The 286,391-nt window shown below is 42.8% G+C and overlaps 2 protein-coding genes, 1 long non-coding RNA gene, 1 other non-coding gene and 2 pseudogenes across 6 annotated transcripts; 4 read left to right on the forward strand and 2 right to left on the reverse strand.

The window, feature by feature from the left end:
* The first annotated feature begins 232 nt into the window (after positions 1-232).
* Positions 233-125,799, forward strand: DSP (desmoplakin). Of its 3 annotated transcripts, none has more exons than XM_074398421.1 (24): positions 233-529; positions 91,646-91,748; positions 94,317-94,465; positions 95,413-95,587; positions 99,149-99,277; positions 100,223-100,273; positions 101,912-102,073; positions 102,913-103,017; positions 103,898-103,993; positions 104,319-104,444; positions 104,967-105,119; positions 107,133-107,287; positions 108,456-108,582; positions 109,360-109,561; positions 109,819-110,045; positions 112,564-112,730; positions 113,135-113,273; positions 113,781-113,974; positions 115,400-115,562; positions 116,171-116,254; positions 116,683-116,790; positions 117,437-117,535; positions 118,574-120,868; positions 121,847-125,799. In XM_074398421.1, exons 2-24 carry the CDS (start codon positions 91,659-91,661, stop codon positions 125,081-125,083), a joined length of 8,433 nt encoding a protein of 2,810 aa, XP_074254522.1. In that variant the 5' UTR covers positions 233-529; positions 91,646-91,658; the 3' UTR covers positions 125,084-125,799. The 3 variants fall into 3 exon arrangements, with proteins under 3 accessions (XP_074254522.1, XP_039318523.1, XP_039318524.1); XM_039462589.2 differs by lacking the exon at positions 233-529 and adding an exon at positions 78,133-78,625; XM_039462590.2 differs by lacking the exon at positions 233-529 and adding an exon at positions 78,134-78,625 and having other exon boundaries at positions 118,574-119,071.
* Positions 38,432-47,984, forward strand: LOC141584391 (small ribosomal subunit protein eS26 pseudogene; annotated as a pseudogene).
* LOC101037249 (isocitrate dehydrogenase [NADP] cytoplasmic-like) lies at positions 53,460-55,017 on the reverse strand (annotated as a pseudogene).
* A 3,972-nt stretch (positions 125,800-129,771) lies between the features above and the next one.
* On the forward strand, positions 129,772-150,010 carry SNRNP48 (small nuclear ribonucleoprotein U11/U12 subunit 48). The gene is made up of 9 exons (XM_003927369.3): positions 129,772-129,984; positions 133,637-133,750; positions 134,000-134,060; positions 134,923-134,997; positions 140,780-140,968; positions 142,359-142,480; positions 145,449-145,537; positions 146,067-146,231; positions 149,808-150,010. The coding sequence occupies exons 1-9, from the start codon at positions 129,829-129,831 to the stop codon at positions 149,854-149,856; spliced, it is 1,020 nt and encodes a 339-aa protein (XP_003927418.1). The 5' UTR covers positions 129,772-129,828; the 3' UTR covers positions 149,857-150,010.
* A 7,905-nt stretch (positions 150,011-157,915) lies between these two features.
* On the reverse strand, positions 157,916-158,020 carry LOC120361203 (small nucleolar RNA U13). The gene has a single exon (XR_005577545.1). It is a non-coding gene; the product is annotated as a small nucleolar RNA U13 (small nucleolar RNA).
* A 106,639-nt stretch (positions 158,021-264,659) lies between these two features.
* Positions 264,660-279,856, forward strand: LOC141584392 (uncharacterized). Its single transcript, XR_012517432.1, has 3 exons — positions 264,660-264,768; positions 270,565-270,661; positions 279,492-279,856. It is a non-coding gene; the product is annotated as an uncharacterized LOC141584392 (long non-coding RNA).
* The last annotated feature ends 6,535 nt before the right edge of the window (positions 279,857-286,391 follow it).

Consider the following 286,391-nt stretch of genomic DNA (forward strand, 5'->3'; position numbering starts at 1 on the left):
AAAATAACACGTTAAGTCCTGAGTTCTTGTAGGATCATCCCTTTACAAGATACTTTTCATGACATTGGCCCCCGATGTGCCACGGTTTTCTCGACTTTGACAAGCCGGGATCACTTCCTCGGGCACGCAGGAGGTTGCTAAATTAGTGCTTCCTAAGGGCTCCGAGCGCCTGGGATGAACGTCACGGCGCATGCGCCAAGCTTATCAGGGTCGCGCTGTGAGTTCCAAGCGAGCTCCTAATTCCGCAGCCTACCAGCGGTTGGGGAACAGTGTGCCCACTTTTATCTCAGCACCTGGCTTCTACAGAGGAAGGGATGGGGAGGGCATAGCGCGAGGGAGGAGGAGAGATAAAGCAGCTTTGTGCATGGGTGAGTCAGAGCCCGGACACTCCAACCTATGGCTGAAAAGAGCATGAATTTCCCACGCCCCTGTTCTGCTGTGAGGGGGGACCGCGTATCCAGTAATTGCAGAATGCCATTATTAAACAGAAGGTTGGCTGTCACACAAGTGTCAACACGTAGCGATGGAGGTGAGTAAATGACTATGACTCTCAAAGTAATTTTTAGATACAAGCACAAAATGAAATGTCTGTGAATGAGACTATTAGAGAATCTCCTCGAGGAAGTGGTTGCAAATGTGCAGCTCCCAGAGCAAAACCTATCACAGGTGTGCCTGGTGTAAGGCCGTCCAATGAGACACACCTGAACTTCCACACAGAATGGTTGAAGGAGGAGGTGGGATTCTTCACATTAGACAAGAGACTTTGGGCCATGCACAGTAGCTCACGCCTGTAATCCCAGCACTTTGGGAGACCGAGGCGGGTGGATCACCTGAGGTCAGGATTTCAAGACCAGCCTGGTCAACATGGTGAAACCCTGTTTCTACTAAAATTACAAAAAAATAATTAGCCGGGTGTGGTGGTGCGTGCCTATCCCAGCTACTAAGGAGGCTAAGGCAGGAGAATTGCTTGAACCTGGGAGGCAGAGGTTGCAGCGAGTGGAGATCACTCCATTGCATTCCGGCTTGGGCAACAAGAGACAAACTTCATCTCAAAAAAAAAAAAAAAGAAAGAAAGAAAGAAAGAAATTAAAAAAGAAAAGAGACTGCTTCACAATCGAGACTAGTTCTGGGTTCTTGTTTTTGTTCCTCAGGGAAATATACACATAACAAAAATTTACCATCTTAACCATTTTAAGTGTACAATTGAGTAATGTTAAGTACATGTACCTTGTTATGCAACCATCATCACCATCCATCTGCAGAAATTCATCTTCCCAAACTGAAACTGCATTCCCCTCCCCACAGCCCTTCCTAACCACCATTTTGCTTTCTGTTTCTGTGAATGTGCCTACTCTAGGCACCTCCTATAAGCAGAATGCTATTGTATTTTGCATTTGGCTTGTTTCACTCAGCATATATCTTCAAGGTTCGTACATGTGTCAGAATTACCTTCCTTTGTAAGGCCAAATGACTTTACATTCCATGATGCATATGTGCCACATTTTTTTTTTTTTTTTTTTTGGGACAGAGTTTCGCTCTTGTTACCCAGGCTGGAGTGCAATGGCACGATCTCAGCTCACCGCAACCTCCGCCTCCCGGGTTCAGGCAATTCTCCTGCCTCAGCCTCCTGAGTAGCTGGGATTACAGGCACGCGCCACCATGCCCAGCTAACTTTTTGTATTTTTAGTAGAGACGGGGTTTCACCTTGTTGACCAGGATGGTCTTGATCTCTTGACCTCGTGAGCCACCCGCCTCGGGCTCCCAAAGTGCTGGGATTACAGGTGTGAGCCACCGCGCCCGGCGAGCCACATTTTGTTTATCCGTTTATCTGTTGGTAGACATTTGGGTTGCTTCCACATTTTAGCTACCATGAATAATGCTGTGTGAATGTGGTGTATGGAAAGTGTGTGTTGCAGTTCCTGCTTTCAATTATTTGGGGTTTATACCCAGAAATGAAATTGCTAAATCAAAAGGTAAATTTATTTTTTTAAGGCAGGGTCTCACACTGTCACCCAGGCTTGAGAGTGCAATGGCTCAATCCTGGCTCCTTGCAGCCTTGACCTGTGCTCAAGTGGTCTTTCTGTCTCAGCCTCCCAAGTGTGGGACCACAGGTGCATCCCACCACACCCAGCTAATTTTTGTATTTTTGGTAGAGATAGGGTTTTGCCCTGTTGCCAAGTCTGGTCTCGAACTCCTGGCCTCAAGTGATCCATCCGCCCTAGCCTCCCAAAGTGCTGGGATTATAAACGTGAGCCACCATGCCTGGCCATGGCTGGGTTCTTTTAAATACCAATGTTTAAAAATAGAATTATTCTATGAAAAACAATGTAGTCCCAAAATTTTTCTAGAATAAACAATATGGTAAAACATGTATAATTTCCTAGTTATACTTTAAAGGTAGAATGTAGCTTAAGGGGCAGAAATGAAGTTAATTATTCTTCCTCATTCAGGTTAGGCTCATCGGGACTCTAGCAGGGCCCTGCCCCTCCTCCGTTTCCAGTGCCTGTCCTGTTCTCTCTCACCACAGACACTCAATGTAAGGTGGCTGCTGAAATATTAACACAGGATTGCCATCAGTAATCTCAATTGTCCTCAAAACCCTTGGAAAATAGCTCTTTGTTAACAATCTCACTGTTCCTCTGTTTATCTTCTCACTCAAGCCATTGTGCTAGGATTGAAAGACTTTGCACTTCATGGCTTACAGGAAAGTTAAGGGGGTATGTTTTTGCTCCAGAAGCCACATGAAAATGGGACTGCATTGGAATAAGCATCTGTAGGAGCTGATGCCTGCCCTGGCAGTATCTGTAACCGAAAATTTCCAGAATTGTAATGGGAGAGTGGGGTGTGAGGGAACAACCCCACTTCAAAAGAGGAAAAACGATCCAAAGGCTGGGTGCTGTGGCTCACCCCTGTAATCCCAGCACTTTGGGAGGCCAAGGTGGGCGGATCACCTGAGGTCAGGAGTTTGATTCCAACCTGGCCAACATGGTGAAATCCTGCCTCTACTAAAAAGACAAAAATTAGCCGAGTGTGGTGGTGTGTGCCTGTAGTCCCAGCTACGTGGGAGGCTGAGGCAGAAGAATCACTCGAACCTGGGAGGTAGAGGTTGCAGTGAGCCAAGATCGTGCCACTGCACTCCAGCCTGGGTGACAGAGGGAGACTCCATATTAAAAAAAAAAAAAAAAAAAAAAAAAAAAAAATCGAGAGGTGGGGCAAAATACCATGGTAGAAATAAATACAGATATATCAGTAAATGAACTAAATTCATCAGTAAAATAAACAAAGATTATTAGTCGGTAAAAGAGAACCAGATAAATGTTGCAGTTCCTGCCTGCCTGAAGGCCTGAGAAACTTTCCCAGTTGGGTTAGGGGAAGCAAGAGAGAGACTGAGGGTATTGTGAGGGCTACCCAGCTCTCCACTTTTTCGAATGTGGAAAGAAATAAAAAAGCAAAAGAAAAAATACATATATAAGAAAAAGAAGAATGACTTTGCTCTTGAATTCTCAAGAGCACTGGAACTGACTCTCAGGGTGGGCATCTACAGGCTGATGCGTGCTGTGACTGAAGGCCCATTGGAGGCATGTGGGGCAATAGGAGCCATAGAGAGGGACCTACTTCTGTTCACCAGGGAACTGTGAGCTCAGAGGTGGTTCCTTGGGAGAAGTGACTCCTAAGCTGAGTCCTGAAGATCAGTGTGAGCGGGCCAGGCAGAGGAGAAGGGGGGGAGGGGCATGTGAAAAGGCCCAGTGCCGAGAGCAGGCGTCCTCAAACTACGGCCCGAGGGTCGCATGCGGCCCCCTGAGACCATTTATCCCGCCCCCCGCCGCACTTCAGGAAGGGGCACCTCTTTCATTGGTGGTCAGTGAGAGGAACACAGTATGTGGTGGCCCTCCAACGGTCTGAGGGACAGTGAACTGGCCCCCTGTGTAAAAAGTTTGGGGACGCCTGGCCAAGAGAGAGCCCGATCTGTGGGAAGAACCAGGAATCGCTCAGCAGCGCTGGAGTTGAGTGTCAGTGCGGGGTGGGAGGGTGAGAGAAGAGGTGGACAGGAGATCAATCATGAAGGGCCTTGAAGCTATGCCAAGTCTGTAGTTTGTGTTGTGGGAAATGCACAGGCATTGGTTTCAAACTGGAACGTGTCATGATTACTTTTTTTTTTTTTTCAGAATGATCATTCTAACCCAAATGTGGAAAATAAATTGGACGGGGGAATGAGAGGTCTGTTAGGAATCTGTTTTATCCTGGCAAGAGACAAAAAGGGCATTGGCAAAAGAGAGAATATTTGTTTGCTCATTCCTTTATTCATTCACTTATTTGACATTTACTCTGTATTTTTTTCCTTAGCATCTACTATGTGCTCACATTGTGCTGTGCTGGGTGCTGGGAATACAAAAGTAAAAAAGAGAAACATGGTCCCTGCCTTCCCAGGGCAGACACTCACTTGGCAGTTCTGGTTTTTAGTCTGCTTTGAGCCACTATAACAGAATACTACAAACTGGGTAATTTATACGGAAGAGAAATTTATTTCCTTCAGAGTTCTGAGGCTTGAAAGTCCAAGATTGAGGGGCTGGCATCTTTCAAGGATCGTCTTCTTTTTAAAAAAAAAAAAATCTATCAGGCTGGCGCAGTGGCTTACCCCTTTAATCCCAGCACTTTAGGAGGCCAAGGTGGGCGGATCACCTGAGGTCAGGAGTTCGAGACTAGCCTGGCCAACATGGCAAAACCCCGTCTCTACTTAAAAAAAAAAAAATACAAAAATTAGCCAAGCATGGCAGCATATGCCTGTAACCCCAGCTATTTGTCTCAGCTACTTGGGAGGCTGACTCAAAAGAATCTCTTGAACCCAGGAGGCGAAGGTTGCAGTGAGCTGAGATTGCACCACTGCACTCCAGCCTGGGCAACAGAGGGAGACTCCGTCTCAAAAAGAAATCTATCTTTCTATCTATGCATCCATCTATCCATCCATCCATCCATTCACCTACCTACCTACCTAGTTATTTAGAGACTGAGTTATGAGACTGGTTAATTTTTGTATATTTTGGTAGAGGCGAAGTTTCATCATGTTTCCAAGGCTGGTCTTGAACTTCTCGGCTCAAGAGATCCACCTGCCTCCACCTCCCAAAGTGCTAAGATTACAGGCATGAACCACTGCGCCTGGCCAGGGATCTTCTTGCTGTGTCAGTGAACTGTGACAGGGCACAGAGAGAGAGAAAGAAAACAAGAATAAGTGAACCCACTCTTTCAATAATGGCATTAATCCATTCATGAGAGCAGATCCCTCCTAACATAGACAAGCTCTCACTGTGTTGTCCGGGCTGGAGTTGAGTAATCCAGATATAGCTCAGTGCAGCCTCAGCCTTCTAAGGTCAAGTGACCCTTCTCTCTCAGCTTCCTGAGTAGTAGGGATCACAGATGCCTGCCACCACACCTGGCTAATTTTTAATTTTTTGTCGAGCCAGGGTCTCTCTCTGCTCTCCAGGGTGGTCTGTAATTCTGGCTCAAGCAATCCTCCTGCTTTGGCTTCTCAAAGTGCTGGGATTAGATTACAGGCATGAGCCACCTCATCCAGCCCTAAACATCTCTTAAAAGTTTCACCTCTTAATACTGCTATAATGGCAATTAAATTTCAACGTAAGTTTTGGTGGGAACAAACATGAAAACCATAGCACCAGGCAAGTATGAGGGCAATGACGTGTATGAGCTAACACGATACAGAGTAGTTTTGGAGCATATACACTGGGAGCATATTCCAAAAGACTCGGAGCATCAGAAAGACTTTCTAAAAAAACTTCCCTAAAATGATGTCTCAGCTAAGACCTGAAGGAGGAGCAGGAGATAGGCTGGTGAAGATGAGGTAGTGGGGGTTCCAGATAGTTGGAATAGTAAAGGCAGCTCTTCAGAGATGAGAGACATCAGAGCTTCTGAATGAATGAAAAGAAGTTCCGTATGACTGGACCACAGGGACTATTAAGAAGGAAGCAGGGGCCTGATCCCAAAAGGGCCTCTAAATCACATGAAGGAGGCTGGACCTTATAAGCGGCATGGGATCATATAAGAGAGAGAAAGGATCAGATGGACATCTTGCGAAGATCACAGTCTAGATAAATAGTAACAAGACAGACTAGAAAGGACTTGGCAAAGCATTAGCTAGATCTGGGGTTACAGAAGGGCATGAAGACTCCCAGGTGTCTGACTTGGGTACCATAAAACAAGAGGAAGGGAGGTTGGGAAGGAAGATCTAAATATTATTTTGGATCTGTTGATTTTGAGGGATGGTCAGGTGGAGCTATTCAGTAGGTGGTTGCATACTGGAGATGGAACAGAGCTACTGGCATGTAGGAGCTATACAGTGCAGAAATCATGGGATTGGATGAGATCAGGGAGGCGAGTCTGCAGGTGAGAAGAGAGCTGCGGATGCTAACTCAGGGAATTCCAACATTTAAGGTTCAGGCAGAGGAAGAGGACTCTGCAAAAGAGGCTGGGAAGGGGCAGTTAGAGGGTACGAGGAAGACTCAGAGAAAGAAATCATGCATTCTAAAGATTTCCAAAGAAGAGGGCAAGGTCAAGTGTGTCAAATGCCTTGGAGAGGTTAGGTGAGATAAGGATTGAGAAGTGGCCATAGAGTTTGGCAGGAATAGTTTCAGTTGAAAGACGAGCGTGGGAGTGGGCAGGCTGCAGTAGGTGGAGCCGTGGGAGGTGGGGAAGAGACTTCAAGTCAATGCATTGGGGAGGCCAATGCCATCCTTGATGGTAGAGCAGTGTCCAAGCCAGCCAGGGGTAGGTCAATGGAAGCAGCACCGCAAAGGCAGATTTAGTCCATGGCTGCAGGAGGAGAATGCTAGTGATTAAAAAGGTGAGACCCAGCTGGGGGAACAGAAATGTTTAGGGGTTAAAGACCAGTGACTCTGGCTGCTAAAGGATTCTGAACCACCAAGCACATTCATTACCGTTGCCCTTATCAATCTTAAGCATTGATTATATTCACCCAGACAGGAAGAGTTCTGTAAGTGTTATTTAAGTGGCCAGTGAACATGACTTATTGGCACTTACAATGGGCCATGTGCTAGAGTTATGAATATAAATAGGTGCCTGCTCTTGAGTATCTCATATCCTTTGAAATACTTGCATTGAAAAAGGCAGAGTAAAACTGGGTTAATTTCCAAAGCATCAAAAACGGTAAGGAATGTAGATTATAATAAAGTCTTACTTGTTTTTTTGTTATATTGGGTTCAGAGAAAAACTAATCTCGCAAAGTTTTGCCTTTATGATTCATGGTCTGAAGGGTCAAACAGAAATGAAGGCAAACTCGAGTCTAGAGTTCTGTGTGTGTGGAATTTGGGTCGGGGGGATGGAGAAATAGACCACAAGGCAGGGATGGGAAAACTAGGGCTGGTAGGGCTGCTGGGACAAGCTAGAGACCAAGCTTGCATGGCCTTATGCCAGATGGCTATGGATTACAAATGGGAAAATTCCTTTTGGTTTGTTTGCTATTTATTTTTTTGGAGAAAAAGTGATTCTATATAAAAATACTAAAGGGAAATAAACTGTAAGTGTTAACAATGATTACCTCTTGGTGGAGGGATTAGGAATGATTTGATCTTCTTAATAATGTTGTATATTTGTGATGAATAATACTAATTTTATAATCTGAGAAAAGATACTATTTTTAGAATGCAAAAGAAAATATAAAAAAGTGGCAGGATGCTGGGAGTGGTGGCTCATGCCTGCAATCCCAGCACTTTGGGAAGCCAAGGCAGAAAGATTGCTTGAGCCTAGGAGTTACAGATCAGCCTGGGCAACATAGCAAGACTATGTCCCTACAAAATGTAAACAAATTAGCTGGGCATGGTGACATGCACCTGTGGTCCCAGCTACTTGGAAGGCTGAGGTGAGAAGATCACTTGAGCCCAGGAGTTTGAGGTTGTAGTGAGCTGTGTTTGAGCCACTGCACTCCAGCCTGGGCAACAAACAATAAAGAAAGAGAGGTGGGGGCGGGGGGAGAGCTAGAGAGAGAGAGAGAGAGAGAGAGAGAGAGAGAGATTGTGTTCCAGTGGAGTGGCCAAAATGAAAACAAACAAAGATGCTGGATTTTATTATCTACATTGCTTCATCAAAAACAAAAAATGTAGAAGATTGTATTGGTAGGAGCAATATTCAGAAATAGCACTGAAGACCTAAAAATCACATGCTATGCTTAACCTTGTCACAAACTAGAGGTGGTCCTAGGCACTTTATTTCTTTCTTGTTTTTGAGATGGACTCTCGATCTGTAGCCAGGCTGGAGAGCAATGGTGCCATCTTGGCTCACTGCAATCTCCACCTCCTGGGTTCAAGCCATTCTCCTGCCTCAGCTTCCCAAGTAGCTAGGATTACAGGTGTGTGCCACCATGACCAGCTAATTTTTATATTTGTAGTAGAGACAGGGTTTCTTCATGTTGGCCAGGATGGTCTTGGTCTCTTGACCTTGTGATCCGCCTGCCTCAGCCTCCCAAAGTGCTGGGATTTCAGGTGTGAGCCACCACACCCGACCGACATTGTCTTTGATTTATTTAATAATATATAAAATCTAGAAATAATAGATCTGAAAGAAATGGTGTTTGTGTGTCAGCCCTGCACACACTGTCTCTAGAGGAGGAAAATGACTTGCCCAGGTTTGTATAGTTATTATTTACATTTTTCTGATTATGCAATAATAATTTTGTCTTGAAAGTCTTGAAATTATCAGGTAGAAAGTGCACTATAAGAACAAATAAATATTGAGTTAATGGCTGCTGGAGCTCCAGCCATTAAAAAATTGAATTATAATTTTTTTTTTTTTTTTTTTTGAGACAGAGTTTCATTCTTGTTGCCCAGGCTGGAGTACAATGTTGCGAACTTGGCTCACCACAACCTCCGCCTCCTGGGTTCAAGTGATTCTTCTGCCTCGGCCTCTTGAGTAGCTGGGATTACAGGCACATGCCACTGTGTCCGACTAATTTTGTACTTTTAGTAGGGATGGGATTTCTCCATACTGGTCAGGCTGGTCTCCCGACCTCAGGTGATCCACCCCACCTTGGCCTCCCAAAGTGCTAGGATTATAGGCCTGAGCCACCGTGCCTGGCCAAGTTATAATTCTTAATTGTGACATTTTTATTGATGAAAAGAAAATGAGTTGATGCCTCTGATAAGAGAGTGATATATTCTAAAATAAAGGCTCAGTATTAACTGAAAGAGAGTTTTTTTTTGTTTTTTGTTTTTTGTTTTTTTTTTTTGAGACGGGAGACAGAGTTTCGCTCTTGTTACCCAGACTGGAGTGCAATGACGTGGTCTCGGCTCACTGCAACCTCCGCCTCCTAGGTTCAGGCAATTCTCCTGCCTCAGCCTCCTGACTAGCTGGGATTACAGGCACACGCCACCATGCCCAGCTAATTTTTTGTATTTTTGGTAGAGATGGGGTTTTACCATGTTGGCCAGGATGGTCTCAATCTCTTGACCTCGTGATCCACCCGCCTCGGCCTCCCAAAGTGCTGGGATTACAGGCTTGAGCCACCGCGCCCAGCCAGGAGAGTTTTTAAAGTTTAATTCGTTTGGTAGGAGGGAAGTAATCTCCTACAAAATCTGGCCGACTATCCTGAAATTCAATTTTAATGAGTATTTGTGGGTAGGGAGATAGATGGAAATGTGTTTGGGGAATGTAGTCTCGCTTTCAATACAATTCTCTTTTATTAACCTCATGGGAAGGGGGCCTGCTTTCCCTTGTATTAAATCTCTAGACAAAAGAGTGAAGTGTCAGGACTGCAAGTTGCTGCCGGCGCAGGCAGGTCAGGGAATCTGCTGCCGCTGGTGGGGAAGACACGCTTACAGCTTTCCACACCCATTCCTGAATTGTGAGAAAAGAAACCTACCCAGAAGCTGGAAGGAATCCAGAAAACATGAGCAAACCCACAGCTTCTCCCTTGATAGAAAGGTGTGTCCACTCATTTCTTAGGTCTACTGAAGCCTTGAGAAGATTAATTGAGGGTTTGCCTGCCTCGGAGGCATTTCACTTGGGCAGGCTCTGTCCTGATCAGCAATGTTCCAGGCCATCAAGACACACACTTAGGCACTCCGTGTGTGAAATCCCAAAACCGCAGCTGCTGACCTAGGATTTTGTAGACCCTCTCTGCTCTTTAGGGCCAGAGAGCCCCAGCAGTGAAAAGCCCGAGGAAGGTCTTATTTTCCTTGTCATGTCTTTCAAATAAATTAGGAAGAATACGCACAGCTAAATTTGAGAAATTATTGGCACAGCCCTCAATTAAATCCTCTGGATAGAAAACACATTCTTATTTCATAAAATAAAATCTGAATTGAGAGCCTATCCAAGATTTTTCAGTACCTTTTAGAGTCAATTAAAAAATCCCACTGCTGGCCGAGTGTGGTGGCTCATGCCTATAGTCACAGCATTTTAGGAGGCCGAGGCAGGTGGATCACCTGAGGTTAGGAGTTCAAGACCAGCCTGGTCAACATGGTGAAACCCTGTCTCTGCTAAAAATACACAAAAAAATTAGCTGGGTGCAGGAGTGTGCACCTGTAGTCCCAGTTACTAGGGAGACTGAGGCAGGAGAATTGCTTGAATCCAGGAGATGGAGGTTGCAGTGCGCCAAGATCACACTACTACACTCCAGCGTTGGGGAGAGTGAGACTTAGAAAAAAAAAAAATCCCACTGCCTTTCTTTCCAATGCAGATGTCTGTTAGAGTAATGTGGTGGCGTTTCTTCCAAGGGACCCAGAGCTTGACAAACCTGGTCATAGAGAGAAACACATTGGTAAAGTTGTCCAAAAGAGCAGACAAGGCCATTCAAGGAATTTGACCCACTTTTAGGAGTTAAAGAGCTAATTATTCAGGATTAAAAAAAAAAAAAAAACAAAAAAAAGGGTTGGGTGCCATGGCTCATGCCTGTAATCCCAGCCCTTTGGGAGGCTGAGGTGGGCGGATCACCTGAGATCAGGAGTTCGAGACCAGCCTGATCAAAATGGTCTCTACTAAAAACACAAAAAATAGCCAGGCGTGGTGGTGCATGCCTGTAATCCCAGCTACTTGGGATGCAGAGGCAGGAGAATTGCTTGAGCCTGGGAGGTGGAGGTTGCAGTGAGCCGAGATCATGCCATTGCATTACAGTCTGGCCAACAAGAATGAAACTGTCTCAAAAAAAAAAAAAAAAAAAAAGATTTTTAGCATTATCGTAGATACATTTTTCTGTAAAGTGTAAGGTTAAGAAACACGCTTTTTCCCCCCCTGGCATCTTTGTTGAATATCGATTGCTTCTCAATGGAAGGGCTTATTTCTGGATGTTCTAGTCTATTCCATTGGTCCATAAGTCTACGCTTAGGCCAATACAAAATTGTATTGATTACTGTAGTTTTCCTTATATAGTAAGTTTTGAAATCAGGTAGTTTGAGTCCGACTTTATTTTTCAAAATTGTTTGGCTCTTCTGGCCGGGTGCGGTGTCTCAAGCCTGTAATCCCAGCACTTTGGGAGGCCGAGGTGGGTGGATCACGAGGTCAAGAGATGGAGACCATCCTGGTCAACATGGTGAAACCCTGTCTCTACTAAAAATGCAAAAAATTGGCTGGGCATGGTGGCGCGTGCCTGTAATCCCAGCTACTCAGGAAGCTGAGGAAGGAGAATTGCCTGAACCCAGGAGGCGGAGGTTGTGGTGAGCCGAGATTGCGCCATTGCACTCCAGCCTGGGTAACAAGAGCTAAACTCCGTTTCAAAAAAAAAAAAAATTGTTTGGCTCTTCTAGATTTTTTGCATTTCTATATAACTTTTAGGGTCAGCTTGTCAAACTCTATTTTTTTTTTTTTTAGACGAGTTTTTTGCTCGTTACCCAGGCTGGAGTGCAATGGCACGATCTCGGCTCACTGCAACCTCCGCCTCCTGGGTTCAAACAGTCCTCCTACCTCAACCTCCTGAGTAGCTGGGATTACAGGCACACGCCACCATGCCCAGCTAATTTTTTTTTTTTTTTTTTTTTTTTGTATTTTTAGTAGAGACGGGGTTTCACCATGTTGACCATGCTCTCGATCTCTTGACCTCGTGATCCACCCTCCTCAGCCTACCAAAGTGCTGGAATTACAGGCGTGAGCCACCGTGCCCAGCGTCAAATTCTATTTTTAAAGCCTGTTGAGATTTGTTAGAGATACACAGAATCTATAGATCAGTTTAAAAAAAAAATTGCCCTCTATGATACTGAGCCTTCTGATCAATGTACACGGTGTGTCCTCCATTTACTCAGCTCTTCAGGTAAATATCTTAGCAATGTCTTGTGGGTTTTAGTGTATAGGTATTGCACTTTCTTTGTTAAATTTATTCTCAAGTATTTTATTCTTTTTGATGCTATTGTGAGTGGAATTATTTTTGAATTTCATCTTACTATATTGAAATACAATTAATTTTTGTGTATTGGGCTTGAGTTCTGTGAACTTGCTGATCCGGTTGATTCATGCCAGTAATTTTTTGTAGATTTCTTGGGATTGTCTACATACAGGATCATGTTTTCTTTGAATAAATACACAACCTTTATACCTCCTTCCCAGTCTATATATGTTTTGTTTGTTTTTCTTGCATTATTTCATTGGCAAGAGCCCCAAGTACAGTAATCCTTCCCTAAGGACATTGGTGGGTTCTTAGATACTGTGACTTTAAGTAAAAGGACATGCATCAGGTCTTTTTTTTTTTTTTTTTTTTTTTTTGTAGATAGGACTATAGGTGCATGCCACCATGCCTGGTTATTTTTATTTTTAGTAGAGATGGGGTCTCGCTATGTTGCCCAGTCTGGGCTCAAGTGATCTTCTCACCTCTACCTCTCCAAGTGATGGGGTCTCGCTATGTTGCCCAGTCTGGGCTCAAGTGATCTTCTCACCTCTACCTCTCCAAGTGATGGCATTAGAGGCATGAGCTATTGTGGTGCCTGGCCTCAATGTAATTTATTTATAACATTTATGCAAAAAAAAGTTTATGTTATGAGTCATTTTGCTTAAAGTCACAGTTTTCAAGACCCTATTGACATTACATGAGAACTTACTGAATAAAAGCTGAATAAATGCAGTGAGGGGATATTCTTGCCTTGTTTCCAATCTTAGAGGAAAACCATTTGGTCTTTCATGGTCTTATTATTTAAAAAATTGTAGTGAAAAATACATAACAAAATTTACTATTTTAACTATTTAGAAGTGTACAGTTCTCTGGCATTAAGTTCATTTACATTGTATCATCATCATCATCATCATCATCCATCTCTAGAACTTTTTCATCTTCCCAAACGGAAACTCTGTACCTATTAAACACGAACTTCCCATTCCTGCAGCCTTTGGCAAACACCATTCTACTTTCGGTCTCTATGGATTCCATTATCCTAGGTATCTCATGTTAGTGGAATGACAATATTTGTCCTTTTGTGTCTGTCTGGTTTCACTTAGCACAGTGTCCTCAAGGTTCGTTCGTGTTGTAGCATGTCTTGGAATTTTCTTTCTTTTTAAGGCTGAATAATATTTAATATTTCATTACATATTTATTCTTTTGTTTTTAAGTATGATGTCAGCTGTGGGGTTTTCAGAAATGTCCTTCATCAAATTGAGGAACTTTTCTTTTATTCCTAGTTTGAGAGATTATATCCTGAATGTAAACTGGATTTTGAGAAACGACTTTTCAGCAACTACTGAGATGACTATGAGGTTTTTGTCTTTTATTCTAATTATAGAATGTAATTACATTAATCCAATATTGACTGTTAAACCAATCTTGCATTCCTGGGGTAAGTCCCACTGTCATAGTGTATAATCCTTGCTTTTTTTCTAAGAATTATCTAGTTTTATAATAGCTCTTATATTTAGGTCTATGATTGATTTTGAGTTACTTTTTGTATATTATGTGACAACAGGGTCCAAAATCATTCCTTTGCATATGGATACCCAATTGTCCCAGCACCATTTGTTGAAAAGTCTATTTTTTCCCCACTGAATGATCTTGGCACTCTTGTTGAAAATCAGTTGACTATAGACATTAAGGCTTGTTTCTGGAACCTCAATTCAGTTTCATTGATCTTAATTTAACCTTCATTTATTTATTTATTTATTTATTTATTTTTGAGACAGAGTCTTGCACTGTAGCTTGGGGTGGAGTGCAATGGCGTGATCGTGGCTCACTGCAACCTCTGCCTCCTGGGTTCAAGTGAGCCTCCTGTCTCAGCCTTCCACATAGTTGGGATTACAGGCACGGGCCACCACGCCTGGCTCTGCTGATCTTTAGATCTTCCTTATGCTGTACTACGCTGTTTTGATTAGTGTAATAACTTTGTAGTAAATTTTGAAATCAGGCAGTATGAGCCCTTCAATTTTGTTCTTTTTTAAGATTGTTTTTGTGAATTTGGGTCTTTTTAAATTTTAATTCTTATTTATTTATTTTTTAAGACAGGGTTTCATCATGTTGGTCAGGCTGGTCTTGAACTCCCGACCTCAGGCGATCCACCCGCCTTGGCCTCCAAAGTGTTTAGATTACAGGCGTGAGCCACCATGCCCGGCCCAAATTTGGGTCTCAGATTTCTTAGAGTCCTTTTTAACTTTACCTCATCAGGGAAGAATTGCCTTCACTGAGTTGTGGCTTAAGATTATACACTACAGCAGAGCTTCTTAACTTGGCAGTACATAAGAATCACCTGGGGGGCTATTTTTTATTTTTATTTTGGAGATGGAGTCTCACTCTGTCACCCAGGTTGAAGTGCAGTGGCACAATCTCAGCTCACTGCAACCTCTGCCTCCTGGGTTCAAGTGATTCTCCTGCATCAGCCTCCTGAGTAGCTGGGACTGCAGGTGTGTGCCACCACGCCCAGCTAATTTTTGTATTTTTAGTAGAGACAGGGGTTCAGCATGTTGGCCAGGCTGGTCTTCAACTCCTGACCTCAAATGATCTTCCCCGCTCAGCCTCCCAAAGTGCTGGAATTACAGGCATAAGCCACTGTGCCTGGCCTATATAAATTCTTGTAGCCTACACATTTATCATATTTTCCCCTCTTCTATTAATAGCTTTTATTTTACTTTAACTGCTTATGTTTATGGTATCCATTGTTCTATTATTATTATTATTATTATTATTATTTTATTTATTTTTTTTTTTTTGAGGCACAGTTTCGCTCTTGTTACCCAGGCTGGAGTGCAATGGCGCGATCTCGGCTCACCGCAACCTCCGCCTCCTGGGTCCAGGCAATTCTCCTGCCTCAGCCTCCTGAGTAGCTGGGATTACAGGCACGCACCACCACGCCCAGCTAATGTTTTGTATTTTTAGTAGAGACGGGGTTTCACCATGTTGACCAGGATGGTCTCGATCTCTTGACCTCGTGATCCACCCGCCTCGGCCTCCCAATATTATTATTATTTTTGAGACAGAGTCTCACTCTGTTGCCCAGGCTAGAGTGCAGTGGTACAGTCTCGGCTCACTGCAGCCTTTGCCTGTCAGGTTCAAGCAATTCTCCTGCCTCAGCATCCTGAGTAGTTGGGATTACAGGCACATGCCACCATGCTTGACTAATTTTTGTATTTTTAATAGAGATGGGGTTTCACCATGTTGGACTAGGCTGTTCTCAAATTCCTGACCTCTGGCTATCTGCCCGCCTTGGTCTCCCAAAGAGCTACGGTAATGAGTCACCACAGAGGGGGTTGTCATGTTATTATAGGTGTTTTTGTGGTAAATCACTCCAAATTTCTTGTGGGAGAAAGTGGGATGTAAATAAAAACACTTAAGGCTTGACTTTCCTTTTCTTTCTTTTTTTTTCCCTTAAATTATTATGTATATATTATTGTACTTTAGGTTCTGGGATATATATGCAGAACTTGCAGGATTGTTGCATAGGTACACACATGGCAATGTGGTTTGCTGCCTCCATCCCCCCATCATCTATATGTGGCATTTCTCCCCGTGTTATCCCTCCCCAACCTCCCTACCCCCTGCTGTCCCTCCCCATTCCCCCCCAACAGACCCCAGTGTTTGATGCTCCCTTGCCTGTGTCCATGTGTTCTCATTGTTCAACACTTGACTATGAGTGAGAACATGCAGTGTTTGGTTTTCTGTTCTTGTGTCAGTTTGCTGAGAATGATGGGTTCCAGATTCATCCATGTCCCTGCAAAGGACACAAACTCATGGTTTCTTATGGCTGCTTAGTATTCCATGGTGTATATGTGCCACATTTTCCTTGTCCAGTCTATCATCGATGGACAGTTGGGTTGGTTCCAGGTCTTTGCTGTTGTAAACAGTGCCACAGTGAACATATGTGTGCATGTGTCTTTATAATAGAATGGTTTATAATCCTTTGGATATATACCCAGTAATGGGATTGCTGGGTCAAATGGAATTTCTATTTCAAGGTCCTTGAAGAATTGCCATATGGTCTTCCACAATGGTTGAAATAATTTACGCTCCCACCAACAGTGGAAAAATGATCCTATTTCTCCACATCCTCTCCAGCATCTGTTGTCTCCTGATTTTTTAATAATCACCATTCTGACGGGCGTGAGATGGTATCTCAGTGTGGTTTTGATTTGCATTTCTCTAATGACCAGTGATGATGAGCATTTTTGCATATGTTTGTTGGCCTCATATATGTCTTCTTTTGAAAAGTGTCTGTTCATATCCTTCACCCACTTTTGAATGGGTCTGTTTGTTTTTTTCTTGTAAATCTGTTTTAGTTCTTTATAGATTCTGGATATTAGCCCTTTGTCAGATGGGTAGATTGCAAAATTTTTTTCTCATTCTGTTGCTGGTTCACTCTAGTGATTGTTTCTTTTGCTGCACAGAGGCTGCGGAGTTTAATTAGATCCCATTTGTCTGTTTTGGCTTTTGTTGCCAATGCTTTTGGTGTTTTGGTCATGAAGTCCTTGCCTGTGCCTATGTCCTGAATGGTTTTGCCTAGGTTTTCTTCTAGGGTTTTTATGGTGTTAGGTCTTATGTTTAAGTCTTTAATCCATCTGGAGTTAATTTTAGTGTAAGGTGTCAGGAAGGGGTCCAGTTTCTGCCTCCTGCACATGGCTAGCCAGTTTTCCCAACACCATTTATTAAACAGGGAATCCTTTCCCCATTGCTAGTTTTTTAAAAAATCAATTAATTATTTATTTTTTAAAGTGATCCTTGGTGCTAACCCATTGCTTGTTTTCGTCAGGTTTGTCAAAGATCAGATGTTTGTAGATGTGTAGTGTTGTCTCTGAGGCCTCTGTTCTGTTCCATTGGTTTATATCTCTGTTTTGGTACCAGTACCATGCTGTTTTGATTACTGTAGCCTTGTAGTATAGTTTGAAATCAGGTAATGTGATGCCTCCAGCTTTGTTCTTTTTGCTTAGGATTGTCTAGGCTATATGGGCTCTCTTTTGGTTCCATATGAAGTTTAAGGTGGTTTTTTTTCCAGTTCTGTGAAGAGGATCATGGGTAGCTTGATGGTTATAGCACTGAATCTATAAATTACTTTGGACACTATGGCCATTTTCACAATATTGATTCTTCCTAACCATGAGTATGGAATGTTTCTCCATCTGTTGGTGTCCTCTCTTATTTCCTTGAGTAGTGATTTGTAGTTCTCCTTCAAGAGGTCCTTTACATCCTTTGTTAGTTGTATTCCTAAGTATTTTGTTTTCTTTGTAGCAATTGTGAATGGCAGTTTGTTCTTGATTTGGCTCCCTTTACTTATTGGTGTATAGGAATGCTTGTGATTTCTACACGTTGATTTTATATCCTGAGACTCTGCTGAAATTGCTTATCAGTTTAAGGAGATTTTGGGCGAGATGATGGGGTCTTCCAAATATACAATCATTTCACCTGCAAATAGAGGCAATTTGACTTCCTCCTTTCCTAATTGAATACCCTTTATTTCTTTTTCTTGCCTGATTGCTCTGGCTAGAACTTCCAATACTATATTGAATAGGAGTGGTGAGAGAGGGCACCCTTGTCTTGCGCCAGATTTCAAAGGGAATGCTTCGTTTTTGCCCATTCAGTATGATATTGGCTGTGGGTCTGTCATAAATAGCCTTTATTATTTTGAGATACGTTCCATCAATACCTAGCTTATTGAATGTTTTTAGCATAAAGGGCTGTTGAATTTTGTTGAAGGCCTTCTCTGCATCTATTGAGATAATCATGTGGTTTTTGTGTTTGGTTCTGTTTATGTGGTGGATTACGTTTATAGACTTCCCTATGTTGAATCAGCCTTGCATCCCTGGGATGAAGCCTACTTGATCGTGATGGATAAGCTTTATGATGTGCTGTTGCAATCGGTTTGCCAGTATTTTATTGAAGATTTTTGCATCTATGTTCATCACGGATATTGGAAGTTTTCTTTGTTTGTTGAGTCTCTGCTGGGTTTTGGTATCAGGATGATGTTGGTCTCATAAAATGATTTGGGAAGATTACCTTTTTTTTTGGATTGTTTGGAATAGTTTCAGAAGGAGTGGTACCGGCTTCTCTTTGTATGTCTGGTAGAATTCGGCTGTGAACCCATCTGGACCTGGGCTTTTTCTGGTTGGCAGGCTATTAATTGCTGCCTCAACTTCAACCCTTGTTATTGGTCTATTCAGGGTTTCAGCTTCTTCCTGGTTTATGCTTGGGAGGGTGCAAGTGTCCAGGAATTTATCCATTTCTTCCAAGTTTACTGGTTTATGTGAATAGAGTTGTTGGTAGTAATCTCTGATGGTAGTTTGTAGTTCTGTGGAATCAGTAGTGATATCCCCTTTATCGTTTTTTGTTGCATCTATTTGATTCTTCTCTTTTTCCCTTTTTATTAATGTGGCTAGTGGTCTATTTTGTTGATCTTTTCGAAAGACCAGCTTCTGGATTTATTTATTTTTTTGAAAGTTTTTTTGTATCTCTATCTCCTTCACTTCTGCTCTGATCTTAGCTATTTCTTGTCTTCTGCCAGCTTTTGAGTTTTTTTGATCTTGCTACCCTAGCGCTTTGAATTTTGATGATAAGGTGTCAATTTTAGATCTTTCTTTTCTTCTCATGTGGGCATTTATTTCTATAAATTTCCCTCTAGAGACTGCTTTAAATGTGTCCCAGAGATTCTGGTACATTGTGTCTTTGTTCTCATTGGTTTTGAAGGACATCTTTATTTCTGCCTTCATTTAATTGTTTATCCAGTCAACATTCAAGAGTCAGTTGTTCAGTTTCCATGAAGTTGTGTGGTTCTGAGTTAGTTTCTTAATCCTGAGTTCTAATTTTATTGCATTGTGGTCTGACAGACTGTTTGTTATGATTTCCATTCTTTTGCTTTTGCTGAAGATTGATTTACTTCCAAGAATGTGCTCAATTTTAGAGTAGGTGTAATGTGGTGCTGAGTAGAATGTATGTTCTGTGGATTTGGGGTGGAGAGTTCTGTAGATGTCTATTAGGTTTGCTTGGTCCAGATCTGAGTTCAAGTCCTGGATATCCTTGTTAATTTTCTGTCTCATTGATCTGTCTAATATTCACAGTGGAGTGTTAAAGCCTCTCATTATTATTGTGTGGGAGTCTAAGTCTCTTTGTAGGTCATTAAGAACTTGCTTTATGTATCTGCATGCTCCTGTATTGGGTGCATATATATTTAGGATCGTTAGCTCTTCTTGTTGCATTGATCCTTTTACCATTATGTAATGCCTTCTTTGTCTCTTTTGATCTTTGTTGGTTTAAAGTCTATTTTATCAGAGACTAGGATTGCAACTCCTGCTTTTTTTTTTTTTTTTTTTTTTTTTTTTTTTTCTCTCCATTTGCTTGGTAAATCTTCCTCCATCCCTTTATTTTGAGCCTATGCGTGTCCTTGCATGTGAGATGTGTTTCCTGGATACAGCACAGAAATGGCTTTTGACTTTTTATCCAATTTGCCTGTCTGTATCTTTTGATTGGGGCATTTAGCCCATTTACATTTAATGTTAATATTGTTATGTGTGAATGTGATCCTGCCATTTTGATGCTAGCTGGTTATTTTGCCCATTAGTTGACACAGTTTCTTCATTGTGTCAATGCTGTTTATCATTTTGTACATTTTTGAAGTGGCTGGTACTGGTTGTTCCTTTCTATGTTTAGTGCTTCTTTCAGGAGCTCTTCAGGCAGGCCTGGTGGTGATGAAATCTCTGAGCAATTGCTTGTTCATAAAGGATTTTATTTCTCCTTCGCTTATGAAGCTTAGTTTGGCTGGATATGACATTCTAGGTTGAAATTTCTTTTCTTTAACGATGTTGAATATTGGCCCCCACTCTCTTCTGGCTTGTAGGGTTTCTGTTGAGAGATCCACAGTGAGTCTTATGGGCTTCCCTTTGTGGGTAACCTGACCTTTCTTTCTGGCTGCCCTTAGCATTTTTTCCTTCATTTCAACCCTGGTGAATCTGATCATTATGTGCCTTGGGGTTGCTCTTCTTGTGGAATATCTTTGTGGTGTTCTCTGTATTTATTGGGCTTGAATGGTGGCCTGGTTTACTAGGTTGGGGAAGTTCTCCTGAATAATATCCTGAAGAGCATTTTCTAGCTTGGATTCATTTTTTTCCATGACATTCAGGTACACCTATCAAATGTAGATTAGGTTTTTTCACACAATCCCATATTTCTTGGAGGCTTTGTTCATTTCTTTTCACTCTTTTAAATCTAATCTTACCTTTTCATTTTATTTCATTGAGTTGATCTAAATCTCTGACACCCTTTCTTCTGCTTGGTTGATTTGGCTATTGAAACTTGTGTGTGCTTCATGAAGTTCTCGTGTTGTGTTTTTCAGTTCCATCAATTCATTTATATTTTTCTCTAAGCTCTTTATTCTCGTTAGCATTTCATCAAACCTTTTTTCAAGGCTCTTAGTTTCTTTGCATTGGGTTAGAACACGTTCTTTTAGCTCTGAGAACTTTGTTATTGCCCACCTTCTGGAGCCTGTTTCTGTCAATTCCTCAGACTCATTTTCCATACGTCTTTGTTCCCTTGCTGGAGAGTTGTTGTGATCCCTTGGAGGAGAGGCATTATGGTTTTTGGTGTTTTCGTCCTTTTTGCACTGACTTCTTCCCATCTTTGTGAATTTATCTACCTGTGGTCTTTGTAGTTGGTGGCTTTTGGATGGGTTCTCTGAGTGGACATCCTTTTTGTTGATGATGCAGTTATTTCTTTCTCTTTTTTGGTTTTCCTTTCAACAGTCAGGCCCCTCTGCTGTATGACTCCTGGAGGTCCACTCCAGACCCTGCTTGCCTGGGGATCACCTGTGGTGGCTGCAGAACAGTAAGGGTTGCTGCCAGTTTCTTTTTCTGTTATCTTCATCCCAGAAGGATACACGCCAGATGTCAGCCTAAGCTCTCCTTTATGAGGTGTCTCTTTGGATATACGGGGGTTGGGGAGCTGCTTGAGAAGATGGTCTGTCCCTTATAGGAGCTCAAGTGCTGAACTGTGAGCTCTGTTGTTCCGTTCAGAGCTGCTGGGCAGGTATGTTTAAGTCTGCTGCAGCAGAACTCATAACCGCCTTTTTCCCAGGTGCTCTGTCCTGGGATGGTGGGGTTTTATTTATAAGTTCCTGACGTGTTGCTGCCTTTTTTTCAGAGATGCCCTGCCCTGCAAGGAGCTTGCCTAGTCGTAGTCTACCAGCAGAGGTGTTGCTGAGCTGCTGTGGGCTCTGCCCAGCTGCTATGTGTACTTCCTTGCAGTTTTGTTTATAGGTATAGGGGAGCTGCAGTGGCTCTGGCCAGTTGTCCTGGCGCTTGAGGAGGCGAGGCTATGTGTTCAAGGCCAACCTGGGCAAAATAAGAACCTCTCATTCATTAAAAAAAAATTGTTTTTTTTTTTTTGACTGGTCCGAAGGTAGTGAGTTATCTCAATTGATTGTTCACAGTCAGTTAATAGAGGTATAGTTAGAATTGCCTTGGTAATGGCGGTCTGCCTCAATAATGACAAACTGCCTCTGTAATGGTGGATTGCCTCGGTAATAGCGGACTGCCTCAGTAATGTTGGACTGCCTCGGTAGTGGCAGACTGCCTTGGTAATGGTGGACATCCTTCCCCCCACAGAGCTGGACCATCTCGGGTCCAGCTGTGCTTGCTGTGAAACTCTCAACCCAAAGCGTTTCAGATTGCTGGTCTTTGTGGATGTGGGACCCACCGAGCCAGATCATCTGGCTCCCTGTTTCAGCCCCCTTTTTTTCAGTTGAATGAGCATCTCTGTCTCCCAGGAGTTCCAGACACCAGTTGATATGGCTGCCCAGGTTTGTGTAAGGTTTTTTTTATTTTTTTGCGGAGTCCAGCTGCGCTGGCTGAAAACACCATGCTGGAAACTCGTGGCACTTTTCAGCCTGGTAATCTCCTGGTCTGTGGGCACTAAAAACTCATTTGGAAATGTGGTGATCACTCACCCTCTGCATTGTTCTCTCTGGGAACTGCACTCCAGAGCTGTTCCTATTTGGCCATCTTGGATCTCTCTCCTTTTTTTTTTTTTTTTTTTTTGAGAGGGAGTCTCACTGTCACCAGGTTGGAGTGCAGTGGCATGATTTTGGCTCACTGCAACCTCTGCTTCCCGGATTCAAGCGACTTTCCTATCTCAGCCTCCCAAGTAGTTAGGGCCACAAGCATGTGCTGCCACACTCAGCTAATTTTTGCATTTTTAGTAGAGGTGGGGTTTCACCGTGTTGGTCAGGATGGTCTTGATCTCTTGACCTCATGATTGCCCAGCTCAGCTTCCCAAAGTGCTGGGATTACAGGTGTGATCTACTGTACCCGACTGACGTTCCTGTTCAAGAGCCTAATGTAGTGCATGGAACTTCCTGTTCTCCATAAAATATGTTTTGAGTGCTAAAAAGGAATGATAACTGGCTGAGGGTGGGAGGTCAGAAAAAACTAGGTAAATCATTATCAAATTGATTAGGACAAGGATCCAGCCAAGCCCATTTATCATTTATCAAACATCAACTGTGCTGCATGCTTGCCCAGACCATTGTCCTCAAATCGGGGCAGGGTAAGGATGTCTGCTGGAGATCTTAGTACCATGGACTTGGTGATGATATCCACATCTGTAAAACGGGTTCACAGTACCTACCTCACAGGCATGTTGAGGGAATGAAGTGAGACTGTATATTCAGAGCACCCACCCCAGAGTCTAACCCTCGGTGAGTTGGTCAATATTATCTTCCCTCCTCATCTCCTTCCTCAATAGAGGCTATGACTATGTACTAAAATTGTATTTACTTTACAAAAAGATATAATCTGTTGAATGTGCAAATGAACTTTGTCATGTTTTGATCCAAGGGGTTTCTAATCTTTTGGGGGGAAGTGGGAGAATAAGAATTCTCCCCATGTGGCCCATGATAAACACCAGAAGGCTTTGTGTGGAATCATCACAATTACATTACTGCTTGGGTAGCAGAAACATGATGATGCTGGAAGCCATTAGAAGAGAAAGAGCTCATGGGACACAGAAGGAGACAGGTATGGAATGAGAATTGCCAGCAGCTGCCATCCTTAGAGAAGCGGCAAACTCTCCCTCTGCAGGGGGCTCGACCCTAAGGCCTCAAAAACTCTGTCAGTTCTCCAGATAGCTTCTTCCTTGTACATAGCTACCTACCACTGTAGCCCTTCCTCTGCCTCCACACCTTTCAATCTGGACCCAGGACACCAACAGCAGGGCCCTGGTGCCACCCAAAGCCCATCAGGGAACTGCCCCCATAGTATCTACCTTTTTCTTTTTTTTTTTTTGAGACAGAGTCTCACTCCATCACCCAGGCTGGAGTGCAGTGGCACACTCTCAGCTCAATGCAACCTCTGCCTCTAGGTTCAAGCAATTCTCCTGCCTCAGCCTTCAGAGTAGCTGGGACTGCAGGTGTCCGCCACCATGCCCAGCTAATTTTTGTATTTTTAGTAGAGACAGGATTTCACCATGTTAGCCAGGCTGGTCTTGAACTCCTCACCTCAGATGATCTACCTACCTTGGCCTCCAATAGTGCTGGGATTACAAGCATGAGCCACCACACCCAGCCAAATGACAATTTTAAAAAATTGAGGATGGTTGGTGGCAAAAAAGGCTCTTATGCTATTGGTTTCCTGGGGTCTATCATTGAACTTTAAGAATCTTGGTTAAGGGCCGGGCATGGCAGCTCACGCCTGTAATTCTAGGACTTCGGGAGGCTGAGACGGGCAGATCACGAAGTCAGGGGTTTGAGACCAGCCTGACCAACATAGTGAAACCCTGTCTCACCTAAAAATACAAAAATTAGCCAGGCCTGGTGGTGTGCACCTGTAATCCCAGCTACTCAGGAGGCTGAGGCAGGAGAATCACTTGAATCCAGGAGGCAAAGATTGCTGTGAGCCGAGATTGTACCACTGTACTCCAGCCTGGGTGACAGAGCAAGACTCTGTCTCAAAAAAAAAAAAAAAAAAAAAAAAAAATGGGGACTGCCAGGTTGGCTCACACCTGTAATCCCAGCGCTTTGGGAGGCTGAGGTGGGTGGATCACCTAAGGTCAGGAGTTCAAGACCAGCCTGGCAGCCTGGCCAACATGGCAAAACCCAATCTCTACAAAAAATACCAAAAAATTAACTGGGTGTGGTGGTACACACCTGTAGTCCCAGCTACTTGGGAGGCAGAGGAGGGAGGATCGCTTGAGCCCATAAGGTCGAGGTTGCAGTGAGCTGAGATTGTACCACTGCACTGCAGCCTGGGTGACAGAGCAAGACTCTCAAAAAAAAAAAAAAAAAGATTCTTGGTTTAGTATTTCCTAGGACCACTCCTTCTCCTTCTATCTCAATCCTATTTTCTAATCTGATAACACAATTTAGGTTGTGCATTTTAAAATGACGATTACTGAACTGTGTGGTGGCTTTCTTTATCAACGTTAAAAAATTTATTTTTTGAGGCAGGGTCTTGCTCTGTCACCAAGGCTGGAATGCAGTGCCATGCTCATAGCTCACTGCAGCTGTGACATCTTAGGCTCCAGTAATCCTCCTGTCTCAGCTCCCTGAGTAGCTGGGACTACAGGTGTGTGCCACCACATTTGGCTAATTTTTTTTTTGTAGATATAGGGTCTGGTCTGTATACAGGGTCTGGTCTGTATGTTGTCCAGGCTGGTCTCCAACTCGTAGCCTCAAGCCATCCTCCCATCTCAGCCTCCCCAAGCACTGGGATTACAGGTGTGAACCACTGTGCCTGGCCCCTTTATTACTTATTGAGGAGGATAAATATGGAGATTTCATGCCTTACCCCATGTTCGGTTCCTGTGTTTTCAATGTCACGTCCCACTAACTTACTCTCCAGTCACGCTGATATAGATCCATAGGGAGTTGTCCCCAACCCTCCATGCTGTGCCTTTGCATGTGATGCTCACTCTTCTTCGAATGTCTTCCCAACTTCTGCATGCCTTGAAAATGTCTATTCATCCTTCCACATCTACCTAAGACTTTAGCTTCCTCCTTGAAGTCTTCTTGGGGGCGGTCTTCCACCCTCAAACCCCTACTCATTTTTTTGTGTGTGTGCCTTTTTCTGACTCTATTTTCATTCTTACATATCGGTCTCCCTTACTACACTATGAGCTCCTTCAATACAAGATCTTCATATTCTTTATATTTGTGTTTCCAATACTATGACTATCCTTTTCATGTGTGGGTTGATAAATGTTTCTGCAATTTTACATTAAAAGAAAAAAATTCATGAAGGGAATTTCGAACTTAGCGTACACCAACGGGTTGGTGATCTACTCGTAGAATTATCCCCATCTTAGTGATTGGTTAGAATGAAAATTACACCCTTATGGGGACACTCCCAGAAAAAAAGCTAGTAAATTTTCTCAAAGTCTTTGTTTATTTATAAGATGGCATAAAGCCATAAAATAAATAATTATACATGTGAAGTATATAATGTGCTGTGTAATTACAGATGTGATGCTAATTGAACCCACTTCTCTGCAAGAGCTGCCTCTTAACACTTATTATTTAGGGCCAGCTGTGTGATATATTTGATTAATACAATTTAAACAGAATAAAGCAACCAGAGTAAAACCAAGCAAACTAGGTGTTACGTCAAATCCATCCAAACACCACTTGTTCAGAAGTATGTATCTACTTTAAGATCTTCTTTTACATTTTAACCAGTATAGGTATTAGTTATACCTTTTTGTTTGTGCTTCTCAGAAGGCCTATTTCATGTGGGATGCTAAAGTATTTAAGGACACATTTGATTTGCAGGCAGCTCACCCTTCAGTTTAATAGTGGATATCCCTGAAAATCAATTCCTCATCAAACTGAAGGTTTAAAATCATCCAAATGAGGGTTGGGTGCGGTGGCTCACGCCTGTAATCCCAGCACTTTGGGAAGCCCAGGAGGGTGAATCACCCGAGATTGGGAGTTTGAGACCAGCCTGACCAATATGGAGAAACCCCGTCTCTACTAAAAATACAAAATTAGTGGGGCATGGTGGTGCATATCTGTAATTCCAGCTACTCGGGAGGCTGAGGCAGGGGCATTGCTTGAACCAAGAAGGCAGAGGTTGTGGTGAGCCGAGATTGTGCCATTGCACTCTAGCCTGGGCAACAAGAGCAAAACTCTGTAAAAAAAGAAAAAAGGTAATTCACAATGTCACAAAATAGGAAATGGACATATTTTATCCTAAAAAGTAAATTAAAAGGGCTATCTATCCAAGACATAATGTCTTCCCCCCACCCACCTTTTTTTTTCTGCAGAAGAGAGGCTGGAAAATTGACAATTTTTGAGCTAAGCAAGCTTCAAACAGTTGTCAGCTGAGATCATTCTTTATATTGCCATATTTGACGTAAGACTTCAACATGGCAAAGTAAGTAAGTGCCACCAGAATTATAAAACTTTGGTGTAGAAAGTGACATTGGAGAGCATTATCTTGGCATCTTGAGGGAGCCCAGAGAGCCTGGGGGATTTTAGCTTCCTAAATCCAAGGGTGAATATTGCAACTCCTGTATTCACTGGAGTGAATCTTTTCTACCTAGAATTTTTGTGTATTTAGATATATTTTGGTGTCTAACACAAAACATTCTCCAAATAAAAGGCTCGTCATTACCACTCACTCTCTGAATACGTATTCCATTCCAAAGAGTACCATAACCATGTCGCACCTTGCCATCATCTCTTCTTCGTATCTGCCAACTCACCTTTTATTTTTTTGGAAAATTTTTTATTGTGGTAAAATACATATATACAATAAAACCATCTTAACCAAAATGTACAACTAAGTGGTACTAAATATGTTCACAGTTTTGTGCAACTATCAACACTATCTATTTCTAAAACTTTTTCACTACCTAAAGCAGAAACTTGGTAAGCATTAAGCAATAACTCCCCATTCTCCCTTTTCCCCAGCCCCTGGTAATCTATATGATACTTTCTGTGTGTATAACTTTCCTATTATTGGCATTTTGTGTAAATAGAACCACACAATATTTGTCTTTTGTGTTGGGCTTATTTTAGTTGGTATAATGTTTTTAAGGTTCTTCCATATCATAGCATGGATCACAACTTCATTCCTTTGTATGGCTGAATAATATTCCATTGTATGTATATACCACATTTTGTTAATTCATTCATGTGCTGATAGACATGGGTTGTTTCCGGCTTTTGGCTGTTGTAATTAATGCCACAATGAACACTGACATACAAGTATCTGTTTCAGTCCCTGTTTTCAGTTCTTTAGGAGTGGAATTGCTGGGTCATATGGTAATTCTATGTTAGGTTTTTGAAAAAATGCCAAACTGTTTTCTACAGTGGCTATACCATTTTCCATTACCACTAGCAATGTACCACATTCCAATTTCTCCATATTATCACCAACACTTGTAATTTTCTGTTTTTACATGCATATATAATAACCATCCTAATGGTTGTGAAGTGGTATCTTATTGGGGTTTTGGTTTGCATTTGCTTAATGGCTAATGGTGTTGAGCATCTTTTTATATGCTTGGTGGCCATTTGTCAATCTTCTTTGGGGAAATGTCTACTCCAGTCTTTTGCCCATTTCTTAAATTGGGTTGTTTGTCTTATTGTTGTTAGGAGTTCTTCATATATTCTGGATATTAAACCTTTATCAGATATGTGGTCTGCAAATATTTTATCTTATTCCATTGGTTGTCTTTTGACTTTCTTGATAATGTCCTTTGGTGCACAAAAATTTTCAATTTTTAAATGCAGTTTATTTTTTTCTTTTGTTGCTTGTGTTTTGGTGTCATATCTAAGGATTCATTGCTAAATCCAAGGTAATGATTGCTTAGTGTTTTCTTCTAAGAGTTTAATGGATTTAGCTTTTATATTTAGGTCATTGATCCATTTGAGTTAAGTTTTGCTTATGGTGTAAGATAGGGATTCAATTTCATTATTTTGCATATGAAGGTCCAGTTTTTGCATATAAGGGTCCAGTACCATTTGTTGAAAAGACTATTCTTTCTCCCATTGAATGGACTTGGCATGCTCACTGAAAATCATTTGACCATAGACACACAGGTTTATTTCTATACTTTCAATTCTATTCCATTGGTTTATAAGTTTATCCTTAGGCCAGTGCCATACTGTTTTGATTATTATATCTTTGTAGCAAGTTTTGAAATTGGGATGTGTGAATCTGCCAACTTTGTTCTCTGTCTCAAGATTATTTTGGCCCTTTGGGTACTCTTACAATTCCATATGAATTCGAGGACTACCGTTTACATTTCTGCAAAAAATACTTCCAACCGTTCTTTGTCCTCTTCCCATAAGAGTATCCAAATAACTTCCTTCTTTCCCAAAGGCCACCCTGGTGCCAGCTCCTCTCAGGCTCTCTGTGTAATTCTTATCACTGGTGTTGGTCTCATCTGCCTCCTAGGACATGGTTAATCATCTCCTTGGGTGCAGAATTCCAAGAGCCTGGTCTGCTCAACCCCTTTATCAACAAGCTACTTTTGAAGGCCTAAGAACCCTTGCTGACATGGGGCTAATGGTTTTTTGAACTGCATTAAGAGAACAAAGGGAGAGGTAGTGGGTTGGGACTTTAGGGCTATTTCCATGGATTGAAATGAATATGATTGCAGTCTGTCTCTGACATTTTTACCAACTAACCCCATTTCCTGGGCCAAGGGAAGAATCCTACATGGACCTACAAGGTATTGTTTATTGTCTTAGCATGAATTTGTTGAGTCCCTAATAGGTATTGGACTGGGCAGTGTAACCATCAGAACATAAGAAGCCCTAAATTCATAACCTCAAGGAGTTTGCCATCTCCTGGGGGAGTTTGCATGACATATGAATGTTCTAAATAGCTAAAGCCTGTGCATGATACATTATTCAATATCATGATGCATTTTCTAGTATAGACAATATATGTGATTGGGGTTCAGCTGAGGGAGAGTGTCATGTGAGCTGCAGTCATCACAGAGGGCTGCATGGAGAAGGCACTATACAAACCGGGATGGATTTCCAGAGGTAAGGAAGAGAGAACATTCTAGCAGGTACAAGAAGTGTGATGAGCGATGAAGACATAGTGGGACTTTAATGCCTCTGTGAACCAGTAAGAATCTCAGTTTGATTGTGGGAGAAGAGAAAGGACCCACTTGCAGAGCCAGGGTGGAGCCAGATTGAGAAGGCCTTGAATCAAGAGGAGTTGTCTGGTATTGTGGGTGTTCTAGGACTTAGGAGCTCATCCTAAGCAGCTCTGGTAGCCACTGCCTTTCCAGTTTCTACAAGACTCCTTGTTCTCAAGGTGAAGCTGAAATGTGGCTCTCACTGACACATCAGCAGGTGCAGGAGTTTGTAACAACTGCCAGGCACACCGTCTGTATCCAGCTTTTATCCAGGCTACCACCCTGATCAAGGCCCTTGTCACCTCATACCTGGAATGACTGACTAGTCACTCGGGCTTAACTGTGCTCCAAACCTCAAGTCAAATGAACACCAGTTAAATGTGCCTCTAACAGTGTCAAAGTCACAAAACAACAGTTCCTTGGCTCAAGAGCATCCTGCAGCTAGGATCTGGACGTCTGTCTCTTGAGCTCAAGGCTCTCCATGATCTTGTCTGCTTTTAGTGTCCCACAAACCTTCACTGCACCTGCAAACAAAGCCATCTCATTTACTTCATTCATACAGCTTTTCAACGATTTCTGGACCATCTATTACACCTCAGGCATAGGTACTGTTGTGGGCTGAACTGTGTCTCCATTAAATTCGTATGTTGAAGTCCTAACCCCTAGTATCTCAGAATGTGACTATGTTTGCCGACAGACTCTTTAAAAAAGTTATTAAGTTAAAATGATGTCATATGGGTGGGCCCTAATCCAATATGACTGGTGTCCTTCTAAGAGGAGGAGATGAGGACACAGACACACACAGAAAGAAGACCACTTGAAGACAGAGAAAGAAAACGATGTCTATAAGCCGAGGAGAAAAGCCTCAAGAGAAACCAACCCTACTGACACCTTGATCTTTGACTTCCAGCCTCCAGAACTAGGAGGAAATAAATCTCTGTTGTTTAACTCACCCAGGCTGTCATGCTTTGTTATAGCAGCCCTGGCTGATGGAGACAGACAACGTTGCCAGGCCACCATCAATAGCAGCATTTATGTGCAGTGCACACACTATTTTCTTACCAAAAAAAATGAGATCATACTGTACATATTCTGCAACTATATTTTTTGATGTAGCAATATTCATAAGTATCTTCCATATCAGTCCTTATAAATCTGCATTCTTTTTAGTATGTGCACAGTATTCCATGTTCTTCTGTCAGTCTTTTTTTTTGTTGTTGTTGTTGAGACAAAGTCTTACTCTGTCACCCAGCCTGGAATGCAATGGCACCATCCCGGCTCACTGCAGCCTCTGCCTACTGGGTTCAAGTGACTCACCTGCCCCAGCCTCCTGGATAGCTAGGATTACAGGCACACACCAGCACGTTCAGCTAATTTTTGTATTTTTTGTAGAGACAGGGATTCACCATGTTGGTCAGGCTGGTCTCAAACTCCTGACCTCAAGTGATCCACCTGCCTCACGTTCCCAAAGTGCTGGGATTACAGGCATGAGCCACCACACCTGGGCTCCCCAGTGTTTTTAATAGCAAAATTCCCATGACATTAATTCTATTAAAACTCCTAGAACCTAGAGCAAGAGTTAATCTTTTTTACTCAAAGCTCTATGTTGTCTTCAGAATATGAAGCTGGATTAGAACACCAACTTTCTATGAAAAGTACCATAGACACCCCTTTCTAGAATGTCCGTATTTTAGAGATGCAAAGACAAAGGGCCAAAGAATTTCATTACTTTCTCAAGGTCATTTCAATGGTAAATACTCAATCCAGGGGAGGAGGCCACACCTCCAGGGTTATTCCCACTGTATCACAGTGCCACTGAGATGGACAGACCATCAGTACCGTTCCTGGAATTGCGATACCAGGTTCTATTCCTTAGCCCATTTAACCATTGCTTTCTTTTTTTTTTTTTTTCAGATGGGGTCTCACTCTATTTCCCAGGCTGGAGTGCAGTAGTACAGCAGTGCGATCTCAACTCACTGCAACCTCCACCTCCTGGGTTCGAGCAATCCTATGCCTTAGCCTAGTGAGGAGCTGGGATGACAGGCACCCACCACCACACCCTGCTAATTTTTATATTTTTAGTAGAGACAGGGTTTCACTATCTTGGCCAGACTGGTCTTGAACTCCTGACCTCATGGTCCACCAACCTCAGCCTCCCAAAGTGCTGGGGTTACAGACATGAGCCACTGTGACTGGCTGCTTTTTATTAATATGGAACACCTGAAAAACCACATAGAATTAAACGTGACCCTAGAGTCATCTGGTCTACCCTCATCTTATGAATAAGAACACTGAGGACGGGAGTTTCCTGGGGAGGGTTCTGAGGTGGATCAATATTTCCTATAACTGAAATCATGTAATACGTATCTGGCTTTTTAAAAAGCTTCAATCTGGTTTTGTTCATTTTGGACTCCCGTCTCGCCCAGAGCTTCCTATTACACTTGCAATGAAGCGCATGCTTCTCCAGGCTCCAGGCCTGATCTGGGCCCCACGGCTCAGCCCGTTGTCTCCTCTGCCCACCACACTTTTCCATACTGTCCTCCTTGCTGTTCTTTAAACTGCAAAATATTTACTGAAAAGCCATTTTATGTAAGACCCACTGGCAGATATTAGAGGAAATCAGAGTCAGATTTAACCCTGGACTTAAAAAAAAATTTTTGTTTAAAAAAATTTTTAATTTTAAAAATTACTTGTAGAGATGGGGGGGTCTCACTTTGTTGCCCAGGCTGGTCTCGAACTCCTGGGCTCAAGTGATCCTCCTGCCTTCGCCTCCCAAAATGCTGGGGTTACAGATGTGAGTCACTGTGCCTAGCCAACCCTGGTCTTAAATGAGCTTTATATGCATTTCTTAGATAGATAGATAGATAGATAGATAGATAGATAGATAGATAGATAGATAGGTAGAATGGGCTGGTGTTCATTCTTTCCTTCAGTTACTTAATACAAAATTATCTGTCTATTCATTTTAAGTCCAGAGTTAAGCACAGCAGACACAGAGCCCAGCAAGGCAAGGGCCCAGAGTCCAGCAGGGAGGACAGCCTGGCAGATCACTCTTAAGAATGGCATGAAAGGCCGGGCGCGGTGGCTCAAGCCTGTAATCCCAGCACTTTGGGAGGCCGAGGCGGGTGGATCACGAGGTCAAGAGTTCGAGACCATCCTGGTCAACATGGTGAAACCCCGTCTCTACTAAAAATACAAAAATTAGCTGGGCATGGTGGCGCGTGCCTGTAATCCCATTTACTCAGGAGGCTGAGGCAGGAGAATTGCCTGAACCCAGGAGGTGGAGGTTGCAGTGAGCCGAGATCGCGCCATTGCACTCCAGCCTGGGTAACAAGAGCGAAACTCTGTCTCAAAAAAAAAAAAAAAAGAATGGCATGCACTGAGTGCTGGGAATGATCAGAACGGTGGAGACGGCTCTCTCATCAGCCTAGGAGGGTCAAGGAGGCCTATCAGAGCAGGTGACAGTTGAGTTGTGTCTTGGAATGGCCGGGAGTTAGTAAATGTGGGAAGCAGGGAGTGAGATGGAGGTGGGCTGGGGAGGAGGGGAGGCAGTGAGAACTGCCGATGTGGGGCTCAAGTGCATGGAAGGGTGTGTGGAAGGGCATGCTGCTTGGAAAAACCATGCCCCCTTCTGTCTTGGTAAAGGGGCATGTCAGAGCAGTGGGCGGTGCAACCAGGGGCGGCTGGGCTGCTGCGTGAACAGCTTACAGGCTGAGCTAAAAAACATCCCCCACTGCAATGTTATTCTAAGGACATTCTGTTTTATTTTATTAGCATTAAATAGAAAAGTTATGTATAGAATTTTATATGTCTTTTATAGAGCTTATTGGTGGTGTAGTGGGTGCTGGATTTTATCTGTGTGTTGTGGCAGCCAGGGGCTGGTTAGGAAGTTATTTTATTAATTCAAGCAAAAAAGTCATAAATTTATAATTTTACTAGTACTTACTATGCATGGTAATTTCTCTCTCTTTCTCTCTCTGTCTCTCTCTAAAATCTCTCTCTCTCTCTACCTACCTATCTATCTATATATCTATGTAATCCCTGATCCAAAACTCTGAAACCTAAAATGCTCTAAAATTCAAAACTTTTTGAGTGCCCACAAGACATCACAAGTAGAAAATTCCACAACTAACCTTATGAGACAGGTGCCAGTCAAAACTTTGTTTCATGGACAAAATAAAAATATTGTACAGTTACCTTCAGGCTATATGTATAAGGTATATAGGAAACATAAATGAATTTCCTGTTTTGACTTGGGTCCGATTCCCGAGATATCTTGTTATAAACAGACACATACCGAAGATATTGTGGGTTTAGTTCCAGACCACCACAATTAAAGCAAATGTAGCAATTAGAGTTACAAGTGTTTCGGTTTCCCAGTGCATATAAAAGTTATGTCTATACTATATTGTCATCTATTAAGTATGCAATAGCATTATGTCTAAAAACTGTATATCCTTTAATTTTAAATGGTTTATTCCTCAAAATGCTAAAAATCACCTGAGGCTTCAGTGAGTCATAATCTTTTTGCTGGTGTAGGGTCTTTTGTCAATGCTGGCAGCTGCTGACTGATCAGGGCCATGGCTGCTAGAGGCTGGGGTAGCTGTGGCAATTTCTTAAAATGAAACAACAATGAAATTTGTCATATCAATGGACTCTTCTTTTCACAAAAAATTTCTCGGAAGCAGATGATGCTGTTTGATAGCATTTTACCCACAGTAGAACTTCTTTCAAAATTGGAGTCAAGCCTTTCAAACCCTGCCACTGCTTTATCAACTCAGTTTATGTAATGGTCTAAATCCTGTGTTCTCATCTCTACAGTGTTTACGGTATCTTTACCAGAAGCAGATTCCATCTCACGAAACCACTTTCTTTGTTCTCCATAAAAAGCAGCTCAGTCGAGGAGTGCTGCAGCTCATGCCTATAATCCCAGCACTTTGGGAGGCCGAGGCAGGCAGATCACCCGAGGCTGGGAGTTCGAGACCAGCCTGACCAACATGGAGAAACCCCATGTCTACTAAAAATACAAAATTAGCTGGGCGTGGTGGTGCATGCCTATAATCCCCGCTACTCGGGAGGCTGAGGCAGGAGAATTGCTTGAACCTGGGAGGCGGAGGTTGTGGTGAGCTGAGATTGTGCCATTGTACTCTAGCCTGGGCAACAAGAGCAAAACTCTGTCTCACACACACAAAAAGCAGCTCCTCATCTGTTCAAGTTTGATCATGAGATTGAAGCAATTCAGTCTCATCTTTAGGCTCCACTTCTAATTCTAGTTCTCTTGCTATTTCCACCACATCTGCGTGACTTCCTCCACTGAAGTCTTGTACCCTCTCCAATCATCCATGAGGGTTGGAATCAACTTCTTCCAAACTGCTGTTAATGTTATATTTGGCCTCCTCTCATGAATTACAAATGTTCTTAATGGCATCTAGAATGGTGAATCATTTCCAAAAGGTTTTCAATTTACTGTGCCCACATCTATCCAGGGAATCATATGTTTATGGGAACTATAGCTTTATGAAATGCATTTCTTTCTTTCTTTCTTTTTTTATTTTGTGACAGAGTCTCACCCTGTCACCCAGGCTGAAGTGCAATGGCGCGATCTCAGCTCACTGCAACATCTGCCTTCTGAGTTCAAGCGATTCTCCTGCCTCAGCCTCCCAAGTCGCTGAGATGACAGGTGCACACCACCAGGCTGGCTAATTTTTTGTATCTTTAGTAGAGACAGGGTTTCCCCATGTTGGGCAGGCTGGTCTTGAACTCCTGACCTCATCATCCACCCACCTCGGCCTCCCAAAGTGCTTGGATTACAGGCGGGAGCCAAGGCACTTGGCAAAATGTATTTCTTAAATGTTAAGACTTGAAAGTTGAGAAGGAACAGGGAAACATGAGGCTGTGTGTACGGAACAGCGATGATAGATTTTGGTCAAGGCACCCCATCTGTGGTCTGAAAGGTATTTCAGGTGGCAGCGCAGAAATCCTGGGCTGGGCTTGCAGATGGAAGGCTGTCAGGGCTGACCTAGGCTGATTTAGAATGGGGAGATACTGGAAGTGGGGAGACACAGTTTGCAGGGTTGTGCAATGATGAAGGGAAGAGGTAAGGCGCCCTTCGATTGGGTGGGGATGCAGGTATTGGAAAGAGGAGGGCGTAAAGGGAGCAGGGGACACAGAGTCAGCAGGCTTTGATAACTAGAGGTAAGGCTAAGAGGGTAGGGAGGTAGTCCAAGGCTGTTGGACTACCTGAAACTTTTGAGCTTAGGGTGAAAGAAATCGATTCATTTTGGGGAATACTGGGGTAAGACGACAATCGCCTGCCCAGGCGGTGCAGCCCAGAAGGCTGACAGTGTGTCTGGAGAAGGTCAGTGCTAGATTTGGGATCATCCTCCCAAGGTTACAGTTGAAGTCTTGAACAACCGATGATTCTGTGGAGGACAGAGTGAAGAGACAGGAAGGCAGAGAGGACGGAACCTCGCTAAACAGCCTGTTTCTGGGGCAGAAGAGGAAGGAGCCATCGAAGGTGACTGGGGCCACGTAGGAGGAGGATGAGGGCAGTGCCGAGGTTGAGTTTGAAGAGGGATTTCAAAGAGGAGGTGGCAGAAACAAAGTATCACTTCAAAACCGATGACCTGGCCGGGCGTGGAGGCTCATGCCGGTAATCCTAGCGCTTTAGGAGCCTGAGGTAGGGGGATTGCCTGAGGTCAGGAGTTTAAGACCAGCCCGGCCAACATGGTGAAACCCTGTCTCTATGAAAAATACAAAAATTAGCTGGGCATGGGGTGCACCTATAATCCCAGCTATTCGGGAGGCTGAGTCAGGAGAATTGTTGGAACCCAGGAGGAAGAGGTTGCAGTGAGCCGAGATCATGCCATTGCACTCCAGCCTGGGTGACAGAGTGAGACTCCAACTCAAAAAAACCCACAAAAAACAAAAACAAAAACCAAAAACAACCCCCCCCCAAAAAAAAATAAAAAAAAAATCAGGACCTTAATTATTTAGCAAGCTCCTACTGCTTTAGTATTTTCACCAAGATACAACCCTTTCTCCCTTTTTCCCTCTTACTGTTAGATGCTGGAACTTTCAAAAAAGACTTTTCTAAGTAGTGCCAACAGAGAGCAAGAGAATACGACAAACATCAGATCTGCAGGGTATACGGTTCTCATGCCAGCACAGCCACACAGTGCTCTATGGGGCTGGTGGGTTTCACTCCAAAGGGGAGCAGACTTCCTCAGACCCCAAGCCTGAAGCTGGTATGGCCCCTCGGAGCCTTTGGCTGGGCTCCCTGCTTCAGGGGGTGGCTTCCACTCGCTGGCCTCCTTCTGCTCCCCTCCTCCTGCTCTGACAACCGGCATTTGCATCTGGGCAAGATGGCAGGCTGTCCAGGCCTGGGCTTCCTGTTCTTCTGCCCAGCACGCGTGACTCCTTGTCCTGGTCAGGGACACCAGGAATCCTGCCGCTCTTTCCAGGAGACACTGGCTACAAGCAGATAGGTGGAAGCGCTGCCGGCACCGCCGTGTGTAAAGGGTGGAGTCACGTGGCGTGGAAGGGGGGCAGTGTTCTCCCTCCGAGCTAAGTGGAGCAAACCCTGCGGTAGTGGAGGAGGCCGGGACTGAGATGAGCCTCCAGGAAAGGAAGAGAAAGACGCTGGTGGCTTTTGGCAGAGCTCATTCGTCGTAGGGCAGGTTGGACCAGACCGACCAACTGCAGAGGGTTACAGCGTCAGTGTGGGGCCGAGGGGGGGACAGCCGAGCTGGAGACATCTGGTGCATTCCTCCCTTCTCCTGTAACCCATGCGACCTGGCCACTCGGTTCGTTCCTGTTCCGGTCTCACTGGTCCAGGTGATTCAACCACACAGAAGCAGAGGCCCCACTGTTCCCCGCAGGCTCACTGCCCTCCGTGGCCTGGGGGTTGTCCCTTTACCTTTCTGAGGGTCAGCTCTTGCGGCTGCACTCTCTAATTTAGGTTTGGGGTGTATCCTGGCAATTTAAAGAATCGCCCAGTGTTGCAATTATAGAATTGTGGCATTTTAGGGCTGAAGCAGATTTTACATATACAATGTTATACAACTTCAGGATTTAAATAACATGTAGTATTGATTCTGTTGTATGTTGTCCTGGAACTGGTTCATACTGGCTCCGCAGAGCCACCCTAAGAGGGTGGAAGGCTCCCTCTAACTAGAGTTTCCATCTCTTCCATCCATCCTTTCCTTGCCTGTCTTATACTTTAATTTTTTTTTTTTTTTTTTTTTTTTGGTGATAGTCTCACTCTCTTGTCCAGGCTGGAGTGCTATGGGTCAATCAGGGCTCCAGTGATCCTCCTGCCTCAGCCTCCCAAGTAGCTGGGACTACAGGCATGCGCCACCACACCTGGCTAGCTTTCAAATTTTTTGTAGCACTGGGGTCTCACTATGGTGCCCAGGCTGGCGGTCAAACTCTTGGGCTTAAGTGATTCTCCCGCCTCAGCCTCCCAAAGAGCTGGGATTCCAGGCGTGAGCCGCCATGCCTGCTGCTCTGATTTATTATAAGTGTCCATACTTTCTGGACTTTCATCCTTCTGTAAAAGTCCTAATCAGAGCTTTGAGCTCAGCTGTGCAAGTACAGAAACATCACACTGTGGGAAAAAAACTGCAAGCATCAAAGTTAATTTCCTTTTGTGTTGGATCCACATTGATCACAGAGACAACTGAGCGAATCCATAACCCGTCCTAAATGGCATATTTCTGTCTAGTTTATTTCTTCTTACTTGTGGTCACGCTGTTGACCCTGGCCTACACAGCATGCCACTTTTCTTCTCAAGGGCAACGAAGCCTCTTCTTATTGAGGATATTACAAATACACCATTGTGTCTGTGTCTCCCTGTTGCATTCCACGTAAGTATGGGAAGAACATGGCCCCGTGCTCAGCCTAAACCAGGCGTCCCCAAACTACGGCCCACGGGTCGCATGCGGCCCCCTGAGGCCATTTATCTGGCCCCCCACCGCACTTCGGGAAGGGGCACCTCTTTCATTGGTGGTCAGTGAGAGGGGCACAGTGTGTGGCGGCCCTCCAACGGTCTGAGGGATAGTGAACTGGCCCCCTGTGTAAAAAGTTTGGGGACACCTGGCCTAAACTATGAGAGGGAATTCCAGGAGAGATTTAATAGCAGTCAGTCTCTTTCCTCTAAAAACCTATTTTCAGAGGAATTCTTGTCCCTCGCTCCCTATCAATAGTGCAGTAACATCCTCCTGTTTCTATTTTTTTGACAGGATGCTAGGCTGGGGTGATAGGACTATGCTTTCAGTATCCACTCATTGAAATAGAACGCAAAAGGCCAGGCGCAGTGGCTCACACCTAGCACTTTGGGGGGCCGGGGGAAGGTGGATCACTTGAGGTCAGGAGTTCAAGACCAACCTGGCCAACATGGTAAAACTCTGTCTCTACTTAAAATACAAAAATTAGCTGGGTGTAGTGGTGGGTGCCTGTAATCCCAGCTACTTGGAAGGCTAAGGCAGGAGAATTGCCTGAACTCAGGAGGCAGAGGTTGCAAGTGAGCTGAGATGGCACCACTGCACTGCAGCCTGGGTGACAGAGTGAGACTCCATCTCAAAAAAAAAAAAAAAAAAAAAAAAAGAAAAAAAGAACACAAAAGATTTTGATTCTAAATTCTGCTGCTAACTAAGAGCATGACTCTGAGCAAGTTGTTTTCTGTCTCTAGGCCTCAGTTTTCTCAACTATAAATGAAGGATTTGGACAAGGTCAGTGATGGGCTAGTACTTTTTTTTAACAATCAGCTCTAATGAAGTGGGAGGAGAGAAGCCTGATTTGTAGTATTTGTCAATTTCTGTGGTGTAAATAATCCCATCAAAAGCCCCATTCGAACTACTAACTTGAAGTAAACTGGCTGGAAAATACCTTGAAAGTTGAGCCATTGGCTCTATGACATTGTGTATGTAAAATTCATTTCAGCCCTAAAATGCCGCAATTCTATGACTGCAACACTGGGTGATTCTTTAAATTGCCGGGATACACCCCAAACCTAATGAACAGCATTCACTTGCTGCATCAGTGCACCGGCATCCTGATGAAAGCTGGCTTTGGTCCAGATTCGGAGCAAGACGCCGTGGAAGCCCAAGCTGCCCTGACACCATCGTGACTGTGAGTTGGGGAACTCAGGCCTTGAAACTCAGTCAATCAAGAGCTGCTCCTGCCTTCCCTTCTTTTGGTCAGATAAGGATGATTCATCCCTATGTTATTTCAGCCACTGTTTCCCAGGGTGCCTGGAAGCAGGAAGGCCTGAGAGCTTGAAGCAGACAGAGGAAAAACAGGGAGGAGGAGGAGGAGAAAGGGACCCGCCTTGGGTAGGGCCCCTGCTCAGTCGTGGGCAGGTGTGAGTCATTCCTCTCTGCCTTAGCAGCCACACCTTTTGTCAAGTTGTGAATGCCAGGTGGAGAATCTGCCTAGACCCAGCGCCCTTGATCAAGTCAGAACAGGTTTCCTGAAAGATCATTCCCATTAAAATTAATGGAATCGGAATAGGCTGATCTTTTCTGTAACACGATGTGTTTCTTTTCAACATGTTTCCTAAATGCTTAGAGAGACCCCTAAAAGTATAGAAAAGGGAGAAGAGAGGGGCTTTCGCATCCCCGGGGCTCAGGACTAGAGAGAGAAGGTGGTTTTATATTATCCATTCCTGCCCTCCCAACCAACCATCTTAGCCACTTGCCAAAGAACTGACTAGCCGAGGGCAGTGGGCAATGTAATGAGCATGAATCCTCATGAGCTACCGTATTATGGTCAAGATCTTTCCATTGAGTGTGTGCGTTGCTATTGAATTAAGAAGAAAAGGTCTAGAAGGGAAAGGCTTGGCATGTAACTAATTTCAAGGTCTTAGGGACACACTTCACAACCATAACGATGCTAACTATTGAAAACAGAAACAGCTCCTCTCTCTGGCCCATGCCTTCAAGATGACAAAGAAAAGAAGGAACGATAGTCATACCAAAAAGGGTCATGGCCACGTGCAGCCTATTTGCTGTACGAACTGTGCCCGATGTGTGCCCAAGGACAAGCCCATTAGGAAATTTGTCTTTTGAAACAGAGTGGAGGCCACAGCAGTCAGGGACATTTCTGAAGTGACTGTCTTCGATGCCTGTGTGCTTCCCAAGCTGCATGTGAAGCTCCATTACTGTGTGAGTTGTGCCATTCACGGCAAAGTAGTCAGGAATGGATCTCATGAAGCCCGGGAGGACCGAACAGCTCCACCCTGATTTAGGCCTGTGGGTGCTGCCCCACAACCACCACCAAAACCCATGAAAGGAGCTGAAGACTGAAGACAGACTATTCTCTGGAAAAAAATTGAATGGAAATTGGAACCCTTGCGCATTGTTGGTGGAATGTAAAATGGTGCAGCCACTGTGGAAAACAGTATAGAAGTCCCAAAAAACTTACACAGAGAATCACCATATGATCCAGCAATCTCACCACTGGGTATACATCCAAGAGAATTGAAAACAGGGGCTTGGCCGGGCACAGTGGCTCATGCATGTAATCCCGGCACTTGGGGAGGCCGAGACGGGCAGATCACTTGAGGTCAGAAGTTTGAGATCAGCTTGGCCAACCTGACAAAACACCATCTCTACTAAAAATATAAAAATTAGCCGAGTATCCTGGCGGACACCTGTCATTCTGGCTACTAGGGAGGCTGAGGCAGGAGAATCACTTGAACCTGGGAGTGGAGGTTGTAGTGAGCAGAGATCATGCTGCCACACTCCAGCCTGGGTGACAGAGTGAGACTCTGTCTCAAAAAATGAAAACAGGGTCTTGAAGATATGTTTGTACACCAGCATTTATGGCAATATTATTCGTGATAGCCAAAAAGTGGAAGCAACTGAGTAACCATTGATGATGGATGAATGGATAAACACAATGTGGCCTATCCATACAATGGAATAGTATTCAGCCTTATATAGGAAGGGAATTCTGACACATGCGACAAGAAGAATGAACCTCGAGAACATTACTTTTAGTAAATAAGCCAGATACAGAAAAACAAAGCCTGTATTATTCCACTTATTTGAGACACCTAGAGGAGTCAGATTCATAGAGAAAGTAGCATGAGGGTTACCAAAGGCTAGAGCGAGGAGGGGATGGGAGTTATTATTTAATGGGTGAAGAGCATCAGTTTGGAAAGATGAAAATGCTCTGGGGATGTGGTGGTCATGGTTGCACAATATTGTGAATGTGCTTAATGTCAGTGGAACTGTACACTTAAAAAGGGTTAAGATTTCTGTAATGTGTATGTCACTACAATTTGGAAAAGATTCTACAAACACACATAAGAATGATAACCAAAAACAAAAACTCCCTGGGTTTGTAGCTCTCTCTTTTTTAATTTTTTAAATTTTTGACAAGGTCTCACTCTGTCGCCCAGGCTGGCATGCACTGGCATGATCATGGCTCACTGTAGCCTCAACCTCCTGGGCTCAAAGGATCCTCCCACCTCAGCCTCCCGAGTAGCTAGGAGTACAGGTGCAAGCCACCAGACCCAGCTAATTAAAAAAATTTTTTTTGTAGAGACAGTTTTATTATGTTGCCCAGGCTGGTCTCCAACTTCTGGCCTCAAGCAATTCTCCTGCCTCAGCCTCTGAAAGCACTGGAATCACAAGCATGAGCCATTGCGCTGGACCCTGAATCTCTATTTTGTGACTTTGTAAGAAATATGAATTCGGGCAGGGCGTGATGGCTAACATCTATAATCCCAGCACTTTGGGAAGCCAAGGCAGGTAGAATACTTGAGGCCAGGAGTTCAAGACCAGCCTTGCCAACATGGTGAAAGCTCCCTCTCTACTGAAAATACAAAAATTAGTTGGGCGTGGTGGTGCACGCCTGTGATCCCAGCTACTTGGGAGGCTGAGACACAAGAATCATTTGAACCCAGGAGGCAGAGTTTGCCTTGAGCTAAGATCACATTATTGCACTCTAGCCTGGGCAACAGAGCAAGATTCTGTCTAAAAAAAAAAAAAAAAAAAAAAAAGAGAGAAAAAGAAAAAAAGAAAAAAAAGAAATATAAACTTGGACAAGTAACTTGATCAATATGCATCTGTTTGGTCATCTGTAAAATGGAGATGATAATGGCATGTACGTCTTAAACCTGCTGTGAGGTTAGAGTGAGTGAGACAGTCAATAAAGCGCTTGGCACAGTTTTGGCACATGGTATGTTCTCAGTGGGTGTTAGTGGCCAGGCACAGTGGCTCACACCTATAATCCCACTACTTTGGGAGGCTGAGGAGGGAGGATTGCTTGAGCTCAAGAGTTCAAAACCAGCCTGGGCAATATAGCAAGACCTCATGTCTTAAAAAAAAAAGTGTTAGTCATTGCTATTATTGAGTCATTAGTTGAAAGTCAACTAGAAGCTGTCCATGGGCAGTCTTGTCTAATTTGTCTTTTTTAACTGGATCCAAACAATGGAAACAATTTTCTATCACATATTCACATCCATCGATACCTGCAGCACTGAGACCCACATATAAGAGGAGCAAAAACAAGCTGCTATCTCTGGCCAGCATTCTTAACCTGTCTTCTTTGCTTTTTCTGTATATTAGAGTCCTGCCTTTCCCCTTAGGTAAACTGCTCTTGGAGCACTGGTGTTATATGTTTATCAACACCATCGAAGATGAGACATTTGTTTTCTATGAGGAACTACCAGAATAATGTCTGCCGTGCTATGGTGTCCACATAAACTTCAGAGGAAGGCCCTCAGGAGCAAGCCACCTCTGCAGATAAGGCACTGGTGATGGTACAGCATCCTCCAGGGTCCCACTCTGGGACTCGTGGACCCTCCAAGGCCATCTTTGTGCTCCTGAAATATGAGCTCAGGCTGGGCATGATAGCTCACATCTATAATCCCAGCACTTTGAGAGGCCAAGGCAGTTGGATTGCTTGAGGCCAGGAGTTCAAGACCAGCCTGGCCAATATGGTGAAACCCCCTCTCTACTAAAAATACAAAAATTAGTTGGGTGTGGTGGTGCACGCCTGTGATCCCAGCTACTCGGGAGGCTGAAACACAAGAATTGTTTGAACCCAGGAGGCGGAGGTTGCAGTGAGCCAAGATCACGCCATTGCACTCCAGCCTGGGCAACATGTCAGCATGTCACCTTCAGGATATTGCCTGGGGAGTTCATCCGATGAGGGCTCAAAAGGCAAGGACAGGGAGGAAAAACAGAGAAATGATACTAGGGACACCTAACACGTGGCCTTGAAATCTTTGAGACAATAGTTAAGGATGCAATGTGGCAAAATGTGAATGTGTGGAGTTGCAATGCCAGGGAACACTCCCAGAAGAGTGGTTGTCAACCCGGGGTGATTTTGCCCCTCTCTCTCTACTCCCCAGGGGACATGAGGCAAGACATTTTTGGTCGTCACACTGAAATGAGGGGCTGCTCTGTCTACTGGGTAGAGGCCAGGGAATCTGCAGAAAATCCTACAATCCACAGGACAGCACCCATGGGCTCTCTCACGCAGGACACCAAGCAAGGCCATCCCCGGAGGGCTCCTGAGGGGCTTAGTGACATGTCTGTGTTTTCTCTTTTGATGGCTTTCTGAAAAGGAAAAAGCATTTTCATTTTGACTTTACCCTAAGATATGGCTCTCTGGGTCTGCCTCCCGCCCTGTCTGTCCCCAGGCTGGTCTTTAGGGCTTGTTTAGCAGTCACCGTCAGCATCACCCTGCCGTCTTCTGTCTGGGCTGGGAGTCAGGCCCTGAGGGTCGCCAGGTGCAGGCGGAGAGCCAGGATGGGGGAGGGGAGGTAGCCCCGTGGGAGTCACTTTGCACTGCCGTGGACCCTTTTCCTTCATAGCACCCTTTGCCCTCCATAGCAAAGAATCGTCCAGTCTATAGCGCTCAGGTAGGGAAATTCTGCTCTAGAACAACCAGAAGGGATGAAAGGAAACCATTTCCTCCTCAGTGAGGAAAGGATGAAAGAAAAGGGCTTTTAATATGGATGGTTACAGAAGAGGCCCAAAGAAAAAGAATCCAAAGAAAAGGAATGCCCTACCAGGCGTGGTGCTTCACAATAATCCCAGCACTTTGGGAGGCCGAGCTGGGTGGATCACCTGAAGTCAGGCGTTTGAGACCAGCCTGGCCAACGTGGTGAAACCTTGTCTCTACTAAAAATATAAAACTTAGCCGGCTGTGGTGGCACATGCCTGTAATCCCAGCTACTTACAGGGATGGCTGAGGCAGGAGAATAGCAGAACTCGGGAGGTGGAGGTTTCAGGGAGCCGAGATGGCATCAGTGCACTCCAGCCTGGTGACGGAGCAAGGCTCTGTCTCAAAATAGATAAATAAATAAATAAATAATAATAATGCCCTTTGCCTTTTAAATTTTCTTCCTTCCTTCCTTTTTTCCTTCGCTCCTCTTTTTTTTTGAGATACGGTTTTGCTATTTTGCCCAGGGCTGGCCTTGAACTCCTGGGCCCAAGCAGTCCTCCCTCCTCAGCCTCTCAAAGTGCTGGGATTACAGGCATGAGTCACCACGCCCAGCCCAAGAATGCCATTTGTATACTGTTGGACATTTCTTAACTTTCTTACCCTTATATTCACACATACACACCCACTACTGAGCAGAGGATACATTTCTTTATCATCTTTTTGCAACAGAGATATCAACATTGAAAACTGGATCTGGTGAGGACGGGAAAACTCCGTTATCAAAATAAGACTTCTTCATTCAGGCCTTCATCTGCATCAGTCAGAATGTGTTTCCTATCTAGCTTAACATTCAGTAGGAATTTGTCCAAACATGAAATCATTTTCAACTTCACAGTGGGTTATACCTGGGAAACAGCTTTATGAACCACAGTTTAAAGTGGGAAGAAGGTTTAGAAAAAGTGCACTCGGTGGTCTGTCAAGAACTAAGAAAGAAGCAGTCGCTCCCCCAGACTCTGGAATCCTAAACAGTATCGCTGTGTTCCTGGAGCGCCGACTCTGGAATCCTAAACAGTATCGCTGTGTTCCTGGAGCGCCGTCTGGCATAAACAGATGGCTCAATAGTGACCAGCATGCTCTGTGACTACCTGGGTTTGGAGCCGATCTTCAGGATGACAAGTTGTGTGGCCTTAGGCAAGTTACTGCACTTCTTTGTGTCACTGTTTTTTCATCCAAAAAATAGAGATAACAGTAGAATGTACTTCACAGCATTGTTGGGTAGATCAAGTGAGATAATACAGGTAAAACATTTAGCACATTAGAGGTATTGCAAACCCTCTAGAAGCCTTAGCTGTTACAGTTTGGATGAGAAAGTGAAACATAGTATATTGATTGTATTGATCAAGGTTAAAGAACTGAGTCGGCCAGGCGTGGTGGCTCATACCTGTAATCCCAGCACTTTGGGAGGCTGAGGCAAGCGGGTTACCTGAGGTCAGGAGTTCAAGACCAGCCTGGCCAATATGGCAAAACCCCATCTCTACTAAAAATACACAAGTTAGCGGGGTATGGTGGCAGGCACCTGTAATCCCAGCTACTCAGGAGGCTGAGGCAGGAGAATCTCCAGAACCCGGGAGGCAGAGGTTGCAGTGAGCTGAGATCACACCATTGCACTCCAGCCTAGGAAACAAGAGCAAAACTCCATCTCAAAAATTATTAAAATTTAAAAAAAGGGTCTATTTGCTTTTAAATATAATCAATTTTTGTATCTCTGGCTTAAAATAATGTGTAAGTTGTTTTAAAACTAGACAAAATGGAATTAATTTTCTTTTCCTCTACTCTGGAAATGACAAGTCAAAATTATACCAGTACCGAAGAATGCTTATAAAATTAGAAAATAGGGTTGATGGAGAAGTAGCCCAAGAAAGAGAATTTAGATAATTTACTGTGAAAGGAAGTTTAAGAATGGGTTGTGTGTTTGTGCAAATCCTAGGTGCTCAATAAGTGTCTAATGAGAAATAAAACTGAGTGATTTTGTTTGTTTATTTTTGTTTTTGAGACAGAGTCTCTCTCTGTTGCCAGGCTGGAGTGCAGTGGCGTGATCTCAGCTCATTGCAACCTCTGCCTCCTGAGTTCAAGCGATTCTTCTGCCTCAGCTGCCTGAGTAGCTGGGACTACAGGCACGCATCACCATGCCCAGCTAATTTTGTGTATTTTTACTAGAGACAGGGTTTCACATGTTGGCCAGGATGGTCTTGATCTCTTGACCTTGTGACCCACCCACCTTGGCTTCCCAAACTGCTGGGATTACAGGTGTGAGCCACCATGCCCAGCCTGAGTGATATTTTTATGGAAGATGAGAAGTAATACAATCTTAAGGGAAAGTTGAGACTCTGTCTCAAAAACAAAAATAAACAAACAAAATTACTCAGTTTTATTTCTCATTAGATACTTATTGAGCACCTAGGATTTGCACAAACACACAACCCATTCTTAAACTTCCTTTCACAGTAAATTATCTAAATTCTCTTTCTTGGGCTATTTCTCCATCAACCCTATTTTCTAATTTTATAAGCATTCTTTGGTACCGGTATATTTTTGACTTGTCATTTCCAGAGTAGAGGAAAAGAAAAGTAATTCCATTTTGTCTAGTTTTGTCTAGTTTATGGGGGAAAAAAGGGAAATCACTATAGAAACAACACACTGGGCTCATAAAATATTGTAGGACTTTTGGAGAGTTCCCAAGAGGACACTCACAATGGTTCTCTTCTCTGGCTGCTCACTGGGGCACATTTAAGAATCCTATTGTTGGCCAGGGTATGGTGGTTCACACCTGTAATCCCAGTACTTTGGGAGGCGAAGGTGGGCAGATTGCTTGAGCCCAGGAATTCAAGCCCAGCCTGAGCAACAAAAAATGCAAAAATTAGCTGGGTGTGGTGGTGTGCATGTGTGGTCCTAGCTACTTGGGAGGATGAGCTGGGAGATCTCCTGAGCCTGGGGAGGCTGAGGCTGCAGTGAGCTGTGATTGCAACACTTTATTCCAGCCTGGGCAACAGAGCGAGACCCTATCTCAAAAAAAAAGAAGAAGAATCCTATTGCTCAGGGGGGATTGATTAAATCAGGATGGGCAAAGAGGGCTAGAACCCAGGCGTCTGTATTTTTAGCGTTTTCTAAATGATTCCAATGTGCAGCTAAGGTTGAGAGCCAATGCTATAGTTTAGACCAATGGTCTTCAATCTCAAATGCCAAAGGAATTGCCTGGGATTTTATTAAAACTCAGATTTCAGTTCAGTCAGTGTGTATAAGGGAAGCGGGTAGCAGAAGGGAGCAGGAGGCCAAGATGCCTTTTTCCTAAGTAACTCCCAGAAGATGTCAGTTCTGTAGTTCTGCAGATCCCATTTGCAGCTGCAAAGCTCATATGCTTTGAAAATGGCTCTATATATGGAACCAAAAGAGAGCCCGCATAGCCAAGTCAATTCTAAGCAAAGAGAACAAAGCAGGAGGCATCACACTACCAGACTTAAAACAATACTACAAGGCTACAGTAATCAAAACAGCATGGTACTGGTACCAAAACAGAGATATAGACCAATGGAACAGAACAGAGGCCTCAGAGGCAACACAACACATCTACAACCATCTGATCTTTCACAAACCTGACAAAAACAAGCAATGGGGAAAGGATTCCCTGTTTAATAAATGGTGTTGGGAAAACTGGCTAGCCATGTGCAGAAAGCAGAAACTGGACCCCTTCCTTACACCTTACACTAAAATTAACTCCAGAGGGATTAAAAACTTAAACATAAGACCCAACACCATAAAAACCCTAGAAGAAAATCTAGGAATGGTTTATTCAGGACATAGGCATAGGCAAGCACTTCATGTCCAAAACGCCAAAAGCATTGGCAACAAAAGCCAAAATAGACAAATGGGACCTAATCAAACTCCACAGCTTCTGCACGGAAGAAACAGTCATTAGAGTGAATTGGTAACCAACAGAATGGGAAAAAATGTTTGCAGTTTACCCATCTGACAAAGGGCTGATATCCAGAATTTACAAAGAACTAAAACAGATTTACAAGAAAAAAACAAGCCCATTCAAAAGTGGGCAAAGGATATGAACAGACACTTTGCAAAAGAAGACATACAGGAGGCCAACAAACATATGAAAAAATGTTCATCATCACTGGTCGTCAGAGAAATGCAAATCAAAACTACATTGAGATACCATCTCACGCCAGTTAGAATGGCAATTATTAAAAAATCTGGAGACAACAGATGCTGGAGAGGATGTGGAGAAACAGGAACACTTTTACACCGTTGGTGGGAGTGTAAATTAGTTCAACCATTGTGGAAGACAGTGTGGTGATTCCTCAAAGACCTAGAAACAGAAATCCCATCTGACCCAGCAATCCCATTACTGGGTATATATCCAAAGGGTTATAAATCATTCTACTATAAGGACACATGCACATGAATGTTCATTGCAGCACTGTTTACAATAGCAGAGATCTGGAACCAACCCAAATGCCCATCGATGATAGACTGGACAAGAATAGTGTGGCACATATACACCACGGAATATTATGCAGCCATCAAAAACGATGAGTTCGTGTCCTTTGTAGGGACATGGATGAACCTGGAAACCATCATTCTCAGCAAACTGACACAGGAGCAGAAAATCAAACACCGCATGCTCTCACTCATAGGTGGGTGTTGAACAATGAGAACACATGGACACAGGGAGGGGAGCACTACACACTGGGGTCTGTTGGGGGGAAATAGGGGAGGGGCAGCGGGAGGTGGAGAGTTGGGGAGAGATAGCATGGGGAGAAAGGCAGCAAATCACACTGCCACGTGTGTACCTATGCAACAATCTTGCATGTTCTTCACATGTACCCCAAAACCTAAAATGCAATAAAAAAAGAATATTTCTGTTATCCCTATAATAAAAAAAAAAGAAAGAAAATGGCTCTATATAAACAAATGTATTATATCATTATAAAGTGCTACTGTTGTTCGTTCAGAAGAAACTCATTGTTCTACAAATGTTTAGTAGCCTACGTGCTTTTGGAGGGATATAAAGATGGATAAATAGATTGCTTCCCTCAAGTTGTTTACAAATCAATTTACAATAGATGACATGTAAGTTAATCAGAAAACAAAACTTCCTAACTGTAAGGCTTTCTGATGATAGAGAGATGGGATGGGTGTTCGAGGATACCGGAAGGGTGTTGATGGTTTTGGGGTTGAAGATATTAAGAGAAAGTTTTGCTTCAGGAAAGTAGTGAAGGAAGAATATCTGTGTTACACAACAGAGGAAAAGTGGAAAATTCAGGAAGAGGTGGAAGAAGCTCATAGCAAAAAGAGATTGAGCATCAGGGTTTGGTTTTGTTTTTTTGAGACAGGGTCTTCCTCTGTTACCCAGGCTGAGTGTAGTGGTGCAGTCGTAGCTCACTGCATCCTTGACCTCCCAGGCTCAAGCAATCCTCCCATCTCAGCCTCCTGAGTAGCTGGGCTACAGGCATTCACCACCACACCCAAATAATTTTTTAATTTTTTATGGAGACAGGGCAGCTAATGCTGCCCAGGCTGGTCTCGAACTCTTGGATGCAAGCAATCCTCCCATCTTGGCCTCCCAAAATGCCAGGATTACAGGCCTGAGCCACTGCCCCAACGATGAAAGTTTTAAAGAAGTAGTCTTATAGATGGTTATGAAGAGTTAGAAGTTTCCGGGGAAAGAGAGCCTTGCTGCTGAAGTTAAAAGGACATTGCTACTGGATTTGTGGTTTTTTTTTTTTTTTTTATCTGAGAGCGCCTACTGGTCTATGATACTCCTTGGGCTTCTCAGGTAAGCCAAGCACATAAGTTCAGCTAAATTTTCTCTAAAAGATTCATCCCTATGCCATTTGCACCTGACTTCCAAACCAAATAGATTTACAAACATTGAGAGCAGCTTTAGTTGAGTGTCGGAACCGAGGGGTTAGTACCATGCATCTTTCTGGGTAGTTTCTCCTTGTGCCTTCTCCGTGTATTTAACAGTATCACTCAATGGTAGTCTGACATCAAAAGCGTTCAAATCCATTCATATGTGTCAGGCTGGGCACCAGGTGGGCAGACAGAGGTTATTAGAACCTCATCTTTATTGGTCACCTGTCTGATACCAACTTTGCTGAAGCTGGCAAGCTCCACACCAGGCTTGCAAAATCTCCATTTGCTTATGAAAGCACTAATGGACCTGCTGAGCTTTCAAACTGTCAGACGAACCTGCTCCTCCTGGTCTGAGTGCCAGCAGATTTAGAAATGCCTCTGATAGTCATTCCCCAAGCTGGAGCACCTTAAATTTTTTTTAATCCGCCTCGTGCACACACACACACACAAATTTTAAAGGCTAATGTGGTTTTTTCTCATTAAAGGAGTATCTGCACTAGGCAGAACATTCAGGAAACAGAAAGGTATAAAGGTGAAAATAAAAATCACCATAATCTCTGTATTCAAAGATAAATATGAGCCCTATTTAAATTTTGGTAAATTTCTTCGAGGTCATGTTTATTACAAAGGTGGGATTATGCAGCAGGGACAGCTTTGCTAGTCTACGTTGTCACTTAACATTCTTGTTAAATAATGTTAAAAGGGGAAATCGTTTTTTCTTTTCCTAGTTGGCTCATATCGTGAAGGAAAATAGCTCTTCCATAGTATAAATGCCCACTGGTGGGTCATGGTCTTCATTATACACTGGAAACAGCATTTGCTAAGAGAATTATCTAGTGTTTCAGATGCCTTGTGCTGAGACTGCTGTTGGATTCAGTAGAGAATGGTTCTGTCTGAGGTGGAGATTAGTTAAGGTAGGTAGAATTTGCTGATTCTATCACAGTATTCTTGGGGATAAGGTGTTGTGCCAAACTCCTATTAATCTCAGTAGGAAAGGCACCAGGTTCAAGAGGCCAGAGAAGAGACCCAGAGCCCGCAAATGAGACACAGAGTTTTATCAGGGGGTTACATACAGCGGGGAGAGTCCAGCGGCGGCAGGCTGGAGAACATAACCACATGGCCCAGTGGCAGTGGGTTGGCCAGGAAAACTGCAACCGCCTGCAAACAGCATGAAGTGTCCATAGCATTTCCGCTTAACACCCACCCCTGACGACCTCCACCTGGCAACCCTCATCCAAAACTCAGGGCTTCCATGTACAGCCCGTGTTCCATGAAACAAACCAGGGGCTCAGATGTTTTTCAAAGATAAGGAACAAACTTCCATATTGGCTACTTGGGTTTCCCATCTTGGAACACACATTTAGATATATCTGCCATCCAGGATCATTCTCAGAGTGTGCTTAACTAATTGCTAACCAGGTGTGTTTACCCTACATAAGATGATCCCAGGTTTAGGATAGCAGCCTGTACAATTTAAGAAGGCCATCTTTGTGTTCATAAAATAATCTTCATATTGTCATAATATTTGCCTAACTAACTGCATAATCTGCCTTCAGGACATTTTCGTATTAAATGCGCATTGTTTCTTAAATGTGCCCTTTTCTTCTCACCTGCCAATAGACATTGATCCTCATGAAGCAATTCTTTCCACAAGCATTTATTGAACACTGGCAGGGCTAGAGTTTTCAGAATGCTGATAAACAGGCCTTTCCCTGAGACGTGATTTTAGACTAAGGATGCATGGTTTGGGGAGCTGATGAGCAACGGGTCTCACACCTGCTACACATTAGCATCACCTGGAAAGCTTTTGCAAGGGCCAGGGCCCAGGATACACCCAGACCAGGTGATTGCCTGTTTCTGAGGATGGGACTCAGGTATGTAGCTTTCAAAGCTCCCCAAGTGATTTTAATGTGCAGCCAGGGTTGAGAACCAGTGCCAGAAAACAATGATTCTCATCAAATTGGTTGCATATGAGAATCATCCAGGAAGATCTTTTAATAAATTAAGCTGCCTGGGCTCCACCCCAGAACAAATGAGTCAGAATCTTTGGAAGAGGGACCTGGGCAACTGTATGCTTTCCAAATCTCCTTCCTAGAGTCTGATACACAGCAAATATTGAGAATCATTTATACAGGCAATCTAGTGAATGAGAAAATCTAGAGTTGAGCCCATTTCTGGCTCTTTGGCCTTGCAAGCCACGCATAGCTGTAGGATGAAGAGTTACCTCTCAGCAGCCATGTTGGGTAATGGTAACAGCAGGGCTGAGAACCTGAAGGCATGGGTCAAGTCTTAGCTTTGCTATATAGCATTTGCTGTGCAATGTCACACAAATCACATACTTTTTCTGGGTTGGGAGTCCTGTCCACCTGCCTAAAAATCCAGCACTCTTTCTACCATACCTAGTGTTTTTAGATTTTTTTCTACCTTAATTGGTCTTTTACTATTTTTATTTTTGCTGTGTTGTTTATTGATCAGTACATTGACCTAATGATTCATTCATATATAGTTGTTTTTTTTTTTTTTTCAAACCTCCAGGTAGCATTTATCCCAGATTCCAAACTCTCCTATGGCCTAAAAAATGTTTAGTCTATTAGAAACATTCAGCAAGCTCTTTGCAAAAAAGACTGCATTATCTTCAACACATTTTAGTTGCTCTCATAGTTTGTTCCGGTCATGTGCAAGTTGAAGGTAATAGCTCTACATCATGTAATGCGACATCTGTAACACCAGAACCTCCCCATGCCCAAGGTCATGGACAGAGGGGAAGGGAGTGAATTTCTATCTAAGGCATATTTTAGGGAACAAGACTGTGGCTCTCATTTACCCTTTTGAGCACTCTTGATTTTGGTCATTTAGATTAAAACATGAGAAAAAGTGACATTGAATACAAATGAGTACTAACCGAATTCCTAGGCTGCACTAGAAAATAAAATGTTATAAAGTCCCTTGCCACATTCACAAAGGTGGCAATAACTGTATATATAAGAAAAAGGCTATAAAATTATAGAAAAGATAAACTCTGGCTTCTAAACAAATCACAAAATTGATTTTGCCTTTATCCTTGACTGTGATACGGAAAAATGTAAACCTGTAACCTAGTTACCAAAAGTCACTTATCCTCCTCAGCCCAGGTATGAACTTAAAGTTTGGCCTGAGCTAGTTTAATCTTCAAGTTTTCTCTAAGTTTGTCCATGAATTCAAACATATTCGAGTAGTCAGAACGTCGCACATGGGGTAAACCTTTAATGCAAGCAGCCAAGTCCTTGGTCATGAAGCCAGCCTCAGTTGTCTCAATACAGACTTCTTCCAAAGCATTTGCAAAGAAGGCAAGCTCTTTATCGTTATCAAGCTTTGCTCTGTGGCCTAACCCTCTGGTCCAGGCAAAAATGGAAGCAATGGGACTGGTGGGCGCCTCCTGTCCTTTCTGCTACATGTGGTGGTGATGGGTTACAGTCCCGTGGGCAGCCTCTGCTCCTACCGTCTTGCCATCTGGACACACTGGCACGCTGGTCATCGTGCCAAGGGAGCCATACCCTGGGCCATGGAGTTCGACTGCTTGTCACCATCACAGTTTTTACAGGCCCAGATGAAAACTCCCTCTGATTTCATCGCTTGGGCCACCATGTCATTGATGAACCTATGTTCATACCAGATCTTTCAGGCTTCAGAGTAGGACTTGAACTGCTTGTCACATGTCTCCTGAAAGAGGTCTTTAAAAGGTACATCTGCCGGGCGCCGTGGCTCATGCCTGTAATCCCAGCACTCTGGGAGGCCGAGACGGGTGGATCACAAGGTCAAGAGATGGAGACCATCCTGGTCAACATGGTGAAACCCCGTCTCTACTAAAATTACAAAAAATTAGCCGAGCATGCTAGCGCGTGCCTGTAATCCCAGCTACTTGGGAGGCTGAAGCAGGAGAATTGCCTGAACCCAGGAGGTGTAGGTTGCGGTGAGCCGAGATCGCGCCATTGCACTCCAGCCTGGGTAACAACAGCGAAACTCCGTCTCAAAAAAAAAAGGTACATCATATTTCTTCAGAATAGTGTTTTTGGTGCTCAGATACAAAGGCCAACCCTTAGAGCCATTTGGAAGGAACTGAGTGCAAAATCTTCAATTAACTTCTCTTGATTACACATCCCCATGGCAACAGCACCGCCCTCTTCAAAGTGATGTACCAGGTATGTCACCTTTTGAGTTCTGTCACTTGGTGTCTAGGTTATCTCTATTTTTCCGGGCCCCAGAACAGTAAAATCTGTTGCTTTGTATTGATCCCCATAAGCATGACAACCCGTGGTGATACGTTTTACCCATCTACTCACAAGCCAGGGGATATTTTTTGCAGATAATGGCTTCTCTGAAGACTGTGCCACCCAGAATATTTTGGATAGTGCCTTTTGGTGATTTCCACATTTTTTTCAACTTGAACTCCACAACCTTTTTCTCATCAAGGGTGATAGTGTCATACTTGATGCATAATACTTACACATGACAACATTATACTTTTTTATAGCTTCTGCAGTATCCTTGGTGCCTTGGTCATTGGTGGCATCACGATTCTCTGTGTCCAAATCATAGCTATGTAGATCCAATCCCACATAGGGAAAAATGAGTTTCTCTTTAATCAGTTCCCAAATGATTCATGTCATTTCATTTCCTTGCATTTCTACCATAGAACTGCCACTGATTTGTTAAGACATTTTGACTTTAATAAACGTTAAGGGTGAATCAATGTCTTATCACCCCAATTCCCCAAAGTCTTGCAGACTCAACTGAATGTAGTCTATCTCCTGCTGGGATGATATGCTGACCAGGAGCTGGGGATCTATAGCTGCTCACATGCTCAGACTCACATACACAGTCTGGCAATCCCAGAGCAAACCCCCAGCTGCCTCAGCATCTGACACAGCCTCCGCAGAAACCCTGTATGTAATTCTTTTTTTTTTTTTTTTTTTTGAGACGGAGTTTCGCCCTTGTTACCCAGGCTGGAGTGCAATGGCGCGATCTCGGCTCACCGCAACCTCCGCCTCCTGGGTTCAGGCAATTCTCCTGCCTCAGCCTCCTGAGTAGCTGGGATTACAGGCACGCGCCCCCATGCCCAGCTAATGTTTTGTATTTTTAGTAGAGACGGGGTTTCACCAGGATGTTGACCAGGATGGTCTCAATCTCTCGACCTCGTGATCCACCCGCCTCGGCCTCCCAAAGTGCTGGGATTACAGGCTTGAGCCACCGCGCCCGGCCGTGTATGTAGTTCTTAACGTGAGTACTAAAAATATTAAAAGCTATGCAACTGTAATTCTTTTTTAAACAGTTATTCTATTGACATTTTAGTTTAAACTTCGGAGACAAATTATTTTTAGAAAAAGGTTTTCAGGCTGGGCGCGGTGGCTCATGCCTGTAATCCCAGCACTTTGGGAGGCCGAGGCAGGTGGATCACGAGGTCGAGAGATCGAGACCATCCTGGTCAACATGGTGAAACCCCGTCTCTACTAAAAATGCAAAAAATTAGCTGGGCATGGTGGCGCGTGCCTGTAATCCCAGCCACTCAGGAGGCTGAGGCAGGAGAATTGTCTGAACCCAGGAGGCGAAGGTTGCAGTGAGCCGAGATCGCGCCATTGCACTCCAGCCTGGGTAACAAGAGCGAAACTCTGTCTCAAAAAAAAAAAAAAAAAAAAAAAAGAGGTTTTCAAATGCCATTATCTTAAAACATTGAAAATTTGTTAGGTCTAAAGTTTGACTAATTCATGATTTAACATAGATACTGCATGCTCAATCATGTCCAATCTTTCAAAACACATTGATAACATTATTAAGAAAAATTGGATTACCAGGAACGAAGGTGTCATGAAGGATACCCAATTCCATCGGAGAACCCAGATCAGGGAGTAGTTTTATAGACAAGGGAAGAAAGCTAAGCAATATAAAGTGTTTACAAGTTAAATGCATGATTATGACTTTAAACTGTCATATGATTGTGCTACTTTTTTTTTTTCTTTTCTTTTTTTTTGAGAGAGTCTTACTTTGTTGCCCTCTGTAGTACAGTGGTGCCATCTCGGCTCACTACAACCTCTACCTCCGAGGTTCAAGCAATTCTTCTGTCTCAGCCTCGCGAGTAGCTGGGACTACAGGTGCCCACCACCATGCCCGGCTAATTTTTGAGTTTTAGTAGAGACAGGGTTTCACCATATTCACTGCCCGCCTTGGCCTCTCAAAGTGCTGTGATTACAGGCGTGGGCCACCATCATCCCTGGTGCTACTTTTTTTTTTTTTTTTTTTAAGACAGGGTCTCCCTCTGTGGCACAGGCTGGAATGCAGTGACCTGGCACAATCTCAGCTCACTGCAACCTCTGTGTCCCGGGCTTGGGTGATTCTCTTGAGTAGCTGGGACTACAGGTATGAACCACCACGCCCCGCTAATTCTTTTCTTTTTATTAGAGACAGAGTTTCTGTATGTTGCCCAGGCTGCTCTCGAACTCCTGGGCTCAAGTGATCCACTCGCCTCACCCTCCCAAAGTGCTGGGCTTACAGACGTGCACCATTGTGCCTGGCCTGATTGGGCTTCTTGTTATGAGATGTTAGAAACTGCCAGCACAGTTTCCACCACCTTCCTTCCCTCATCCTTAGGCTATAGTTAGTGTCTCCCTTAATTTGATTTCCACTTATTCTATGAACAGCTAAATTGAAAAATGTAGGATGTATATAGACAAATATACAACCCAGGTTGGGGAGAGGCACTAAATAAAAGAAAAAGAAGTCTAACCCAGGCCATGAGCTTACTTCTTTAAAAAAGCCTTTACACTTATCAAAAACAATTTTTTTTAAAGGAATGGGGTAGATTTCCTGCTTCTTACAAGTATGTTTCTAGAACTATTAAAAGCTTGCATTCATAAAATAGCTGGTAAAACGGCTCTTCTGGCTTCTGCAAGAAGGCAATGCTGAGATTATCCAGGGGACTTGGTTAAGGAGACCCATCAGATTTGGCTGCTTTCTCTCCTGCTTCACCAGAGTCTGGCCTCTTCTGGTTTTAGCGTCTCCATTTTCCATGGGTAAGTCTGATTTGATAGTTTTGCTCCCCCTTTTCCTTGCTTTTTTTGTTTGTTTTTGTTTTTTGAGATGGAGTCTTGCTCTGTCACCTAGGCTGGAGTGCAATGGTGCGGTCTCACCTCGCTGCAACCTCCACCTCCTGAGTTCAAGTGATTCTCCTGCCTCAGCCTTCTGAGTAGCTAGGATTACAGGCGCTCACCACCACATCCAGCTAAATTTTGTATTTTTAGTAGAGACAGAATTTCACCATATTGGTCAGGCTGGTCTCGAACTCCCGACCTCAGCCTCTCAAAGAGCTGGGCTTACAAGTGTGAGCTACCACTCCTGGCCTGTTTGCATGTTTTAAAATCAGTTTCAGCATCTGCAGGAGCATTTTTAGATACCATCCACCAGTCTCTGGGACTGCCTGCCTCTTGAGCTGAACTGCTGCTTTTCCCTGGCTTCTTGCTGAGGCAGTGTTCTGGGACTGCAATGGCCTTTGCACAGCTGTGCTGGCTGCAATTCTCACCACCCCTAAGCTGCTGGGACCCTTGTTTTCAAACTTCTTAAAAGCATCAAAACTAACTTTTATTTGTGAAATCTTGCAGAGAATCCCGACATTTCGTAAGGATAGCGATGTAACTGTCGTTATTGAAGTGGGAGTACACTTTTGTGGAATGCTGATATCCTTGACCTGAAAATTCCACCAGTCCTCACGTGATGCTGACAGATTTTCACCTTTGAATAAAAAAATGATTAAAATCCTTTGGGGGATTTTTAAAGAGAAATTACCAATCTCTTCTCCCAATTCTTCTTTTATTTTTATTAATCTACTTTTATAGAGATGGAGTCTCACTATATTACCCAGGTTGGTCTCAAACTCCTGAGCTCAAGCAATCCTCCCACCTTGACCTCCCAAAGTGCTGGGGTTATAGAAGTGAGCCATCATGCCTGGGCTCCCCATTCTCTAAGTTGGAGAAAACAGGGGAAAAAGGCAATATTGATGGTGAGAATCTTGGGAACCAATAGCCATCATGGTACTATCTGCTCATGTCAATGTGGGAGGGTTTCCCTGGTGGAATACCTCCCGGGAGAGGCAGGAGTCAAAATCTGACCAGGTAACAATACAGGACCCCTGTGGCCCACCTTGTATTGGCCTCCTTTATCCATAAAGAGTGAGGGGGAAAGTGAGAGGAAGGAGCATTTCCTCCTGAGGGAACAGGGTTGTGACACAACCATATTAGACTTGGTCATCCCTGATGAGCCGTCAAATACTGCATAAGACCAACAGAAACTACTCCCTGAGCCATCCTGATTAGGTGACCCATGACCTTCATTAATGACCACTAATCTGTGTTCATTGTTTACCAGCAGGTTAATGAGGCCTTTTATTAGCAGAGAAGAAAACAATTAGGTAAGTACGGGTTGGATGACTATAAGACCTGCAGAGAGCCTAGACTTTTATCTGACCCATCAGTTTGGACTCTAGAGTAAGTGTAGCCCAATATAATTATGTAGGACTAACATCTTATCTCCCTGGGAAGCTCCAGACACTTGACTCATGAATAGGTTCTCTTTCTCTTCATTGCTGGACTTCTATCCGTCACCACCCTCCTTAAAGAAAATATATACAAGTTTTGAAATGGCTTATGTTTTTATATAGATTCACTTGCCAATGAAATAATCTTGAAATTTCTAGATAGCACTGGGCGTGCTGGCTCATGCCTGTAATCCAAGCACTTTGGAAGGCCAAGGTGGGAGGATCGCTTGAGCCCAGGAGTTCAAGGCTGGCCTGGGCAATATGACAAAGCGAGACCCTGTCTCAAACAAAACAAACAACAACAACAACAACAAAAACCCCAAAACAAAAACAAAAGAACAAAGATGAGTTACCAAAAAAGTTTTAAGAAAGGGCACAAAAACTCAAAAAAGTTTTAAGAAAGGGCTCCTTTTCTTGTGACCAGCATTCTGTTACCAGTTGACAGTTTGCATATAGCCAGCTTTGGCTGAACTCACACTTGTTCAAATTTCCCTGCGATCTGAACTGGAATGAGGTAAAAGCCATTAAAAATGAACTCTCTGAGTTGCATTTAAATTCGTCCCACTGAACTCATAACTGTTAATCCCATTCACAGCTGTAGTAATTATATTCCATAATCAGTGAGGGGAGACCCTCCCCCTTTTGTATTCTTATTGAATAGAGAAGACATAAATGTCAGAGTTCTGCCCTAAATTAAGATTCCTTCCCACAAAAGAATTCTGGACTCAGAAGGGAAGCCTGGTCCTTTACAAGGTAAGCTCATCTTGTCCTCTTTCAGCTCAGGGGCAGCAAACTTATAGATCAGTGATTCCTAGTCCACAGGACATGGATGCCTGATGAGGCATTTAAAATCGTGAGTTTGCAAGCATTGTCTATAGCCTGCGTACGTAATCTTTTACACCTACACGGACTATTCAAAAACATGGGGATGTGTCATTGCAATTAGTAAAATACAAATTTGCTCAAAGGATCACTAAATTCCTGGCAGTTTTAAAAATAATACCAGTAAATAGGATTTCCTCCATTCGTTATTGTCAGAGGTTTTCTTTGCTTAGAAGCAAATTAGCAGTTTTTCATAACAAAATGGTCCTTGTAATTTAAAAGTTTGGGGGTCACTGTTTGAGAGTGTTGGTGATCTGCGTTTAACTCAAGAATGACCTCCTCACAGCTCTGTAAACTATTGAGGTGTTGACATCCCAAGGCTGTTATAACTGGAACATATATATGAATCCTATTCTTCACAAGGCACAGTATTCTTGATTTCATCCTTCCTAAATCCCTTTGTCTCATGGCATTTACAAATCTTTTTTTTTTTTTTTGAGTCAGAGTCTTGCTCTGTCACCAGGCTGGAGTGTAGTGGTGCAATCTCAGTTCACTGCAACCCCCACCTCCTGGGTTCAAGCGATTCTCCTGCCTCAGCCTCCCAAGTAGCTGGGACTACAGGCATGCACCACCAAACTCAGCTAATTTCTGTATTTTTAGTAGAGACAAGGTTTCACCATGTTGGCCAGGATGATCTCAATCTCCTGACCTTGTGATCCACCTGCCTCGGCTTCCCAAAGTGCTGGGATTACTGGTGTGAGCCACTTCGCCTGACCCAGCATTTACAAATCTAATTGAAGAAATATGAAATAAGTGCACACAAAAGGTACATTAATGAGCTAAGAAAGTGCCAGGAGAGGCCGAGCACGGTGGCTCAAGCCTATAATCCCAGCACTTTGGGAGGCCGAGGTGGGTGGATCACGAGGTCAAGAGATCGAGACCATCCTGGTCAACATGGTGAAACCCCGTCTCTACTAAAAAAAATACAAAAAATTAGCTGGGCATGGTGGCACGTGCCTGTAATCCCAGCTACTCAGGAGGCTGAGGCAGGAGAATTGCCTGAACCCAGGAGGCGGAGGTTGCAGTGAGCCGAGATCATGCCATTGCACTCCAGCCTGGGTAACAAGAGCGAAACTCCGTCTCAAAAAAAAAAAAAAAGAAAGAAAATGCCAGGAGAAAATATATGGTACATGATCAATTGCCAAATGCTGTGAACTTATAGACAACAGGAAGAGAAAGGTAGAGAGAGAGGGAGAGGAAGGTTAGTTGTGTGGTGAGAAGAAGTATATTCCCAAGACAGACATCAGAGCAGGTTTTTATAGACTCTCATTCCTGGCTCTGCTAATTGTCACCCGAAAGACTGTGGATAGATAACCTGACCCCGCTGAGCCTCTGTTTTATCATTAATAAAATCAGGATTATAATTATAATACCTCTTATATCTTGTTGTTGCAAAGATAATTTATGGCAAAATATATTAAATACTTTTATTATAGCTAATGTATAATATGTGAAACTCAATGATAGCTAGTATTTATTCTATTAGACTGTAAATCCCTCCAGGATGGGAAGTGTGACTGACTTATTTTTGCTTCCACAGAATCTAGCACAATGCCTGACTCAAGTACTCAATAAAAGGAGAATATTTGCTGAATGACGGGAGAAATAAATGGATAGATGGTGGGATGATTTTTTTTAATGAACCATGGGCTTTGGTGACATGGAAGGGTGTCATGGAGAGCAAGAGGTGAATCTAACCATGCATGGAGAAGAGAGGTGGGCCCTGCTGTGGCAGAGAGCGGGAACCAAAGTACAGAGGCAGGTAGGCACCTGGGATTGGGTATTGGGAGTCAGCTGTGGAGGGTGTGGCCTGCCAGGCTGGGGAGTGTGTATCTTACCTGTGGACAGTGGGAGCCAATGAAGATTTGTGAGGAGGAGAATGGCATGAGGAGAGAAGTTTTCTGAGGGTAGCCTGGTGCTGGTGTGGAAAGGAAGGGGACAATCCATGCTAAGTGAGGAGTGGTCAAGTCCCTGACCAGAGTGACAACTATGGAAATAGAGACAAAGGACTGATTGAGGAGAGGGCAGAGGTCCTACATCTCAATTCTTTATGAATTGGTAAGGTGGTCACTTAAACCATCCTTCAACATGCATACTAACTATTGAAAGGCCACATTTTTGGCCAGGCATGGTGGCTCACACCTGTAATCCCAGCACTTTGGGAGGCCAAGGCAGGTGGATCACCTGAGGTTAGGAGTTTGAGACCAGCCTGATCAACATGATGAAATCCATTTCTACTAAAAATACAAAAATTAGCTGGGCATGGTGGCATGTGCCTGTTGTCCCAGGAGGATGTACTTGGGAGGCTGAGGCAGGAGAATAGCTTGAACCCAGGAGAGGGAGGTTGCAGTAAGCCAGGATCATGCCATTGCACTCCAGCCTGGGCGACAAGAGCAAAACTCTGTCTCCAAAAAAAACCTCAAAAAACCAAAAAACAAAAACCACCACATTTTGCAAATCACTGCGGGTGAGTACTGAGTTAGAGAAGAAAGAGACACAGGACCACGGATTGACCAGGAGTGTGGAGCCTGCCGCATGCACTGAGTCAGGGAAAGGTGATCGGAGGAGTAGGCTTTTTTTTTTTTTTTTTTTCTTAGTGACTTGGGAAGATCAAGAGTGGTGAATGTTAGCGTGGGCAATGGAGGTGGAATAATCCGTAAATGTGGAACTGATCTTGGGGCTAAACTGACAACGACAGAGTCTCACTTGCCTGAACAAAAGCAAACTAGAAGTCCAGCAACAGGGGTAAAGCCCGACGGTTCTACCTATGGTGAGGCTGAATTCTCCTTGGGGGGAGCTCACTCATTCATTCACCACATTTAATTGAATTGAAAAAACAGCCACTTGCTTCTTCCAATAACTGCTATTGTCAGTGACTCCTTGATATTGTCTACTGTTAACTACATGACATCTTCTGTCTGTGAGTTTGTGGAGCACCAGGGAAGAGGCCAGAACGCCCAGCTCAGTACTGCTTTTCCGTGACAGAGGAAGATGCTGTGAGGGTTAGGTTTTCTCTAGGGTTCTTAAAAACTCTTTGGAGAATTAGATCCATCCAAGAAGACAGAGAAAAATCACATGTAGTATTTACAAAGGGTAGCCCGGAACTAGAACTTGAGCATAAATCTGGTCTGAAAACTTGGTTAAAGATATAACAGATTATATTGGGGAATCTGTATGTGGATCTGAAACGCAGGCATCTTTCTAGATTTCTTATACACCACTGGTGCAGATATAAAATGGTGCCACCATCTGAGATGACACTTTGGCCTTTTTGTGTCTGAAAATTGTCATACTCTATGCGAAAATTCACACATTCTATGGTCTAACCTTCCACTCTTGGCAGTACCAACAAGAAAAACTAGGAGACGCGTCTAAATATGTTCAGAGCAGACCTTTTTGTAACAGCAAAAATGTGAAAATCAACCAACTGTCCATCAACAGCAGAAAAGATAAATCCATTGTAATATGTTCATACAATGGAAAGTTAGTAAATCGTTAAATGACAGATGATCTTACAGCAACATGCAACAAAGTGGATGAATCTGAAAATATATAATCGTGAGAAAGTTAAGACTGGAGGTGGTGGCTCATGCCTGTAATCCCACTTTAGGAGGCTGGGGCAGGCAGATCATTTGAGGTCAGGAGTTCAAGAGCAGCCTAGCCAACATAATGAAACTGTCTCTACTAAAAATACAGAAATTAGCTGGGTGTGGTGAGGGGTGCCTGAATCCCAGCTACTTGGGAGGCTGAGGCATGAGAATCACTTGAACCCAACAGATGGAGGTTGCAGTGAGCTGAGATCACACTACTCTCTAGTCTGGGTGACAGATTGAGACTCCATCTCAAAAAGAAAACAAACAGAAAAGGAAAGTTAAGCCCAAGACTTACACATGACACTAAGCTCCCTTCACAGTGTTAAAAACAACTAAAATGAAACAACAAACTTTTCCATAATATGTGTATTTACAATAAAACTATAAAACACATATATACTTAACAGGAAGTGAATAGCAAGCCAAAAACTCAACATCCAGGAGAGTTCGCTCAGGTGAGCAGATGGATGTAAATTACACTCATTCTGGTTGGTGGGTTGGTGGATGTTCTTTATCTTATTTTACAAATAGGGTGATGGGGACATTCAGGGACCGATGATGAGTGTGTCATGAGCCATGACATATGATTAATTCAGTTCTGCGCATCTGAGGAGGCTAGGGGTCATGGGAAACCTTCGCAGGTCTTACGGGATGCAGACGGACCTGATGGCTTTTCAGATAGACTTGCAGACTGAGTAGGCAGGGCAGTGGAGAAGATATATTATTAGAGTTTGTCATCCAGGGCCTGGCAGGATAATCAGTGTCATGAAGGATGGCGCCCTGCCTGGAGGAGTTTTCAGCTTATTCCAGACAAAACAACAATGGGCGACATTAAGTCTGAGTTAAACATTAGAGCCGTGGAGTCTGTTTTTATTTTTCTGATGATAAAGTTATTGTTACTCAAATGTCTTTATTTATTTTTTTTTCTGTCAAGAAACTTATTGCAGAGACAAAATTGGAAAAATGCGAAAAGGATAAAAAAGAACATCTCTATTATTCCAACACCCAGAGGTTATCACTGTTAACCTTTTGGTGTGTTTGCCTCCTGCGGACTGGGATTAGATAAGAACCACTACCTACCTACCCATTGTATATTTTCTGACCAAGGCAACCTAGCAAAACTGTTCAGAGCTTGGTTCTTTGGAGGCAGAAGAGCTGAATTTGAATTCCAGCTTTGCACTTACCAGCTCATGGCAGGTCAACAGCCTTCCCTAAACCCCAGCTGGGTCATGGCACTTCTGGGGTTTGTTCTGAGAGTTAACCAAGATGAAACATGGAACACTCAGCATGTAGTGTCTGGCTCACAGTTGCCCTTCAATGAGAGTCGTGATTTATTATTAAGATGATGTGCCTGATTTGGGGCAGTGAGGTTCATTTAGTTAAAAGATGGGGAACTCCAAAAAACACCCTAATAGCAGAAGGGATTCCAGGGTTGCGAAGGTGGAAAGGGATATGTTATATTTGATTTGAAGACAACCTGATGGGTGACTTCCAGTACGTGAAGAATGAAGGCTGTCTCAGATGATTTGAGAGCCCAGAAAATAAGCTTAATCCTGCTCTTTCAGCATACTAGAAAGTTTTATTTGTCCTTCTCCAGTGAGGAAAAAAAAAAAAATCTTCAACATGAGAAGAGGAAGGTGTAGTGGAGGAAATGACAGGGACAGGCGGTATCATCTTATGAGTCTTTGTTTTGGCCACAGCAACTCTCTGAGAATAATAATATACTCTGTTTCTCCTGCACTGGGGAATGAACAAGAGGGGCATCTAGGTTGAACGCCTCCAAATTTATGTTCTGAAAGTGATGGAAATCCTGACTACTGCAGGTTTTATAAACTGTACAAAGGCCCAGAGTAACTTTGGGCTTCTCGGCATCAACTCTGCAAACAGCAGATAATGGAGCAGTGCCTCCAATAGGCTAAAAGGCCAGTAATGCCAAACTAGAATTCGATATCTGGCCAGATGATCAATGAAATTTGTGGTGGAATAAAGACACGTTCAAACACACAGGTTCTCAAAAAATTTACCTCCCAAGTCGGTGGAAGATGTGTGCCACCATAATGAAGGAGTAAACCAAGAAAACCAAAGACACCGAACCCGGAAAAAAGAGGGTCCAACCAACACGCAGCAGGCAGAGGGATGATGGTGAAGGAGATCGCTCTTCAGCAGCTGAGAAGCAGGTCTGTAGAGCCACTGGTTCAGATTGGAGCCAGCCAGAAGATGCAAGGAAAGACTGCTTCAAGCAATGAAATTAATAGAATAACTGATACGAATGTATTGAGAAAATCTTAACTACGGGAAAGTGTGGGGATAAATTAATAATAGTAACAGACTACTAAGCAAAAGGGTAGGGGGGCGGAAAGACAGTTCTTAACACTAGGTGATAAGGAAATTGTAACAAAAGGAAAAGTTAAGGCCAGCACAGTGGCTCATGCCTGTAATCCCAGCACTTTGGGAGGCCGAGGCGGGTGGATCACCTGAGGTCGGAAGTTCGAGACCAGCTTGGCCAATATGGTGAAACCTCATCTCTACTAAAAATAACAAAAAAATTTAGCCAAGCCTGGTGGTACCTGCGTGTAATCCCAGCTACTGGGGAGGCTGAGGCAGGAGAATTGCTTGAACCCAGGAGGCAGAGGTTGCAGTGAGCCGTGATCACACCATTGCACTCCAGCCTGGGCATCAAGAGCAAGATTTTGTCTCAAAAAATTTAAAAAAAAAAAAAAAAAAAAAAAAAAGGAAAAGTTTATGGTAATTTTACTACTTAAAAACAATATAGCAGTGTTATTTACAATAGCCAAAAAGTGGAAGTAATCCAAATGTCCATCAACTGATGACTGGCAAACAAAATGTGGCATACTCATACAGTAGAATGTTATTTAGCCTTAAAAAGGAGAGAAATTCTGACACATGACACAGCAAGGATCAACCTTGAGGACGTTATGCTAAGTGAAATGAGCCAGACGCAAGAGCACAAATACTATGTGATTCCACGTTCATATGTGGTCCCCGGAGTAGCTAAATTTATAGAGACGGAAAGTAGAATGGTGGTTACCAGGGGCGGCTGAAGTTGGAGAATGAGGAGTTTGTGATCTTTGTTTTGTTTGTTGTTTTTGAGGCAGGGTCTCACTCTCTCGCCCAGGCTGGAGTGCAGTTACGGCTCACTACCACCTCCACCTCCGGGGCTTAAGCAATCCTCCCACCTCAGCCTCCCAAGTAGCTGGGACTACAGGTGCACACCTGTATTTTTGTAGAGGTGGGGTTTCGCCACGTCATCCAGGCTCGTCTTAAACTTCTGAGCTAAGGTGATCTGCCCGCCACAGCCTCCCAAAGTGCTGAGATTATAGGTGTGTGCCATCACACCTGGCTGGGAGTTAGTGTTTAATGGGGACAGTTCTATTTGAGATGATGAAAAGTTCTGGATCGTGGTGGTAATTGCACAACAATGTAAATGTACGTGAGACCACTGAACTGTACACTTAAAAATGATTAATAAGGGCCGGGTGCGGTGGCTTATGCCTGTAATCCCAGCACTTTGGGAGGCTGAGGTGGGTGGATCATGAGGTCAGGAGTTCGAGAATAGCCTGGCCAACATGGCGAAACCCTGTCTCTACTAAAAATACAAAAATTAGTCAGGCGTGGTGGCAGGTGCCTGTAATCCCAGCTACTCAGGAGGCTGAGGCAGGAGAATCCCCTGAACCTGGGAGGCTGAGGTTGCAATGAGCTGAGATCATGCAAGAGGAGAGCAAGATTCCATCTCAAAAAAAAAAAAAAAAAAAAAAAAAAAAAAAAGATAAAAAGATAAATTTTATGTCATTTTATGTTTTACTGCAATAAAATATCTGTGAAAAAAAAAACAAAAACAAAAACAAACCCAAAATGTAAGGTGCTGTGAAAATGAATTGAATTACAATTATTTTTCTCATAGTGATACCAGATTTTAAAGACTCAGATGTTAGTGAGAACCTAATACCTCACTTTGGTAAGGAAAAGGAAGGATCACATATCTTTCTTTTTTAAATCTATGATTAGAAAGGTATACCCTAACAAATAATCCTGTATATCCATCTTCCAGTGAACCTCTATGCCTCAAGATCACTTTATCTGTCTCTTCTAACATAGTAACTTTCGGTGTTAAAAAAAAGTCTGACCATGCTACATATATAATTTAAAAATTGCTTTTTAAACAAGTTTATGATAAATTTTGCCTTTTTTTTTTTTTTTTTTTTTTTTTTGCCGAGTTTCGCTCTTGTTACCCAGGCTGGAGTGCAATGGCGCGACCTCGGCTCACCTCAACCTCCGCCTCCCGGGTTCAGGCAATTCTCCTGCCTCAGCCTCCTGAGTAGCTGGGATTACAGGCACCCGCCACCATGCCCAGCTAATTTTTTGTATTTTTAGTAGAGACGGGGGTTTCACCATGTTGACCAGGATGGTCTCGATCTTTCGACCTCGTGATCCACCCGCCTCGGCCTCCCAAAGTGCTGGGATTACAGGCTTGAGCCACCGCGCCCGGCCAAATTTTGCCTTCTTTTCACATCTGTGTTTTATATAAATACACTCATTTTTTGTAACATTTATTTTTAATAATTCTGGGATCAAGATATATTTTATATTAATCTAAGTCCCTCTTCTAAAGACAAGTCCCTCTGCAGTTAGAAGTTTAAAAAAAACCTCCTTTGTGTGTTTTCTATTGTCTCAGACATTAAATAGAAATATTGATTTTTGTTTTATGAACACAGCAATTTTAATTTTAGATCATGAGAGTATTTTTTCCTTATTCAGTAAAGCAAAGTAAAAGCTTGTTTAGAGATGACGGTGACGTTTCTTCTGTGTGCCTTGGTGGGAAAGCACTCCGAGATACTTTGTTCAATTCCACCTGAAGCCAAACTGCTAAGCAGTTAAAACTCGCTGTCCGACAGGTTTAACCGGAGTGAAGAGTGCCGCTCCACACCCACCCTTGCAAGACAGAACTGCTTCACGGGTTTGTTGAAATTGCTGTGGAACTGTGTTATAACTTTTTCCTATGTTGGAAATGTTTCTGTCTCATGCCAACATCGTTTAAATGTTTTAGATCAAAATTCTGCAAATTAGTAAAAAAGACAAAAATGCACAAATTGAATCAGGTTAAATCTGCTGTTGTGTATATTAAATTCTTACTGGAGCGGAAACAATCCCTGGGCTGTTCTGATTTGCAGGACTTTTTCTTGAATCCAGCGCTTGCTGAAAGGAAGCTTTCTCATTTGGAAGTTAATTTATTAAATTGTGAGGAGCTGGTTAAAGAAAGTAGAAGTAGCTCAGTTCTCTTAGAGTTTCCTAAGTATGAACGGCTGGTGAATTTCTCAAGGTGTCAGGGGGAAACTCTCCTGTTTCTGATTTTTGCGGCATGCCCCTCCCTCATTGAGGGCGAAGGAAGGATTGCTGGGAAGGCTTTGTAAGGAAATGCCTGCATCCCTACAGGGCTGGATTGTTTTCCTAAACGCCATTTGGTGGTGATTGTAACTCCTGCCACTGATTGCCGCTGCCTCAGCCCTTCCTGTTTCCACAGCGAATGCTATTGGCCACTGATGCGAAAAGTTCTAGAATAAGGTGGGTCACTCGCATAGAAAGCTCCAGGACTGCCTGGATGTGGTTGCGCATTCCTGTAGTTCTAGCAGTTAGGTGGTATCACTTGAGCTCAGGGGTTTGAGACCAGTCTGGACAGCATGGCAGAACCCCATCCCAAAAAACAAAACAAACAAAAAACCAACAACAAAAGCCCCAGGATCTGTACCTTGTCACTTTCAGAGCCTTTTATAAAAATCAAACGCCTCCAGAAAATACTATGCCCCTTTTAAAGCAATGCTAACAAGACATTTTACATGAGGTTGGAAAATGCTCATGATATTATAATCCATTAAGAAGCCGAGGCTGGGCACGGTGGCTCACGCCTGTAATCCCAGCACTTTGGGAGGCCTAGGCCAACGGATCACGAGGTCAGGAGTTCGAGACCAGTCTGGCCAACATAGTGAAACCCTGTCTCTACTAAAAATACAAAAATTAGCCAGGTGTGGTGGCGGGAGCCTGTAGTCCGAGCTACTTGGGAGGCTGAGGCAGAAAAATAGCTTGAACCTGGGAGGCAGAGGTTGCAATGAGCTGAGATCATGCCACTGCACTCCAGCCAGGGCAACAGAGTGAGATTCCGTCTCAAGAAAAAAAAAAAAAAAGAAGCTGAATATAAACTTGTATATATAACCTGACATTAGTTGGGTAAAAAATTCATTCAGGGAAAAAACTAGAAGGAAACGTCCAAAAATGTTTAGCATGGTCGCCCTGTCCGGTTGGTATAATTATAGATGAAAATTTCCTTGCTCCTCTCCATTCCCTTCTGCCTTTTCTGAGTATTTTACAGCAAATACGTAGACTTTTATAAGCAGGAGGGAAAAAAATCCTAACTTTGGGTTTATCCTTCTAAGCAAGCCTGGTAATTGATTTGCGGAGTGAGCGCTCAGCTCCAATCTGGGTTTTGCCCTTTACAGGCTTGGGCCTTGGCAAGTAATGCAGGTTCTTTCTCATGGCCTCACTTTTCTTGGTCAGTGTAAAATATGATGAGGAGTTTGAATGGGGTTTCTTCCCTGGGATCTGTGATCTTACCAAGTTTCTGATTACACACACACACACACACACACACACACAAAAAAAAAAAACCCCAAACTTTTTGGGACCCTAGGTGAGGAGAGTCAGTTGAAACTAAAGATGATTTTGCCCCAGCTCCTGCTCTATTTAGATGCTCACTTTTTTTTTCTTTTTTCTTTTCTTTGAGACAGGGTCTTGCTCTGAAGCCCAGGCTGGAGTGCAGTGGTGATCTCAGCTCATTGCAACTGCTGCCTTCCAGGCTCTGGTGATCCTCCCGAATAGCTGGGCCCACAGGTGCATGCCACCATGCCCAGCTAATTTTTGTGTGTGTGTTTTTTTAAGAGATGAAGTCTCACTATGTTGCTAAAGCTGCTCCCAAACTCCTGGGCTCAAGTGATTTGCCCACCTCAGCCTACCAAAGTGTAGGGATTACAGGTGTGAGCCACCGCGCCTGGCCTAGATGCTCACTTTCTGCGTGTTGTTATTATGATATTATGACCAGTGGGTTGTCTGATATTTTGTCTCCTGCTTTAAATGTTAAGATCAGTGAAGATAGAAATCTGGACGTTTTCCTTATTCTCTAGTCTCCTGTATACCTACACCTCTGTCTGTAGCAGGGAAGCAATGTATGTGTGATAGCTGTTTCATGATGATAAGATGCTAATGGTTTATGAAACTTGTTATTTCTGATATCTAGGCTTTTGAAAGGTAGTTACCTCATAAACCAGGTTACATTTCATTGGTGTTTTATTCATCCAGAGTCAGATCATTTATGGCTTAGTGTCCATTCTGATTTCATGCTGTTTAGTGTATGAATCTCCAATTTTATTTTTCTAAACAATGGAAGCGACATTCAAACAAACAAACAAAAACCAAATACAAGCACTGTGATTTGAGGACACCAAAAAAATCACCACAGCTTTAGGAATACAACTAAAAAAAAATAAGAGTAGTAGCTGGATGTGGGAGGATCACTTGAGCCCAGGAGTTTGAGACCAGCCTGGGCAACATAGTGAGACCTTGTCTCTAAAAATAGATAATAAATAAATAAATTCATTAATTCGATAATAAGCATAATACATTTTGGTGTGACTTCTGCAAAGCAGGCTTATTATTCTAGTGGAGAAAATAACAATTGAGGTTGGGTGCTGTGCCTCACGCTTATAAAGGTGCTCAGCACTTTGGGAGGCCAAGACAGGAGGATCACTTGAGGCCAGGAGTTCAAGATCAGCTTGGGCAACATAGTGAGACCTCGCCTCTACCAATAATTTAAAAATGAGCCAGGTGTGGTGGCACATGTCTGTGATACCACCTACTCAGGAGGCTAGGTGGGGGAATCGCTTCAGCCTAGACAGTTAGGGTGCAGTGAATCCTACACCACTGCACTCCAGCTTGGGTAACAGCAAGACAAAAGATAAAGGAAAGAAAGGAAGGAAGGAAGGAAAGAAGGAAGGAAGGAAGAAAAGAGAAAACAATTTATGGGATAGTTTCTTAGTTTCAAGTTAATACCAAATCATTGCTCAGAAATGTGTTCTTTCATGCCTGATAGGACAGGAATTTTGACATAATGGAAAGGGCATAAGACTAGAAACAGATGGAATTCTGCTATTTTAGATACCAAGTAACTCAGGGACATTTCTTAACTTCTCTGGGAGTCACGATTTTCTGTTTATGAAAGGGTGGGTTCTGGTTTATATAGTGCTTATGTTGGGGCCGTGCTTTGCTGGCCCGAGCATGTGTGGTCCAGGTGCAGTGCATGGGAAGTGTGCTACAACCAGTCTGGCACCACCATGATCTGTTTCCAGATCGTTGGCTAGCCTTGGGGAGTTTCATTTGGAGGAAGAGTTCTGAGGCTTTACAAGTTTTTAAACAACTGGTGCAAAAATGTTTTAAGCAAGGTTTTGTTTCTGAAATTCTCTGTGGAGTACAAATGTTGAGTGCATTCAGTAAAGGATGATTAGCTAGTCAAAAGTTTTCTTCGTGTTACTTTTAGCACATTATATCTCCATGTGGTTTTGCTGTACTGGGTTTACTAGCAATAATCTGCATCCTGCCTTTATATTTATATAGTTGGAGTAAGTGTTCTAATCCTAGCATGTTCTGTAGATTGGCAGTCCCTCACAATCACGATAAGCTTAGAAAATTACTTCAAAATTACATTCAACAGGTCAACTTCTTTGGCTGTCATATTTATCGACTATGTGGCTTGCCCAATAAAGTAAGTGTGAGTTATTGTTTAGCTTAGATGTCACTTGGCCATGGGTGTGGGTGGCTCCTGCGTGGTCCGTAACTGTACTTGCCATCACTGGGAATTTTAAACTCCAGCCTCTTATCTTGCAAATCTGGGTGCTATATGAAAACAGGATCAGGTAGGAAAGTATGGATGAATCCCCAGCATCCATGCTATCCAATGAAAGGCCGTAAAAAAAATATTTTTTCTTTTTGGTGACAGGGTTTTACTCTGTCACCCAGGCTGGAGTACAATGGCTCAATCTTGGTTCATGGCAGCCTCGACCTCCTAGGCTCAAGCGATCTTCCCACCCTAGGCCTCCTGGGTAGCTGGTACTGCAGGTGTATACCACCATGCCCGGCTAAGTCTGTATTGCCCAGGTTGGTCTCAAACTTCTGGGCTCAAGTGATCTTCCTGCCTCGGCTTCCCAAAGTGCTGAGATTACAGGCATGAGCCACTGTGCCTGGCCCAAAAAATATATTCTTAAAGCCCAATGGATAGCACAGTTTATAAGACACTACCTGTGCAAAACTCAAACCAAATGGCAATGACAGCAACAATAAAAACTCGTCACCTCAGTGACAGAAAATGAGAAGTTCCTCTGAGCGATTTAATTTCCACAAAGTTAAGTACCCTCCCCCAGCAAAAAGGAAAAACCACTGCAAACAGAAAAACTCCCCAGTTCCTGAAGGACACTTAAACCCAGTAAACTACAGATAGTTTGGGGTTAACGTATATATTTTACAAACATTTTTCTATTTTTGAAATAGGCTTTGTCAAACAGCTTTCTTCAATGAAAGCTTTAAATCATTTATTTCAACAACTTTAATTAGGAGAGATCAATCTTATTTTTGTGATAATTCAGATCCTAGATTTATTATTTCTGAATGATTCTAATTTATTCAGACAAATGGAAGAGAAAAGAAACAGTAAAATATACATATGCATTTTATTGTTAAGATCTTAAATGTCTACCATTTTAATAGGCATTTTCTTTTCCTTCACATTATGGTTCCTATCCTAGATTCTGCCTGTATTTCCTTTTTCTTTTCTTTTCTTTTCTTTTCTTTTCTTTTTTTTTTTTTTGAAATGGAGTTGCTCTGTCACCCAGGTTGGAGTGCAGTGGCACAATCTTGGCTCACTGCAATCTCCACCTCCTGGGTTCAAGTGATTCTCCTGCCTCAGCTTCCTGAGTAGCTGGGATTACAGGAGCGCACCACCAGGCCCAGCTAATTTTTGTGTTTTTAGTAGAAGCAGGGTTTCACCATGATGGTCAGGCTGGTCTCGAACTCCTGACCTTGTGATCCACCTGCCTTGGCCTCCCAAAGTGCTGGGATTGCAGGTGTAAGCCACCGTACCTGGCTCTGCCTGTAATTTTGATTTATTAAAATACTACTCCTTGGCAGGACACCATGGCTCATGCCAGTAATCCCAGTACTTTGGGAGGCTAAGGTGAGTGGATTGCTTGAGCCCAGGAGTTCCAGACCAGCCTGGGCAACATAGTGAAACCCTGTCTGTACAAAAAATACAAAACTTAGTCCAGTGTGGTGGTGCGTGCCTGTAGTCTCAGTTACTGGAGAGACTGAGGCAGGAGGATCACGTGAGCCCAGAAGGCAGAGGTTACAGTGAGCCAAGATTGCGCCGCTGCACTCCAGCCTGGGTGACAGAGTGAGACTGTCTAAAAAAAAAAAAAAAAAAAAAACCACACACACACACACACACACACACAAAACCCCAAAAAACTACTCCTCTGTTAGGCAGAGCAGTTATCTTAACTGATGGGCTGTAAATCCTATGACAAAGAGATATCATTTACCAACACAAAACTATACAGAATTCCCATGGGATTTTGAGCAAGTAAATGATTTCTTCTTAATCTCACTTAAATAAAAATGTTCTGTTTTCTTTTAAAGATCTGCTCTGAATATGACTGATTTCCTTTTTACTAACTGCAAGGTCATTTCTAAGGTCAGCCAGAGAGAAAGTTGCCTGTCAATGATGTGTTTCTATCAGCACAAGGGGAGCTATCTCTGAGTGGCAGGGAAAAAATAGCTGACCTTCAGCGAGTGAAGACTCTGCCAGACTTTGGATTCTGATTTTTTAAACCAAGTTTTAAGAAAACAAGCTACTTTTAAACCCCTTTGCTGTGCTTCCAAAACTCTATAACTATACCTTTACTATAGCACACTTAATGTTGTATTGTAATTATTTGTTTTATTACTGCAGACTTTGATATCCTGCAGAAAAAAAGAGTCATGCCTTCTTTATCTTCAAGTGTCTAGCATTGAGTCTGTTGTGTAATATTGTAGATATTCAATAACTGCTTTTTATTTTTGGGGATGGAGTTTCGCTCTTGTTGCCCAGGCTGGAGTGCAATGGCATGATCTCGGCTCACTGTAACCTCCACCTCCTGGGTTCAAGCTATTCTCCTGCCTCAGCCTCTGGAGTAGCTGGGATTACAGGCATGTGCCACCATGCCTTGCTAATTTTGTATTTTTTTATAGTAGAGATGGGGGATTCTCCATGTTGGTCAGGTTGGACTCGAACTCCTAACCTCAGGTGATCCACCCACTTCAGCTTCCCAAAGTGGTGGGATTATAGGCATGAGCCACTGCACCTGGCCAATAACTGCTTTTTAAATGAATGCATGTTAAATGTCTCCAAGAGGGAGGTTTACTGATTTACTGGGATTAAGACAGAAACATTAACGGTTAAAATTTCACATCCAGCAAAGAACTTTTGGCTTAATGTGTGATACCTTAAGCTTTATATGTTTCACAGTATTCAAGAATGTTCACATATTTTATCTCATTTGACCCTCACTGTGGATTTGGAAGGCTGGCAGAGCAAGTGTTATTTCCATTATGCACATGAAGAAATCGAGCTCCTGACCAAGTAAATTGTAGCACTAAGATTATAACTATGAGCAAGTTATCCCCACTCTTCATTGTGCAATGAGCCTAGGAACCTAGACAACTGATGTTTTGTGTGTGTGTGTGTGTGTGTGTGTGTGTGTGTGTGTTGACATGGGAGGGTTCCATTTGTCCGGCAAGTCAATCTGTTTATTTTATCTTCCCTCTTCCCTTATCACCCTTAGAGAAAGATAAATGAAAGCCACTGTCTTCCTAGAGCAGGCATATTTGGTAGCTGGAAGCCATTTGTTTTCTTGGGGATGCTTGGAGAAGCCCAGGAAGCAGTAAGACAGGCAAGGAGTCCGTGCAGCCAGAGGTGTAATTGGTGGTGTGGGCTCTTTGCCTCCTCCCTGGTTTGGCTGCAGATTGAATAGTTTTGTGAGTCTGGGTGGTGTTCCGGTCTGTGTGGAGCCTGGTTCCTACGACCCAATGTGAGCTCTCAAGGGCCCCTTGGTTAAGAAGAGCTTTTGTTACCACTGTGGGGTGATTTATAGATATGCGGTTTTTTTTTTTTGTTTGTTTGTTTTTGTTTTTTTTTGTTTTTAAGGGATAATTCTACTGTGCAACTGCATGGCCTTTTAATTATTACACATTAGAGAAGAATAATCCAATCCCTATTTTTTTTTTTTTTTTTTTTTTCTTGAGATGGAGTCTTGCTCTGTCGCCTGGCCTGGAGTGCAGTGGGCCAATCTCTGCACGATCTCCACCTTCAGGATTCAAGTGATACTTGTGCCTCAGCCTCCCAAGCAGCTGGGATTACAGGCGCCTGCCACCACACCTGGCTAATTTTTTGCATTTTTAGTAGAAACAGGTTTCACCATGTTGGCCAGGCTGGTCTCGAACGCCTGACCTCAGGTGACCCGCCTGCCTCAGCCTCCCAAAGGGTTGAGATTACAGGCATGAGCCACTGCACCAGCCCCTGAATTTCCTAAATCAATATTTTACTATAGCATTTTTAAGGGCAATTACTGCACCCTGTTCATCTTTGTATGTTGCAGAGTATTTTCACATCCTAGGTTATAATTATTTGCTGAACAAATTAGATGCACAGAGGGAAAAATCCTAAATGAAATTTTGTACATTGTGCCCTGACATCTTCCCTCCATGCATGTCTTCCTGTCCTCCACCAATGGATATTATGGGCTGTTTGTGCAGAGGCTGACTTCCAGCCATTGATTCTGTTTCTGAGAAAAACAGAATCTTGTTTATACATCAAGTCTTGTTTATACATCAGTGTTTGTACGGGTTGAGCATCCCTAATCTGAAACTCCGAAATCCAAAATGCTCCCAAATTCAAACTCTAAGCACTGACATGGTGACCACAAGTTGCGAATTTCACACCTGACCTCATGTGATGTCTTGCAGTCAAAATGCAGTCAAAACTTTGTTTCATGCACAAAATTATCTAAAATATTGTATAAAATTACCTTCAGGCTGTTTGTATAAGGTATATATAAAACAAAAATAAATTTCATGTTTAGGCTTGAGTTCCATCCCCAAAGATCTCACATTGCCTCTATGCAAATATTCTAATATCCGAGAAAATCCATAATTCAAAATATTTCTGGTCCCAAGCATTTTGGATAAGGGGTACTCAATCTGTATAATCATTTAAACAATTGACCACTTTGCTTTTATTAAAGATACGAAGAAATTGAGACCATTATGCAAATTATTGGTTGTGTTAACAGTGATAAACTTTTATCTCATTACATGTTTACTCCTTGAATTTAAGATAGTCAACTGTAAAAAGAAAAAGAGCAAGACATTTTGTCCAACATTATGCCTCAAGGGTCAAGGTGTCATGAGAAGTGCGGTAACATGACAAGTTTTAGAAAGTCCCCCCCCCCCCCCGCTTTACAACATAAATATGTAGTTCGATTTTTATTTTTGTTTTCAGTTCATAAACATTTCGGAAGATAATTAGCGGCACTGTTTGGAATATGAAAAATTTATTAGAAGGATCTTTAAATGGCTTTTGCTAAAGAGTCATTTAACAGTATTCCATATTACAGAAACAGCTTTTCAGGGATGGTGTGACTGCGTCTGGATCCAAACCCAGTTCGGTTCTTGGATTCCACGGTGTAGTTAACACTCAGCCTCTTAACTGGGAGCGGCACGGGAACAAGTTGCTGGAATGCTCAAGCTCCAAGTCACTCAACGGTACCGAGCTGATGATCTCTGCCCGGGGTTCTTTGCCACCCTCAGGCTCAAGTCCCAGGAGGCCTCCGCCGCTGACTTGTGGGAACAGCTCTGAGTTCCGGAGAGGACTGGGTCTACGAAGGGCACCAGAGACCAGCATCTGCAAGGTTCTTGTACAAAATTTGGAAACTGGACCTGGCGTTGAAAGCTCCTCGTTTAAAACGACCATCAGAAGAGAAAAAAATAAAATAAATTGCAATTTATATTTTCATGTTATCTCATGAAAAAATAGAGTGTTTTCCTCCTTATGCCAAAGAGATTAATATTTACGGTGAAGACTTTACCAGGAAGTGGTGGTTTTCTATAAAAATAGGTTTTAGACATTAGAAATCAGACTTCTGAGTTCCCGGAATAAAACAAAACAAAAAAAGCCCCCAAACAAAACTCCATCTTCTAAGCGTTCCCTCCTCCACTGTGCTTCCACTCCATGAGAGGCCGTTAGCATTTCCAGGGATGAACAAAAGTCAATGTTTAACAAGTAACTCTCCAATCGAGAGGCCCTTCCATTCCAGCTATTTCCGCCCGGGGACCGAGGAAATCCTCAAAAGCCGGGCCGCGCATTCCCCGCCCGAGCCGCCCCTGCGCCGAGCGCAGCGGCCCCCGCGAGCGCAAGTTTTTCCCGCGGTGGCTGAGCCCGGGGCGCTCAGGTCGCGGGGACCCCGCCCCACCCGGCGTTACTCAGGCCTTGTTGGCGCAGGGCGGAGCCGCGGGCGGCGGGCGCAGGTGGGGAGGGGCGCCGGAGCGCGTCGGTGACACCCGCGGGGGGGCGGGGAAGGCGCGGCGGCGGCACCCCGCCCTGGGAAGAAACCCGCCAGGTGTGGCCTCGGCGCCCGGTGCCAGCTGGGAGGAGACTCGCGCTGCCGCCGACCAACACCAACACCCAGCCCCGACGCAGCTCCTCTGCGCCCTCTCCGCCCTCCAAGCCACAGCTCTTCTTCCCGCTCCTGCCTCCGGCCCGTCGCCGTCCCCGCGCTCGTAGCGGCCGGGAGGGCCCAGGTGGCGAGCAGCAACCTCGCGAGCCCCCCGCACTTCCGCCCGGTTCCCCGGCCGTCCACCTTTCCTCGGTCCCCTCGGCCTTCTCCGCGCCGGCCCGCCTCGCTTATGCCTTGGCGCTGAGCCGCTCTCCCGAGTGCCCGCCGACATGAGCTGCAACGGAGGCTCCCACCCGCGGATCAACACGCTGGGCCGCCTGACCCGCGCCGAGTCCGGCCCGGACCTGCGCTACGAGATGACCAGCGGCTGCGGGGGCGGCGGGGGCACCAGCCGGATGTACTACTCGCGGCGCGGGGTGATCACCGACCAGAACCCCGACGGCTACTGGTGGGTACCCGCCGGAGAGCGCGGGCTGCGGGCCCGCGGGACTGGGAGACTCGAGTCCAGAAGGTAGAAAAGCTTTTGCTCCAGGTCCCGAAAGCACTTCCCGGCCTCGTTGGGAGCAGGACCCAGGTGTCCTGGCGCGTGCGGGGACAGGGCGGCCCCTGCCCTGCGAGCGGGGACTCGGTCGTACCTTCCTCCCTTCCCGCGCGCCCCGGCAGGTGGTCAGAGGGGGCGTCTCGCCGCTCCCTGCCCGGGCCAGCGCTGGGCCGAGGAGTGGCGCGGTGTGCGCGCCGCCCGGGCCGTCCCCCGCCTGCCGGACTCGGCTGCTGTCGCCTTTGTCCCAGCCGCGGGATGGGAGGTCGGGAGAGGTGGGGCTGCAACCACAAAACCCAACCTCTCCACCCGTAATCAAAGTAAAAGAGTAAAGGAGCGGGGCCCCGGCCCTGTCTGGTGGCCAAGTGGTGCTCCGGGCTCCACCGTCTCTACCCGCCCACCCCTAATCCCCGGTCACCCCGAGACCACGACTGCAGCGGCGCCTGGACCACTCGGCCACCCGAGGGCGTTTGTGTGAAGGCTGCGCGTCTCAGAGGCGCGGGGTCCTGTCCCGCGGAGGCTTCCCCTGTCCCCCAAATGAAACTTCCCCGCAGGGGTGACTGCCGGCCCTGGGGCTTGAAGTTCGGCCGGGACGCGCCTGTTTCCTCTCTCGTCCGCTCCGCAGCCCCCACGGGCGAGCGCACCTGTGGCCCTGCCTCTCAGCCTTTTGTTTCCTCTTTTTTAAAAACACCAAATGAGCGACCCCAGTCTGCCTGGGGTCGTCGAGTGCCGGCAGCATGTCTGCTTTGATTCAGAATGTGTGGGCCGAGGGTCATTGCGGGAGGACGACGCGGGGTCCCGCCCTGGCCTAGGTACCCGGGGAAGACCTCCAGGTGATAGGGCTGGGTCAGCTTCTCCGGATCCTAGCGGAAACAGACCGAGGGCATCATTTGGGTGGGTGGGGAAAGATGCCGCTCCTGTTTTGAGCCTGTCTCGGGAGGTGTACTCTGGATGCCCAGTAAGCCTTGCGCATTTTGCAGCCCGCCCCATCTCCCAGCCCCCTGCTGGTTCTTCCCAAGTTGGGCTTTTGGAAAGAGGCCCTGCGCGCTGGGACGTTATTTACCAGGCGTTGTGGCCCTAGGCCTGGGAGGAGCAAACTGAATGCGCTCCAGGGGAGTTTTGTTTTGCAAGCAGTTTTGAAGGCAGGGACGATTCGAGTTGCAACCTGTTTTCTGCTTAGATTTATTTATTTATTTCTGGAGCATCTTGATAATCTATTTTCGCTTTTTTGAGTTAGCAAAGAATTGTCTCAATCTTGGAGTTCTTTCTTGAATAGAATGTGTCTGGGGGTTTCCAGGGAAACTGTGCCAAGCAATAGGAGGAGTGAAAACTTGGATTTTCATTACGTTTGTTTTAAAATTTTTCCAGCCATTGAAATCTGAAATTAAAATTTTCTGTCCCTGTCCTCCAGGATTTGAGATTCACAACCTTTAAATATGTGGGTTACACACAGTTTAAATCCAAGTCAGAATGTGTAAGGATTCTTCAGTAGCTCTTTTGGCATTTTTATGAATCAAGTATTTATTTTGATTATTATTTATTACTATGCTTTTGCTAGCCTGGATTTCTTATCTTTTAAATAGATAATAATCAGTTTTAGTAATCGAATATTTCACTCCCTTGGTTTCTTATCCCTTTTGTAGAGAAGTAAACCATTAATAAATTGGTTAATGAACAGCATCAAGATACATGTTTTATTAGGATTCCCCACTGGGACATTTAATTTTGGGCAGACTCCATGTTTTTTTCATTGTATAGTGTCATTTCTTGTGTTCTGTTTTTCCGACTTAAAGCCTATTCATAAACCTGTCAAGTCTCACAACTCTCTGGGAAGGGGAAAGAGACCCAAGTGAAAAATTACCTAACTTTGAGGAAGCATGGTTTTTTTATTCATTAATGTTGCTCTGCCTGGCAGTGGGGCATCAGACTCAGGGCCTGAGTAAGTAGGTGGTCATTCTTTCTGGGGACCCTGGCAATGGAGTTTCATCCAGAACCTGTCCCAGCCTGCAGTGGTGCTGCTGACTAACAAATAGGCCGCATATGCTGACTTCTGCATTTCAAATAATGGTGACTGACTGAAGACAGGGCATCTACCAGTTTTTCTGGTGGCATTCTGGTTTCCTGCGGAGGGATGTATTTGGCCATGGCATGTACTTTGTAGAAGCAGGGTGTGCTCTGTGCCCAAGGGAGCCACTGCCCTCTGCTAAGTGAATGATGAGTAAGAATTTCCAAAATATTTTTCTGACCCAAAGGTTTTCTAAATAAAGGTTTTTGTAGTTTTCTTTTCTTTTCTTTCTCCTTCTTCTTTTTTTTTTTAAGCACAAACACTAGTATAGAAACTATTGGTTGACTTTAAATTCATTTATTTCAAAAACTGCTACTTTATGGCTGAATTATTAATAGATTGGTGATTTCTGAGCTGAGCGTTTTGTATTTAGCGCTTCCCTAAATAAAGTAATTTGAATGTGTAGGGAGCCCAACTCTTAGTTTTCCTTTTAAAATGACTTTAACATATCTGTCTCTCTCTGTCCTTTCCACAAACAGCACTTACCCGTTTTTAGGACAGTAATTAGATCTCATTTGTATTGTAATCCCCACTTTTCCTCCACCACCGGCCTGTTCTTTGTGTGGTATCTGCAACTACTTGTTAACATTTGGTAAATGTTACAACCTTGATAATGTAATAATAGACACACATATTTTTTGAAGTGTAAATTTTGGATTTTTTTTTTGGATAGGATGTTATATTAATACTGTTTTCAATTACAGCAGAATTACTTTAGTCTTATTCCTGTTATTAAAACAAATTACAAATCTGTAGTGAAGTTTGTTACTAAGTAACAAAGTGCCACAGTTAGATCTTTCACCCATCAAAGTGTGGATTTGTAGGAGGATTAAAACCAGAAAACAGTCATTAAGCTTCAGAAATATGTGGTTATAATATTAATGCTTATTTTCCTTCAGATCTCATGATTTCAGAACTGTGATACATATGATCATTATTTCATACACATTTCAAAGTTAGTCTTAAATTAGGTTTTAAAAGAAGCTTGTTTCTTACCATGAGATAAACAGGTCCATTTGCCTGGAATTTTAGAGCGGGGGACCTCTAAGGATCACTTAGCCTAGGCAGAAACCCCACTTGCACACTTTAGAGACAGGAAGCTGAGGACGTGCCCACGATCCTGGAATCTACTTACATGGCTGGGCTGGCCTGAGGACCCAAGGCTCCTCACCTTGGTTTTCCCTGTGCCTTCGCAGCCTGACTTTTAGAATGGACAGAGCTGCAATTACACCACAAAAAGGGTATCAAATTCCATTAATTCTTTCATTCAGCGAGTGTCTGCTGCATTCTGTGTTAAGTGTCAGGGGAGATCAAGGTAGAAATCTATAGTCTTGAAAGGAGTGTAGGTCTTTCCAAGGAAGGTAAGTACACGAATACTAGCATACAAAAGGGGAAGGCACAGGAGGGGTATACAGGGTTTCAAAGACTTCACAAGGAGGTGAGAGAATATCTGTCGTAGGGGCATCGGGAAGACTTCATAAAGGAAGTGGTGTTGAACTAGACTTTGGAGTATTTCAGCTGTGTCAAGATGGCTGCGCAGAGCACCTTCCAGGGATAGAGAAAAGCCTGAGATGCCTGTGGAGTGAGATCTCCTTTTTGATCATTCCCTCTGAGCATGGAGGCAGTGAGATGAAAGGAGGAAGCATCCTTTCTCACCAAGGCATTGGAGACCTTGAATGCCCTGGAGACAGATTTGGATAGGCAGAGGGAAGCTGGTGCAGATTTTTATTGAAGCCATTGAAAGTCTCCTCCATTGAAGGAGCAGGGAAGTGAGAAGATCATAACTGAGCTTCTGGACTGTTTAGGCGTTGGCTTAAGGAAGCCATTGCGCCACTGAAGGAGGAGGGAATGAAAGTCTGAACAAGGGTGAGGGCGGTGGATGAGAAAGTAGGTATTGCCAAGGTGGAGTGATAGCTTCAGCTAAGAATTGGATTCGAGAAGCAAGGGAGAGTCTGTGAAAACAGGTCCAGAGCTTGAGTGACTCATAGCATGGACAGTCTAAATACTCTTCTGGGAAACGACTACAAAGCAAGGTCTAGTTTAGCTTAACATGTGGTAGGTAACATTGACATAGTTATTTAGTGTAAGTTGTATATTTCATAAAAATATCGGGTCTGTGCTTAATAATAGTTACCATTACCTGGTAAACACCTGTGATGTACCTGGTATTGCATGTTTGTTATCTCAAGCCTCATAAAAAACTTCCAGTTTACTACAAAGCAAGGTCTAGTTTAGCTTAACATGTGGTAGGTAACATTGACATAGTTATTTAGTGTAAGTTGTATATTTCATAAAAATATCGGGTCTGTGCTTAATAATAGTTACCATTACCTGGTAAACACCTGTGATGTACCTGGTATTGCATGTTTGTTATCTCAAGCCTCATAAAAAACTTGCAGTTTACAGATGGGAAGCTGAGGTTAAAGTGTTTAAATGGCTTGCCTAAGGTCACCCAGCTAGTAAGTGGTTGAGTTAGATTTGAATCCAGGATACCACAGTGACCCAAGAAAAGATTAAACCTGTACTGTGAGAATTCACCTTTTCTCCTTGTAAACCCTTTTCTGAGTTAATCTGTTGCATTCTTGTGAAATATTTCATAACCATTCTATTCTTAATACTCTTGCTGAGTTTCTATCTGCTTAGAAGAAAAGAAACCCAATTTAATTCTGCATTAAGCCAACTAATTGTCAGTCAGATCTATTTAATGGGACAATACGGCTTTCAGCAGTGATTTTTTTTCTCTAAATATGGGCATAATTTCATTGCTCAGGTAATGGAAATATCTTGGAAAGGAAAAAACTGCTGATGCCCCTGATGCCTCAATGCTGACTTCTTAGGGTGGAGCAAAGGAAGGCTTGGGTGTGAGACTTGGAGAGTGTGTCTAGACTCTCAGCTAACCAGTCTTTCCAGACCAGGAGGTTGTAGAAGGAGTGGTTTCAGTCTGGAGGCTCCTTGCTGCAGCTGAGAGCACTGCCCCACCCCTTGATTTTCACCATCTTTTTCCCCTGGACTGGTCCCAGTGGCCCTGCTGCTTGAAAATGGTCAGGTGTGGTTCTGATTTTGAAGCCACAGCCCCACAGATTCTGAGACCCAGACATGAGCTGCTCATTTGAGGTGGCCTCTTGTAAAATACTAGTGCAGTCCAATAATGTGTGCCTCACCACCAACACCTTGGGCTGGGAGGGCTCATAAATGTGAAATCTACATTTCGTGAAAATGAATATACTTTAGTGAGAAGCCGCAGCAAACAGATCTAAGGTTCTGCTTGGAGTTACATTTTGTTTGTTTTGAGATGGGATCTTGCTCTGTGGCTCAGGCCAGCATGCAGTGGCGTGATCATAGCTTACTGTATGTAGTCTTGACCACTTAGGCCCAGGTAACTCTCACACCTCAGCCTTTCCAGTAGCTAGGACCACAGGCATGCATCACCATATCCAACTAAGTTTAAAAAAGTTATTTGTAGAGAGAAGGTCTCGCTATCTTTCCCAGGCTGGTCTTGAACTCCTGGGCTCAAGCAATCTTCCCACCTTGGCCTCTAAAAGTGCTGGAATTATAGGAAAGAACCAGTGAACCTGGCCTTTGAATTATCTTACCTTTAATGAGTTTCTTTCATGCTGTTAAAATGTATCACTCTCTATGAGTTATCTCAGTTACTTTTGAGTCTTTTTTTTTTTTTTCCTTCCGAGATAGAGTCTTGTTCTGTTGCCCAGGCTGGAGTGCAGTGACACAATCTTGGCTCACTACAACCTCTGCCTCCCAGATTCATGTGGTTCTCCCATCTCAGCCTCCTGAGTCACTGGGATTACAGGCACGAACTACCATGCCTGGCTAATTTTTTTGTATTTTTAGTAGAAACGGGTTTCATCATGTTGGCCAGGCTGGTCTCAAACTCCTGACCTTGTGATCCACCCACCTTGACCTCCCAAAGTGCTGGGATTACAGGCGTGAGCCATCGAGCTGTCTATTTTTGAGTCTCGTAGGGAACCTTAAGAACTCCTGGAAATGCCTCATACTTAATACCCAATCCATTTCTTCCTTCTCCTCTTTCTCTTTTTTTTTTTTCACTCCACCCCCGTTTTGCTGCAGGATATCCTTAAAGTCATGGACTGCGGCAAAGACAAAAACACAAAAATGAAATTTCAGCGGGTGCCACCAGTGGCTCACTCCTGTAATCCCAGCACTGCGGGACACCAAGGCAGGCAGATCATGAGGTCAGGAGTTTTGAGACCAGCTTGGCCAATATGGTGAAAACTGTCTCTACTAAAAACACAAAAGTTAGCCAGGCGTGGTGGTGTGCACCTGTAGACCCAGCGCTCGGGAGGCCGAGGCAGAAGAACAGCTTGAACCCAGGAGGGGGAGGTTGCAGTGAGCCGAGATCATTGCCACTGCACTCCAGCCTGGGTGACAGAGTGAGACTCTGTCTCAAAAAAAAAAAAAAAAAAAAAATTTCAGAACCATAACAACAGCAGCAGCCTCTGCAAGTAAGAGCTATCCCTAAGTGAGATCTCAGCCTCTGCACTGCCCCTCTGAGCCTCACCTCAGCCCTAGGAGGGGGTGTTCTACCTGTCACAGAGGCAGAAGCTCCAGGCACTGCCCGTGGATGTCACTTTAAGTTGCTCAAGGTCACAGGCTGTAAAACTGGAAGTGGCTGAGCTGGGCGTGAACTCCAACTGTGCCCTACTTCAAAGTCCTTCTGAAGTTAATGACATGTGATCAGTTTTCCACTACCCCCCAAACACAATCTGCCAAACACACAGTGTGAAAATCGAGAAAACCTCCTGGAAAAGCAGCAGAACTTTTATTAGAGTCCTGTTTGCCTAGCTTCTGGGAGAGGACAAAATGCAGGATCAAAGGAGGCTCTTTTTCTAAAATCTGTAGAGAAAAAAAATCCACCACGTTCTCTCACTGCTGGAGTGGGAATGGGAGGGGATATCTGTGCTTTCTGGTTGAGATTTTGAAATCAGGGAAATGAGATGAGCCATAATATCCTCAGATCAGACTTTCATTTGGCCTTTTTCTTCCACTTTACTAAGCCAAACAAACATGCATTAAGTACCTTCTGTGTGGTGTTTGTAGGAGTGGAAGATGGCTAAGATATGGGACTTTGGACAGATAGCCAGGTGTGTACAAACTAGTGCAAGAGAGGAGAGGAGGCAGAGTTGAGATCTGGAAAGCTCCTTGCAGAAGGCTGTACATTTTGAGCTTTCGAAGGATGGCTAACATCGCTTTTCAGGGTTTAAATATGTATTCATAGGGTGTTTAGTGATGACTCTTAGAGGTATCATTCTTAAATGAAGTATTAAATATATACTATTTATGCAAGATTCAAGAAACTCAAACAAAATAGTATATATGAAAAATACTTTGAAAATTATAAAGCAAATAGGCCCTACAGTCAATATTAATGTATTACATGCCTATCATAATTCCTATTACACATTTCCTGAGTTTTTTCTAAGCAATTATTCTATGAACCTGAAAACAGACAGTTGAATCTTTCTGGCATACTTACAAGAGCCTGTGTTGATTGAATGAACAAAAGAAAGAAGAGAGAGGGCAGGAGAGATGGAAAGAGGAAAGAAGGAAAGAAGGAATCCAGTGGGAGAGAAAATATACAAACAGAAAGAAATGCAAAGTTAGGGGGCATGGTCCAGGTGTCTAATGAATAGCATAGGTTATTATAAAAGTATTTTTATAAAACAAAGAGAGCAATTCTTCATTTAAACACCTTTTTTTTTTTTTTTTGCCTGTAACGTCCCTCTTTAAAATATTTGTTGTGTGTTTTTCTGTTATTTTTTTCTTTATCTTTCTGAAAGTGTGAACTAGTTTTCCTTTATCTTTCTGAATATTTTTATTTTTTTTAAGACAAGGTCTTGCTGTGTGCCCAGGCTGGAGTGCAGTGGTGCAATCCTGGCTCACTGCAACCTCTGCCCTCCGGGCTCAAGCATCTCATCTCAACCTCCCATCTCAACCTCCTGAGTAGCTGGGACTTACAGGCGTGTGCCATCATGCCTAGCTAAGTTTTGTACTTTTTTCTGTAGAGATGGGATTTCGCCATGTTGCCCAGGCTGCTCTCAAACTCCTGGGTTCAAGCAATCTGCTGGCCTCTGCCTCCCAAAGTGCTGGGATTACAGGCATGAGCCACGGCACCTGACCTTGTCTTGTGTTTTTTAAAATAATACCCTGGGCAACATATGTGAACCTAATGCCTCAGGACAGCTAGTTTTGGAATCCTATTTTTAAAGAAAAGTGTTTTTTTTTTTTTTTGAAGGTAGTAAAATAAAACCTTGAAAACTTGTTCAAGGTTTCACACATTCATGTGTCCATTTTTGAGTTAGAATCCAGAACTTGTTTTCTGTTTAACAGCTGATGAAGCGCTCTCTGTGCAAACATTTGGAACCCTTACTTGTTGAAACAAGTTTTAGGATGAACTTAAAAGAAAAATATGTGCAGGTAAGTTCTTTACAGTATGACTCATCTGTCTCTCAGAAGAGTTAAAACTTTTAAGGATGAGTTATTTTTTTCAAAGACAACTATTAATTTTAATTTAGAAGTCAATATTCTTTGATAAATTTGACCCAAATGAGTTTTTGTTTTTTAAAGCACATGACATCTGCCATCTTCTGTGCCAAGAAAATGAGATTTAAAAATTGAACTTTATGGCTTGTTAGTTCAATTCCTAACATGATTTGAAAATCTCTCAACCCCTAACACCTGTATGTAGCAGTATTAAAAATTTCTTCGAGGCTAGGGATTTAAAAAATCTTTATACACTTGTTAGTACGTCATTTAAAAATTATTTATTTGTACATAATAGAATTTTGCATTTTTCCAAACTGCACTATGTGAATTGAATATAATTCAGTTACCATGAACAAATTTATTTACCATGAACAAAACATAGACATTTGTATTATTTTCAGTAAGGAAGAATCAGTTTGGTGGGTTCCTAAAATTGAGTTACAGAATGAATGAGGTGAAGAAATCTTATATACCATTTAGCCCAACAGATGGAGATTTAGAAATTTCTGAGGTTAAAAAAAAAAGAACTAAAATTATGTGGTCAATTAAAAAAAAATATATATATATATATAAAATTTGACTTAGAAAGTTTTGAATTACAGCTTTTAAAAAATGCATGTTTCCTGGATGGGCGTGGTGGCTCACATCTGTAATCCCAGCATTTTGGGAAGGTGAGGTGGGTGGATCACTTAAGGTCAGGAGTTTGAGACCAGGCTGATCAACATGGTGAAACCCTGTCTTTACTAAAAATACAAAAAAAAATAGCTGGGTGTAGTGGTACATGCCTGTATTCCCAGCTACTCGGGAGGCTGAGGCAGGAGAATTGCTTGAACACAGGAAGTGGAGGTTGCAGTAAGCCGATATTGCACCCCTGCACTCCAGCATGAGCGACAGAGCAAGACTCCATCTCAGAAAAAAAAAAAAAAAAGAACATATGGAAGTCCTTTAGAAAAGCAAGCACGAAGAATTTATTTGGTATTATTAGCAGCATATGAAGTTACTGGTTTTTTTTAATAAGTTCAAATATGGGTAGGCAAGGGGAAGCAGATAAGGTGTTGTCTCTTTATAGGATGCCAACTGATCTCGAGAGAAATAGGAATGTCTTCTAAAACTAGAGGAAAGGAATTTAAAAAACAGAGAAAACCCACCAACATTTTAAGTCAATGTTTGATTGCCTTGCTTCCTTTAACCATTTTTAACTATTGTATAACTAGTCTAGTTCTCGGGTAAAAAGAAGTCGGTGAGTTTTATATTTTGTGGTCAAATGAATTTGGTCTCATAAATTCACTTTTAAAAACGTGCATGTACACTTTGGTGCATTCATTCACAATTGTGTTGTCCTCCTGGTCTCTGTTTTTTTTAAATACCTTTTAATTCTAGAATAGTTTTAGCGTTGCACAAAAGTTACAAAATAGTACAAAGTTTGTGTATACCCTCACTCAGTTTCCCCTGCCTCCATCCTTTTTTTTTTTCTTAACAAATGGGGTTTATGCTGTGTTGCCCAGGCTAGCCTTGAACTCCTGAGCTCAAGCGATCCTTGTGCCTTGGCCTCCCAAATTTCTGGGACTACAGGTGTGCCCTACCCTCATCGTATAGCTCAGTTGTGATCATTTTTACAGTGGCACACTTTATTAAATTGTTTAAGAAACTGACTTTCTGCTATGCTAAGAGACAAGTCTTTCATTTATCTGCTTGGGACTGGCATTTGTGGAAATCACCCTTGGAACCAAATTGCTGAACAGAATTTCTTAATGTTTCAGAAGAAAGGTATTCCTATGTCTCTTCAATAAAGAAAACAAATATAATTACACAGAACCTTTCTAAATATTTTATTCATCCTAGGGTTCTAAGTGAGGCTGCTGGGTTTCTTAATGTTTTCCTTTGTCTCTTGAATATCTTTCCTCTATTTTATAACAGGTACGTTTTGGAAAGTGTTCTAAATCAGTTGGAATTCTGCACAGGTTAGGACAATAAATAGTCTTACTTATATCTCAGCAGTATGAGAAACGGGCCTCATTTCCTGTGTAATTTGGAGTGTTGCATTCGTGGTGGGCGGGGGCGGTCCTGGTTTTGAGAGGTGGATAGCTCTGGCACCACCTCACCCGGGGCCTGCCTGGAGAAGCCTGTGTCTTCTTCTGGGAGTAGTTCCCAGGGAGGTCTGGGCTTCTCACCCACATGCAGCTAGTACTGGCTTGTTGGGGAGCCTTGCTTGCAGGGAGGAACCCCAAATGGATGGCTGAAAAAGGAAGTGCTTTCCATATGGTGAGATGGTGCAGCCAGGCGCTGCAGAAGAATTCCTACATTCCTGTGATCCTGTCCCATCTATGCATAATGCAGCCATTGTTTGTCAAAAAAAAATTTTTTAAACAGTGAAATTAAGAACATACACAGACACACATACGCATGCATGCACACACGAAGAAAATCCAGTTAGTTAGACAGGCATCAAACAGATAAAAGCAGGTTCAGGCTGGCCCTGGCTGAAGTGCTGGGTAGGAAGCTCCAACTTCTTGTAGCATGTCCATGTGGACTTTTCACAGACGTTAAACAATCACTTGATCTGCTTTAAATCTCTCTGAAACCAAACTACAGTAGTCAGGGCTGTGGCATGATATATCTTGGTAAATTTAAAAGCCAGACTTTGGTTATGCCTTGCTTGAGGAGCAAATGAAACTCTGTCATCTCTTTCTTTAAGATACAAACCATCTGCAACATTTTTCTTCAACACCACTGTTGTTTTAGGTTTCTGCCAGGTGTCTTCCAGAAAAGTGCCTCCTTTGAAATGTACATGGAATGAGCTTCATTGTAGAGAAAAGTATGTATTCTAGGAACATCTTAAAAGGAGAATGGGTTTGTTTTGAATAAAGATACTGTACTTAAATTTTCCTTCACTTTCTTCACACCATGATTTTTTTTAAAAAAAAACATTATTGTCTTTTACAAGGATTACAGAAAATATATTTTTTTACAGATGGGTCTCTCTGTGTCACCCAGGCAAGAGTGCAGTGGTGCGATCATAGCTCATTGCAGCCTCCAACTTATGGGCTCAAGTGATCCCCCCTCAGCTTCCGGAGTAGCTAGAGCTACAGGCACACATCACTGTGTTTGGCTAATCTAAAAACTTCTTTTTTTTTTTTTTTTTTGTAAGATAGGGTGTTGCTATGTTGCTCAGGCTGGTCTCAAACTCCTGGACTTAATCAATCCTCCTGCCTTGGCTTCCCAAAGCACTGGGATTATGGGTGTGAACCACTGTATCCAGCCAATACTTTTGTAGAGTAAGCTTTTTTTCTCCTGTCCTATCTTTTCCTTCATCTAGACTTGCAAGTGAAATCTTCACACTCTGTGTCTTGTCTGACACCGTGAGGTCTTCCTGCAGAAGGAGTTGTGGTGTTGGGGGTTGTCATTAGGGACTGGGACCACTGTGGGATAAAGCAGGAATGATGATACATAAGCTGACATAGCTCTGTGTCGTTGTCATTGCCAGATGTATGTTTTTATAATTCAAAGAGATTTATTTCTGGATTGGAACCTGGACCCGGGAGGGGAAAATTTGCTGTGAAGGACATTATTGGGCTAATTCGTGAAATCTGAACAAGCTTTATAAGTTAGAAAATTGCGTGATTTGCCGGGCGCAGTGGCTCATACCTGTAATCCCAGCACTTTGGGAGGCTGAGGCGGGCAGATCACGAGGCCAAGAGATCCAGACCATCCTGGCCAACATGGTGAAACCCTGACTCTACTAAAACTTAGCTGGGTGTAGTGGCGGGCGCCTGTAGTCCCAGCTGCTTAGGAGGCTGAGGCAGAATAGCTTGAACTCGGGAGACAGAGTTGCGGTGAGCTGAGATCGTGCCACTGCACTCCGGCCTGGAGACAAAGTGAGACTCCATCTCAAAAATAAAAAAGAAAGAAAATTGTGTCAATTTAAAATTTTCTGATTTTGATCACTGTATCATGGTTATATATAAGTGAATCTTTTTATTCTTAGGAGTGCTCTGTTGAGATATTTGGCTGTAAAAAGGCATGTTTATTTTCAAATGATTCAGAAAAAATAATATGTATAAATAGATAAATACATGCTGAAATATTTAGGGGTAAAGGGGCATGGTTATTCTCAAATGGTTCAGAAAAAAGTAATATATACACATAGATAAATATACACACATCTATGGAGAGGGAAGAAGGAGGATAAAGGAAACAGGAAAATGTTAACAAGTGAGGTTCCGGGTAAAGGGTGGCACAGGAGTGTTTTTGTCCTGTTTTTGCAAGTTTTCTGAAAGTTTGAAGTTATTTCAGAATTGAAAGAAGTTATTTTATGTCTGGTTTCTTTGCTTTTGCCTCCTTAGTCAAACCGGCACGATGTCCAGGCACCAGAACCAGAACACCATCCAGGAGCTCCTGCAGAACTGCTCTGACTGCCTGATGCGAGCCGAGCTCATCGTGCAGCCTGTAAGCTTTCTCTGTTCCCATCACCTCTCCCAATGCCTTGGCCACTCCCGACTGTGCTCTGGTTCGCTTCGGCTGGCCGGGGCCTACCCTATTCACTGACCTCTTTCATGTAGTGTTTAGAGATGTTCTTTTTCAGAACAGACCACGGAGAGAGGTGTGTCTTCTTAACCTATTTGTAGGTTGAACAATGGGAACCAGTTTTCGAACAGATCCCCATCCCCCCCAACAAATATTTACATATACTACAGATTGCTACTTTTTTGGTAACAAGGCAATTTATGATTTATGTGACTTTTTGATACTTCCCCTTCTGAGGAATGCAACCTGGCATGTTTCTGTTCTTAGATTGCAATGGATCTTCATGTGCACCATCAGTTTAGTATGATTTTCTTTTCCCCTGGGAAAATGACCATATTGGGATAATAGTTCTATCTGAGAAACATAAAAATGTGGAAAAATGGGCAATGGAAAATTGAGGAGAAATGGTAACATTTGTGAGAACCTTGTGATGTTTCTTAAGATAACAGAGACATCCTAGGATCATCTCATCAAATCAGGATTAGAAATCATGGAGTTCGTGATATTTGCTATATAAAATCTTCATTTTAAAACACGAGCATTCACCTTTGCTCTGAGTTTCTAAAAACAGAATAGAGAATGGTGGGGCTGTAGCCATCTTTTCTACCCGTTTCCTGAGTTACTGAATCTTTTTAGTGAAGTCTCCCTAATGCTGACATTGATAACAAGGTTACACCTGGAATCTGTCTCATCACAAAGAATTCATTTTAAATAGCCTATATGAAGTTATGGGTTCTGTTTAGAGAATATTTTAATGTTCTAAATGTCTTAATTTAGATATTGTATGGGTTCCAGTTCTGAGTTTCTTCATCCAATTAAAAAAATAATGTCTTTCAGTGAACCGTTCAAAGAGAAAAGAAAAGAATGTCACTTTAGCCCATGTTTAGAGATATTTGGGGCTTAGCAAACCAGCTGGGCTCCAGTTCTAGTTGTTTTGAGTGTGATTTGAAGGATGCTCCTCAAAATGTTCCTCACAGTACCTCGATTCCTTTATACAAAAGAAAATAGCAGACACCAGTGACTTAATAGTGAATACACATACACCAGGCCTGGATGTCATTTGTAGTAACTATGGATAAGTTTTATAAGTAGCTCTGAAAATTTGCAGGACCTCAAGTTCTCAGTTTATTTTTACTTATATGCATCAAAGTGTAATAAAACAGGTTAGGGAGGCTGGGTATGGTGGCTCATGCCTATAAGGCCAGCACTTTGGGTGGTTGAGGTGGGCAGATCCTGAGGTCAGGAATTGGAGACAAGCCTGGCCAACATGGTGAAACCCTGCCTTTACTAAAAATACAAAAATTAGTAATCCCAGCTACTTGGGAGGCTGAGACAGGAAAATCACTTGAGCCTGGGAGGCAGAGGTTGCAGTGAGCCAAGATCACGCCATTGGACTCCAGCCTGAGCATCAAGAGCAAGACTCCGTCTCAAAAAAACAAAACAAAACAAAAAACTAGTTAGGGAAATAGTGTCGTATTTGCTAACATTTCTGTTTAGAGAAATGAGGTTCATTTAGCTAATGCCAAATAAAAGCAGCAAATGTAAAATTCCAGAGAAAGCTCATTAGGTGGCCCTGAAGCAGCAGAGGAAGCTTTCTGTTTTTGTTTTTGTTTTTTAAATGCAAAATACTTTTTAAATTTTGAGTTATAGACTCACAGAGGCACCTCTACCCAGCACCCAGCTTGTCCCAGTAGTGACATCTTATATGACTGTAGTGCATCATCAAAACCAGGACGTTGATTGGACTGATACAATTAACCAGGCAGAAGCTTTTTAAAAAAGAATTAAAACGTTGGCCAGTCATGGTGGCTCATGCTCGTAATCCCAGCACTTCGGCAGGCTGAGGTGGGTGAATCACTTGCGGTCAGGAGTTCAAGACCAGCTTGACCAATATGGTGAAACCCCGTCTCGACTAAAAATACAAAAATTAGCCCAGCATGGTGGCAAACATCTGTAGTTCCAGCTACTCAGGAGCCTGAGGCAGGAGAACCATTTGAACCCCGGAGGCAGAGGTTGCAGTGAGCCGAGATTGTGCCACTGAACTCCAGCTTGAGTGACATAGCGAGACTCTGTCTCAAAAAAAAAAAAAAAAAAAAAAAAAAAGAACTACAACATTTTGTTCCCATAAGGTACAGAAAAAGCTCAGTTTGTGTGTAAAAAGCCCCATCTGGCATAACAGTACTGTCCTTATCACAGTGAAATTCCCGTTAGATGAGAGTTTGTGTAAATATGAAAGATCAGCATTTAACATATTGAAGCCAGGGAAAAGTTAGCATTCTGTAAATGTGCCTTTAAAAGCCAAGTGCAAATTTTAAAGTCCACAAACTTTGATTCATGAATCTCCCTCTGTGTACCTTCTTATCAAATTAGTAAGATCATGTTCAGTGGGGAAACTTATGTTAACAGTAGAAGCTCTTGCTTCCATTAATGCACATGAAGCTTTTCTTCCCTGTAGTATGCGTTTTCCTTCATGCAAATGCTTCCTTTTAGGAACTGAAGTATGGAGATGGAATACAGCTGACTCGGAGTCGAGAATTGGATGAGTATTTTACCCAGGCCAATGACCAGATGGAAATCATAGACAGCTTGATCAGAGAGATGCGGCAGATGGGCCAGCCCTGTGACGCTTACCAGAAAAGGTATTGTCCACAAAAGCACGGATCGGGCAGTCCCTGTGAAAAAGAACACCGCATACCCAGTTACACTCAATTCCGTGACCCAGGTCTTCCTGTGAAGGCAGCACCAGTGTTCACAAGGAAAGGCTTGCTTACTTGGTATTCTGCAACTTTATTGTATATCTCTAATACAAAGTGGCCAGTTCATTATAGATTTTAACTGTACCTCCCTTTAGAGGACAGAAAGGCCTTTGGCATGGCGTTTGACTTTTTTTTTTTTTGAGACAGGGTCTCTGTCACCCAGGCTGGAGTGCAGTGGCACAAACGTGGCTTACCACAGCCTCGACCTCCTGGGTTCAAGCAATCTTCCCACCTCAGCCTGTCAAGTAGCTGGGCTACAGGCATGTGCCACACTTGACAAATTAAAAAAAAAATTTGTGGAGACAGGGTTTCACCGTGTTGCTCAGGCTGATCTTGAACTCCTAGGCTCAAGCAATCCTCTGTCTTGGGCTTCCCAGAGTGTGGGGATTACAGGTGTGAGTCACTTGAGAGTCTAATATCAAGTCAAGCTTAGTTTAATAAATACAAAAATGAGACCCTTAGAGCTGGAAATAAAGACTGTGAAGCAGAAATATGTAGTCTGAATTTGTTTTACTACAACCTGGGGCCCAGGGTACTAGGAGAACTCCCAGGACAAAACTCATAAGAAAATGAAAGGTGCTACGAGATTAGGCAAAGGCAGTTACGCTTTCTACACTGTTTTGTGCTTTGAACCTCTTCCTAAGATTTAATTTGTTGTACGTGATCAAGACTTAAGTTGTGGGGTAAAGAAAAAAAAAACCTTCAAATATTATAAAACATTTGTAGCCTATTGACACAAAAGACTCAGACAAGGGGAAATTTGCCCAGAATGAGTTTTCATAGGCTGTTTTCCTGCAGTGGTTTAAAGATTTTTTTTTTTTTCTTTTCAGACTTCTTCAACTCCAAGAGCAAATGCGAGCCCTTTATAAAGCCATCAGCGTCCCTCGCGTCCGCAGGGCCAGCTCCAAGGGTGGCGGAGGCTACACATGTCAGAGCGGCTCTGGCTGGGATGAGTTCACCAAGCACGTCACCAGTGAATGTTTGGGATGGATGAGGCAGCAAAGGGTAGGCAGCTTCCTGAACACCCCAAACCTGTGCAGGCCGGGCGTTCCAGCACGATGGCGTCAGCCCGTGTGTTCGTGTGACCAGGGTGTTCTAGACCTGTTTGCAGGATTTTTCTCCTGTACAATTTGAAAAGTGGTCTTCTATTTTGGAATGAATGAGATTTCAGTGTGGCTCGGGGAATCAGCTTCATTGCTTTAGAGTCATCCTTTGTCACGCAAGTAATATTTAACATGTGTAATTTTGTTAGTAGACTTTGAATATCCAGTTCTTAGGTGGACCACCGGAAAAATCTGTTGTGGGTGTTTATGTGCTAAATAACTGCATTGTCCTGTGTGAGTGGCAACTGGCCTCATCTGTTTGACTCGTAGGTACTTCAAAAGAAAAAAGGCCCATTGTGGCAGTTCATTTTAAATGTTCACAGATTGGAGGAGCTGGAAACAGTCAAACTAGCCATTCTGGTTTGGGCTCATTGGTTGCTTACCTTATACTTTTGAAGTCTCCATTGCCTTATTGTGCAATATTCACTTCACCGGTGTGGGAGTGAACTAAAATAATGTTGGAAGGATATGCTGATCCTTTCCCTAGAACTGGAGTTTCTGCAAAGTATTTTTCAAAACTAATGGCTGTTTTGTTCTTTCATGTAGTCATTATGTCCTATAATGAACAGGTGGTGGTAGAAATATGCCACAATCATGTAGATGGGAATTTTATAATGAAAACCTACTCCTAACCCTTCCCTTGCAAATGTGGGTGTGTTAGAATGATAAGTTGTGGGGAGATTGTTAGGCAGCTTAGTAGTGGTTGTAAGAAAGCTTGGTTTGATTAGTTGTTAGACCAATTCAGCAATGGTTCTAAAATTTCTAAGCTACTTTAGTATTTTTGTGTATTCTTTCCTAAGTAGTGAGGACTGCTATGACTAAACATTCATTCACTCAGTTAACTTTTCCTCCCATTTATTATAAGGAATGTAAGCTATTACAGAAGGTAGGGCTTAGAGAGGAGAAAAGTCAGTTAAAATATCAGAAACCTAAATACAAACCTATATGTATGTTTTCCAAATTCTCATCTTCGAGCACATTTCTTGAGGATTTTATATGTATTGGCACCCAAGGGTTCAAAGATTATGGTCCCTAGTCCTGAAAATGAATATTATTGAAGAAAACAAGATGCATATACTCACATGCCAGCTTTCGGTCTAGATCAGTGTGTGATCAACTGCCATGCAAGAGCTATAATAAATTCTTGCGTAGTTGGGAGTAGAGGAGAGGGTGGTGGTCCAGCTCCTGTGGAGTGGAGCAGTCAAAGGAAAACGTGGCCGAGCTGATGGGGCTGAGTTACATCTTAAGGATCCACAGTGATGGGTGAAACAGCCTTCCAATCAAATTAGTTATGAAACGTCATATCCCCTAAAGTTTTCTTAGTATGACAGTTATAAAAAAATGACAATCTGTAATCTTTTTTTTTGTATTGATATTGGGTGTAGCTTTTTAAGAATACTTTATAGTAAATGCTCAATGTTTTTAAATTTTGAAAAAGTATTAATACATGAATTCAGTCTTATGTCTTTTTCTTTTTTTTTTGAGATGGAATCTTGCCCTGTCACCCAAACTAGAGTGCAGTGGCGAGATCTTGGCTCACTGCAACCTCCACCTCCCAGGTTCAAGTGATTCTCCTGCCTCAGACTCCCGTGTAGCTGGGATTACAGGCGCCTGCCAACACACCTGGCTAATTTTTGTATTTTTAGTAGAGATGCTGTTTTACCATGTTGACCAGGGTGGTCTGGAACTCCTGACCTCAGGTGATCCTGCCGCCTTGGCCTTCCAAAGTGCTGGGATCACAGGCGTGAGCCACCGTGCCTGGCCAGTTTTATGTCATTTTCTAACAGAAGCAATTGACAAGAGATGCTTACCAGATTAGGCAGGCAGCCCTCATGGTTGCAAACAAACTAAAGGCTGTTTGATTGCTTACTGCAGGTTTGCTCTGAGATTTGCTCTGGCTCCTTTTCTCTTATCCCTTGCTCCCCTGCATTCTTTACCTCATTCCCCAGAGACTGAGCTGCAGGGCCCAGCTGATAAGTTAAGCAGCCAATCAGGAGGCAGGCACATGTCCCCGAGCCATTTCTGTTTTGTTTCCCTGATTCGTGTTTGCTGATGGACAGGTCAGATACTATACACCTGGCTGGTAATGAGAGGCGTGAGCTGGAGCCTAGTCACGTTGGTAATGTCCCGATGCGTGCACCTGGCTGTCTCTGGTTTAAAGCAGAGACAGCTGTGGGAGAGAAGGGTCAAAGTCCCAGGTAACCTTCTGTTGTCTGACTCTGAAATGGCTCCCCTTTCTGAAGCCTTGCCAACTGTATTAGAACATGGATGTGGCTTAGAACAATGTGCATTATGTTCTTGCTGCAATCCCAGATTGGAATGTTTGCCCTTGGCATATCCAAGAGATGACAGGTGATTTGGAAATTTAGATGTACTCATGCAAAAGAAGGGTGAGATAATGGACTTGCCCCAGTGTGAAACTGCTGGAACGATGTGTGTGATTCTGCTTGTGAAACATCCTTAAATTTGAGGCTTAAATAATAAATTTGGTCACATTAAATTTTTTTAAAAGCTAACTTAAGCCAGGCACAGTGACTCACACCTGTCATCTCAGCACTTTGGGAGGCCGAGGTGGGTGGATCGCGAGGTCAGGAGTTCAAGACCAGCCTGACCAACATGGTGAAAACCTGTCTCTACTAAAAATACAGAAATTAGGTGGGTGTGGTGGCACATGCCTGTAATCCCAGCTACTCAGGAGGCTGAGGCAGGAGAATTGCTTGAACCCGAGAGGCAGAGGTTTCAGTGAGCCGAGGTTGTGCCACTGCACTCCAGCCTTGGGGACAGAGCAGGACTCTGTCTCAAAAAAAAAAAGCTAACTAAAGTCCGTAATCCTAATATTGCCAACACTTAAGGAAACTGACCCCTTGAGTAGGTATAGTAACTTCCCTTTGAAATGGGCCATAGGGAGTTTTGCATCCTGAAAGGGAATAGTATGTGCTGCATTTTAAAAAGCCAACAATTGCATTCATTGAGACAATATAAAGAAATAAACAATGAAAAATACTTTTAGGTTGACTAGTTTGGGGAACAGTATATGATTGCATTTAATCAATGATTTTTGATGCACATTTAGTAATGATTAAATAAATGAGTATTTTGTAACATGTACATATATATGCAAAAATGTTCTGTGCACATGCTCACTTGCCTCTGCACAGGTAGATTTTTCTTCAGAAGACATATCAGTTTTAAGGTTCCCATTTCCAAATTTCCTCCTCTGCCCATCTTGAGCTGGGGTCAAACAAGTTGAGGGAAGTATTTGGCAACCCTGCATTAGCCATTTGGGAACCTTGAACCTTTAAAAAACATTCTGGCTTCAAAAATACTCCCTATTTATGTCTTTGGTTCTATCTGAAGAAAAACCATAAGTCTCTTGGTACTTTGACCCCTGATGCTGTACATAAGTGAGTCAGGTGCAAAGGTTCGAAAACAAAGCATGCCTCTCTTTGTCTTTCCCTTGCAGGCGGAGATGGACATGATGGCCTGGGGCGTGGACCTGGCCTCGGTGGAGCAGCACATCAACAGCCACCGGAGCATCCACAATGCCATCGGCGACTATCGCTGGCAGCTGGACAAAATTAAAGCCGACCTGGTACTTTTCAATGTTTTATTTTAGAGTCTTGAACATATGTACTGAAGGATTGTGTAATTACTTGATCCTGGGCAGTTGCTGCTGAAATATTGCTATTATTTCTTTCCCAAAAGACTGGAAATTTTTAGAAATCCCATTTCTTAAATGGGGAAGTGGAATCAGTAGCCCTATTAGAGATTATGTTAACGCTTTTTGAAGAGGAGTTAAACAGGAGGCTGACGGTGTGCAAACACTCATTTGTTTGCAGTTTGTAAGTATCTTTGGAGGTGGTAGTTTGTTTCTGCAGTAAGCAGAATCTTTTTCAATAGGGGAAATGCAACAATCATATACTGTAGTTTGTGTCATTGATGAATCCTTTCCTAGGTGGTAATTAAAACATTATTTCTACTGAGCAAAGCCATGTCTCATCCTGACACCTGCTCTGGTGCTGAAAAAAATCAGACTTGAAACTGGGTTGATAATTATAGCATTAAATAGTAACTGATCTTAAGTGTGTAGTTTCCCCCAGGTCTCTACACTTATAAATCACTAAACTTTTTTTTTTTTTCTTAGACCAAAGCTGCTCATCCTCACTTCTTCTGGCTTTTTGGGGGCTTACTTTTGTCCACCTGAGCACCTGACCAACTTTCCCCTTCATTTCTCTAAGATCTAGGGAATTCTAAATCATGTCTTTAAACTTTAAGACAATTTTGTAACAAGTGAGTCTTTTAAGTGGCAGTGATCTGGGCTTTCCTCTGTGGGAATGGTGCTGTCAGGCCAGCGAGGATTTGCCTTCCAACCACCTAGGAAAATGTCCTCATGGGTCAAATATTTCACAGAGCAAGTACTTCTTTCTATGGAGGGATCTGAGGCCAGTATCTGATGAAAAGGAGGCTTGCAAGGGCTACTCTTTTCTATACAATCCCCAGGGGGATTTATATCTACCTGCTTTTTGTTGTCTTCTAGCGTGAGAAGTCTGCGATCTACCAGTTGGAGGAGGAGTATGAAAACCTGCTGGTAAGCTGATTTATTTCTCAAATGCATGGAGTTTCTGTTGTTTCCAGTTCAATTCAGTTCGAGAAATACCACACACATCCTGATGGGGAGGCATCTGTTCATCGATGCTAATGTTGTTGCTGCTGCTGAGTTTCCTTTAGAAGTGAATTTTAACAGTTGTTTTTTTTTTTTTTTTTTTTTAAGTAGAGACAGGGTTTCACCATGTTCACCATGTTGGCCAGGGTGGTCTCAAACTCCTCATCTGAAGTGATCCACCCACCTTGGCCTCCCAAAGTGCTGGGATTACAGGCATGAGCCACTGTGCCCAGCCTAAAAGTTGTTTTCAGAAGACAGTACCTAGTGCTGTTCTGTTTTCAAGTTGTGCCACATAAATGGCACTTGTTAAATACTTGTAGTTGAAGCAAGAAAATGTTGCCGCTTGTGAATTGTGGTCTTTTTTTTATGAAATGTAAGCAAAAATAAAAGTTATTTTTCTCAAGATAGAGGTCTACCAGATTATCATCACAATTTTATGACAGACTCTGTCATATCAGTTACTTGATTCATAAGAGGAGAGATTTCTATTCTTCTGCCTATTTTTGTCACCGTTTCTTTACTTTTTAATGTTTCCTTCTTGGCATTGATACTTTTTAAATAATGTCACTCATGGTGACACAGTGATTTTCCTATTGGGCTGGGGTGTGACTGATGGCACTTTTAATTTTGGAGGAGAAGATAGGAAAAGCTTCATTTCTCTGAGTCCATTTTCCCCCTCATAGTTCAAAATTATATTTGATGGGCATAAAAATAGAGTTAGATAGAAAGAATAAGTTCTAATGTTTGATAGTACCATAGGGATATTATTAAAGTTAATTATTGTATATTTCAAAATAGCTGGAAGAAAATATTTGTAATGTTCCCAATACATAGAGAAGATAAATGTCCCAGGTGATGGATATCCCAGTTATCCTGATTTGATCATTATACATTGTATACATGTGCCCAGGTATCATGTGTACCTGCAAATATGTGCAACTATGGTATATCAGTAAAAAAAATACCAAAAAAGAGCTTATTTAGAAAAAAAAAAAATTAAGGCCAGATGCAATAGCTCATGCCTGTAATTCCAGCACTTTGAGAGTCCAAGGCGGGCAGATCATCTGAGATCGGGAGTTCGAGACCAGCCTGGCCAACATGGTGAAACCCTGTCTCTACCAAAAATACAAAAATTAGCTGGGTGTGTTGGTGGAAGTCTGTAATCCCAACTACTTGGGAAGCTGAGGCAGGAGAATCGCTTGAACCCGGGAGGTGGAGGTTGTAGTGAGCCAAGAACATATCACTGCACTCCAGCCTAGTTCTTTAAAAAGAACCTAATTACCGAGCCCAAAAATTAGTCAATGAATCAGGTTCCTTTGGGACTAGGCTGCTTCCTTGAATTAAAAATTGCTGCCTTTTTGTTCGTTGTAGATTTGAATGAGTCTTTTTCCCAAACCAGGTGGTCAGTGAATGCACAAGGTTAACATTTTTCATATCCTTGTGATTTTTTTGGTTTTTTTTTTTTTTTTGTAAAAGGGACCACATGGTTAATCTGTAAACCTGCAGAGAATACCAGTCATCTGCATATTGTTGTTTTAAGCTGCCTTTGAACTTCTCATGCAGAAAGCGTCCTTTGAGAGGATGGATCACCTGCGACAGCTGCAGAACATCATCCAGGCCACATCCCGGGAGATCATGTGGATCAATGACTGCGAGGAGGAGGAGCTGCTGTACGACTGGAGCGACAGGAACACCAACATCGCTCAGAAACAGGAGGCCTTCTCCGTGAGTTTGCCCCACGCGGCTGTAGACGCTTGCCTTGACCCTGTTGCCTTGAAGAGCCTGGGGTTTGGGGAATGAATGGTCTTTTAATAATTTGATCAGCCACTTGCAATTCAGCCTCCTTTGAAATAGTCATGAAAAACCCTTCCTTCCTGAAAACTTCTACCGTCTGGAGGCCATTATCCTTTGCAAACTAATGCAGGGGCAGAAAACCAAATGCCACATGTTCTCATTTAAGAGTGGGAACTAAATGATGAGATTACAGGGACACATTGAGGGCCGTAACACACACTGGGGCCTTTCCGAGGGTGGAGGGTGGAGGTGAGAGGAGGGAGAAGATCAGTAAAGATAACTAGTGGGTACTAAGCTTAATCCCTGGGTGATGAACTAACCTGTACAACAAATCCCTGCAATACAAGATTATCTATGTAACAAACCTGCACATGTACCCCGAACTTAAAAAGAAAAAGCGGGGCAATCCATTGTTTAATATCCCAGAAGACCATAGTTTCTTTAGATGGGGTAGGAACTGGTACATTCAGATAACCCAGAATTGTGTGTAGCTCTGCAGGAGGGTGGGTGGAAGCCTGGGATTAGAAAACCTCAGGACTTCTTTCTTCCTGTGTCATCTTGAGTAAGCCTCAGCTGCATCCTCTCCTGTAGCAAATATCCTTTGCAGCCTTAAATTTTAATGCTGTGATTCTTGAGAAAAACAGCATGATTCTTTGGCATTGTTCATTTCCCAAATGCAGTTTTGTATTTAACTTTTGAAAAGTACTGTGAGAGTGATGGAAGTTTAATGGTGACTTGCTCCAAAGGATTTCTTCTTTCTTCATTCACAGATACGCATGAGTCAACTGGAAGTTAAAGAAAAAGAGCTCAATAAGCTGAAACAAGAAAGTGACCAGCTTGTTCTCAATCAGCATCCGGCTTCGGACAAAATTGAGGTAGGTTTCATGAGGTTTATATTTTTGTTAGGAAAAAAAAAAAGGAAACTTTTCATAAAGTAAGACCATCGAAATGAATAATTCTTATATGACTTAAAGCCATGACAACTGTATTTTCTAGTTTGGGATCAATACCCTATGCCAGGGGTTGGTAAACTCTTTCAAGAAAGGACCAGACAGTCAGTATTTTAGACTTTCAGGCCATTTGATTTCTGTCGAAATTACTTAACTCTGCTATTATAGTGCAGAAGGAGTCATAGACACTGTGTAAATGAATGAGTGTGGCTGTATTCCAATAAAACTTTATTTACAAATACAGGAAGTGGGCCAGATGTGGCCCTTGAGCTATAGTTTGCTGACCGCTGCCCTAGACTGCCATCTATGGGCCATGCTCAAGGCTGACATTAACTGGTAGCACTGGTGTGGCCATACTGCTTGTTAAAAAAACAGAAACTTCCATATCGGTTGGTAAGAATCACTGTCTTGAGCCCCCTAAGCCCTTTGCTTGGATGCCTCAAAACCTCACCAGGATTCAGTAATCCTCCAGGAACAGGGCTTGGTGTGGCAGAGGGACGTCACACCAGTGCTAGCCCCAGTGACTCTTCTGATTGGTCAGTAGCTTTATTATTTGGGTGATACATATTTTGACTAAGATTCCTCATGGTGTCTGTTTGTGAAAATTGATTTTAAAATTTAGTTTTGACCATACCAAGAGTTATATGGTGAGAAATTCTCTTTTCAACTTTTAGAAAAATATCTGCTTGACTTAGAATTAGATAAAAACTGCTTACTGGCTTCATGCAGGCTCACATATCTCTTGGTGCATATTGCATCTCTATAACTGAGCTAGGCTAAGACAACTGACATTTTCTTGTTTCAGGCCTATATGGACACTCTGCAGACACAGTGGAGTTGGATTCTTCAGATCACCAAGTGCATTGATGTTCATCTGAAAGAAAATGCTGCCTACTTTCAGGTTTTTATATTTAGTAATAATTTCATTGTTATTTAGGTCTTAATACCTAATCTTTTGAGTGTGTTTTATAAAGCACTGAAAATACTCTTCAAAATGTTGCATAAACCCTCTTCATTGGTTTTGAGTGGAGAGGAGCGAGCATAGATTTGTAACCTTGCCATCAGTCCCACAAAATTTCCTGCTGTCACATGCGTAAATACTTTCTGCACGAATTTTTTCCTTTAGCCACCTGTGAAAGAGAAGCTTAGGGATGATAGCCCTTGAAACAGAACATGAAACTGCTTATTGAGTTGCTTTTCATTCACGGATCACTCTCATCCTTCAGTTTTTTGAAGAGGCCCAGTCGACTGAAGCGTACCTGAAGGGGCTTCAAGACTCCATCAGGAAAAAGTATCCCTGCGACAAGAACATGCCCCTGCAGCACCTGCTGGAACAGATCAAGGAGCTGGAGGTATTGTCTCAGACCCAGAACCTCAGCAGCTGTGCCTGGTTCGGGAGATAAAACACACCCCTTGGATGCAGCTGGCACTGATTAGTATTATTGTACAACACACGCCCAGAGCCGAGCAAGTGCTTTCTTCAGCTTCAGTGGCTTTTCTCAGAATGAACTTCATTACACGCCCAGCTACTCTCGACATTTACTTTTGTTTCAGTCTAGGCAATTAAAGATAAAAACAGAGACAACATTACATCACATGATAATTCCTTTGGGAAAGCATACTTCAAATTTTATCAACGTAGCCGTTTCACACAAGGATGTTCTTCCCTGCCCACTTAATTCCTGTCTGTGTAGCTTCTGGAGAGTGTTATCACAAAAGGTTCTCAGGTCTCTGCTGATGAATTTTTAATTTTTTGCAGTTAATACAACTGTAGTGATACTCTGTGTCATGTAGCTACATTAGTGCAGTTTGAAGATCTCCTATAAAATTCGCAGGGTGTCTATGCTAAAGTATGATTTTATTCACAATTGCAGAGAGAACGAGAGAAAATCCTTGAATACAAGCGTCAGGTGCAGAACTTGGTGAACAAGTCTAAGAAGATTGTACAGCTGAAGCCTCGTAACCCAGACTACAGAAGCAACAAACCCATTATTCTCAGGGCTCTCTGTGACTACAAACAAGACCAGGTGGGTACTCATTTAGAACGATACAAAAGTTTTCCCTGTCCTTACACACAAAGGTTTGCCCACCAAGAAAGCAGCATTTCATCTAGAGTTCAGTGATCACTAGAGTCAATGTCTTTGATCTATGAAAGCAGCAAGCTATGGAGCAAATGCAGCAGCTCTGTTCTGAATCACATGATAGCTGTCACGAATAAGGACAATGTTATTTTTAGACCTTTTGAAATTTCTTAAGGCTTAGTACTTCTAGTATGTAAAACTTGTCTCTAATCACTCTCATCTTTAAATTTCTGATAAAAGATTTGAGAAACGATGCCGTTATGTTGCATATAAAGTGAATGTTTTTGCAGATTTTATGCAGTACTAGAGCATATCAATTCTGCAGGCTCTGTGGTAAATATAAGCATTGATGTGGAAAGATTACTTGTTTTTAGCAATTATATGATTCCCACATCTCTCTTTTTCCATTTTCTTGTTATAAAATTATGGATGATACAAATGCAAAATATAAAGTGTGATGATGAGTTGGTTAGATATACTACTATAAAACAGTGGACTTTATTCTACCACGTGGAAGTGGTTTTGTTTTTGTTTTTCCGAGACAGGGTCTCACGCTGTTGCATAGAGTGCAGTGGTGCAGTCATAGCTCACTGCAGCCTTGAACTCCTGGGCTCAAGTGATCCTCCTGCCTCAGCCTTCCAAGTAGCTAACTGCAGGCAGGCATCACCATGCCTGGCTAATGTTTTATTTTTGGTAGAAATGGAATCTTGCTGTGTTGCCAGGCTGGTCTTGAACTCCTGGCCCAAAAAATCCTCCTTCCTTTGCCTGCCAGAGTGCTGGGATTACAGGCATGAGCCACTGTACCCGGCCTGGAAATGTTTTGAGAGCTTGTGTGGTGAGAAGAAAGGAAGTCAAAATGGAGATAGAAGGCTGGGTGTAGTGTCACATGCCTGTAGTCCCAGCTACTCCGGAGGCTGAGGTGAAAGGATTGTCTGAGTCCAGGAGGTCGAGGCTGCAGTGAGCTATGATTGTGCCACTGCACTCCAACCTCCAGACAGAACGAGACCGTATCTCTTTAAAACAAAAATGGAGGTTGAATGTGTAAAAAAAATCAAGCTGCTTATGTTTACTAGCTAAGATAGTTGTCATACAGATAGTTGTCATACTTTAAGTAAACATTTTAAGAAGCTGTATAGATGCTAGGGTTAATTTAGTAGAGAAGCTTTTTAGATGCTGGAGTTAATTTAGAAGCTTATTTTTCTGGAGAGCCATCCCAGAATTATTTCTGTTTTTAAATTTTAAGAGCAAATAAATGAGACAGGTGAGCCCTTATGCTAAAGTATAATACACAAAACATGAACTCACAAAAATAGAAAAATGATGGAGGGAGCTTTTAACTTTGCAAAAGGATTTTTTACTTTATTGGTGGACCCCCAAGTCTGTCTTTGAAAAATCACTTCCCTAATTCACATAAAATGTAACCACGCTGGGTGTGAGGGCTCATCCCTGTAAACCCAGCACTTGGGGAGGCTGAGGTGGGTGAATCGCTTGAGCTCAGGACTTTGAGACCAGTCTAGGCAACATAGCAAAATCCTGACTCTACTAAAACATACAGAAATTAGCCGGGGGTGGGGGGTGGTGGGGGGTGGTGGTGGTGCATGCCTGTAGTCCCAGCTACTTGGGAGACTGAGGTGGGAGGATCACCTGACCCCAGGAGGTCGAAGCTGCAGTGAGCCGTAATCTCAGCACTGCCCTCTAGCCTGGGTGACATAGTGAGACCAAATGAATAAATAAATAAAATAAAATGTAGCTCACTTCATGTATACCTTTTGGGCTCATGTGTATTATTTAAAGCATCAGTATTGTTGAGTTGTATGATGATCAGCTTCATTTGAGGGGAATAAAGTAAGGTCAGAGCTTTAATAATTTGCATGTGTTCATCTCTGTTTCTTTGAGAAAAAAAAAATAAAAACGTGTACTTATGAATAAAGCCAAACCCCGGGGCTGCTTGCCTTACAGAAAATCGTGCATAAGGGGGATGAGTGCATCCTGAAGGACAACAATGAGCGCAGCAAGTGGTACGTGACGGGCCCGGGAGGTGTTGACATGCTCGTTCCCTCCGTGGGGCTGATCATCCCCCCTCCGAACCCACTGGCCGTGGACCTCTCTTGCAAGTAAGTCATCAAGTTCCCAAAGCCACACGTGAATGCGAGGGTGGAGGAAGAGGGCATGTGCTTATGCTAGAAGCTCAGACACATGGTGCCTTGCCGTAATAATCACCACCTAAAAAAGGAACCTTGTGAAGGTCACCTTCACTTTTTTTTGCAATTTTATGTTGAAGAGACACTTATTTTTGAAGGATAAAAAGGAATGTCTGACTGTAAGGGGGCCAGAGAGAATAATGCTTGTCATGTACTTCACAGGCATCATTGTAAGGTTCTTCTTTTCTTCTTAGAAAATCAATCATTTTGGCCGGGCGCGGTGGCTCAAGCCTGTAATCCCAGCACTTTGGGAGGCCAAGGCGGGTGGATCACGAGGTCGAGAGATGGAGACCATCCCGGTCAACATGGTGAAACCCCGTCTCTACTAAAAACACAAAAGTTAGCTGGGCATGGTGGCACGTGCCTGTAATCACAGCTACTCAGGAGGCTGAGGCAGGAGAATTGCCTGAACCCAGGAGGCGGAGGTTGCGGTGAGCCGAGATCACGCCATTGCACTCCAGCCTGGGTAACAAGAGCGAAACTCCGTCTCAAAAAAAAGAAAAAAAAAAAAGAAAATCAATCATTTTACATGTAGCCACAAATATAAAATACCTTTAATATCAGTGTTCACTCATTATAGGAAGAACATTCCTATATATAAAGAACACAAATATAAAATACCTTTAATATCAATATTCACTCATTATAGGAAGAACATTCATTTTACAGATTGTCCATGGCAGATTCTTTTAAACCATTTAGTATGGAAATCTTCAACCCACACAGAATAGGGAGAGTAGTGTAATAAGTTGCTGTGTGCTCATGACCGAGCTTTGGGTCATTGGCATCTAATGCACCTGCCAACCTGCCTTAGACCTCTGTCAATTACAAAGTCGCTGACAAACAAGACAGCAACAAAACGTTGGAGTGTATATATCAGCCAATAATGTAGATAATTCAGAATGTACTTCCGGGGAGTAAATGAATCCAAATCCATGGACTTTTGAAAGTGTCACCTTTACCTGTTACTTTATCAGTGACTGTTGTAGGTTTTTGTGCTGTGGTGTGAGCACGTTCAGGTTTCCCGTTTGGGATGGTGTGGAAGTCTGGCTCTAGCGTGTGTTCCCTTTGTGCCTCTTAGGATTGAGCAGTACTACGAAGCCATCTTGGCTCTGTGGAACCAGCTCTACATCAACATGAAGAGCCTGGTGTCCTGGCACTACTGCATGATCGACATTGAGAAGATCAGGGCCATGACGATCGCCAAGGTACATCCTCAGGGCCACTCAGGCGCCCCGCGGTGCCCGTGTCCAACAGTTGGACACGCTTTTGTGTCTCATCAAGCAAGTCAGCTCGGCCCTCCTTAGAGGTTCTGGTCTGTTCAACAGAGAACGGGAGGGATCAGCACATAGCTGATTATGAGAGAGAGAGGTAATACTAATTCAAGTGGCCGGACAAGCCAGCCGGCAGTGCCTGTGGAAAAGCCAGGGGCTCCTGTAAGATTCTGGACTCTATGCTCCTTCGATGTAATGGAAAGTTAGGTCATAAAAGATTAAGTGGGTATCACAGAAGTAAAAGATGGGATGGAATTCTTGGAGGAGCACCCAAAGCATTAGTTACTCTGAATCAGTCATTTTCAAATTGTGGTCTGAAGAATCCTAGCAGGGGCGGGGAGATCCTTTAGGAGGGACAGGGATGGAAGTGAGGAGAGGGGCACAAAAGTACCTTTTGGGGTCCCCCAAGCCCTTTTTCTCTTTTTAGTTGGAAGAGTTTTGCTGGACTCTGCTTTACATTTAGGGCTTCGGAATAATATTTCATTTGAAGAAAAAAAATTCTCTAGGCAAAAAAAAAAAAAAATTGGCAACTCATTGCTGTGGTTCTTGGGAGCAATGTCTAAACCCTAAAAGACCTTTTATATCTTAATGGGCCTATGATGAATGTTGCTTTGAGTCCCATCTAGTGGGTGACACTTTTTGGCCAACTCTTCCCAATTGCATTGTGGGGCAGTCGTAAATCCCAGATCACTGCTCCCTGTTTCCTTTCAGCTGAAAACGATGCGGCAGGAAGACTACATGAAGACAATAGCTGACCTTGAGTTACATTACCAAGAGTTCATCAGAAATAGCCAAGGCTCAGAGATGTTCGGGGATGATGACAAGCGGAAAATGCAGTCTCAGTTCACTGATGCCCAGAAGCACTACCAGACCCTGGTCATTCAGCTCCCTGGCCACCCCCACCACCAGACAGGTCAGTGGGGCACATCTTTCTCTTTGTATCAGCCATCCGTACCATTTTAAAAAGAAAGGAGTTTGCATAAAACCAGTTTCAGCACCATTTCTCTGAATGCTACGTAGCCAGAGTTCTTCATGCCCGAAATTTTCAGAATCAATTCTGAAATTCAAAGGAAGAAGGTCGACTTTTATGTAGTATGGATGTTGTGTGAGGCCTAGCACCCTGAGAGCTGGGTATTCTCTGATTCTTATAGCCCTAACTTCTTTTTGCAGTGACCACAACGGAAATCACTCATCTTGGAACCTGCCAAGATGTCAACCATAATAAAGTAATTGAAACCAACAGAGAAAATGACAAGCAAGAAACGTGGATGCTGATGGAGCTGCAGAAGATTCGCAGGCAGATAGAGCACTGTGAGGGGAGGATGTCTCTCAAAAACCTCCCTCTAGCAGACCAGGGGTCTTCACACCACATCACAGTGAAAATTAATGAGCTTAAGGTAGGTGTCTGCTAGCGTTTTGCCTGATTTCCTTGTATATTTTTATTTGCCTTCAAATGAATTTTAAAATCCTGGTTTCAGTGTTTGTAGGCAAAAATATTAATTTTCGGGAAAACAGGCTTCTAGCAGGATTTCCTTATGTCTAATGTTTCCAAATTTGTAGAAGGTTTTCAGGCTGGGGATTAAACTGTTAGTTCGTACATTGTTGACTCAGGCTGCGGTTCATCTGAAAACTTTTCAAGTTTGTACGTTGTTGAATCAGGCGACGGTTCGTCTCAAAAGTTTTCACAAGCATTTCACAGCCCATCTCAAAAGTTTTCGCAGTTTGTGGGTTGTTGAATCAGGCTATGGCCCGTCTCAGAAGTTTTCACAAGCATTAATTTGGCTTCTTGCAGAGAACAACCTATGATATGGGTTAGACAGGGGGAATTATCTTTATTTATAGACATGACACTGATATGAAGAGATTTGGTTGTTGAGATAAGATCTCAAAGCTGTAGACAGAGTTGTGACTACCGCCCAGGTGTGTCAGCTCCTAACTCAGTGATGTTTTCTGCTCTACTAAGCCTAGGCACACTGCATTGGAAAGCCAAGATACAGATATTCTAAGTAAGAGGACCACATTTATAGTACTAATGAGGCCATACTGAAGAAAGAAGTAGAAAGTCAACTCCTGTCTCTTTCTTGAATCCTTTGCTTTTAGTGTTTTTTTTTTTTGTTTTTTTTTGTTTTTTTTTTTTTTTTGAGACAGAGTGTTGCTCTGTAGCCCAGGCTGGAATGCAGTGGCACAATGTTGGCTCACTGCAACCAGCTGGGATTACAGGCACGTGCCACCATGCCCAGCTAATCTTTGTATTTTTAGTAGAGACGAGGTTTCACCGTGTTGATCAGGCTGGTCTTGGACTCCTGATCTTGTGATATGCCCACCTCAGCCTCCCAGTGCTGGGATTATAGGTGTGAGCCACTGCACCCAGCTTAGTGAAATTTCTAAGGGCGAAAATGATCATGAGAATGACAGAGCTACAATGCAGAGTACTAATCTCTACGTGATCAGTATGCCAAAACTGTGATATGTAGCTGTGTTTCTTAATGACTGGGATGCATTCTGAGAAATGTGTTGTTAGGCGATTTTGTCATGCAGGCATCATAGAGCATACTTACACAAACCTAGACAGTATAGCCTACTATACACACAGGCTATAAACCTGTGGGGCATGTTACTGTACTGAATACTGTGGGCAATTGTGACATAGTGGTAAGTATTTGTACATCTCAATATATCTAAACATCAAAAAGATACAATAAAAATACAGTATTATAATCTTATAGGGCTGGATGCAGTGGCACATGCCTGTAATCCCAGCTGCCTGGGAGCCTGAGGAGGGAGAATTACTTGAGCTCAGGAGTTGGAGGCTGCTGATATGCCACTGTACTCCAGCCTAGCCAACAGAGCAAGTCCCCATCTCTTTAAAAATAAAATGTGTTTATATGCATGTGTGAATGTATATATGTATATGTATGTGTTTGTGTGTGTGTGTGTGTGTGTGTGTGTGTGTGTGTGTGTGGTTTATCTTATGGAACCACCATTATGTATGCAGTTCATTGACCAAAACATCATTATTGGACACTTGAGTGTACACACACACACACACACACACACACACACAATGGAGTACTATTTAGCTTTAAAAAAGAAAGATACTACCATTTGCAAAAGCATGGATGAACACAGAGGACAGTATGCTAACTGAAGTTCACCAGACACAAATACTGTATGAGTTTACTTATGTGTAAATTCTAAGAAAAACGTTGAATAGGGCGGGGAGTGGTGGCTCACGCCTGTAATCCCAACACTTTGGGAGGCTGAGGTGGATGGATCACGGAGGTCAAGTGATCAAGACTATCCAGGTCAATATGGTGAAACCCCATCTCTACTAAAAATACAAAAAATTAGCTGGGCATGGTGGTGCGTGGCTGTAGTCCCAGCTACTTGGGAGGCTGAGGCAGGAGAATTGCTTGAACCCAGGAGGCGGAGGTTGTGGTGAGCCGAGATCGCGTCATTGCACTCCAGCCTGGGTAACAAGAGCGAAACTCCATCTCAAAACAAACAAACAAACAAAAAAAACAAAAAAAGTTGAACATATAGAAACAGAGAGTAGGATGGTGGTTACCAGGGGTGGGAAGGGGGAGGAAATGGGAAGATGTAGGTTAAATAATACACACTTGCATTTGTGTAGGGTGAATAAGTCTAGAGATCTAAATTCAGCAGGCAGACTACAGGTAGTAACCTTGTCGTGTATATTGAAATTTTGCTAAGAGAGTAGATTTTAGGTGCTCTTACCATACATATTAAAAAAGATAACTATGGAAGGTGACTGATGTGTTAATTTACTTATCTGATATAATTATTTCACTGTTTCTATGTGTATTAAAACAGCATATTGTACACCTTAAATATGTACAGTAATAAAAAGAATCACACAGCTAAATCAAAAGAGCTTTCCTTCGTTTTTGACAGAGTGTGCAGAATGATTCACAAGCAATTGCTGAGGTTCTCAACCAGCTTAAAGATATGCTTGCTAACTTCAGAGGTTCTGAAAAGTACTGCTATTTACAGAATGAAGTATTTGGACTATTTCAGAAACTGGAAAATATCAATGGTGTTACAGATGGCTACTTAAATAGGTAAACTCAGCTAACACTAATCTCATAATTTCCTTTTCTCAAGCTTCATTTTGTCAGACTTCATTTGCTTTAGATGCTTGCCTTACAGTTTCTCTGTTTACTAGAGATTTACTTACGTCCTTCTGTGGTTTGGAGAGCATGTTAATTCCACTAGCCTCGCATGTTAATTCCACTGTTCTGAACTGTAATGTTATCTTAGAACTAAGCTATGCTCTGAGGGCCAGAACTTGAGAATTCTTCAGTGAATACAAAATGCTGGTCTGACTCACAATAGATTAAAAAAAAAATAGACAAATTTTTATCTGCTTTGATACTGTTCTCTTTTATTACTAGCTATGAGAGCCAAATCTTCACAGACGAATTATATCACTGGCAATTTTATCTGCTTCTTTGGCTCTTTCCAGCTTATGCACAGTAAGGGCACTGCTCCAAGCTATTCTTCAAACAGAAGACATGTTAAAGGTTTATGAAGCAAGGCTCACTGAAGAGGAAACTGTCTGCCTGGACCTGGATAAGGTGGAGGCTTACCGCTGTGGATTGAAGGTAACTTGAAAGGTTTTTAACAGTGGCCCAATTTACAGGAAATAATTCAGGACTGAGCTCCCCAATTATAAAGCCTCGCTCAGTTTTCATGAGTTTTTAGGATTACTGGGTTGCAAAAGCCACACAGGTCGACATCATTTGTCATCTCTAGAGCTCTGTTTTTCATAGTGTCTTAGCAGGAACTGTATGAGAAAGTAATTTGTGATGGGATTAGTTTGGGGAATGCTGAGTTAAACTGCTTTCTTTACTGTGGGACTTCTTAAAACCTTTAATATGTTCATATACATTATAATTATAACAGGATAGCACAAGGAACTAGATTATTGGAACAAATACTAGGAAATGCAATTCAGTAAATATATTTTCCTGGGTTGACTGTTAGCACTTTAAATTGTGAATACTCTAAAGTGTTTTATAAACTCCCCCCACTGCCCATTTGGTGACTTGTAGTGTAGCATCCAGTGAGAGAAGGGATTAATTTGCCATCATTTTTTTTTCATCTTGCAGAAAATAAAAAATGACTTGAACTTGAAGAAGTCGTTGTTGGCCACCATGAAGACAGAACTGCAGAAAGCCCAGCAGATCCACTCTCAGACTTCACAGCAGTATCCGCTTTATGACCTGGATCTGGGCAAGTTCAGTGAAAAAGTCACACAGCTGACAGACCGATGGCAAAGGATAGATAAACAGATAGACTTCAGGTGTGTGAGCCTCCTCCCCTCCTTCCCCAGCTTCTCCCCTTTTGGTTTTTCAGAAGATGATGTCACTTGAAGGGAGCACTGTAGAAAGCAGGGGGCTTTGCTTTTGTTTTCGTTTTTTTTTGAGATGGAGTCTTGCTCTGTCACCCAGGCTGGAGTGCAGTGGCACGATCTCAGCTCACTGCAACCTCTGCCTCCTGGGTTCAAGCGATTCTTCTGCCTCAGCCTCCTGAGTACCTAGGATTACAGGCGTGTGCCACCCTGCCTAGCTAATTTTTGTATTTTTAGTAGAGACGGGGTTTCACCATGTTGGTCAGGCTGGTCTCGGACTCCTTACCTTGTGATCCACCTGCCTCAGCCTACCAAAATGCTGAGATTACAGGAGTGAGCCACCCTGCCTGGCCTGCAAAAACAGAGGTTTTATTTTTTGTGTAACTTAGGCATAACGGATGCTCTTTTATTGGACTGCTAGTATGCAGCTTTGTTAGAAACTGAAGGAGAGTGCATCACAATAGCCAGCCCTGTGCAGGCCAGGTGCCATCCAGGGTCTTAGAGAAACAGCAGAAACCCTTTAACCAGCTCTTTTGTACCCTATAAAGTGTTACCACTATTGGAATGAGTAGCTGCTTTGAGTTAGTATTCGCCAAAAATTTATGAAAATGAAATTTTTTTTTTTTTGAGATGGAGTTTCACTCTTGTTGCCCAGGCTGGAGTGCAATGGCAGGATCTCAGTTCACCGCAACCTCCGCCTCCCAGGTTCAAGCAATTCTTCTGCCTCAGCCTCCCGAGTAGCTGGGATTACAGGCATGTGCCACCATGCCCAGCTAATTTTGTGTTTTTCATAGGGATTGGGTTTCTCCATGTTGGTCAGGCTGGTCTCTAACTCCTGACCTCAGGTGATCCACCTGCCTCGGCCTCCCAAAGTGCTGGGATTACAGGCATGAGCCACTGTGCCCGGCTGAAAATTAAATCTCATACAGAAGAAATGCCTTTCTGCAAATAAGCGTTTAAAACATCTCTAATACGAATTTGCATGTTCTAGAAATTTTGTATAACTGGAATCATAAAATATGTGGTCTATTGTGACTGGCTTCTTTCACTTAGTGTCGTGCTTTCAAAGTTCATCTGTGTCGTAGCATGTTTCAGTGCTTCATTTTATTTTCTACTTTCATGTGTTTTTATGGTTGAGTAATATTCCATTGTTCGGCAGTACCGCATTTTGTTAATCCTTTCATCAGTTGATACTTGAGTTATTTCCAATTTTTGGTTATGATAAAAAGTGCTGCTGTGAACGTTCATGTATAAATTTTTGTGTGGGCATATGATCGGTTTTCTTGAGTATACAGCAAGTGAATATCTGGGTGACTCTACCTTACGTATTCTGGGAACCAATAAGATAATGATTTTATTGTATCTATTTCTCCCCAGATTATGGGACCTGGAGAAACAAATCAAGCAACTGAGGAACTATCGTGATAACTATCAGGCTTTCTGCAAGTGGCTCTATGATGCTAAACGCCGCCAGGATTCCTTAGAATCCATGAAATTTGGAGATTCCAACACAGTCATGCGGTTTCTGAATGAGCAGAAGGTATAAGCCAATTCTTGTTCCATAGCTGTTCAGAGATTAATTGGGTGTAATTCATGTTTTCCTCTGGCTTTTGCATCAGTGCCTAGGTTTGAAATGATGAATATTTAATATTATTAATCCATTTTGTGAAGGCTTAAAGAATGCCCAGAGGAAAAGCAACTGAGATGTTTATAAGGAGATGCAATCATGAACATAGAAATAATGTAATATTGTTCTTCTCTTCACATTATCATAAATTATCTTTATAAATTGATGAGATAGGCCCAGACAATAGGCTGATTAGCGTGGTTTTTTTTTGTTTGTTTTTTTGAGATGGAGTCTCACTCTGTCACCAAGGCTGAAGAGTTTCAGATCTTCCAAACTCTTCAGCATCTCACTTAAGAAACTATAATAGTCTCCAGATAGTAGGTTACAAAGAGCTTGCTTCTCTTTTCTGAATGGAAAAAATGCTCCTCTCCTAAGCATAACTATAAGAATATGAGACTAGTACATGTAGTAATAAACTGAAAAAAAGAAGGTACAAATAACAGTGGTAAAAGAGTGAAATCACATTTATGTAAAAATATTTATATGCATTAACATTGGTAAATATTTTACATTTTGTATAGAACTTGCACAGTGAAATATCTGGCAAACGAGACAAATCAGAGGAAGTACAAAAAATTGCTGAACTTTGTGCAAATTCAATTAAGGTATGTTGGCTTCATAAAGAATGTTGGTGTTTCACCAAGATTATTATTAACTGCATGACTTGATTTGTTGTAAAGATTACACACTTCTTGAGGATAGTAATTATGGCCTTTGCATATTTTCTTCTAAACAAACCATAAAAATTTAAAATCTGTTAGCTCGAATTCATTCCACATTGGCAATATCCATTTGAATGGGCTGGTTTCTAGTCTTTGACTGGTGCTAGGTGCTACATTCTCCGTTTAGCATACAAAGGTGTACCGCTTGGTTTAGTAATGTAATATTAGCTGCTTGGACACTAGTGGCACGTTATCTTTGGGGTTGGCAATTAGACATCCAGCCTGATGATTTAAAACTGTGGAACTGTAGCTGTTAGTGATGCTTTTTAAGTCCATGAAGACTGCTTTTCTTAAACTTCATTATGCTGCAGGATTATGAGCTCCAGCTGGCCTCATACACCTCAGGACTGGAAACTCTGCTGAACATACCTATCAAGAGGACCATGGTTCAGTCCCCTTCTGGGGTGATTCTGCAAGAGGTATATATGCTGTTGTGTATCTCTTAAAACTTGCCCCTCCTTCTGCCTCGTCCCTTTTCCCTGTCTCCTGCCTGTCTTCCTTACCACCATCGCAGATTTCATCCCGTTTAAGGATATCCATTTTAAAAGGTTTAATAGCAGGTTATGCGTCCTCCAGTATGAGTCATTTATGTATGATACATTTTCAGAAACGATCAGGACTCTGTTAGAGTCTTTGTAGAAATTGGGCTTAAATTTCTGGGTTTGATTAAAGAGACTTCTAAAAAGTAGAAACTATAAACAATACTGAATGTTCTGCACATGCACCCCAGAACCTAAAGTGCAATAAAATTATATATATATATATATATATATAAGTAGAAACTATAGAAATTTCTAAAAGACAGCCTCTTCTCAAAGATGTCAGAGACTATCACCTGTCAGATGGTTTAGGGGAAACAGCCTGGAGTGATGAGAATGGGATACATTTTTGGCCCTTTGTTTTGCTGTACTTTGTTTTGCTGACTTTGGAATGAGCACACACTACAGAAGAGAATTCACTCTTTATAATTTCACTATTTTATTATTTTAGAAAACAAAATTGGTCAAATTGCATAGAACTTTTTTTTTTTTGATGCAATATGTGTTTCTTTTTCTTTTCTTCAAGGCTGCAGATGTTCATGCTCGGTATATTGAACTACTTACAAGATCTGGAGACTATTACAGGTTCTTAAGTGAGATGCTAAAGAGTTTGGAAGATCTGAAGGTAATTTACCACTGTCTTTCCTTGGAGTGTCAAAAAAGAACAGAATAGATCCTTATTATTACTTCCACATTATAATGTGGATTTGGACACACTCCTGGTAAAACCGTTTCCTCTATGCTGGGCACAGTGGCTCATGCCTGTAATCTCAGCACTTTGGGAGACTGAGGCAGTTGGATCATGAGGTTAGGAGATCGAGACTATCCTAGACAACATGGTGAAACCCGGTCTCTACTAAAAATATAAAAATAAGCTGGGTGTGGTGGTGCGTGCCTGTAGTCCCAGCTACTTAGGAGGCTGAGGCAGGAAAATCACTTGAATCCAGGAGGCGGAGGTTGCAGTGAGCTGAGATCATGCCATTGCACTCCAGCCTGGCAACAGAGTGAGACTCCATCTCAAAATAAAATAAAAAACTATTTCCTCTAAAGGTTTAGTATAGTACTGCTTGTTTGTAAGTCTGGGGTTAGTTTCATCCTCAAATACATTGCTTTAAATGAATTTAAGTGATATTTGCAATATTGCAACAACTTTGCCAAACAAAAGTCATTTTATTTAATGTTTGGTCAAGGAATTTGCTTTATTTCTTTGTGTTAAATTAAGGATAAGAACATCTTGGACTAGATATATTTGAATTTTTTATGTTGAGTGAGTGATCCCTTTTTTATGATACTTAAATTGAGTGTATATGTAAACTTAATGTAAACTGGAAATAAAGGGAACATAATTGATGAAATCGCAAGCTTTTGATCTTGAAAGAAATTACCTCACTTTACAGATAAGGAAGCTCAGAGTCAAAGATAATATATCATTTGTTAAGATCATATGAGCAGCTGGTAGAAGAATAATGATGAGAATCATGAGAATCCAGATTTCTTGAATTTTTGCTTAGTAGTTCTTGCCTTGGATCACTCTTTACATGTGTGTCCGTGTGTGTAAAGAGAAATGAGAATGCACATTGGTCTGGGAGGTGAAAAGTACTGCTTCTTTCTTGAAATATGAGGTGTTTTTCTTTAGTCATAATTTCTGATTTCACTTCCACAGCTGAAAAATACCAAGATTGAAGTTTTAGAAGAGGAACTCAGACTGGCCCGAGATGCCAACTCGGAAAACTGTAATAAGAACAAATTCCTGGATCAGAACCTGCAGAAATACCAGGCAGAGTGTTCCCAGTTCAAAGCCAAGCTTGCAAGCCTGGAGGAACTGAAGAGACAGGCTGAGCTGGATGGGAAGTCGGCTAAGCAAAATCTAGACAAGTGCTATGGCCAAATAAAAGAACTCAATGAGAAGATCACCCGACTGACTTACGAGATTGAAGATGAAAAGAGAAGAAGAAAATCTGTGGAAGACAGATTTGACCAGCAGAAGAATGACTATGACCAACTGCAGAAAGCAAGGCAATGTGAAAAGGAGAGCCTCGGTTGGCAGAAATTAGAGTCTGAGAAAGCCATCAAGGAGAAGGAGTACGAGATTGAAAGGCTGAGGGTTCTTCTGCAGGAGGAAGGCGCTCGGAAGAGAGAATATGAAAATGAGCTGGCAAAGGTAAGAAATCACTATAATGAGGAGATGAGTAATTTAAGGAACAAGTATGAAACAGAGATTAACATTACGAAGACCACCATCAAGGAGATATCCATGCAAAAAGAGGATGATTCCAAAAGTCTTAGAAATCAGCTTGATAGACTCTCAAGGGAAAATCGCGATCTGAAGGATGAAATTGTCAGGCTCAATGACAGCATCTTGCAGGCCACTGAGCAGCGAAGGCGAGCTGAAGAAAATGCCCTTCAGCAGAAAGCCTGTGGCTCTGAGATAATGCAGAAGAAGCAGCACCTGGAGATAGAGCTGAAGCAGGTCATGCAGCAGCGCTCTGAGGACAATGCACGCCACAAGCAGTCCCTGGAGGAGGCTGCCAAGACCATTCAGGACAAAAATAAGGAGATCGAGAGACTCAAAGCTGAGTTTCAGGAGGAGGCCAAGCGCCGCTGGGAATACGAAAATGAACTGAGTAAGGTAAGAAACAATTACGATGAGGAGATCATTAGCTTAAAAAATCAGTTCGAGACCGAGATCAACATCACTAAGACCACCATCCACCAGCTCACCATGCAGAAGGAAGAGGATACCAGTGGCTACCGGGCTCAGATAGACAGTCTCACCCGAGAAAACAGGAGCTTATCTGAAGAAGTAAAGAGGCTGAAGAACACTCTAGCCCAGACCACGGAGAATCTCAGGAGGGTGGAAGAAGACGTCCAGCAGCATAAGGCCACTGGCTCTGAGGCGTCTCAGAGGAAACAGCAGCTGGAGGTTGAGCTGAGACAAGTCACTCAGATGCGAACAGAGGAGAGCGTAAGATATAAGCAGTCTCTTGACGATGCTGCCAAAACCATCCAGGATAAAAACAAGGAGATAGAAAGGTTAAAACAACTGATCGACAAAGAAACGAACGAGCGGAAATGCCTGGAAGATGAAAATGCGAGATTACAAAGAGTCCAGTATGATCTGCAGAAAGCAAACAGTAGTGTGATGGAGACAACAAACAAACTGAAGGTTCAGGAACAAGAACTGACACGCCTGAGAATCGACTATGAAAGGGTTTCCCAGGAGAGGACTGTGAAGGACCAGGATATCACACGGTTCCAGAGCTCTCTCAAAGAGCTGCAGCTGCAGAAGCAGAAGGTGGAAGAGGAGCTGACTCGGCTGAAGAGGACAGCGTCAGAAGACTCCTGCAAGAGGAAGAAGCTGGAGGAAGAGCTGGAAGGCATGAGGAGGTCGCTGAAGGAACAAGCCATCAAAATCACCAACCTGACCCAACAGGTGGAGCAGGCGTCCATTGTGAAGAAGAGGAGCGAGGATGACCTCCGACAGCAGAGGGACGTGCTGGATGGCCACCTGAGGGAGAAGCAGAGGACCCAGGAAGAGCTGAGGAGGCTCTCCTCTGAGGTCGAGGCCCTGAGGCGGCAGTTACTCCAGGAACAGGAAAGTGTCAAACAGGCCCACTTGAGGAACGAGCATTTCCAGAAGGCGATAGAAGAGAAAAGCAGAAGCTTAAATGAAAGCAAAATAGAAATTGAGAGGCTGCAGTCTCTCACAGAGAACCTGACCAAGGAGCACTTGATGTTGGAAGAAGAACTGCGGAACCTGAGGCTGGAGTACGATGACCTGAGGAGGGGACGAAGCGAAGCGGACAGTGATAAAAATGCAACCATCGCCGAACTGAGGAGCCAGCTGCAGATCAGCAACAACCGAACCCTGGAACTGCAGGGGCTGATTAATGATTTACAGAGAGAGAGGGAAAATTTGAGACAGGAAATTGAGAAATTCCAAAAGCAGGCTTTAGAGGTATTCACAAATATTTGATCACAGCTTCACTGTTTCTCAAATTATTCATTCCATTTTCATCTAATCTGAACTGTGCTCTTGCTGCTTAGATAGATGCTTATAGAAAGACTTTTTATTGCTCTGCTTCTTCCTGTCATAATCCAGATAACTGCTTTAAAACAATGTCATTGCATCAAATGCTGATCACTGGGTAGCCTGTGTTTGGCCCTGCTTTTAAGAACTCTAATACATGTATAACATCGAAGAGCACTTCCTCTGAATGTGACATCCTGCTTCTTAGAAGATAGCTCTTAGTGAGCTGTGGCATACATTTGTAGTGAAAATTTTCTCAAATAGAAGCCATACTAAAGTGCTTCTCTATGCAATTTTTAAATCACTTTTTCTTTTGCTGGCATAGCTGAGTTTTCTGCATGCAATATTCTGTGTTCGCTTTTGATCATGGCCCTAGTGCGTTTCTTTTTGTTTGCCTTTTCTTCTTCTAACTTCTAACACATTTAACTTCTACAGACAGTATTTGTATGTGGCTGGGTTGGGGTGTGTGTGTGGTGTGTGTGTATGTATATATATATATATATATATATATATATATTTTGTATATATAGCTTCATATATTTGTATTGCTTCATTAAGTATCTTCATCTAATTGTAACAGGTGAGATGTAGTTGTAGCAGGTATGATAACCTGGAACAAAACTCCCCACATTTTTTCAAAGCATAATTATTGTTAGGAGTAAGACAGGTCTACAACTTATAGTTCCTTCTTTAGAAAAAAAATTGTAAGTATGAAGCCATTTATCAAAGTGGCAACATATATCTACAGAACTTTTCCCACAAATGTGTAAAATAACAAGCTCATAGTGTATCCAGGGAAAACATAGAAATAAAAAATAGGTAAGGCTTCTTTTAAAAGATAGATACAAGAAAAGAATTTGTGATGATTCAAAAAATTATTTTTTCCCATTTCTTTTTCAATTCTAGGCATCTAATAGGATTCAGGAATCGAAGAATCAGTGCACTCAGGTGGTGCAGGAAAGAGAGAGCCTTCTGGTGAAAATCAAAGTCCTGGAGCAAGACAAGGCAAGGCTGCAGAGGCTGGAGGATGAGCTGAATCGTGCAAAAGCAACTCTAGAGGCAGAAACCAGGGTGAAACAGCGCCTGGAGTGTGAGAAACAGCAGATTCAGAATGACCTGAATCAGTGGAAGACTCAGTATTCCCGCAAGGAGGAGGCTATTAGGAAGATAGAATCAGAGAGAGAAAAGAGTGAGAGAGAGAAGAACAGTCTTCGGAGTGAGATTGAAAGACTCCAAGCAGAGATCAAGAGGATTGAAGAGAGGTGCAGGCGTAAGCTGGAGGATTCTACCCGAGAGACACAGTCACAGTTGGAAACAGAACGTTCCCGGTATCAGAGGGAGATTGATAAACTCAGACAGCGTCCATATGGGTCCCATCGGGAGACCCAGACTGAATGTGAGTGGACTGTTGACACCTCCAAGCTGGTGTTTGATGGGCTGAGGAAGAAGGTGACGGCGATGCAGCTCTATGAGTGTCAGCTGATTGACAAAACAACCTTGGATAAACTATTGAAGGGGAAGAAGTCAGTGGAAGAAGTTGCTTCTGAAATACAGCCTTTCCTTCGGGGTGCAGGAGCTATTGCTGGAGCATCTGCTTCTCCTAAGGAAAAATACTCCTTGGTAGAGGCTAAGAGAAAGAAATTAATCAGTGCAGAATCCACAGTCATGCTTCTGGAGGCCCAGGCAGCTACAGGTGGTATAATTGATCCCCATCGGAATGAGAAGCTGACTGTCGACAGTGCCATAGCTCGGGACCTCATTGACTTCGATGACCGCCAGCAGATATATACAGCAGAAAAAGCTATCACTGGTTTTGATGATCCATTTTCAGGCAAGACAGTATCTGTTTCAGAAGCCGTCAAGAAAAATTTGATTGATAGAGAAACTGGAATGCGCCTGCTGGAAGCCCAGATTGCTTCAGGGGGTGTAGTAGACCCTGTGAACAGTGTCTTTTTGCCAAAAGACGTTGCTTTGGCCCGGGGGCTGATTGATAGAGATTTGTATCGATCCCTGAATGATCCCCGAGACAGTCAGAAAAATTTTGTGGATCCAGTCACCAAAAAGAAGGTCAGTTACGTGCAGCTGAAGGAACGGTGCAGAATCGAATCACATACTGGTCTGCTCTTGCTCTCAGTACAGAAGAGAAGCATGTCCTTCCAAGGAATCAGACAACCTGTGACCGTCACCGAGCTAGTAGATTCTGGTATATTGAGACCGTCCACTGTCAATGAACTGGAATCTGGTCAGATTTCTTATGATGAGGTTGGTGAGAGAATTAAGGACTTCCTCCAGGGTTCAAGCTGCATAGCAGGCATATACAATGAGACCACAAAACAGAAGCTCGGCATTTATGAGGCAATGAAAATTGGCTTAGTCCGACCTGGTACTGCTCTAGAGTTGCTGGAAGCCCAAGCAGCTACCGGCTTTATAGTGGATCCTGTTAGCAACTTGAGGTTACCGGTGGAGGAAGCCTACAAAAGAGGTCTGGTGGGCATTGAGTTCAAAGAGAAGCTCCTGTCTGCAGAACGAGCCGTCACTGGGTATAACGATCCTGAAACAGGAAACATCATCTCTTTGTTCCAAGCCATGAATAAGGAACTCATTGAAAAGGGCCATGGTATTCGCTTATTAGAAGCACAGATCGCAACCGGGGGGATCATTGACCCGAAGGAGAGCCATCGTTTACCAGTTGACATAGCGTATAAGAGGGGCTATTTCAATGAGGAACTCAGTGAGATTCTCTCAGATCCAAGTGATGATACCAAAGGATTTTTTGACCCCAACACTGAAGAAAATCTTACCTATCTGCAACTAAAAGAAAGATGCATTAAGGATGAAGAAACAGGGCTCTGCCTTCTGCCTCTGAAAGAAAAGAAGAAACAGGTGCAGACATCACAAAAGAATACCCTCAGAAAGCGTAGAGTGGTCATAGTTGACCCAGAAACCAATAAAGAAATGTCTGTTCAAGAGGCCTACAAGAAGGGCCTAATTGATTATGAAACCTTCAAAGAACTGTGTGAGCAGGAATGTGAGTGGGAAGAAATAACCATCACAGGATCAGATGGCTCCACCAGGGTGGTCCTGGTAGACAGAAAGACAGGCAGTCAGTATGATATTCAAGACGCTATTGACAAGGGCCTTGTTGACAGGAAGTTCTTTGATCAGTACAGATCGGGCAGCCTCAGCCTCACTCAGTTTGCTGACATGATCTCCTTGAAAAATGGTGTTGGCACCAGCAGCAGCCTGGGCAGTGGTGTCAGCGATGATGTTTTTAGCAGCTCCCGGCATGAATCAGTAAGTAAGCTTTCCACCATATCCAATGTCAGGAATTTAACCATAAGGAGCAGTTCTTTTTCAGACTCCCTGGAAGAATCAAGCCCCATTGCAGCCATCTTTGACACAGAAAACCTGGAGAAAATCTCCATTACGGAAGGTATAGAGCGGGGCATCGTCGACAGCATCACCGGTCAGAGGCTTCTGGAGGCTCAGGCCTGCACAGGTGGCATCATCCACCCAACCACAGGCCAGAAGCTGTCACTTCAGGACGCAGTCTCCCAGGGTGTGATTGACCAAGACATGGCCACCAGGCTGAAGCCTGCTCAGAAAGCCTTCATAGGCTTCGAGGGTGTGAAGGGAAAGAAGAAGATGTCGGCGGCAGAGGCAGTGAAAGAAAAATGGCTCCCGTACGAGGCTGGCCAGCGCTTCCTGGAGTTCCAGTACCTCACGGGAGGCCTTGTTGACCCGGAAGTGCATGGGAGGATAAGCACGGAAGAAGCCATCCGGAAGGGGTTCATCGACGGCCGCGCCGCCCAGAGGCTGCAAGACATCAACAGCTATGCCAAAATCCTGACCTGCCCCAAAACCAAATTAAAAATATCTTACAAGGATGCCATAAATCGCTCCATGGTAGAAGACATCACTGGGCTGCGCCTTCTGGAAGCCGCCTCCGTGTCGTCCAAGGGCTTACCCAGCCCTTACAACATGTCTTCGGCTCCGGGCTCCCGCTCCGGCTCCCGCTCGGGATCTCGCTCCGGATCTCGCTCCGGGTCCCGCAGTGGGTCCCGGAGAGGAAGCTTTGACGCCACAGGGAATTCTTCCTACTCTTACTCCTACTCATTTAGCAGTAGCTCTATTGGGCACTAGTGGTCAGTTGGGAGTGGTTGCTATACCTTGGTTTCATTTATATTAATTTCCACTTTATTAAATAATAAAAAAGAAAATCCCGGTGCTTGCAGTAGAGTGATAGGATGTTCTATGCTTACAGAAAACATAGCCATTGTTGAAATCAAACAGTAAAGGCTCTTCTGGCTTTTTATCTTCTTAGCTCATCTTAAATAAGTAGTACATTTGGATGCAGGGCGTCTGAAATGCTAATCAGTTGTAACAGCAGCACAAATTGAACTTAGAATTTGTTTCTTCTCCTGTGTGCCTTTTTTTTTTTTTTTTTTTTTTTTAAATCAGCTCTTTAACTTTGGAAGCCTTTAATACAGTTTTCTATTCTTGGAGATAAAAATTAAATGGATCACTCATATTTTAGTCATTCTGCTTCTCATCTAAATATTTCCATTTGCTGTATTAGTAGATAATTACCCTCCCAGCACCAGCCCCTCTCTCAAACACGCAACCCAAACCCAAGCATTTTGGAATGAGCCTCCTTTAGTTTTAGAGTGGATTGTGTAACCCATATGCTCTTTCATGTACTTGTTTGCTTTGATATTAATTTGACTGTGCATGACAGCAACAATCTTTGCTTTTCTTTGGTCAAAGTTTTCCGTTTATTTTGCTTGTCATTTTCGATGTACTTTAAAAAGGTGTCTATGAAGTTTGCTATTCTGGCAATAAACTTTTAGACTTTTGAAGTTTTTGAAGTTTTTGTGTTTTAATTTAATGATGTTTTTAAACATGTATAAATATTCAGCAGCAGCTTTTTATCATAACATAGGTTTAAAAACATTTGTTTACTAAATACCTATGAAGAAATACCATTAAAAAAACTATTTGGTTCTGGCCGGGTGCAGTGGCTCACACCTGTAATCCCAACACTTTGGGAGGCCGAGGCGAGTGGATCACAAGATCAGGAGATCAAGACCATCCTGGCCAACATGGTAAAACCCCGTCTCTATTAAAAATACAAAATTAGCTGGGTGTGGTGGTATGTGCCTGTAATCCCAGCTACTCTGGAGGCTGAGGCAGGAGAATTGCTTGAACCCAGGAGGCAGAGGTTGTAGTGAGCTGTGATCGCGCCATTGCTCTCCAGCCTGCCAACAGAGTGAGACTCCGTTTCAAAAAAAACAAAAAAACAAAAACAAAAACAAAAAATAATTTGGTTCTACATTCGTATTAGAAGGTGATCTTTTGAAGGTAGTTCTTTAGCACTTCTCAGATGCCTGTCATGCACCAGTGGAGTCCTTGGAAAGAAGTACTGTGTAAAGAAGCCAGCCTAGAGGTCAATACCGTGTTCTAGTTTATTCTGGACACTGAGTACCAAGTAGCGTTGGCAAAAGTCACCATCATAGCATTGAAAAAATATGAAGTTGCTAAGGTGCCTTTTTGGATATCCTCAAAGTAGATAGTGTTTCATTTTGTCCTTTAAGAGGAAAAAATTGTCCTGGAACCCATGAAAAGGATTTCTGAAGAGTTCTTGGCTCTTCCTTTGATCCAAAGGAAATATAAGCCTATTCCTTTGGATCAAAGAGAAACTACTAAAATTCACACATTTGTCGTTAGATTAACATGACTTCACTGAATACCTACCATCTCTAGTATTGGAGTAGGTATGAAGGAGTATGACTTACAAGCCCCCTGACGACAAAGCAGTTGCAATCTGGGTGGGGACAGAAACAGATAAAGCAATCAGTGGGACAGCTTTCAAATGCCAGCAGTTATAATGCAATCAAATTTTGTAGTACAGGTAGAAAATAGGAAAACAATGCTAATTGTATAGAACAAAAAAGATCATTAAGATTAGATAAATCATTTGGGCTTTTGGTACTTAGGGTGAAAATCACCTCCATTGTTTTTGCACAGGCCACTTTTCTTCCACGGCACTCTCTCCTTCCTTATCTCACCTCTTCCTCTTACTCCCTCTCCCAATTTGGAGGAGTTGAAATTAGTTTTATACATCAAATACTGAGTTCATGTGCCATGCATTGTGCCAGAAGCCATGGAGTCTATGCTAGAAATACATGGTGCAAAAATGGCCTTCATAATCCAAAAGGAGGAAGAAAAACGTAAATGCTGTGTTGGGAAAAATGAAGGAAATCCCTTATACTAGAGCTGAGAGACCGTATTAGTCACTTCACTCTACCATAACAAGATGCCACAGACAGTGGTTTCAACAGAAGTGGATTTTCCCACAGTTCTGGAGCCAAAAGGACAAGATCAAGGTGCAGCCAGGTTGGTTTCTAGTGAGACCCGGCTCATGGGTGGCTGCCAGTCTTACCTGAGTAGAGTACCTCTCCCTTCTTTATGACCTCATGTAACCTTAATTACCTCTTAGGGCTCTATCTCTTTATACAATCACATTGTGGATTAGTACTTAAAACATGAATTTTTTAGGGACCCAATCCAATCCATAACAGAGGCCTAGCCTAGGACAGGAGTCTGGAGACCACTCCAGGAGAGTGATAGCAAAACAGTTCAGCATCAGTGTAGAGCAGTTCCTCGGGCTGAAACAGTAACTGCAGAGTACAGTCAATTGATAATTCTTTCCTACTTCCTCTGCCAAAGTTGTCATGAAGCTCTGAGATGACGTGGGCTGCATCCTGAAGAGAGGATAGGTTTGACCTGGCCTAAGGTTTAATTTGGTTCACATACACAAACAGGGAAACAGACACTAGAACTTTTTATCAGGAGTCATGTCACATCAGAAATAGTCTCACATTTTCCAGACCAACCGGCTAATTATGGAAATGCAAATAAAAAGTAAGGATACCATGGGAAGAGTATGAATACATTAATTTCATACTCTTCTCTTACCAGCTTCTAGCCCACTTCTGTATTTTATGGTGCTGCCTATTCATAGTCTTACGACTTTTTTTTTTTTTTTTTTTTTTTTTTTTTTTTTTTTTTTTTTTTTTAGGTGAGGACTGTGCTATTTGCCTTTAGAAATAATTGTTCACCAAAAAATTCCCCCACAGTTCTTTCACCCGGGTAAACAAAGTGCAAAAGGAAACCAAGGTTTGACACGTGGGCTTGAAAACGTTTTAAAAAGTAATATAAAATGGGTTGGATTCTGAGAGTTAAAACCATTTGGGGAAACTACAAAGGCTAATTCCAGGTCGTGGGTAGGAAATGTACAAAGTTAAGCTTGTGTTATCAAAGCCTAATAGGGATACGTCAAAGACACATATGGCTTAATGTGTCTTCCACTGGCCATATTTGTGACAATTTGACCATCAACAAGAATTATGATGTTAAACAAGTATATTATATTGAATTTAAAAAACCTTAAGTCAATAACTTTAAAGGCATCTTGATTCCATAGCAAAGAAAACACTAAAATGGAGGTGTGGAAAGAATGTCAGTTAATAAACATAGAAGGCATGATACTATTACAGAATCATTTATAACTCCTTATGTAACAGCAGATTCAGTGAAGGACTGTATAAAGTAGTTGGGGAACACGGTATTCTTAGCGTCTCAAGGAATAATCCACAGATTGCTTACCAATTCCTAAGGGGAAAAGGTACTATTAGAATGAAGAGATGTAACCCCCACTTTTACCAAGCGAAAAAATTTAGCATTACAGTACTAATGTAATTTACATATGTGTCCCCCTGGGTTGTAATAAGAGGTACACAACATTTCTTATGTAGTATTCTTGCAAAAGTGCTCAAACTGAGTCTAATTATGATGGAAACAAAATCTGACAAATCCAGAATGAGGGACATTCTACAAGACAACTGCCTAGGCTCATCACATTTAGTGATTTAATTTAAAAATGAGGGTGGGCCGGGCACGGTGGCTCATGCCTTTAATCCCAGCACTTTGGAAGAGTGTGCGGATCACAAGGTCAAGGGATCAAGACCATCCCGGCCAGCATGCAGAAACCCCGTCTCTACTAAAAATACAAAAATTAGCTAGGCATGGTGGTGCGTGCCTGTAGTCCCAGCTACTTGGGAGGCTGAGGCAGGAGAATGGCTTGAACCCGGGAGGCAAAGGTTGCAGTGAGCTGAGATTGTGCCACTGCACTCCATCCTGGGCAACACTGCAAGACTCCATCTCAAAAAAAAAAAAAAAAAAAAAAAAAAAAAAAAAAAAGGGTGAAGGAGGCTGATCTGGATTAAAAGAGACAATAATTAATTATAGCTCATGGGTTGAAAAACGAAACTGCTATAGAAATAATTTTGGGGACAGTGGGGATATTGGAATATGAACTGCATAATAAATGATTTTACAAAATTACTAATTTTCTTAGGTTTGATCATGTATTGCGTTACGCAGGAAAATGTTCTTAGAACATGTATGCTAACATATTTGGGGGGTGAAGAATCTGCAACTTTGAAAGAATTCATCAAAAATAAATGGGCGAGGCTTTGAATGTGGAGAGACGAGACGGAAAGGTGGCAAAACGTCCACAATGAGCTGAAGCATGGATAAGCGAAAGCTCATTGCACTATTTAAAACACTTTTCTGTAATTATAAACTATTTTTTCTGAAAAAGTCCGGGAGGGCGAAGGTCTTTCAGGAAAGGACAGCGCAAACGCAGCCGCCAGCTGAGAAGACATTGGAAAACGCCTTTCAAAATAACAATCCCGCCCTTCTCGGGGCTCTTCCCTATAGGCTGTTCCAGTCACGTGGCGGCTGTGGCCCCGCCCACAGCCCCCAGAAGCCCGCGCGCGACGTCTGCGGTTCTGTCGCTTCCTCCTGGAGGGTGGGCTGCAGCTATGGAGGGGGAGCCTCCACCTGTGGAGGAGCGGCGGCGGCTGCAGGAGGAGCTGAGCGAGTTCGTGGAGAGCTGCTGCCGGACGCTGGAGGAGGTGACGGCGTCCCTGGGCTGGGACCTGGATAGTCTGGACCCCGGGGAAGAGGAGGCGGCAGAGGTGAGGGGCGCGGCCGCGGGGCTGTTTCGGGGACTGTCGGCCCGCGGTCTTCTGTGGCACAAGGGAGATCCGCACTGGCAGCCGCGGAGGGAAGGGCGAGGAGTCCCGGTTCGTGTGCAGCGCTGCGGTGGGTGCCCGGGACCGGAGAGGGGTGCCGCGGGCGCTGGAGCAACCCTGACGTCTCTGGGTCCCGGGCTGCGGCGCGCGAGGGCCTCCCGAAGGCTCCACGCTGACCTCCCGTGCGGCGCTCCCGCCGAACTTCGAGTTTAAAGAAAAAGAGGGGCCGGGCTCGGTGGCTCACGCCTGTAATCCCAGCACTTGGTGAGGCCGAGGCGGGAGGATCGCTTGAGCCCAGAAGTTCGAGACTAGCCTGGGCAACATGGTGAAACCTCTTGCCTACCAAAAGTACAAAAATTAGCCGGGTGTGGTGGTGTGAGCCTGTGGCTCCAGCTATTCGGGAGACTGGCGTGGGAGGATCGCTTGAGGCCAGGAGCTCTAGGCTGCAGGGAACCGAGATGGCTCCACTGCACTCCATCCTGGGCGACAGAGCAAGACCCTGCCTCAAAACACAAACAATTAAAACCCAGGAAAATGCGACGAGTGAGGAGGGAATGGCAGATCTGGTATTTATTTAGAAAGTAAGTGAATGGGTCTCAGAGCGCTGCAGCAGGATTGGCGGTTTGCATTGTCATCTGTCATATAGATTCCGCAGTTGCACCAGATTCCTGTCAGGAGAGCTGGGAGTTTGCCAGTTCGCCTTTCATGCCTTAAAATTGGACGCTTCTGACTGGGACAGCAACGATTCTAGAATTATTAAAGGATATTACCAAGAGATGGTAACTGGCAACTCTCGTGGACATTAGAATTGCTTTTTTAAAAATGTAAGCAAGTGTATTTAGAGTGAACAATCATGATTTTTGTTTGTGGGGTGTTTTTTGGTGGTCTTGAGAGGAAGGGAAGTGCTCCAATGGGGGTAATTCATTATCTTTAATATTATTTCTGGGTTTATCAGGCTGTAATAATTTCTCCTGGGTTTAAGTTACATCACTGATTCCCCAGAGACATTTAAAATATATTTGATTTCTGTATATACCATTCATTATTTATTGTATTAAAAGCATAGAGGAAATTTAAAAAATCTTTATCGTTCATTTAGAGGAGTATTTGAAGCTGGAAATTCCATTTGAGTGGGGCTTACCAGACCTTTTTATACATTGTTTACTCAGCATTGCAGTAACATTGGATTCCTTGTATTAACATTTAAATAACACTTTGTTTGTGCCATTTACAATACATTACTTCATTTAATACTCATAATAACCCTATGAAGTAGGTATTGTTGGCCACATAAGGAAAGGGACATAGAGGTGATAATTTGTCCAAGAATACACTGCTAGTAAATGGCAGCTAGGATTTGAACTCAGGTCGTTGTGGCTCCTGTGAGTCTGTGCTTGATCGCTATGCTGCCTCTTTAAAACTCTTGTAAAATTCCAAAATTCTGACCATCCGCTGTGGGTTTACATCTAATTTTTGCAAAACCAATATTGGATAGTCAGGAGAATGACTTGGTTTGAAAATACTGCTTAGTGACATTCATAGTTCTTAGAATGAGTGCAATCCAATAGTGAATCTTCACATTTCCACCAGTGTTTTGGTACTGAATTTAGTGAAAAACAGTTACAGTTCCTGGTCCTGACTGAGCTTATTGTCTGATGGTGGTGAGGGAGAATACAGAGAATTCAGCCATTGTTATCATGGGTCTATGATGGGTGGAGTTAGAATTGCCTTGGTACACTTTATTGTAGGCTGTGGTGGACAAAGTTGTGGTCAGTAAAGGCTCCCTGGACAAAGTGAATTCTAAGCTGATAAATAAAAGTGAACTGAATTAGCTAGGTGAAACAGGAGGGTGAGGGGTGAGGGGAAGCATCAACAGCATGTGTAGAAGTTCAGGAGGAGGGAGTGACCAGATGAGGAAGTTTCAAGTAGTTAAGGATAGTTAGAGCATAGATTGTGGAGTTAGAGCAGAATGATAATGGTGGGTAGAGGCCAGATCTCAAAGGTCCTTGTCAGCCATATTAGAAAATCTAGGTGTGTTTTTTTTTTTTTTTTTTAATGAAGGCAGTGGGGAAGTATGGAAGCATTTTAAGCCAGGCGTATCATAATCATATTTACCTTTTAATAAAATAATAATTGCTTACATTTATTGTATGCTTGCTATGAACCAGGTCCTATTTGAATTCCTTTATGTGTATAAACTTAAGTATAGTTTTTAAAATCTTCATAATCACTTTGTAAGAGAGGTCCTGCTATTATTTTCATTTTATATAATAGATGAGGAAAATAAGGCAAAGAGAGATTAAGTGCCTTACCCAGTTTCATGCAGACAGTAAGTGGCAGAGCTGGAATTCAAACCAGCTACAGGATGGAGAATGAAGGGGAGGGCAGCAAGACTGGATGGGGTGGGGGAGAGCGTGAGAGAGATTGAGCAAGTGCAGTCAGGAGAATGCTGTTGCATTTCAGGAGACAGATGTTGGTACCCTGAACTGGGGAAGTGGCAGTGGAAATGGAAGATGTTGGGGGATTTTCAGAGATATTTAGGAGTTAAATTGGCAGTACTAGGTGATTGACTGGATGTGGGTGATGAGGGAAAAGAGGTGGTTTCTTGCTTGAGCAAGTGGGACCTTTCACTGAAATAGAAAAGTACAAGAGGAATAGGTTTGAGGGATAAGAGATGATAAATATAATATTTATTTTTGTTCATGTTAAACTTTTAGTGTCTTTAGTATATGGTACTGGAGAGAAACAAGGTATAAAGACCTAAATTTTGGGAGTCCTCACTTTAAAGTGAGAGTTGTAGCCTTGAGATCTTTCAGTAAGCATACATTAAATAGTAAAGTCAGTGGTTATATTAATACTTACATGAAAATGAACATCTAAAGGGGGACAAATAGAGCAAGGAAGACACATATTTAGAGGAGATCAAGTAGAAGGAGCTAGAGAAGTAGAAAGAACGTGAGGGATGTGTCGGGATGACAAATGGACAGTTGGAGTGTGACCTTCTAAGACAGGCGTCCCCAAACTTTTTACCCATGTAATGGGCCAGTTCACTGTCCCTCAGACCGTTGGAGGGCTGCCACATACTGTGCTTCTCTCACTGACCACCAATCAAAGAGGTGCCCCTTCCTGAAGTGCGGAGGGGGAGCCGGATAAATGGCCTCAGGGGGCCGCATGCGGCCCGCGGGCTGTAGTTTGGGGAGGCCTGTTCTAAGAGTTCAGATATGACAAGACAGTGACATGTTCTTTGGCTTTAGTGGCAAGGTTGTTAGTGACCTATTGACTGGTTTCAGTGGGGCAGTGAGTGAGGAATGGTTGTAGGTGAGGTTGTTTAGACAGTGAATGTAAACACATCTTTCAGAGAGTTAGGCTTTGAAGGAGTAGAGAGAAGACCAGGGCATTTAGGGGGTTAGGGGTTGAAGGAGTGTTTTTTTTTTTTTTTTTCTTTAATACATACCCACATGGGGGTTGACAGAGGCCTGTAGAAGATGATGCACTAGACAGTACTGTTAAATAATTAAATAATAAACATTTAATGGGAATAATTATTTAAATATTACGTACCTATTTTCTTTGTTTCTGTTTTATTTTTTTATAGGATGAAGTTGTGATATGTCCTTATGATTCCAATCATCACATGCCTAAATCATCTTTAGCAAAGCACGTGGCATCTTGTAGATTGAGGAAAATGGGCTATACCAAAGAAGAAGAGGTACCATATATTTACTGTATTATATACATTTCATGGGTTTCACACATTAATTCACAATTTTTGGAAGTTATATTGTGAGGCTCTCTGACATAAAATAATAGCCTTTATTTGAAGGGTAGGATGGTACTTTCCTAATTTCACAAATTGTGAGAAATAAGTAATACTAATCTGTTGTTTCTGTCAAATCTTAAAATAGTCAATTATCTCATACTTAAGAACACTAAGATTTTTTTTTTTTTTACTGTTCAGGGTGAAATGTATAATCCTGAGTTTTTCTATGAGAATGTGAAGATACCTTCAATTACTTTGAGTAAGTATTAAGTAATTATAATTTAAAAATATCTTAGTGTAGTTATTGATTTTCCATTTTTACATTATCAAAAGAATGGATTTTTAAAGTATGCTTATGATTAGGAAGGACATTACCTTAAGAGAATGTAGATGTACAAGGAAACTAATTCACAAAATCTGAAGTTTAGAGACCAGGCCTGTGTTAATAGGCAGTGAAAACCTTACGAAGCTTTGTACAGTAGAGCAGACACCTTCCTTCTCAGTTAAAACAAAAATTTGAGCTTGTGACACAAATTGAAGGATAAGGCTGAAGATGGACATTTGTTCCAGGGATTCACAGCGTATATAGAGGTTAAAGTCTTGGGCTCTGGAAAAAAAATGTCCTGATTCATCTCCTGTTTTTATTATGAACAGATGTGACCTTCAGCAAGGTAATTAACTTGTTTATTGCCTAAATTTCTTTAAAATGGAGGTGGTTATAGTAGCGCTTTGTGAGAATTAAGCGATATGTGTAATATTTTTAGAATAGCGTCAGGCACTTATCTGGAGGCAGCTAGAGGGTCACAGAGCTGTGACCATTACAACACAGGCTTTAAGAATGTTAGCTGTTATTAATCACGAAAATTTGTTGCTGCTACTGCTCTGTGCCTAATTATAGGCATGAACTGCTTGAAGTCTGATTACTTACTTGGCTGTAGATAAATCTGAAAGGATTCTGTGTTCAGATACTGTAGACAGGGATGTGGATTTTTCTTAAGATTTTGGAAGGTCTGTCCACGTGTCCAGAGAGCTTGGATCAGAAACCAGTTCATCATTTAATTGTGGTCACTGATGATTCATATTGTATTTATGGTTTTTTTGGTTTTTGTTTTTTTTGGCAGATAAGGACTCACAATTCCAGATAATTAAACAAGCTAGAACTGCAGCTGGGAAAGACAGTGATTGTTATAATCAAAGTAAGTGGCATTACAGTTTAAGTGAATTAATGAATCAAATTATTTTTTTCTCATAAGCATGTTACTAATTTTCTTCGAGAAAAACCTGTGAAAACAGTTACATGGGAAAGGTTAGGTTTTACATTTAACATTAGGCTAATTTGCTTCGTTTCAACTTCATTTGTTAGATATTTCCTGTTAAGATACACCAGAGTCTTACTAGGTCACTATCTTAGCTAGGGGTTTATCCTTTGAATTACCTGGTGATTTATAGGTGAGGTTGCCTATGGCTAATTTTAAAAATTATTATTTAGTAAATATAGGTAGTCTCAATTTAATGATGGTTTAATTTAGGATTTTTCAACTTTATGGTGGTGTGAAAACAATACATAACCACAAGGTATTAGACTTTAAGCCGTAGGGATTCTTTTATCAGACGCTGGGCTGCATTTTCATCTTAAGGGTATTTTCAGTTTATGATGGGTTTATCAGGATATAACCCCTTGTAAGTCAATAAATGCTATTGAGTGAGGCTCTTTTACCCTGAGATTTCCTCTCTTGAGAGTGTTGAAATGCAATGTAAAGAAAAGGCTTAGGCTAAAAGAGGTTAGTCTCCACAACTACCCTCAGATTATTACCCAGTAAGTGAGTTGGTTTGAGGTAATGAATCCTTGGGATCCCCTTCTCAGAAAAAAAGTATAAACACAAACGTTTTACATATAATTTCAGAGGATTCATATTAACAGATCCTTTCATGTCCAGCTTTGGAGCTGGGTTAAAGAGTTTCTGCTTGGGAACCTCAGCAGGACTAAGTTTTAAGCATAAGCTTCTAGGAAGTAGAAAGAAAACTTAATCTGTCAAAAACGTAGACCTAGGCCAGGCGCAGTGGCTCATGCCTGTAATCCCAGCGCTTTGGGAGGCCGAGGCGGGCAGATCACCTGAGGTCAGGAGTTCAAGACCAGCCTGGTCAACATGGCAAAACCCCCTCATCTTTACTAAAAAGTACAAAAATTAGCTGTGCATGGTGGCGGGTGCCTGTAATCCCAGCTACTCTGGAGACCGATGCAGGGAGAATTGCTTGAACCCAGGAGGTGGTGGTTGTAGTGAGCCCAGATGGCGCCATTGCACTCCAGCCTGGACAATAGAGCAAAATCTTCTGTCTCAAAAAAAAAAAAAAAAAAAAAAAAACACCATAAATGAGTTAATAAAAGTTTAAATTTCTAATGAACCTAGATATGACATCTATCCAAAACCTGAACAACTTAGAAGGGTTTCTGCATTGCATTGTCTTCTTTAAACTTTCTGCAGGTAGCTTTCTCTGGACATCTTACCTTTTTTTCCTCATTGTTTTTTCTAGCTGAATTATATTTACCAGGCTGTAGTCATGGCTGGTTTTCTCCCTTGTTGAAGTTGAGGATCTTTACCAAATATGTTCTAAGCCAGTATCTGGATTTGGTGTCTTAGAGTTGTACTGTGGCTTCAGAAGGAAGACCATCTTATCCTTAGCTGTCTATATTACATGGGTAATCTACAACAGCCAAAAGCACATTTCTTTTGGCTGTTCCCACTTTTGTCAGTTTTCACTTTTGTCCCTGTCAGCAGAACTCCAGGTTTTTTTCTTTGAGGGAGACAGTTGACTCTCATTTTATTTGGAGAGATTACTGAGCTGTGACTAGTCAAGTCTTTTTTGGCCTCTGCTATTTATTGGTTCTACTCATATCCCTGGTAATGTACCCATAAAAAAGTAGAGGTTTTTGGTTTTTGAAGGGGTTAATATAAGAAAACAAATTGTCTGATAGAGACATAAAGTTCTAGTGTGTTCTATTTTTATTTTTTAAAAGCTTCTTTTTTTTTCTAAAGCTCTATTATGAATTACATTTCTCTTTCACAACAAACTCGTGATAAGTCAAATGGATACTTTCCTCTGCATAATAGGTGAAGAAACAGGCACACAAAAGTGAAATAACTTGCCTTTGCTAAATAATAGCAAAGTGGATTCACAACTAAGTTCTGAATTTTGACACAAACTCTGAACTCAGTTGTTTGATTTTCTGTTAGAAACCCTACATTTAGTAAAATTTGTGGACTAGGATTCTAGATATTGCTTACATTTATTATATCTTTCATGATGAAGTGGAAGCATATCACCAACTTCATATCTCTACATAGTAATTGTGACTATCAGTGCTGTTCATTGTTTATTCTACTTGGTGTAAACCTGTTTGAAAGAAATAAAAGTAGCTGCTTGGCCATGTATTAATGACAACGACTCTTAGCTTTTGTCTCCTTATCTGTAATGTAAAACTCTCCTAGAGTTGTTGAGAGGAACAGCAATAATGGATGCTAAAGAAGCCCTAGCTCCAATAATTGGTAGCTACAGTGCTCTAAGTGAAAATTAATGTACATAAAGTAATATTAAGATAATGAAATGGATGAGTTTTTTTATATGTGAGTAGTTTAGAAAATGTTCTGCTTTTTAATTTATAGAACAGTAATAAGGTAGATTTGGACAGTGAACTTAGTTCTTTTTAAAAGCAAAGAATTGCTTTGAATAGTTCTCTCAATAGGTAAGAGGAACTTTGATTTTGAATTTTTACACTATTTTAAAATTGTTAACAGTAACTTTTTATGTGATCTGTAAGCCTATTAAAAAATTTTTTGGCCGGGTGCTGTGGCTCATGTGTGTAATCCCAGCACTTTGGGAAGCTGAGGTAGGTGAATCACCTGAGGTCAGGAGTTCAAGACCATCTTGGCCAACATGGTGAAACCCTGTCTCAACTAAAAATACAAAAATTAGCTAGGCACAATGGCACAAGCCTGTAATCCCAGCTACTCGGGAGGCTGAGGCATGAGAATCGCTTGAACCTGGGAGACAGAGGTTGCAGTGAGCCGAGATGGTGCCACTGCACTCAAGATGGCGCCACTGCACTCCAGTCTGGGTGACAGAGTGAGACTCTGTCTCAAAAAAAAAAAAAAAAAAAAAAATCCTCTGTAGAGTTAAGCAGTTTTTAAACAAATTATTTTTCTGGCTCACTTATGTCTTAGACATTTTAAGATCTTTTCCCTCAAGACAAGAATTTCTTTAAATGTCTTGTTGATATATTTACTTTGAAGGGAGAATGACTAATGAGAAATTTTACATTTCTCCATCTAATTCATATTTTGTTATAACTAAAATGTAAGTTTTTGACAAGGTTTTAGGTGTGTTTTCATTTCCTCTGTCATGTCAGGCCTAAACTCATTGTACAGAATTCTCAATCTGTTAAACTTCATGAAAACTCGAGCAACCATTAGATCTGCATACTTATTTTCAGATTTAGTTACTTTGGTTAGTTTTTTAAGCAAGCTATTTCAATCATAAACAATCATTTTATATTTAGTGGTTTATCTTTTTCCTTCAATATTAAATATTCAAGTGATATACTTCAGTATCATGAAGTGTGTTTGAGTCATGGCTGTGATGTGAAGATCAGTGTACTATGAAAGAAACTTAAAAAGACAGGATAAAATGGCTTTAGAGCCAATCTGTTCCTATCACTTGTGAGACTTTGGGCAAGTCATGTATGTTACTTCTATGACCCTTAATTTCTGTATCTGTAATCTTAGGGAATTGACTCTGAATGAATTCTCCCTAAAATTCTGAATTTGTATCTTTGTGACAACACCTTCTACTACTATTTAATGTTGCATGTTACATGTTTAAGATCCCCTTTGATGACAAAAGTGACTAACATGAATGAGAATTGGCATTATTAAAGCAATAGATTAGAGTTTCAATTTGAGGTGATGCAAAGTTCAGAGATGGATAGAGGTTGCACAACAATGTGAATGCACTTCATGTCTCTGAACAGTACACTGAAAACAATGGCTAGAATGTTAAATTTTATGTATACTTTGCCACAAAAAACCTACAAAAACAAAGGGTCATAGAATTATTATAATTACAGAACATTCATATGTACCTTTAAATCACTTAGAAATGTGCATTCTGAAAATTTACATCTTCCGTAATGTAAGTTTATTTAAGTATGTTTATCCTTTTCGTTGTCAGAAATATCTATGTTCCGAATGAACTGAATGCAGTTTGTTGCTTAACCTTTCCTGTACTTTTTCTTTTTCAGTAATTGGGGTGAGTATAAAGAGGAATTAGGAACCTGAATGTACTCCTTATTTAAAGATATGCAGTATCCTTTTTGCAAATGATATCCTTTTAAAAGTATCACTCAAATTTCTAAACTTTATCTTAATACCTCTCACATATTATAGTCTTGATTTGGAATATTGGTTGAATTTCAAGGAATTTAATTATCAGTCTTCATCATAAAGAAATTTAAGATGAATAAATTGAAGAAAGTGCTAAAATAATTTAAGAAGGAAATTATGTTTCTTTGTTTAAAAATAACAGGCAAAGGTTTATGTGGAGCTTGTTTGTAATACATCATTGTTTTCCAATCTTTATGTTTTTCTCCCAAATTTTTATAGCCTATTTTCAAAGGAATTAGGCTTAACAAAGTTGTTTTTATAATTTTATATTATAAAATGCCTACTATAATTAGAATAAAATTGATTGACTTGAAAGGGAACCCTTTTTTCCCACTAATTCAAAACTTTCACTAGTAAACATGGCCATATATTGTTATTAATAGCCCTGTTAAACCATGGCCTCAGATTCATTGCAGCTCTACTCTTAATATGCAGACAAATAGTATCTCTTTTTTGTTGTAATGCTTAGTTCATAGTATGGTCTTATTTGAATTCTTTTGCCTCTACCTAGTAACTTAATGAGGTTAGACTTTATGAAATATAAGTATCTGGAAAGAGCTACTGATTTTATTTGTTCTATGAACCAATTACTACTTTAGAATAAGTTAGCAAACAATGAAAGGATTCCTTTAGTAGCTCATGTTCTTTGTTTGCATTAGTGAATAATGAGTCTAGAAAGAATTGTTTTAAATTGCTTTTTTTACAGTTCCAATCATTTTTTTATTTGAGAAAATTTGAATCTCAAAACAAAAATTTTCTTCAATGTTTAATACATCATATCAAGGTATTGTATTTCCTTTTTTTTTCACTAATGAGCAGATTTGAGAAAATTCTGTAACTACTGGGGGGCACTGCTATTAACTTTTTTCAGTTAATTTGGTTAAGCCACTATGCTTCCTCCTCAGGAAATTAAAATGAGTTTAGTTTCAGTTTAATGTGTCTTTTTCTGGCCTGAGGAGATGGTGGACTTCTGCTATTTAATTAAGTATTTTTTGGCCCCTAGCTCTAAGTCCTTGCACAAGTGCAATATATTTTGAATATTGACCATCTAACTTGATGTCTCATACAAAAAGATATTTTTTACACAGTTTTTAATATTTCCATAGTTTATTTTCAAAGAAACTATAATGCATATTACTTATTAAAAGCATTTTCTCCCAACTTTGATGGCGAAAAGCGTATCAACAAATAACTACTTTTGTAGATGGATAGCCTTTTAAAAATTGTTACCCAAAAGGTTTTCATAGAGCAAATTGTCTCTTATGTTTATTCCTGCCTGCCTTCCTGGGATCTGTCTTTATTGTTGTTGGAGAGAATAGCAAACATCCATAATTCTTTTTTTTTTTCATGGATATTACATTCAGGATAGAATTGTTGTTTGTCATTTATTGCATAGATTGATATTTTGTATAGTTAGGGATTCTTATGAAAAAATTTTTTTTAAAGTTGCATTATGAAAGCACATGTTTAAAGATAACTAGATTTTAAGTTCACAATGCTTCATGTATTGTTTATCCTTCTGGTTTTGTTTTTACTTTAGGAATTTATTCTTCATTGCCTGTTGAAGTTCCTCTGAATCACAAACGGTTTGTTTGTGATCTAACTCAAGCTGATCGTCTTGCCCTATATGATTTCGTAGTTGAGGAGACAAAGAAAAAGCGCTCTGATTCTCAGATCATTGAAAATGACAGTGATCTCTTTGTGGACTTGGCTGCCAAAATCAATCAAGGTTTGAGATGCACATCATAGCTTTACATTCCTTCATTATCATTTTATTGAGTATTATTAAGGTGATTTAATTGTCAGGCCACTTGGCGTTAGAATAAAATGGTTTTGTAATATTTAATATTGACATGCAGTTGGCCCTCTGTATCTGTGGGTTCCACATCCATCAATTTGACCAACTATGAATTGAAAATATTTGGAAAAAGTAAAAATGGGTGGTTGCCTCTGTACCATACATGTAGAGACTTCGTATTCTTGTCAAAATTCCCTAAACAACTATTCATACAGCATTTACATCATATTAAGTTTTTGTTTTGTTTTAAAAAAGACGGAGTCTCCCTCTGTTGCCTAGGCTGGAGTGCAGAAGTACGATCTCAGTGCACTGCAATCTCTGCCTCCCAAGCTCAAGCAATTCTTGTGCCTTAGCCTCCCGAGTAACTGGGATTACAGACATACGCTACTATGCCTGGCTAATTTTTGTATTTTCAGTAGAGATGGGGTTTCCCCACGTTGGCCAGGCTGGTTTCAAACTCCTGGCCTCAAGTGGTCCTTACACCTTGGCATCCCAAAGTGCTGGGATTACAGGCATGAGCCACTGTGCCTGGCTTCTATCAGGTATTGAAAGTAATTTATCCTTTGATTTGGGGAGGAGATAAAAAGAAAGAAAAAAAAACGAAAGTAATTTAGAAATAAAGTGTATGGGAGGGTGTGTGTAGGTTATATGTAAATACTACACCATTTTATATCAGAGACTTGAGCATCCATGGATCTTGGTATCCTTGGGGGTTCCTGAACAATCCTCCTTGGATACTGAGGGATATTTACTCAGTACCTGAGGTTTTGCTCTGATTTTTACATTAAATGTATCTTCTTTCTGTAAGAATATTAAAACTGCGGGAGGCTGAGGTGGGCAGATCACAAGATCAAGAGTTCAAGACCAGCCTGACTTACATGGTTAAACCCCATCTCTACTAAAAATACAAAAATTAGCCAGGCGTGGTGGTGTGCACCTATAGTCCCAGCTACTTGGGAGGCTGAGACAGGAGAATCGCTTGAACCTAGGAGGCAGAGGTTGTAGTGAGCCAAGAGCACTCCATTGCTCTCTAGCCTGGGTGACAGAGTGAGACTCTGTCTCAAAGAAAAAAACAAAAAAGAATATTACAACTCTGTTGTTACTTTAAGCTATGTGCCTAAGCACTCTTATGTTCAGCTAATGGCTGGAGAAAAGGAATTATATAAAACTTGGCCCGTGTATAGAGAATACCCAGTGTTTAGAATGTTTTGTGTGCTACTTTAAACAAGTTAAAATACAGGATTGTGATGTGTTTATTTGATAATTCATAGAATTTAAAAGCTTTGGAGGGTATGATAATTTTATTTTATTCTTTCATTAGATAATAGTCGAAAAAGTCCAAAATCCTATCTTGAAATTCTGGCAGAAGTAAGAGATTATAAAAGAAGACGCCAGTCCTATAGAGCTAAGAATGTTCACATAACCAAGAAATCATATACTGAGGTAAGTTTTACATAATCTTTGTTGATTATAAAAAATTTCCCTTAGATAATTTTCTAAATCTGTTCTATGAATTTCCACAATTCTTTGGAAATTTTCTGAAAGTGTCTTCAGTGTGGCCACACCTGATTTGTATCTGTTCCATCACTTGTAGATCCACCCTTCAGCAGGCAAAGGTTTTCATAGTACAGAAACCTTATACCTTATATAAAGCACTTACACATTCTTTTTTTTTTTTTTTTTTTGAGACGGAGTTTCACTCTTGTTACCCAGGCTGGAGTGCAATGGCGCGATCTCAGCTCACCGCAACCTCTGCCTCCTGGGTTCAGGCAATTCTCCTGCCTCAGCCTCCTGAGTAGCTGGGATTACAGGCACGCACCACCATGCCCAGCTAATTTTTTGTATTTTTAGTAGAGACGGGGTTTCACCATGTTGACCAGGATGGTCTCGATCTCTTGACCTCATGATCCACCCGCCTCGGCCTCCCAAAGTGCTGGGATTACAGGCTTGAGCCACCACGCCCGGCCCACTTATACAATCTTAAAAGATAGTTCCTTGTGAGAAAGTAGTAGCATATCAGGGTAAAAGCATGAGTTTGGGCTTTAGGTAGACCTCACCTTGAGTTTTGATTCTGCTCTTTCTCATTGGCTCTTTGACTTCAGCAAGTTATTTGAGCTTTTTAGATCGAATGTTTTCTTTGCATAATAATTATATAATCTCTGCAGGGTTGTTACAAGAATTGACTGACAGAATGCATGCAAAACAAAGAATATTAGCTATTACCTTTTTTGTAGAAATCTTAGCATATTTTTATGTACTCTAGTAATATTTGGGCTTAAGAAATGTGTTGATATACATTATACATTAGTCTCTTGGTATATATCTAGACTTATTTTCAGATGCCATTTAATGGCTCATTAGAGTTGATGAATTTTTTTGGTACCTTGCCCAGACTCTTCAAATAATTTCCTCATCGATTCCCTAATTGTTCCTATATTATTTCTTACTTCTCTCTGATTTAAAAGACCTTCCATAATCTGGCCTCCTTTTCTCAAGCATTTTCTTTTGCTTTAATCAAGCATGTCTCTTAAACTGTATCTAATTGCATATAATTCTTACCTGCATGACCTAATACCTGTTATTTTCTTACCTGAAATGTTGTTTTTGCCATTTTAAATCTTGTTGAGTTTAAGGGCCAACATTTCCATGAGGTGCTAGTTGACTATCACTAGTTTATTGTACTAATATTCTGTACCACACAGCTTAGCTCTAAATTTTATGCTGTTCTTTTTACAATTAAAGTCTGATTTTAGACTTACCTTTGTAAAATTAGACTTACCTTTGCAAGTAGAGATCTGGGTCCCTGTCATACTGCCTTGGTGATTCTTAGAGTCCCTAAGATACTTGGCTCATCAGTTGTTTTTAGTCTGGTCTCTTGATAACCTTTGTAATCAAGCTTAAATGTTGCTGCTAGCATTTTTTATGATTTTATAGTTTATGTTTTATTGTGGAAATATTCAAACGTATACTAAAGTGGATAGCATAGTCTAAGGAACTCTTATGTATCCATCACCCAGCTTCAAAAATTGAAATATAAAATTGGTAAGGACTTCATAGAGAAGGTAGCCTTTGAGGGAAAGGGAGAAGCCAGGAGGAGTAAAGGAATGTCTGCTTATTGACTCTTTCCTATGTGGTAGACCTGAGCTAGGTGGGTTCTGTGCAGACATCAGGCTTCAAGGAGCTTATGTAGAGCTGTTTACAAGGAGGGGGCTTGTAGGCCTGCTGGGAAGTGTGAGAGCTGGAACTTGAGATATGTGTGTGTGACTAATGTTACTCCACTAGGTTGGACCTTGGCATATCTTAGGTTTTCCATGGGATAATATAATGGAGGAGGGGAGGTGGAAGATAAGGATTTTCTGGGTAGAAGAACTAGCATTCTGAAAAGCAGATAAAAGTACAGGAGTTTTTCAGAGACTCATTTGTAATCCAGGGTGGCTAGAGCTTAGGACTTCTCCACTGAGAGATGAGGCTGATTTCTATCTGATGTAGTAAAATCCTGGAGGGCTTTGAAGGCTTCATTAAGGAGTTTGGATATTGTTCCACTTTACTTTGGGAGCCATTGAAAGTTTCTTTAAGGTGGGGAGAAACACAGTTAGGCCTGAATGACAGTGTTTTTGAGATTGCCCCTTGCCCCCTATACCTTTTTTCTGAAAACATTTTCTATTTAATCATGAGGAAAGTGTAAGCTGTTTTAGTTTTGTCTTTGCCTCTGCAGTGACTAATCCTGTGCTTGGTGGCATGAGTAAATAGGAAAGGAAAAACTTTCCAGTGGTTCTTATGGGTAAGGGATTTATAGTGTTATTCGGAAAGTATCTGTGAAGTGACTGTATGTTTCATATTTTGTCTTATTAAATCGTATGATTGGGTCAAGATGACTTAATTATAAGGTTTAAAAAAATTGTAAATAATCTCTAACAGAGATATAAATTGCAAAACTGAAAATAGTACCAAGAACTCCCATTATTGCCTTTACTCCGATCACTCATTGTGATCTGTTATTTTGCCACATAGCTTATCATTGGCACTCTCTTTCTCTGTCTGCACATTTTTCACTCTCTCGATCTCTATGTATACATATTTTTTCCCCTGAATTCAGGGAAATTCTTTAAGAGTTAAATTACATACATCATGACCCCTTTATCCCTAGTATGTATTTCCTGAGATATTTTATTACATAAAGTTAGTACAGTTAGCAACTTCAAATTTAATATTACTATAAAACTTTTATCTACTATTCATATTCCAGTTTGACCATTGCCTTTTCTCTGTTCTCTGAACTGCACGTGTCCCACAGTCTTTTATGTCATAGTGCTTAGTAAAAATTTGATTATTAGCACTAGTTTTTCTAGCATTATAGTCTTAATTTTTTGAGCAGTTTGTTACCTGAAATTCGGTGCTTACCTCTCCCAAGGTGATTCGAGATGTGATAAATGTGCACATGGAAGAACTCAGCAATCATTGGCAAGAAGAGCAAGAGAAAACAGAGGATGATGCTGAAAAGTATGTCATTATCTTTATTGGTGGAAATACTCTCTCTTCAATCTGTTAGTTATAATTGTTAAATTTTAGCATTTCTAAAACCCTTGATAGCACACCGTATACTCATCAAAATGCTTTTTGATGTCAGTGTTCTCAGGTTTATTATACCAGAGTTGTTCTGACATTACCCTTTGACAGTTTTCAGGGGACAAGCATATTAGTGAAATATTTAAATAGCAAAACATATTAACATTTATGCCTAGTATTCCATTATTGGAACACCAGGTATGTGGGCATTATTTATATCCTACTGCTCAAGGTCATCACCAAGGTCTTATTGCAAAAATTCAAAAACTTGCAACCTCAGGCATAAATGGGTTAAGAGCTGTGTTTCTTTGTCCTCTGATATGGGTTATAAGATTGTGCATATTTAGACCATATCTACCATTAGTTTGATAAAGAATATTGTACTTTAGGCTGGTGTGTCTGTGTGTGTATACTGGAGACAAGTGGCAAAACAAACAGATTAACTTTCTTTTCTATGTTTTAGGAATGAAGAAAGGAGATCAGCTTCAGTAGATTCACGACAGTCTGGTGGAAGCTATTTGGATGCTGAGTGTTCACGACATAGAAGGGATCGGAGTAGAAGCCCACATAAACGAAAAAGAAATAAAGATAAGGATAAAAACTGTGAGTCGAGAAGAAGGAAAGAGAGGTGGGTCTAACCCTGTATCATCCAACATTGAATTCTCTACTTTTTAAAAGTAGAACAGGTTCTTCTGTTGTAGACCATGCTGAGAAAATAGCTTTTAAGAATAAATTAGAGGCTGGGCGAGGTGGCTCACGCCTGAAATCCCAGCACTTTGGGAGGCCAAGGTGGGCAGATCACAAGGTCAGGAGCTCGAGACCATCCTGGCTAACACGATGAAACTCTGTCTCTACTAAAAATACAAAAAAATTAGCCGGGTGTGGTGGTGCGTGCTTGTAGTCCCAGCTCAGGTGGCTGAGGCAGAAGAAGTGCTTGAACCTGGGAGGTGGAGGTTGCAGTGAGCCAAGATTGTGCCACTGCACTCCAGCCTTGGCGATGGAGTCAGACTCCATCTCAAAAAAGAAAAAAGAATAAGTTAAAGTAAGGAGAGTAAACAACTGATGATTCCTAACATTCATTATAGTTCAGTTCAAATAACCATCACTCTAGTGACATAGTTCTCTACATGTGTGATGGGATATTGGTTTCTCTTTTTTTATCTCTTACTTGCTTGCTTCCTAAACAGGACATTTGAAAGTAATGTCTAAATAGGATGTAACTGTGTTAAACAGGTGTTTTCCTAGATCTCTTTTTTCTGCTTATTCCTTCCTTCCTCTTTCTCTTATTCTTTCTCTTTTTTTTTCTTCTAATTCCTCAATTAAGGGTATATGAGGTCAGACAGAAGATCTAAATTTTGTCAGTCAATTTGGTCCTTGTTGGTAAAATTTTGAAAGCTCGAGAGATATGAATTAATACTGAAAAGTAAATGTAAATCATTTGAAGCATATTTCTGTATTCCAGCTGCTTATGAGGCATGTACCTAGATCTCAAGTTCATCGAGTCTATAACTAAACTTAGCTTTTTCTCAGTCTGCTCCTTTTCCCCCAGCATTCCTATCCTGGTTAAAGAGATGACTCTCATCTATTACCTAAGCCAGAAATCAAGGAGTCATTTTAGATACTTACCATCTGGTCAGTTCCTAGTGAAATGATGGTCATTTTCCTAATTGTTCTACTTGTCTCTAAATTTACTGCATGTGATTCTATCCCTTATATACTGCTAGAATGAATAGTCACGTCATAGAACTCTACTGGCAATCTGGTTTGGTGGCTCACACCAGTAATCCCTACACTTTGGGAGGCCGAGCTAGGTGGATCACTTGAGCTCAGGAGTTCAAGGCCAGCCCTGGAAAGTTGGCCAAACCTCATCTCTACAAAAAATAAAAACATTAACCATGCATGGTGGCGCACATCTGTGTTCCCAGCCACTTGGGGGGCTGAGGCAGGAAGATTGCTTGAGCCTGAGAGGTTAAGGCTGCAGTGAGCCATGTTCATGCCCCTGCATGCCAGCCTGGGCAACAAAGTGAGACCCTGTCTCAAAAAAAGTGAGAACTCGCTGGGCTTGGTGGCTCACGCCTATAATCCCAGCACTTTAGGAGGCCGAGGCAGTGGATCATGAGGTCAAGAGATCGAGACCATCCTGGTCAACATGGTGAAACCTTGTCTCTACTAAAAAGTCCAAAAATTAGCTGGGCATGGTGGCACGCACCAGTAGTCTCAGCTACTCGGGAGGCTGAGGCAGGAGAATTGCTTGAACCCAGGAGGTGGAGGTTGCAGTGAGCCGAGATTGCACCATTGCACTCCAGCCTGGGTAACGAGTGAAACTGTCTCAAAAAAAAAAAAAAAAAAAAAAGTGGGAACTCCTAAGTGGCAAATTCACATTCTTTTGAATGGCTCTCAAGACCTCTGAGTTCCTGGCTCCTACCTACTTGTATTTTGCTACTACCCCATGAAATGTATAACTTGTGCTCTAGCCAGCCTGAGTTACTTAGAGTTCCTCATCCACACTGTGCCACATCTATGCCTTTCCACTTTGTGTTCTGCTGCCTACCTCTTTTTAAAAGCCTGCTTAATAAACTCCTCATCTTTTAACACCCGTCTCAGCCATTTCCTGAAGCATTTTTCTCACTCATTCAAGCAAAGCTGATCATCTTTTCCATTTTGTCACCACCTTACCTAGCTCATATTTATTCTTGAGTTTAATGGTTATTATCACTACTAGACTGTGAGCCCCATGAAGGCAAGGTCTGTATCTTACCTTATTTCATTTTATATACACAGTGCTGTCAAATATTAGGCTATCAAATAATATCCTGTCTCTCTAGGGCTACTGGTAATCAGGAATTAAAACTTATTGTATTGGTTTGATGATTTTGTTCATTTTACTGTCATTCAGTTAATTAGGTGTAAAGCCAGCTATGACTTAGTCTTTTTCTTATACAAATGAAATATTTGCTTAGTAGTCCTTTTGGATTCATATGCTATTTTATAATAATTATACATACACAAACTAATTCTTGATTATTAAAATTGTGCTCTTTCACTTCTTTCAGGTTTGGTAGTGCTTCTTCTACTTAAGTAATTTTTGACATTTCTAATCAATCCCTATTGACTCAAATACATTAGAAGTCCTCAAAAATCCAAACATTAAATAATTTTTATTTGGCCGGGCGCGGTGGCTCAAGCCTGTAATCCCAGCACTTTGGGAGGCCGAGGCGGGTGGATCACGAGGTCAAGAGATCGAGACCATCCTGGTCAACATGGCGAAACCCCGTCTCTACTAAAAATACAAAAAACTAGCTGGGCGTGGTGGCGCGTGCCTGTAATCCCAGCTACTCAGGAGGCTGAGGCAGGAGAATTGCCTGAACCCAGGAGGCGGAGGTTGCGGTGAGCCGAGATCGCGCCATTGCACTCCAGCCTGGGTAACAAGAGCGAAACTCCGTCTCAAAAAATAAAAATAAAAAAAAATAATTTTTATTTAAAGAAGATAAACTGGATATAAACAAGAAATACTTTTGAACAGGCTAATCTTTGATATCCACACCTGGGGTGGACTGAATTATAGGTACTTGGTTTATCTCACATAAACTGGAACAAGTAAAACATTCATTTAGAATTAAACAGTGATTTTTTTTTTTAAAGAGTATATATGAAAAATGCATTATGAAAACTAAGAGACAGGCTGGGTGTGGTGGCTCACGCCTGTAATCCCAGCACTTCGGGAGGCTGAGGCAGGCAGATCACCTGAGGTCAAGAGTTCAGGACCAGCCTGATCAACATGGTGAAACCCCGTCTCTACTAAAAATACAAAAAATAGCCAGGCAAGGTGGTGCACATCTGTAATCTCAGCTACTCAGGAGGCTGAGGCAGGAGAATCGCTTGAAGCTGGGAGGCAGAGGTTGCAGTGAGCTGAGGTCGTGCCACTGTACTCTAGCCTGGGCAATAAGTACAAAACTCCATCTCAGAAAGAAACAAAACACTAACAGACAAAACTGAAATAGGAATAATAAAAATGATTTTTTAAAAATTATGCTTTGAAATTCTGCTTTAAAATTAATTGTAATATATATGTAAATGATAACTAGAAAATTCATTTCAAATAGGATATTAAAGTGGTATATATTACTGTTAAATTATTTTAAAGCTCTGATATTATAATGTCCATCATTTATAACCATTTTTTTTGGTACCTCTTTTGTTTCAGGGATGGGGAAAGACATCATAGTCATAAAAGAAGAAAGCAAAAAATATAAATGAAGTACTTGTACATGTATTAATTATGATTATGCCATGATAACCAGTATGCTGATATATTAATTGGAATTGCTTTGCATAGGAGAATGTTTTTATGATCTGTTTAGTGCTTATTATTTTCCAATAAATATACTTCAAACCGTTAGTACACTATTATGCCCTACAACTTTGTTTTCCTTATATTTTAATAGATGGTTTGCTTCCTATTACTGATCTTGTTTTGTTCTTTTTTGCTAATATATGTATCTCAAAATGCTTTAAAAAGTCAATATTTATCATATGTAAATAAAACATGAATACATTCTCATTGCAAAAGCTACATCTTATAAATAAGGTTAACCCTTTGAACACCGTCTGCAGTTCCTGTCGTCACGCCAGTGGTGACTACATTTCACTACACTGGTGAATTGTAATAGGGAAAAACAATCTGAATATTGAAGAGAAATGGCCTGACAAATAAAATATGATGTAGTCATAGGATAGATTACTGTATTAGAGTTAAAAGAAGTAATCTAGATCCATATTAACCTGGATTGGTCTCAGAATCATAGTGCTCAGTGAAAATAGCAAGTTGTAGAAAGTTATATACAAATTATATATACATACAAAGCAATACTATGCATTTTCTCTGGCTATATAATGTATGTAAATATATTTTTAAAGGTTCAGAATAATCCATACCAAAGTTTTAACAGTGAGTAGGGGGTACAGATGAGAGACTAGGGGTGCAAATCAGGATTGGGAGAGTGGTCAAAGGGAACTTTAGCTTTATCTATAACATATTAATTTAAAAAAAAAGTTATTCATGTTTCAGTTAATTTAAAATAGACTCATGTTGTGTTTTATAAATCAACAGAATTGAGATACTATTTACATATATTTAATTGCACCCTTTTTAAGTGTATATTTTATTGGGTTTTGACAGATTCATACCTCTGTGCAACCACCATCACAAGATACAAATATTTTCATTGCCCCCAAAATTCCCATGCCCACTTTCCCAATCAGTTCCTCTACCCTTAGCCTAGGTAGCCACAGATCTGCTTTTGGTTACTATTGATTAGATCCATCCTTTCTAGAATTCATGTAAATGGAATACTGCAGTATGTACTCTGCCTTCTTCCACTCTGCAGATTTTTGAGACTGATCCCTGTGTGTCAGTTGACCGTTTTTTTCTGTTGCTGAGTAGTATGTTCTATTGTATGTCGGGTCATTCAGGTGAAACTTCGGCATGAAATGTTAAGCATCTGACATCTAAATAGCAATATCTTGAATATTGGAAACTCAGGTTAAATATTTTGTTTCCAAGTAGAAATGAAATCTTACTATTTCAGTAAGTAGCTGACAATGACAGAAAGATTGATAGGATTTGGTTCAGATTGGCTGTTAGGCTTCAAGTATGGGAAACAGCTCTCAGACTTATAAATTAGAAATCAACAAGTTACTTGCCAATATCTAGTCATATTGCTGTCATTGTACTTAATTTCTAAATATATAAAATCCCCATTTAAAAATGTAAAAGCAAGGACTTCGGAGTGACTGATGAATCATCAAATTGCTGCTTTAATAGATCAAAACCACTGGAATCATCAGGAATTTCATATTGCTTCACATTGTGTGACAATTTGTAATTTTGTTTTAAATTATGATTTCACTGATTTTACTAACTGGAAGAAACAGTAAAATTGGCATATTTAGGTTATTTGTAGAAGAAAGAAAAGTGAAAATTAGGAGTGGATTGGAGAAATTGGGGGGAAATAGAACAATATGGAGAAAGGAAAAGATTGAAAATGTAACCAGAGTTCTTTAAAGCTCACATTTTATAGTATCACTGCTGCAAACTAATAAAATGTGGAATTGGATGCAAAAAGGCATTTGTTTCATCCTTGAATGAATTAATCTTACGTACTTACCTGTTTGTGTTTTGGACCTTTCACTAGATTTGAGCTACTTGAGAGCAGGGTTTATACCTTCATCAGTGTGACCGCTGTGCTTGCAACCTAATAGTTGTTAACTTGTAATTTTAAATTTTGATAAAAGCATTTTCATAGCCCTGTCATATAAGATCTAGTTTTTATATCTAGAGTGATGCTATGAATAATTACTATAGCTGCTGTCCATCTTGCCCATCCATTAAGATACCTTCTCACCAACATTTCTAATCTACTGGCTGGGGTGCAGTGCGGCAGTCCATAGCTCACTGCAGCCTCAAACTCCTAGGCTCAGGTGATCCTCTTGCTCTGGCCTCCCATGTAGCTGGAACTATAGGCGTGGACCACTATACCCTGGCTAATTTTTTTAATTTTTTTAGAGACGGAGTCTTGCTGTGTTGCCTAGGCTGGTCTTGAACTCCTGGGCTCAGATGAGCCTCCTGTCCTCAGCCTCCCAAAATGCTGAGAGCCAGGAGGCACCAAGCGTGAGCGACCACACCTATCTAAAAAGTATATATTTAAAATTTTTTTTTGTAGAGACAGGATCTCACTATGTTCCCCAGCTGGTCTCATGCTCCTGGCCTCAGCCTCCTAAAGTGCTGGGATTACAAGTGAGAGCCACTGTTCTGGTCACTTTGAGATACTGACAAGTAAACCACTGTACAAAGCCCAGGGTACTGGTTATATTCAGTAAGAAACAACTCAGCACTCAGAATTTTAAATTATATTAATGATCTTCAAGTATTTGCCACTTTTGAGTACAGCTGATTGGATAATCTCAAACCCTTTAGTGAAAAGTCATTGTCAAATGGTAAATTTGAGATAAAATATTTTAAACACATTGAAAAATATTTTCTAATTACCTATGTACACTATAGTACAGACATATTAATTCTCTAAACATGTTCATAGGTCTTCCCCCTGTCGTCTGAGGAGATTTTCTGTTTCTTTTTAGTGAGTTCATGAATGTCTAAGGGTTCTGGTGTAAAGCATTGTTGCATTCTGAGTATATAAAAAAAAACCACTTATATTTGCTTGGGTGTGTTTACAAGTCAGTTTCCCTTTATGTAGCTTGCTTTTTCATTTGCTGTAATTGATTCTGCAGGTGTGTTGTTTATTAAACTAATGCTCTTTTAAACCACACTTATTACATTAGTGATTGTGCTTCCTGCTGTGGTCACAGATTTGGGAGTTTTTGGTGTTATAGGAAGTGTTCATAGTTTTTGGATATTTGGACTGGGACCGGTAATTTCTAGAGCTCCTTTTCAGGAAAGTAAAAATAAGATTTATCAGATGTAAGGGACTCTGAGCTGGATTCACAATAAGCCAAGTCACTTTCCCATTCTAAAAACAGGTAAGTCCACCTAAGAAAAAAGAGGCTGCCTTAAAATAGAATATAAATTTCTAAACTTGTTTGTAATTCTTTGTTTTAGTATTATAAAGCAGGAGGCACTTCCAGTTTACAATGTTGCTGCATACACCATTGGGAGACTGGTAAATGAAGAAAGGCTGCAGGCTCCAGGGAGTCCTGCCTTAGGAGTTTCACATCTTGTGGCACCAATTAAGGGATCTGAGTTTAAGTTGCTGGTGTACTCTTTATAAGGCTAATTTCCCATACATTCCTTTCTATCAATAACTCTTTCAACCAACTGCCAATCAGAAAATCTTTACGTCTGCCTATGACCCAGAAGCCCCTGCTTTGAGTTGTCCCGCCTTTCTGGACAAAACCAATGTACATCTTAAGGTTTGTTGATTGATGTCTCGTGTCTCCCTAAGATGTTCAAAACGAAGCTGTGCCACAACCACCTTGAGCACATGTTGTCAGGCCCTCTTGAGGTTGTGTGACTGGTAGGTACATCCTTAATCCCAACAGGATAAGCTCAATTGGTTGAGACTTGTCTCAGATATTTTTTTGTTCACAGTTGCTTGCTTAATGATTTTATTGTTGAATTTGTGTCTCGTATCTGAAGCCCAATGGGACAAAGAAGGCTTGGCTCCCATGTGGTGCTGCTTCCCTTCTCCTTCCACCACCTGCCTCCCTGGAAGGGGTTCTTAGCCCCAGCCTGGTGGGAGCTTGGAAGGGGATGAAGGAAGTTGGGGGCATTCACAGCTGCGACTCCTGTGAGGCTCAACACTTCCCTGATTGGTATTCTGGTACATTAGATAGAAGTATAGCGTTAGGTAGAAATAAAAACCACCATGGCACGTCAAGAGAGAATCATGGAAGAAACGAATAACCTTTTTTACTCTGTGTCTTGGACAAGGGGCCTGGATTTTCATTTTGTGCAGAGCCCTGCCAATTATGTAGCTTAGCTGTCTCTTCCCATGCCTGTGGTTTTACTGAAGAACTGTACAGAGCTGTTTGCCCTCATTAGGGGATGTCAGCATATAAAAAGAAAGATTAATTGCACTTGTCTTTGCTTTTTTGTTTTCACTCCCAGTATCAGCATTTTAAAATAATCATTCTTTTGATATACTAACATTCTTCAATGTTTATTTGGCAATGAAACAAGCCGTTAGTTTTGGAATTAAAGGCTAACATGTCAAAAGTCACAAATTTCCCTTTTGGTGCAGAGTTTGGCCATAATACATATACTCACTAAGTGCTTTTTTAAATGGTCTTTCTATTAAGGAGGGTCAAATATACAAGTTCACTATTTTTAGGAAAAAACAAATGGAAATAAAGGTAAGTCAGTTTTGATTAAAAGAATAATGTATGAACTTGAGGCTGGGCGCAGTGGCTCACACCTGTAATCCCAGCACTTTGAGAGGCCAAGGTGGGTGGATTACCTGAGGTCAGGAGTTTGAGACCAGCCTGGCCAACACCGTGAAGCCCTGTCTGTACTTAAAAAAATATAAAAATCAGCTGGGGGTGGTGGCGCACGCCTATAATCCCAGCTACTCGGAAGGCTGAGGCAGGAGAACTGCTTGAACCTGGGAGGCAGAGAATACAGTGAGCTGAGATTGCACCACTGCACTCCAGCCTGGGCGACAGAGCGAGACTCCAGCTCAAAAAAAAAAAAAAAAAAAAGAAAAAAATTATTCATTCCTTAAGATATCAAGTAGTACATAATGAGTAGAGGGGATTTCTACTGGTGAAAGACCTGGATAAATAAACATAGTATGACTGCTTTTCAAAAGCATATCAGGTTTACATGAGTTAATTTTAAAAATTACTTTTATATTGGGTTTTACTTTCAGACTTTTTCTTTTTCATTGGCTTTCCAGGGAAGAAGGCAATGATTCATGGGAATTTTTGGTTATTCCTGATTATTAGGTAATTGGGCAGTATTTTTTCTTTTTCTTTTTTTGATGTATATATTTTAATTTATTCAATCAACTAAGCAATGCCCCGTTTTACAGATGAGGAAGAGAAAGCTTAGAGAAGGCAAGTGCCCTGCCCAGGGTCCCAGGTAGCAAGGCGGGTAGAAAGATGTGGAGGCAGGTAGTCAAGGCCATCACTCGGCCTGTACAGGACTGATTTGAGGGCTGCCAGGATGGCTTCCGTAAATGCCCAAGGTGTGTAGAATTGACTTTCTATTTCCCAAAGTTTCAGTCGTAAGATGAATACATTCTGGTGATTTAAAGTATAGCATGGTGACTGTAGTTAATAATAATGTATTATAGACACTTGAAATTTGCTGAGAGAGTAGGTCTTAAGTATTACCAACACACACACGAACCAAGTGAGTTGATGGATGCATTAATTAGCTTGATTGTAGCACTCATTTCACAATGTATCTGTGTACAAAAACATCAAGTTATACACCTTAAATACATACAGCTTTTGTTGATCATACCTCAATAAGCTTGGAAAAATAACAAGTCTGTGTATGAATGGTTGACTGTCAAAGCATGCAGTGTCCCTGGTGATGTTCCAAACCCTGGAATGATACAAAAGAGCCAGAAAACCTTGTATGTGCCCTAAGGAGGCTGAGACTGTTGACAGGTTACACAGATACCAGGCCAGGGAACTTAGAACGTGGCTGAGCCCTGTCTGTATGATTCCTCAAGATGCCATTCTTGCACAGGTTGTATTATGCCACATGAGTAATTATTTGTGCAAACGACCTCCTTTGCAGTGAGCTGAGACCACACCATTGCACTCCAGTGTGGGTGACAGAGCAAGACTCTGTCTCAAAAAAAAGAAAAGAAAAAGAAAAAAAGGAAGTTTTTACAATGTTATGTACATATACAGATTTAATACAGTTTTGAATGGGGTTATGGTCTACATATCATTTTTAGTCCACTATTAAACTTACTATTGTACTAGGTACACGATTCTATGTCATTAGGTAATCTTCAATGGCATCATTAAAAATGGTGAGTCACTGTATCAATATTTAACCGTGAAACACGCTAGTCTTGTACACTGATTTGTGAATCTCTCAGGCTGTTTACAAAAACACATCCAAGGGATGCCAGAGAGAAGGTGCTGGGCTCTCATGGCCCCACGAGACTCGTAGACCAAGGAATGAATGAGTGGATTTAAAGTAGATTCTCGATGACGATGTCCATCATAATGTGCTCACAGTAAGAGTCAATGCTGATTGAGTGATGACCATGTCAGGCTCTGTTCTGAGTGCTTTGCACATGTTGACTTGTGAGGAAGATGCTATTATTCTCATCTTTATTTTACAGACGAGGAAGCTTGGGCACCAGGCATTTAGTAATTCTGTTTGAGGCACTTTTCTAATCAGTCCCTCTATTGATCTAAAATGAAGTTACTGGGTTATAAGGACCATGGGATTCCCATATGTACTGATAGAAGCATTTCTTAGAGACAATGGGCTTTAGCCCGTCGAATTTAGCCAAGTGAATTACAATCACTTCCTCCAATCTCCAGACGTCCTGGAGTTGTGACAGGTGGGCCGACAAAGCACAGCCAATCTCTGGATGAATCTTACAAGGAGAGAGCAAAAAGCCTTGTACCTCTAATTAGAGGGAACCACAGAACAAAACAAGCACCAGGGAATACTGGATCATGGGGGCTCCTGGGGAACCCATTGGCTGTGAGATGACTGAAGGTGGTACCTCAATTCCTCATCTGCCAGTCAAGCATCCTTTGAAGCAGGATCACCTACTTTAAAAACACGTTTTCAAGAAATCTCCTAAGACTCTGCTGTCCCACCTAAAGAGGTGTACCAAATGTGGCTGATAAAGCAGTCATTAAATCAACCATGAATGTGATCCAGCCATGATGGCTTGTACCTGTAATCCCAGCTACTCAGGAGGCTGAGGCAGTAGGATGGCTTGAGGCTAGGAATTTGAGACCAGCTTAGGGCAACAAGGCAGACATCATCTCTTCAAAAAAAAAAAAAAAAAAAAAAAAAGTGATCATTGGTGATTTTTGCAATACTGGGAGGTTGGTCAGTCTTTGGCATCATTTAAGAGCAGGCAAGTGAGTGCAAAGCTTCAGAAACTTGAGCCCTTCAGAGCCTGCTCTCTTCTCATCTCCCTTAGCTCAGCACTTCCATCGTTGCTACCCCACAAATGTGCATGCGACAAAGGCAACAGAAAGGCAGCTGAGTTTCACCTGTGGGGAGACAAACCTTCAAACATTTTTAGTTTGATAGAAGATTTTTCCAATGTGAAAGGTGGTCTTGGAGACACAGTACATGCTCGGATTTCATCCTAGAGACATTAAAATCAAGATAGAAAAATCAATGAGCCTTCCAGTTCAGCAAAGATGATAACATTGATTTCATGCCTAGAGAAACTGAATGATCAGGTTGTAAATGCATGGTTTCTTTTGTGTTTCTCAAAAAGACCAAGTGTCTCAGAAGAGAACTTTTTATTGCATTTTACGAGCCTTTAACACTAAAAGGAGCTAAAATGGAACTCCATCATTAGAACACTGTGTAACCAGATGGAACAAGTCAGCTCTCACAGTGTTTTGCACTCTCATTGCGAGACTCATCCTAGGATGGGCTGTGCTATGCTGGCTGCAGATACTGTTCAGGGAGCTCCTTTACTAGGGTTTGACTCCCGTGGCCCATTGTATTGCACTCGTATGGGAGAAATAACCAGTTCATATGTCAGGGTGAAAGAGTAGACCAGAAAGTGGCAGGCAAAAAGAGGCGATGGGTAAGAGCGGCATTTGTAATAATAATGTGTCTATTTTTCACATCAGATGGGTAATTTGCAGATGCGGTAACAAGATTGGAGGGAGGCACATCTCACAAATGCATGCTGAGAACCCAATCATCTTGTGTATGAACTACAAAAGGATCATTTATTATTTATCAAGCTCCGAGGACATCATTTTAAATAACAACCCCTCCCCCCAACAAAGCATGGTTTTCCTGAATGGGATCTACAAGGCCAGGCGTGGTGGCTCATGCCTGTAATCCCAGCACTTTGGGAGGCCAAGGCAGAAGGATCACGAGGTCAGGAGTTCAAGATCAGCCTGGCCAACATGGTGAAACCCTGTCTCTACTAAAAATACAGAAGTTAGCTGGGCATGGTGGTGTGTGTCCGTAATCCCAGCTACTCAGAAGGCTGAGGCAGGAGAATTGCTTGAATGGGGACCCGGGAGGTTGAGGTTGCAGTGAGCTGAGATCACGCCATTATACTCCAGCCTGGGCTACAGAGTGAGACTCGCCTCAAAAAAAAAAAAAAAAAAAAAAAGGAAGGGATCTATAGGCCTGCCTCCACCTCCCCTTGAGCACTCCTGACTTAGCATTTTCTTTTGGCTCAGGGCCACATTCATATGTGCAGGTGAATGTTCTCCGTTCTCCTGGAACACATGGTTAAGCACATATTGGAATTGACAATATAACGTGAAATTGGCTTTTTTTAAAGGAAAAATACTGTGATTCGGAAGCAGCAAATGTAGTTGAGCAGCTCTACTCTACCTGGCAAATCACTCTATAAGTGAACAGTCAGAGGATGTGTGGTAGGTATTGTGTTCAGGTTGACATGGAAACAGTGGTCTATGCAGTCAGGGTAATTTAAAATCAAGGTCAGAATTTGAGACTGCTATTCAGCGACAATGCCTGTATTAGTCTGTTTTCATGTTGCTGATAAAGACATACCCAAGACTGGGGAATCTACAAAAGAAAAAGGTTTAATGAACTTACAAGTCCACATGACTGAGGAGTTCTCACAATCATGGCGGAAGGCAAGGAGGAGCAGGTCACGTCTTACATGCATGGCAGCAGGCAAAGAGAGCTTGTGCAGGGAAAGTCCTCTGTATAAAACTGTCAGGTCTTATAAGACTTATTCACTATCCTGAGAATAGCACAGGAAAGACTTGCCTCTGTAATTCAGTTACCTCCTACTGGGTCCCTTCCACAACAAGTGGGAATTCAAGATGAGATTTGGGTGGGGACATAGCCAGATCATATTAGTGCCCAAGCCTACTTAAGAAGAGATTCCAAACATCTTTACACAGGAGAAACACTTCGAGAAATGCATTTCTCTTCTCTTATTAGTTTTACCAATTTTGTCATTAAATTCATGAAAACTACCCCTCCTTCCCATACGATCTTAGTTAATACACTATACTAGAGATGAAAAAAAAAATACATTATCTTAGTAGCTGGCATCAGAATTCTCTCAGAAGTTTCCTCTGAGCTCCCATAGCCCTTGGCTTAAACTTTTTTTTTTTAAATTTAAAAAATTTGATAAAATACACACAACAGAAACCAGTTTTAGGTGTACAGTTCAGTGGCATTAAATACATCATACTCCAGTGCAATCATCACAACTATCCATCCACTGGGAATTTTTTATCTTCCCAAACTGAGACCCAATACCCATTCAACACTAACTCCCTGCTCACTCCTCCTGCTGGCTCCCCCACCCCTGGCAACCTGCAATCTACTTCCTTTTCTCTGAATCTGACTACTCTGGGTACCTCCTATAAATGGAATAATATAATATTTGTCCTTTCAGGCCTGGCTTATTTGACTGGGCATAATGTTCTTAAGGTTAATCCATGTTGTAGTGTGGGTCAGAATTGCTTTCCTTTGTAAGGCTTGAATCATCTTCCATTGTATGGACGGACCACATTTTGGCCTATACTTTTGACCTGGCACTCACCAGCTACTGTCGCTTCAGGCCTCAAGCTGGCTGGGATCAAAGGCATATAAAGGTTTCACACTTTGAATCCAATCACCTTGATTTGTAGCAGAGTATCAGGCATATCACAAATACATTTTACTCAAATAGTATTGGCTGTTAATGCCAACTACACACACACACACACACACACACACACACACACACACCCATCCACCCAAAGTGGGGAGGGTGGGCATAACTGACTATGATACTATGAATGAGAAGGAATAACCTGGTCCTAGAAGTAGATTAACTACTTGATTGACTGACTGACTGACAAACTCATTCATTCACCCCAAGAAATACTTTATATACATACATCTATCAAGTGTCAGGCATTTTGCTAGTGACTGAGGCCACAATGCAGATACAGTCTTTGCCTTCATCGAGTTTTCAACGAATGGGGGGAAATTTTAAAATATTATTCCCCAAATAAATATATAATCACAAGAGATGGTAAGATCCAGGAAGGAAATTTATAGATAAGACTGTTTTTTTTTTTTTTTTTTTTTTTTGAGACGGAGTTTCGCTCTTGTTACCCAGGCTGGAGTGCAATGGCGCGATCTCGGCTCACTGCAACCTCCGCCTCCTGGGTTCAGGCAATTCTCCTGCCTCAGCCTCCTGAGTAGCTGGGATTACAGGCACGCACCACCATGCCCAGCTATTTTTTTTGTATTTTTAGTAGAGACGGGGTTTCACCATGTTGACCAAGATGGTCTCGATCTCTTGACCTTGTGATCCACCCGCCTCGGCCTCCCAAAGTGCTGGGATTACAGGCTTGAGCCACCGGATAAGACTGTTTTATGTGTTACTGTAGAAATCCTTTTTAAGCTTTATTATTTTTTTCTTCCTTTCTTTTTCTCTCTTTCTTTGGCTATTTCTTTCTCTCCTTCCTTCCTTCACTCCCTCCCTCCTTCCTTCCTTCCTTCCCTCTTTCCCTCTTTCCTTCCTCCCTTCCCTTCCTTTCTCTTCCCCTCCCTTCCCTCCTTCCCTCCCTCCGTCCCTTCCTTTCTTCCTTCCATGACACAGGGTGTTACTCTGTCACCCAGGCTAAAGTGCACTGGAGCAATCATGGCTCACTGCAGCCTCGAGCTTTCAGGCTCAAGTGATCCTCCCATGTCAGCGTCCTGAGTAGATAGGACCACAGGCATACCCCGCTATGCCAGACTAAGTTTTTAATTTTTTGTAGAGATGAGGGTCTTATAGTATTGCTTAGTCTGGTCTGGAATTCCTGCCCTTAAGCCATCCTCCCACCTCGGCCTCCTGAAGTGTTGCGATTACAGGGGTAGTGAGTCAACTTGTCTGGCCATATACTTCTTTTAATAAAAATTTTTAATATAAAGAAAACATATTCATTGGGTCCCTGACTTCTGATTAAAATCAACAAAGGGAAGTCCAATCTCAAAACCTTCCTCTCCCCAAAACCTAACAGTGTGAACAACCAAAGAAGAGTCAGCAAATACCCATCAGCAGCAATAAGGCGAAGCAAAGGGCTGGTTTACAATTACAGGCAAGAAAGGAAAATCCAGACAGCTGAGCAGCATCTAGTTTCCAGCAGCTCCTAACTCCACCCTCCACAGAAACACCACCTGGGAGAAATGAGTCAATGAAATCCCAGCAAATTGCACAAATGACTTCCAAACTGCAGAGAGGCAGAAGAGAGAGGGGCTGCTGAGGAAGGAGGTGTACCTAAAACGGGCGCCCCAGGAGGCTGCGACGCACGACCGACCGCGGAGGAGAGGGCTGAGCTGCGCGGGATGCTGCCATTTAAAGATCAAGTGTGGAATTAGGGCTAGCAACGAGGAGGGACCAGAGACAAACGAGAAAAGCCAGGTGATGTCTCAGAGCCAAGAGAAGAGGGTGCATCGCGAAGAAGAATCCATCTGCTGTGACTAGAACTGCCGACTGATTCCACGCTATGAGGATCTAATACTGTCACTGGATCTGGCATATGGAAGGTGAGGAGTCCCAGGCCATGAGAATTTGAATGGAGTCAGATAGGCCAGCTCGTGGCATGCAGGCCCCTTGAAAGCCACTTTGACCAGTGGGGTTTCATTGCCATCAATCCACAAATGCTTGGTGGAGGTATCTCGTGACTGCCCACTGAGGCGTTATGGCAAGCACAGGTGATAGTCATTGCCCTGAACGTGCGGATGACTGGCCACCTGCAATACACTAGCACCTGCATCATATATACCCTTGCAGTTTCTTCTCGAAACGCTTTCTCAGCGTCTCCACCCAAGTCTACCTTCTAGTCTCTCTGTTGCATGAGAAGTCTGACGATCTAAGATCAAAAGGACGTGTCTACAGAGGGGAAGAGCCGGAAGCCCACCCCAGGTCGCTGTTTCTGCCAGAGATGACTCTTCTCTCTAGGAGTGGCTTCATTTGGTCTTCACATTCTCCTCTCAGCTTCAACCAGCCCGAGCCTGTGAACTCTGTTACTCTGGGTGAGTAATTTGAAGGGCACTCAGGGAACTAAAGGGTCTTCCGAAAGGTATGGTCATCGCTGGCAGGTAGAATAAGAGTTCACAGTTAATCCTGTTCCATTTGGTATCAATATTTCTAGTAGTTGTATGTGTTCATTTTGTCAGCTTTCAAAAACATTACATTAATATTTTTAGCCATGTTACAAACATATTGGTAGGATACTTTGTGTAGTGTTCATTTATGTTTCCAGGTTACTTGGCTGGAAAAGGGAGTCATCTCCAAGGCCGCCTTTTCCCTGTTTTTTTTTTTTTTTTTTTTTTTTTTTTTTTTTGAGGCAGAGTCTTGCTCTGTCGCCCAGGCTGGCGTGCAGTGGTGTGATTTTGGCTCACTGCAGCCTCTGTCTTCCAGGTTCAAGCGATTCTTGGGCCTCAGTCTCCGAAGCAGCTGGGATTACAGGCATGAGCCACCATGCCAAGCTGATTTTTGTAATTTTAGTAGAGATTGGGGGTCTCACCATGTTGGCCAGGTTGGTCTCAAACTCCTGACCTCAGGTGATCCACCCACCTCTGCCTCCCAAAGTGCTGGGATTACCGGCATGAGCCACCTCGCCCCGCCTCCCTGGTTTTTATTTACACACGCTTTGGGAACTGTATCCTGCACTCAGGGTGGCAAACAAAGCCTCAGAAGGGATCAGGTTGCAGGTCCCCAGCCTTACCTAGCATTCCTGTGCCCCAGGAATCTCACTGGAGTGTCAGGGATGCTGGATATTTGGAACTACAGAGACCAACAGGAGCCTGTTGTAATCAGTCCCTTAAGATGGGCAGAAACACCTTAGCGACTCTAGCACAGATGAGTGACCTAAGCACTGGATGACTGAGAGCCCAGATGGGCCAGTGACCGTCCACTGCAGGACCCGTTTCTTTGTTTTGGCCCCTGGCACCATCCCACTTCTCTGGAGATAAGAAGAGAACTAAAAATGGCTGAGATGGTTTCTCTCCAGCCCGGGGAAGGTGGGCACCTAGCCAAAATTACTTTGATTTAAATAATGTTTTTAAAATGCATTTTTTTCTGGTGCACTTGAGTATGAGGTCAGAGAATAGTCATATTTGTCCCACATTATGTTAATTTGAAGAAGCTAAAGTGTGATCAACTCCTAAGTTAAAGTCAAAATGATTTATCTTTAATATTTTTGATTTGTGTTCATGGAAAAGAACAACACATAGATGTGGAAGCCGCATCGAATCCCTAGCTGCTTTTCCTCCTTTACGCCCTTTTCCTGTAGATTTTAAACAACTGCAAAACATGTTTTGGCTTCTTTCCCTACTTTCTCCTGTTGTAAGTTAAAAATCATACATAGCCGCTTTGGAAAACAGTTTGGCAGGTTCTTATAACGTTAAAAACACAATTACCATGTGATCCAGCATTCTCATTCCTGGCTATTTACCCAAAAGAAATGAAAACATATGTCCACACAGAGGCCATTACTTGGATATTCACAGCGACTTTATTCATAATAGACAGAAACTGGAAAAAAATCCAAAAGTCCAATTGGTAAATGGAACCCAAATTTGATTTATCCATACAAAGGAACAGGACGCAGCAAACTGAAGGAAGGAATTGTTGATACACGTAACCATATGGATCACTCTCCAAAATGCAATGCTAAGTGAAAGAAGCTAGATGTGAAAGACGGCCGACTGTATGATTCCACTTATATGAAATTCTTTAAAAAGCAAAACGACAGTGATAGAAAGCAGAGTGGTTGCCAGGGCCTTGGGGGAGGGGATTGGCGGCAGAGGGGTCCAAGGGAACTTTTTTGGCTGCTGGAATATTCCATATTATGATGATAGTAGTGATGGCAGCAGGACTGCATGCATTTGACAGAACTCATCAAATTGTTTGCTTAAGATGGGTGAATGTTATTGTCCATAAGTTATACCTCAAAAGAGCTGACAAAAATCATTAAGGGAAGAATAAAGACGATGGTCATAAAGGAATTAACTGACTAGTGCCTGAAGGTTTGATAGACCTGTGGGACTCCCTAGATTGTGAATGTTAATGTTTCTTTAAATTTTTTTTTTTTTTTTTTTTTTGAGATGGAGTGTCGCTCTGTTGCCATGTTGGAGTGCAGTGGCGCGATCTCGGCTCACTGCAACCTCTGACTACCTGGTTCAAGCAATTCTCCTGCCTCAGCCTCCTGGGTAGCTGGGAATACAGGCATGTGCTACCATGTCCAGCTAATTTTTGTATTTTAGTAGAGACGGGGTTTCACCATGTTGGCCAGGATGGTCTTGATCTCCTGACCTCATGATTCACCTGCCTCAGCCTCCCAAAGTGCTGTGATTACAGGCGTGAGCCACCGTGCCCAGCCTCTTTAATATTTTTGACTTGTGTATTGCATATTCCCACCCTCCACCCACCCAAACCCCAGTGCTCCAGTCTGAAGGGACCCTCTTCATCTTCTCCAGCACCCCTAGGTTTAGCATTTATAACTGGTTACTGGCCCCAAGTGCAGCATGAGCTGACATTGACCCTGCCCCCCTGCCCTCACCTCATCCTCTGTGGTAGGCAAGCTTTCCTTTCACCTCTTTCCTTCACTCTCACAGCTTTACTGCTGATCATGGGCAATCTTTGTCACTCTGTATTAGGCAGGGTTCTCCAGAGAAACAGGCCAAATGATCTATCCATTTACCTACCTAGCTTTTCCCATATATATATATATATATATATATATATATATATATATATATATATTCTTATCTATCTATCCATCCATCCATCCATCTTTGGAAAAAGAAGACAGAAAGAGATTTTAAGGAATTGGCTGCCATGCTTGTTGGGGCTGGCAAATTTGAAATCTACCATGCAGGTTGGCACGTTGAAAATTCCGATATTGTAGCTTTGAGTACAAAGGCTGGAAACCCAGGCAGAATTTCTGTGCTCCAGTCTAAAGGCAGAATTCCTTCGTGGGGGAACCCCAGTTTTTGCTCTTGAGGCCTTCAACTAATTGGAGGAGGCCCACCCTCATCGTTACCGGCTTTACTCAAAGTCTGCCAATTTACATGCTAATTACATCTAAAACCTACCTACAGGGCAACTCCTAGACTTGTGTTTGACTAAACAACTGAGCACCAAGGCTAAGCCAAGATGGCATTGCAATATGGATATACACACATTCATTAGCTCCTCTATTCCCATTTAAAGGAACTAAAAGTGTAGGTTTGGACACTGGCTCTGCCATCAATTTGAGACAGTTACTGTGTCTCTGGTCCCCTATTCCCCAATATAAGCCAGAAGCAGCAATAGGATTGTTATAGAGATTAAAAGAGTTAATATGGGGCCAGGTGAGGTGGCTCATGCCTGTAAACCCCAGCACTTTGGGAGGCTGAGGTGGATGGATCACTTGAGCTCAGGAGTTCAAGACCAGCCTGGGCAACATAGCGAGACACCATCTCTAGAAAAAGTACAAAAAAATTAGCCTTATTTGGTGGTGCGCATCTGTAATCCCAGCTATTCAGGAGGCTGAGGTGGGAGGATCGCTTCAGTCCCAAGGGTGAGGCTGCAGTGAACCAAGATGGCGCCGCTGCACTCCAGCCTGGGTGACAGAGTAAGACCATATCTCAAAAACAACACCCCAAGCCAAACCAGCCCAAACAAAAACAGCAAAGCAAGAATATTCTTAAGCAAAAGGCTTTAAAACATTTTCTCGAATGCTAGAACTTGATTAAATGTTGATAAGAAAGGAAGTAGAAGAAGCCTTGGGGCATTTGTGTAAATATTTGGGTCTGAAACTCCTGTTTCCTTATCCCATCTAATTTACTTCAAATGTTGGATCCCCATTCCTTTCCTCTGACATCCTGCTTGAATCAAGTCATTCACTGGCCATGACTGGGGAATTTTTTTGACTCATAAATGCAATTTTGAGATAAACAGAACATTTTCCTGAAAATTAGTTAATAAATGTAAAATACTTAAACTAGTGCCTGGCATATTGTAATCAGCTTATATGTGCTGGGTGCTCTTCTAGGCTCTTTGAATGTAACACTATTTTATTTTTATTTTTATTGAGGTGGTGCTTCACTCTGTTACCCTGGCTGGAATACAGTGCCATGATCATAGCTCACAGCAGCCACAAACTCCTAAGCTCAAGCAATCTGCCCATCTCAGCCTCCCAAGTAGCTGGGACTACAGGTGTGCACTACTACACAGTGCTAATTTTTGTATTTTTTGCAGAGATAGGGTTTCACTATGTTGCCCAGGCTGGTCTCAAACTCCTCGGCTCAGGTGATCCGACTGCCTTGGCCTCTCAAAGTGCTGGGATGACAAGCATGTGCCAACCGCACCTGGCTGGCTGTTTTTTTAAATCACTAGTTCGGCAGAAGCCTTAGATTTTTGTCTTTTTGGTAGTATATAAATGGCATTTCTTGTACATTTTGCTTTAAACTTGTGTCTGTGGGCTGGTGGAGACCCAGTTACCATGGATCAAATTTGTATGGGAAAAAGCATTCCAAGATCCAAGCAAATTACTTACAAACAAACTTTGTGCAAATAATCTGACTCTAATTTGATGACTGTCTAAATGCAGAAAATATAGTGGTGGTTCAGGGTGGAGGCTTAGGAGCTTTCCAACAGTTGCGAGTGTGACTCCCAGCCCGGCCAGTGGCACCAATGTCACCGTGGGAAATTCCTTACTTCCCCAAAGCCTCAGTTCCTCAATTGAGTAATAAAAATAATAAAGAATACATCACAGATTTGTTGTGAGGATCCAACAAATTAAATGGCACATAAAAAGTGCTCAATACTAGGCTTAGTACCTGGGTGATGAAATAATTTTTATAACAACTCCCATAATACAAGAATACCTATATAACAAGCCCGCACATGTACCCCTGGACGTAAAATAAAAGTTTTAAAAAAAGTGATCAAAAAAATGAAAGTATTCTGTACTAGAGATCATCTCATGATATTCATAACACTTCAACTTTTGGTAACAAATATCCTCATATATTGCTTTACAAGCAAGAAAACTCATCAGTGATATTAACAATTACACTTCTAAACTCCCTATGCAAATGGATTTATTTACATTTCTCCAAAGAGTATTCTTTTCCATTCAAGGACTTCCTGTATAATCGTCTACTCTCTGGCTTCAGGAAGCACTTCTGAGATCACCAATAGTTTCTGCACTGCCAAATTCAAAGGATCCTTTTCTCCTTTAACTTACTGAGCCTCCTGTACTGTTGGTCTCCAGGTACCTTCTGTCTACCCTCTCTTATGTGCTGAGTTTTGTACTGCCCCCCTTAAATTTATGTGTTGGAATCTTAGCCCCCAGTACCTCAGGTTGTGACTATATTTGAAGACATGGTCTTTAAGGAAGTAACTGTTGGCTGGTGCGATGACTCATGCCTGTAATCCCAGCACTTTGGGAGGCTGAGGCGGGCAGATCACGTGAGGTCAGGAGTTCAAGACCAGCTTGGCCAATATGGCGAAACCCCATCTCAACTAAAAATGCAAAAATTAGTTGGGTATGGTGGTACGTGCCTGTAATCCCAGCTACTTGGGAGGCTGAAGCATGAGGATCGCTTGAACCCAGGAAGAGAGGTTGCAGTGAGCCAAGATTGTGACACCACACTCCAGCCTGGGCGAGAGAGCAAAACTTTGTCTTAAAAAAAAATTAAAGAGGGAATTGCGTTAAAATGGGTCATGGGGGTAAGCCCTAATCCTATCTGACTGATGTCCTTATAAGAAGAGGAGGACACATACATGCAAAGAGGGATGACTGTGTGAGGACAGAGGGAGAAGATGCCATCTAAAAGCCAAGAAGAGGGACCATGGAGGGGGCCAACCCTGCCCACACCTGGGTCTCAGACTTCCAGCCTCCAGCACTGTGAGAAGATAGATTTCCATCTGTTTTCTCTACAGAGGGCACCAAGTCTGTGCTGTTTCCCATGGCAGCCCCAGAAAGCTAATCTGGCCTCCTTTTTGAAAGCCAGTATGGCCTGGGTTCCCACAGCTCCGCATGCTCTCGGTTCCCTTCACACTTTTCCAGCTGTTCTTTCTGGATGGACTTCCTGTCCTTTGCTCATTCTTAAATATCGGGGATTCTCAAACTGGTGTTCTCTCTCATTCTGCGTGCTCTGCCTAGCAGCTGTCACCCACTCTGATGTTTTAACTATGCGGACAACCAATTCCACGACCTCAGCCCAGCCGTCTCCTCCAAGCGCCATGTCTATGTGTACAATTGCACAGCTCCCCCTAGTGCTCTCCGCCTACTTCTGACTCCATACTGCACAACTGCAGTTCTCACCTTCCATCAAGCCTCTGCCTCCTCATTCTTCTTCCTGCATTAGTTCACGTCACCATCTTCCTTTTCAATCATGCTAAAGACCTGAGAGCTGGTCAGGTGCAGTGGCTCATGCCTGTAATCCCAGCATTTTCAGAAGCCAAGGTTGGAGGATCACTTGAGCCCAGGAGTTCAAGACCAACCTGGGCAACATAGCAAGACATCATCTCTGTGAAAAATTAGCCAGGTGTGGTGGTACATGCCTGTAGTCCCAGCTACTGGGGAGGCTGAGGCAGGAGGATCACTTGAGCACAGGAGGTTGAGGCTGCAGTGACCTGAGATTGCACCACTGCACTCCAGCCTGGGCGACAGAGTGAGACTCTGTCTCAAAAAAAAAAAAAAAAAAAAAAAAAAAAAAAAAAAAAAAAAAAAACGGATCTGAGAACAATTCTCGATTCCCCGCTTTCCATTACCATCATAGATTACCTCCTAAGTATTTTGTACAGGTTGAGCATCCTTAATTTGAAAATCTGAAATCTGAAATACTCCAAATTCCAAAACTTTTTGAGCACTGACATGCTCTTGAGCTTCAAGAGGAAAATTCCACACCTGACCTCATGTGATAGGTCTCAGTCAAAACTTTGTTTTGTATTTAAATAATATTGTATGAAATTGCCTTCAGGCTATGCATATAAGGTATATATGAAACATAAATGAATTTCATGTTGGATTTGGGTCTCGTTCCCAAGATCACTCATTCTGCATATGCAAATATTTACTCAAATTTGAAAACAATCTAAAATCTGAAAGGCTTCTGGTCTCAAGCATTTCAGATACCAGAAATTCAACGTGTACTGAGCCCACCCCATTCCTTCCATACTTCCTACTGTTTTGGTAAGAAAAACCCAGTGGACTGTTTTCTCCTACCATACTCTCAACACAGGACACTTTTGTGACCAGATGTGTGTGAATTTTCCGCACACATCACTTCTCTGGGGGACACAATGTGGGCATCAACAATTTAACTCATTTCTGACATTGTCTACCTGGAGTTATCATCAGATACCACAAATGAAGGGCCCAGTTCCACAAGACTAACCCCCCACTTCAGATATGGTCAGATGCAAATCTGGGCCCCTCGTCCTTCTGATGGACTGGCTATAAACCGGGGGTTCCCACAATCCCTTTCTCCGTTTGATCATTTGCTAGTGCAGCTCATAGAACTTGGGAGAACAAACACGTTACTTGATATTGCTGATTTATTACAAAGCATATCTTAAAGGCGACAAATGAACAGCCAGATGAAAAAATACACAAGGCAAGGTTCAGAAGGGTCCCGCACACAGGACCCTCTGTCCCCAGGGAGTTGGAGTGCACACCCCTTCTGAATTTAGATGTGTTCCGCAACCCGAAAGGAAACTCTGAATCCAGACTTTTAAAGTTTTTATGGAGGCTTCCATAAGCAAGCATGGCCGGGCATGGTGGCTGATGCCTGTAATCCCAGCATTTTGGGAGGCTGAGGTGGGTGGATCACCTGAGGTCAGGAGTTCGAGACTAGCCTGGCCAACATGGTGAAACACCATCTTTACTAAAAATGCAAAAATTAGCTGCGTGTGGTGGCAGGCACCTGTATTCCCAGCTACTTGGGATGTTGTGGCATGAGAATTGCTTGAATCCGGGAGGTGGAGGTTGCAGTGAACTGAGATCATGCCGCTGCCCTCCAGCCTTGGCAACAGAGTGAGACTCTGTCTCAAAATAAAAGAAAGCATGATTGATGATATCATTGGCCCTTGGCGATGAACTCAACTTTCAACCCCCCTCCCTTCCTCAGAGATGGGGCACTGGTAGTGCGGAAGGTACCAACCCTATCATCACACTGCCAGTTCCCCTGGTACCTAGCCCCCATCCTGAGGCCATCCAGGAGCCCCCAGCCACCCATCAGCTCATTAGATACAAAAAGACACCCATCACTGGAGATTCCAAAGAGTTTTGGGAGCTATGGCTCAGAAAATGAGTTGAAGAGTAAATAGATGTTTCTTATTATAAATCACAGTATCTTACTGCCCTGCCTAGTTTGAGCGGCAGACACTTCTTGCCTACACTACTGCAACTGTCTCCTTATTGCTCTTTCTGCCTCTTTTTGCCCTCAGACCAGCCCTACTTATAGCTGTCTAAGTAATTGCCTGAATTCCTCCCCCGAGCTCTTCCCTCTGCCTCATTATGGTCATGTATACTTTCAGGGTCTAAACAGAGATCACCCCCTCCAGAAAGCCTTATGGACCTTCCCGGAGAGGCTGGACAGGGAAGGACTGACTGGGAAGATATGAGGCCTGGCCTGTAATCCCAGCTACCCAGGAGGCTGAGGCAGGAGAATTGCTTGAACTCAGAAGGTGGAGGCCGCAGGAGCCGAGATTGCGCCACTGCCCTCCAGGCTGGGGGAGGGAGTGAGACTCCATCTCAAAAAAAAAAAAAAACAAACAAAAACAAACAAAAACTAAAAAGCCAGAAGGCTAAGGAGCACATTCTTCAGAATACCTGATATGTCTTTAAAAGAATATACTCAAAATAGACTTCAGCTTTTGCCATTTTCCCAAAGGTTCTGGCTAAGGGTGGTTTCGTTGGTACACAGCTGCCTACCGCCACCTTATGGCAAAAGGTTGAAAAGAAACTTCCGTGCATAAAATTCTGCAAATTTATAAAAGCCTGACAGTTTTCCAGTTTATTCCTAGTGCAATGGATGAATTATTCTGCATTTCATCAAAGAATATCACCTCTTCTCGAGTGCTGCAGACTGTCCTCTCTCACCTGCTCAAAGATGCTCTTCATAATTATTTCCCTCTATCTTGCGTCATTGACCGTCATCTCTCAATTGACTCATTCTCACCAGCACTGAAACCTGCTTATAGAACATCTATCTTAAAACAAAGCAACAATGAAGACCTTCCCTCAACCCTGCCTTTCTCTGCCCACCGCACTTCTCTGCTCTCCTCGATGGCAAGCCTCTTCAAAAGAGTTTCTCTACTTGCCGTCTTCACGTTCTGTTTTCTTATCATCTCTTGCGTCTATTCTCAATCAGATTTCCCCCAACGCTCCACTCAAACTCTCGGCCAAGGCCAGAAATGGTTTCCGCATGGTCAAATCCAATGATTGCATCTCAGTCTTTGTCTTGGCCCAACTATATGTGGCCGTTGCTCTCTTCTGGTTCTCCCTCCACTTCCCAGGCTGTTCCTTCTCAGCATCTGTGGCTCATTTCTGCTCATATTTCTAATCTAAGCGTTAAGCATTGTAAGGCTCATGGCTCACTCTTCCCACCTATTCTCTGTCTGCATTATCTCCCTAGGTTCCCCACTCCCGCTGTTTTTTTTTTTTTTTTTTTTTTTTTTTTTTTTTTTAGATAGCATTACTCTGTTGCCCAGGCTGCAGTGTAATGGCATGATCTCAGCTCACAGCAGCCTCTGCCTCCTGGGTTCAAGCGATTCTCCTGCCTCAGCCTCCCAAGTAGCTAGGACTAAAGACGCACGCCACCACACCCAGCAAATGTTTGTATTTTCAGTAGAGACGGGTTTCACCATGTTGACCAGGCTGGTCTTGAACTCTTGACATCAGGTGATCTGCCCGCCTCGACCTTCCAAAGTTCAGGAATTGCAGGCGTGAGCCACCATGCCCCACTTACGCCCTCTTTATGCTGACGATGCCAAATACCACCAGCTTTGCCTCCTGAATTCCAGACTGGACACCCCCACTTGGATACCCAAGTGGCATCTCAAAGCAAATACATTTAATAGCAGTCTTTTGATTTCTTCTCCATTTCCCATCCTAACCAGCCTTTCTCTGGATTTCCTCATATCGATAAATTGCAATTTCATTCTTCCAGTGGCTCATCTTTCACTCTTTTTCCCATATCCACATCTAATCCATTGGCAACTTCTACTGATTTCAGTGTTTGCTCATTTCTTACCACCACGATTACCATCAGCCTAATCAAAGCCGTATTACCCCGGACAATTGGACAACTTTGTTCTGTGTCTCTGTGCTGCCCGCTTGTCTCCCTTCCTGTCCATTTCTCTGTGTAGGAGCCAGGAGCCTGCCTGCTCCTATCATAATGAAGGTAAGACCATGTCACTTCTCTGCTCAGAACTCCCCAGCGGCTGCCCATCTCTCACAGAGGAAAGTCCAGATTTCTCACCAAGACCTCAAAGGTCCGCGTGGTCTGTGCCCGCCCCTCGCTCTGGTCTCACCCTGTGCCGTGGCCTCCCTCACCCATCCTGCGTCCACTCCTTCTCCTCAGGTGCATGAGGCTCAGCCCATCTCATGTTCTGCCTAGTTCTCCGGTTGAAAATCTTGTTCTTCATGTCCTCTGGTTCTCTATTCCAGAGTCATCTTTTCAGAGCAGCCTTTTCAGACCCTCCTATTTAAAACTGTACTTTTCCCTCCCTCTCCCTTTCCATTGTTTTTCCTTGTAGCACTCTGTAACCTAAAGTAACTTACGGGATTATAAGTTTCACAGGCACAGGGACTTGGCTTTTCTGCTCCCTGCTGCATCCACAGTGCCTGGCACATGGTGGACGTGCCACAGATTATCTGTCAGATGAATGAATGAGGACCAGTGTCCAAGGCTATCCAGTTTCAGAAAAAGAGGAACATATTCCCTCTAACCTGTATACTTCTGGTTGACTAAAGCAACACTATCTTACGAATTTTTAACTAATTGATTACGTGTTTCTGTGGAGAGAAGGTCATTGTTTCTCTGTCTGGACGGAGACAGCAAGGAGGATTTTCTCTGTCCTGGGAAGAATCGAGTGAATACATTTGTTTCTGTGGACTTGCAGCAAGCTTTGTGCTCGAGGGGTGGGCCAGGGCCTTTTTTTTTGCGACTTCAGGAGGCTGTCCCTCACTTTGATCCCTCCCTTAAGTGTAGGGAGATAAGGCACTTCCTTTGAGGAAAGAAATGAAAACCTCGATCTTTTCCTTTCTGAGGTTGAGCATTATCTAGACCTTCACATCTGGAGATCGCGCCTGCTAGGCGGGTCTACTGATGGAAGGCTCCGAAGTCTCCCCCAGGCGGCTAGCCTGGTGACCTGGGCTCCAGGTTGTCATGGGCACGAAAAAGGTTCTGGGTAGTGCTGGGTGGGGCACCTCTCTGCCTGGGGTGCATGCTTGTGAGTAGGATCTGGGGGATCCAGTGTGGGACTTCCTGGGTGGAAAGATTCTGGGAAAAGTGGAATTTTGCTTCCTTGAAGAATCGCTCAGTGTGGAAACCCTCAGTAGTGCCAATGATCTCTTTGAGTTAGACAAGAAGACGACTTGATTGTAGTTCTTGCAATCCTCACTGCCTGGCTGGGCAGCTCATTCCGGAGCAGCCTCGTTCTGGGGTAGCTGTGGTTTTCTTCAGCCCCGAGGGCATTGGCTGAGTTTTGCTTCATGTGACTGGATGGGACTGGCCTTGGAGACACTAATAAGCACATAGGGGTTTTTGGACAATGCGAAGAGGTTGGTGCCAAGCCACAAATGGGGGATGTTGAACTTCCTGCGAATCCGGTGTGTCGTAGCCTGAGCTGGTTTCAGTATGAAAAATAAAAGTGACGCTGCCTTCCTTGTATGCTAATCTGGTGAAGTGGCTCATGGTGGCCGTGTAACAACCTGGTAGCCTCCTACAGAAGCAAGTGGGGTGTGGCTTCCCTGCTGCCTGCATCTTCTGTTTGTCACCTCGCCCACTCTGAGGCCATATCCCTTGTCCTGATGGCTTCCATCACAGCAGCAGGGAGCAACTCAGCCTAGGCTCATCCAAGCCTTTCTCTCCATTCCTACCACTGTGCTGCTGGAGAGCATCACGAGACCCCAGCCTGGTGCCATGAAGGGGTAAGGACCCCAGACGCTACCCTCCACGCCTTTAACTCCCCTCTTCCTGTCTTCTTTGCTTTCCTCAAACTGACATCCTGGCCACTTCTACTTTCACTTCGAAAATAGAAACCAGAAGACACAAACTTCCTTCATGTCTTGTCACCAAGGCTCTTCCCTTCTGGGCATCTGGGAGGATGAGAGCTGATTGGTACTGAGTGCCTCCAAAGAGCCAGGGCTGCCCTCCAGGCCTCACACACTAACCCATTTAATTGATGGTTTGATCTCTCCTACATAAACACCTCCAATCCCAAGGCAACCAACAAAACCCAAGGCACAGAGAGGTTAAGCAACTTGACTGAGCTCACACAGCACTGGGATGGGACCTCAGGCAGCCTGACTCCAGGGCACTCAGCACATGCTACGGAGCCTGGAACAAAGAAGGCACCCAGGAACAACGGGTTGAAGGATTCCATGCAGGAATCTGGGAATATGTAGAAACAAGGAGGCTGAACTGCAGCTCTTTAGAGTAGAATGCCCGTCAGCTCAATATCAAACACAACTGGCAAATAATGATGATTTTGGGGAAGGAGGAAGTGGTGAGACAGTAAATTTATATTTGAATTTTATTTTTCCAATGTAAAAAAATCTTCTGCCGGGCGCGGTGGCTCAAGCCTGTAATCCCAGCACTTTGGGAGGCCGAGGCGGGTGGATCACGAGGTCAAGAGATCGAGACCATCCTGGTCAACATGGTGAAACCCCGTCTCTACTAAAAATACAAAAAATTAGCTGGGCATGGTGGCGCGTGCCTGTAATCCCAGCTACTCAGGAGGCTGAGGCAGGAGAATTGCCTGAACCCAGGAGGCGGAGGTTGCGGTGAGCCGAGATAGCGCCATTGTACTCCAGCCTGGATATAACAAGAGTGAAATTCTGTCTCCAAAAAAAAAAAAAATATATATCTTCTAAGTGAAGAATATATGACAAATTCACGCAAGTATAAAGAAGAAAAAGAAAACCACTAGGAAACCCAGTATGCTTTGTTCCCTTTTGAAATCCAAATATCTCTGGGAAAAATACTAATAAAGGCTACTCTCTTTTACATCTTTGTCACAATGAATTTCAGATCCCCACTGACATAACTGTGTAAGTGTTTAAGGTTCAGAGGTGCCAAAATGGAGATCAGAGTCTTAATTGTTGCAGGGTGCGTGGTGGCTCACACCTGTAATCCCAGCACTTTGGAAGGCTGAGGTGAGTGGATCACTTGAGCCCAGGAGTTCGAGATCAGCCTGGGAAACATGGCAAAACCCCTCTCTACAAAAAACCAAACAAACAAGCAAAACAAAAAAAACAAAAAAAAAAAACACAAAGTCTTGATTGCATCAGTGACATGAAGGCAGGTGCTCACTCACTCTCAGGTGTTTGTGGGACCAGCTTGGAAACTGAACGTGGACTTCTCATGTCCTCTCCCAGTGTGAACCTGTGTGGATCTGCCCTGGGTTCACTTATTGTGTTTGTCAGGGTTTTTCCAGAGAAATAGAGTCAATAGGATGTGTGGAGAGAGAAAGAGAGAGAGAGAGATTTTTTTTTTTTTTTGAGATGATAGCTCACTCTGTCACCTAGGCTGGAGTGCAGTGACATGATCTCTGCTCCCTGCAACCTCCACGTCCTAGTTTCAAGCATTTCTCCTGCCTCAGCTTCCCGAGTAACTGGGGTTACAGGCATGTGCCACCACACCCGGCTAATGTTTTTGTATTTTTAGTAGAGACAGGGTTTCACTATATTGGCCAGGCTGGTTTTGAACTCCTGACCTTGTGATCTGCCTACCTTGGCCTCCCAAAGTGCTGGGATTACAGGTGTGAGCCACTGCGCCTGGCCAAGAGAGATTTATTTAAAGGGATCCACTTCTGCAATTGTGGAGGCTGACAATTTCCCAGTCTGCAGGGTGGACCAGCAGGCTGGAGACTCGGGAAGAGTTGATGTTACAGATAAAGTCCGAAGGCCGTCTTCTGGCAGAATTCCTTCTTGCTCAGGGAATTCTGCCCAGGTCTCCCACTGATTGGGTGTGGCCCACTGACATCCAGGAGGGAGATATGCTTTACCCAAAGTCTGCTGATTTTAATGTTAATCTTGGCTTCAAGAACTGTGGATTATGGTGCAGACAAAAATTCAAGAACCACACTACACACAACCAGTCCTGAAAATAGCATAGAAATGCATCAAGAAATCCTAATCATGAAGATTGGTCTCAAAGGAATGGACCCCAAGCTCCTGAGAAGCATGCGCTTCACCTAGAAGCACCACAAGAAGGGCCTGAAGAAGAGGCAGGCTAATGACATGGGAGCTGAGGCTATCAAGGCCCCCCTGAAGCCCAAGGAAGTCAAGCCCAAGACTTGGGCATCAGCTGCAAGCTCAGCCGATTCGCCTACATTGCCCACCCCAAGCTTGGGAAGCATGCTCCGGCCCACATTGCCACGGGTCTCAGGCTCTGCTGGCCAAAGGCCAAGGCCAATAATCAAAGCAAGTCCCGGACCTCGTCTTCAGCTGCAGCTTCGGCTTCAGTTCCAGCTGCTGCTCAGGCTTCCAGAGGTGCCCAGGCATCCATGAAGGCTCTGGAGCAGAACGCTCCATCTGCCAGTGTGAGGACAGAAGGACTGGGGTGACCCCTTCCTGGGCTGCTGTCTGCACGGGGCTGGTATCCTCCTGTGCCGTTCATATGGATAAACCTGGGGCAGGAAAAGAATGTTAATCTCATCCCAATACATCCTCATAGAAATATCTAGAGTAAGTTTTGACTACACATCTGGATACTATGGCCTAGCCAAATTGGCACATACAGTTAGCTGTCATACTTAGCTAGCCGTAGTCGTCAGAGCTGGGAAAAGATCCCCTTCCATGATAAGAGCCCTGGCTGGCAGGGAGGGCAACACCACATGGAGGCTAGGGATCGGGAGCTCAGTGTCCTCCAACTCAGGAGGTCTAAAGGCAATAAGCTATGCCGCCAGGCGAGAGCAGATCCTGCTTGGACATGTTAAATAGAATTGGGGGCAGATTCCATTTTTTGAAGCCATCTTTTTAAGAAAAGAACACAAAATTAGGGGCTGGGTGCAATGGCTCACACCTGTAATCCCAGCATTTTGGGAGACTAGGGTGGAAGGATTGCTTGAGGCCCGGAGTTCAAGACCAGCCGGGCAACCCTGTCTCTACAAAAAACATTTTTTTTTAAATTGGCTAGGTGTGGTGGTGTGTGCCTGTAGTCTCAACTCCTTAGGAGGCTGAAGTGGGAGGATGGCTTGAGTCTGGGAGGTGGAAGCTGAAGTGAGCCATTATGGTGCCACCGTACTCCAGCCTGGGTAACAGAAGCTGGAGTGACAGAAACTAGGTGACAGAGGGTAAGAAAAAAATTAGGTATCAGGCCTTGGAAGGAGATCCAAGCATAAATTTTGTTACCTCATAGTAAATCATCTATGAGAAAGAATGCAGGTGGAAAAGAAAGACGGGAGAGGCCCACGTCGCCAGCATTCCTGGAGCTGGTAGAGAATAGATTCTCAGCATTTGCATTTGAATAGGTGACCGAGGGATGAAACTTTAAGGGTGAAAGTTGGGTGATGGTTGGTAGTTTTTGGTCATTGGCCTTGCTGTGTTTCTGAACCACGACTCACCACCTCCATAAATGAACCAGTGTCTGAGCTCGTCCAAGTTCATGTGCCTTTCCTCTGAATCAAGGGTTGGCAAGCTTTTTCTGTGAAAAATCAGGGGCAAATATCTTAGACTTTGTGGGCCATACAGTTTCTGTGGCAATGACTTGACTCCGCTATTGTAGCACAAAGCAACCAGAGACGTTGGTAAATGAAGGCGTGTCTGGGCACCAGTGGGATTTCATTTACCAGAACAGGCAATGAGCAAGATTTGGCCCCCAGGCTGCCTTTTGATGACCTCCACTCTAGGTCACTGGTTTTCAATATTTAAAAACAGGATATTTTCTTCAAATCATCTTTAATAGCCTCTAACACATAAGCCAGATGAAAACAGTTGCTGCCGTTTATGTTTGAGGCGGGTGGGGGCCAGCCTAGAGCCTGGCCCTTCTCATGGTGACACCACAGGAAGCTCCCTCCATAAAGCTCCCTGGGTTCTGGGGAACCCTCAGTGAAGTTCACTGCCCACCCCGCATGGCCTGGCCCCGACATGCTTCTGAATGACCCTTCCTACATTTGCTGTGATGTTACTTAGTATCTATTATACCCACAACTAGAGTGTAAGATCCTCGAGAGCTTGGGCCAAGGCCTTGCCAGCTTTTTCCCTTTACTATGGTGCCAAGCATGAGCTGAGACTCAGGCACAGCTGTTGAACGTGGACTAACCTGGGAGCTTTGTCTAACCTGAGTCAGTTCCTGGCGCAAGGTAACCAGTCGCTGAAGTACAGATGCTGGATCTGGAAGAAGGCAGGCTTCCACTTTCTTCTCCGTGTGGGCCCCATCCCCCAATTTGTCAAGTGAGAGAATGAGGCCCATTCATTCATAATGTCATTCACATCTGAATTTGTGCTCTGACCAAGATTTTACTTTCTCACGGGTATTAAGTTTGGGTTTATCCCCAGTGTTTTTGGAAATGAGCTTTCAAGGTTGTTATGGAATTATTAGAAGAAAAAAGGTGTGTGGCAGTGGTGGTATATGTGTGTGAGTGGGTTAGCGTGGGGTGGTAAAGTCGTCAATGTGGACAGTTCTTGAAATAGAAAAGGAAGCATGTGTTTCAGGTAAGGGGAATGCTGCTGTCAAGGGTCTTTACTTATGCCTAGAATGGTGCTGGCAGACATCTTCAATGTTGGGTAAATTAAATGGAACGGTAGCTTCAAGGAGCCCTCACTATTCTAGTACTCATTATCTGAGCTCCTGAAGTTATAAAGTTAGTTACACCAAAAAGCAAAAATAGACACATCATGAAAATATTTAATGGCCACGTATAAAATCTTCCCCTGCTTGGCCAGGTGTGGTGGCTCACACTTGTAATCCCAGCACTTTGGGAGGCCGAGGTGGGCGGATCACTTGAGGCCAGGAGTTCGATACCAGCATGGCCAACATGAAGAAACCCTGTCTCTACTAAAAATATAAAAATTAGCCAGGTATCATGGTGCATGCCCCAGCTACACAGGAGGCTGAGGCAGAGAATCACTTGGACCTGGGAGGCAGAGGCTGCAGTGGGCTGTGATCATGCCACTGTACTCCAGCCTGGGAGACAGAGCGAGACTTGATCTCAAAAAAGAAACAACAACCCTGCTCAAACATATGTCCCAGATACCAAAAATCTCTGATGATGGTCTGGTGTTGTAAACACTCAATGCCATAATGCTAGAACACAGGGGCGGCATAGTAACAAGGCCAATCTGGCAAAGCGGGCAGGGTTTTTGACGAAGTTTATGAAAATGATAGGGATTGCTGCTAAACTCTCCTGTGAAGCCATCAGCAAATGAGGCTCCAGAAACAGGAAACCAGTTGAGAAATGAAGAAGAGAAAGCTGACCAAAGAGTCAGGATAGATTCTTGAAAATGGAATGATTTAAACATGAAAGGATTCAGAATTGAACCCTGGAAGAATTGATGAAGCAATTTTTTTTTAATAAAAAATGAAGGCAATGATCTTACACAATCATAAATTTTATCAGAAATATTACCTTCTTTTGAAAAATTCAGATTTACTTCTTGTTCATTTTGAAAATGAGTATATGTTTGAAATTATAACAAAAATTTTGTTAGATATAAGATTAAAATACATTTAATTTCACGTCCCCTATAAAATTTCAACCAAAAACCCCATTTTCATTATTTCAATCCAAAACTGTTTTTTCATTATTTGTTATGAAAACATTTTACCTCTTTTAATGGAGTTCACTCTAAGCCATCTTTCCTTGGTTAATGGCTTAGCCATCTCATCCTTGGATGATGAGGACTGTTTTCCATAATGTTGGTGTAGGAAAAAACCTTCTTGCAAGCAAGTCACAAAATGCCAGAGGAAACGACTGTCAGAATTGACCAGGAACATTTTGATACCGTGGCATGATAAACTAATAGACTACAACACCCCAGGTGAAAATACGCATAACAGTTATAATCACAAAATGGTGAATAGCTGTGATATAGAGAAGGCAATACAAATCAAGAAAAAGAAAATAACCTGGAGGCCAAATGGGCCAAAGGCATGGTTGTGGATTCACAGAAGAGGAAAGGAGGGGAGAGAGTGGGGCGTGGTTAACAAACATGTGCAAAGAGCCCCACTCTTACTGAGAATCAGGTAAGGGCAAAATAAAGCATTCTTTTTTTTTTTTTTTTTTTTTGAGACGGAGTTTCGCTCTTGTTACCCAGGCTGGAGTGCAATGGCGCGATCTCGGCTCACCGCAACCTCCGCCTCCTGGGCTCAGGCAATTCTCCTGCCTCAGCCTCCTGAGTAGCTGGGATTACAGGCACGTGCCACCATGCCCAGCTAATTTTTTGTATTTTTAGTAGAGACGGGGTTTCACCATGTTGACCAGGATGGTCTCGATCTCTCGACCTTGTGATCCACCCACCTCGGCCTCCCAAAGTGCTGGGATTACAGGCTTGAGCCACCGCGCCCGGCCCAAAATAAAGTATTAAACACCACTCCACCCATACGCTGGGAAAGATTTGGGGATAATAGCCAGTATTCGTGGAGGTGCAAATACATACACACTCTCATACCCATTTTTGCCCTACTGGATACACAGTTGAGCAGCGTCTAACAAAATGAAAATGTGTGTGTCCTTTGATTTCATGACTAGGAGTCGGAATGTATCCCTTAGAAATATTCACACATGCTCACAGAACTATTTACAAGTTGTTAGACTATTGTAATCGCAAAAATAGGAAATACTGCTATTACTACTGTGAAAGTTATCATCATCAAAATGAAGTCACTAATGTTAAGAAAACTCCAAACAGAGCTGGGGAAGGCCATAAAGAGGGGGCTCTCCTGCTTGTATACCTGACAACAATAAAGACTAAAAAAAAAACCCACAAAGCTTGGACAAAGTTTTCTTGCACAAAAGCCATCACAACGCTATACAAAGAAATACTTCCTCAGGGACATCTGCCCGGCACTCCCCGTCCAACCTCAGACCGGTATCAGCCTTGTTATTGATCTTTGCAGCCAAGGATAATTATTTCAAAACAATTAGGTAATATTCCTCATTTTTCCCCTTTAAAAATCTTTGTCTTCCTTTACCTCTCTGAATACACACATGCTTTACTATGGCACACATATTCCCATTGCAGCGCTCCACTCTCAAATAACCATCTTTTCAGGAGCGGCTGTTTGTTATTTTGGTTGACACTATTCATAGCTGATACTTACAGAAGCCCTTCTCTGGGTGGGCACTTTTCTAAGCACTTTACATAAATGAGCTCAATCCTCCATGACAACCCTGTAAGAAAGTATTTTTATTACCCTTAGCGTGCAGACAAAGGACCCGAAGCACACAACAGAGTGGTTTACTCAGGGTCACTCGAACAGCAGGAGGCAGAATTGTGTGTGCCCCAGACAGTCTGGTCTGTGCTCCATACCTCTTACTACACATCTTACACCCAGGATAGGATTGGTTAAATTACCCATAGAAAATCCTTACAAGGAATAACGATGCATATTGTAAAAGGAAACAAATGGGTGGCAGTGTAATCCTTTTTTTTGAAATATGCAAACTGTGTATGTGCGGTTTATGGGGTGTGTATGTGGTTGTGTGTGTGTGTGTGTGTGTGTGTAAATGCACTATGGTAAATGAAATAAAGACACAAACTCAATAGTGGTTGCCTCTGCTAAAAAGCATGGGATGGGGGCAGATGACAGGGAAGAAGTGCTGGTACAGAAAGACTTCTAATGTCTGCTGCATACATTTTTGGATTGTTGAATTTATAGGAGAATGTGTTTTACTAGATCTGTATTTTTATTTATTTTATGTTATTTTGAGATGTTCTCATTCTGCCTCCCAGGCTCAAGTGATTCTCCCACCTCAGCCTCCTGAGTAGCTGGGGCATGTGTCACCACACCTGGCTGATTTTTTTGTATTTTTAGTAGAAACGGAGTTTCACCATATTGCCCAGGTGGGTCTCGAACCTGAGCTCAGATGATCCACCCACCTCGGCATTCCAAAGTGTTGGGATTACAGGTGTGAACTGCTGTGCTTGGCCTGTGTCACTGTATCACAGGGCCATGCGATAATTTTTAAGATGCACAAATGCAACACAAAGGGGTTGCAGGCATGCCTCACCTGGTCTATGAATGGTGTCATTTGAGGCTCAATGATTGTGTATGTTTTACCCAGGGTGGAGAGCAGAGTGCAGACAAGAAAACCTGTGTGGCTGGGGACGTGGCCCAGCTGGGTGAGCAGTGGGCTGGCAGCCCTCTTCCTCCGTCAGTACTCCTTGACTGGATTAAGCCTCAGTCATAGGGGTGAGAGAGGAAATAGGGATGTTTCTGATCTGGGAGGTGTATTAATACTAGTACCCAAGCAGGCAATGACATGCTTAGTATAGCTACGTCCTTGTGGATGGCAAATCCAAGGTCATTTACAATCCCCCTTGCCTTCCTCAACTACTCAACAATAGAGGGGTTTTGTTTTGTTTTGTTTTGTTTTGAGATGGAGTTTTGCTCTTCGTTGCTGAGGCCGTAGTACAATGGTACAATCTCAACTCATTGCAACCTCCACCTCCTGGGTTCAAGTGATTCTCCTGCCTCGGTCTCCCAAGTAGCTGGGACTACAGGCATATGCCACTATTCCCGGCTGGCTAATTTCTGTATTTTTAGTAGAGACTAAAAATATAAAATTTCACCAGAGTGGCTAGGCTGGTCTTGAACTCCTGATCTCAGATAATCCTCAGCCTCCTAAAATACTGGGATTACAGGCAAGAGCCACTGTGCCTGGCCTAGAGATTTGAAAACTAAAATACCCATGTTCTCAGACTCCCTTGCAGCTAAGTTGTGGCTGTATGACCCAGCCCTGGTCCATGAGATGTACATTGATGTTACTGCTTGGACTTCCAAGAATGCTTCTTCCAGTGCAGACTAGACTGAAATGGCTCATCAGATGTTTGCTCTTTCCCCCTTCTTCCCGACCAGACCACAGATATGATGCCTAGAAATGTAGTTACCATCCTGTGGCCATAAGGATGAAAGCCACACACTCTTTTGGTGTCCTAGGGCTGCCGTAACAAATTGTCACAACCTGGTGGCCTAAAACAGTGGAAGTTTATTCTTTCACAGTCATGGAGGCTGTAAGTCTGAAATCAAGGCATCGCAGTGCCATGCTGTCTTTGAAGACTCTAGGAGAGGATGCTTTCTTGCAGCTTCCTCCCCAGCTCCTGATGCTGCCAGTGATTCTTGGCTTGGACATGCATCGCTCATCACTCCAGTCTCTGCCTCCTTTGTCACATGGTTTCTCACTGTATCTCTCTCCTCTTATAAAAGGCATCAGTCATATAGATTTAGAATCTACTCGACTCTAGTATGACCTCATCTTAATTATATCTTCAAAGACCCTATTTTCAAATAAGATCACATTTACAGGTACTAGGGGTTAACATCCAAACATATCTTTTTGAAGGACATGATTTAACTCACAAAACACTGAGGATGGATAACAGGAAGATAGAAACTCCTGATAGCCTCGTGCAGCCACTCCCAATCTTGGGCAGCCTACTTGTGACTTCTTGTTGTGTGATTCTAATAAGTTCCTTATTTATTGAAGCCACAGTTTAGGTTTGCTTTTGCTTGAAGTTGGACACGTTTCTAACTGCCACACTTATCCATCCATCCATCCATCCATCCATCCATCCATCCTGTCAATCAGTTTTGGGAGGTGCTTATGTTGTGCCAGACAGGAAGCTAGGTGATGTCTTACTCAGAGTTGAGGCTGGCACAGAGAAAGTACTCAATATTTATTAAACACATGAATGGAAGACAAATTCCTTTCATGGAACTGAAGAGTTTAGACACACACACACAAAATAGACAATTAAAATGTGTGCACAGCCTTTTATAATACCTAAATCTGTCTTGGGGCTTAAAGAGTTTTCCTGGTGACTAAGAATGGTGGTAGGAGAATGTACAGAAGCCAAAGAGAGATTGAGAAACAGAAAAACTGACTACGGCTGACTCATGGAAGTCAGGGAAGTGGGGAGTGAAGAGAGGGAAACGGGAGGTAGGGGAAGAGAGGGAAAGAGAGAGATTGTGTGGGTGTGTGCATATTAAAAGGTCAGTCTGGAAAGATGAGGCTAGAGACAGAAGTATGAACACTTGGGATCATTCTTTAATCTCTAAACCCTGAATGCAGGACTACTATATGTATTTTGAGGGCAGGGGGATCTGTGGAATGGAGTGTCTTTTAATCTGTAAATTTCTGGCTGATATGACAATATGTACAATGTGTAGCAGAGAAGAAAGAACCTTACTGTGTGAACATCTCTCCTTTGTATGCTTGGATGCTGCCCTGGTAAATACATGATTCTTGGGTCAATAGAGTCTGCAGAGCTCAAGTTGTGTATTTTATGTAGCATGTGTTAACACTTAAGGGATGTTTCCAGTGGGTCTTGCTTTAGCACATCATCCTTATGCAGCTGTGTTTTTTGGATGAGGCCATGGAGAGCTGGCTGATGCCAAACGCTCACTCTGGATACTCGGATTCTCGCCTTGCTTCTTGCTTGACAAGGGGACAGGCATAGACAGCTTTCCTTCCATGGGCTTCGTTTTCTTCATCTCTAAAATTAACCTAAAATTTTCAGAGAAAAAAGACACAAAATAAACAGTGCCTTGTGCATAGTAAATGCTAATAATCGATAAAAAATGTACACATATTAAATGTAACATCATCTATAATCCCATACAATCCCTTAACATTGTGAGAGGGTAATCAGAAAGCAGGTTGCTTTTGTGTCCCATGGCTCTTTGTGGTGAGCTGGTACCTGTCCCGCCCCTGGATTAATACTCAGGCAGGATTGTGGCTTTTCTGGTCATCTTAACTGGTAGTGACTCAAGGATGTAGCATTGGTGTGCTCCAGACGTGGCAGATGTTTAAAGCTGAGTATTTCTCTTGAGGATTCTTTTGTGGGTTCTTGGGAGAACCCCATTAATGTGGATCTCTCACCTTCATTCTCTTGACAAAGGTGAATACATCTCTATACCAGTTGGTCCCCTGTACCCCTTTGACAGCTTCTGGGCATCTGCTGTACCCCCTCTAGTCTCTTGTCTTGGGGTCTTCTTGCCCCTGTAGTGTAGCCTTGTTGGGGCAGAATCTAAGAGAGCCCCTCCCAGCCTTATCTCACTTATGGCCCTTCCTTTGCCCATCACACATCCTTTGCCAAGTTCAGGGCTCTCAGAACAAGCCCAGTGCAGCAACCTCTCCTTCCCTCTGCCCACAGCTCAGGAACCTGCTCCGTTTAGAGAATGCAAGTCAGACACCAGTCCTTTGCATCCCCTTAACTATAAGAGACACACTAAACGTTTTCTAAGTGGTCTCACTACACCGTTTTCCCTAGGCTTGAGGCAAGAGGTAAGCATCCCCATCCTACCCCAGTGAGGGAGGGGGGTAGACAGACAGCACATCAAGAACTCTCTATACATTCCCCTTTGCCAATGCCCTTCACCCTTCCATTCTCCATGTGATTGAGGAACCCAAGAGTCATGAACTAGTTTTGAGAAATTTGTAATGTATAGTAGTGTCCTTCCAAAATTCCTATGTTGAAATTCTAATTTCCAAGGTGATGGCATGAGGAGGAGGTGGGGACTTTGGAAGGTGATTAGGTCATGAGGGTGGAGCCCCCATGAATGGGATTAGTGCCCTTATAAAAGAGGCCCCAGGGAGCGCTCTTGATCTTTCCACTGTTGTGAAGATAAGAGGAGAAAATGGCCATCTGCAACTGGAAGTGGTCTTGGGGCCATCTGGGCAGCGATCCCAGGGTCCTGGGTATGCAGAGCATAGAAGACCATGGCCTCTGAGGAGGCATGTTTCCTCAGTCCTATGGACTCCTCACCCTGTGAGATGGAGCATGTCTAGAAAGCCAGAGAAGGACCCTTAAAACATGTGGCTCAGGGTAGTTGATCCTCTTACCTGAGTCTAATGGCTATTCTTGACTGTCAAGTTGGTTTCCAAAATGAAGCTATATTTCAAGAGAGGACATGTTGGCTGCTGAGAACAAAAACAAAAGAAAAGAAAACAATAGACAAGAAAGAAGGCTGGAAGAATTGGCAGGATGGAGAGCTCATTTCAGTGGAGCCAGGTGCAATTGTTTAAGTATGGGGTGAGGCTGTGCTGGACCAGCCAGAGTCTGGCTCCTCTCTAGCAGCACCCGCCCGCCCCGCCTCCGGGACCTGCGAGTGCTGGGAAATAGAGCATTTTCATGGAGAGAAAGCAATCATATCTAACCTAAGAGCTCAACAGCTCTGGTGTGGGGAACCCCTCTGAAAGAGCTGACCATGTGGATCAGGAAGCACCTCCATAAGTCCAAGGAGGACCACCCTGGGGGTTGGAGGTATAGCAGGCTGGTGGGTATGAGGACGGGAGGGGCCTAAGGTTAGCTGGGCTGGGGGAGGCAACAATGAGAGAGCAGAGAAATAACCGTCAGTGGGGCAGAAGATCAGAGAGGGCGGTGGACCCCAAAACAGGGCCTGGAGAGCAGTTGGCAGCAACCCTCACTGTGGGTGAACTTCTTGTGACACTAGAAAGAAAGGCTAAGGAACAACCTGGTTATATGGAGAACCCCTGTGGGGAGTTTGGGGGGCACTCAAGAGGAGGATTCTGGAGAAAGACAGGCTTGCTTGTAAATCAAGGTGATTATTCAAGTGCAGACTCCGAGCTTCTAGATGCAGAGCCAGTTGAAGCTGATTAACATGAGGAGCTAGGCCAGTGAAGCCTGGGGTTTTCTAGCTCCCTGTGCTTTTTTTTTTTTTGGGTGAGAGAGGAAGGTAACCTAAAGAACAAACTTACGTTTTATAAAGAGGAGTCTGGGTGCCTCATATACTCATAATATATTCTCATCGATGGTTTGTGGATCAATGGGGCAGGTACACAGCAGAAAATGCTTACTACATACAGGAAGCCCTTGAAATGGACGTTCCATCTCATCCTCAGTTGTAATCTTTCTCCAGTTCATTCTCAGGGAGACAGATGTTTCCAATTTAGCCTTGAAAAGTACATAGTAATAAAATAATCTTCAAATTAGCATGACGGCAGGGCCTAGTGTTTACAATCCGTTTTGAAAACAAGTCCCTGCCTTTGCCTGTTTGCATTTCCTTCAGGAAGATGGGATTGCCAAGCAAGCATTATCGTGCTATCTTTTCAGCTTTTATGTTCACATTCTGGTTCAGACATAACATTCTTCCTTTGAAGCTCTCTGCAGAAGCTGACCAAGTATTTATACTTTTTAAAACATAAAGTTCCTTCTTCTTTTTTGGTGATCAAAAAATCTGCCTTTCTGCTGTGACCTCATTACCTTTTATTTGAATACTTTTGAAATGCTTTAGAAGATGGTAGAGACCTGTTTGACTGGTTAAGCCTTTAAAGGAGTGAGAGATTCTCAGGTTCTTGATCTGTTTAACTTGAAGGAGGTTTGGGTGAGTGGTGGTGAATGACAGAAACTGCGTGAGGAGGATAGGAACCTGGTCGTCATTAAAGGTGCCCCGCAGAGGTACATAAAAGAAGAATGTGACTTCTAACACATGGCCTCTGCTTCAGATGTTTGGTGGAAAATCCTTTCTAGGCTGAGGCCAACCACCTCAGGCTTCCCCGGAGCAGGATCTGAGTGCAACTTGCAGTCCATTCATGAGAAGTTTGAATTCTTGTTCTCTTGCGCCTCCATCTTCATCCGGGCTCTAGGTCTGTGCTCCTCCCCAGTGGGAGGGCCTTGTGATGGATGTCATTTCTTTGGCAGTTCTCCTATGAAGAGGTGGTGTCAACATTCCCCTCCTTGAATCTGGGCTGCTCCATGACCCCTCTGGAACAGAGTGTGGTGGATGTGGTGCTATGGCAGGTCCAGGTCTTGGCTTTGAGAAGATGACAACTTCCACCCTGGTCTCCTGGAGTCCTGAGCTGCCATGAATCCAAGAAGTCCACCTACTGTTTTAAAAAGACCACATGGCAAGGCTCTGAGACCACACAGAGAGAAAGGGGGTTCCAGCTCAGTTCAGTCTTGCAAACATTTCCATCGAAGCACGTGGCCTGTTAGTGAAACATTCTTAGGCTCTCCAGACCCAGACCAGCCTCTAGCTGAATACCATTTAGTGACCCCAGTCAATATAGCATGGAGAGCAGAAGAATTCCCCCAACTCAGTCTTGCCCAAGTTCCTGACCCACACAATTGTGAGCAATAATTGTGGTTTCAAGCCATTGCATTTTGGATCATTTATTTATGCAGCAACAAATAGCTGGAACAGTCATGGAAGCCACCCAGGAAGTATGTAGATAATTGAGATATCATCATAGTGCATGTTGATGGAGTCCATTCGTGGGGATTCCAACATAGGAAAAAAAATCTAGGAAGAGGGATTCCTCTAAACATTTCCCCTCTCTCCAGGGAAGAGTCACAGACACCAAAATTGGAGGAGACTAGCATCCAGGTTACATGCATCTGCCTAAGTCTGTGCTTTTTGCTAAGTTTTAGCCTCTCTACAACTAGACTTCAAGTGGATAGACTCTGGCAGTCCATCATACTGTGCAGGTCTGAATCTTGCTGGTACATACAGCCTGTGCTTAAGCCAAGATCTGCTGTCGAAACAGTATCTCTTCCAAGAACAAAGGTCTATTAAAAAAATAAAAGAAAAAGAAAAGAGTATCTTACTTGTACCCAAGTCAGCATCTCTGATCTGTCAAATGCTCCTTCTCCATTATGATGAATCAAACGACTCCACCATTACCATGGTGACAAAGGAGCGTGGGTGACATTGGTCTCCCATCAAATGTAAACCTGATCTATATCAAAATTGTCTTTGGCTGGGAATATTCACCATAATAATTCTCATAACAAGTACAGCTATAGTTTGGGGGAAAGAAAAGAACAGTGGAATGCAGCTTTGTAGATAAGAATACAAAACATTTTAACAAAAATTTACCAGCTGTTCAAGCCTCAGTATATCTCACACAGACAATAAAATAAACACAATCAGCCTTATTTACTCAGCATGAATGACTCCTGGCTCTGGCACCATGGCTATTTAGTTGAGTTAAGCTGGCGTTAGCTGGTCATGTCTGCCAGGTTGTCTTCTGAAGGTAATGGCTTATAAAACTGCATGGAAAAATCTTAAGGAGTAACCTTATTTTTAAGGTAATAATTTTCACCAAGAAATACTGTGTTAAATTGACTAATGTAATGAACTCAACTTAAGGATTTTATCATTTCTTTTTTTATTGTTAGGAAATGTAGCATGAAACGGAATTTTCTCTCCATTATTATTATTATTGTTTTTTTTTTTTTTTTTTTTTTTGACAGAGTCTTGCTCTGTTGCCAAGGCTGGAGTCCAGCAGCATAATCTAGTCTCACTGAAACCTCTGCCCTCTGGGTTCAAGGGATTCTTGTGCCTCAGCCTCCCGAGTAGCTGGGACTACAGGTGCGCACCACCACACCTGGCTAAGTTTTTATATTTTTAGTAGAGACAGTGTTTCTCCATGTTGGCCAGGCTGGTCTCAAACTCCTGACCTGAAGTCATCTGTCTGCTTCAGCCTCCCAAAGTGCTGGGATTACAGGTATGAGCCGTCCTGCCAGGCTTCCAGTAATTGTTTGAAGTTTATTTTTGGCGACTTTTTCTGTACCGAATGGTAACATTTTGACATGAAGGATTTCTGGATAGAAAGCAAAACAAACAAACAGAAACTCAACTTGTTTAATTTCCCCAGAAATGGTCTCAAATCACCTTTGCTATGCTTTTCTGTGCAGTAGGAATGTTCTGGGTGTGTGTTGAATTTTCATATTTGGCTTCTGTTATGGTGTGTATATTCTAGGAGACTCATGAGTTCTCTATGAGAATTTTATATTTTCTGTTTTAATTTATATCACATAAGAAAATTAATATTAGCATATCTGAATTGTCTGACTACATTATCACCAAATACTACCCCATAGTTTCAGTACCAGTACTTTTTGAATTTAATATATTAATTTGTTTTAATTTTATAGTTGTATAAAACAATAGTTATGCTTTAGTCCTATCTATATGTTTGTGTATTTGTTATTTTATTAAGCTCTTTTCTTTGTGCCAGGTGCGGATCTGAAAACTGCTTATATCATTGTCTTGCTACTATTATTTCTATACTGTATATGAGAAAATGGTGACACAGAGTGGTAAAGTTTAAGTAATGGAAAACCCAACTCAAAATTTCTTAAATGACAATAGAGGTTTGTCTACTCACATCATTGAATAGTCCAGAGGTAGAGAGGTAGAGTGAGTTTCTGGTGTGGTTTGGCTGGGGATCTGCCTTAGCAATGACTCTGGCCTGACCTCTTCGATGGGTGGACTTTATTTTCTGGTTGGTGTTTCCTGGTTGGGTCACAAAATGGCTGCCTTTGTCTGTCAGGACTATATATTTCCTTGCCTACATCTAGAAAGAAAGTGCCACTTCTACAACTACTATTGGCTTACTGTGATTTGCAGTCACATGATCTGGGATGCCCTGCACTGATTAGTTTAGGCTAGACATCATCACTGTGCCCATGATACTAGGGATTATCAGGATTGGCACTGTAAACCCATGGAGCTAGAGTCCACCCATGGAGTTTGAGGGAAATTTATTCCCACACAAACTACCCAGCTGCTACACAAGGGTGGTCTGCTGAAATGGAGGTGAGGGTGGATGCAATCACAATCTCACCCTACTTAGGAAGTTGCCCCAGGAGATGTGGTTAATAAGAGGTAGCTGGAATTCCCATCTAGCAGAATGACTCCAAGTCAACAATCTTACCCACTATCCTACAGATCTAAATAACTTCACATTGAAAATTATTTGAGGGACCATCAAGTCCATTCAATACTCAATTTTAAAAAAGACTAAGGGAGAGGATAGTTTATAAGATGGTTGATACTGTGACTCAAACCTCCAAAGGCAGGAAGCCCAAGAAAACCAGAGGAAGCCATAACATCGTTTGCAAACTAGTCTCAAAAGTCATACAGTATCCCTTTCATCACTTACAAGCCTACTCGGACTCAAGGATTGGAAATGTAGATGCCACCTCTCTGTGGGAGGACTGTCAAAGTCACATTGCAAGAAGATCATGTGGGATGTGAGATCTTTGTGGTCATATTTGGAAAATACGATCTGCCACAGTTTCTGTACTTCTGTTATGAACAGGTTCTCACAATCTTTAAAACAGAATTAACACTTAATGAGTAGCCTATATAGTTGCTTATGGACACCCACAGCTATTGCTTGCTTTCAAATTTCAAGTGAAAACTTTGAAATGTGGTTTCAAAGGAGAGTAGTAATTTCTTCCCCAGCAGAGTCATGTCATGGCAAAATGTACTCTGATGTACCATTTTCAACTGCAAAAGCTTTGTTTCTTATGTTTGCAATTTAGAAAAGAATAACATTGGGAAGTTGGTGTCTTAGCTCATTTTTTGTTTTTTTCTAACAGCATACCTAAAACTGGGTAATTTATAAAGAAAAGGAATTTATTTCTCACAGTTCTGGAGGCTGAGGAGTCTAAGGGTGAGGGGCTGTGTCTGGTGAGGAACTTCCTGCTGGAGGGGACTCTGCAGAGTCCTGAAGTGGTACAGGTCACCACGTGGTGCGGGGGCTGAGCGTGATGGCTCAGGTCTCTCTTCCCTTCCTTATAAAACCACCAGTCCCAATACCATGATAACACATTAATCTACTAGCCCATTAATCTATTAACACATTAATCCATTTACGCATCAATCCATTAATGGATTAATTCATTCATGAGGTCAGGGAACCCATGATCCAACGATCTCCTAAAGGCCCCACCTTTCAAAACTGCCACATTAGGGTGACTCAACATGAGTTTTAGAGGGGACAAGTTCAAACCATAGCAGTTGGAAATAGAAAAAGAAGATAAAATGAATGGCAGACCAGGAAGAGAGGTTTTTTCAGTAAAATTTGGGAGAAAAAAAAAAGGAAGGGAAAGAAAATTTAATCTGGGATTTAAAATATATTTTCCTGTCCATGGGATAAAAGGAGCTGAGACATTAATCAGAAGAGCTGACAGCTCCAAATTAGTCTTGAATTGATGCTGGGAAGTCAAGGCTTAATAACTCTGAGTATTGGGAAAGGACGTTAAGAATGTCTACTCATTCCTACTGAAGAATAATAAGAAATGCCTACTCACCCATGCTGCAGGAGAATAGTAAGAAATACCTGCTCGACCATGCTGCTCTTGTGCTCTGGGGCCAGCATAAAGTACAACAAGGCGTGACTTGGACACAAGCACTGCAATGTTAACACAGTCTATCTGAGAACCCAGTAGGCTGATAAGCGATTAATAGGTGGGTACTGAGGATAGCATGGATCTGCTTAACAAAGGATGATTCATGGCCTGGGCAGGATGGCTAAGTTTTATCATGCTACTTAGAAGGTGTGCAATTTAAAACTTGTAAACTGTTGGCCAGGCGTGGTGGCTCACGCCTGTAATCCCAGCACTTTGGGAGGCTGAGGTGGGTGGATTACCTGAGGTCAGGAGTTTGAGACTAGCCTGACCAATATGGTGAAACCCATCTCTATTAAAATTACAAAAATTAGCTGGGCATGGTGGCACATGCCTGTAGTCCCACCTACTCAGGAGGCTGAGGGAGGGGGATCGCTTGAACTTGGGAGGCGGAGGTTGCAGTGAGCCGAGATCACGGCACTGCACTCCAGCCTGGACAACAGAGTGAGCCTCTGTCTCAAACAAAACAAAGCAAAAATACCCAAACTTATAAACTTTATTTCTGGAATTTTCCGCTTAATATTTTTAAACTGTGGTGGAGTCTGGGTAACTGAAACCAAAGAAAGCATAACCCCGCAGATAAGAGAGGACTACTGTATTTGCATATAGTGGAATATGATTCAGCTATAAAAACAGAAGAGAATCCTGTCCTAATCTATAGCATGGATGAACCTGGAGGACATTATACAAACTGAGACGAACCACTAACAACAATGACCGCAGGATTCCACATACATAGGGTGTCTAAAGGAGTCAGTCTCATAGAAACAAGAGGAGGTTACCAGAGGCTGGAGAGAGGTAGAAATTGGAGCTGTTATTCAGTGTGAGTATAGCGTTTTAGTCATCCAAGATGAAAACACTCTAGAGATCTGCTGGACAATATTGTATCTACAGTTAGCAATATGTAGAAATTTACCAAGAGGGCAGACTTTGTGATATGTGTGTTTCACCACAGTAAAAACATCATTGGTAATTCATTTACTCCGTATGTTTCCTTTCTGCTGATTTTTTGTAAATACAAAATGTTATAATGATATTCATATGTTCCCTTGTAATTTCTCCCTTCCCACCTTATTTTTGCCTTTGCATTTCTCAAAACCAAGCCATACCCTGAGGCTCTTAGAAAACTAGCTCTCTGTGACAAGTAAACACAAAAGGAAAAAAGATAAAGAAAAGTAGCTCTCACCCCATCTCACAGGGATGGAGTGACACTAACGCAAGCTTCTTGAGGGTAACTATATGTGGTTGTCATTTTTTAAGATTCAATGAATGGTGCGTCTGAGTCTATACTGTGAGCAATTTTCTAAAAGAGTTGCTTGTAGAAAACATGAAATTAAGTGGGAGCTCTTTTAATTAATTGTTTCATGGTTGGTTACTCCTTCATTGCTTGTGTTTATAACCAATTTTCAGAGATAATTTTTGCACTTCAGTGTGAGCACACAAGGTCAGGAGAGTGACTCAAAAATAGAAGCTTGCAAGAGCAGAATATCAATACCATTTAAGAGATTTCATGTCTTAGAAAAAGACTTTTGATTCAATTGATTTATTCATTTTTTTTAGTACCTAATGGTTTAAAAAATCTACCTTTCACTTCTCCACAATAGGATAAAAAATACAATTTTAGAACATAAGGAACTTTTTGACATTTTCAGAATAGACCAGTGACCAGGAACTTTCTGAATCGCGAGGTTGTGGCTCCAATTTTACAGATTTTCCCTTCCTTTGAAGATGGATCTTAACATCTATAGCAGCGCTTTGTAGTTTTGAAAAAAATCTAATTATCCAATCTACTTTCTGGATGAAGACTTATTAACAAGAAACCACTGAGGTTGCCTAGAATGAACTTCAGGGTTCTATGAAGATTTTTAGTTTACCACATCTAGACCCTCAAGGATAATCCATTCCTATCTCTTTTCTTTTTCAAGCAAAGAAAAGTGGGCACTTAGTCTGGGGCCGTATCTGACAATGCAGTGGGGTACTGGACATTCAGACTGGAAACCAGGAAACCTAGCATACTTGGTTGCAGTAACTGTAATCTTGGCCTCTGTATGAGTCAACATACTGCTATAACAAAGTGCAGAATGGGTGGCAGATGAGACAACAGAAGTTTGTTTCTCACAGTTCTGGAGGCTTGAAGGCTGATCTCTGTAAGGTTTATTCTTTGTAAGGTTTATTACCAAGTTTAAAATGAGGAAACTGAGGCCTGCATGAGAACAATTAGAAGCCAATGTATTGGGCTCCCTGGGTGAGGTTCTGTGGTCCAGGGAAAGGTGGCCAGAGAAGTTGTGCCTGACTCCTCTCAGGCGTGGGGGTTACATAGGGAGGGAAGGCACTCTGATTGGCTGTGGAGAAACAGGACGTGAACGTGGCAAGCTGCTATAGGTAGGTAGGTGGGATTTCCGGTGAGCGGGCTGGACAGGGCAATGCGCTATTGGGCAGGTTTTGGCGGGGCTTCTTTTAAATTTTGGCGGGGGTTTTCCAAAGGCTGGCTAGGTGCTGGGTGCAGAGTTTAGTGTTCAGTGCAGAGGTGGGCTTGCGAAGCTAGATGCTGAGTGGTGACGTAATTTTCAGGCATGGAGAGAGATAGGCATGTCCGAGCTCCAGGCGAGGCAACTGGCCTTACAATCTCAAGAAGTGCTGTCTCACTTTGGAGGCTGAGGCAGGTGGATCACAAGATCAGGAAATAGAGAACATCCTGGCCAAGATGGTGAAACCCCATCTCTATGAAAAGTACAAAAATTAGCTGGGCGTGGTGGTGGACACCTGTAATCCCAGCTACTTGGGAGGCCAAGGCAGGAAAATCGCTCAGATCCAGGAGGCTGAGGTTGCAGTGAGCCGAGATGGCACCACTGCACTTGAGCCGGGTGATGGAGCTAGACTACGCCTCAAAAAAAAAAAAAAAAAAAAAAGAAAGAAAGAAAAAAAAGTGCTGTCTATCTGGTTTCTGTGAGGGCTCCCTCCCTGGCCTGCAGACAGCCGTCTTCTCACTCTGTCCTCACAGGGCCTTTCCTCCCGGCATGCACGAAGAGAGAGGACTATTGCTTTTTTTTCCTCTTCTTATAAGAGAACTATTCAGTCTTAGGGTCGTGCTCTTATGGCCTCATATAACCCTAATCCTCGTCTAAAGGCTCCATCTCCAGATTCCATCACATTGGTGGCTAAGGCTTCAACATATGAATTTTGGGAGACACCATTCAATTCATAGCAGCCTCCTTTATTACCTTTTTATTCTGGAATACAAGCTCTAATTTTCTGAGATACTTTTGGAAAGAGTATCTTCTCAGTATTTTGATTTCAATAGCTGAAAAAATGATTCAATATCTGAAAAATGATTTCAATATCTGAAAAAAGTAAGCAACTTCTCAGGAATGTCAAAGTTTATTTAGAAAATAATTGCATGTTATAAAAGACCAAATCTATTCTGATACCTTCAATGTAAAAGTTAAACTGAAGTATATTTTAATGATTGTTATCACTTATATTGGGAAATTGTTGCTACAAACACACCTTCTTATCATTCCCTTTAACTCATGGGTCTAGTAGATAGAATGAACTCTAGTCTACGTCTCGAAGCTCAGGTTCTAGCTCTACTCTGGAACTTGCAAATCTAAACTGTCAGTCTTTTCACCTTTAAGAAGTCCCTTCCCTCCATAATCTTGGGAAAGAGGGGTAGATGTCTCCCATCTGCTCTCATTTGACTTCTCAGACTGATATTCTGACCTTTTCAACTTTGGGCTTCACTTCCTTCACAGCTGGTCTCAGTCTGGAACCCACTGACCACAGCACCCTTGCTCTTTGCATATGCATGTGTGTGTGCATGTGGGTATACATGTAGATGTGTGTGCACATATGCAAAACAATGCTGATTAAACAGGATGATTATCCAGCACCAATCAGCTTGGATAATCTGATTGTCCAAGGAAACTCAGAGAAATGCATTGACTCACATGAAATGTAGTACAAAGGTTCTTTACCACTGGAGTCTAGAGAGAGAGAGAGAACAGTCACATGAGTCAGGCAAAGCAATTGTATTACTCCCAGATAGGTAGTGAGGATAAACAGAAGCCTAGGATCCATGGTAAGCCAGTTCCCCCAGGCTCAGGAGGGCTACCCTGGGTGGCTGGAGTCTTGTCTACACATGCCCCATGTGGCACTGCAGCTAAGGGACCTCAAGAGCACTCCACCCTGAGTTTTATGCCCTTGATGGAATTTGGATCACTGAGTTCAAGTATTATTGCAGGAAATCCTGTTCTAGGAGGGACGAGGACATAGCCCAGGCAGTTCCAGACAATTGTCCCTTATCTCAGGATGCTGCGTTCTCTGTACATTCTACAGTTATTCCAAGAACTACCAGCAGGAGTTGGGAGGGCAAAGCCATCTGGGGACCTGTTCTCCTGTAGGCAGAAAACACAGGGTTACCCAAAACTCAGGCTCTTTTACCTCTTTCTTTCTACATGCCATCATTCTCCTAAATTGTTTCACTCCATAGGATTAAAATTACAGCTGCTGGCAGCACTGGGCACAATCTTCCCAACTTTTCCACCTGATAGGAAAGAGCTTCTTCCAGCTTTAGCTGAGAAAACCTGGGCAAGGATTCTGACTGGCCTACCTTGCCTCCTGGGTGAGCCTGATGAGCCTAGCTAGGGCCAAAAGCCTCCTTTGGACACACGTGGTCATGAGGGTGGTGCCCTACAGTGCACATGTGGATCACCTGCCATAGTGAGGCCATTTCCCCAAAGAAAGGAAGGTAAAGATACAACCACCATGTGGATGTGAGCTGGGCAGCCACCCTCCCTTCTCAGCTTCTGCTCTAGTGGGATAGGTTTTGCAGCCCTCTTTTGGTCTGTAGAAGTCCTCTGTAAAGCCCGCCACACACAGCTATATGGGTAGATCAGATTTAAGGCAATGAAAATACATAGTGGGCAAAACTGCAAACCATAAGCTGGCACTGCCCATGGTCTAAGGGCAAGCATGCAAGGCCGTCAACCTTCCATGGGGGACCCTGTTCTGAAGTACCTGTTTCTTTTCTTTTTTTGTTTGTCTTTTTGAGACAGAGTTTCACTCTTGTTGCCCAGGCTGGAGTGCGATGGCGCAATCTTGGCTCACTGCAGCCTCCACCTCCCAGTTTCAAGTGATTCTCCTGTCTCAGTCTCCCGAGTAGCTGGGATTACAGATGTGGGCCCCCATGCCCGGCTACTTTTTGTATTTTTAGTAGAGATGAGAATTCACCATGTCGGCCAGGCTGGTCCCGAATGCCTGACCTCAGGTGATCCACCTGCCTTGGCCTCCCAATGTGCTGGGATTACAGACGTGAGTCACCATGCTCTATCTGATGTACCCAGTTTCTGCCCTCAGGTCCCCAAGTCTCTGTGCCATGCACCTGCTACCTCTAAGCTCCAACTTGACTCTCCTGCCATTTGGTAAACCCTGTCACACACACTGTTATGCCCGACATACACCCTTCTCTTCCCAGCAGAACTTTTGCAAAGTCTCAGCAAGTCAGTCTGGAAATAGCATCCCAGTAGCTCAGGGAGGGACAGCCTGTAGTGGCCTTTGCCATCCAAGTTCTGCAGAATTGTGCAGGCAATGGACTTTGATACTACTGCTTCTGAATATGCTGTGTCAGACTCTACTATGTTTATGCCCTGGCTAACAGTGTGAGTTGCAGATGTGGATACAGTCAGCTCGTCATATCTGTGGGTTTCACATTCATTGATTCAACCAACGGCAGACTGAAAATATTGTCAAGAACTGGTCTGTATGGAACATGTACATTTTTTCCTTGTCGTTATTCCATAAACAATATAGTATGACAAGGCTGGGTGCAGTGGCTGACGCCTGTAATCCCAGCACTTTGGGAAGCCGAGGGGGGAGGATCACCTGAGGTCAGGGGTTTGAGACCAGCCTGACCAACATGGAGAAACCCTGTCTCTACTAAAAATACAAAATTAACCAGGCGTGGTGGTGCATGTCTGTAATCCCAGCTACTCGGGAGGCTGAGGCAGGAGAATCACTTGAACCCAGGAGGTGGAGGTTGCAGTGAACCGAGATTGTGCCATTGCACTCCAGCCTGGGCAACAGGAGTAAAACACTGTCTCAAAATAAACAAAACGAAATAAAAACACTATAGTATGACAACTATTTTCATAGCATTTACACAGCTTTAGGTATAAGTAAGCTAGAGATGATTTAAAGTATGTGAGAAAATGTGCATAGGTTATATGCAAATATGATGCCATTTTATATCAGGGACTTGAGGTCCAAATCCATCTGTAAACTTTGGCATCCTTGCGGGGCTGTGAACCAATCTTCAGTGCGTCCTGGAGACACTGTACTTATTTTTCTGACTGTCTAGTAGAGAGAGAGATCAATACTTTCCTTACAGTTCTATCACTGCAAGTCCTACTTACTCACAATAGGATTCTGTTTACTTTGCATGTTATTTTATTTTATTTTATTTTATTTATTTTTTGAGATGGAGTCTTGTCCTGTCACCCAGGCTGGAGTGCAATGGCACAATCTCAGCTGACTGCAATCTCCGCCTCCCAGATTCAAGCGATTCTCCTGCCTCAGCCTCCCGGAGTAGCTGGGACTACAGGTGTGTGCCACCATGCCCAGCTAATTTTTTTGTATCTTTAGTAGAGACTGGATTTCACCATGTTGGCCAGGCTGGTCTCGAATCCCTGACCTTGTGATCCACCCGCCTCGGCCTCTCAAAGTGCTGGGATTACAGGTGTGAGCCACCGCTCCCGGCCTCACCCTGCATTTTAAATGGTCTCCTTGTGGGTCTGTTGGGGATAATAAATAGGCTCATTAATCAGCCATGCTCAGTGGCTGCCCCCTTGGCTATTAAAAAGACCTTACCAACACACCGAATTTTCTGCTGAGAGGATTAACTTCTTAGATGAGGATCATGCTTCCTCATCTCTGTCTGGAAGAAAAAGGTTGTTGTTGGTTTGTTGGTTTGTTTGCTTGTTTTTGAGACAGTTTTGCTCTTGTTGACCAGGCTGGAGTGCAGTGGCATGATCTTGGCTCACCGCAACCTCCACCTCCTGGGTTCAAGCAATTCTCCTGCCTCAGCCTCCTGAGTAGCTGGGATTACAGGCATGCGCCACCACGCCAGGCTAATTTTGTATTTTTAGTAGAGACAGGGTTTCTCCATGTTGGTTAGGCTGATCTCAAACTCGCCACTTTAGGTGATCCGCCCGCCTTGGCTTCCCCAAATGCTGGGATTACAGGCGTGAGCCATCATGCCTGGCAAAAAAAGGTGTTTTTTTTTTTTTGTTTTTGTTTTTCTTCCCCTCTTCGTTATGCAAGTTATTTTACTTTGAGTATCCAGAGCAAGCCTGAATAATTCTTTGAAATGTATGGCTTATCTTAAAATTATTGTAAACTTTTCATTCTACTTCATTATGTGTCTGTTTGTTATATAAGTAATGTTTTAAATTACTTTTTACTTAACCAAAATAGATTTTCCAAAAAGATATATCAGATGTATCTTTTGATTCTATTATTCTGTAGCTGTGAGTTCTTCTCGGCATTGAGCCTGAGCATAGACATATGAAATTACAGCCTGACTACCCACCATCCGCAATCCCAATCCTCTGGAGCAACTTTGTGAGCTCGAGCCTTGGTAAAATGACATCTTCGGAACACACAACCGTATCCAGCTCTTATAGGGTGACAAATGGAAAAGAACTTTCGAGACAAGCTCAGGACAGTCAGAGTTCACTGCAATGCCCTGTGGCATGTGCAACACCCACACCTTCTTTCAACAACTTCCTTCCTGATTGGGACTTCGGCATCATGTACTCACTGGCCTCAGGTGAATCATTGATTTCTTGAGTTCTCAGCTGAGTGCAGCAGCACCAGCTACTGGTCAAACTGAATGTTATTTAGAAAGCCAAGGGTAGAGATCCTGGACTGGGTGTGCGTATGAGTCAGGACATCCCGATGCCTCTGGATCTGGTGGCTATGCCTTGCTGCCCAGTATCCATTCATTCTTCTCTGATAACCACACCCCAATATCCTTCTGGGGAACCACCCCTAATGCACTTCTATTCTATCTCCTTCAGGCGGCCTTGACTTCTTTGAGGGGTAGAACATATTACTCAGGTCTGAACAATCAGGGTATTTCAGTTCCCGACCAGGGGCTGAATATGACAAAAACAGGGCAAATAAAGTAAAATCCTATTGTCCTTAAAGCCTAGAAGACACACAATCTAGATCTTCTGTAGAAATCTCGGGATCAGGAAGACCGACTCTCTGAAAATAAGCCCAAAACCCAGAATAGGTCATGGCTAATTGACCATGTGATGAGGAGAAGCTGGGTCCTGGTAACACTGGTTGGCATTTGCAGCAAACTACACTAGAAGCCAATGCTACCTCTGAACTTTTTTGTTATCTTAGCTAGTAAATTTCACTTTTTTCCATAGGTCTACTTGGGTTGGATTTTTGTTCTTTTGGAACCAAATGAATTCTAACTATATGTTCCATAGAAGCATGGACCTTGCTTCCATGGGCTATGGAAGAAAATGGGGAGGGGGCACCTCCCAGGGCATCCAGGCTGGCTAACCAAGGATGAAAGTCCAATGCTAGTAACTCAATGTTGTCATTCTTGTTGAGCAGGACATGACATGTGCTCTAGATTGGTGAACACTGTAAATTATTCTCATTCTTACCTTTCCTAAATGGTGGCTTTTTGGCCATTCTCTTATTCTCTCTCCACCATGGTACATTGAGTGTATGAGACGTTGTCAAAATTATTAATGAGGCATGACATTTTGCCTTGACTGACAAAATTCCATCTCATCCAGAGATCTTAGGCTTGGCTTGGTGCTGGATTAGATTTGAATGATTTTTTTTTTTTTTTGACCAGCTAAAACAGGGGACGTAATGATTTCAGTTGTATTTTGCCACCCAGTCAATATTTACTCTTATTCTGACAACTCCATGTGATTTCCCCTGGGGAGATCACTTCATCCTGACTCCCTCAATGATGCATTCATATCTAGATGTGGAGCATCCAATTCAGTATCTACACATGACCCAAACAAAGCCGAAGATACACCATGGGGCTTTTTAAAAACTCTCTGGGAAAGATTCTTGCTCTTTCTAGCTGGAATCAAAGCTTAAAGAAGAGAAGATCTGGAATGACTATAGCCATCTTGTGACCACAGAGCGAGGACTTACTTGAGTATAAAGCTGACCATATGAAGGACAGCAGATCTATCTGAGCCAAAAGACGGTGATATGATATTTTAAATCCACACATTGTAGTACCTGAAGTCAATTCTGTCCTTAGACTTTTCAGGTGAATGAGCCCACACTTTCCAATTAATGAAAATATATTTTCTGCCATTTTTGACTGGAAGAGTCCCAACTGATATCCTGGACAAGTATCCAGGTTGGAATTTTGGTCTTTTGGAACCAAATGAATTCTAACTATATGTTCCATGTAAGCATGGACCTAGCTATATGGGCTATGGAAGAAAATGGGGAGTGGGGAGCCTTCCAGGGTACCCAGGCTGGCTAACCAAGGATGAAAGTTCAATGCCAGGCGGTAACTCAGTAGGGGATTGTTTGGCCAAATAATCAGTTCATATAACCAGGGAAAGAAAAGCCTAAGCGTCAGAGTTGCAGTTCTGCTGTGATATGATACTACTCAGCAAAGTATTGATGTGGCTTGCAGAGCTTTCTGGAAGCTCCACATCTGGGATGATGCCCTGTGTTACAGTAACTGTGACATTTTCACCTAGGACTCCTGGAGATGATGTCCTGAAAGGAGAGCTTGCTCACTTGAGTGTAGGTAATTTATTTGGGAGGTAAAAATAAGGGAGTAGGGAAAGTGAAACAGGAAAGATCAACTCTTCTGGGGATGCTCTATGTCGAATGCAACTCAAAATTGTCCCACCAGGAGAGAGGGAGCCTCTGACATTTATACACTGGCACCTGTCCCTGTTATTTCAGGGCTGCTTTTAAAGGTCTTGACTCCAGTGTATATATGGATTGCAAATAACTGAAGCAGAGCTGATTGCCATAGTTTTGGGGAAAGCTCTGAGCCAGCAAAGCAGAGGGACCCTGAGAAATTGAGAAATGCACTTGATGTGAGTCACCGGCAGCATGCACACATCACAGTTGCACTGAAGCTAGACAAACCGAAGGGAAGGGACATGGTGTACCACAGGCATCAGCTATAGAATCCATTTCCGATTTGTCCCTTGCAAATTTCTCCAATAATAGACTTAAAAATTGTTTTCTATAAGAATTGAAAGACCTGCTTGCCCCGATCTTGGGTTGACTGTTCCAGTGGAACACTTCCAAATCTTCAAACTGGTATCTCCAATACCATGGTGGTCGAGCAGGCCTTCATAAGTGGACTCCTGAAAATTTACTACTCCCAGGCCTTCTTCTCAAAGATGCTGGTTTGATTAAGGTAAATTTATCAATGGGATATAAGACATTTATAAAAATCAAAAATCTTCCAGCAGTGACGACCCAAATTTGGATGAGTGCAGAGCTCAATGACCATGGACTCTAACTATCTATACCTGAAGAAGCTTAGACAAGCCAAGATAGCCAAAGCTCCCGTGAGACGTGGTGAGTTCTGTTCTTGAAAGACTTGCCTTCCAAGTCTAATCTGTGCCACTGGAAGCCGAAAACCAGGTCAAGAGTTGTCACAACAGAATGTGGGGAGGTAACTATAGGCTTTTGCCTTAGGCTTTGTCCTCCTGAGAAAATATCATGTAATGAATGTCTGTTCCCCATGGTCTGAAAATAATTGTGTGTGCCTATGCATCAAATAATTAATAAGTCAAAAAATATTTTTTGCGGCTGACTTGACTGACAGCTGGCTTACCAGTCAGATAGATTTGTTTCTGTCTTGTCCTTGAGATAAGTCTGAGAGAAGAGTGGGATGAAATCTGTGCATGAAATGATGAGATCATGACTTCAAGTGTATGAGCCTTGAGGCCTCTAAACTGCCAGGCTGTAATTTACCTAACTCTGGGGTGTGAAATTCACATGTACCCGGTCTACTCCCTGTCTGCTATCCGACTGGCCATTTACCCAATGGCCAGTGGGATAGCCGGGGAAGTAGACCGGGTACATGCGTGCATGTGTGCGTGTGTTATCAAGGCTGGATGTTCCTTTGTGCAGACGTATCAGGCCACCTTCTACCCAGCTGATGGTGAAGACAGTGTCTCATTGGCAGCCAACCCTTCACAGATGTTACTGTTAAAGTAGTAGATGCAGCCTCTTTCTTTCTTTCTTCTTTCTGTTACCTTCTTTCTTCCTTGTTCTTTGCTTAATTGTTTCAATGCTTTTGCTTTTAAATGGCCTCAGTAAAAGTAAAAGCAACCGCACCCTACCATGGGAGTGGTTTTGTCGTTGGTCAAAAATACCTTATGGTGAAGTCGAAGCATATGGCATTTCTTGCAGGATTAAGCTACTCCTTTTCTCTCTCCCTTCTGCACAGGGAGTAAGAGAGGGGTCCTATGTCAGTCTAAAAGATCTCTAAACTCCCTGTCCCCAAATTTTAGACAATCACCTCACCATTTCAAGTCCTGAGAATAATTTTCTTTTTTTTTTTTTTTTTTTTTTTTGAGATGAAGTTTCGCTCTTGTTGCCCAAGCTCCAGCCATTCTCTTGTGGCCTGTGGTTTATATTCTAGCTGTGGAAAGTTTTATCCAAGTTCTACCATGTCTTCAGATTTATTCTGGAAGAGCATTTCAATAGCTAGATTAACAATAGACACAAATTGGACAGAATCTCTGTAACAGAAAATCTTGTGGGCCAACCAAGAATAGCCGCAGCACATCCTTCAGGGTACCAAAAATCTGTTCAGGGCATGAGGCTCCAGAAAACATGAGAGATTATTTAGACAGGAGAAGTTGCTGGCTTTCTTACACCTGTCAGGGACATATACCACCCGATTACACCAGCCTTTGCTGGAAACTGTTTTCAAGGATGATTTGATGTACAAAGGCAAAATCCACCCCACTGCATTCTGCTTGACCCATTTTCTCCTGTTTCCTGCTGGTTTCCTCTATCACTACCCTCCACTCATCCTTTCGTTCAGCTCTGTGGAACCAGAATATATATTGGAAAAATGCTGTAGCTCTATCAGCACCGTGGTGTAGTGATGCAACAAATATTTGACTAATAAATGAAGACATGTTTATTTACATATTCTGGTAGACATTTATAACATGCCTGGACAGCTAGTGCATGAAGCAAAATGCACTTCACCTCTTGAATTTGGGGTACTGACCTAACACACAGGATTGATCTGGGATGCTGAATGATTTTTCCTGCTGAAAGGCTACTCAGGGTACATTTCTCATTGCTCATGCCTGATCCTCCTGGAAGCCATGTTTCGCAAAAGCACTGAGTCTCAGCACTTCAGTTGGGTTGTATTTTCTTGAAAGCAATTGCATTCAATTTTATAGGTGTTCATTTTTAATTTTAGGTACAAGAAAAACAAACTAAAAATACAAAAGGGAACCAAGCACTTTCAGCGGTATAATTTAGTAACTTTCCTCTTCTTTTTTTCTTTTTCTTTCTTTCTTTCTTTCTTTTTTTTTTTTTTTTTTTTTTTTTTTTTTTTTTTTTTTCCTGAGATGGAGTCTTGCTCTGTCACCCAGGCTGGAATGTAGTGGCTCGATCCCGGCTCACTGCAACCTCTGCCTCCCGGGTTCAAGCGATTCTTCTGCCTCAGCCTCCTAAGTAGCTGGGATTACAGGTGCCTGCCACCATGCCAGGCTAATTTTTGTACTTTTAGTAGAGATGGGGTTTCACCATGTTGGTCAGGCTGGTCTTGAACTCCTGACCTCATGATCCACCCACCTCAGCCTCCCAACGTCCTAGCATTACAGGTATGAGCCACCACACTCTGCCCAATTTAGTAACTTTCTATGTATAAGAGAATCTAGAGGCCGGGCGCGGTGGCTCACGCCTGTAATCCTAGCACTTTGGGAGGTCGAGGTGGGTGGATCACAAGGTCAAGAGATCGAGACCATCCTGGTCAACATGGTGAAACCCCGTCTCTACTAAAAATACAAAAAATTAGCTAGGCATGGGGGTGCATGCCTGTAATCCCAGCTACTCAGGAGGCTGAGGCAGGAGAACTGCCTGAACCCAGGAGGTGGAGGTTGCGGTGAGCCGAGATCGCGCCATTGCACTCCAGCCTGGGTAACAAGAGCGAAACTCCGTCTCAAAAAAAAAAAAAAAAAGAGAGAGAGAGAGAGAATCTAGACCAGGCTCCTTCATTACAGAAAATCTCTTTCATGTAAATAGTAGTAATTTTTTTCAGTCTTTAAATTTACCTGATAATTTCCCAAGCTGTCTTTATATCACCTGCCTAGGGTTGGATTTGCTTTTGATTTTAAATTTCTTTTTGTTGGAATTGTGCGGCAGGCAATTTCCAGATTTTCCTGTTACTGTTCCAAAATTGAGACGAATTAATTATTAGGCTCAGAAGAGGTGTTACCAGTGTTTAGGCAAGACGGTTCTCCGATGAGACTATCTTATGCATCACAGGATATATGGCATCCTTGGGTCTGATTTAGGTGCCTGTAAAACACCCCGCCGGCCCCCCGTTATTGTTACCACCAAAACTGCTCCCACTCTCTCAAACACTTCACCTGGCTGAGGAGCGCTAAAGGACAAAGGGCTTACTTTCAGGAACCTGCCTGGGAATTACATGGCAAATCTATACTGACCTTCGGGAAGAATCCTGATAGACAGCAGATAAATAATGCCTTCATTGACCACCGGAAGTAGCTTATTCTATGTAATGTAATTTGGGCTCTAGATCAGTCAGGTTTCTGATTCAATCCTAGAATGGCTCTAAGAAATTTTTCTGATTTCATTAGAGATGCCGAATTTCATTTCCAGGTTTGACTTTGACTTTCGAGTTTATTCTAAGCTAGTCTCCTTGCAGGTATTGGAAATAGATACATAGGTTGAAAATGAGGCTTTCCCCCAAAGTCTCATCTATAGGGAGCTCGTGCTAGAGTCTCTGGACTCTCCTGGCCTGCCCCGGTTTCCTGGAGTGGGGCACTAATATCCCTAGTTTACTTTTTGTTCCTCTGTAGGCATCTTAGTATAGGGCTGCTATATTATATGAGGGGAAGAAAGATCCTGGCTTTGTTAGGATAAAAAATTTCCAAAACTAATGAAAACGTAATGCTTATTACGTGTGATTATTAAAGTGAAGCATTGTTTTAGAATGTTGTTGACACAGGTCTTGGAACTGCCTGTACATAAACATAGTGCTCTGGTGGGTGGAAGAAAATTCCAATCTGGGTTATTTTTAGAGAAAATTGTAGTTCTTTGTCTCTCCTAAAATAGAAAGGATCCCATTTCCCATGTCTTTGTGGCTGTATCATGTTAATGAGGAGAGTGAAATATGCGGCCCTGGTTGTGGTTAGATACAGTCTTCATCTCAGAGGGCTGGTGTTAAGCACACACAGAGCCCCTTTTGAAAGGCTCGACACTCACGTATTGAGTATGTATTATGGCTAACACACCACCAAGTGCTCATGGAATACAGAAAGGCAGGCTACGTAAGGGATATTTGTTCCTTTCCCATCAAAAGTTTCAATGAGCCACATGCACACAAGGGATGTCAGGAAGCAAAGTCAGGCAGTGTAGAATCACATGCCACCATGAAGGTCAATGACAGTGTTTGAAAATTCCTCTGTTGGCCTTGGCCGTACCACAGTCGCTTTATCTCCAGGTCACATCACCATAACTCCCACGTTATTGTCTACATGCAGATTCAAGCTACTGCCTCTATGGGGGTCATTTCAACATATGCTTCGAACAGCAGATTCAACGTTTTAGGATAAAAGCTCCTACAATACAGTAAAAAAGAGAAATCCAAATAAACTGAGAACCTGAGCTATCCAATGCCCTTAATGAATACATTGTTCTGGACAGTCAGTTTCCCAGATAGCTATGGGTCTAGTTCAGGTGTCCCCAAACTACGGCCTGCGGGCCACATGCGGCCTCCTGAGGCCATTTATCCGCCCCCCACTGCACTTCAGGAAGGGGCACCTCTTTCATTGGTGGTCAGTGAGAGGAGCACAGTATGTGGCGGCCCTCCAATGGTCTGAGGGACAGTGAACTGGCCCCCTGTGTAAAAAGTTTGGGGACGCCTGGTCTAGTCCTTTGAGGGGTTGAGGTGAAACACTTTCTACAATTTGTCATCCTGGGAGTGATGAACCGTTTCTGATTCAGGGTTTCTGGTCACTTCAATCTCAATTCAATTCAGCAAACACTTAATGAATGGCAGTTCTAGGAACGCTGCTATGGGAGGTACAAGGATTACTTAGTGAGCCTCAACCTCTCCAGGATCACAGGCTACACCAGTGATTCTCGACCCTGGCTATCTAGCAGAATCATCTGACAAGCTCAAAAAATATAGAGAAGCCTGGGTTCCATTCCAGATGAGTTGAATATGAATCTCTGAGACTGGGAGCTAGACATCACCTTTTATTTTTCTTTTCAAATAAACAGCTCCTTAGATGATTCCAGTAGGTGCTTCCAGGGGTACTGATCCAGGCAAACACAGATCAAAACAGCAACAACCTGATAAACGGTATAATGTAAATATAAATAAAATGTAAGATTAATTTCAATTGGCGACATTGAAGAACTCTTTTTGGAGAATGCAAGTTTGGAGCTGAGCTGGATTGCTGACATTCCTTATGTCTGCCTTTCATATTTTTTTTTTTCCAGTTTATTTCCTATCAGTAGGCTCTTAACTGTCCTTCTCATAGTGATGAGTGTATGTCTATGGCAGCCCATTTCTAATGTAATATTTCTAGGCATCTGGGGCTAGGAAATTTAATCTCTAACTTTGTTGGAATTGAATGTAAATTAAGAATAAATAGGTTCTGTTTCCCACCAAAGGAACTAAGACTCCTTGGAGAAATGGCTGATTCCAGGTCTGGGGAAGGGAATGTATTTGGTAAACCTAGGGAAACTTGTTATGCCAGAGAGCAAGGAATTTATTAAGACTAATGGGGTCATGCCACAAGGACACAGTGCCAACCTGAGTTGGCATCTCCCCCAGGCCAAAGAAGGGACAACTGGAGTATCGATAAGGATAATAACAGCAGTGGGTCAAAATACATGAAATATATAAATGCCCAATGGTTCATAATGATACTAAAATAAACAATAAAAGCAAAACCACCCAAATCACAGTGTTAAATTGGAATTACTAGGGTACCGATTCATTATTTTGAAAATTCATAAGGAAAGGAGACCATTAAGTGTTTGTCCTTTCTTCTGTTGACTCTTTCAGGGTGAACAAATAGCTACTGGGGGAAGACAGCTGTGTTTGCCTAGATCAGTAACCCTGGAAGCCTATTAGAATCATCTAAGGAGCCACTATTTTTTTTTTAAAGTGGCAGGTTTCTAGTTAATTACATGAAGAAGAAATAAGAAAATCACATTTTAAAATCCTAATGAGTGTAGGCACAGTCATCAGTAGGTGCTACCTCAGCCATCTATGGCTACATCACAAACCACCATCATGCGGTGGCAGTTGGGGTCACACATGCAACCACATTCTTCTGGGAGCCCAGCCAGGGCTGGAATGTCCACAGTGGCCCCGCTCTTAATCCGGGGCCTTGGTGCTTGTGGTTGCCGCAGAGCCTCTGTCTTCCTTCAGGTGGCCTCTTATCATTCAACAGCCTGTCCTGTGCCTGGTTTCCACGAGAGCAGAGACAGGAGCCATCAAAGCTATCAGGTCTCTTAAGGACTAAAGCTACAGGTGACACATTATCACCTCCGTCACCATCTATTGGTTGAAGCAAGTCACAAAATCAGCCTAGATTCACAGGGGTGGGGAGAATAGACTCCCACTCTTGATGGAAAATGGCTCTCCCTGGGGACAAACTACTGCTCTCTATCCTCTGGCCACAATGATCCGTGTCCATTCTGCATGCAAAATACAACCACCCCCTTTTACAACTGTCTCCATTTTGGCATCTTCTCAAAGTCCGGGATCTTTTCATGTAAATCAGGTCCTCAGGTGCTGCTCCTGTTGCTCTCAGGCCTATGAGGTTAGAGGACAAGTTATTTCCCCAACCACACACCCAACGCGCAATGCTAAGACTGCGGTAGGCGCTCCTGCTCCGCAGAGGAAAGAAAGGGATGCACCTAGCCATCAGTTCTGAATCCAGGTGGATGTGTGTCACCAGTTCCCATGATTCTGGGGCCTGAGGTGGGAGCAGTTGCTGGTGGTCATTTTTGGAAACAATGCTCACAGATACGAAAGTCTTTGGGGGAATGTGGGCAGAGAACTGTATGCTGGAGAGATGAGGCTGACACCATGAGAGTCTAATGACCAGCCTTGGCAATAATCACAGTGGAGCCACCAGAACTATGAGTGTTATGAGGTGGTGTAAAAGGAAATATGTATATAGCATCATCTGCCAGTATTCTTGTCTTAAAATTGATCCTGAATCTTCTCAGACATCTAGACTCTGTGATTAATAAGCGGGACACACAGGAGCTAGAGGAATGGGTTAAATGGCACAATAATAGCTAGACCCTGAATGTAGCGTATCCTACAGGATGAAGGACCTACGTTCTTCAACAAATCAATACATGGAAAGCACGCAGAAAGGAGCTGGTAGAGAACGAAAGAGAATGAAGAGGCGTAACCATCAATGCGACGTGTGAACCTTATTTGAATCCTGATTCAGACCAAACAACTGCAAAATCTCCCCTTCGAGGCAATTAGCAAAATGTAATTGCAGTCAGGTATCAGGTGATATTAGGGAATTATTGCTAATTTTATTAAGTATGATATCAGCATGGTGATTATAAGAAAAAAAAGGACTTTATCAGTTGGAGATGCATACTAAACTATTTGTGGGTAAGAAACCATAATGCTTGGGATTGGCTTTAAAATGTTCCAGTCAGGCTGGGCATGGTACCTCACACCTTTAATCTCAGTACTTTGGGAGGTTGAGGCAAGGAGGATCACTTGAGTCCAGGAGTTCAAGACCAGCCTGGGCAACACAGAGAGATTCTAGATCTACAAAAAAAAAATTTTTTTTTTTTAAATTAGCCAGGCATTGTGGTACATGACTATAGTCCCATCTATTCTGGAGGCTGAGGCAGAAGAGCCGTCTGAGCCTGGGAGTCAAGGCTGCAGTGAGCCATGGTGGTGCCACTGTACTCCAGTGTGGGCGGGGTGACACAGTAAGACTATGTCTTGAGGAAAAAAAAAATCCAGGTAAAATAAATGGGGCAGGGTGAGGGTAGGAAGGCAAATAAATTAGGAAAATGTTGGTAATTGTTTAAGGTGGGAAATAGGTAAATGGGGTTTTTTCCCAGAGTGTGTGTGTGTGTGTGTGTGTGTGTGTGTGTGTGTGTGTAAGAGATGAGGTCTTGCTCTGTCACCCAGGCTGGAGTACAGTGGCACGATCATGGCTCACTGCAGCTTCCAGCTCCTGGCCTTAATCAATTCTCTTGCCTTAGCCTCTGGAGTAGATGGGACTACAGGTGGGTATCCCCATGCCCAGCTTCTGTGAATGTTTGAACATTTCCATGATAAATGTTAAAAAAAAAAAAAAAAAAAAGAATAGCTTCTGAATGAAAGAACTGGCTTTGAAGGTCTCTTAAATAAATCAGTGAAGCACCAGCACTCTGGGGCAGCATCTTTGGTAGTCGGGAGTCCCAGCAGGGACTCCGGGCCCTGGCTTTGGCTTGCTTCTAATGCTCAGCTGGTCATGGGAGGTGGGGGCTATGATGAAAGTAGGACGGGAAAAGCTGTGAGTTATTTGGTGGTGACAATTTACTCCTTCTTCCTGGCATTTTTTATTGAAAATAAAATAATCCATTAGTCTATATTAAACAAGTCAGTCAATTAATTATGGAGCTCTTGTACTTTTAAGACATTCGTATTTATTATCTTAAAGTAATGCATGTACATAGTTCTGAAAAGTCAAATAGGTCTACCAGACAATCTACAACAAAAAGAACTGCTCCTGTTCCCCCTTCCTTCCCTGAATTTCTTCTCACCAGAGCTGCCACTTCCAATCTTTTTAGTTCTTTCTTACGGCATTTCTTTTTTTCTGTCAAAATGACTGGCTTGGCCAAGTGTCATGGCTCACACCTGTAATCCCAGCACTTTGGGAGGCCAAAGTGGGTGGATCACAAGAGGCCAGGAGTTCGAGACCAGCTTGGCCAACATGGTGAAACCCTGTCTCTACTATACTAAAAAATACAAAAAATTAGCTGGGTGTGGTGGTGCATACCTGTTGTCCCAGCTACTCAGGAGGCTGAGTGAGGCAGGACAATTGTTTGAACCCGGGAGGTTGAGATGACAGTGAACCGAGATGGCGCCACTGCACTCCAGCCTGGGCCACAGAGTGATACTCTGTCACAAAACGAATAAAAACAACAACAAAAAGAGCTTATTGTATTTTTCTCTTTTGTTTTCCAACTTTAGACATAATCTATTGGCTTCTGAGTGAAGAAAGCAGGAGTGAGCCCTGTCACGTCACCCTCCGCACATATAAACTAGCTTCTCTTTCTATTTTCCTAATAGCGTCATTTTTTTGTTAAATCAATATTTAGTGTTTGCTCTATGAGAACCAAGCAAATATACGTATTCTGAGTTCATACCCAGCCAAGTGGTGAACTCAGATTCTATTTTGTTTCTTGTGTAATTTTTGGCTTCTCAGATGCTAATAATTGTTTTATTTCTTATTCTATTCATTTGCTTCGTTTCCTAGGTTCTTCTGGCTTCGACTTCCCTGCTGGAGCTGTGCAAGCCTCGTGTGTTCTCAACGTGCTTAAACACACCAGGTAATTATGGGCTGCATCTTCTTCTCCTCGGAGACATCCCTCTTTATCCCCAGGCCCTCTCCCAGATGCCCACTTGAGCTCCCTTTCACCTCTTTCCTTTGCTGAATTCTTGCTTTCTGGATCCCAGGCTGTTTCCCGGTTTTGGTGGAGCACACATTCTCGCTATTTCTTGTAAGAGCACGGAGAGGGGACTGATGAATATTATATCTGTGGTACATGTCAGAGAAGATGAAGACTCCATTGTCCCAAGGTAGGTTCCTTGATGGAGATGGATGCGTGGGGGCTTTACTAGGGATGCTCTTGGGATCACCACTGTGGAAGGGAAGGAGTCAGGATTGAGTGGAGGCAGAAGCTGAGCTGAGCTGTGGTCTCGATGGTCTTCTAGGTTGTTCTGGAGCTGGGACGAGCCTTCAGAGTTGTCCCTAGTTGGGATGAGGGACCTTTATATAATATAAGAATTAATCATTGGATTTGGGGCACTCTGGGAAGTGGTGTGACCTCATACAAAGCACCTCTCTTCAGCAGAGGGAATCGCTGTGTGGGCTGGAGGGGTCTGAGCAGGGCGCCTCAGCATCCACCACAGCCCGCTTGCAGGCTGCTTCTTGTATAAGGACTGGGTGCACTTCCTCCAGGATTCCAAACGGCATCTTACTTTGGGAAATTTGGAAGCTGGAAGTCAGTGGAAGACATTGCAGCTCTTACCTTTGACGCCGCTCTAATGTTTGTTGACATCTTCCTCTACTTCCCTCTTGAGATTCCTTCTTTAAGTTGGCACCTTTGCTGGTCTCTGTGGCTTGGGGCCATGACCCAGCCTTTTATCCCTGAGGATATGAGCTTCTGGTCACCATGCCTTTCTTAGGCTGTGGCTGCCGCGTTTGCCCATGTAAGTCAAAAAAAAAAAAAAAAAAAAAAAAAAGAAAAGAAAGGAAAATCAAGGGCAGACCAAGATGTCCAAGCAGATAGATTTATTTATTCCTGATCCTATTGTATAATGATGGCCAAACCTCCTGGCAATCAAGATTAATTTCCCCTGCCAGGATGGTCACCCCTCTTCATACCTGCCGATCTTTTGGCAGGAGGGGTCTAACATGCCCAGTTTTGAGTCATACCTTGGAGTTTAATGGGACTTGTGTCCACTGGGAGAACATTTATCCCTTTGGAGTCCTCCAAAGTTGCAGAGCCCAGAGGTGCAGGGATAGGAGGAGCAAATTCCCCAGGTGGGAGTGACGGTAAGTAGGGTACCTCCGCTTCCACCCTTTGGTCCCTGGATCTATGTATTCTTCCAGTTGGAAATACAGTGTCATATAAAGGTCACTTGTTTAAAGTGTACACTGCAGCTGAGAGGATGCCACTCAACCTCACGTGATATTATGTCCAACCTGGCACGTCAGTTTTGTCTTCCACATGCCATAGCATTCCTCTCTCAGGTCAGCACCTTCTCAGTGGGGCCGTTCAAATATGGCCAGTGGATTCCAAAGCCGTATGCTCACTCCACACACCTCCTTTGCTATGAAGCAGATCCCTTTTTCTTATAAGATGCTATGTAGACTCCTGTGTTGATGGATGCAACCATCTGTTAGCTCTTTGACCATGGTGTTGGCTGAGTGCCTAAGAGCAGAAAAGACTGTCCCATGTCCATGATATGTGTCTGTTCCTGCTGAAATGAATCATTGTCCCTTCTTGAGATGGATCGGTCACTTTGAGGGATAGCACCACATCAGGGGCTCAGCATTGGTCTCTGCTGCTGGCAGGTCTGCCATTCAGAATGGCAAAAGCTAGATCTCCTTGGTACGTGGAAGCCTGTCATTGGCCATGTGCTTAGCCTCCATCCCTGCCACCCTATTCATGTACCCATTTTGCTTATCCAATTCATTTAGCCTGATGTCATCGATATGGTGGGCCAGGGTGCTGTTCTGCAGGGTACCTAGCTGGTCCTGGATTCGTCAGACTTTATTGTGACAGGATGGGAGCATTAACACAGCCTTGTACGAAGGCTATAAATGTAACATGGTTCACTCTTCCAAGCAAATGTGTTTGAGTCCATTTTCTGTTGCTTATAAAAGAATACCTGAAACTGAGTACTTTATAAAGAAAAGAAGTTTATTTCTTACAGTTCCAGGGGCTGAGAAGACCAGAGTTGTAGGGCGGTATCTGTGAGGGCCTTCTTGCTGGTGGGGATTCTCTGCAGTGTCCTGAGGTGGTGCAGGGTATCACATGGTGAGCGGGCTGGACATGCTGGCCCGGGTCTCTCTTCCTCTTCTGATAAAGCCACCAGTTCATCCCCATGAAAACTCAGTAATCCATCAGCCCATCAGTCCATTAATTTATGAATGGATTAATCCACTTAAATGAGGCAGAGCCCTCATAACCCAATCACTTCTTAAAGGCCCCACCTCAATACTGCCCCATTGGGGATTAAATTTCAACATATTTTGGAGGGGACAAATAGTCAAATCATAGCTGTCTGTTTCTAAGCGTTTTTTTTTTTTTTTAATGGAGTCCTGCTTTGTCTCCCAGGCTGGAATGCAGTGTCATTGGGCATGTGCTTAGCCTCCATCCCTGTCACCCTATTCACGTGCCCATTTTGCTTATCCAGTTCATTTAGCCTGATGTCATTGATATGGTGGGCCTGGGTTCACTGCAACCTCCACATCCTGTGTTCAATTGGTTCTCCTGCCTCAGCCTCTTGAGTAGCTGAGATTACAGGTGTGCACCACCTCGCCCGACTAACTTTTGTATTTTTAAGGAGAGACAGGGTTTCATCGTGCTGGCCAGCATGGTCTCGAACTCCTGGCCTCAAGTGATCTGCCTACCTCGGCTTCCCAGAGTGCTGTGATTACAGGCATGAGCCACCACACCTGGGCCTAAGCCTACTTCTTTTGATGAGGATAGAGGAGAATGCATCTGCCAGATGAATGGCCACATGTCATGACCTAAGGCCACATTAAATCTGCTTAAAGACCCTTTGGGTCTTTTAAGACTGGCTGTAATCTCAGTCATTCTCTCTGGGGTACATTATTGTTGTCTGGGGTTGGGGGCAGTTTCTATAGCTTCTACTTTGCCTTCCCTACTAGGAGAGCTCATAGTAGGCCAAGGAACGGCTGGAAGAGTCTACTAGGTAAGCCTATTGCAATCCAACCCTCAGATATTGGGGAAATGACCCATGGTTGGGTCCCAGAAACCGGTGCACTACTGCGTGTCAGGCCAAGGCCAGGATTCCTGGTCTCACATGTATCCCTCTCTAACAGTGAGTGGGCATGATGCCACCTTGGGTTACTGGGTATCAACATCAACTTGGACCCTGAAACAAAAAGTCTTGGGATGTTTGACCCTTCCCCTTTCTCTAGTGTCCTCTTACCTGAGTAAATGACTGCATGTCCCTCTGGAAGAACTGGGAGACTCATTGCCAAGTACATTTCCTGTGATTGTTTAGCGTTCTTTTCCCTGGGGACTCAGGCTTTCTATTCATCAATGGGTTCTGGGCCTAAAAATGGTCTTGGGTCTAGAAACAGAAAAATTGATGATGATTGTTTCAGAGGCAACTGTCCCCAGCCTCCAGCTCATCTATCCTTGATTTCTTTTGTTTGTGCGGATTGATTTGTGTCCCATGGCTGCCCATCTACTTGGCTTCTAGGGACACTGTGTTCTATTAATCCTTTCTCTAACTGTGGGTCAGCGTCCCTGGCTGCCCTCTGACCTGCCACTCACTGTAATCATTGCATCCACCTGGCTTTTGACAGTGACATGCTACCACCTGGCCTCTGTTTGTGGAGGCGGGGGACGGGGGCGGGGGGGGCAGCTAACTCACCATCCCTTTCCTACCAGTGACTCAGTTCTGTGCCAGTATGTACTGCAGAGCCATCATTGATCTCCTGAGTGTCATGGAGCATCTTGCCCCAGCAAGACTCTTAGTGCTTGGGAGAATGGTGCATCCTCTGGGATTCTCCCATAACAGAGATCACCCCAGCATGCTCATTTCTCTAAGCTTTTCATTCCCCCTGGTCACCATCTGGCATGGTGTGGCTCTGGCACTGTTACCTCTCTTACTGTGGACCGCTGCTTTTTCCATGCATCCAGGGCACATGTGCCCCATCTCCCAGATCCTTGCCAGTGCATTAAATCCTGTATCCCAGAAGAGGGCTCCCAAATCAATAAACCCTCATCCAACCTTGAGTTCTGACTTCCTGGATAATGCACCCTCAGAATCCAGCCTTAGTGGTTCTCCCAGATTCTGATACTACATGAAGGTGAGGTGCTGCTTCTCCTCGGGGTACATTTCTTTCCCTTTTTAGCAGACCTAGCACATCCCCAGCCCTGTGAGATTGAGACTTAACCCTGCTTCTTGGTTCAGTGGCAAGAAGGGGAAAAGGGACAGATTCTGAGTAGAAAAGTGGAGGCATGTTATCTTGTGGAAAGAAGCCCTTGTGTAGTTTCCAAGCAAGTGGGGAGTGCTAGCCCTTAGCAGAGAGAGGTGAGCCACGTGGAGGGCTCAGAAGCTTTAGGGAAATCTGGAGATTCGAGAGTTTGGGGTGCATCAACCCAGATGTCCTCATCCCATGTATCAGGGTCCTGTTGTTTCTTAGGCACCTCCCCAACCTTGATGGAGGTGACCTGCCTTGGTGCTCAACCTTCTGTTGAACTCAGTTGCTATTAGAATGTGAATCCCGAGTCTAGGTTAGCCTTCTCTGCCCCTCCACTAAAGGAGAGGAGAATCTCTATATGCTACCAAGGAGGATCTCCAGCTTTCACACTTGGCCTTGTTTTTCTTTTAACACGTTTATTGTGATATAATTCACAAACCACACATTCACTTATTTAAAGTGTAAAATTTAATTTTTTTTAGTATATTCACATGATTATGCAATCATCACTACTATTTAATTTAAAAACATTTTCATTCCCACTAAAAGAAATCCCATACCCATTAACAGTTACTCCCCGTTCACTCCTTCCCCTACCCTCTGGCAACCACTGATCACTTCCTACCATGTGGATTTGCCTATTCTGGACATTTTATGCAAATAGAATCATATAATATTTGGTTCTTGTGACTCACTGCTTTAACTGAACATAGTATTTTCAAGTTTCATCCATGTTGTAGCATGTATCAACACTTCATTTCTTTTTATTGTCAAATAACATTCCATTGTATAAATATGCTACAGTTTGCTCATTCATTCATCAGTTGATGGACATTTGATTTCACTTTTTGGCTATTAGTGAATGACATTACCATGAACATTCATGTACAAGTTTTTGTGTGGATGTTGTTTTTCATTTCTCTTGAGTATATACCGAGAATTGGAATTGCTGGATCATATGATAACTGTTTAGCATTTTAAAGAACTGCCAAACTGTTTTTCAAAATAGCAACTCACAGGCAAAAGTGGGAAGCATTCCCCTTGAGGACTGAAACAAGACAAGGATGCTCACTTTCACCTCTCCTATTCAACATAGTACTTGAAGTCTTAGCCAGAGCAATCAGGCAAGAGAAAGAAAGAAAATGCATCCAAATAGAAAGAGGAGAAGTCAAGCTATTTCTCCTCATTAATGATACGATTCTATACATAGAAAACCTTAGAGACTCTGCCAACAGGCTCTTGGAACTGATAAACAACTTCAGTAAAGTTTCAGGATACAAAATCATTGTACAAAAATCAGTTGCATTTCTATACCAGTAACATTGAAGCGGAAAGCCAAATCGAGACTGCAATCCGATTTACAGTAGCTGCAGAAAAATAATAAAATACCTAGGAATACATCTAACCAGGGAGGTTAAAGATCTCTACAACGAGAAATACAAAACAGTGCTGAAAAAAATTATAGATGACACAAATGGAAAATATTTCACACTCATGGACTGGAAGAACTGATATAAAAATGGCCCTAGTACTCAAAGCAATTTACAGATTCAATGCTATTCCTATCAAACTACAAGTGTCATTTTTCACAAAACTAGAAAAAACTATTCTAAAATTCACATGGAACAACAACAACAACAAAAAGAGCCTGAATAGCCAAAGCAATTTTAAGCAAAAAGAACAAAGCCAGAGGCATCACACTACCTGACTTCAAATTATATTATGAGGCTACAGTAATCAAAACAGTATAGTATAGTATTGTACAAAAACAGACATGTAGATCAATGGAACAGAATACGGAACTCAGGAATAAACCCACATATCCATAGCCATCAGATCTTTGACAAAGTCAACAAAAAGAAGCAATGAGGAAAGGAATTCCTATTCAATAAATGATACTGGGATAGCTGGCTAGCCATATGCAGAAGAATGAAACTGGACTCCTACCTTTCACTGTATTAAAAAATTAACGCAAGATGGATGAACTAGTTACATGTAAGACCTCAAACTCTAAGAATCCTAGAAGAAAACCTAGGAAACATCATTTGGGACATCAGCCTTAAGTCCTCAAAAGCAAGTGAAACAAAACCAAAACTTGACAAGTAGGATCTAATTAAACTAAAGAGCTTCTGCACAGCAAAAGAAATTATCAAATAGTAAACCGGCTGGGCACAGTGGCTCATATCTGTAACCCCAGCATTTTGGGAGGCCGAAATGAGTGGATCACTTGAGGTCAGGAGTTCAAGACCAGCGTGGTCAACATGGTGAAACCCTGTCTGTACGAAAAATACAAAAATCAGCTGGGCATGGTTACAGGTGGCTGTAGTCCCAGCTACTTGGGAGACTGAGGCAGAAGAATTGCTTGAACCGGCAGGCAGAGGTCGCAGTAAGCTGAGATTGTGGCACTGCCCTCCAGCCTGGACCACAGTGAGACTCTGTTTAAAAAAAAAAAAAAAAAAAAAAACACAGCAGTAAACAGACAACCTACAGAATGGGAGAAAATATTTGCAAACTATGCATCTGACAAAGGTCTTACATCCAGAATCTGTAAGGAACTTAAACAATTGATCAAGCAAAACCCAAAATAACCCCATTTAAAAATGGGCAAAAGACATGAAAAGACACTTCTCAAAAGAAGACATACAAGCAGCCGACAAACACATGAAAAAATGCTCATCACTAATCATCAGAGAAATGCAAATCAAAACCACAGTGAGATACCATCCCATACCAGTCAGAGTGGCTATTACTAAGAAGTAAAAAGATAACAGATGCTGGTGAGGCTGCAGAGAAACAGGAACGCTTAATACGCTCACTCTTGGTGGGAATGCACATTAGTTCAGCCACTGTGGAAAGCAGTTTGGAGATTTCTCAAAGAACTTAAAATATAAACCAGTTAAAACTTAAATATAAACCATTTAACCATTTAAAACTTAAACTATTTGGTGCAGCAATCTCGTTACTGGGCATACCCAAAGGGAAAGAAATCATTCTACCAAAAAGACACATACACTCACATGTTCATTGCAGGACTATTCACAATAGCAAAGATGGAATCAACTGAGGAATCCATCACTGGATCATTGAGGGACTGGATAAAGAACATGTGGTACATATACACCATGGAATACTATGTAGCCATAAAAAAATAATGAAATTCATTAAAAAGAATGAAATCATGTCCTGTGCAGCAACATGGATGCTGTTAAAGGCCATTATCCTAGAGGAGTTAATGTGGGCGCAGAAAACCAAATACTGCCTATTCTCACTTACAAGTTGGAGCTAAACGTTGAGTATACATGGACATAAAGATAGCAACAGGTCGGGTGAGGTGGCTCATGCCTGCAGTCCCAGAGCTTTGGAAGGCCAAGGTGAAAGGATTGCTTGAACCCAGGAGTTCAAGATCAGCCTGGACAAGATAGCAAGACCCTATCTCTACAAACAATAAAAACTTAGCTAGGCATGGTAGTGTACACCTGTGGTCCCAGCTACTAAGGAGGCCGAGGTGGGGAGATTGCTTGAGCCCAAGAGGTCGAGGCTGCAGTGAGCTGTGATCCTACTACTGTATTTTAGCCCCGGTGAGAAAGTGAGATTCTGTCTTTAAAAAAAAAAAAAAAAAAAAGATGGAAAGAAATAGATGCTAGAGACTACTAGAGAGGGAAGGGAGAGAGGAGGCCAAGGGTTGAAAAACTGTTGGGTACTATGCTCTGTACCTGCGTCTTGGGATCAGTTGTACCCCAAACCTCAGCATCATGCAATATATCCAGGTAGCAATAAACCTGTACATGTACCCTCTGAATCTAAAACAGAATTTGGAAGAAAAAAAGCTTCAAAGCAGCAGGCCCTATAACAGTCCCCCCGGCATGGATGAGGGTTCCAATCTCCCCACATCCTCATCAGTGCTTGTCATTGTTTGTCTTTTTGAGTACAGTCTCATAGCAAGTGTGATGTGAACCCTCATTGTGGTTTTGATTTGCATCTCCCTAATAACTAATAATATTGAGCATCTTTTCATGTGTACATCGACCAGGCCATTTGAACATCTTTTTTATTTTTGGCGAAACATCTGTTTTAATCCTTTGCTCCTTTCAAATTTGGGCTGTTTTCTATTACCGAGTTGTAAGAGTTTTTACGTATACACAGAGCTTTTTAGATAGAGGTCCCTTATCAGATATACGACTTGCAATTTTTCTTCTCATCCTATGAGTTGCTTTGTCACTTTCTCAATGGAGTCATTTGGTGTGCAGAAGTTTTTAACTTTGATGAAGTCGTTTATCTATTTTTTTATTTTGTCATTTGTGCTTTTGATGTCATATCTAAGAAGCCATTGCCTACCCAACTTATGTTTTCTCTGAAAGTTTTGTAGTTTTTAGATCTTGCGTTTGGGTCTATGTTGCATTTTGAGTTAATTTTTGTACACAGTATGGGGCAAGAGTCCCATTCGATTCATTTGAATGTGGATTTCCAGTTGCCCGGCACCATTTTTTGAAAAGACTATTGTTTCACCATGTAACTGTCTTGGTCACACTCAGCTTTTATTGGTCAGTTTTAATCATTTTCAGCTTTTCACTATCTTTTTTCCAGAACTGAACCAACCTTGGGAATAACCATCCGATTCCACTGTCCTTATAGTTATGATTCATCCAAATTTCTTAAACAATATCAATGCAAAACTTCTAAAATATGAGCAAAGGGTATTTAGCAGCATGTTAAAGAGAATACAACCAATTCAAGATCACAGGAATGCAATTTATCTTGTACTTAAAAAATTCTGATTAGTATTTTTGTTGAAATTGTAGCAAACTTTTTTTTTTTTTTTTTTTTTTTTTTTTGAGATGAAGTCTAGCTCTGTTGCCCAGGCTGGAGTTCAGGGGTGCAATCTTGTCTCATTACAACCTCTGCCACCCAGGTTCAAGCAATTCTCTCTGCCTCAGCCTCGCGAGTAGCTGGGATTATAGGTGCCCACCGCCATGCCCAGCTAATTTTTTGTATTTTAAGTAGAGATGGGGTTTTTGCCATGTTTGCCAGGCTGGTCTCAAACTCCTGACCTCAGGTGATCCCCCCACACTGGCCTCCCAAAGTACTGGGATTACAGGCATGAGCTACCTCACCCAGCCAAAATTACGGTAACTTTATAGACTAATTTGGGAATAATTGCTAGTCAATAAAATTAGGGCTTCTTCTACTCAGGAGGCTGAGGCAGGAGAATCACTTCAACCCAGGAGGTGGAGGTTGCAGTGAGCCAAGATTGTGCCATTGCACTCCAGTCTGGTCAACAAGAGTGGAACTCCGTCTAAACAACAACAACAACAACAACAACAACAACAAAAACTCGGGCTTCTTGTTCCAAAACAGTGTATCTTTTCTCATCTGTTCAAATCTTACTTGACAAGTTTTGTTTATATATTTCTAATATCTTTGACTAATTCGTAGAGTGTACTTACACAAACCTAGATGGTACAGCCTACTACACACCTAGGCTGGATGGTACAGCCGATTGCTCCTAGGCTGCAAACCTGTACAGCACGTGACTATACGGAAGAGTGTAACATTGTGGGAGCCTTAGAAAATGTAAGGTGGGACCGGGCATGGTGGCTCACGCCTGTAATCCCAGCACTTTGGGAGACTGGGTAGATTACCTGAGGTCGAGAGTTCAAGATCAGCCTGACCAACGTAGAGAAACCGTATCTCTACGAAAAATACAAAGTTAGCCGGTTGTGGTGGCGCATGCCTATAATCCCAGCTGCTTGGGAGGCTGAGGCAGAAGAATGGCTTGTGAAGCCATTCTTGAGGCAGAAGAATGGGAGGCAGAGTTTGCGGTGAGCCAAGATGGCGCCATTGCACTCCAGCCTGGGCAACAAGAGTGAAACTCCATCTCAAAAAAAAAAAAAAAAAAAAAGTAAGGTGGCTCTTGTTTACCTGATTAGTCCTGTGTGAGCTGGCACAGACTCTCCCGGGTCTGTATTCAGAGATGGTGGGGGCAGTAGAGCTGATCATCTCATCTCATTCTGGACATGCTCAGGAAGTATGCAGGAGGTAGAAATCCTAAGACCGAGCTCATCATGGCAATCCTTCTCCTCATAGGTGACTGGTTCAAGGGGGGCACGTGTATCCCTATTCTGGCCCATGGGACTTGAGAAGATGTCTCTGGGGCGACTTCTGTACAATGATCAGCAGCCCGTGTCCTGTCAACACATTATGTCTGTGCTTGCTACAGTCATCTCACTGCCAGTCTCGGTATGAAACCAACACATGAAGCCATGAAAATCACAGAAATGAGCTGATGCCCTGATGGGCCTAGAGCTTCCCTCCTTGGGTCCTTATGTGAAATATTAAGCCCCTTATTATTTGTATCAATGCCAATTAGGATTTTCTACCACTTGCAGCTGATGACATACTAAAGACTATTCTTATAATGGATGTTAAGTGCAGCTATTTCTGTTTCAGATTCAGCTAGGTCATCACTATTCCAGATGCCCACTTCTCTGACTTGCTGAAGGAGGATCACTATGGGGACTTGTAAAAGAGATTTGGGATCACTTGAGGTCAGGAGTTCATAACCAGCCTGGCCAACATGGTGAAACCCCGTCTCTGCTAAATATACAAAACTCAGCCAGGCGTGGTGGTGGGTGCCTGTAATCTCAGCTACTTGGGAGGCTGAGGAAGGAGAATTGCTGGAACCCGGGAGGTGGAGGTTGCAGAGAGCTGAGATTGCACCATTGCACTCCAGCCTGGGCGACAACAGCAAGACTCTGTCTCAAAAAAAAAAACAGAGAGAGAGAGATTTCCAAAAATCACTTTTGTAACCTTAGGCCACGTGTCTGTGCAAGAGTATCAAAGAGTTGAGGCAGTTATTCAAGAGGTCTGAAATCACAGAAGGTGTTTGGAGAGAGTGATTTGCAAACTGTGACTTCTACCCATGCTTTGTGGGGAAGGGATGGAGATGCCTCCTCCCTTTTCCTCACTTCCAACCCAGGGAGGGGGCTTTAATAGGATCCCTTAAGGAGCTGGACATTTAATTCACAGAGCATAAGGGCCATGGTGGACTGATACGTGCCTAAAAATTCTAAAGGGAATGAGAACATGGTTGTGGATGGCCTGGACTCACGGACAGAGTTCCAACAGAGCAGGTGTATACCTGGCCTTCTGACAGTTCCTGTAGGGTTATTTTAGATGCTGCCTCGTATGGGCTAAATTATGTCTCCTCCCCCACTAAATTCATGTGTCAAAGCCCAAACCCTGTGACGTGTCTCTTCCTGGCCTGCAGATGACCACTTTCTCACTGTGTCCTCATTTGGCCTTTCCTCTATGCTGTGTGGAGATAGGGCCCTGATGTCTCTTCCTTCTCTTAATAAGGACACCAGTCTTACTGGATTAGGGCCCCCTGAGTATAACTCATTTAGCCTTAATTACCTCTGAAAAGGCCCTATCTCCAAACACCATCACATTGGGGGTTAGAGCTGCAACCTGTGAGTTCTGAAGGGGTAAAATGCAGTCCAGGGCTGAGCCTGGTGGCGTACATTTGTAATCCCAGCACTTTGGGAGGACTAGGCAGGAGGATCACTTGAGACCAGGAATTCTAGACCAGCCTTGACAACAGAGCAAGACCCTATCTCTACAAAAAATTTAAAAAAGTTTCTAGTCTGTGTGTCTGGTTAATGAATTTAAAAATAAAATTTAAAAATGTAGCTGGGCGTGGTGGCACACCTGTAGTCCCAGCTGCTTGGGAAGCAGAGGCGGGAGGATCGCTTGAGCTCAGAAACTGGAGACTACAGTAAGCTATGATTGCACCACTGCACTTCAGCCTAGGCGACAGAGCAAGACTTTGTCTCTAAAAAAACAAAAACAAAAACAAATCATAGAAGAAAACATCAATGTAGTGTCACAAAAGGTAAGAGAAGGCACCCCCCCCTTTTTTTTTTTTTTGAGATGGAGTCTTGCTCTGTCGCCCAGGCTGGAGTGCAGTGGCAAGATCTCGGCTCACTGCAACCTCCGCCTCCTGAGTTCAAGCCTCAGCCTCCCAAGTAACTGGAACTACAAGCTTGTGCTGCCACACCCAGCTAATTTTTTGTATTTTTAGTAGAGGCGGGGTTTTACGGTGTTAGCCAGCATGATCTTGATCTCCTGACCTTGTCATCCACCCACCTTGGCCTCCCAAAGTGCTGGTATTACGGGCGTGAGCAACCAGGGAGTGGGCACATTTTTATGCTACCCCCGAGGCAGGGATTCTCACATGTGGATGTGATTTACATTTGGGGCAGATCATTCTTTGTGCTGGGGGCAGCTCTGTGCATTGTGGGATGTCTAGCAGCTTCCCTGGCCTCTTCCCACTAGATGCTGTAATACACCCCACACCACCCAGTCGTAACAACAGCCATGTCTCTGGACATTACCAAATGTCCTCCTGGGGGCAGAATTGCCCCTGCTTGACAGCCACTGTCTTACGGAGGTGGAGGTTAAGAAATAGAGGGAGGTTGGGGAGGGATAACATGGGGAGAAATGCCAGATCTAGGTGACGGGGGGATGGAGGCAGCAAACTGCCTTGCCATGTGTGTACCTATGCAACAGTCCTGCATGATCTGCACGTGTGCCCCAGAACCTAAAGTATAATTAAAAAAAAAAAAAAAAGGAAATAGAGGTTTGGGCTTTACTTTTAACTCCATGTTTTTGCAGTGTGTAAATTTTTTGCAGAATACAAGTATTTCTTCTGTTAAAAAAATTAGGAAAAAAAGTCAGGGGTAACGAATTGGTCAAATGCGGTAAGCATTTGCAGGTGACCCAGAGGTGCTGTTGGTGACCTGTGGCATGTTCAGGGGTATGGTGGGAAGATGACACCCGGTGATCAGGATTCAAAAGCGCCCAGGGGAGAGGAAGCCGAGTGGTGGAGGTCCAGCATTCGACAAGGAGAGAAGTGAGGAAAAAGCAGAAATAAATTCATGGTCATAAAACTTCTCAAATATTACCATTTTCCGATTTTAAAATCTCAAAGAAAGGCTTTTCTCCATTTGCTTTATGTAAGACAATTCTGGAAACATCTGAAGTTTGGCAGCAATTCCAGGAGAATTTGGCTCTGCAAATCCCAGTAGCTAGTTGTACTAGTTTGCCAGAGCCACAGATTGGGGGCGTTAAACCGAACTCTTCCTTCACAGTTCTGGGGGCTGGAATTCCGAGATCCCGGTGCGGGCAGCGTCAGTTCCTCCCGGGGCCCCTCTCCTCAGCGTGTAGATGTCGTCTTCTCCCTGTGTTTCCACCTGGTCCTCCATCTGTGCGTCTCTGTGTCCTGATTTCCTTTTCTTATAAGGACACCAGTCAGATTAGATTAAGTCTCACCCTAATGGCCTCATTTTAACTTAATTACCTCTTTTTTATTTGGAGACGGAGTCTCGCTTTTTCACCCAGGCTGGAGTGCAGTGGCACCATCTCACTGCGACCTCTGCCTCGAGGGTTCCAGCCATTCTCCTGTCTTAGCCTCCTGAGTAGCTGGGATTACAGGCACACCATCACATCCAGCTAATTTTTGTGGGTTTTTTTTGGTAGAGACTGGGTTCCACCATATTGGCCAGGTTGGTCTCAAACTCCTGACCTCGTGATCTGCCCGCCTTGGCCTCCTAAAGTGCTAGGATTACAGTCATGAGCCATCACATCTGGTCCTTAATTACCTCTTTTAAGGCTCCATCTTCAAATAGAGTCAAATTCTGAGGTACTGAGGGTTAGGATTTCAGCATAGGAATTTTGGGGGAGCATAACTCAGCTAATTGCACTAGTGACCATCTGGGGGGTCTGTAGAGCCAGATGATTCCCTGCAACCAGTGTTCCCCATTTCCATGACAGGAGCCACTGCAGATAGCCCCAGGTCGCAGTGGTTGCCACAGACCACTGCCTTCAGCACCCTCCCTCCCTCTCTCCTCTGTCCCTTCTGTCATCCCCCACAGTGACACACACACATTACTCTCGTGAATCCTAAATGTGAATCGACTGCTCCTCATTCATCCTGGGTGTAGCCAACATCTTTGAATCATCTTAGGGCCACTCCTGTTTGTTGCCTCGATTACTGGTTACTTGGACTTCAAGAGGTCAAATAAACAGAGTTCAAAGTCATGGTGCGTATAATACAGTTTGGAATTCAGGATGTAGACAGGGAACCTCCCTAAATGTTGTCGAAATTCTCTTGGTCCTATACTAAGGCATGTCCCAGGTTAGAAAACACAGCTCAGAGGAGGTTTTTCCCTGGGGACAGCTATGCCCCTAGAGAAATATCCCATTCACAATAAATCACCACTGAGAGAGAGTCAGCTCATGTTTTTGGTAATTTGCTAATAAAATGGTATCTCTATTAAACACATATATAGAAACGTAAAAATAGATTATTTTCTAAATAGCTCTGGCTCAAGGTAAAGTGGTGAAGGAGTTGTTAGTTCTTTTGGAGGCAAAATAAAGCTGCTTTTCCTTCATCCCCGACCACACTTACACTTCATCCTAGGACAAACAAGAAATCCCCCAGTGAAAGAAAATGAAAATGCTGTTCTTGACTGGATTGCTTCAGAAATATGCTTGGACTTGAGAGTTCCAGCTTTTCTGGGATTCATTCTTACAGAGTCTAACCCTTGTGGTTTTTTGGTAGGAGGCAATTTCTATGCTGGTTATGATTTGAAGGAGCTGGCCCACGGCTCAACCTTGCTTAAATTGGAACAAGATGTCACCAGTGGTCTTGCTCCCATAGGAGGTACTAGGAAACAGATTCCTGTCAGATGAATTTTAGGCCATTCCGGGGACTCCTGTTAGTTTCTATGACTAGAAATGACACCACCATTCTGTCACTGCGTTTCAAGTGCCTCGTACCACGCAGGGAGTGTGAATTGCAGTGGGTGGTTAATTTTTTTCTTTTCAATTTTTTTTTTTTTTATTTCAAGCAATGAAAGTAACGGCAAAGAATTTTTCATAAAAACAAGTGACAAATTTCACTCGAGTTACTGACACATAGAAGGAAAAAATTAGTTTTTGCTTTGAAGCTAACCAGAAACAAATGGAACTGTTTCTCCAAAGGAAAAGTTGGAGTTTAGTTATGATACATCCCCTCCCAGAAATCTAGGAAATTATACATACTGTACCCTCTGTTTATAAGAATATGAATAACATGATTGTGTGCACAGGGTCAATGGCAGTTCAGATGAGAATTTACTGCTGCTGAGCTGCAACTGTATAAAGGCAGGGAAAGCTGCTGTTAACCCCTTATTGACACGGCCCAAATGCCTTTGTGGAAAGGAAAACTTAGATCGAAAGCTCCTTGAGGCCAGGAAAGATGTCTTAAATATCTTTAGCTATTTCCCCACCTCCAGTGCAGGTCCTGGTGGTTGGCACACAGTAGGTGTTCAAGTGAATGAATAAATCACTTTTGATCAAAAGAATAAGCAGCGTTTGTTTTTCACATTGAGAAACGGGAGGGGTTGTATTGCAGCGGCCTTGTTGAGTCCCCAGTCTGTGCCACATGACTGAGCAGAAGAATCTGAACCGAGCCCACTGGCTCCCAGGCTGACAGTGCTCTTAGCCGCGGCCACAACATGATCTCAGTGACAGCAGCCATGGCCGGCCATGCTCTGTGGCTAAGGGTTTTCCATGCCTCCAATGCATGTACCCTACCAATCACCCAAGGAGCGGGTGTTGTCTCTGTTTTGGGGATGTTTTGGGATGAGGCCCAGAAAGGTTAAGCCTCTTGCTTGGGATCACACAGTAAGTAGCAGGACAAGAGCTTGCACTTAAGCTTGCCTAATTCCAAGAACCATTCCAGCACACTACCCTCCGGGGTCTTCCCAAAGGAATCATGCTCGTTCAGAAAGCCAATCTATTGGAAGGACTGTGTAATCACAGTAGAAGAGCTTGGGAAGAGCGTCAGGCAGTCTCCAGGGTGTTTGGGGTCTCGTGCGTCCATTCCCTGGCATTCCTGGAGGGCTCTAGTGAAAGCGTGATTATCCCAGGCAGCCTTCAGCAGTGGAACTACAGGGAACGCCAGGGTTAGGAAAAGCCGTGGGAGGGAGGAAGAAACTAGAGGGGAGGGCATGCCCGCCTGGGGCCTGAGTAGCCTCGGGGTGTGCAGGGTGGGGAGTGGTGTTTTGGACACCGGCCTGGCCCCACCCTGCTGGCTGCCTCTGTGGGAGGAGGGTGGGGCCGTGAAGGGAGGGTTGTTTATAAGCACCTCTGGCCTTTTTAAAGCACCAGCTGATGGCGCCACCTCCTTCGCTTCTAGTGTAAGGCCCCTCTGAGTCACTGTCCATGCAGCCACCTGCAGTCCCCAGGCCGGGCTGGGGCAGAAACGTAGGGCAGCAGAATGAGCGTAGGTTTTGAAGTCCAGCTGTGATTTGGACCAGCTATGGGCAGATTACTTAAGAGCTCTGTATCCTTTTTGAGGGTAACAATACCCACCTTATGCAATTCTTGTGAGATCAAAATGAGTCCAAGCATGTGAAATATTTAATGCCTGGCACTTAAGAAATGTTCAACAACAGTTATTGAAACAGTCTATTCCAAATTGGCCCATCCTCAGCCCGCAGTCAGGGTGGTTCTTCAGTGTACTGCAGATATGCTCTAGGGCAGCTTGAGAGAGGATATGGGAATTTCCTGCCTCTTTTCACTTAGGTCTTTACACATGATCCTCGTCTGTGGAGTGGTAGCAGTAAATCCTTGAGGGAAATGCATGCCCACAGTTCTGCTCCATGTTTGCTAAAGACCTTCTATGTGCAGACACTGCCGGGGACAGAAAAATGAATATGACATAGCCCTGCCCTCAGGGACCTTATGGTTCAGCTGAAAACAGACACACAAATAAGCAACTTAAATATTATGCGTTAAATGCTGTGATGATGGTGTGCACAGAACGCTAAGACAGCACAGAGGAAGGACAATGAGAATAATCTTGGAGCTGAAGATAATGTCCCCAGAAGGGTGTGGTCTGTGTTGAGTCTTAATGGACCAGGAGAAGTTAGCCAGGCTGATGACCTTGGACTTATTCAATGAACTAAGCTGGAACTACAATTCCCAGAATTCCCTTCCCTGTATGACTCTGGGCTGGGACTGACCCTGTGAGAAATATGCATGAAGTCTAGAGGGTAGAAGGGAGGCAGACAGCAGCTGTGTGGATGCTCCTTGTGTCAACATGGGGCCGGGTAGCTCACACTTGTTGCAGATCCACAGGCTTCTCTTGTTGAGGTGAGGCAGTGCCTTCAACATCTCTGACTCCTAGGCCAAGTGTGTGTCTAGCTCAATAATTGAAGGTGCCAGCTTCCCTTGTAAGTGACCAGCACTGGCTCTGCTTCACCCTTCCGGGCTCCCAGGTGAGTTCTGGTTTGCCCTGGCTCTCCCTACTTCAAGCCTCTTTCCTTCCCAACTGCCTGCCCTGCTGACTTCAGGCACAGAGCCAGATACCGAAAGAATAGGTGTGTGTAAACTGTTGAACCAGCTCCTACAATTGCATGGGTGGGGGTGGGGAGTCAAATCCTGTAATAAATTCCTTGTTTGAGATCACGTTGAATGATTCTACTTCTCTGGTTGAATTTACTTTTTTTTGGAGACAGAGTCTCGCTGTTGTCACCCAGGCTGGAGTGCAATGGTGCAGTTTCTGCTCACTGCAAACTCTGCCTCCCAGGTTCAAACGGTTCTCCTGCCTCAGCCCTTCAAGTAGCTGGGATTACAGGCATCTGCCACGATGCCTGGCTGCTTTTTGTATTTGTAGTAGAGATGGGATTTCACTTTGTTGGGGGCCAGGCTGGTCTTGAACTCCTCACTGTGGGTCATCCACCTGTTTCAGCCTCCCAAAGTGCTGGGATTGCAGGTGTGAGCCACTGTGCCCAGCCCTCTGGTTGAATCTTGATGGATGGACCAATTAAGGATGGCTGGGGAAAAAGGTCCAGGCAGGAGGAGTAGAATGAGCAGAGTTATGAAAGGTGGGGCTCATGCAGGGAACCACAGGTAGCTTGGCATTTCTAGAAATAGGATGAGAAGCTAGGAGAGCAAGATGAGGCTTGAGAGGGAGGCAATGGCTGTGCTGTGGAGGAGTTGAATGCCATACTGAACGTTTGGAGAATGCAAGACACAGCTGAATGAAGGAGGCTTCTGTATGTGTGGCGATGCTGCCGTGAGCAGTTTATGTGATCTGTTACGGTATTTGCTGTCCTCTGAATAATGTTCCACATGACAAAAATGTTGTACTTTTTTTTTTTTTTTTTTTTTTTTGAGACGGAGTTTCGCTCTTGTTACCCAGGCTGGAGTGCAATGGCACGATCTCGGCTCACCGCAACCTCCGCCTCCTGGGCTCAGGCAATTCTCCTGCCTCAGCTTCCTAAGTAGCTGGGATTACAGGCACGCGCCACCACGCCCAGCTAATTTTTGTATTTTTAGTAGAGACGGGGTTTCACCATGTTGACCAGGATGGTCTCGATCTCTTGACCTCGTGATCCACCCGCCTCGGCCTCCCAAAGTGCTGGGATTACAGGCTTGAGCCACCGCGCCCGGCAAATGTTGTACTTTTTAAAATGTTGTTTTTAAAAATGTACTTTTTAAAATGTTGTTTCCTTCCTACAGTCATATAACAAGAATTAGGTGATACATTCTATTGTGATAGGATAGGTTATACTGTCTAATAAATAAACCACATATTTCAGTGGCTTTTTGATAAAGGGTTTGCCTTCCTCATGTCATGCTGGGCAGTTATTTTTCTTTGGTGACTCTTTATCAATCAGTGTCTCAGGGCTTCAGGGTCCCTTTATTTCGTGACATTGCAATCTTAAATGTGTGGTATTTGAGGCTGCCAAGAAAATGAGATTGCAGATTGTGGACAATCTTGCCGGTCGGGGTGGGGTGGGTCCCTGCTGGGCCTGAGCGTGGCTTCTGTGACTTCCAATAAGTCCTCACTAGTAGCACCTATTCGCCCATTCCTAAATGCTAGCAGGCTGGGGAATGTGGGCTGGGAAAAGGAACATAAAATGGGATTTGGTAAATACAACACATTGTAAATGCCACTATTATCAGTTTGGAAGCTTTTCTTTATGGCTCAATCCCAGTAAAAGAGTAACTGCCGGCGCAGGGTTGAAATGTGTAGGTTTCCTTTCCATTACACCATTTGGATCTTCTGTCCTTATTTCCATGCTTTCAGGTATTCAAAGACAAAAAACAACTTTAATTTTTCACGTCACAACTGAACGCTCCTATTCTACCATTTTAAACCACTCCTCTGCTTCTATCTAGTGGCCCTAACTTAACCGAGAACCTCTATATGAAAACACATAGGGATCAGGGTTCTTCCTTCTTTTTCCTTTTCCTTTTCCTTTGCTTTTGCTTTTTCTTTTAAATTGAGACAGAGTCTCACTCTGTCACCCAGGCTGGAGTGCAGTGGTGTGATCTCGGCTCACTGCAACCTCTACCTCCTTTTGCCTCAGCCTCCCAAGTAGCTGGGATTACAGGTGCATGCCACCATGCCTGGCTAATTTTTGTATTTTTAGTAGAGATGGGGTTTCAGCGGGCTGCTCTCAAACTTCTGCTCTCAGGTGATGTGCCCATCTCGGCCTCCCAAAGTGCTGGGATTACATGCGTAGGCCACCGTGCCTGCCCCGAAGGTTCTCGTTCTAGAACACTTTCCTTTGTGCCCTGGGATGAATGCCTGGGTACCAGGATTGTTTGGGTTAGAGAATATTAGCTAATGAAAATGTAGAATGGTTGCTTTTTATGATTATGCAAATATAGAGAGCAAACAAGTGACAGGGTGGCCAAGAGCATCATCACCCTTCCCATGTCTGTCTCAAGTCTCCCCAGTCACAACTCATTGATGGGGAGGCCAGCACAGGCAGGATATTACTGGTGTTTTGATTGATGGTTTAGAATGTGTTTCCCCTTAGACATAGTGTTACAGACAAAGATTAGGTGTACCTGAAAGAGAACCATAAGGTCATATCGTTTTTCAGGCGCATGATGGATTAAGCAGGCGAAATTTAACCATTTGTTACATTAACTGTGGCAATTGTATTACAAGTTCCAGGCAAAGAACTTAAACCAGGCGTCCCCAAACTACGGCCTGCGGGCCGCATGCGGCCCCCTGAGGCCATTTATCTGCGCGCCCCCCCCCCGCCCCCGCACTTCAGGAAGGGGCACCTCTTTCACTGGTGATCAGTGAGAGGAGCACAGTATGTGGCGGCCCTCCAACGGTCTAAGGGACAGTGAACTGGCCCCCTGTGTAAAATGTTTGGGGACGCCTGAGAAACTTTTGGAAACGGTTCTTTCTTTTCTTTCCTTTTTCAATTTCCAAGAGGCTCTAATTGTAATTTTCATGCCATACTGTTTCAAAGATCAAAACGATCATGTAAAATACTTTGAATGATAAGATATTACACAAAAGATAATTCTGTTCTCATTTTTTGTAGAGAACCTCAGATTGAGCATTGTGATATTGTGTTGGTTAATTTTATGTGTCAACTTCACTGGGCCGTGGTACCCAGATAGTTGGTCAAACAGCAGTCTAGATGTTGTTGTGAAGGTATCTCATAGGTAGATAAATATTTTAATCAGTAGAGTTTGAGTAAAGCAGATGACCATCCATAACATAGATGGGCTTCATCCTATCAGTTGAAGTCCTTAAGAGAAAAGACTGAGGTTTCTGGAGGAAGAAGGATTTCTGTCTCCAGGCTGTCTTCAGACTCAAGCCACACTGTTATTTTCTTTCTGGGTTTCCAGCTTGCTGGCTTTCCCTGCAGGCTTCAGACTTACTAGCCCCTACAACAGCATGAGCCAATTCCTTAAAGTTATCCATCCATTCTCTCTCTCTCTCTCTCTCTCTCTATCTATCTGTCATCTATCTATTAACCTACCTATCTACCTATCATTTTCCTACATTCTATTGGTTCTGTTTCTCTGAGGAATCCTGACTAACAGAGACATATTTTCAGAGAAAAGGAAAACAGGCAATATTTACTAATTTGCATCTAAAAATATTAAAACTGTACATCTACATACAAAATGTTCTTTGAGAAACACAAATCCAATTGATGAAGGAATCTGTTTGTCTTCAGCCATCTTCCACCTTCTCCTATTTTCTGTAAGTCCTTTCTGAGGTCTCCCCACTTCTGCGTTCCCTGCTTGAGGGCACAGCAGGCAAACACTTGTAGATAGGAGAACCCATAATCCAGTAATGAGTTTAGGACTATTCGCTTTCAAATCTATGGAGAGGGTTAGTCTCACTTTCTCCTAACTCTTATTTCACCTCTTATAAGGAATTTAATTCATGGTTAGGTACACATTCGATACCTTTCCAGAGACAAAGGAAATTGGCGCTAACAGATATTAAATAGCCAATAGAAGAAATGAACATTTAAAATATGACTGACATGGTCTCTGACCAGTCCAGGTTTGGCTGGACTCCTGATGCTCTGTGTGATGTTCCATGCTCGGAATAGGGTTGGATATTTGAACAAGTAGGGTTGCACATAGAATAAAATGTCAGCTTTATGAAGGTGATTCGTATTGCTTGAGGTCTCACCTCCTAATAAGGTACATAGGAGAAGTTACGCTGCTTATGCAGCTGTCCTCGTGGTATGTCAATAACCATTCATGTCTGTTGAAAAAGCCCAAATGAAACCAAAGTAAGAAACACTGAAGAATTAAATGTAATAAAAGTAAACTTACAGATGTCCAGTCTAGGATACATTTTAGGAAGTGTTCCAGTCTTTTCCTTATTATGTTGGAACACAATAAATCTGAAAAGATTAAAAATGAGCAGTTTGGGGGAGGGCCGGATTAGAAGTTAAAATTATTCATGCTACTCCTTTTTCTTTCCTTGTTTTAGAAAGTGGGAAGATAGTGTATATCTTCTAAATTGAAATGACCAATCATAAACCTCATTATGTTAGTAATTCAAGTCCTATTTATCATCCTCATTAAAGACAAAAGCTCTCCAGGATGCAGCTGTCACTAACTCTATCCAGGACTAGTGTTACGAGAAGTTCCAAGTGAAAGCAGACAGCAACGTAGGCATTGACCTGTATTTCAGAAGGCACAGAAAAGAACAACTGGGGGAATAAAAATGAAAGTTTCCTGTACAGAGGAAATATGATTAGTTAAACCATAAACACGGAGTAACACTGAATTCAGGAATGAGGATCTCTGAGGTCCCATGCAGCTTTGCAGTGTGAGATTTTGGGGGAATGACAGTCTACTTTCTGCATCACTAGAGATAACTGTTTCCTTTTTTTTTTTTTTTTTTTCGAGACAGAGTCTTGCCCTGTTGCTCAGGCTAGAGTGCAGTGGTACCATCTTGGCTCACTGTAGTCTCCGCCCCTGCAAGTTCAAGCGATTCTCCTGTCTCAGCCTCCTGAGTAGCTGGGATTACAGGCGCACACCAACACGCCTGGCTAATTTTTATATTTTTAGTAGAGATGGGGTTTCACCATGTTGGTCAGGCTGGCCTCGAACTCCTGACCTCGGGTGATCCACCTGCCTCAGCCTCCCAAAGTGTTGGGATTATAGGCATGAGCCACCACGCCCGGCCAACGGTTTCAACTTACATGTTAGTAAGGCAGCAGATATCCAGGGGTTCTTGCAGGTTCCCACCCCTGGAGCATTGAGCACAGTGCCTGGGACCCAGGAGGCTCTCCATATATTGCTGAGAAATTGATTCCTCGATAAATATTCTAAAATTAACATGTCAAGGTTGTGACTTAATATGTAATAGGATTGTCAGAATTAAGTTGTAGGGAACTTGTTCTCAGTCTCAGGTTTTTGTCTCTAATTGTGCTTCCTTGGGCAAGTCAGTAATCTTCCCAGGCCTCAGTTTCCTCATCTGCATAATGAGGAGGGTCAATTAGATGGCCTTTATGTTCTCTCTGGCACAAGCATTCTATGAATCTGCGAAACTAGCTTCAGGGTACCCCAGGCTTAAACCACATAAATCCTACTTTACAATTCAATCCAGTTCAACCATATACATTTAAACAAATATTTATTAATTTTTTATTTATCATCCACATTAAAGACACGTGCAGGACACTCCGTTATCTGCCTGAGGTAGGTGAGGATGAAGGCTGCCATCTACTCTTGTGCTCAAGGAGCCTACCCTCAGCAAGGGTGGAAGACAGGACGCGAAGTGAGTACCAGAAGGTTCTAGAACTCCTCCAGGGCAACACTGTGTCCTTCATATTGAGACGGTCATGTTCTTAGAACTGGGGGAGGGGCTGTGAGCTAAAAAAAGGAAAGTCGAATGATATTCAAAGGGTAGTGAATTCACCTATCCTCTGAGCAGGAGCAGAGTTTCACCATGGAGGAAGCTCAGCTTGTGTTTGGGAAAGAGCAAGTGTTACCCTTGAGCAGAATCACAGGGCAGGTGTGGAGAAACAGGGAAGGGAAGATAGAAATGGTAAGTGTTGGCAGCTGGCAGAGGGTCTTGAACAAACGCAGAACACAGAGACTGTGCTAAATACCTGTAAACATTTCCTAGGAAGGGCACGAGAGGATGCTACGTGACAGAGCAATCAGAAAACAAATGGAGGGGATGGGGGGGACACATCCATTCAGTTAGACAGAACTTGGGGGTGCCTGGGGATAGGACAGCTTCCTTACCCTTGACCTGTTCGGCCACAGGGTCCTGCTGTAAAAATAGCAAATGGTGATGAATGTGTTACTGGAAAGGAGTCCGGACCCAGACCGGAAGAAAGGGTTCTTGAATGCCACGCTAGAAAGAATTTGGGGCCAGTCTATAGAATAAAGCAAAAACAAGTTTATTAGAGAAGTAAAGAGACAAAAGAATGGCTACGTCATATCCAGAACAGCACTAAGGGCTGCTTGATTGAGTGTGTTTATGGTTAATTCTTGATTATGTTAAATCTATGAGTTTTCTGGGAAAGGGGCAGGCAAGTCTCAGGACTGAGGGTTCTTCCCCTTTGTAGACCATATAGGCTAACTTCTGGATGTTGCCATGGCATTTGTAAACTGTCTTGGTGCTGGTGCCAGAGTGTCTTTTAGCATGCTGATGCATTATAATTAGCATATAAGGAGCAGTGAGGATGACCAGAGGTCACTTTTATCGCCATCTTGGTTTTAGTGGGTTTTGATCTGCTTCTTTACTGCTGTTTTATCAGCAGGGTTTTTATGATCTGTATCTTGTGTGATAACAGTTCTGCTGACCTCCTGTCTCATCCTGTGACTTAGTGTGGGAATGCTGGGAATGTGGTCCAGCAGGTCTCAATCTTATTCTATCCAGCCCCCATTCAAGATGGAGTCACTCTGTTTCCGAAGTCTCTGACAAAGGTGAATGTGGGACATCGTTGCTACTCAAACTCCTTACTTCTAAAGATATTTCCTCATTTTGCTATGGTCTCCCCTGGAAGTAGTTTTCCAAGACTGTTATTGACACAGCCTATGGTGGGAAATTCAGCCCTCCTCCTGGCTGATTGCCCATTGCTGGGGTTTTGGCCATCTAACAGTGGTTTGGGATATGTCTGGGTGAAATGACTCTAACGGGAGTGGCCGTTGGTGATCCTTTTTAAAATTTTGGGTTTTTTTGGTCTTCTTGCCCCACCAGGACATATCACATCATAAGGCAGCGGTTGAAAATGGGAGAGTCAGGATTATCTCTGGCTTTAATTGTCGACTTAATTGCTTTTCCATTTTTTGGCTAGCCTAGATGGAGTCGAAACATATGTTCTTCACAGTTTATTATAATGGCGATAATGAAATGTTCATTACCGCTAGACCAGAAAGATAATACTACAAGGAATTTCATCTCCTGGTTTCTTTATTTCTTTTTAACCTGCCTCCTGCCTGTGTTGTTGTTTGTTTGTTTTAAGCAACTCCTGGCATCTTGTATGCCTTTTTGACATGACAGCCCCAGAAATTTCTTGCAGCAGACTTCACGCAGGGCAACAGTCCTGGATAAAGAGATTTGGGCTGCAGCCCGCTGAGTATTACTGGGCAGCGGCTCTGGTGGGGAGATTACGGAAGGTTACCATCCTCCTGTTCGCTCCTGGGTGCAGAACTTCCTCCCAACTCCATGTGTTTCACCGATCACTCTTTCTTTTCTATTTTTGCTTTTGGGCAATGGACCCACTGAATGGCCTTTCCTCATCTTGCCACTTTCTTCCTCAGGACTTTTGTGATCTTGTCGATCTTTGGCAAAGTCTCTGCATATGTGTTTGAGTTTTTATCCAAAGATGTCTTTTTTCTTGCCTTTTTTTCCAAACTGTATTTTCATTTACATTACAAAAGAGCTTGCCCTTTTGCCGATTAAACAATGGATCATTCATACTTAAGTTTTAGATATTTGGGTATCTTGACACACATGTAAGAGCAGATGTTTTCATGCAAGCATGACTGTCAAAGTTAATTCAGCTTTGTTTGCAACTGCTATTTTAATGAAATTTTGGCTTTTTTTTTTTGACTCTCCTTCCCACTTGTGGCATTTTACTTATTTGGAAATACAATATTCAATACATAGTAGAATTATATGTTATTCCCTTGTGGTTGATATCTTTGCCTCTAAAGCTGACTTTCTAAGTTTTCAACATTCTTGAATGTAATGCTTCTGCAGTAGGCAGAAAAGCCCAGTGTATGGTAGTTATATTCTTCTAAACAGTTGCCCTAGGAATGACATACCCATGGTTTTCAGAAGGTTAACATAGTGTTTTATCCGGTGTGTCTCATGCACAGACACACACTACAATGCAAACGTTATGCTCAATAGAGAAAAAGTTATGGTGCACAAGAAAACAAAACCCCAAAGATAAAAGGCAGAGCAAAAACCTCTTCAAAGTAGAATATTTGTTTAAAGTCACTAAATTACACATTTTGGACCCTCAAAGTGTTTGTGAAAAGTGCTCTGAAATTATCAGACCACAATAGTCCTTTTGAGTCTGAGAAACATCTTGAGGTTGGGTGACATGGCGCATGGTGTCTGGGCTGGCCAAGGAAGGATGTGTAGTCAAGAGTGTCGATGGGAGAGAAGAGAGTGATGGAGAACTGAGGGCCTGTCCCTCCGGGTTTACAGACTAGGCGACTGGGCACGAGGGAAGCAAGGGGGTGATAGGGCTCACAAGACGGGCACTTTGGTCAGAGAGAGCAGATGTTGGCTATTTAATGCTTCAAAGGAATCTCAAAGTGCTGCATGTGACATCGGACCTTGAGAGCTTGTTTGGAGGCTCTAGCAGGGGACTGCAGCTACTCGTGTACCCTTGACCGAAGAGCGGTCCTCCTCTATCGGGGATGGTTGTCCTCTTCGACCCCCGCAGCTTCGGTAGGAATGCACATGGAGCGGCGAGGAAGGAAGGGGACACCCGCCTAGCCAGCCAGGTCAGCCGAATCAACGCTGGTGATCAATGGGGTGATGGATGTTGAAGCCAGATCGCCCTCACATCCCTGCATATGACATTGGGTGTGGGTAGAGTCTTCAGGGAATGAAGTGGAGGTGGTGGGTGGAGCTGAGATGCTCAGAAACCAATGAGGTGGGCAGGCTTCTAGGTGGTCTACGTAGATGCTGCTGTCACCCAGCATGTTAGCAGCTCAGGAGAGAGGACAGAACTGTGAGCCGAGCACTGTGCCTCTTCCCATGACCCTCCTTAACTAATTGTTAATCCATCATTCATTCAAGATTCATTCACAAATGAATGTGCATTAAGTGAGGATCCCGTGGCATTGTTAATTGCTGAAATTACAAAAATAAATCCGGCCAGGCATGGTGGCTCATGTCTGTAATCCCAGCACTTTGGGAGGCCAAAGCGGGCAGCTCACCTGAGGTCAGGAGTTCAAGACCAGCCTGGCCAACAGGTGAAACCCTGTCTCTGTTAAAAATACAAAAGTTAGCTGGGTGCGATAGCGCATACCTGTAATTCCAGCTACAGGCTGGAGGCAGGAGAGTGGCTTGAACCTCTGTGATTGGGCATGTGATTTCCCCTGAATCTTAGATATCACTGGCTGAAGAGCTAGAATAGAGAATGTCCTCCCGTAAACACACCAATGCTGCCCTCTGCCAGAGGAGAAACATTATCACCATATGTCTATTCGTATTTTTGTTTTGCCTCGACTACTAGTAAGTTGACCAGAAAGCGAAATATCTGGATCAAGTTAGTTTAATTCTCTGAAGAATTGCTTTGACTAATTATAATTGAATGTCATCATCTTAGCGTGTTTTTTTTTCCCCTCCATATTGTCTTCAAAATCGCAGTCAGTGGTATTTTTCAAAATGGTTCAACCTGGGCAACATGACAAGACTCCATACAAAAAATACAAAAATTAGTTGTGTGTGCTGGCATGTGTCTGTAGTTCCAGCTACCTAGGAGGCTGATGTGGGAGGATCACCTGAGCCTGGGGAGGTGGAGGCTGCAGTGAGCCGTGATGTTACCACTGCAAGACCCTGTCTCAAAAAACAAACAGCAAACAAATAAAATGTTTACTCAGTGTTTCTTACATGGCAAGATAAACAGAAAGCTTCTGTGAAGGAGGCTGGTAGAGTTCTTTGCTGGCCATCTGGCTTCCTGCTGAGCTTTTGTTTTGCTGACGAAGGTCTGGAGGGGAAGGCACTGAGTGGAATTGCTTGGATCAATAAAGAACTTCTGGAAGCTGCGTGACGAGTGGAGAAACAGGAGGAACAGAAACCTAGTTAAGGGCCACTGGAAAAAAGCCTTGGGTTGGATGAAGACAGAGATACCTATTGTGTACTTGGTTGAGGTTTTGCTATGTACTATGTGATGTTGTCTCTCTCTTCATCTCCTCACAAAAAGATAGCACTTACCAGTGACTTGCTGTTTGTTGGTTTTTTTTTTTTTTTTGATGAGCCAACTTTAAGGCATGTTCAAGTTAAACAGAGACTACCTAAATGGTCCAGCCACCCTCGGGTTACAGTGATAGAGGGCTACCATAATATCTTCTTGCCAAATAGTATTGCCAGAAAACAGTATGTCTTACCAAATGAAAGTGTATGCTTCCTTCTCCCTAAAGAGAACTATGTGATTCATTGAATATTATGTTTGTTTAGCATTGGCTAAACAAGGTTAGAACAAGATGTAGTGCTCAATGGTATATCACATTTCTTTGTTCTCTCTCATATAATTTCAGATCTCTCTTTGCTATGCTTTTTTTAAACTGCATGTTTTGTATGTTTTCAAGACATCTCATATTTGTGTGTTTTAAGACACCCCAAATGGTTTGTGGAAGCCAAGAAAGGGCTAAGCCGGCGCTATCCAATGGAATTTTCTGCGTGATGGAAATGTTCTGTATCTGTGCCATCCAATATGGTAGCCACCACCACGTGTAGGTCTTGAGTACTTGAAATGTGGCTAGTATGACTGAGAAACTAAATGTTGAACTTTGTTTAATTTTAATTAACTTAAATTTAAGTTTAAGTAGCCACCTTTGGCTGCCCTATTGGACAGCACAGGCCTATACCATTTATAAATAAACAAATGCTTCTAAACACCTGGAAAGGGTTTCTTCTCAAGTTCAAATGTTCTTTACATGATGAATTTATTTAGAAAAATCTTTTCGTGTAATAAAAAATAATTATTTGTGTTTGTATAATAAGGAATGATAAGGAAGTTTAAACTCCATTTACTTCTAAAAATAACAAAATTAACCAAGTACTTTATATTCACTGGAGCTTTGGTAGTTTCATTATCAATTTACATCCAAACTTTTACTAAATAACTGAAAATAGGGTTGCCTAACCATCAGACCTAGATGATAGCTTTTATTTTAAGTAGGAAGTCTGTGAGAGACAACTTTAAAAAAATAAATTTTAGTTCTATTTCTTGACCTGGATGGTATTTACACAGGTGTTTGACTTTATAACTGTTTAAATGTTCTTGTATATCATATGCACTTTTTCAGTATCTGTTAATTTTCACAATAAAATATAAAAATGATAGTCTTTTTCAATTTTAAAAGTATAATGTGATGAAATTGTAAAAGTATTCACATCATAGCCTGATTAAGGAAACTTCATAGAAAATCTAGAAATAAATCAAGAACAAATGGAAACTTAGTATATAATATATGTGGCATTTCACGTTAGTGGAGAGAAATATGAATTACTTAACAATTGGTGATGGGAACATTTTTATCTATTTTATAGAGTAACACTATGCATTGAAATTTATATTTACTGAGATTAGGTTGTTGCCATTTGAATTTACTGTTTTTCTCAATTAAAAAAAAAAGGTGTTAGGATACTGTTTAGCTATTCAGGGTCAAACTATGGCCACTTACATTTACGTTTAAGGCCAGGAGCAGTGGCTCACACCTGTAATCCATGCACTTTGGGAAGCCAGGCCTTGAGGATCCCTTAAGGTCAGGAGTTTGAGACCAGCCAACATATGAGATCCTGTCTCTAAAATTAAAAAAAAAAAAAATTATATTTACATTCAAATATGTAAGTTAAGAGCAGGCATTGGTATCACATTTCCCCAGGAAGTCTCTATTACGTTCAGTTTTAATTAAAACTGAAAAAAGTAAAAGATCTTAAAGATTATAAAGTTGGAATGTGACATCCGATGTAAGTGACTGTAAAAATCTAAATCTAAAATATCCCTTTTGGAAAGATGTTTATCATTCTTAAAAAATGTTTTTCAGCTGTTACCTGCAATTTTTTTTTTCTTACTTAGTTTGAATCTCGGTAGGTTGAGATTCTTACTTTAAATAATTATGAACCCCAAATTAATTCTAGATAGATCAGTGTTTACACAGAAGAAAGTGAAGTCATAAGAAAAAAGAAAGGAAATACCGGTGAGAACGTTTTAAATAATCTTTGAGTGGAAAAGGGCTTTCTACCATACTACCAAATTCAGGAACCACAGTGGAAAATAATCATAAATTTGACTATAGACTTAAGAGAAATCTCACTGTAACAGGAATCTTCGTAAAGTAAAACACAAACAAATGTATTTACAACATAATGGCAATAAACAGTCTGATTTCCATAAACCATGCAAAAAGTTCTTTTAAATTTGTTTTTAAAATAATAGAAAAATGGGAAAGATAATTCACACCGAAATATAAATGGCCAATGAATATAAGATACTCAGTTTCAGTTATTAAAGGAATTCAGATTAAAGCTTTACTTTCGAAAATAAGTTAATTATTTACAAGGAAGTGTAATAGTGTCAATCAACTGGCAGGTTATTTTATCTCTTCCTGAATTTTAAACTTGCCATGCATACCTTTAGCAGAATCTTCAGAAGCAGTTTCTGTGAAAACGACCCCTTCGACAATTAGAATGACTAAAAAAGAGAAAAGGTGATCTTAGAGGTTCAGAAGGTTGCAGAGTAATTGGAATTCTCATTCATTGCTGGTGGGAAGGCAAACGGCTCAACCACTTTGGAAAACACTCTGGCAGTTTCTTACGAAGTTAAACACACATTTACCACACAATACAGCAATCTCACTCCTAGTTATTTACTCAAGAGAACTGGAAACTTTCTCTCGTACGAAAATTGTGCACGAATGTTTCTAGCACATTTATTCATAATCACCAAAAACTGGGAACAACCCAAACATCTTCAACTGGTGAGTGGGTAAACAAACCGTGGCATGTCCAAATAATGGAATACTACTCAGGAATAAAAGGGAACAAATTACTGATTAATGTAACAACATAGATGAATTTCATACTAAGTGACAGAAGCCAAACTCAAAAGACACATTTTGTACAATTCCGTTTACATGACATCCTAGAACACACAAAATTATAGGAACAGATCAGTGGTTTCCAGGAGTTCAACATGGGGGCTGGGGTTGATTACAAAACGGCAAGGAAATTTTGGAGGTGATGGAACTGTTCTGTCTTGATTATGGTGGTCGAACTGCGTGCACTCATCAGATTCATAGAAATACACACCAAAGAAGTTAATTGCATTGTACATAAATTAAGTGAATAAAAGGCTGATTTTTCTAAATTATTAGACTGAAGGCAAAACAGGTTCTTATTTCTCCATTTCCTGACTTAGATTTGATCACTGATGTTCCTTTATTTCTGAAGTAGACTTCTACATTGATGTATAACATACATATAAACGTGCACAGATCATACCTGTAAAGCTTGATGAACTGTTACAGCTGATATGTTTAACCAACTACCACCCAGATCACGAGACAGGCTGGGCACAGTGGCTCACTCCTGGAACCCCAGCACTTTGGGAGGTGCTGGTGGGAGGATTACCTGAGGCCAGGCATTTGAGACTAGCCTGGGCAACATAGAGAGACTTTGTCTCTACAAAATATGAAAATTAGCTGGGCATGTTGGCACATGTGTGTGGTCCCAGCTACTCAGGAGGCTGAGATGGGAGGATCACTTGAGCCCAGGGAAGTCGAGGCTACTCCAGCCTGAGTGACAGAATAAGACCAAACCAAAAAAGACAGAAAGACATAGGACATTATTAGAAACCCCTCCCCTACCACCTTAATCTTTCAGAACCAGTATTCTGACTTTCAACACTAGAGATTATGTCTGTTTTTGAACGTTGTGCAGATAAAATCATACCCTATTGAATACTACGCTCTTGATAGGTTCACTTATAATTTCAAATCAGTTTTCTGTGTAAACAGCATAGATATGCCAAATAGGAATGAGGAGGCTAGCCTGGTCAAGCACTATGATCACTTCTAGGTCTCAAATGAAGGCTGAGAGTTGAGAGAAGTCTGACATACTTTTTGTTTGAAATACATTTTTGGCCAGCCAAATCAGGATTTTTTTTTTTTTTAAAGCTAATCTAAAGGCATTTGGGAAATGCACACCATACTGTTTCTTTACGATCTCCAGAATTGTATTTTTCTCCAGTATTATTTTCCATAGTATGGGTAGACATCAGTCTTAAAATTAGCCTGACACCCTGATCGTGTCATATGATACAACCTTGGTACTTCATCCAGTGAGGATCTATGAACTTTTCCTGCTTTGTTCTTTGGAGATCAGGCTTGACTTTTGCTCGGTTATATTTAAAGCTGTGGGGAGAGAGAGACTTCTTGAAAAATAGGATACTGAAGCCTGCTGTAAACTTGAATATTTGAAAACCTCCAGTAAAAAGTAAATCCATATGGCAGGTCTGGTCCCAGCTTGATTCCTGCATAATTGGGTCCAAGATCCTTTATGAACTTGTGTGAGTGTGTGCATGTGTGTGCGTACAATCTTGTATATGCTCTTTGCGGTGGAAGTCAGTTATGCTGGTTTTTGTTTTTGTTATTCTTTCCAGTGAGAGAACCTGGAGTATCAGTTCTCAGTTTCAGGGTTGGGGCAGGTTTTATTTTCTTAACAGTTACCAAGCCACAAAAGAGAAAAACAAAACAATCTCTGACAATTAAAAAATGTCCAGAAGAATAATGTCAATAACAAACACAACTTTTAAAAGTTCAGTGTGCTCTCCAACAAACTCAAAGCCTAAATTAAATATTGCACTCTTGGATCCTTTTTACCGAGCCTGATGGACCAGCCTCAGGCCCAACCACACAGCTCAAGTGAAGGGTGTCCCCAAGCTGGGTGTGACCAGTGGGGCCACCAAACCATGGATTCCTTGGTTATTATAACTCAAAAATACTCAAAAGACTGGCCTTTGTGAATAGGGCTCAGCCAGAAGATTCTTCATTGTATTCACTCATTTCCTCTCTCCACCTTTTATTGTTAGAATTCCAAGTCTAGGCTGGGTGCAGTGGCTCAAGCCTGTAATTCCAGCACTTTGGGAGGCAGAGGTGGGTGGATCACTTGAGGTCAGGAGTTCGAGATCAGCCTGGCCAACATGGTGAAACCTCGTTTCTAGTAAAAATACAAAAAATAGCCGAGCGTGATGGCTTGTGCCTAAAGTCTCGGCTACTCGAGAGGCTGAGGCAGGAAGAATTGCTTGAACCCGGGAGGCAGAGGTTGCAGTGAGCTGAGATGGCACCTCTCTACTCAAGCTGGGTGACAGGGTGAGACTCTCTCTCAAAAAAAAAAAAAAAAAAAAAAATTTCAACTCGAACACTTTTAACTCTTCACCGTGAGAGTTTTAATGCAAATAAATTTGTTTTTTTTTTTTTGTTTTTTTTTTTTTTCATTTTTGCTGTTGTTTATTGTTGTTCGTTTCCAAGTTGAGATCTTGGCAAGATTCACAGATTAAATTATAAACTACCCCTATGGGACTCAATACAAGTTGGCACTAAGGGTCTACAAATAAAATCAGAATGTTAGTGTTGGAAGTCTAATCGGTTTCATTCTGCAAAGGAGTGACTGGGCTCAAAGAAGGTACACGGCTCGCCTAAGGTTCCATAGGTAATTAGTGGTGGAGGAGGACCAGTATCTTGGAAGCCTCCAGTTTTCCAGTCAAGCATTCTTTTCCTGTTTTATTTTTCGTTCTCCCAGAATATACTTAGGTGGGTTGGATTGTTGCAGTTGGAAGCGTGTGCTTTGGAGTTGTGTCTCAGGGATTTTAGTTAAGATGTTTAGTTAAAGGGATTTATTGGATCCTGTAACTGAATAGTCTGAGGGAGGCTGAACTTTGGGAATGGTTTGATTTGGCAGCCTCATGACATCTTCCAAGACAAGGCTTCTCTTTCTCCTTCCCATTTTAGCCTTCCATGGTGTCATCTCTTTGTGGTTAATATATGGCTGTCAGTAACTCTCTGGTCTGCACGCTTCTTCATCAGGACCCAGGAAGTGAGTGAAGGGGTCATTCTGGAAGCTTCCAGAAGACCACATCAGACCTTTCTCCACATTTCACTAGCTTTCGTGGCAGATGGGCCCATTTCTGAACCTTCAGCTGCAGTCGGGGGATCAGGATATACCGATTCACTTAAGCCTAAGCAAATGTATTGCTCTGAAATCAGTCTCATTCCCCTGAAGCGTGTGAATGTCACTAAAAATTTGGGTAACCAAGAAATCGAGGTAGTTGCCAAGAAAGGGAAAATACATGTCAGGAGGCGACTCAATGTCTACTATAGTTGTAAGTATCAGAAATCAACCAGAACTAGCTTAAACAAGAGTGGGAATTTATTACACAGATACAGGAGTGTCTCATGGACCCGAGGCCAGGGATGCCGCAGGGCATGAGCAGAGGGGTGGGAGTCAAGAACCAGAGAGCCATCAGGAACCCATGTCACCACCTGCCCTGCCCTCCCTGCCCTCGCTGCCCTCCCTGCTCCTCTTTTCCCTTCCTTCCCTTCCCTTCCCCTCCTTCTTCTCTCCACTGACTAGCTCTCTGATTTCTTTTTTGTTTTGTTTTGTTTTTTGTGTGTTTGACATGGAGTTTTGCCCCTTTTGCCCAGGATGGAGTGAGTGGCATGATCTCGGCTCACTGCAACCTCTGCCTCCGGGTTCAAGTGATTCACCTTCCTCAGCCTCCGGAGTAGCTGGGACTACAGGCACATGTCACCATGCCCAGCTAATTTTTGTATTTTTAATGGAGATGGGGTTTTACCATGTTAGTCAGGCTGATCTCGAACTCCAGAGCTCAAGTGACCTGCCTGCCTCAGCCTCCCAAAGTGCTGGGATTACAGGCGTGAACCGACACACCCCGCCCCTGTCTCAGATTTCTGATTCCTCATTCCTATTTGGCCAGCCTGGATCAGGTGTCCACCTTGGGATAAGCAGGATGCACTAACACAGATAAGGCTTCCCGGCCCCTCCGTGTGGTGATGTGGGGTGAGATGGGGGTCCTGGTGGGCCCGTAGTTCTTAGATCACTGAGGCTAAGATGGCTCCCTCTGAAGGCACTGCGAAAAGGAGATTTTTCAGCCCCGGGTCATGATCGTGCTGCAAGGTGTTAACGTGGTTCTTACGTGGTTCTGAGGTGCAGCCGATTGGGGAAATTCCTCCGTGGGCGAGACATCTGTTGCCAGTGCCACCCCCCACCCCCACCATCCTCAGGACAGGGAGAAGCAGATGACATGGGTAAGAAGAGACTTTTTACTTTTTTTTTTTTTTTTTTGAGATGGAGTTTCGCTCTTGTTACCCAGGCTGGAGTGCAATGGCGCAATCTCGGCTCACCACAACCTCCGTCTCCTGGGTTCAGGCAATTCTGCCTCAGCCTCCTGAGTAGCTGGGATTACAGGCACGCACCACCACGCCCAGCTAATTTTTTTGTATTTTTAGTAGAGACGGGGTTTCACCATGTTGACCAGGATGGTCTCGATCTCTTGACCTCGTGATCCACCCGCCTCGGCCTCCCAAAGTGCTGGGATTACAGGCTTGAGCCACCGCGCCCGGCGAGAGAATTTTTACTTCTAAATGGCTTCAATGGAAATTTGCAGCCATGAAACCGAAGGGAGGTATTTGCTGAATCACAGGCACATTTTTCTGGTGTTTGAAGCTAAACGTGGGCAAGGACGTTAATGAGAGCTGGTCCACAACGATCTCTTTCAAACCGGAATGGCTCGGTGCTGATGAGCTCCACCTGCGCTAGGGAGCCCCCTCCCGAGACGAGATAGCACATTCCCAAGCTTCTCAGACTCAGGTGCCGGCTCTCTGTTGATTCTGCAGCTCCACCCTTTCCTCCAGTAGGTGAGTCACCGCGCTGGGCGGCAGTGTCTGAGGTCTGAGAGCAAAGTCAGAGACCTCTTTTGGGGGCTTGAAACTGTCCATTGCAGCGAGGAGTCCTTTCAGTCTCACCCTTGAGGGTACATCTATCAGAGCTTTTGTCGGTTTTACAACTTCCTCCTAAACCTAGAACAATGGACTTAGAAAAGGGCCGGCAATCTGTGAGTGTCTACCCCAGGGAAGGGGGCGTGAGTAGCGTGGTTGCCTGGTGCCTGTTAGGTTATGTCATTTAATACGGGCTGGGGGTCGTGGGTTTGAAAACTGAGAGATTTCAAGAGGATCTCACCCCAAGTGCCTTCAAACTTCCCACAGGAGCAGGGTCATTTTGAGAGGCCAGCAAAAAATACATAGGAGAGAAAAAAGAAGTAAAAAAAGAGAAAGAAAGGAAATAACAATGAAGTATATCACAGAAGTGGCTCAGGTTAGCCCAAAGTTAAGGGTTTAAGAACATGAAACAACCCCAAGGTAGACCTCATTAAAGAGTGAGGTTTTATTAAGGAATTTGGTTTTAGTGCTAAAACCCGAAGGGGTTTGACAGAAGAGGAGAAAAAAGATGGGATGGATCAATGCCGGCATGATTAAGCATAAATTACGGATTTACGGGTTGGATACTAAGGGCAGCAGCTACGCAGTAACCTTTCATAGTACTTTGGACTTCACAACATTCTCTCTTCACATTCACAGTATTTCATCCTCAAAGCCACATTCTGAGGTAGGCATTATTCCCATTTTGTGGACGAATAAAATGAAGCTCAATAAGGGAAGTACTTTGTTTCAAGTCTCCTACCTGGTCCGCTTTGGAGCTGGGCTATGGATTCAGTTCTTCTAATGCATTATGCATCCTAATAGTCTCTCACCCATCACAGTTACGAAAGACCGTCAGCCTTTATTATCCCGCTCTGTTTTCACAACGACACAGTAGCACAGATATGTTCGTATCTATTCTGGCTAAACGGCAGTGATATTTACTAGTACTGACTCTTTATTCCTTATGATTTGCCAGGAATAAAGAGCGCACGGAGTTCTCCATAGATAGGATCTCTTTTGACTCCTTCCACAATCGCATGATCCTCCATTTTAAAGGTGGGGAAACCGAGGGCTGGAGAGGCTGGAATATTTGCCCAAAGCTCTCCAGCTGTGGAGCGTTATAGCCTGAGTTCTCACTCCAGAGCCATTTGTCATTAGTCTGCCGAGTAAGACTACACAGGATGGTGCTGAACCTTGAGTCCAGGCTTCCCAGGCTTCCTACATCCAGCTCACTGGATTACACTTTTTTAAAAAATTTATTATTATTATTTTTAAGATAGAGGGTCTTGCTTGTTTGCCTAGGCTAGAGTGCAGTGGTGCCGTCATAGTTCACTGCAGCCTCCAACTCCTGGGCTCAAGCCATCCTCCCTCCTCAGCCTCCAGAGTAGCTGAGACTACAGGTGCACAGCACCATGCCCATTTAATTTTTTAACTTTTTTTTTTTTTGTAGAAACAGGGGTCTTGGTTTGCTGCCCAGACTGGTCTTGAACTCTTGACCTCAAGTAATCCTCCCACTGCACCCATCAGAATTATACTCATTTAATGAACACTAAGGGAGCTCCTCTTTAGTGCTAGGCATGTTACTAAGTGATAAGGAGGAAAATTTGCACAGAAGATGTTTCTGTGCTCCGACAGCTCTTAGAATAATAGGAAAGTGCCATGGCACCCTTCACACTGTATGACATCACGCTAAGTGTGACCGTGGTGTGTGTGGCGTCCTGGGTGCCCGGGGTCACTGGCACACTGCTGCATGGGCACATGTTTCTGAGAGGCAAAGGCGTTGTCATAGTCAGGCCTGCTTGCCCACTGGGTGCAGGAGGCACAGTGCTGAGAGGCCACGGTACTTGGAGGAGTCTACAAAAGTGTTTTTATTTCTTTTAAAATCAGAAGAAAAAAAGTTTTAGGCTGAAGGCTTTGTGTTTTCACATGTCAGATTCATGTATTTGTCCTTATGCCAATGTGACTGCAAATTATAATTTATACATGGACATCACTTTCTTTTTTGGTGGAGGAAAAGTCCAGGAAGACAGAAATGCCCAAGGGCCCACTAGAGTCCTAACATGCCCTGAATTTAGGCCTTTACTCGGGGGCAAAGCTTCTTCCTGGATCCTGAACCTGGTTTCATTCTGTGCTGTGGGACCGGTGGCATGGGCTGCATGCTCCTTCAGTCTGACTTCTGGGTTCATCAGGAGCTCTAACTTCAGGCAGCGCAAAGGCAGCGCTCAGAGAGAGCAATTTTTTTTGTTGTTGTTGTTTTGAGACAGGGTCTCACTCCATCACCCAGGCTGGAGTACAGTGGTTTTATCTTGGCTCGCTTCAGCGTCAACCTCCTGGTCTCAAGGAATCTTCCCACCTCAGCCTCCCTGAAGCAGGAGGGCCACAGACAAACCTCTCGAACACTGAACAGGGAAGGAAGTGGTAATTTTATGCTTTTGGGAGCTGCAGTGGCATAGATGCCTCAACAACCGAGCTCCCTGACAAAGAAAACCCTGGCCTTTTAAAAGCTCACAGTCTAAGAGGTGCATATGTGAGAGGGTCAAAAGCATGGGGGATGTGACTTAGGTGGGGGGTCTAATTGTGATTAAGCAAGAACAGTACCTTCCAGGGAAAATCCTCCATATCGTATCTGTGATCTATATAGATGGGATTGTGGTTAGCAGTAGGAGTTTAATCTTTTGGACCTGGCCAGCGGCGCCAACCGGTCTCTCATCTGGATGACTTTTAATTTCTCCTTTTGAGTTGCAATGATGAAGGCTAAAAGGGACATGGCCTTAGAAACTCAAAAGGAGGGGGTCTCCTTCCTCATCCCCCACTTTGAGAACTTCACCTGTAACATTAGTGAGAGTTCTCACTCTCATTCTCATTTTCTCGATCCTCTAAAGAAGCTGATTGATAATGATTCATATAATACACTTGTGATGTCATTTTCTGGTTAACTACAGCAGTGATGAATCCTCTGATCATCTGAAGGAACAGGGGGAGCAAACCACACCTATTATTATTACAGCACTTATGATGAAAGTCTTGAATCCTTCCAAGGATGAGAACCAACCTCCAAACAAGGACTCAGTGCCTGGCCATCTATGTGTAGGCAGCAGTTGGTTAGATTGAATTTTCCGCAGACTCCTCCTTCAGCTGCCAGCAAATAATCTAAGGCCAACCAGTTCTGATAAATCACATTTCTCATTTGAGTTTCTTGTCAGGCCAAAAGGGACAAAGCTTTGCCCGTTTCATGAGTGAGTATTTCCAAGACAGCCTGCAACCAGATGATCCAGTTGAGCATGTAAATAGAAGTCTGGTATCCCCATGAGCCATCCTTAGCCCATGTGGCCAGCCCATAGTATTCAATAATTCTCTCTGGTGGCCCCTCATCATCTTTCATTCACTTATCTTTAGACTTCTTTTCTCCTGGGCAGAGTAGATCGGATATCTTAACAGCTCATCTGTCTTAGCAGGTAATAGGAAAAAAGAAGTCTTAACAATGCCTATGATAAAGCTACCTTTCAGGCAGTTGTACATATGTTCTATGTCCACATATCCAGTACAACCCAGCTGGGGCCATCCAGTCTCTCGGATACCCAGGATGGTTCCAAGCATCCTGTAGTTTTGGGAATTTTAGGAGGGTTTTTTTTCTGTGTAATTTGAACTCCACCAGGTTACAGTGTCCACTGTTCCACTATACAGTTGTTGCCCTAAGCAGCAATCTCTCCTACTGGAATAGCGAAGTCTTTTACTTCTCTGGTCAAACAGTATTGTCCAATAATTGAAACCTTTAAAATCCAAAAATTGTTGGTTTGAATTCTTTGAACTGAGGTTAGGTCAGGGACAGGGTCAGAGGGTACTAACTCAGGAGCTTCCCGTGGCCACCGATCACCCATGGTGGTTCCTCCACAAACATAGCAAGAAGTGACATTAAAGGAATGGGCTACATTTTCAGATAGTTGGAGGCACAAGTTCTTTGACTTTTTCGGAAGCTGCGGCACTGGCTCATTTAATATATTGTAGAAAGTCTGGTACACTGGCTGGGAGGAGCGTTTTTGGATTTTTCCCTGAATCTGGATACTGACTCCAGGATCAAGTCCTTTTCCATCAATTCCTAACTTTACACTCACCCCTTTTTCCCTTTTGGGTTCTTGGGGTTTGTGATGATTAATTCTACTGGGTTACAATGTCCGGAGACTCAGGGGACATTACCCCATGGAATGGTGTCCCTCCCTTTTACAAGGCGAATGGGATCATTTTTATCACCTTTCCAAGTGGCCCAGATGATGCATGACTAATACATACATTCACTACACCAGGAGGTTTTCCGGCACATGTACTTATGCTCATTTGCATAACTTTGTACCCATCCGAGGGAACCACAGCACCCCATCTGGAATGATAGGCATTGATGGCTGTACAGGCATCAAACCTTAGGGTGACCTGCTTTGGGTTTCTCTTTCCCTCTGTTTTAGCTATTAACTTAGTAGGGTTGTTCCATTGCCCTGTTATGAGTTTAATTTCAAAAGTTGTATGCATAGGAGGTTCTGATAGATTACAGCAGACATTGGGTTGTCCATCCCCTGGGCTACACACCTTATACTGAGTACCGTTACAGCCAGTGCTTGACTTACGACCATGATTGGTTCTGACAGCCTGGTCGTAACACAATTTGGTTGTAAGTTGAGTAGGCTATATGTACAGTACTGTGAAATGATGTTATAAAAATCTTTAAGTCATATTTTATCATAATTTTCTTTCATTATTGTTATATATCATAATTTTCTTTGTTCATTTTATGCCATTTGTATCATCTCTACACCATTTTGTTTCTTATTTTTACATTTGTCAGGTTTAAGTAAAACACTGCATTACCAGTACAACTGGTTTAATACAGTATTTGAAAAACATACAAAATTACAAAATACAGGTGCATACAAAAATACAAAATACAGGTGTAAAAAATACCATAGGAAACATTTTCCCAATTGCAAAACATATCAAAATATAAACATGTATGAAACATTTTATTGGCCGCTGGTGCTTGGCTGTGGATCGTTGATGTCGTCATCTGAGGCAGCAGTTGGGGTTACCGGAGTTGGTTTTTTCATAAACATGGTGAGCTTTGTCTGAATTGTATGTTTCTTTTTTTCTTCATAAATTTCATGATACGGACGAAACACATCGTGCGCCATCTGTTCAATCCTTGCAAATCGTTCGATGTTTGGGTCCATTGCTTCGAAATGTATAAGAAGTTTATTCAGTAAAGATGAACCATCTGATAATCCCTTAGTGGTGAACTTTCTTTCTGACTCCTCCTCTTCTTTCTCTGCTTCTCTTCTTTCTTCTTCCACCACTCTTTCTTCTTCCAGTTTGATTAGCTCTTCATTTGTAAGTTCATCAACATTGAAAATCTGTTCTGCTAGATATCTCTCATCTGTAATTAATTCATACAGACTATCAACAGACTTACATGCTCCTTCCTCATCCACACTCGCTGCTTCTCCAGTCACTCGAACACTATGCATTTGGAATCTTTTCTTGAATCTCTGGAACTGGCCAGTGCTTGCTACAAATGCTTGACTGTAATCTTCTCCAGCACGCTCCTTCAGAGTCTGAAATAGACTTCTTGCCTTCATCTGCACGGTAAAAAGACTTAATGGTGTCTGTTTTTGAATTTGATCTTCTATCCAAATTATATAGCAATTTCTTCATTTCGTGGATGGGCCCGCTTGGTTGCTTTGTTATAACTGTTGATCGCATGGGTGTAGAACCTTTCACAGCTTCACGAATTCTTTCTTTATCTTTCAAAATCGTTGACACAGTCGTGTGATAACTTTGTATCATGTGCAGTCACATTCACTTTTTCCTCCTTCGCACTGCTTAATTACCTTCATTTTCGTGTCGAGATCGATGGCCTTTCTTTCCTTCTTGGCAGGCTGAGGCGTAGACAAAGACAATTTCCTCTTGGTAGACATCTTGGGAGGGGTTTGATGAAAAATATTCAAGGCATAAAACACAAATTGCTGTACCGAGTCTGGGATAACAGTTGAAATGGTGCACGTGGAGATGGTAGTGCTGCCGGAAGCTGGTCCACACTGTCGTCTGCCCAGCTGGGCAACATTTGCGCTGCCAGACGCGGCGCAGTTGTGGCTAGCGATTGCAGTCATAAAGTCAAATGGTCGTAAGTTGCATAGGTCGTAAGTCGATCGATACCTGTATATAAACAAGTTCCCTTCTGTGTCCCTGAACATTCATAACTGTAGAACGAAAGAATGGCAGTAACTTTCTGTCCTACCTCAGTAACCAGGTGCACACACTGAGAGCATTCTCCAAAATCAGTTAATGTTCCTACTGTATAAGTCCAGATTTTAGGAAGAATAAGTCCCATGATGAATTTCCCCATGCTTCGGCCATGTGTGGGCCAGCCAGCTTCTGGGATGTGGCTGGAGCATGGCTCATTGTCCTTCTTAAGGTGATTCTGCAGTCATTGTCTGGGTCTGGTCTAGCTTCCCAAGTTTCAGCTGCTGCAGGCTTTACGAGGCTGTGGTGGACCCAGGCTGGGACTCCCTCTACCTTTATGGCTGTGGGAGTGGTCAGGATCACAGACCAGGGTCCTTTCCATCGTGGCTTCAGAGGGATGACATTCCAGTCCTTTATCCACACTTGATCACCTGGTGAGGAACGGTGAGCTGGGGAGAATAAGCTTACAGGGCATCTTTCATTTACCCAGGTTGAAATATCCTGAGTGATTTTTCCTAGAGCTTGTAACTGTCGTCCTTACTCAATCTCTCCCCACTCCTGAGGAATTCTTGGGAGTGCCTGCAGTATGGGAGGGGGCCTATGATATAAGACTTCATAGGGGGAATATCCTGTTTTCTTAGAGGGAGTACATCTAATTTTGAATGCACCAAGGGAAGTGCCTGCACCCACTTTAATCCTGTTTCCTGACACATTTTCCCTAAGCTATTCTTAATGATCCGGTTCATCCGCTCCACTTTTCCGGAACTCTCTGGTCGGTAGGCGGTGTGCAGCTTCCAAGTGATACCCAATGCCATTGCCGTTTTCCAGACCAAATCGGCCACAAATGCTTGTCCATTGTCTGAGCTGATGTGCAATGGCAGTCTAAAGCTGAGGATGAGATCTCAAAGAAGCGCACGGGTTACTTCATGGGCCTTTTCAGTCCTAGTCAGGAAGGCCTCTACCCACCCAGAATATGTGCACACCAGGACCAACAAATACTTCTGCCCTCCACACCTGGGCATTTCAGTGAAATCTACCTGGAGATCTTCAAATGGAGCTGCTCCATAAGCTTGCGTGCCAGGGGGAATAGTTGGAACTTTCCTTGTGTTGGGCTGCCGATAGGTAATGCATCGTTGTGCCACAATTTTGGTCAGGGCCGATAAATGTGAAACATAAAAATACCAGCCTAACAACTTCTCAAGTGACTCTTGGCCTAAATGAGTGGTTTCATGTACGGTCTGTACAACCACGGCCCCTAATAGCTGCAGCACCGCTACTCTTCCATCTGGGAGCCAGATCCATCCCTCCTTGTTTGCCCTTCCTCTGCTTGGAGAAAGTCCTTTTCCTCTTAGAATAAGTGGCCACCAAGTCAGGTATCTGGGCAATTAGAGGGGCTGTAACTGCTGCTTGGTAGGGAGCAGATGCTGCCTTATGAGCTGCTGAGTCAGCTAGGGCACTTCCCAGGGCCATGGACGTGTGGGCTCACTGATGTCCTCGGCAGCGCACAACTGCCACCCTTCTGGGCTTCCAGACTGCTTCTAATGACTGCAGGATTTCATGTCGGTACTTTATTACTTTCCACCTGAATTTAACAGTCTTTTTTCTTTGTACAGTGCCCCATGGACTTGAAGAGTTAGAAAGCCATACCAGGAACCAGTATAAATGTTCACAGCCTTACCTTCAGTCAGTTCTGGGGCTCAGGTCAGAGCAGTAAGTTCAGCCTTCTGAGCCGAAGTACCCTGAGGCAGGGCACAGCCTTGATTACAGTGTCCAGAGTTACTACTGCATAGCCTGCACACCTTTCTCCTTGCAGATTAACAAGACTGCTTCCATCCACATAAAACTCCCAGTCTACTACCATCCATGGTTGATTCCAAAGATTGGGCCTACTGGAATAAACTGAGTCCAATACTTCAACACGGTCGTGTTCAACCGGGCCCTCTGACACCAGGAGCAAAGTGACGGGGTTTAAGGTGCTGCAAACCTCAATGGTGATGTGGGGATTCTCACATAGCAGGCTCTGGTATTTGGTTAACCTAGCATTTGTCAACCAATGATGTCCTTTGGTATTCATTAGAGTCACTACTGCGTGGAGTGCTTTGATATTTAAGTTTTGCCCCAGAGTGAGCTTATCGGCCTCTTGTGCTAGCAGAGCAGTTGCTGCCAGGGCCCTTCAACATGGGGTATCCCTTGGAGACTCTGTCCAGCTGCTTGGAGAGATAGGCTACAGGCCTGGGCCAAGGTCCCATTGTTTGTGTTAGAACTCCAGCTGCCATTTTTTTCTCTTTCTGACACATACAATGTGAAGGGCTTTGTTAAATCAGGTAACCCCAAAGCCAGGGCTGACAAAAGTTTCGCTTTCAGTTCCTGAAAGGCCTGCCACTGCTGAGATTCCCATTCAAAGGGTTCCTTGTCTCCTCACTTTGTAACTTCTTATAGGGGTTTGGCCAGTACTATGAAGTTTGGAATCTACAACCTACAGAAACTCACGGCTCCCAGGAACTCCCTCACCTGCCTTCTAGTCTCAGGTTCTGGCAGGTTGCAAATGACTTGTTTCCTCTCTGCTCCTAGTTTGCGCTCTCCCTGCCACATGGTGAACCCCAGCTATTGCACTTACTGTCGGCAAATCTGGGCTTTTCTTTTAGATATGTTATACCCACAGTCCTCCAGGTGCCAAAGTAAGGCATCTGTTCCTTTTGCACACCCCACTGCAGTAGGGTGTCCCAGTAAAAGGTCATCAGCATATTGGAGCAACACACAGCCTAAGTCCTTAGCAGGAAACTTTTGGAGGTCATGGGCTAGTGCCTCCCCAAGATGGTGGGAGAGTTCTTGAACCCCTGGGGTAGCCAGGTCCAGGTGTACTGGGTGGTTACACCTGTTTATGGATTTTTCCACTGAAAAGCAAATAGTTTCTGACTCCCTGAGGCCAGTCTAATGCTAAAGAAAGTATCCTTTAAGTCCAAGCAGGTGAACCAACTATCCTCTGCTGGCAATAATCCCAACAGCATGTATGGGTTGGGTACAGTTGGGTGCAAAGTCACTGTAGCCTGATTAACCAAACACAAGTCCTGCACTGGCCTGTAGTCTTCGGTCCCTGGTTTAGGAACAGGCAAAAGGGGTTGTTCCATGGAGACTGGGAAGGAACTATAATTCCATAAGCCTTCAGGCATCTGAGATGGACTAGGATGCCTTGAAGAACTTCCCTTGGGACCGGATACTGTCTCTGACAGCTAATGCCCCTGGCTTTACTTCCATAGTCACTGGGGCTTGGTTTACTGCCTGTCCTGGGGGGTCATCCTCTGCCCAGACCTGTGGCCGTCACCTGGATAGAGCAGGGGTTAATTCTCGTCCTGGTTCAGTCCCTTGGTAGGGACTGTGAGAGCCATGATAATCCCTGCCTGAGGCAGTTTTAGCTGCAGGGAGCCCTTATCAGTGAAGGCGGTAGTAGCACTTAGTTTGCTTAGCAAGTCTCTCCCTACGAGGGGTAGGGGCAGTCCAGCATGTACAAGAACTGATATATAATCTCATGGCCTCCTACCAAACATTTCTGTGGTAGGCAAAAGGCCTGCTTTTCCAAAATTCCAGCTGCCCCAATTATGTCTATTGTCTTGCCGGACAGAGGGGCCGTGGGTTGCATCACCACCGAGCGTTCCGCCCCAGTGTCGAACAAGAAATCAGTGATTTCTTGACCATGGGCTCTTTGGGGGCAATTGAGCCCGGTCCCCTTCAGTCCAGTGGCACTTGCATTAGATTGAACAGAGCTCCTTCACTTTCATCTGAAGCCTCGGACTTGAGATCTCCCTGTTTTCCTGCCAACTGGGGGCACTTGTCCTTCCAGTGTCGCACTTCCTTACAGTAAGCACACTGGTTATGCTGCAGTCACCCCCCTCTTGCCTGTTCCCAAACCGGGGACCAAAGACTATAGGCCAGTGCAGAACTTGTGCAGCAGAGAATAGACTGGGTAGCTTTCCAGGAGCCCCCTTTCCCTGCCCTTTTGGGGGTTCTCCTCTAATAGTGGCAGCTATCAAGTCGGTGCTCCTTTGAGCTTGATGCTGGTTTTCTCTACGACTTTCTCTACAGCTTGCCACATCTCTGTTCACAAATACCTGGTTAGCTATGTCTAATAACTGTGAAGTATTCATGCCTGCAAATCCTGCCTGCTTCTGTGGCTTTCTCTTAATGTCTTCTGCACACTGACTGACTAATGCCATATTTACCACGTGCTGGTTGTCGGGGCTCTCAGGATCAAAAGAAGTAAACATGTGATAGGTTTCACACAGCCTCTCATAGAACTGTGCCTGGCTTTCCTCTTTCCCTTGAATAACTTCAGACTTTATTGATGTTTGTAGGTTTCTGGGCTCCCTTTTTCAATCCTTCCAGTAAGGCCTCTTTGTACCGGATTAGCCTTTGCATGCCCTCTGGGGTGTTTGGATCCCACCGGGGGTCAGTCCCCAGTATCTAGGCCCTGACATACCCTTGGGGTTCTGGTAATCTACTGGAACATGCTCCTTTATTTTATTTTATTTATTTATTTATTTTTTTTTTTGAGACGGAGTTTCGCTCTTGTTACCCAGGCTGGAGTGCAATGGCGTGATCTCGGCTCACCGCAACCTCCGCCTCCTGGGTTCAGGCAATTCTCCTGCCTCAGCCTCCTGAGTAGCTGGGATTACAGGCACGCGCCACCACGCCCAGCTAATTTTTTGTATTTTTAGTAGAGACGGGGTTTCACTATGTTGACCAGGATGGTCTCGATCTCTCGACCTCGTGATCCACCCGCCTCAGCCTCCCAAAGTGCTGGGATTACAGGCTTGAGCCACCGCGCCCGGCCGGAACATGCTCCTTTAACCATTTGGAAACGCCTTGGAGTACTCTCCATCTTTCATCAGTGTTAAAAAGATGCATAAGCAGCTGGTGGCAGTCAGCCCACGTGGGGTTAGGAGTCTGGGCAATAGTTTGCAGTAGGTCATTGAGAGCTTCAGGCTTCTCAGTGTAAGATGGGCTGTTATTTTTCCGGTTGATAAGATCAGCTAACGTGAATGGCAGGTACGTGAAAACACATCTTTCCACCACGTGGCCATCCTCATCCACTCCCATATACCTCTGCTCTCTTAAAGGCCTCTGCACCCTCCTTGGGTGGCAGACGGGCTGCTAGAGGGGTAGTTCCTCCCAGGAGGCAGGCGGCTATGGGAAGAGTCTCTCCATATTCTGTCTTGTCTACCCTGGGTGGTTTAGGGGCGTGCAATTCTATCAGGGGCGCTAAGGTTTCAGGCCCAGGGGCAAGGACTCCTTCCTCCTGATAAGGGGGAGGTATCATCGGCAAAGGCTCTTCTGCTGATGGATCTGTCAGGACCTTAGGAGTCTGTGTCCCTCGGCAGGTGGAGCGGGGTTTCTCCCTTGCTGCCTGCCCCTTTGCCATCAGTAGGGTTGCTGCCTGTCCTCTTAGCCACTGTGGGAGGTTTAGAATGAGCTGCAGCCACGAGTCTATATACAGAAATTGATCAGAATGTCCTGCTTGCATGTAACCTTATGTCATACTTCGGTGACAAGAGACCTGTCGAAGCTTCCCTCTGAGAGACAATCCATCCCAAAGGCTGAGCAGTCTACCTCACACAAGGCCCTCAGCTCTCCTGGTATCATAGCAATGCCATAATCTCCACCAAATCCCTTCTTGAAATTTTTCAGCATGGTTCCCGGAGGAGTAGGCTTGCTATGAATGTGACCCATGTTTCTTTGCACAGAAACAGCACTCACAGGCAGTAAAGAGAGTCGCACTCCACCCTCAGTTTCTCTCACCCTGCACAGCGCGACACACTCTCTTTCATCTTCACTTCAGGCCAGTAGGTGAGTCTCCCTCTTGGGAGTGTTTCAGATGCCACCTGGCATTGGAGAGTTCGTTACTTTCCCCACAATATCTAGATCGGGAGGGCACCTTTTTCTAGCTGTATGTGGATTGCCCCTAATCCCAACTGGCCTCACAGTGCGCCCGGAGCTTACGGTCCCCTCTAATGGACTTGCCGCTTCCACATTTCATGGCTGATGAGTCCAGTTGGACCCCTCCAATCAGTCACACAATCATACACTGCCCACCACCCAAACTGGAACCAAAAACATGACTTCCAAGGTTAGTTACAGAGAGAGAGAACTGAGTTCAAGAGTGCCAATTTTGGCGCATGTGGGTGATCAGGCCACGCTTCCACCTAAAGGAGGTGGGCAAGTTTCCCAGGACCAGTCCTACCGTGTTTCTGTCGTCAGACACTTCAGGCACCTATTCTTTCTCAGTGTTTAGCCACTGGGTGAATCCACTGCGGGGGCCTACCCTGCGTTGCTCTGGCGAGGCATTGCACCGGGACCAATGCCTACCCGGGAGCACCCTCAGGACTTGTGTCGCCCAAGTGGGTTGGAGTCCCCTGAGGGGATGCCCTGCAGGGCAAGGCAAAACTGCCTGGGAGGCTGTCCCTTCTGTCTGCCAACCAAAACTTGCTTCCCGAGTAGCTGTGACCACAGGTACGTGCCACCATGCCTGGCTAATTTTTTGTATTTTTAGTAGAGACGGGGTTTTGCTATGTTGCCAAGACTGGTCTTGAACTCCTGGGCTCAAGCGATACTCCTGCCTCAGCATTCCAAAGTGTCAGAATTGTGGGCATGAACCACTGCATCTAGCCGAGAGCAATTTTTAATAGCAACAATGACGGTAATGATGGTAGCTCCATACCAAGTGCTAGGCACTGTGCTGACGGCATTCCAGTCATTGTCTGTTCACAACTTGCTAGGTTTCGGGTGTTTTCATAATATTTCACAGCTGCAATGGGCTCTACTGCAGGGCCTGGCTTTGTGCATGGGGGTTGAGAAGGAGAGCCTTGCATACCTATTGTCATCTGATGATAATGTAGAGTATATATAGAGAGATATATAGTATATATACTCTTCATAGAGAGGATATATATATAGTACATATAATATATAATCACATGACTATATATTTGTTTATATAATAAATATAAATATATATCTGTTTATAATCAGATGACAATACATACAAATATATATTTGTTTATATATGTTTATATATAATCAGATGACAATATATATGTGTGTGTGTGTGTGTGTGTGTGTGTGTGTGTGTGTGTGTGTGTGTGTTTAATTAGAGATAGGGTTTTGTCATGTTGCACAGGCTGGTCTTGAATACTTGGGTTCAAGCAATTCTCCTACCCAAGACTTCCAAAGTGCTGGGATTATAGGCATGAGCAACCATGCCTGGCCCACTTCTCATTCTTGAAAATATTTTTTAAAATCTTAAAAAGCATTTTTTCCTTGTAGGAACTCTACTCACAGTTTGTTTTTTTCCCCCTCAATGGCAGGACGTCTTATGGGCATGTCCTGGAGGCTTTAGCTGGTAGAGTTGGGCTAGGAAGGGAGAGAAAGGCACGCAAAGCAAAGACTTCCCAGGTGCAGATAATAATCCAGATGACGGGACCTGCACAGGTTGATTCTGGAGGTTCCTGAGGAAGAACATTTGTGAAGGGTGTAACTTAGAGATCCAGCGTAGCGAGCCTACTCTCTCACTTTGGAACCTCTAGAGGCTCTTTCACACAAGACAAAGTGAAGCACCCGAATGCCTTCGTCCTGATGAGCACCCACCAGCCTGGGCTCTGGGGACTTGCTCTCAGGCTTGCGTTTCCCTGCAGATGTTCCATTTAGAGATGCTGAAGACCGTAGGCCACTTGAGTTCATTGGCCTATTGGGAGCCTTGGGCCTGTCTTGCCAGAGCACCTCCACAGTGTTTTGGAAACAGGTGGGTTGGATTGACCAAAACCGACATGACTAATGGCAAATGTTACCAGGGTTTGGGTCAACTTTCTCTGACCATGGAAAGAAGAATCGTTGTCTGTCCTTGCTAGGAACCTCACATGTGCCAAGTTTATTTTGAATGTGTAGCTAGGAATATTCCTACCAATAATTAATAATTAAGCCCAGGATTCATTTTTGGGTCTTTGTTGGGTTTTTCTTTTCTTTTTTCTTTCTTTTTATGACTCAACCATTAGCTTGTGTGATAAATATAAAACTGAAATCTGGTAGTCACCCGCTACTTAAAACACCTTTGATGGCTTCCTGCTTTTCTTAAGAGAAAGACTTAAAATATTGATGAGTGAGGCCTAGTCCCTAGGTAGTCTCAGTCCTACCCAGCACTCCAGCCTCATTCCTGGCCCTCTACCTGCTCTGGCCTCTGCTTTGCCCCTTGGACTACCCAGATCTCCTAGTTCCACAAATGCGCCCACGCTCTCCTGTGCAGGGTCTTCCCATTAAAAAGGAGCAGTCCTCCACTGAGATGGTTCTCTCTCCCTCTTCACTCTCAGTTAACTCTGTCTCACCCTTTAAATCTCTGCTCAGATATTCCTTGTTTGGAGATGCCTTTCTTAACCTTCTTGGTTAGGTGGTTAAGTTCGACCCTTCTAACCTTATGTTCTTTTTTTTTTTTTTTTTTTTGGCATCGGAGTCTTACTCTGTCACCTAGGCTGGAGTGCAGTCGTGTAATCTCGGCTCACTGAAACCTCCACCTCACAGGTTCAAGCGATTCTCCTGCCTCAGCCTCCCAAGTAGCTGGGACTACCGATGCCTGCCACCATGCCTGGCTAGTTTTTGTGTTTTTAGTAGAGACAGGGTTTCACCATGTTGGCCGGGCTAGTCTTGAACTCCTGACCTCAGGTGATTCACCCACCTCGGCTTCCCAAAGTGCTGGGACTACAGGCGTGAACCACTGTGCCTGGGCCCTTATGTCCTATTGAAGTGTGATGTTCTCCTTTATTGGAGCCCTTATCCCAACTGTTTTGTCAAACTCATTTTTTGATTCTTTGATTCACGTCCGTCTTGCCTACTAAATCTCCTGCCACAACGGCAAAGACTATGTCTGGTGCCACTGACTACTGTCTCTTGAGTGCCTATAGGATGACAGGCATTTAATCAGTATTTGTCCAACAAGTGACAAAATGAACAAATAACAAAAAATGAATGAAAGATCAAACAAGCCCTCAGTGAGAGATTACAAAACAAAAAATTACTGGAATATACGAGTTATTTATTTAGAGCAAAATGGAGTTATCACTATGATACCTAAATTATTCATAGAACACAGAGTTTTCTGGGGGGAGGGAAGAATCCCATAACTAAGCAAGCCTCACATACAAGATGATAGATGGCTATTATGTATTTTTTCCTTCTCTGTATTTTTCTTAACGGAAGCAAATGGAACTTTCCAAATATCACTGTATGATTGGAAAAAGTGAAGCAGTCTGTAGTGCCATTTTGGGGGAAGGAGGGGGAAGAAGGGGAGAAGAGACTGAAAAGGGTTTATGTTTGCTAATAGAAGTCAGATGTAGTACTCATTTTATGTTACTTAAGTCATGTGCTTCATTTTCTCCATTAGTGGTCTTGTCCAGCATAGGATGTTTAGAGGAAGTTGCACTAAGATAAGTGTGCCCTTTAAATTCTGTACCTTTCAGACCTTAGCAGTCTGCTGACTCCAGCTTTCAGCAGAGCAGAAACAACGCTTAGGGAAAGCTTAAAACAACTTTGAATAAGAACCTGCTTGAGAAAGATTTCCCTTACAAGCTAAATGTTACATTTCCACTCAACAGAAAGGTACTGCTGTGTGGCCATAAAAAGCCGGCCAAAACTCTGTAACCTTTGCAGTTAGTCATGTTATTTTTGGTTCATGCCAACATGGATCACAGCTGTGACTCAACAGAGCCACTGAAGCAAGAATTCAAAGAGTTTAAAGAACAGCAAACTCAGAAATGACTTTTTTTTCTCTTATGGTGTCATTACGCAACATTTCTTGTAGTTTACCTTTTCAAATTTACCAACTCCATACAGATGAGCTCAGTCGTTGTTTGGCAAATGAAAATCTGAGTTGCGTCAGCACACTTCCCCAAATCCCACTGCAGGCGGAGGATGATGGAGCTTTCCTTTCTGGGGTGTTTGTTTTACGTAAGTAGTGACTTACTTTTCAGAGGTTAAAAAAAAAAATCTATGTTGATATATGTCTCCCTCAAATAAACCAAAAATAGGATTGGGGGTTGATTTAAATGTTTGCAGTTTACCATTTGAAGATGACAGAAAGCCCGTATTGACTGGTTCTGCTTTTGTTTTTGTCTTTCACCGATTTGTATTCACAAAATGAAGCCATAAGCTTAGTCCTCACCAAATGGAAAACAAGTATGGACTTCAGCATATTTATCAACATCCTTTAGATTTTTGCTTTCATTTTTTAAATTACCATGTAAACTTGAAGACAACCCCAGTTTTCCCATTTGTGGGAACATAAGGAAGGGAGATGAAAAAAATCCTATTTGTCTCTTATCTATGAAGAACTTTTGTTAAATTTTTTTTTTAACCTAAAGAACTACATTATCATCAATATGAAGTACTGTTTTTTTTTTAAGCATTATGGTTAGACTTAAGAATTCTAAGGACTAAAGTATTAAGGTGTTTTTGTTGTTATTGGCTAATCATTAATCAAATGTTTTACCTGATTAGTTTTCACTTTGGGAAAACAGATCCAGATCGTGATCTGGAAGACCAAAGTAGACATTCCTTTATCAACTAAGAAGGACTTTAAGGTTAAAGAAACAAAAAGTTGGCCAGGTGTGGTGGCTCATACCTGTAATCCCAGCACTTCGGGAGGCTGAGGCAGGTGGATCATGAGGTCAGGAGTTCAAGACCAGCCTGGCCAAGATAGTGAAACCCCATCTGGGTGATACAGCAAGACTCTGTCTCAAAAAACAAAACAAAAAAGAAACAAAAAGTTACCTATAGATTAAGAGCTCAGGGTCTAGCTGGCACTGCAAATTTCCAAATTCCTGTAAGAAAGTCCATACTCTCATTAAACTCCCTAACAATAGGAGCTATTGAGCAAATTATCCTAACTTCAATTTGCAACCCAGACCACTACTATTCTGAATGGACCGAGGATGAGCCTTACAAACGTTCGTTTCTAATGAACAATTGCAGACCTTAAGCCAGTTTCAGCCAGCTTACAGAGGCTGCACACCTATAGTTCACCTTTTGCCCCAAAGTGAATATGGGATGTATATTAAATGTTTGTTTACTCATCTTGCCTGTGCTCAGCTCTCCTCATCAATATGTATAGCTTCTCCCCAAACCTGCTGAATATGTGTGATTCTGTTGCATAAAACAGACTCTGAAAGGCATGAAATCCAACCTTTCCCTGTTTGAAGAGAGAACGTCTTTGGTCCACTCTAGAGATGTTCCCTTCCAGCTTGCAGTTGATATCACCAATAAAGCTCTTCTTTCTACTATTTAGCCATCCTGGTGGTCTTTTGGATGACAGGTTTTTATGTCCCATAGTTATACCCATTGCTTAGGGCGGCTTACCATATAGAAAATGCCATCTATGGATACAGCTCTTCATTTAAGTACCTAAAAATAAGTTAAAAATGTGCAAACAGGCTGGGCGCAGTGGCTCATGTCTGTAATCCCAGAACTTTGGGAGGCTGAGGCGGGTGGATCACCTGAGGTCAGGAGTTCAAGACCAGCCTGGCCAACATGGTGAAAACACATCTCTACTAAAAATACAAAAGTTAGCTGGGTATGGTGGCATGCACCTGTAATCCCAGCTACTTGGGAGGCTGAGGCAGGAGAATCACTTGAACCTAGGAGGTGGAGGTTGCAGTGAGCCGAGATCACGCCATTCCACTCCAGCCTGGGTGACAGAGCGAGAATCCATCTCAAAAAAATAAAAAAATTGTGGAAACCCCATTCTGGAGATTTTCTTTCAATAGCAAAGATGTCGCCCTAAAAGAAAATACATTTCTATGATACCCTTTGGGTGTGGTAGGGAATTTTATACACCTCTATAAGGCAAGTATATAAAATTCTTGGGAGCTATCTTCAAGTATTTACTGTACAGGGGAAATGGGAGCTGCTCTACTGAATGAGTGTCTCCCTGTGGATTGATCCAGGAACCAGTTCAGCACATGGTAGCAGCTATTCCTTTTTAATGTGAACTGATGGAACTTCTGTTTTCTTTTGCCTGGTTATTTTGCTTTTGGCAAGTTCTTACTTGAAAATATTGAACTGGAATGTTTTGAGATAGGAGAACATACAGAAACCATCTTATTTATGGATGCAGAAGGCAGCACCGAGAGGTTAAGAAACTTGCCTGTAGTTACACAGCTAATTTGTGGCAAAAGTAGATTCACATCCAGGCTCAGTATGCCCTTTGAATCACACCATAACCTGCTTTGCAGAACAAATTGATCTAAAGAATTGACTGTTCCAAATAATTCAGGTTTATAAATCTTAAAATCATTTAGATCACAAAATGTCATGAGAGAAAACACTGAGAATATTGAGAAATGTTGAGAATATTGGAACAAATTGAAGTTGTACCTATTTCAAGAAAAATAAAATCTTACCTATATTTTTATGCGTATAATGATTTTTAGATTAGTTTTTAAATTGCCAAAATTCAATTTGGCAAAGCAATGAACTTTGAAACACATGTTAATAAACTGAAGCTTTATTTACTGATTTTCTGTAAACAAATTAACACTGAAATGTTATCTGTAATAATGAATATTCCTTTGTTCCTGGCACATATTGAAATATTGTTCAACAAATATTCGTTGAACAATTGAATAAAAATTACAGTGCTGTAGAGGTTAGCATTGGAGGTTAACATATTAGTATAACGTATAAAATATATTATTGAACAAAGCAGACACCAATCAGCATACTGTGTGACTCCATTCATATGAAATGTAAAAATGGGTATATTAGTCTGTTCTCACATGGCTATAGATACCTGAACCTGGATCATTTATAAACAGAAAAGCCTTAATTGGCTCACAGTTCTGTGGGCTGTACAGGAAGCATGGCTGTGGAGGCCTCAGAAAACTTACAATCGTGGTAGAAGGCGAAGGGGAAGCAGTTGTATCTTACATAGACAGAGAAGGAAGAACAGAGTGAAGTGGTAGGTGCTACCCACTTTTAAACAACCAGATCTCCTGAGAACTCACTGTCACGAGAAGAGCAAGAGGAGAAATCTGCCCCTTTGACCCAATCACCTCCCACGAGGCCCCTCCTCCAACACTGGGGATTACAATTCAACATGAGATTTGGGCAGGGACACAAATCCAAACTATATCAATGGGCAAAACTGATTTAGACTCTTAGAAGTCAGGATGGTGGTGGTTCTTGGGATGGGTTCCTGGAAGTTGCTGGAATTGGGTGTGAGGAGCTGGTCATGTTTCTTGATCTAGGTTCTGGTTATATATGTGTGTTCAGTTTGTGAAAGTTTATTAAAAAATACCTCTGTATTTTTCTGAATGTATATTATACTTCAATAAAATGCTTAAAAAATATGTATATCATTTCATCTTAGAAACAGAACCCGTTATTAAGTGACTAGGTTTTGGAAGAAATTAATATAGCATAAGTTTAAAAAAAAGATGTTGGGGTGGGGTTTTTACTTTCAGCAAAAATAAGCCATTATGCCAGTCTTTTGAATGACTTTGTCAGCTTTATAAAGGAATGAATATATAGCGTTGAAGGATAATCTTTCTGAATTAGTAAGTTATTTTTTTAAAAGCACATCTAAATAAATACCCTTTTCTTAGAAGAAATATAATGTTAGGCATGCTAACATTGTATAAAACATAGTTTTTGAAAGAAATAGCCGATACCTTTTAAAGCTTATGTAAGATTAGAAATAATCTGACTTCCAAATGCTCCCTGCTTTGGTTGAAGCAGAAATATTCTATGAGGCATTTAAGGGAAGAGAAGCAGGAATTGTGAGTAAAAAGGGTGTGGATGAGTGAGACTTGGGGGGAATAATCAGTGGCGGAACTGAAAAATTCACTTATTTAGACTTTTTATGAGTTTCATAACTAAGTTCTTCTCCAAGAGAGGCTGATGTATATTTATGTAACCATCTTTTAGGGTTTAACAAGTTTACAAGTTTTTAAGACTCCTATAAGGAAACAGACCCTATTTTTTCTCCCCAATACCCTGAACTTTGGGGTTAGATATCTTAGTCTAACCATAACACAGGAATCTTTTTAAGATCTTTGTTCATTTGACTTTTGATATTTCTTGCTTTTGTCAACAAGAGTTAAATTCTATGTGAATTCATATGCCAGAATGATGTTCTCAATAAGCTGAACCAATTATTGCATCAAAAATGTTCCTTTTTAAAAATAGAGACCTGCCTCAGTTTCTCCTCAATGGAATGTGCAGTGTGTATTTCTCAATGAGTTGAAAAAATAGATATCAACTAGAAGCAGGTGGCTGCTACATATTTTTGAGGTACTTTAAGCAATTAATTGGCTTATTTCTCTTTAAGAAAAACAGGCTTCTTTAAAGAATTAAACGTAGCATCATCATCATATTATGTTTATTTAGCACTTTCCAGTTTACAAAGCATGTTTTCTATTTGTTTCCATATTCAATTCTCACAATAATTCCATTAGAACTGGTTAGGTATGATTGTTATTACTCCTGTTTTACAAATGAGAAAACTCTGAGTCAGAGGGCAGAGCCAGGGCTGTCTGCTTGTATGTTTAGCTGAGTTACGTCTTTTCCATGACATCATATGGGCTTGTGACCAGAAAGGGGCAGAATTTTTTTCTGAAGAAAACGTTTTTGCAAATGATATGGTAGAATATAATTGATATACTGAGAATATTATTTTCAAATTAGACAAAGTCTTTTGAAATAATTATTTTATTCAGCAAATTAATTTTATTTCAGAATAGTAATTTCTTTTATTTGACAGATATTTGTTCAGTAACTCTTGGGAGCCACAAATAATTCTGGGTTCTGGGGTGAAAATGTATGTGGTGTAAATTGTATCAAAGGTATCATCTACCCTCTCGAAGGTTATGGAGTTCTCCGCAAGACTCCGATGAAACAATCATGCACAAATGGATAAATGTTTCAATGGCTGGTACATACTAAAACAAACGTTAGAGGGCGCTAGGAGAGATGATTACCTGGGAACTCATAGACCAGGAAGGCCTCTTGAAGGCGGTGGCATCTAAGCCTTGAAGTAGGACATAGCTGGGTGAAGGGTGGGGGAGGTGAGGGAAGAGTATTCCAGATGGAGTGAACGAAGTGTACCAAGTGCCTGAGGCAGACAGTGTGACCGCTAGGAGATGGAAGCAGCCCAGATGTGAAAAGAGACAGCAGATGATGAAGGAAATGGCATGATTTTGAGGCTGTGGGATGTGGGGAGGCCATTCATGTCTTTCGAGGAGGAGTACAGTTTACATTTTAAGACCATCATACCTGCTGCTGGAAAAAGGAGGGGCAAGGGGTTGGAGGAAGGGATGGGATAGGTCTGGAAGAGGGGACTTCCTCAAAACCGTGGCATGAGGATATTGTAAGAATGAGCGAGAGGTTGAGTGTGTTCGTTGCCGCGAGAAACTTCCAAAGCACCTCTTGGACCTGACAGCGTGGGGGCCGGTGGTGACCCCGTGTAGTGTGGGGTGGAAGCTAGCTGGGGGGAGCTGACACCACTTGCTTAATAGGAATTTAGTTGTCAAGGGAATGGGAAAGATGGGGAGGGTGCTGCAGGGTCTGAATGTTTGTGTTCCTTCCGAATTCGTATGTTGAAATCCTAACCTCCAAGGTGGTAATATTAAAAGGTGGGGTCTTTGGGAGTTGCTTAGGTGGCAAGGGGGAATCCCTGAGTGGGACTAATAACCTTATAAAACAGGCCCAAGACAACTTGCTTGTTCCTTCCACCGTGTGTGTTGGCAGTGAGAAGATGGCAGTCTATGAACCAGGAAGGAGGTCTGCGCCAGACACCAAGATGTCCGCTGGTGCCCTGATCTTTGACCTCCCACCCTCCAGAACTGTGAGTTTCTGTTGTTTATAAACCACCCAAGTCTAGGATATTTTGTTATAGCAGCCTGGACAGATTCAGACAGGATATACATTGGGCAGGGAATTGAAGGGAAGTTTTTTTGTCTGTTTGTTTGTTTGAGATGGGGTCTTGCTGTGTTGCCCATGCTGGAGTGTAGTGGTATGATCACGGCTCACTGCAGCCTCAACCTCCCGGACTCAAGTGATCCTCCCCCATCAGCCTCCCAAGTAGCTGAGACCACAGGTATGTGCCACCACACCTGGCTAAGTTTTTGGTTGTATTTATTTTTTGTAGAGATGGGGTCTCCCTGTTTTACCCAGTCTGACTTTGAACTCCTGGGCTTAACCCATCCTCCCACCTGAGCCTCCTAAAGTGTTGGAATTACAGGACTGAGCCACCATGCCTGGCCTGAAGGGACGATCTTGAAAGTGGAACATACTAAAGTATCTGGGCAAAATAATGAGAGTCATTCATCAGTGAAGGAGGGATGGATGATGGTGGCGGTGGTGGTGTGTAAGAGAGAGAATCTCAGACAGACAGTGTCAGCTAATCAAGGAAGGAAAGCCCCTGGGAATTCACAAGAAGATGTGCAGATGGCCAGAATGCACGTGGAACATTTTACACTGTTTTACGCTGCTCCTGGAATAGGAGAGACACTTCCATTATGGTAACAAGAAGGAAAAGAGGAGAAGATGGTTTACAGATTTGGTGAGGGAGAATGAAGACCTTTTATTCCAATGGTTGGTCTTTTTTCCCCCTCCCTTTGTAAAACATGGAGTGGGGTCAGACGAGGGGCAAGAGGAGAGTTGGGGTTGGGCAGACCGAGGCTGCCTGGATGGATGCTGTGGCCTTAGCGTGGCGATGAAGAGAAAGCTTGCTGGGCAGCGTCCTTGGAAATGGGTGAGAATGACCTTGATACCAGTCCCTGTACTGAGTATTTTTCCTTAGCAGCATTTAGCTGTGCAGTGTATGGGGTTCATCTAGTTTTGGGAGACTATTGGAAGAGTTGTTGGTTGATTCAGATGATTAATAATTGAGTTAGGGCCGGGGGCAGTGGCTCACGAGCGCAATCGCAGCACTTGGGGAGGACAAGGCAGGTGGATCACTTGAGGTCAGGAGTTCAAGACCAGTCTGGCCAAGATAGTGGAACCCCGTCTCTACTAAAAACACAAAAAATTAGGCGGGTATGATGGTGGGTGCCTGTAATCCTAGCTACTTGGGAGGTTGAGGCAGAGAATTGCTTGAACCAGGAAGGCCGAGGTTGCAGTGAGCTGAGATCACTCCACTGTACTCCAGCCTGGGCCACAGAGCAAGACTCCATCTCAAAAAAAAAAAAAAAAAAAAAAAAAAAAAAAATTGGGTTGAGCATGCTTTCCGAAATGCTTACAGTTCCTATCAAAATATTCAATGTGAATATGATGGCGCAAGGGGAAGCCCTGGAATCCAGGGCACTTCCACAGCGCTAACTTGGCTTTCCTGGCTTCTGTATTTCTTTTGTTGGGAGCAAAGGCAGAGATGGAGACAAAGAATTGGAATTTAGACACTGGAGATTTAGTTTCTGGCTGCTAAATTCCAATTCAGAAGGCTGGTAAGTAAGGTACAGTGAGTCCCATGACCAGGTTAGCAGTGTGCCTCTCTGGGACTCACCGTCATCTCAGAGCGCAGAGCTGCAGGAAGCTCACGGAGTCCCTCTCGGATCACTTCCGAGTTAAAGTGGAACCCCCTGCCCACCCCTTGCACACACACCTTCCTTGGCCCTGGCCCCTCTGGTTTTCTTATCTTTTTCTTTCCTTCACATCAGGCTTTCTATTTCTACTTCTTCTGCTCTCTCTTTTTTTTTGAGATGGAGTCTCGCTCTGTTGCCTAGGCTGGAGTGCAGTGGCACGATCTCGGCTCACGGCAACGTCTGCCTCCCGGGTTCCAGCAATTCTCCTGCCTCAGCCTCCTAAGTAACTGGGACTACAGGCATGCACCACATCACCACCCCTGGCTATTTTTTTAAAAAATATTTTTAGTAGAGATGGGGTTTCACCATGTTAGCCAGGATGGTCTCTGTCTCTTGACCTCGTGATCCGCCCACCTTGGCTTCCCAAAGTGCTGGGATTAGGTGTGAGCCACTGTGCCCAGCCCTACCTCTCTCTTTCTTCCCTTTTCATGAACTCTTCAGCACCTTAAATGCCAGCTTCCATCTCTCTGCAGTTGCACTCCCCAGGCTCTCAGATGACCTTCTGGTAGCTATGGCTGGTGGAAACTCTCCAACTGCTGTCTTACTTGATTTGTCCTGTATTATTTCCACTGTGCTGTCTCCTGCTTAGTGAATTCCATGGTCCTGTTCTTTCCTTAGTTTCTCACCTATCTCAATGGCAAATTCTTCTTAGTCTCTTTTGTGAGGTCTTCTTCCTCCCCCCACTCCTAAAACATCATAGATCCCTCAAAACTCTGTCCTGAGTCAAATTGATGTCTCCAGCCAGCCTGACACTGAGGGCTATTCCTGTTTAACTAGGCAGCTCGGTGTGTGTGTTCAAGGCCTTCAATTTCATATGTTCAAAGTCGATCTCATCATCTTCTGCTGAACTCCGTGTTTGCAAATGTCACTGCTGTTCACCAGGTTCCTCAAGTCAGAAACAAGTGGATCATTGTCAATTTCTCCTCTGTTTTCCTGTGCATACAAAGCCTCATCCAGTGTATATCTTAAACACCCCTCACCTCTTTGCTTCCCACAACACAACTGCCGTCACTCGAGTACAGGGGCTTCTCCCCTCTCACCTGAAACATTAGTTTCCTTCCCTCCTGTTTCTAAAAACACAGTTTAATATGTTTTATCAAGCTTGTCCAACCCGTGGGTCACAGGTGGCCCAGGACACGTTGGCATGTAGGCCAACACAAATTTGTAAACTCTCTTAAAAACATTATGAGATTTGTTTGTGATTTTTTTTTTTAAAGCTCACCACCTATCTTTAGTGTTAATATATCCTATGTGTGGCCCAAGACAATTTCTTCTAAGGCGGCCCAGGGAAGCCAAACACTCCTGCTTTAAATGCAGAGGAGCTCATTTCAGTTCTCTTTGGCCTTCGGGGCCTGTGGAAACGGACTTCAGGGACGTCTGTGGCTGTGGAGGAGCACAGAAGTCAGGTGAGAAACAGAAAGGAGAGTAACTAGGAGGCGTCTGAGGCAAGAGTAGGCCCAACTTCAAGAGGAGATTGAGAGCCTGGGCCACTCTCAGAACCAGACACATGGCTGCCTCTTTTGGAAGGGGTCATCCAAGATGAAGAAGGCAGAGGTGAGCCCAAAGTCACCCCCCAAAACCACACATGCTGCTTTTGTAGAGACTACCATATCAGTGGAGGGTACCAGCATCAGATTGAACCGGAGTGGACCAAAGATGCATCCTGTCACCACCGCTAGTGGGGTAGCAGATGCTCAATATAGCCTCAGCTTTCCTGTATGTTTTCCCCGGTCTTCATTCCTGCCAGAGGCAGACCCAGGAGAGGGAGGAGAAACAGGTGTTCTAGAACTAGATTACACTCTTCTGTCCAGTTTAAGCTGCTGGCATGGGAGGGTACAGGACAGAAGAAGAGCTTTAAATTGCACGTGTGTGTGTGTGTCTACACCCATACAAACACACACACACACACACACACACAGTTTTACGGGTCAAGAAAGGGCTTGGAAGAATAAAATAAAATAATTCTGGTGCTTGAGAGTCTCTACAGGCCAGCCTATCCTAGGCTTTCTTAAATCAGAACATGCTGATGTGATAAAATGATATAACACTAGCAAGGACACACAGTATATTTTGCAAACTTGGATGAATGTAGTGAAATATTGGCTCACTGATTAGTTAATTTCTCTAAGAAATCATTCCAAATGTATTCGTATCTGTCTTTGTTCTTTCAGGTCGCTGTGGCAGAATATCATAAACTGGGTAGCTTATAAACAATAGAAATTTATTTTCAGAGTTCTTGGGGCTGGGAATTCCAAGATCAAGGTGCCAGCAGTTTCTTGTCTAGTGAAGGCTTGTTTTCATCTGATGAGGATCATAGATGGCACTTTCTACCTGTGCCCCAAAGCAGTGCAAGGAGTGAACGAGCTCTCTCAAGCCTATCCTACGAGGGCACCGATCCCATTCATGAGGACTCTTCCCTCATGCCTGATCACCTCCCAAAAGGCTTTGGAGCTTAGGATTTTAACATAAAAATTTTGGGGGAACATGAACATTCAGACCATAGCAATATTTTAATATAAGAGATATTAAAGGAAAAATAACATATCAAAAGGGTTGAAATTTTGAACAAGATATCTAATATAAATCAATAATCATCAAATCAAGATGTACATCAAGGCAACAGTAAATTAAGAAACATTCATATTCATCAGTAAGCAGATGGAAAGCCATGCATTCATGCACAAGCCAATCATACTCAGTGATTCCCAGCATTTTCTGATCAATCACAGGATTTTGTAAAGGCAGAAATCAGAAACAAAGAAATCAGAAGGTTAAACTGAAAGTGAATGGCAACTTATTAAGTCTTTCCCAATGTGTTAAGACATGGGAAATAGGGATTTGAGAGAGAGTACAGTTGAATGCATAGATTGGAGAAAAATATAAAATGATTTATATTTTGACACCCCCCAAGTTGATACTTCTAAATAAACTGGTTATTTAATACCGTTTGTCAATAGTTCTTTAGTTAACTGAATTTCTTGTTGTTCAAGATTTCTGTTCTTTGCTTTTTCTTCTACATTAGTTTTCTATTGCTGCATAATCAATCACTCCAAAATTTGGCAGCTTAAAACAACAAAAGTTTACTATCTTATGGTTTCTGAGAGTCAGGAATTTGGATGCAGCTCAGCTGAGATTCTAGTCTTGCATGAGTTTGTGGTCAAAGTGCCAGCTTGGGCAGCAGTCTTACTTGAAGGCTCAAGTGAAGTGGGATCTCTTCCAAGCTCCCTCATGTGGTTGTTGGCAGGATTCAGTTCCTTGTCGGTTGTTGGGCTGAGGGCCTCAGTTCCATGCTGACTGTTGACCAAAGGTCTCCCTCTGTAATAGGTGGGCCTCTCTACAGGGCAGCTCACAACATTGTGGCTGACTTCCTTCAGAATAAGTGAGTGAGAAAGTGCCCAAGAGAGAAGTCACATTTTTTTCATAATCTAATTTCAAAAAGGACATCCCATCTCTCCTACCATATTCTGTTCATTAGAAGTGAGTTGGTACATCCAGCCCACACTCAAGGGGAGGAGATTGCACAAATTCATGAATAGCAGGAGGTGGGGATCACTGCAGGCCATCCTAGTGGCTATCAAATCCTCTCTCCCATGTCACACCCTTCCCTCTACTCTTTTCTCCATAACTCCCAGTCTCACCCAGTGACCTGGCCTCCTATTCTTTAAGAAAATAGATGGGAAGCTTTTCTTTTACATTTTTCCAACTAAGTCTCAAATCTTCTTCATCTTCAGCCATTATATTCTTTCCTGTTGTTATCACTGACAAGTTACCCTTCTTTCTGCCTCTCCTCTGTCACAAATAAAAATGTCCCTGGGACTCCTTGTTCTCCTAAAGCTATCATCTCATTATTCTGCTTCCTTGTATATAAACCCCTTTGAACAAGTTGCCTTTACATGTTCTCTTAACACCTCAATTTCCATTCACTCATTGACCTTAATCATGCTTTTGTCTCATTACTTCATTGAAATTAGTTTCATCAAGATCACCGATGATTTCTATGTTGCTATATTCAAAGAGCATTCCTTTGTCCTTGACAACATTCAACATGGTTGGCCATTTATTTCACTCTCTTGGTTTCCATGACACCACCCAACATGGCTACATATTTTTTTCTAACCACTCTGGTCACTCCCTTCTGGACTCTTTTGTTCGCTTCCCTTCTGTCCAGGTTCTAAATGTTGGTATTTTCCAGGGTTCAGCCTATGTCTTCCCTCTTTCTGTAAGTGACCTCATTCATTTCTGGGGTTTTAAGAACCACTTAGATGTGGAGGAACCTGAAGTTAGCTTATTCAGCCAATGCACCCTCCAAACTATAGAATGGGTGCTTTAAACTGTTTACTTGATAACTCCATTTGTGTATCTCAAAGGGAGCTCAGAATGAATGGCTATAATAGAACTTCTGAGTTTTCTAACTTCCCTCTCCCTAACTGATTTCTCTCTAGAATTTCCCACTTCTGTAAATGGAGCTACCAGCCACCTTGTTTGCTAAGTATAAATCCTTGGTTCCTCCTCTTCCTCAGTCTTCCATTTCAATCTATCCACCAAGTCCTGTAATTTCCCTATTTTCTACATATATGCCCAATCTGTATATTTCACTATTTCCATCCTAATCTAAGCCATCTTCTGTCACCTGGCTCACTATAATAATTCCCCATTGACATTCCTGCTTTTATGCTCTGCAAAGAAGCCAATTGAATAGTTTCAAATAGTCTATTGGATTATATTTCTCTTGGTTAAAACCCTTCGGTGCCATCCCTTTGAAATGGGATTTTCCTACCCTCTGAAAATCTAAGTTTCTCAAGGTCGCATATGATATGTCTCTTGATGATCATCCCAGCCTCAGATCACCCCATTCACCCTGTACTTACTATGTGCTTTCAGCAGTTCTGAAGCCCACCAAGTCTCTATGGTTTCCAGGCCTTTGCACGTGCTGTTCCTTCAGCTTAAAATGCCTTGCCTCATTATTTCCCATGGCTGGCTCATGCATTTACCAAAATAAGTAATCATAGATGTATTCATTGTTTATTGCTTACCTCATTAGACTGTAAACCCCATAAAAACAGAGATCAACCCTGCTGCGTTCACCCTTGTATACCCAGCACCAAGCACTTAAAAAGTATTCAAAAAATATTTGAGTAAACAAACAATCTCACAGTCTCACAGTCATGCTCCAGGTCTCCATTCAAATCTGCCTCCCTAAACAACCTTCTCAGCCCATGAAGCCTTCCCAGATTCCTTCCGACTGACCCACGGCTTCTCCCCTCCTCTACGTTATTTACATGTTTTACGTGCCTCAACTGGAGCAGTTGCTGTGGTATTGAGAGTTCCTTGCATGTCCATCTCCATGATAGCCCATAAACTCATTGAGGACAGAGACCTTATCTTTTCATCACGAAAACCCCAAGCCTGCTTTGTAGACCCCAGGGTCCACCCAGCAGATGCTCCAAGCATGTTTGCTTAAGGGTGTTCTGAGGGTCCTTGACAGCAGCCCTCCTCTGGCCCTTGGATGAGAAGAAGGAAACTCTTCCTGGCTGAGGCAGGCCCCTGACTGCTGCCAGCTGCCTCCCCCTGGAACCTGCAGCAACCTGAAGCCGAGTCCAAGCTTCTCTGGGAAGTGCCCCTTTGAGGCCCTGAGATTTTGCTGAGTGAAACATACTTACAGTAGGAAAGAATATAGTCTTACAAAGAATGTTTCTTGGTCCCTCTGCTAAAAGGTAAGATAAAATTACCTAGGGCAAAGGTAATTTTTATAAATGGTTAACGTGGAGCACATACTTTCCGAAATTTGTAAGTGATAATAGCATCACTTTTAGTAATTGGATTCCAGTAGCATCTTTCTTTCCCTTTGGTTCATTTCAGATGACAGGGACAGACCCCAGTCTTTGCTTAGCAAAGTGTGCCCTGGTGACAGCAGCCTCATCCCACTGGCATCATCTGGAAGAACTCCCTTTTACCAATGCTGGGGAGTCTGAATTTGAAGCAGGTGTATGTATGCATTTGAAAGAATCTCTTCCAGATGCCAGGAGATTCAGTTCTGGAGAGGGACGTGAAGGAAAATTATGAGAACAAGTGTCCTATTCACATGCTAGGAAAATAAATGTTTTACTAATCCTTAAATAACATTTTACTCTGAGGTGTATTGGCAAATTTTAGTTTTATTTTGGTATGAAAGTCTCATTTTTAGGAGTGTGATTTATACACATTTAAGCAGTAGAGGTGACTGCTAAAGTTAGTTTCTGTCCTCCCATGCTAACGTCTGTATAGGAAGAGAATAATATAATTTTAAAGTCCTGACATTTTGTTGGTGGATAATTTACTATTTATTATCATTGGATACAATGTAGTTTAATCATTAAAAATGCACATACTTTCCTACGTTTTGCAGCCTTCTTGTGGTAGAGAAAGTATGCCATCAGAAAGATGTCCTATGTATGTGTTCTGTTTCTCTACTCAAGGCTTAATGGATAAAATTCCATCATTAGACAAATATTTGTTTAGCACCTTTCCGTGTGCCAGGCACTGGGCTATGTGCTGGGATACAACAGAGCTCACAGTCTGGCTTTTTGGCTAGGTGGAAAGTGGGGCGTGGTGGATTCTCACCTGCACAAATCAGACTGGATATCTCGGGAGTGACTTAAAAGTTAGCTATGTGTTACCTGCTCTACCCCGTTCACTTGTTTACAGAGTAAACTCGCAAGCCTCCATAGGAAATTTGGGAAAATAATACCATATAAAAGCCCAAACAGTACTTTCTATGTATATGGCATATACCATATGGATCTTATTGGAGTAGATTTGGCATATTTAATGCATTTTATTCAAGTAAAAGGAAAAATCAGCATGTATTTGTCAATGCAGAGAAATAGTGACTGCATTCATTACATAGTCATTAGAGAAAACTATCCGAGGACTAAAATTTTAACTGCAATTAATAATATCATCTGTAGATAGTAAATTCTCCCTAGGTAGTAAAATTATCTTGGTATTTAGAAGTTGACTCCAGGGAAGCCCCCTCATCCCTGAGGGTCTGACTCCCCTCTCCCACCAAGAGACACCTGGTGGCCTGGACTGGGAAAAGCCTTTCTGTCTCTTCAGGCACCAGTGGGAATCAGTGGAGACCCCCAACAGCAGCGGAAAAACCAAGCAGACGAAGATAACAACACAAAGGTGCTGGAAATTAAATGGCTTTTGGAACCATCACCCAGAAAATTAGACCAGGACCTGCATGCTGAACCTACACAGGACAACTGCCTGATAAAATAAAATACGTAAATAGAACTCGGAGACTGTTAACATAATAGACGAAAACGTCCAGGATACAACAAAAAATCATCTTCATACCAAGAACCAAGAAGTTCCTGATTTAAATGAGTAAAGACAATCAGCTCTCCACATCATTAAGTCATCAAGGAAATACAAATTAAAATAACAATGAGACACCACTACATCCCTGTTAGAATGGCCAAAATCCAAACAGTGACAACACCAAAAGCTGGTGAGGATATGGAGCAACAGGAACTCTTAGTAACAGCTGCCAGCCACTTTGGCAGACAGTTTGATAATTTTATCATAAAACTAAACATTCTCCTACCATATGATCCATCAATCACAGTTCTTGGTATTTATCCAAAAGTGTTGAAAATTTACATCCACACGAAAACTTGTACAGAGATGTTTCAGCAGCTTTATTCATAGCTACCAAAACTTGGAGTCAACCAACATGTCCTTCACTAGATAAATGAATAAATAAACTATGGTACATCCAAACAATGAAATATTATTCAGTGCTAAAAAAAAAAAAAAAGAGCTATCAAGCCTTGAAAAGACATGGAGCTAACTTAAATGTATATTACTAAGTGAAAGAAGCCAATCTGAAAAGACTACACACTGTATTATTCCAACTAGATGACATTATGGAAAGGCAAAATTATGGAGATAGTAAACAGATCAGTGGTTGCCAGATGGTGAGGAGGAGGGAAGAGTGAACAGGTGAAGCACAGAGGATTTTTAGAGCAGTGAAACTATTCTTTTATACTATAATGGTGGATACATGTCATGACACATTTGTCCAAATCCGTAGCATGTCCAACACCAAGAATAAACCCTAATGTAAACTATGGCTGTTAGGTGATTATGATGTGTCAGTGCAGGTTAAGCAGTCTTAACAAGTGTACCATTCTGGTGCAGGACGTTGATAATGGAAGAGGGTATACATGTTTGGGAGGCAGGGAGTACATGGGAACTCTCTGCACCTTCCTCTCAATTTTTCTATAAACATAAATGCTCTAAAAAATAAAGTTTAGAAAAGGACAATCAGCTGACATCAACACCAAGAGCAATCAGATGTAGGCATTATCCCACATTATCCATATCCTCAGGGGTTTTAATGCAGCTGTCATAAAAATGCTTCCACATTTAATTACAAATTGTTTTCAAACAAATGAAAAAGTAGACGATCTCAGCAAAGAAACAGAAGCACTTAGAAAATGAATGGAAATTATAGAACTAAAAAAATATAGAAGGAAAATATCTTCTGGATAGGCTCAATCATAGAGTGGGGTGACGGAAACAGAATCAGTGCACTTCAGGACACATCAATAGAATTCGTCCAGTCAGAAAAACACAGAGAAAATAGATGGGAGGGGCAGTATGTGTTGAGGGGAATTAGCAGAAACTCAGGAATGTAGAACAATAACACAAGATGCAAGAGTTTACTGTCAAGAGTCTCAGGAGGTGACGGGCAAGCGAATCAGACTCAAGGAGTATTTGAACAAATAATGGCTGAAAACTCTTCACATTTTTAAATAAACAAATATGTACATATTCAGGAAGCTAAGCAAATCCTGAACAAAATAAACTCAAAGAAATCTATGTGAAGACACATGATAATTACACTTTTGGGAACTAAATGTGGAGAAGTCTTGAAAGCAGCCAGGGAGAAACACTTTATTACTTCCTAGGGAAAAACATTTGATGGTAGGTTTCTCATCTGAAACGATGGAGGCCAAATAAAGTGGCACAACATTTTCAAGAACTGAAAGAAAAGAACTGTCAGCTGCAAATTCTATATCCAGTGAAGCGATCCTTCAGGAATGAAGGAGAAACTAATTCTTAGACAAAAGAAAACTAAAATGCTTTGTTGCTAGTGTACCTACCCTTAAGGAATGGCTAAAGGAAGGTCTTCAAACAAAAAGAAAATGATAAAAGAAAGACTCTTGGAACATCAGGAAGGAAGAAGAAAGAATTTAAAGAGCAGAAATATTGGTACATATAATTGAATATGAATTTCCTCATGAGTTTCAGAAATCATATGTAGTCAAGGCACAGTGGCTCATGCCTCCCCCTCCCCCTCCCCCCTCCCCTCCCCCCTCCCCCTCCCCTCCCCCTCCCCCCCTCCCTTCTTCTTCCTTTTCCTCTTCCTCTTCCTCCTCCTCCTCCTCCTCCTCTTCCTCTTCCTCTTCCTCTTCCTCTTCCTCTTCTTCTTCTTCTTTTTCTTCTTCCTTTTTTGAGATGGAGTTTTGCTCTTGTCACCCAGGATAGTGTGCCATGGCACAGTCTCAGCTCACTGCAACCTCTGCCTCCTGGGTTCCAGCAATTCTCCTGCCTCGGCCTCCCGAGTAGCTGGGATTACAGGTGCCTGCCACCACACCCAGCTAATTTTTATACTTTTAGTAGAGATGGTGTTTCACCAGGTTGGCCAGGCTAGTCTTGAACTCCTGACCTCAGGTGATCTGCCCACCTCAGCCTCCCAAAGTGCTGGTATTACAGGTGTGAGACACCTTGCCCAGCCCAGGCACATATTATTTTCTACAACAAAGGAGGTAACAGAGCTTTAATTATTACATCCTAAGATTAAAGCTACAAGAATGCTTTTTTAACAAATCAGCTTTAATTTTAGCATAATTTTAAATCCACAGGGAAATTGCAAAGATAGGACAGAGAGTTCCTGTATATCTTATACCCAGTGTCTCCTATTATTATAACTGACATTTTACATCATAATTAATGAATCAACATTAACATAGTATTATTAAGTAAATGCCACACTTTATTTCAATTCTATTGGCTTTTTCTTAAAGTTCGTATTTTTGCTTCAATAACTCATCCAGGATACCACATTTATAGGAGTGCTTTGAAAACGAATACTTAACGCCAAGCTTCCTATCTTGGAAGAAATTTTACATTCAGAGATGGAGCGATTATGTTACTACATAGGGAATCTTGTGGGAAGGCTCTTAGGGCGCTTGTCTTGAAGCTGTTCTTTCATAGCAAGCCCTTTGAATGACTATTTTGAGTGGCTTCTGTAGTGTGAGTGCTGATGGAGCTGATGGGCTGCCAAAGCCCCTCCAGGCCACTATTAACTCACAATCATTAGGGCATGAACACCATCTTCCTTAGCCATAGTAAACTCACACTAGGACCCCAGGTTTTGTGCAACGGGAGGGAGCGTGGTCTGCTGACCCTATATAGAGGGATAAGTTGTTGCGTGGCTTGCTTTTCCGTGCAACGTGCACATCCTCTTATCATCAGGGTTTGCCCTCAAATGTGTCCAGAATCCAACTACTTTTCTCTACCTTCACTATTTCCATACGAGGTCCCCTACAAGCCGGTATCATTTTTTGTCTGAGCATAGACAGTTTCCTGACTAGTGTCCCTGATTTTGTCCTGGCAATTCTGTAGTCTGTTCTCAACACAGTGGCCTGAGAGACTCCTGAAATTCAAATTGGCTCCTGTCACTTCTCACTCGAAACCATCTAACGGCCCTCCCTTCTCACACGTTTGTTGTTCTCATGCTTATGTTTTTAAACCAAAGTTTTTATTGCAAAGTAACATACATACGGAAAGCATCCAGAGCCTCTGGGTGGCACTCACTAAATTATTTAAATTGACTACACCTGTGTAACCACCACCCAGGTAAGGAAATCGACCAACTGTTGAGAAAACCCCACCTGGTGTTCAATCAATATCCCCACGCTTCTCTCCAGAGGGAGTCGCTAAGCTGTCTTCTAGATTAGGTAAGCCTGTTTTTGAATGTTATGGAAATAGAAATTACCATATGTGTTTTTGCTTATCTAGCTTCTTTTCCTCACTGCTACATTTGTGAGAGTTTTCCATGTTGTGCCATCTTACACTTTTTAAAAGCCCAAATCTTCTCCAAGGTGTCCAGTGTCCAGGACCCTACAGCACCTTGGCCCCAGTTTGTGCCCTCCTTGGCTTTCTGATCCAATTTCCTGCTGTGATTCCCTGTCATGTCCTCTGTACCAGCCTCCCTGGCCTTCTTGTTCTTCTCAAACTCAGCAGGCTGGCCTCTGCCACAGGGGGCCTTTGTGCTTACGATTTCTACTGCCTAGAAAGCTCTGTCTGCAGGTATTCCCATAGCTGGCTCCACTGACTGTCAGGTCTCTGCTGAAGTGCTGCCTTCTCTGTCAGGAAGTGAAGCCTTTCCTGACCATCCACACACTCCCTCGCCTCCTTCCCTGTTTGCATTTTCTCCACACCACTTACCACCCTACTAGATATGTATTAGTTTCCCATTGTTGTTGCCAAAACGAAATATCACACATTTAGTGGCTTAAAACAACACAGCTTCATTGTCTCTGGGTCCCATGGATTGGAAGTCCAGTGCTAGGCTCCTTTCTTCATTCTGGGTCTCACCAGGCTGACATCAAGGCGTCACCCGCCCTGGCTCTTATCTGGAGGCTCTGAGTAAGAATCTGCTTCTAGGCTTATTCAGGTTGTCGACAGAATTCAGAATTAAGACTGGGGTTGCTGTTTTCCTGCTGGCTGTTGGCCAGGGTTTGTTCTTAGCTTACAGAGGCTGCCTGAATTCCCTGGCCTGTGGCCTCTTCTCCTTCCAAACCAGGGGTGAAAATCATGAAGGCCAACATCCCGCTTACCACAATATACTTTCCTAGTTATATTGTTTACCATCCATTTCCCCATCTAGAATCTATGGAGGCAAGGATTTCTATCTGGTATCCCAAAACCTAGACCACTGCCTGGCACATAGGCATTGAAAGATGTGCTGAATGAATGAATGAAGACTGGATAATTAGCCTTTCTCTCCTTTTTAAAAAGCTATCAGTGACTTTCATTTTAACCTGATTTCACCACTACTGTGGTTTTCCCTGGCTCCACTGGTTACAGCTTTGCTAACTAAAGGGATTGCTAACAGGATAATGGGTCATATTTTCATGTTACGTCCTAGAAACACAGAGACACATCCAGGACATGAGGTACAGAGTGGGGTCACAAGATGGACTGAAGCTCAGAGGCCAGCACAGGCCAGGGAGCCTCATGCAGCCCAGTTGAACTAAGTGTCCAATCATTTCTTAAAACTCTTCAGGGATAGTAAAACCAGTCATGAAAATGTGTTAAGCATTGTTTTGCTCAGTTAAAAAAAAAATCAAAGACTTAGTCTGCACATGTTAATTACTCAATGAAAATTTCACAAATTATTTAATCGTCAGGATGTCTCAAAATATTCCGTTGCTTAATATTATGTAGACAAGCTAAATCCTAGGATCATAGTGATCTGAGCTTGTGTGAAAAGTTTGAAACACATACAAGTAACAGATTTGCTATTTGGGTTACAGTGTGGAAAAAATCTCTGGAAACAGATTTATGTATTAGTTTTTCACTTTGCCACCAGATGTCCTTCATGAGTAGGAAAATATGATGACTTGAATGATATTTTGAAGTGTGAATGCCCAGCATTTTTGAATAGACAGTGAAAGCAGAGTGTGACTGAATGTAAATGTTACCACAGAATTTTGGATGAGACACGACTTTTGAAGGCTGTCTTACAGGTGTAGCTTTCAGGAGCAATACTTATTTCACTTGCAAATTTTCATTTCTCGTACTCTGTAAGCATTTACCTACTTTCTTTTCACTCAACTCTAAACTGATATTTTAAAAATTTGATAAATTATATTTTGAAATTAACAAGAAGTATTTAAGTCCTTATGCTAATAGTAAAGATAAAAAATTGGTCTTTTGAGTGGAACTTCTTAAGAATTCAAGGAGGCTACACCTCAGTCTTTTAAACATGACAGCCACACAGTTTACAAGATTTTTTTTTCTTCTCTCACTTTCTCTCTCTCTCTTTCCTCCCTCCCTCCCTCCCTCCCTCCCTTCCTTCCTACCTTCTGTCTTTCTTTCTTCTTGGAGACAGGGCCTCACTTTGTCACCCATGCTGGAGTGCCATGGTGTGATCTGAGGATCTGGGCTCACTGCAACCTCCACCTCCCTGGCTCAAGCAATCCTCCCACCTCAATCTCCTGAGGAGCTGAGACTACAGACGTGCATCTCCATGCCCAGCTAATATATATATATATATATATATATATATATATATATATATATATACACACATATGAGACAGGATCTTTCTATGTTGCCCAGGCTGATCTCAAACTCCTGGGCTCAAGTGATCTGCCTACCTCAGCCTCCCAAAGTGTTGCTATTACAGGCATGAACCACCATGCCTGGCCAAGATATTTTTATTAAATTAATTCTAAAAGCAGCAACTTACATCTTCAGGAAATGCAGTCGAAAGGCCAGTGTATGATTTAATATAAAACCCAAGACTGAAGTTGCAGTTTATTGCTAGTAATGTAATATAAAATATGTGTTTAATATGTCAAATTAATAAACAGCGTGTTTACAAAATAGAAACTATTCGGTCAAGTATGTTATAAATCTATAACAGAAACCCTCATAATATATAAGGAACAAGGACAACTACAGGTTTAAAGGATTTGATGTGTGACTTACATGACACCTTAATAAACACTTGTAGACAGAATTCCTTTCCTGTTCCCACTATCACTGAAGGTATGGGATGAACCCATGCTTTTGCTGAGGGTTCCTCACTTCTTCATTAAGTGGGACAGGCACATGAGACAGGCAACCTATTTCCAGAAAACTGAAAGCCATCTGCATGAATGTCAGCCAAACAACCAAATGTTTGATGTGGATTGGCTCCCACATCCG

Source organism: Saimiri boliviensis, chromosome 4 (assembly GCF_048565385.1).
Source record: "Saimiri boliviensis isolate mSaiBol1 chromosome 4, mSaiBol1.pri, whole genome shotgun sequence".
NCBI classification, from domain to species: domain Eukaryota; kingdom Metazoa; phylum Chordata; class Mammalia; order Primates; family Cebidae; genus Saimiri; species Saimiri boliviensis.

Bases quoted from the DNA above. Each gene is read 5' to 3' on its own strand.
- DSP (XM_039462589.2), top strand. From the start codon at position 78,447: ATGAGCTGCAACGGAGGCTCCCACCCGCGGATCAACACGCTGGGCCGC. The intron at 113,975-115,399 runs GTGTGTGAGCCT...ATTTCTCCCCAG, and splicing joins GATAAACAGATAGACTTCAG to ATTATGGGACCTGGAGAAAC. The intron at 115,563-116,170 runs GTATAAGCCAAT...CATTTTGTATAG, and splicing joins GGTTTCTGAATGAGCAGAAG to AACTTGCACAGTGAAATATC.
- SNRNP48 (XM_003927369.3), top strand. From the start codon at position 129,829: ATGGAGGGGGAGCCTCCACCTGTGGAGGAGCGGCGGCGGCTGCAGGAG. The intron at 134,061-134,922 runs GTAAGTATTAAG...TTTTTTTGGCAG, and splicing joins GATACCTTCAATTACTTTGA to ATAAGGACTCACAATTCCAG. The intron at 134,998-140,779 runs GTAAGTGGCATT...TTTTTACTTTAG, and splicing joins CAGTGATTGTTATAATCAAA to GAATTTATTCTTCATTGCCT.